Consider the following 220,040-nt stretch of genomic DNA (forward strand, 5'->3'; position numbering starts at 1 on the left):
TACCGTTAGATTTGATAAGTGCAATAGGTCTCATTGAAAATGACAACAGATGATTTGATAGTATATCATCAATTACAGATAAATATACATATTTCACAGTGAAATATTTTATTTAAAAGTCCAACATATGAATGTTTATCATAAAGTAATGCATTGGGTGTTGAAAATAATTGTTGCAATGCAAAGATGAAATCAAAACTATAATTGAATTGGGAAAAAAATCTAATCCTTCCACTTTTAAATTAATATGATTATACATACCTGTCAGTTATAAACAACTAAACTTGTCTTTTAAGGCTTAGATCATTACTAAAAATGAACTCAACTTTCGAAAACAAACCGATTCTTAACAGATATTAATTATTGATTGTTGATTGTTGGGGTTTAACGCCCGAGCAGCTTAACAGATATTAACACTGTGGACAATGATCTTTATGTTCTTCTGTTAACATTATATAACGGAATGCTGTCTTTGATGTTCTTTAGTAAAATAAGAACTGACAAGTTTAATTGATGTGAAATAAAGCTCTTTTTTGCATTTTTCTATTCTGCTTGTTTTAAGTAGAACTCCAGCTAAGAATCATGCGAAACGTGAAACATGGTTGGAAAGCCTACATATTTTTATTTTTGGATATTTTGTTTCAAAAGCTTAACTAAACAGAAAAATACATGTGGCTCTTCATAGAATCTTTGTTCATAAGAGATAGATATTATACAGAATGCGCTAAAGTAGATAAAGGAGATAACTCTGCAAATAACACAGTAATACTACAGAAACTTTTGGATTTTCAATGTGAATTATCTCCTAAGCGCAGACATACTGGAATGAATGATTATACATTCCATCATATAGACTTATAAAACAATAAAAAAATAAAAAATGTGTAGCTTTTTTTTTGGTATATCATATTTTACAGAATTTGCATGATTCTTACAAAGACTGCAACTTAACGTTTGCTACTTTTGACACATAATTGCATTGGGCTATTATGGGTGGGAAAAAATACTTACGGCTCTTCCTAGATTTTGGGATGATTAAAAATACACTACCATAAATAGTAAAAAAATAGGAGCCCACTGCCATGAACATTTACGATGACGGCCACTTGAATTGTAGTAATCCGTCTGAATAAAAATTGTACTTTTTCACATGTTTTACTGCACTTTTGAAATGGTAGGTACAGGTGAAAATTAGTTATGTTCTGTTAATTTAGCCAATATTTTTAATCGGGGATTACGTATACAATATTCAAGGCATAATGCATGGCGTCTGATTATTCTGTCTATATGATCAAAAATTTTAAGTTGATTTCAAAACTATATCACACGAAACCATCAAGATTATTTAAACGAATACAACATACACACACACACACACACACACACACACACACACATGTATGACATATATATCCGGGTGAAATCTTATTCTGTGGAAATTATTTCACATTATTTTTTTCCAGAGGATATTATTTCCTTATGATAAATTTTCCACACCTTTTAAATTGTTTCCACTACTTGAATAATGATATTTACTATAAATTATGAAAATGCTACAGGATTTAGTAATTGTACACAGTAATATTCTGAAAATAGTTCAGCTGGAGTGAACAAAATTCATAATTGTACACAGGATATTATTTCATACTATAGTATTAAATAATGTCCTGAATATAGTTCACATGGAGTGAACAGAATTCATATTTTTAATAAAATAGATTTTATTTATCAATTAAATAATGTCCTGAGTGAAAAACTATGTGTAAAACATTGCATGAAATAGCATCCAGAATATATGCTTATAATCATCTGAAAACACCATGGATGAAAATTAATATCTAAAACTAAAAACATCCTAGATACTGATTAATAACTAAATGTCGAAAAGCATCCTGGATCACATGTCACATCAAAAACTATCCGAATCGTTAACACCTAATACTGTGAACTGTTTTTATCCCACAAAAACCCAAGCCCCTTAATAAAACCCTGTCAGATACTTGTATGTTCAATCATCATAATGTTGGGTATGGAAACAATTTAATAGCCGTGGAAAACATTTAACTATAATAAAATATCCCCGGATTAAATTTGTCATGACATTATTTTTTCCGGTGGAAAGTATTTCACACAGGATAATATTGGATGTCACACACACACACACATATATATACACACATTACCATAAAACATGTATTCACGTTGAACATCTTTATATATATCAATAAAGTATACAGAAGACTGATTAATTTTTTGCAAAAGAAAAATTTCGATCTTCCAATGCTGAAATAAGAAATCATTCTTTTTCTTATACCTAATTTATCTGAATATATAGTCACATTTAGTCTCTTCAATCCTTTTGTGGTTTGTACTAATTTAAATCTTCGATTTATTTCGACTTGGTCCATTTAACATACAAATATAATTACATTTTCAAAATAATTTAACATGTAACATGAACGGTACAAATTTGAAGAATGTATCCATACGTGCAGTTATAGGAAAATAAAACAGAGGTCGCGTTGTTAAATGTCTATTATTGATCGACATTCAAGGTTGTTGATACTACTTCTAAAAATAGATTTGTATAATAAAAACACCGAGCAGGAAATACTGTTCACACTGATTGTCCGTTTCTACATTGTTCCTTGTGACCACGTAAGCTGTTATAAGATTAAAGTAATGAACTCGTGTGAGTGCAACAATTGAGGTAAGTTTGTAATTAAAAACCACGTGGTACAATAATTTACCACGTGTTCGAAGTCCTGTATAAAACGAGCCGTCTTGAGAAAACAATAGATGATTTAATCGAAATCTACCTGAAAATGCTTTAAATATTTTATTTTACTTATATATCATATATACATCAATATGTTTTATAAATGATTATTTTGTAAAAAAAAATTGATTACTCTATAATGTTTGTAAATATGTATGATATTTTCATACACCTATCGGTTCATCTACGGATTTGGCAAATGGGGATGTGGGGAGGGTCGGAGTACCTTCTATCCCTTTCAATGACGTTTGAAAATTTCTAAAAAAATTAAACCATTTTTGCTTTTTTGAAGCTTTTTATAGCTTAATATTAGAAAAATTACAAAAAAGGGGTTTGATCGCACCCAACGCAACTCCATTTCCGATGCCATGCTTTAATGATTCGACTTATTCGACTGTAACAATCTATGCTTAAAAATTCGTTTTACCTGTGATCTTGCAAGTAGCCTTAAACATTCAATGAGTCTTTAAGAGATTATAAATTATAGTACAATTAAACTTTTATTGCACGTGTATTTTCACATCGAAAGACTTTTCTGTCTATTCACTACTACGTTTTAGTCCACCCCATCCCCCTTTCTATTCCAATCATCAACGTAATGTTGATTTTCAGGTACCTTTATACCTCCCATTATCGAATTAATTTGTCTCCAAAGAATATTTTCGGATTCTTATTCATTATGAGCCTATATTTGTACTCACTTGGTAAAAAAGCCACGAATTTTGTGACTCGTTTGCTTCAGCGTCTGTCTTCTTGGGACAGCATGTGTAAACAAACCAGATAGATTTAGGTATCATTACGTAACCAATTGTCTCAGCTTTACAAATGTACCAAGAAAGTTGCGGTAACACTTGCGATTTTTGAGTAAAATGAACAAATGTAACACTACACCACCGAGAAATCGCTTTAATTAAACAAATTTTTCAATGTTAAAACACCTAAAGTATTTATGTTCTGTAAAAAATGACTTATTTGTTGTTTTTTTTCTGTTGAGTATAGCAACTATTATATTTCTGGTGTTCTTGATGACTTGTGGTGATTTTCGATTTTCAAAAAATGCAAAAAAAAAATGGGATTTTCGATTTTCCCACAAAAGTCATTTCTCCACTAAAACGGCTAAAATTTAGTATCATTCGATAGATAATTTAGTTTCTGCATCGACATCAAACAGAATTCTAATTCACAGGGCACCGATACTGTTAAACTCATATTTTAGGCATTCATAGTTCAGAAAATGATGTACCAAACTTATCTGATTAATTTAGGCGCGAAGAATTTCGTTTCGGGTTTACAATTACTAAAAAATCGTAAAAAGGGAATTTTCAGAATTTTTTTATTTCTTCTATATCACGTTTTATTGTCTTTTTTACAGAATACCATAGATCAAACATATTTTGTGTGATAGAGTACATTTATATAGTGTCTTAGCTTTCAAATGAGTCCAGGTAATAAATATTTGAATTTTTTCAAGCCAATTAAGGTGAAAAATTGCCACCCCAACCCATGAAAATATACCCCAACATGAACCACAATGTTGATTTTAGCATATAAACGATGTAAGACATGTTGGAAACTATTCTTTTAATTATCAATATATCTAACTTATCTGCTCATTTCAGGTGTGCATTGTTCAGTTTCAAAGTTTTGCATAAAAAGGTGAATTTTTAGAATTTCATATTTTCTTCCATTTCAACGGTAATTCAAAAACCGTACATCAGACAATCCTAGGTTTATTCAAAGACAATTATATAATGTATTAGCTTTCTAATTATTCCAAGTTATGAATATTTGAACTTTTCTAAGTCCAATAAAGTGAAGAATTGCCACCCCTACCCATATTTAAATGCTTATGTGATGTAGGGTATTTGAAACACAAAAATTCCCTTTTTTTACTCCAAAACCGGTATTGTCGTCGCACTTTTTTGGTACCATTGTAGACATTGGGCTATATGTTGATACCTATATATATGTCAATTTGCTTCTTTACGGAGAAAGTAGAAGTTCGAAGAGTAAAGTAACATAACAAACGGATTTTTTTTTTGCTTCAACAAGGTATAAAAAGTAGCCAAAAAACAAAAATGCTTCATTTTTGGGGAGACAAACTGATTCGTCAATGGCAGGTATAAGGGTAGCTGAAAATTATATTTCCCTTGATGATTGGGGTGCACGGGGGTTATCTCAGTCCACGTACTGAAAAAAAGAAAAAAAAATACTATTTAACTGAAATTAATTAATGTTGTTTTGAGGCCAGCTACAGACTGTCCTTTGCTGTGAGAGTTTCCTCGTCGTTCATTGAAGACCCATGGGTTGCCTTTAGCTGACATTTTTTTTTCATCCCTGTGAGGTTGTTGTTCCTTTGGCATATTCACCATATTCATATAACATATATAAGAAATAAACCCCATTATTACTTATTTGGTAGCTAGTACCACTGATTTTTACTAGTATTCTTTGAGTATGGTTACTTCTGGTACTGTAATTGAATATGGCAACTAGATAGATTTCAAATAACAGTTAAGCTTCAAAACACTTAAAAGTCAGTGCTATCTGTTAATTCATGTCTATCTGACCCAATTATACAGCATACAGAGCCAAAATATGCATGTTAAGTCATAAAAGAAGAAAGCTTAAACTTATTTCAAATAATGAGGAATAGCTATAAAATGGTTACATATAAAACAAAACATGTTATAAGAGAAAGTTAATTAACAGAATTACTGTTTAACATATCAGAAACAAATGTAAGTAGCGCATTCTATTCAACATTTATTTTGAAAGGTCATTTTTTAAAAAAAATTATATTATTCATTTGTAATATCATTCATATTTTTGAATGAACTTTCAGTAAAGTATAATTTATGAAAATATAACTACACAAAAATGAAATGACTGCATGTACAAAATGTTCATGTTGCTGACTTAATTATGGATAAACAGCAAAATCTTCATTCAGATTTTACGTGTTAAGAATCAATTAAATTTGGCTCAATCCAATTAACACTATCATAGCGTTATAAAGTTGATCGTAAGTGATGACGTCACAACCAAAAATAGTATTGTGACGTCATAATTTACGTTCAATATCGCACTTACGATTTTTTGTGAAAAGGACTGCTGATCCGAAAGAAAGAATATCGTTTAGCTAGATCCTTTAATCTCAGTTTTCCCTATATAGATGACGTATTATCTTTAAACAATCCTAATTTTGGGGATTTGATACATTGCACCTACCCCATATCTTGACCTACACTTAGAAATCGATGGTAAAGGAAAACTATTGACCAAATTTTACGACAAACGTGTTGACTTTTCATTCAAAGTTGTCAACTTTCCTTCCATCTGTGGCAACATCCCTTCAGCACCTGCGTATGGAGTGTTCATATCACAACTCATACGTTATGCCAGAGACTACGCAGATATTTTGAATCGCTATAGCATTTTACCAAATAGGCTTCTGGAGCAGGGTTATGTTGATACAAGATTGAAGTCATCACTACAAAGGTTTTATGGCCGTTATCCTGAACTCGTGGATCGTTACGGTGTATCCATCTGCGCCATGAAAACTTATTTGTTCAACGTGTCATAGGTTTCTTTTCCTCTTTCGGTGCACCTGGTCCATGCTCCCAGTTTTTACTGGAGTCCGAGTTGCTCATTTGCTTTCGTCACTTTGTATGTATGATTTTAGTTACTCTGTGTTCTAGGTTGTATATGTCTGTTTTCCTTGTCTGGTCGTTCAATTATTGAACTTATCATATTTGATAAAGACAGGCTTTACTGAGCAGTAGTTCCATGTTTGTTACATGTGTTTAAACAATTATATATTTAGATCAACATTTTAGTACTAACTAAAAAGAAAATTTACTATCAAAATTGCTTCTTTTCAGAATGAACAGATTTAACATAAAAACAGAAAATGTATAAATTTTGATAGGAAAATAAGATTAAACAGAATAAACTCCAACTGTTATCTGAAATTATTGACTTGTAACGACGATAGTTTGCGACATGTCTGGCGTCGAATTCACAAAAAGTCGTAAGTTTGAAATTGATCGTAAATTATGACGTCACAATACTATTTTAGGTTATGACGTCATTACTTACGATCAACTTTACTCTTACGATTTTTTGGGGACGCCTGCTCTCTGATATGACATTATAGTAATAATGTTTTTTTTTTAATCAAAGGTATCATTTCTTTGCTAAATTATATGGTCTATGGAAGAAGATAAAGGCATCTGTGAGATGTCAAATGAAAAAATTACAAACCATGAAGCCACTGGTGATAATCATGAAAAAGAAGCCTTTGTCGATGAGCTGTCGGCTAATGTTACAGATGATGATACCGAGGCAAATAATCGTACTACATTTCTAGTCCTCTTGCGAACAGATTCAGAATACAGATTAAAATTTCTGACGTTTTTATCTCTTGTGTGGTCATTTTTTATTCTTGTAAGTAGACTTTAAGTGTAAGTTTTTGTAAGAATCTGACCAAAAAAAAATTATTTGTCCTCTGCATAACTGGATTTTGTTCAATATTTTTCAATAGAATGTAAATATGAAATAATCGTTCAATTTACCAAAGTGATATGAAAAATATATTTTCCAGGATTCTGATGGTGCAAATAGTCAAATTAAAATTTCACAACGGTCGGTTTTGTCATACCACGTTTTATCCACTGCCTTATTCTTACAGACGAGTAAGCAATTTTTCAGCTAAATACATCCGCTCTATGTTTGGATTTAGAACGAAGTCATTTTGATCTCACCTGCAAAAAACATCGCTCTGTATTACATAACAGGTTTTTAAACCTATGTACTTACTTATTGCATAATACTATTTAAATAAACATTTATGCTACCTGTAATCTGATAAGCGTTTATACGTGTCACTATGTTATTTACCGTATAGTTAATGAAAAAATGTCGTGTCTGACAGAACTACATTTTTTCTTCATACAACTGATCTAAAACATATCATTTGTCTGAGACATTTTATGCTTTACAGTTTTTTTATGTATTGATTAGTACTAAACTGCATTATTAGTGTTTATACGACCGCAAAAAAAAATACTGTCGTATAATGGTATCATGCTGTTATGGTCGTCGTCGTTGTCGTCCGCAGACACTTCCTGTCTGTTCAATATATTGAGTATAGGTGTAGATCTGTACGAAACTATACCACAAGTATCATTCCAAAATATGAGGCATTTGATTGATTTATAGGGTTGTGACTTGAATCTTTTTTAGGAATTAGGGCCCAAAAGAGGCCAGAGACAACGGATCTCTGAAATTGTACCACAAGGTGTCAGACCACCAAATGAATGTCATGATTGATTTTGGTGGTAAAGACATGAACTGCTTAGGATTGAGGGGCCAAAAAGGGGCCAGATACAAGCAGTTTCTTGATGTTTGGACAGTAACTTCAGTAAATGTGAATGGATCTCTTTTAGATTTAAGCACATGTGTCATTCCACAAAAGTAAAGTTATGATTGAATTAGGGTATTGTAATTTGAACCATCAAAGAATGGGACCTAAACTGGGCCAGAAACTAAACATATCCTTTTGATTTGGAAAATTACTTGAGTAAAATTGGTTGGATCTCTTTGAAGCTGTACCGTAAGGAGCAACATCACCAAAAAAAAAAGGCTGTGATTGATTTTGGGGGTTGTGACTTTAACTGTTGAGGAATGATGGGCCAAAAGGGGGGGCAGAAACAAGCATTTTTCTGATGTCCAGACAATAATTTGAGATCTCCTTATACCTCAAGGTGTCATACAATTAGAGGAAAGCAAGAATTGATTTTTGGGTATGTAACATGTAGTGATAAAAATAATTTAAAGGCCAAAATAGGGCCACATCATTTCTGGTCAAAGTCTCATCCTTTTTCAAACATTTAATCGCAATCCCAACTCGGCATGTTCAGAACTGTATCAATTGAGCTTGAATGGTGTGTCCACACTTGTAATTAAAACATATGTTCAAATTTGTATCAATAGTATGTGCAGTTATATTGAAATGTTTGTCATTGAACTAAGATAAAAATACTCGGTTTGAATTGCAACAACACACAAATTGCTCTAGTTTAGGTCTTACTCAATATAGTTGCATATACACTGTTTAATTGATGCTAAACACGTTTATCTTTTTAGATGTAGCGAGGTAAGCATGTTGTAATATTCTATCATTATTATTTTTAAAAAGGATTCATTAATATCAAACAAGTGTATTATTTATTCATTTATTATTCACTTTTTTTATTACCAGGTATTTTTAAATATAATGCTGGTGATCACAGGTTACTCCTTAAAACACGTGTACAGCATATCGAAATTATATATTTGACAGTTCTAACATCGTTGGGAATTTTTCAGACCTTTCTGTACGTTTATATATCTTTCCTGTATCAATTTGATCCGATGGAGCAGTGTAGCGAATAGAGTCGTCACATTCTGAGACGTTTGTATAATATTGATTTGTTGTGACATGCATCATTAATTTGATCCTCTGTCCTACATAATAACATCTAAAATAAACTGTCCCGTACTACCATACATCGTGTACTAAGTTACAGCCCTAGATTAATCCTACGAGGAGGAATGACCCGGCCAGCGAAAGCTATATTTTTATATAGCCTAGCTGGTCGAGTGGTCTAGGGCGCTGGACTTAGTGCAGGCGGTGTTGCCATAGATGTCACAGTGGTACGAGTTCGAGTCCCGCGGAGGGAACGACCAAAAATTTGCTTCGAAAATTTGACAGTTCTAACATCGTTGGGAATTTCTCAGACCTTTCTATATATATATATATATATACGATTGGTACTTTTGTATCTCATAGTTGGGTCCAGGGGGAGCATTGACACCTGCCTCTCTTATGAAATTGTTATAAAAAAAAACCTGAGAAGCCTGAAAAATTGTATATTTCAATAAATTTGTTTATCAAATTCCATTATCAATACTGTTTAATGTGTTCACTGATATGATCATACTATCAAAGTTTTGTCCCATATGATCTTACGTAAATGTAACTTCGGGTGTTCTTGGGCATGTTTATTATTTTTTTTTAATTATGGATATCAGGTCCAACTAAGGATATATTTAAATGAAAATTATAAAGTCCTTTGAACAGTTTCATTCTGTGTTGGAATCTTATTCTGTGTCAAACATTTAATCATAATCCAAACTCTAGACTGTAGTAACTTGAATGTCGAGTCCATATTTGCCCCAACTGTTCAGGGTTCAACAATTGCAGTCGTATAAAGCTGTGCAATGCAAAGCATTTTTTTTATATTGTAGTAACCCTGTCGTTCCGGTCTATGTATATATGAATTTATCTGGCATGTTAATAAACAATTACTAATTTCTAATAGCATATGCAATCTCATCTCATTTAAAGACATTTTAAATGGCGTTTCCATCCAGATTATTATTTATTTTGGCAAGTAGACATTACATGCTGATTATATTCATTAGTGATTCTTAATCTAGTTGAGGAAATTAAAGTTTTCTCCTAGGCCAATTCATTTTTCATTGTCACAAAATATCGAATGTTTCATTCCAATAATTTTAGGAAGCAAAAAAATGGCGATCATTACCTTTAAACTTTGAAAGAATGTTTTAGCTCTGGGGCTATACAAGTAGTTGCATGACAAACCTTGAATTGTACTTTTTTAACAGGGATGGAAACTAAGTCAGTTTGGACCCTCACTTTACGACCTTCAACTTATTACAGGCACAGACCTGGAAGAATCTTCGTTCTTCTATACGTCACATAATATCGGCTACCTAATTGGCTCTCTTGTAAGCGGTGTTCTGATTGGGCGATGTAACTGCAATTTTCTGTTATTTGTTACGATGGTTATGTATTGCCTTTCGTCAATTGCTGTACCGTGGTCACATAAAGTAGCGCTAATGAACACCTCACAAGCCGTAAGAGGTTTATCTGGAGGCCTTTTAGACACAGGTGAGATATCTGGTTGTTTACAAAATTCTGTTTTGGTTTTATAATTATTACAGATAAACAACTTCACCTATAATGTTACTGTACTTTCAATTAAGAAGCACTACAGTCGTATCTGAAAAAAAAATATTGGTGATATTTGATGGTATTGCTCAAGACTTACATGTCCTATCCGTTTTTTTTATACAGTTATTTCAATTCTAATGCAATTGTACGTGTATAAAATGTTCTGAAAAATATTGACGTTTGCCTCAACATTTTTGTAGTCAAAAACAAACTTTAATTTTCCATTATTTTGCTCATTATAATTTTAAGTACTTAATTCATAGGTTGAGGGTAGACCGAAATAATTACGAATAGGGTTCCTCAATGAAATAAACATTTTTGTTGATATAAATGCTGACCTCTGCTCGAATGCATTATCATTGTTTCAGAAAATATCGCTATTGCTTTGGACAGTCAATTTACCTTCTTTTTATTGTATAACTATAACAATTAATAAAAAAATCTTAGTTATGATAAAAATACTATGTCCATCGAATCATTTTGTCAAGACAGTCGTTTCAATATTTAAGTATCTTTGTAAAACTCTGACTGGATGTGATTCGTGCATGTCAAAAACCCACCAAATTCACCTTTATTTTTTGTTCAGAAACCGTTTTAGATCACGTAACCAGTCTTTGTTTTTCCTTTAGATGTTGCGCTTTTGAGATAAAATTTATATACATTGTACATGAAATTAACACTTTGCAAGGGTATTGTTCTTGATTTTGTTCGGTTTGGTTGATTTTAGTGGGAAATAAATGTATGATTTTCTCAAAAGTACAGATCTGAATATGGAAAGGAGAACTTTTACGTAAAAACAGAGCATATATAGATTAAAAAATCATTCTTTTATCGGTGGTTTTTTTTCTTCATCATGAATCACTTTAATATAGACAGTGTCTGAATTTTATATGGACTGGTACTTAATAAAAAAGTACCCAAAAATAGCTAATGTATCCAATCGTAGGAAACGATAAATAAGAAGTCATCACATACATTTATGAACGAAACATCGACGGTTTTTGGTTCGTACCGTTTATTTTGTAATTATATTGAAATTTTCTTTTCAGTCGCCAACTCAGAACTCCTTTCTCTGTTTGGGAATAAAGCTGGCCCATATATGCAAGCCATGCATTTTGCATTCGCCGTTGGAGGTATAGTTAGCCCATTAGTAATGGCACCTTTTCTAGCCGTTGAGAACAATGCGGATTACGGATACCCTAATACTACTTCTCAATATACCAAAACAAATGTTTCTAAGTATGTTGATATATATAGCAACAACAGAAGTATAATGCTACAAAATTTATCCAATGTGGTTTTCAATCAAAAGACATCAAAAGTTTATATTCCATATTCCATATCAGGCATCTTAGCATTTACATCAGCACTGTCATTCATTTTTGTGTATTTAAAATCAAGGCGTCTCTTTAGAAATAAAACAGTACGTCAAAAAACTATTAGAAATGTACGGCAGCTAACGAGGTTTACTAAACTGTTTATATTATTCATATTTTCAATTATATTTCTTCTTTACACTGCCATGGAAGACACAGTCGGAGCTTTTGTTACAACTTTCTGTGTTGAACAAATGGGCATGACAAAAACAGAGGGTTCATACGTAACGTCCTTTTTCTGGTCTTTCTTTGCTTTTGGAAGATTAACTGGTATTTTAGCGGGAAAGTTGTTGCGCTCAATTCCACTGGTTGCAATTTATTCCACATCTTTGATGCTATCATTTGTATTATTGGCGCTTGCACCGTTTATAAACTCTCAAGCGACTGTGTGGGTGTCAACTGCATTTACTGGATTAGCTATGTCAATTCTATTTCCAGTATTGTTCACGTGGACAGAGGAAGACTTTTTATTGGTCAATGGAAAAATTGCGTCTTTATTTATCGTAATGTCAACTGCAGGCTCCATTGCAAGCCCAGCTGCATTGGGTTATCTAATTGAAGAAGTTAGTTCAATGTGGTATGCTTATATTCTTTTGGGAGAAAGTATTGGAGTTGTAATTTTCTTCGCAATGGCAGTTTTGTTAAAAAAGAAATTGCCGCAACTGAAAGACACCCCTCTTCCTGATACAGATATATGCACCTTTGCAGATATAAAATCAAAATCAGATAGAGAAGAACATTCAGAAAACGATTCATGTGTATCAAAATAAATTGATAGGATAGGGTTACTGATCTCAGTTCTTGCCAATGTTACATATATCCTGTTGTTTGCCTTCAGAAGTCTCCCCTTGTTGAAAGTCCTGATCTGCTTGTTCTTGTTTATTTTCTTATTTCTAATATTAAATATTTTCATAAAAGTGTATTTTATTCGTTGATGCAAATTAAAGAAATTTGATATTGAAAGGGAGATAAATTTGAGATCGTGTACACGGATATTATTACTCTTCAATATACAACACCATACAAACTACTTGCGTTCTAGATCTTGGCACGTGATCAGCCTCTACTATAAAGAACCAATCGATACAAAATTTAGACACAGGCAAAGGTGGATCATGGTTCAGAAAAATCCAAAGAACAAACGGTGCTATGCCATAATTTACGCTCGACAAACCAATCAAGAACGATAACTCTTGTAAAGTGCCGATATTATTTATATATTTTTTTATATTTAAATTGCAAAAACCGAATAAAACTTAAATACAAATGTACTTGTAAAGTGACCTGCTTCTTAATAAAATTGAGACCTTTAAAAAAATTTTAACTTGTCTTTAAATGAATCACCTGTCTGAATGAGATATACACACAGTCGACAAGCCCCAAAGTGTGCATACTGGAAAAGTCCAGTGAAAAAAAAATATTATTCAAAACATAACACCTTATAGGCAGCAAAGTGAAAGAACAGCATCAATCTCCATATCCATTACAGTCGAACCTCGAAGTGTCGAACTCGGATTACTCGAAATCTCGGATAACTCGAACTAATTACAAAGTCCCAGCAAAACTCCCCTTACTTCAATACAATTTTACCTCGGATGACTCGAACTCGGATGAATCGAAATCTCGGATAACTCGAGGTTTTCCATCAGTCCCCTCGATAGGACTTCGAGGTTAATTAACCCTGATGTCTCGAAGTCAACTAATTAGTCGGAAAACTGATTGCTTTATTACAAACCATGATCGAAGTGTGTTTTTACAACGATTAACATGGCTTTTGAAATTATTTGTTGACACTCGTTATTTCTTGATTAATCCAAAATAACGCGTGTAGTGAAAAGAAACGAACTTTAATGATCTCGCGTATTCACACTAATAGTGATATTAGATATTTTTATATTTTTTTAATGATGAATTATATTCGTACATGTATCTGGATATTCAATTAAACATCAAACACACAATAATAACAATTTGTATTTCCACAACTACATCCGTTTCGCTAGTAAATCTGAAATTTCATCGTAGTAATGTAGAACATCTCCTGATTGTGAGACATGCAAAGCAGCATGTTATGAACGTATGACTTTTTCGACGTATTAAAATAAAAAGGAAATTTCCCTTAAACACGTGATGCCGTTCAGTATTTAAAACCTGATAAACAACACACAATTATTTCTTCCGATATAAAACGCAAGTCATCACGAAGAACTCTGTAAAATTAAGAACACGAGCATGTACAAACAAAATAAATGATGTAAATGCAGATACAATCATCGACCAAACAATTTCCGGGTTATACTCAACCTCGGATGACTCGAATCTCGGATAACTCGAACATTTTGCCTGGTCCCTTCGACTGCGACTTAACGAGGTTCGACTATGTAGTAAGACCTCGTCTTATTATTGACGGGTGTCTTTTATAGACAAATCTCAGCATAGCTTGTGTAAAAGTTTTCTTTATTTTGTTTGTTTGTTTGCTTTATCAAATACAAATATATATTAGACGTGTAGATGTGGAATCCGACGAGGTTTGATCGTGATTCTTAAATCAAGCTTTGAAGTGTTAAATTAGTGTAATACCTCAAGTGATACCAAAAGGTTTGTAAACCTTAATTATTTTTTTTTACATTTTGTATATAGTTTCCATTTAAACAATGTATTTCTGACACACCTTTATTTTGTGACATTGCACGATTGGCGCTTTGATTACAAGTGATATCGCACGGCTGAATTCACGATAAAAGTGTTTTATGTAGCAAACTTATCAGAGTGAATATCAATTGGTTAAATATATTTAGATATTTGCTTAAATTTGCTCAAATTTGGTCTCGATCGTCATCTCTTTTAAGTGGTCTATAAAACAGGATATCGCATCACTGAGCTGCTATAATTGTGTAGTATTAGAATTTTCTTCTTGTTATCTTTTTTTTATTATTCAAGAACAGTTTCTTTACTAATGTTCAATGAATACGAAATTGCTATGAACATACGTGAAATAACTTTAAAATGATGAAAACTAATGATTACGTCACGCGATTGTGCACTAAGTTTATAGCGTTCGATAAAAAAAATTATCTACTTGAATTTGGTAACTTATAAAGCAACTTGTACCATAACGTAAAGTCAACGATTATCATAGATTATTTTCCGCATTTTGAAATATCACAGTTTTGTTAAATTTTGTTATTACTGGCGAAGTAGTGCTTTACATCTCATCCATCACACTTAATAATACATGTGAATAATGAAACACCAAGACAAAAACATGGGGAAAATGCTACTTATGAACACCTTTTGGGTAAAATATTTAAGTAATCGTAAATTGTATTATTATTTTTTTTTGCTTTCTTTATTGTTCTCCAGTATTTTATTTTTCCAAATATTCCATAATTCAAATACCTTACAAAATGCATTGGAATGCACCGCCAAAAAGTCACAGGTGTAAAGTGTACTGTAGTTGCATTTTTCCGTAAATTCGTTCCAGGTGAATATGATTAAGGGATCGAGAGATTTGTGTGTTACGCCATTTACTTTAGCTGGTAAATCTCCAAAAAGATAATAATCGTCAATCCAGAAAAATGGGGTAGTGAAAGCGGCTTGGTATAACAACGGAATAAGATCAGTTGATAAAATAACAATACAACCACTACAGTACGTTTCAGGAAAGTAGTCCAGTCCTTTAAATTCGTTTGGATCAACATACCATGGACTTATAGGGTTTCTTATTATAGGGGCAGTCCCTGCATCTTTGTCGCTACAAAAAATCATTTTTTTCATAGATGTCATAAATTTGAACTTTGATAAAATCAGATCAAAATCTACAAACATATCCACATCAACTTTTGTCACAAATTTTGCATTCATACAATGCTCAGATATCCACTTGAAGCCCATAATACCTTTATTAGTCAGATTTTTATAACTGTCATAGAAAAACCCCTGAACTATATCCTTAAACAGTCCGCTCTCATATTCTATTTGCGTCTGTATTTCTTCGTCGAGTGTGTCACCAATGAGAAAGACATAGCGGATGTCTTCCTTTGCGAAATAAGTAGAGTTCCGTAAATATTTTCGCATATTCCTTCGAAGTGAAGTGTCAGACGGACGGGCGTTTATCATCACTATGGTTGAAATTTTATGTGAGCTTGTACATATGTCTTTGTTATTAATCTGATAAGACTGGTTCAAACTTACAGGGTATAAAGAATACCCGTTCGGTTTCCTTTTAGCCCTTGTTAGTTTGTTCTCTTTGTGTCGTGCTATTCGAGTATTCATCTCCACATCAAAGTCCAATTCCATTTGTCTTCTTAATTTTCCAAAGTAGCTTAATTGAAACAAAAAATATAAACATAATATTAAAGTTGCGATTAACAAGTATTTCTCATGGAGTTGTGCCATTAAAAGGACTTGTGTCTTTCTCTAAGGCTATCGTATCGTTTCTCTGCGTGTGGTTTTGGTTTATTATTTATGTCCAGATTGTACATGTCGTTAAGTCGTTAACTCTTTTGTAATTCAGTCTAGCGTCTCATCTTCTTTATAAACATAGCAAAATGTTCTATGTTCTGTCATTTCAAACGTCATTTTGTTGAATTTTTTCAACGTTTTTCCTATTGGAAGATTATTTTCATTTTTTATACAATATGTGCAACATTTACATTAACGATTAATATTTAATCAAAAATGCCTTTGTTATTGCCGTGAATGGAACTACAAGCAACAGACCTGTATAGCTTTGCAGAAACTCAGTGAATATCGAATTTAACTAAACAACAGATCATAAACTCAAAAGATATTGATAAAAGGTTAAGTCTCTTTCTCAATTTTCCAGTCAAATACCTAAGGAAAATCATAAAGGGAATGTCATCTTATCAAGGAAAGATCAAAAACATCCCTTCATTGAACGTCAATATATGTGCTGTAATAGAGTAGATTTTTACTTGCTTTTTTCCGAAGATATTTTGGAATAGACAGACCATTTCTTATACATGGACCGATTAGAAACTGCATGGCAATGCCGCATTCTTCGATTTCTATTGCTCGTGACCTCTTTTATTGATCATTGTGTATTTTACGAGTAAGCTGCGAAGTGCGCAACGCTGCTTACGAAGATTGAAGTTGAATTTCTGATTTGGTGAATATGTCATTCACTACAAAGCCGGTATTATATTTACAATTATATCATCTTTAAAATTTTGAATTGTTCTGTAGACACTCCATTTGTCTTTAATGTAAAATGCAATAAATATCATGCAATAAATTACATATGTATGTACACACTATTGTATATATATAGGAGGCTTTTAGAAATGAAATTCACTCTACACGTTGACGTACTCCAAAGTAGTTAGGAGTGGGGAAACGCTCTCGGACCCACGTTGGGTCTAAGAGTAGGCCAGAACGTCAACAGAGCAGCCCAGCCGCTAGTAGGACATACTCTGACTGAGTCCTTCGGTCAGGTATCCCGAAGGCTGGGCTCCGCTACCTCCAACTACTAACAGACATTTGCAAAAAATCCCCGTAAAGGGCGGTCGTGCGATATCCGTTAGGATAGTCAAGACAATAAAAACCCCCTATCAGTTTAAGAATAAGTGCAAGTACAATATAGGAAACCAGGAAGTACATTTATTTCAATTATAAACCAGTGTGACACATGGTTGTTTTGTAATTAAAGGAATGGTATTATTATCGTGTCTATATTACTGTCCCACGTGTTTCACGGAGAATTGTGTTCCAGCCTTTAGAAACTAAATGATGCACAATAGTTGGAGCAGCAAGACACTTTATAACTTAAGTTATAAATCAACTTTTCCAATCTCTAACTTACAATGCATAAAAATTGACGGCTTGCATTTGTGTCTTTCTAGTAGCGCAAACGTTGCCATATATAATTAAATAATATTCGTAAGTACATACGCATGTGCGGGTATTTATTTTCAAACTCTCGTAATTATTGATCAAACGACCAATTAAAACATGATTTACTTTACGTGTCCACTTCAAAGCTATTCAAACCTTTTGATGACCCCATTCGTGGCCAACTATTAGTTTTTAGTCTTGAGTAGGTTTTTCTCACCGACTATTATCATGACTCTTTTAATTAAGCAGTGATTAACAGTGACTTAATTACTGTAATGGCAAATTAAGGTGTGGAAATAATGATTTGTAGTAGAGTTCAACAGATTGCTGTGGATTAGAAGATGTGGGTCATGGTAAAACGCATGTTACACTTACAAAATGACCAAGTTTATTTAAGGCGTACAATAAAGTAGTTGTGTCCAATGACATTCCGTTGAAGTTTCAATCAGATTATATAGGTTGTATGTGAAATTGGCACTTTGGTTATTGTTCTTGATTTGGTTTCATTTAGTTGATTTTAGTGGGTGATGAATGTATGGTTTGCTCAAAAACCCAGATCTAAATACAGAAAGGAAAATATGTAAAAGTATTGCATCTGAAGACCTTAAAAACATGGTTTGTTAAGTTGATTTTTCTACACCATTCTACAATAGGCAGTGTCTGAATTTTGTATGGACTGGTACTTTTTAAAATTAGCTTGTAAATCATTCCATTCAAAATCAAGCAGTAAAACAGCAAATGAATAAGAATTTCTGTAATTTTAATAATCAGAGAATTCAAATATATACATGTATCTATATACAAACAAAGAGAGTAAGACAATGTACAGTACAGAAAGCAACGTACCAGGACTGAATACCGACATAGTGGTTTACCACTTTCAAAGATATTCTCAATATTTTTTTTTCTTTAAGAGATTTTTTGTTACTTTCTTCTGAGTGGTAAGCTCTACCACTTTAAATGTAGAAGAAAATATAAAAATATGAAATATTTTCAAAGACTAAAAAGATATTTACTGCCACTCTAAAGGTGGGACACCACTATGTTGGTGTTTAGTCATGGTATGTCTCTTTCTGTACTGTACATGTAAATATAATAGATTATCACAGATAAGCAATAATAAGCTCTACTAACAGGTCAATCTTTCTTTCAAAACCAGACAGATAATATTCAACCTATTTTAAGATTTAATTTTTTTTTTCAAGAACATCTGTAAAGTTTGGTCAAGGTAAATTATTTTCTAGATTACCATGCATGGCAATTAATAATTATATAAACAAAATATCATTCCATCTAAAACTCATGAATGTTTCAGTACAGACTTCCTTAACAATCCCTGATTTGTGTTAACTAATTATGCTTTTTGTAATCAATTTGTCCAGAAATTTTCCAATACTTCTCAAAAACATTTTTAACATATATCAGCAGTAAATATTACCAGTAAGTAGAAAAGATGTGTTATACATGACACAGACTACAACTCCAGCTAAGAATCATGCATAATGTGATTCATGGTTGGAAAGCCTACATATTTTTATTTTTGATATTTCGTTTAAAATGTTTTAAGTCAACAGAAAATTACATGTGGCTCTTCATAGAACCCTTATTCATATATAAGAGATGCGAATTTTATAGAATGTACTGTAGAATTTAAAATTAAGGGAGATAACTCTGTAAATAACACTAACATGCAATAGAAACTATTGGATTTTCAAAGTGAATTATCTTCTAAGAGCAGACAGATTGGAATGAATCATTATGCTTTCCATCATATAGACATATAAAGCAACTTGATAACAAAAATAAAAATATGTAGCCTTTTTTGGGGTGTACCACATTTTACAGAATTTGCATGACTCTTACAAAGACTGCAACTTATTCATGAACTACTTTTCTAGACTTCTACATAATCTATAGGCAAAATGTTACTCCAATATAAATAATAAACACCTAACTTTTTTTAATATACATGTATAAATCTTCTGAATAAAGGGCAACAACGAAATCAATAAAATGATCAATTCTAGGCAATATTGTTTTTTGTATACTAGGACACAATTACAGAAAACACACTTTTAACCCAGTTTTACAAAAATGTTGCGAATATTCACTACCAGCTGAATTCTAGGGAAATTATAAAAGTACCTAAAAAGTCCATTTTAATCTAACCCACTTCAAATCCTTCTCTTCTCAAAGTAATCATATATTTAAAAAAAGTTCACTTGATAGAAAAATAGAAGTATCATTGATTATCAATCAATATGAATAATTTGCATAGATTTCGATAGACATGATATTGATGCTCAAACAAGGGACGAAAATGGAAACAATGAATTGAGATGACATGCATGCTGAAGTTGTGATCTCATGGATCTTATTATACTGCTAAGGTAGGGAATCACATGAAAAATAACATTTAACCGGCATTATTAGCCCCTTAATTAAATGGGTCATTTTAATAATCTTTGAACTTTTGGATTACATTTCATAGGATCAATTTCAATTATGAATGACAATTTGATATATGGCCCCTCTGACAAAATGATATCTGGCAAACCTGTCCTATCAGGTAAAAAATAATTTTTTTTGTACCTGAGCATCAATGAAATTAACCTGAGGAAAACAGGCAGACAAAATGAGGGGACAGATGGACAGACGTACAGACGAAAAATAAATATGCCCTCAAAATGTTGCTGGAGCATAAAATGTTATAATGACACAGCTTAACATTTTATTGGAACTGTAGCTATGGCATTGCACTTTAAAATAGTCTATTGGAGCCCAGACTTTGACACATCATATTCAACAATTGTGCACAAGCCAACCCATCAGTTTATTGAAGCTGTGATAAAGACACAGCACAACTACTACTGACATCTAGAAAGAACGGACCTTCTTGTCCAGGAAGAAATGTACTTGGCATAATGTTATAATTACCACTAGAGATTCGGTTTAGTTCTAATACACAGTATCCATTCCTGAAATATATTACATGAAAAGAAGTCAAATTAGAAATACCATAAAAATACAATTATTTGGGAATAAAGTATACCCATTACTGTACAGTGTAAATTTTTGTAAGAATTAGGCATAAATGAGAAAAAGATCAGAAACATGCATGTCAAAACTCCACCAATCTGACAATGTAATTTTACTCAAGGATGCTTTCTCTATTTGAAAAGACTATTATTGATCTCTGTATCACTAGATTTGCTCTGAATTTTTACAACAGAATGTTAGAAAAATGAGATTTTTGAGTTATCTGCCCTTGATATGTTCATTTTCAGTGCATTTCATTGAAATTATAACTTATTTACCAATATGATATGGAAAATCTAATCTTTTTTCCTTTTTTCTGATGATAGAAATTGTCAAATTAAACTTTAAAATTGGTGGGTTTGTTATACCATTTTTTCTCCACTGCCTAATTCTTACAGAGACCAACACTTAAGTGTTTTCATGAATCAAATTAATAATGCAATTTTATTGAGTGAGAACTCAAAGGAAGAATAGACCCTGAGTGTATAACTGATAGTATTATACAATAAAATCATTCCCAGTGTACAATGTTCAGTTAATTCTTATTATGAATAAATATGTATCATTTACTATGCCTTGTAACAACCTTTCTGATTGTTTGATTCTCTTTGAGCAAACCAGGTTATTTATATAACCTGGCTTAGTACTATAACTTTATATATGTCAATTAGTCCACATTCCATGATTCAAATAATCCCAAACAAAATAACATTTTAATTATGAATCCATTAGAAGTATTTGAACCATCAAACATTAGAAATTAAATTATATGGAAGCACTTTATAAAAGTGTAAACTGGCCCAAACTGGGTTATTGAGTATAACATGTTCAGAAATAAAAAACATACATGAAATATGTTATCTAGGCATGAATACTGGAGTTTCATAGCAAGTGAGCAAAGTAAACAGTCAAACATGTTAATAATCTGATGAGTAGGCTGATATTTATTCATATCGAGTGTAGGCTGATCACATGATTATTATCCTGTACTACAAACATGTTTATTTTCTCGGAATCTGTCAAGTGAACATATTCGCTGGTATCAATTTTTGCGGGTATTATTTTTCAAAGTTTTCTGTTCACCATGAAAATAGCGAAAATTAGTACTTTACAGTGTTTGATTTTATAACAAAATACTCCTTTCTCTGCCTTTACTACATGTGAAAAAAATACGAACGATAAAAAAGTTGAGTATCAATTACCCAAGTTAGTTAAAATCTGGATAGATAAGCAGATAGTTCTCAAAAGTAATTATGGACAGATTAGAATATGATTATATGATTACTTATAATTACTTAGCAGATTTAACTTTAAATGAGTTTACAATTCAATAATTTACCTGAACTTTAAACACAGAAAAGACAGTTTACCTGTAATCTCCAGAAGAAGTTGTTTTAAAAGCACCAGGTGCTCCTGGATTAGTTTCGTTAACAGTTGTGATCTCAAAACCAACACTGTATTGCCTGAAAATTTGTTAAAGTCACTTATTATTAAAAGCTTATTAAAATAAGTTTTCCTTTGGTACATTCACATGACATTTACATGACATTCACACAACATTATATTTCTTCAGACTGGTTAAATGTATATATGCTTGGAAATTGTTTTTCTGTTCTTTGATAAAAATGATAAATTACTTTAAAAAAAGTTAATTTTTTGTTTGACCTCAGACTATGTTGCAGTATTATAATGTTTGTTTTAGCAAAAAATCATTGAATGTTATTTAAAAAATTTGATTAGCTTCATTTATTATAGTAATATATAGTAACTTGCATCACCAGTCATTTCAAATTATAATCAACATTGTCAGAATGTTAATATACGTCTTACAAATTTATGAAAAGGATATAGATTGGCCAACCTAAAACTGTCTGATATTTGGACTTACTTTGGTCCAAGAAGTTCTACCAGTATATAATTATCAGTACCACTACCATCAACACGTAGCTGATAAATTGGGTTATGACTGTGGCTCTCTCTGTAATTCCCACAACCTCCTGCTGATCTACCCTTCCAATTGCCACTAACCTGCAAAAAAAAGATCAAAATTAATCGAAGTTAGTACAGTATATATTAACTGGTTGTATTAAATGTCTGTTTACAGACATTCATGCATTTCAGTCCTTACAAAAATGAAAAATCGAACTGCCCTTCTCTGTAATATACTAACATGCAGAGGTAGACTCTCACAGAAGAACTAATTACATTTAAGACATTCGCTGCTCTATTTAAAAATAACAAGGATTTCAAAGGGTTGTGAAATCTTTTAAGATCTTTTATGCTAGAACAATATCAGAAAAAAAAAATGAATGGATCAATGCGCTCATTTTATAGATATAGGCATTTGAAATTTTGGTGGGAAAAGGATTTCCCTAGATTTTCCATAGGTTTTGTCTTAGTAGGTTTTATCTATTAAAACCACTAAAAAAATCACAGGGATTTCCTCAAAACTTACTAAATAACATTTTAAGTAGTAGTCTTTGTAAGAATCATACAAAATCTGTAAAATGTGATATACCTCAAAAAAGGTTACATATTTTTATTTTTGTAATCAAGTTGTTTAATGGGTCTATACTACGATATGTGTTTTCATTCATTCAAATCTGTCTGCTCTTAGGGGATAATCAACATTGACAATCTAATAGCTTCTATTGTATTTGAGTGTCATTTACAGAGTTATCTACCTTAATTTTGAAATCTACAGTGCATTCTATATAATTTTTATCTCCTAAGAGCACAGGGTATATGAAAAACCGACTGTTAATTTCTGTTTACTATGGCAATTCAAACAAAATATCAAAAATAAAAACATGTAGGCTTTTCACCAATGAATCACCTTTTGCATGATTCTTAGCCGGAGTACTACTTAAGATGTGTTAAATGAAATAATGAAAAGAAATGTGGGGGTCAGTAGGAAAAAATATCAATGCTATGAAATAGATAAAACCACAGGAGTCTGAAAATCTGAGCAAGAGGCTTCCAGGAGCCTGAATTGTCTTTTCAAGGGCAATAAATTTAACAAAAAGTTGTCCAACAATTTTGACTCAAGAAGACTTTGGTAGGACTTATCATTAGGATCATTTCAGCAATTGAAAGTATCTTTCTATCTATCAAAGTTTTCAAGATATTGACTGAAAACTGTAAAAAAAAAAAAAAAAAAAAAAACCTGTCATTTTTTTCCCTTTCAAGGGCAATAACTCTTATAAGGAGTCATCTGACAACTTCAATGCCTGAAGATTTTTGTAGTCCTAAAATTAAGGATCATTTCAGCTATGAAAGAATTTTGCTAAACCTAATGGTTTTGGAGATATATGTGAAAAACTACTGTCTGACATCTATGTTCTGTTTTTAGTAATGGCGGCCATGTTTTTACATGAATCAAAAATCCCCACAACAGTTCTATACAGGATACCCCTAGGAACATTCACATCAAGTTTGCTTTCAATTGGTAAAGTAGTGTCAGAGGAGAAGATTTTTGAAAGATAGCAAAAAAACGTTGAAAAAGGGCAATAACTCCAACATGGTTAATGGATTAAAATGAAAATTTGGCTACAGATAGATCTCATCATGCTAAAAACTTTTACCCTATTTCAGAATTAAAAAAATGAACATGACCAGGGAACATCCTTAAAGACATTGTCTATACTAAAATTTTCACAGCAATGCCATCAATTGGAGAATACCAGTAAATGTCTGACATCAATAAATAAATCTTTTGCATTGACCTCAATAACATAATGAGCTTACACGCTTTTCATATTCCTTCTTGTATGGATCTGCAATTTTATTGAGTGAGAACTCACAGGAAGAATAGACCCTGAGTGTATAACTGATAGTATTGTTTTTCTCATACTGTGATATAACCAGCGTATACTTTGATATTCCCTTCTGCTGCTCAACCATTTTACAAAGGTAGTGTGGACTGTTAATTCTAATTCCATCTTTATAAGGTGGTGGACTATCTAAAATGTAAGAAAAACTTTATACCTATTAGACATCAGTCTATCAAAGAATCGGGCAGTGGGTGAAACATGGTATGAAAAAAACCACAATTCTAAAAGTTTAATTTGACTATTTGCACCATCAGAATCAAGAAAAGAAAAAGATCTGCAATAACACTTTAGTGAATTTAGTTATAATTTCATTGAAATTCATTGAAAATGAACATTTCAAGGGCAGATACTACCAAACACCTCATTTTTCTAACATTCTATTGAGCATATCCAGTGTTGCAGATATGAAATGATGGGCTTTTAAAGTAGAGAAAGCATCCTTGATAAAAATTAAGTTGTCAGATTGGTAGGTTTTTGACATGCATGTTTCAGATTTTTCACATTTTGCCTGATTCTTACAAAAACTTACACTTATAATAGTTACAAAAAACAAACCCATTTGAATAGCCTAACTTGGTACAGATCTTTCAAAAGAAAGGTGGGTTAAACCAGGTTTTATAGTGTGCAAAAGATTCAGCTTCCATTATGGTATATCAACACAAACAGGCAGTATGTATTACCACCAGCTAAATCTTTTAACAGTACAGAAGATACGTTTTTATATTCATATCTGCTTAAAAACAACAATGCTTGTTTCAAGTGAAGTCAATAGGATTTGTAAGTCTCGTTATGGTTTTTTTTTTCCATACCAGAATTTTCTATGAAGAACATATTGAAATCCAAAGACCTGTCTACATTTTATTGTTTACTTCTGGGATCTTGAAACACTGTATTACAATGCAAAATCTTCAGTTCCTTGCTTTTACTAACACTTTTATTATATAGCAATAGACATTTGTCATTTTTTATTGGTATTTTAATCAGAAAGGTGTTTTGCTTTAAATACAGAACTCATTGCTTTGAAAATAACAAATTTCCATGCAATTGAGTAGTAGACCAGGACCCATTCTCGTGAAAACATAGAGTCACATGATGAGATTTACATACCCTATAGATAATCTACCACAAGCCATACTTACAAGGATAGTAGACTTTCTGTCCATTATTTTTATACACTAACAATGTGATAAACTCTCTATTATCTGCAAAGTCATCCTGGAAAAGTAAAGCATGGTTTCCTTGACAATAAAAATACAGGTTTTGTCAACTGCTGTACAGAACAGGCGACATTTAGCATAAATAGTTCTGTAGACTGGTACATACTGATATGAGTTAGGCTCAGCCTACAACTAAGCATTGCACTTTTACATTTTCTTACATTTGTTGAGGCACTGAAAAAGGGACAATAGCTGAAAGGGGAGAGGTAGGATATGTAAAAGATTGTCCATTATTCTTTTTTTTTTATATAATTAAGCGTTCCAGATCTAGATACTATAAATCGTTATTTTTTTTATTTTTTTCTTGGTTTTTTAATAGCATATTTTAATTTTTAAACAATTTAAAGGCTACTTTCACTTTGAATTCACTTCCCTGTGATTTAGGATGTCAATCTTATTTCATGGCAATTCAATTTTGTCTCTTACACTCCCTCAAAGATGTACTATTATAATTAATAATAATAATATAATAACAATAAAGGAAACACAGTTAGTCATTTTCATATAAAGAGACTTAATCACAGCAATTTATTTTCATGTTTTTTTTTTTAAATTAGTGAAGATAATTTGGTGAACAGTATACCATTGATATCATACATGTACCTTATCTGTGTTACGTGTACCATTGATATCATACATGTACCTTATCAGTGATACAGTATACCATTCACATCATACATGTACCTTATCAGTGATACAGTATACCATTGATATCATACAAGTACCTTATCAGTGATACAGTATACCATTCACATCATACATGTACCTTATCAGTGATACAGTATACAATGCATATCATACATGTACCTTATCTGTGATATGCCTTGTAAGCAGTATCCATACTGCCCCTGAAGATCTGAGCTCTAATCTGTACTGTGGATTATCACTAATGTTATAGGCATCTCTCTTTGGTCCCTCCTTTGCTGGCCATAAACTGCAATTATATCATTAACGTATAATTCTTCTCTTTATGGTGGCTTTACCATTTAGAGTTCCAAATTTATTTTGACTAATTTTGTTTGCTTACAGTCATACATTTTTGTGTGTTTCCTTCCAGTTTCTATACTTGGGTCATAATTGTGTGTATAAAACTTGCATAAATTAAGTGTAACCTGAAATTCATGTTTATCAACTGATTCTCATATGAACTGCAAGTAAAGGCTTTAATCTCACTAATGCTGTGTAAATTCATTCATATAATTCACTTGCATGATTCAGGTGAAAGCTGGATGAAGACCTTTGTTCTATTTATGATTGGTTTCAAATTCATTAGTTTTTCAAATCTGTTTTTTACCTGCAAATACTGTGAGTTAACTTATTTGTGATCACTGAATAAAACTTACCTGTGAATACGGTGAGTTAACTTACCTGTGATAACTGTACTAAACTTACCTGTGAATATGGTGAGTTAACTTACCTGTGAATACAGTGTGTTAACTTACCTGTGATTACTGTACTAAACTTACCTGTGAATGCAGTGAGTAAACTTAAATAATTCTGGATTCCAGTTGATATAAATCACATCATAAAATCTACACAATGATTCATAGTCAATCCAGAATACACCTATAAATAGAAAGACGAAATAAAAATTTAAGATAATGCTGTACTAAAGTTCATTTCATGTATCATCAAGTTTTAATAAAATGGAAACTTTGACTTGTCAGGTCTGAAAATTTATGTCATAATGAAATTCTGAATAGTACAGCATTTTGGAGAAACGTTGTCCACTTCTTATAACTTAACTTGATTTTTAAGCCACGCCCCCTAACTGAGGAATTACTTCAATGGTATCTCAATACACGAAAACCATGCATGTTAATTACAAATTGCATGATCAATTGACAGTTGGCAGCATTGATCCTCATAAAAAATGATTTCATATCATAAATACAATATATTGTTATTTTATTTTTTTTTCTGTTTTTTTTTAATTACAATATAAAAATTGTTTTCGACTGTTGGATAGATTTTTGGGATATGAACGACTTTGGGTTGGTTTACACTGAATAAAATGGATAAATGGGGGTACATCTACATAGCCAGTGCAATACACATCTTAATTAGAACATGTTCTTTTAAAATCCTTATCAATGACAAAGTTGGCAAATGAACTACTTCATTCTCTTTGAAAAGCTACAATATAACATCAATATTACCATCAATTAACATTCTATTACAGTATGAACACATATGTAAAACAAATCATACCATTGTCAAATTGTTGAGCACTTTTTGGATCATAATTCAAAGCCTTTTGCATTTCTGGAGTCCAGTTTCCAGCATCATTCTCACTGAAATTCCCTTTCCATCTTAAATGGTTCCAAGGATTTTTCAACATAAATAATTTCCTCCCCTACAATTTTAAAACAAAAACACATATAGATATAATTACACTTTCAAGCAATATTCACAAAAAGAAAGATTTCAAAGAACTTTCTTATCAAGAATTAGAATACTGCAAAAAATAACCTAATCACAAAAAAAAAATGTTATTTAAAGAACAATGTGCTTCTTGCTCATTTTAAATGAAGAACAAAAAATAAAAACAACACCTAAAGCACCCATAACCATGGTAACCTGACAAGCTTACATTGGTACTAGTGTCATACTATAAAACTTTCCAGGAGAATTAAGTGTAAGTTTTTGTAAGAATAAGGCAAAATTGGAAAAGCAGAAACATGTATGTCAAAAACTTACCAATCTAACAATATAATTTCACTTCAAGATGCTTTCTCCATTTAAAAAGACCATTATTTGATCTCTGCAACTCTGGTTTTGCACTGACAGAAATTTGTCAATAGAATCTAAGAAACTGGACTATTTCACATGCTATCTCAGCACTGTCATGTGTGCCAAGAGTAATTTTCTAGTTTTGTTGTATATATACAAAGAATTAAAGTTATACAAAATAATACCTGTAAAATGTTTGTTTCTTGGAAAAAAAAGATTTATGAAAATGTAACCAATCTTCAAAACAAAATGAATCTTTTATATGACAGATATTCATGATCTTACACAAAAAATTCTATACTCTATTTTTGCTGCTCATGGGGAATTACTGATAAGAACCATTCTTATTTGGTTACCTTGACTTCTCTTATATCAAGCATAGCATAGGCATGAGTGGGAACCAGTCCAGCCCTGTCAGCCTCAACTTCAGGTATTTCTCCTGTTGCTACAGTGATGAGACAATGACCTTGATGAAATCTGTCATGGATGCGTTTGAATTCTTTATCCTTGTCAAACTCCTCAGAATTTACACGAATGGCTACCCTCTCAGGTATCCATCCAGTCAAAGCATTCAGATCTATATTCTGTAATATGAATAGGAAAACCATACTTGATTTGTCTTCTATTCTAATGTTTTATAACTCCAGTGGTTTACTTGATGGTAACTAAAAATCAAACCACATTTACTATTATTTTTACATTAACACCTTATTGCAGAACTGAATGTTACTTTCTACCAAAGAAAAACAGGTGGTGTCAGAAATTAATGCTTTTAATTAATGTTTTTATTATGATGAAAAATGATAAAGGCTTAGTAATTCCAACTTTCATTATGGAACTCTCAGCACAACTAAACAAGCATTTTTCTCAAAATTCCTTTGTGTCTAAAATGAAATAATATGTTCTGCAGGGCCCAGCTTGATAATACTAAAGAGGTTAAACCATGAACAGGTTGGAAAAGGGACATTGTATTTACATGATTAAATCTTGACATGTGTCTGATTTTTTTCATTGTGAATATATACTGACACAGCATGTGTTTCTAAAACAGAATGAATGTGCCTGTAATATAAAACTTGAAAATAAGAAAATTGCCAATTATCTATTATAGCCATTGATTCAGAATCAGACAGAGCATCTCAAATACCCCCAAGAATTCAATTTTTGTTGAAATCAACAAAATATAATTCAGAACTTTAGACCATGATATTGGCCAAACTGAAAACAAAATTAAACCAGATGTATTCGCAAAGACTTTAGAATCAAGCCTATTGAAAGGTCGTGAGATATGCATTTTATAAAACTGCCGTTTTTTTTCCCTCCATCCAAACAGTTGTGGACACAATTCTCATAAATCAATCCAAATTTTAACTATTACTGAAGTCATTGCATTTAGTTTTTAGTTTTTCAGGATTATTTTCATGTCAATTTCTAGTATTGAGATACTATATCACACAAATCTTTCATTTCTTAGTGACTTAACAATATTTTCTTCTATGAAACTGATAGGGATATAGACGTTGAACATATCTATACTTCAGAGAGCTAAAATTAGGCAAGCAAATATCTGATAAGAAATAAAAAATTAAAAATAGAATCCTCCAACCCACGCCTTATTTTTTGTGAACGTTGGATGATACTGTGAAAGTACTATTGTTCGTGGGGTACCAGTTTTCGTGGTTTTTTAGGTCAAACCATGAAATTTGGTTCCAACAAATAGCAGATTCCCATTGATGAGTATACTGAAAACTTCAAAACCACAAATTCAAGAATCTAGGAACTTGTGTTTCTTCACTGATATATCTATGCAAATTGGTGTCCACGAAATAAACTACATTCACAGTAATCTTCCTTTTAAGTTTATGTGGCTATATATAAAATTCAAAAGAACTTGATTTAGATTTAAACTTACTGAGTTAGAACCAGGAAAGTCATAACCACCCATCACTTTCATGTAAGCTTTCTCCAACAGAGATACCCACAACTCATTCTTATTGTTTGAAAATGAACAAAGTAACTCTCCATCTCTTCCTCGTGGTAAGAAGTCATCTATTATTACCTAAAGAAAGTAAACAGTAGACATCTCAATATCTCATAAATATTAATCTTAAATTACCATTAAAAAAATTGAAATTAAGAGTATTTAGCATGAGAATACACACACAACCCAAGTTCTGGTATAATCTGGGAAAAAAAGATATTTTATGTGTCTGTGTTTCATCCATATTAACACTTTGTTATGCATTTATAAAATAATTTATGAAAACTTTCAAACCAGGATTAAAAACAAAAATGTTTTTATTTCTTATTTCTTTATTTCTTAGTAATGAAATATGCAACCAAGTTTTAAACCAGGAAGGTGATTAAATTCCAGTAAGCAGTTTCCTGCCATTTCAAATTTCACAAGTTTCAACAATTTTCATGTAAAAAACAAACTGTACTTCAGAGAAGTCTTGACGTAAACTACTTCTCCAGTCTTAATAGTAAATTCAGCTTTGATGGTGCTTAAAAAAAGGCTTCCACAATAAAAATTCAAAATTTTACTATCCTGTGTACGAACATAATTTTAAATTTAAAGACCAAAGTAGTATGTTGACTGTTCCAATTTTAAATTTAAATATTACTGTGATTCTTGATATATTTAATTTCAATATTATTGTGATTCTTGAAAATAAGAATTTAAAATTCACAGGGATTCTTGGTTCCTAAAACTTTGAATTCAAATATTACTGAGATTCTTGAAAAAAGGTTTTTAAGCAGTACTCCAGCTAAGAATTGTGTAAATTCTGTAATATGTGATACACCCCAGAAAAAGCTACAAATTTTGTATTTTTGTTGTTAAGTTGCTTTATAGGTCTATTAGATGCAATGTATAATTATTCATTCTAATCTGTCTGCAATTAGGAGATAATTCACATTAAACATTCAATGTTTTCTACTGTATTTCAGTGTCATTTACCTCCCTTTATTTTGAATTCTACAGTACATTCTATATAATTTACATCTCTATTGAACAAAGGTTCTTTGAAAATCTACACATTATTTTCTGTTTACTTCAGCATTTTACACAAATATCAAAAATAAAAACATGTAGACTTTTCAACCATGTATCATATTTTGTATGATTCTTAGCTGGGTGCTTCTTAATTACAACAATCTTCTGGGCATAGTACATTACCCTAATCATACATAAAGTCAAGAATAACCATGCAGGAGTTGTAAAAAAATGTCATCAAGTAATGAGTAAAAAGAAATCATTCTTCATTAAGTGTTTTTAAAAATGTCACATTTCAAACTCATGGTAAATGTATGGTATCAAATATTGTATAAAGCAAACATTTTCATTGTAATAAATGTTTGAAGAACGAAACCTATATAAGAATCTATATTAACCTAAACAAATTTATATTTATAAAGAAATCTGACTCAGTAGACAGAACATAAATTGTTATTTCAGCATTGTTCACAGCTTATCATAAAACAGCATCTGAACATTCAAGAAGTTTCTTCTCACATGGAATATTTACATTACCTTGCGAGTGACACCATTAATGTGGAGTTTGATCATATATTTCCCACAAGGATTATATACAGGGTCACCATTTCTATTCTGTGGGTAGATAATTCTGAAACATCAATAGATATATATACTCTATAAATATACCCAGTACATGATATGAATAGCATCACATAATAGATCAGTTTCACAATTTGTTACCTCTCTTTCCACACATTGCATTATTTCAGCCATACCATGTCAGAACACAGCTAGCAATATTGAACTACAGCAATATCTAGATGAATATTACTGTTGATAATAGCAACATTCCACTAGAAATGATTTCCAAATTAAAAGTTGTCAAACGGAAAACTCATGAATTGCTTTTCAACATTTTTTGTGAAAATTCAGTAGATTTCTTACAGGAAATTAACAATTAAAAATCAATATCAGCTGTAAAATGAAACGACTGTCAAATAAATGAACTAAATACAATACAATACACAAGTTAAAATATCATCCTATTAAAAAGAAAAATACATGATTTTGTCTTCTACATTTCTAATACATACAAACACAACAAAAGAACATAAATTTACCAAAATAATATATACAAAATAACAACAGTAAATGAGCAACTTGGACTCCACTTAAAACTGGAAGCATGGACAATGTGGACTGGTAAAGTAAACATCCTCCGCTTTTCTAGAAACACCTGCCAAATTGCCCATTTAAAGTCAAGTTCAGGGTAGACAACTGAGGAAAGGAAAACAATGGCACATTGAAAAAATTGGTTTTCATGGTGGAGATTCAACTGTGGCAATATTCTTAAAAACAAGCAGATAATGGTTGAACTCTGACCTTGTTATTAATTTTTTCTTGAAGCGTCTTTCATACTGAGCACTGATAGCTAACGAAGCAACGAAACTACAATCACTGACTATAGTCTGAAAGTAGAAAAAAAATTATATTAAACAAAACTACAATCACTGACTATAGTCTAATTATATTAATCAATTGCTTAACAAGGGTTTGTATACAATTGAGAGTAAAGAATAAGCTTTTACTAGTAGTATTAATATACATACTGTATTACTGTAGTTTTATGAGTGACTGATTTATATCATTTGTACATATAGATAAAGATCCTTTTGTGATAAGTTTATGAGTATGCTCAATATACAGGGCTTGGGTAAAACAAAAGAATACTCCTCATGGAAGTATATATTGACCATGCTCCACACATGCTCATCGACTTTTAGCACAAAAGGGTTTATTACTTAAAACAATTATGTAAGCACTATATTATATATTATAAAGAGAATAGGCATGATGTATATGTCAAAGAGACAACAACCCCATCAGGATAAAAATGTCAGCCCAAGGCCACTCATTGGTCTCCAATGAACAAAGAGGAAATCCTCAGCTGACCCCAAAACATCATTATACACATTATACATAAATCTTTTACCTGTTTTATACTGAAGCATGATATAGCATAAATGAGCTGTGGGTTATCACAAAAATCTTCAGGCCTGACCCAGCCACCAAATCTTTGTTTCTGCTTTGGAGATAAAGCAAGCTTTCCTTCCTTGTCACTGAAAATTTAACATTTTACAAGTACAATTCACAGTTATGCATTATTTCATATACAAAAATAATGACAGATAATCAACAGTAAAGCAGCAAGTCTGAATAAGATTCGAAATGTTCTGTTCTATAGGGTGTAAATTAAAATAATGTTTGTTTGCAGGGCCTTTCCCAACTCCTTTTGTTTACTATGGGTATGTAAGTGGGAAAATAATTTCTTTTATGATTCAGAATTCAAAATTTTTATATAAAACACAAATAATATTGATGTTCATTATCTTTTCAAAGACAAAAAAATACTTTCTGCTGAAATTTTATAATAAAATGGTCTAGCCATTTTCTCTGGGTAGGTATAGAAAAGGCAAGCCAACATAATTTTAATCTAGGCCTAGTCATTGTATCAACAGTGGCATTCTAGAAATTCCAAATGGACTGATTTCATTCTGTTTCAAATGAAAGCTTGAAAGACTTTAGTGAAATTGAATATGATACAAACATACCACTGATTTCAAGAGTTGTGTCCCTTACCCTAGGTCTACCTCCTTAAATTTGTCAAATTTGTACATATTAGAAGGTGAACATATTCCATTAATATATAAACAATATGCAAAGTTTAAATAAGATTGGTTCAGTACTTTTTAGTTACTGATTAAAGCAATATATGTACATAAATTATAAAAATTTAACAAACTAACCAAAAGTTTTTCTTATATATTTGCATATTCTTGTCAAACTTTTTAGTCAACAGTGGAATAGTAGTATTGTCCTGAGATGTAGCTACTAACTTTAAGTAAAACTAACAGAATATCTAACAGCATATGACAACATACCTAAACTGGACAGGATAAGCAAATCTCTCCTTCATATCAACACTCATAAATGGCACATATTCTCTACCATTGATAAATGAAGTTTTCCTTAGGACAGCAATCTCCTCTTTAGAATAATCTGAAGGTCCTAGGTTAATTAAACCTGATTTTACAGTTTTGTTTACATTTGAAGATTTTTGAGTTGGGTTCCCAGTAGTGTCATCATCTAAGAAGGCACCACGGCCAATTGGAGCCCGTTTTCTTTCTGGAGATTTAGGCACTGTCTTCTTCTGATTGGTAGTATTTCCTTTCAAGGTTTCAGCCCTGAAAGTATTTTAAATGAAATACATCAAAAGAAACATCAAAAACATGATCAGATTTCTAACTATTAACTGTATGTATGAACAATGTAACCATATAGTATTTTAAGCCAAAATTGAAATTAAGTTTGTTTCTCGTAACCCTACCTACCCACAAAAATTGGCCCTACCCCCAAAAAATTATTGCCATTCTATGACAAGGTTTTATTTTAATTTTCGAAGCAAAATTCTTCACTTCTTTGATCATGGTTTTAACAGATTCATATGTACTGAGGAAAAAAATATTTTCCATACCTACCAAACCAAAGCCAAGAGCTAGAGTCTGGTAAAGGGAGAAAAACATTATTTTAAGTTTGGCCTTACAATGTTGCAAGAGTGGCATCTTGATATAGCCTTAAAAGAATAATCTTGTACCATTTTTTTTATTTTTAGAACTAGTATTGCAATAATGATATTTAGTTCCTCTGTCTAACAGTGTTAACTTCAATGGTTTGGTACATAGGAAATCCTTATTTTTAATTATTACATTGTTTCTTGTTTTCAATCAACATACTGTGTTTTTTTCATATATAATCATTGTACTGTTATCTTTTTTCACGTCTTTTTTAATGATTATACTGGTTTTTTTTCAAATTATTCTTTTGTTTTTTTTTATTTTCAATTATTCAATTAAAATATTCAATTTTCTCTTATTCCTTTTTAAAAATAATTATAACGTTTTGTTTTGTTTTATTTTATCTTTTTTATTATCTTACCATTTTCTTTTTTTTTTTTTTTTTTTTATATTTTTAATTATAATAAAGTTTTTTTTTGCTTTTTCTTTACTTTTTTAATATAATTATACTCCTTTTAATTCTTGTTTATAATAATTACTGTGAAAGTACTATAGTTCATGGGGTACCAATTTTCATGGCAAGGCCAAACCACAAAATTTGGTTCCCAACAAAAAGGATATTTCCACTTATATACTGTATACTTTCATAAAACCTCAAACCATGAATTTGAGAATCCATTAACTTGTATTTCTTTCCAAATCCACAAAAATTGGTATCCACAAATTAAAGTACTTTCACAGAAAACTTTTAACCAAATGATTCCTGTGAATCAGGACTACTGAAGTGTTCCTATAACTATAAATGTTATCAAAATATACAGAAAATTACAATTTAATAAAATTGCAATTGAAAATTAATGTTAAGGGAAGGTACCTATCTAGTGCTTGTTCTGCCATCTTGGCCACTTTGTTCTGTAGGCTTTTGTCTGATGTTTTGCTTCTCTGCAAAAAAATACAGAAGTTTTAATTTCATGTGATTGGCGGTTGCTATTAGATACGTGTTCTTACTGTCATATATAAAAATAAATCAGGTTGTAAGTACATGTATACAGCTCAAATATAGCTATTTTTATTACATTATTGGTAAATTACTCAATGATTTGAAAGTAATACGTTAATATAAAATTAAACATTTTAATTAAAAAAATTCATCATGACTAATGTCCTAATTGATACATTAATGGCTAAGTGCATGTTTTTCTAAGACTCAGGAAAAATGGGAATAATTAGAAACATGCATATCAAGACCTCATCAATCTGACAATATAATTTCACTCGAAGATGCTTTCTCTATTTGAAAAGACCATTATTTGATCTCTTGAAATGCTCATTTTCAATACATTTCATACTCAATTTACCAACATATGGAAAATCTTGTCCCTTTTCCTTGATTCTGATGGTGCAAATAGTGGGACTAAACTTCCAAAATGGTGTTTGTTTTATACACATCGTCTGATTCTTACAGAGACTGACACTTCAGTCATCAATTTTGATCTTATACCTAAATCACTTTCTCCGGGTATGATAAAAATTCCTAAAGTTATACTGAAGAAATTTATGTGAAAACAAAGGCTTCAGTAGTTTAAATAAAGAAATCTGAACCTTAGTTTATATTCATCACAGAAGCTTACAAAAGAACAAAATTATTTTTAAGTCATATTTTCATTTAGAAATATTATAATTAAACAATGAAGTAAAGTGGTGTACTTACAATTTTGATAAAGAGCTCTACTGCTTCTGAATACAGATCTATTGCTTCCTTACTATTCCCTGCTTCATCTTCATCAAAAGCCTGATTCAACAGGAAAGTAGCCTTCTCTAACTCTAACTGTAAGGAAATATTAATACATATTTAATTACTGTAAATTCAGACATTTTTTATACTTTTTATTATTAGGAAATTCACAGAAAATAAGATTAACGGTCACCCAGTCACCAATGCAAGTAAGTATTGTGCTGGGTGACAATTAATAATTAAAATTGTAATTATTTTCGGGACCTATGAAATCTTCCGATTTGTTTTTCCATTTCATGGAATTCACCGTTTCCAAAAATAGAATTTCTAAAATTGTTAGTCACTTCAACCAATGAGAGCCAAGATTTTATGAATCTAGCAGCAGAACAGCCAATCAATTATCTTGAAATACATAGATCAGTAGATGGAACAGCCATGGAAAAAGCCGTTCTAGATATTAGTGTGGCGTGAGTATTGAATCCAGCAACCATATTCAAGAAAATATTTCTAGTTTTCATATTAAACTTGGTTTTTTTAAATACACCTCATTTTTGAAGTTATGGCATAAATTTATTTCCTGTGTAAAATGTGAAAATTTATAACAGGGGTTGAAGACCCCTAAAAAAGTTGTAAATCAAAGTACTACAGATAATTTATTATCAACTGGGCTCCTAAATTTTGTTGGGCTCCAAAAAATCCCAAATTTAGTAGCCCAAGTGGCTCCTGGGTAAAAAAAGTTAAGCTTATTCCCGGTTTTAATTACAATAATAAAGACTTGTATTACAGAAACAGGATTTTCCTTTATAATGCAGCTTGATTGGTTCATATAATACTGTATAAGTGGTGTTTTTGTAGCGATTTAATTTTTGTTATATATTCACGGTCAAAATTTGAATGCAAAAATTAAATCACACAAAATATTTAAAAAGATAAAAAAGAGTTATCCATCTTTGTCTTATTCATAGAACTTTTTGTCTGCTGTGAAAACTACATTACACAAAATAGACCTCACCCAGTATTTTTCAGGAAAACATGAAATTTTCAACTTATTCTGGTAAAAAAATACATTTAGATATACATGTTCATAGGAAATAGAAAATAGGAATTTGATAGTTTGAATGTACAAAGAACATGACTGGATTATAAGTGTTCTGCAGGTAACAGGTTTCATAATAGGATCATTAATTGGAAAGAGGTAATAAATTACCTTCTCTTCAGATTTTGGCTGCTGTTGACTGTTTTTTACTTGAGCTGCTGAAATACAAACACATCAAAACTGTAAATATCAATATCTAAAATCTTATCAGAAAATAAATGGATACATTGGAAAGAAATCTATAACAAACCTGAACATTTTATGCAAGTATAGACACAACATTCTTTAGCTTGACACAGCTCTGAACTTTGTCAGTAAATATTTCACAAAGCACAGGTTTCTGACATGTAGTGGGCTAGAAACTTTTATGTTTCGTCAATCATGGTAAAAACTTGAAAATCTAAATTTGGCATTTAAAAAACTTCTTGTCACGCAGATTCAGTTGGACCAATTTGTTAACTGAGTCCAAAATAAAAAAGTTTAAGTACACCAGTAGGATTAAACTTATACAAGAATACAATTTTTCTTGAAATCAAACCCTGTTAAATTCTGGGCCTTAGGGACCTTGATGTGGCCTAATTTGAAAACTGGGTTCAAATCAAAATTTTATGTATAATCAAACAAAATTATTCTATTTAAGTCTTCACGGAGGAACTGTTCAAAAAAGCCAACTAGAGGTAAAGACAAAAAAAAAGGGGACTGGATATTTTAGCCCTGTTTCAAAATTTCTAAGTGGCCATTTTAGCACCATGATGATAGGATTTTTAGCACCATTCACCTGTAATTCTGATAGGATTTCAAAGTTCTGTTTACCTGTATGGATTTACCTTGATATTAATGTACAACACTGATCTTGTATTCCAGGCTTTATAACATACCCATACATGTACATATATGATGAACAAAAGTCATCCACAAATCTATCTTATCACTGACACAAAAAATAAGATCCAAACAACCAGCTACACTATGATGAGAAAAATCAATCTCTCTGCTCCACAATTGAGACGAGACAAAGGGAAAGGAGCAGTTTTTCATAGAATTTAATCACTTAAATCAGTGGTGAGGTCACAAGGGATCATTATACACAAGCTTTGGGATTTAAGTATCAACCCTATGTTGACTTGAAATTTATAAGTTACCAGATTTAAGATGTAGATAGACATGCAGACTTACATGATTCATATTGTTTTAACATTTTACATATTTTTTATGATTAAAAATAAATAAAAAAACATACATATATATTATATACCCTATTTACTGGCACTACGAAGTACTATGCAAATTTGAAATGGTGCTGAAAAATGGTAATAAAACTGGCGCTAAATGTCTAGCTCGTTGGTGATAAAAAATCCTATCTTAGTGCTAAAATGTCCATTGCCAAAGGAAATATATAATGGTAAATTATTTGTTAAAGTGATATGACGTGCTTTGTGTTAGTGGTAATTGTAATTTTCTATTACAGTTAATAAAGATGTGACTAAATAAAATCAAGAATAAATCAATTTTTATGTCATTTTCTTCTTGAAACAAATTCATCATTAGGAAATGTCATAGTTGTACTTTCCAGTCCCTCAAACATGAGATTTGACAAATTTGTAGTACATACCAAATGATTTGAGTTGTTCAGCTCTGAGTATGTACTCATTGGCTCTCTCTACTATATTATGTAACTTTGACCCAGCAAGTGCTGCACTCAATAATGCTTGAGCTGCTTCCTGTAAAAGATGCCGTTATTTTAACAAGAATTGTTTTTATTTTTGATCAGGTTACACAAAAAATAACTTTGGGGCTGTTTACACTTCATGAATTGCAATGCTGTTTATGAACAAGCATAAACTGCCTCAAAATTGGTTATGTGAACACATCAGTAACTTTGTCAAAATTAGAAACAATCCTTTAAATTTAATTTCATACTTAATAAAATTAAAATCTGTCCCTTCAACAAAGCCATATTTAGTTTAGAATTATTTGATTTGCAGACTGGGGAATGATCAATGTTAATGAAATCACAGTATAAATTTAGTTTATAAAAAATAATCTATCATGCCTAGATGAGAAATAAACAATTAAATAATTTTTTTTTTTTTTAAATCAAATCTGACAACCTTCAACAATTTAAAAAGAACAAGTGATTTTTTTTCTATAAATGACATTCAACTTATTATATTTTTTTACTTTTGATATGTACTAATGAAAAACAAAAGAACGGCGTTCCAATGTTCCCCAGGAAAAAAAAGTGAAGAAAACTTTAAATTCACTGAAATTTTCTAAGCCCAAGGGCCATAACTTCCATTAAAATCCATCACCCCTAACCAAAGTTAAATTTAATCTGTAATTTCTCATAGTAAGACTACATACAAAATATAAAATCAATTGGTGAAAGCACTTCCAAAAAAGTGTGGAAAACTGTAAATTCACTGAAATTTTCTATGTCCAAGGGCCGCAACTTCCATAAAAATCATTCAACCGTAACCAAAGTAAAACTTAATCTGTAACTCTTCATAATAAGGCCACATACCAAAAACGAACTTATTTGGTAAAAGCATAACCAAAAAAAAAGTGTGGAAAATGCGGACGGCAGGACGGACAAACGCCCAGCATTTCCATGTGCCCTCGCACAAGTTGCGGGGGACAAAAAAGAATATGGTGAGATGTTACAAATGCAGAACCAAAAACGTAAATACATGTACCTTCAGAGGTCACTACAAGTTTTGCAACAACTGTTAACAAACCTTTAGGCATGTTTTGAAAGGCTCCAACAAAGGGAAGACCTTTCTAAATAGCTGTTGATATACATGTACAAAACAGTGATGCCTATGGTCCAATAGACCTAAGTCAATCTTCAGTTAAGCAAATTCAAAGTTTTCATGTACTTAAGCATGATAACAGGATAAATATCCAGTAACAGAAAGTAACCACAGAACATATAAGAACTAAGAATACACAAAAACAAAGAGGTAAATGAGCATTTTGACTAAACTATACAACTGGGAGCACAGCCCAAGTGCACTGGTAGGATAAGCATCGTTTTTTTTTTTGTTTTTTTTTTTTAAGAAAGTTTCTTGTCTAAAAGTATTTTCCATATGAATCACCCTGTTAAACTCACATTATAATAAAAGATTGCTGTGCTATAGTTTTCACTTTTGTCATAATTAACTGCTTGCATGGCAAATGTCTTCCCATCATTCTCCAAAGCTAATGGATCTGGTGAGTAGTTGTTAAAATTAGGATCCATCTCAGACCACGGTATGGCTTTTAATTGTTTCCCCCTATAAAATAGAGTAAGACGAATATATGTACCTGATTCATTCAAATGTTAATTATCGATATAATTAAACCAGATGCAAATAAAATATTTCTAAATATCCCTTGGATTTATCAAATAATTATATTGTAGTGAAATGCTTCACAAGATGCAGCTTCATATGAAAGCAGAGGTGGGACCTTGAACAGTTTGAACACATTTGTATGGACAAATTAAAACTTGGCACAACTTTTTATGCCCTTAATACCTACCGTAAAAGAATTAATTTTCTTTTTGCTATTGTCGCGGTGGACAGAAAACCGTGAAAAATAGTACCCTTAAAATTTAGTTTAAACACTATAGAGTGCTTATCATCTTCTGAAACTGTGACAATTGACACCTGCAAATATGTTCCCTTGACAGAATTTTTGAAAATTAGCAACCATGAAATTTAATACATTTACAGTATTCTATCACCCTTTTAATCCATCAAAATATTCTTTTTTGTTGCATGGGACCTATTATAACCAAAATGTTTAGAACAAGACACTTTCAATGAAATGTTGCAATATGGATAGTTTTTATGTAATGTTGTACATGAACATGAAAAATGAACTTTGAATTAACAACAAAATGAACAAGAACAAATTAAATATTCATCTTAATTCTACACCTTTAGACCCTTATTGAAAAAAATTCAACTGTCAGAATGGTCACATGATTTAAGAGATAAAAATTAGCAGTCACCTAGTAGCCCATGCCATGGCTACTAGATTTTGAGCTGGGCTACCAAATTATTAAGTAAAATTTAGTTGCACGTACAGAAAATATTTTTAAAAAAATATACAGTCTGGGCTACCAGCTTGTATTTCTATGACACCATTACCTAAGTATAATCGCAAACTAACAGAAGGGGAAAGTTCACAGCATTAATATATGTTTTTTTAAGGATCACAAATTAACAAATAGGAAGGGAATGAGTAAATTGAGGTGAAACATTTGGGGATGATAAAAATAAGTGTTTTACCTGTGTGGTTCTAAAATACATGTATTCTCTATTATAAACTTTTTAAGTAACTCTGCTGCATTGTAATGTTTTCAAACATACAAAAGTAGTGCAAGTAAATCAGCACAAACAGTATATGCATGTTTTTTGTCTTTTGTTGTTTTTTTTTTTCGACCAATTTCAAAGGCCAATTAGAAACAAAATAATTGTAAACTAAAAAATAAAAATGAAATATATGTATTAATACTTTTCTTTAGTGATGTTGCTTGCTTTCAATATACTTGTTAGGTGGAGTACGAAATACTTATACCGCATAATAAGGATAAATCCTTTTTGGGATTCAGTGTACAGAGCTATTTTCTGATTTGGCGGCCAAATCAGAAAATAGCTCCGGAAACTGAATCCCAAAACTGGCAAAAGGGATTAAATAAGAATAAAAGGGCCGAGTATGTTGGTGGGATGATTGATTTAAAACGAAAGGGCAAGGGCGACTAGATTCCCTATTATTTGTTTACTCAGAAAATTGTATACTCACAATTAATAACTAAATTACTGCTTTGATAATAACATTCTGTTTATTTTCGTTTTCACGAAGATCTTTTTTGAGAAGTCAAGTAAACTCAATAAGGTAATATCCAGGCCGTGAACGGTACAGACCCGAAGATGGTGTCGAAAAGACTGGACCGGTTTACGTGGCTGCTCTTGTTATCACATTTATGGCTGGTAGAAAGTTGGGATACAGACGATCTAGAACTTTTTGACCTAGTGGAAGAAGTCAATAAAAACTTTTACGAAGTTTTAGGTGTTGACCAGGTAGTGTTCTTTACCTTAGTCTTACTTAGATAACCTTACATTACGTTACCTAGTATAACTGTATCAATACCCCCTTTGTCTTCGTAGAAAAACCATATTGGTTAATATGCACGATATGTCGAACAAATTAGCGGCAGTGGTATATACATGTATGTACGTAAGCAGTAGGCACTGAACAGTCCCCTCACCATTTGAATTTCACTTATAAGTTATGAGGTAAAAATCATGTTTTTTTATAGCCATAACTTGCATAGCTTGGCTGAACCTACAAAAGCCACTGACTGAAGGAAAGTTTTTATTATTGCAATATTATTTATTTGGGGGATGTAGTTTATCAGATTTCCTGATTTTTGTTGATTCCTGTCCCTTGCCCAGAGTTTGTGAAATATCTAAAACAAGATGTCCGATACTGTAAAAAATTGTAAGTCAAAAACACACATGGGTGGTGGTAACACACATTCAAACTATTTGAAAGATGGTGGTAGGACATCAATAACTTGAGTAATTTAACATCTTTACAACATGTACCAGTGTATAATGATGTTTTGGTGTCAGTTGCAGGCTGCCCAGTTGTAAGTTAGTTTCCTTGTCATCCATTGAAGACCAATGGGTGGCCCTGGTCTAACATTTTCATCCTTGTAGGGTTGTTGTCTCTTTGACATATACATCATACCTTTTCTCGATATAGTAAATATTTGAAACATACACAAAATACATCATGAAAACCATCTGAAACTGGTCTTTTCTCTATTTTATATTAAGTTATTGAAAACAATATATCCTCATTGATGTCATGTTATGGTTGAATGTCAGTCATAATCTAAGATGAAAGATTTAAGCATGTGTAGAACCTGTCGGTCACGTTTGTGCAGGTCATTCATAACAATCATTTTGTGTTTAAAAAGTGGAGCTGCTGAGGGAGACTCTTCAGAGTAGTCAAGGATGTTTAAAACACCCCAGTTAAAATAGTGACACTAATGCTTGAGGCACCACCAATTTTATAAAAAGAGGGGGATACCAGGCGTCATTGTGAGGGGTTTTGAAAATATGCATATATTATACTTCAATTATTTGTCAAGAACTTTTATGGAATGTGGCTTAGTTTGTCACTTTCATTTGACAGTCTTTAGTAAATTACAATCATCAAATAAATGTATTACCATGCTCTTTCAAAAAAATAGTATGTGTAATTATCACATTTCATGTATATAATTTTCTTTCCGTGTTCTCAGTATCAGACATCTTTTTCAAATAGATATTTCACTGACTCATTGCAAATAATGATAACCTAAGGAGTTGAAAGGACTTCATCCACATTAAGACATCAACACAGAAATTGATAGGATATGATCTTAAGGGATTTACCTCCTCAATATTTAGGAGTGTAATATTTGCCATTACCACACTCCATCTGTTACCAGTGATCTAGCTTCTAATCCGCAACTCATCTGAAACAGCTAAATATTAAAGAAATTTTTACAGATTCTACTGATACCATTGTGCACCCACCTCCTATTTTTATTATCTGAATGACTATTTGGGTTTCCAGATGCAAAAAATGGACTTTATCATTGGTCGACCAACAGGGACCATCTTCTTATCCACAACTTTTCTGAAACCTTTAAATGGATTTCACAGATTCTTTATCACCTGATGTCATTGTGACTTCCTTTTTATTTTCCATCTAAATGCGTTAAATCACTGGTGGGTTTTACTTTATTGTTTCTTGGAAAAGGAGCAGGGGGTGTTACCAAGTGAGCTTTGCTTACAGTTTTTCTAGTTTTATGAAGCAATAAAGGAAGTATATAGTAAACAAGGTGTAATATTGTCTTGATTTGCTTTGAATGTAAGTAAACTTCTTGACAGGGGCGAGATTTCAACTTACACATGTAGCTTCTTTAAACTTTTTTATTTATCATTCTTTTACCATTTGAACAAGGTTTTTAATAGCCGGGGGCTAAGACACTCTGCCCACAAAGCAACTGGGTTGTGTGCCCCAGGTGGTGGAATTGGGTACTCCTGGCATGCTTCATGCTGGGGTTGTCAGGCCATAATACGGAAAACCGTACCACAAACCATAGTGGTGCAACATGTTGGGAAAGATGCTACGTTCCTCGCATGTAAAAGAACCCTTTTGTGGTATTAGGAGTAGAAACCTTTGGGCTCTGCCACAGGAAGCTAAATTGCCTGATTCTACCTACCTCTCCCTATTTCCAGTGGCAATCAAAATTTGTAGACCCCATTATCCTTGTGTCCCATTCCATTTTTCATTTCAACATCATTTCATGTTCATTTTATCACCCATTTCATGTTCATCGCCTGAATATAGCTGCTGTCTTGTATCATTGTTTAACTCTTGATTTGGAGGAATTGTAGGCTTACTCTGATTCATGTATATACTGTAAATGAGTAAATATTCACGGTTGCTAATTTTAGCGAATTCTCTCTAGTGAAAATACACAGCTTTAAAAAAAATTAGCATTATATAATGTTAAATATCAATTTCACAGGTAAATGTACTATTTTTCATGCTTTTCTGTTTATTGCGAAAATAGCATTAGTTAGTACACATCAAACATTAGTACATTAACAGTATTCATATTCTAGATTCCACACATTGCATTCCATTAATTCATTTGGTAGATAGCATGCTTACAGGTGTAGGGGGTTTATTCTTTGACATATTTTGTGGAGTGTAATGTGCTTTTATTGTTACAGATTTTGCAAGATCTTTTTTTGGCTACAGAAAAGAATCTTTTTCCATTTACCAAATTACATGTACCACAGAAATTTATCTCTCATCTTTAATAATATCATTGATTTGATAAGAATATATCAATGCTAAGCTACATGTATCTATAGTTTGTACATGTATTTTTAAACAACAGCTGTAGGTTTGTGTGTATGAGTAAATCTAATAGGCAGTGAGATGTTAAGTAGCAATTTTTGTAAGAATCATGCAGATTCTATAAAATGTGATACACCCCAAAAAGGCTGCACATTTTTATTTTTGTTATTTAGTTGCTTTATAGGTCTATATGATGAAATGTATAATTATTCATTCCAATCTGTCTGCTCTTAGGAGATAATTCACATTGAAAATCGTGTTTCTATTGTACCTAGTATCATTTACAGAGTTACCTCCCTTAGTTTTTAATTCTACAGTATATTCTATATAATTTTTATCTCCTTAGAACAGGGGTAATATGAAAACTCACATGTTAATATCCGTTGATTTATAACACTTTAAACAAAGTATCAAAAATAAAAATATGTATTGCATTTTGCATGATTCTTAACTGGAAAGATACTTAAAACAAATGATCTGTGTAACAGTTGTTGTACTTTGCTTTATATTTTAATCTTATTCTGACAAGTACATACAGACATATCACATTTTATGATTTATTAAACTTGCACAATTTTTTTGAAATGCAAAATATTTATTTGTTCTAACACATTTACTATAAATCTGGCTGAATTTTGCAGTACTGAAAACTGACTGAAATTAGAGCACGGAAAATTGACTGGAAATAGCAGTACTGAATAAGTTCAATAAATCTGAAAAAATTCTTGGTAGTATACATTTTGAGATACATGTACATGTATCACCACAATTATTTTTTGGACTTTTTTTCTTTAATTTTACATTTTCTTCTGTACTTGGAATGAAAGGTGTTATATTTTATCCTGTAAAAATCATTATATGGGTGTTTATATATTGAGTAAGGAAAGATAACTTTTTACAGCATTTTAATAAACTTAGTTGACAATGTTGCTGTTTCATGTAATAAAGAGTTGAGTTTTTCAGCAGCCAAAGTTGCTGTTGTCAGTAGTTCAACAGCCAAGTTGCTGTTGTCAGTAGTTCCACAGCCAGGGTTGCTGTTGTCAGTAGTTCCATAGCCAAGGTTGCTGTTGTTAGTAGTTCCACAGCCAAGTTTGCTGTTGTCAGTAATTCCACAGCCAAGTTGCTGTTGTCAGTAGTTCCACAGCCAAGTTGCTGTTGTCAGTAGTTCCACAGCCAATGTTGCTGTTGTCAGTAGTATCAAGTAAAAATCCTGAAGTTAATGTTTTCAGTGTTCTAGGATTCCTATTTCCCATTACCCGGGGCAAGTGAAATTTGGGTCAGGGAAAGTTAGGTACTTACTTACAATTTCCCATGGCAAGTTGAAAACGTGTATGCTGTAGGGATTTGTTTTGTTAGGAAAGCAATCATTGACTGTGGGAAAGTTGATTTTATATGGATTTTTCCTGAGGAAACCTCAATTTCTGAAAAATCCTAGAACACTGCTTTTATTGGTTCACTTTGCAAATTGGTTTTATTCTTTATTTGCTTCATGTAGCACATAAAAGTTAAAAAATTGAATACCATATAGCAGGTTATTTTGGGGGTGGGGTGTTAATTTTTTGTTTGTTATTTTGGCAGATGCTTAGTGGTGCTCAAAGTACATAAGAGTAAATATTTTGTGGAATTTATTTTGGCTTTAGACAAACCACTAAAATACACAAAAATTAGCACTCGGTGGAAATTACCTACTACACAGTAACACATTTGTAGATATATTTTTTTTTATGTATGCAAAAATACTTTAATTAAGATTTTTTCTCAGAAATTATTACTAATTATTTTGCAATGTCTTTGATATTGGAGCTTTTAGTGAAAAATTGATTGTTCATTACCAATAAATCTTAGAATTTCATTTCAGGGTGCCACCAGTTCAGAAATTAAGAAAGCCTATAGAAAACTGTCACTACAACTTCATCCAGATAAAAACAAGGAGCCAGATGCTGAGGCCAAATTCAGACAGGTTATTTAATTTTTCTTTTAAAAAAAAAAACTTATGATGATGATTGATAGCAAATATAAATATTTAAACGAATGAATATTACCAGTAATAATGCTAAATGAAAAAGCAATGGTTATTGAAAAATAGTTTGTTTGTTTATTTCTCATCTGGGCAAGATAGGTTATTTTTCATTAACTAACTTGGCACTGTTCTGTCATTAAGGTCGATCAGTTCACAGTCTGCAGTGCATATAATTCCAATCTAAGTAAGGCTTTGATGAAGTAATGATTAGATAACGTGGTAAACTGCAACACTATTGTTAACATTGACTAAAGTAGCCCAGATATTTAAAGTAAAAACAGATTGGAATAGATTAGAAGTTTTGCTGATTAATACATGAAAATCCTTATCATCTACCAAAATTTTTTAAGATTGAAAATCATTGTTAACTTGAAACGAGGTTATTGCTTTAAACTGGAGGCTTTATATGTCAAATATTCTTCATAAGAAAGGAACAGGAAGGGCAAGATTGATTAAAATCTTATTTCAGTAGTATTTTGAATAAAGAGTTGAGGTAGGCAGAATACTTAATTGTATGAAAAACTTTAATAGAAAATATAATTAGAAAAAAAACTTAATTGTTTCGTGAGCTTTTCTCACAGTAATTATAGCTTATCAAAGCAACAGTATTTTCAGCAAAGTTTTGAATAAAAATGAAATCAATGTTTTTATAGTACTGGTTTTCAAATTGTCTGAATAACTTTTTCATTTTTAGCTTGTCGGTGTGTATGAAGTTCTCAAAGATGAAGAAAAGAGAAAAAGGTACTATACTTTGACAGTTTGTAGATTTCAGACTTGAAAATTAGAAAGTTATAAAGGGAAATATTTTATATTACTTAAAAAAAATAAGTTTTGTATATACTTATCACTTCACAATTATTGAATTACAATTTATACTTATTTAATGAAAAAAATAGCACATTATTCATATTATTTTATTTTAAGGGCTAAGTTTGTACATGAAAAAACTTAACATACCTGCTAAACAATGGAGTTTCACTTGCTTGAATCTTAAATAAATCCTTACTTTTACACATAATGTAAAGAACTTGGAACAATAAAATGTTATTATAACTAGTATCACAATTACTTGATTCGAAGTATAAATGGTGAGTTTCTTTTACATGTAACTTAATCATTTCAATGTTTGTTTTAATATATATTGATGTACTATAAAATATGTATATATTATGGTAATTTTAAGGTAAAATATATTTGTGGACATTTGAAGTGTGTATTTTTGTATAGTGCCTTCTTTCGTCCATCCATATTTCATATAACTTCAACAACACAAATTACTCAAGAATGCTTCGTTGGCTTTTGATTATTTGGTACAGGGGTCATCATCATAGAAGGAAACTCCCTGTTATTTTTTCCTTTTTTTTTTAGTTTCGAGATATTGGTTTAAACCACCAATATAGAGAAGACTGTTTCATGTGCTTTAGTTCAGTGCCTTTTATTTTTTGCCATCTTCCCACTTTGTGTTGTTGTTCTGGAATGTTTTTACATCCTTTGCAGGTATCATTTGGTACTTGAGAATGGTTTACCTGACTGGAGACAACCTATTTACTACTACAGAAGAGCCAGAAAGATGGGAATGTTTGAATTGCTTGGTCTACTATTTGGTATATTATCCTTGGGACATTATATTGTGATGTGGGCAGTCTACGCTGAGAGAAAATTTACAGTTGTAGGTTTTAGTTAGGACTCAAATGAAATATAATATTTACTTTTCCATGGTAAATGACCATCTTTAAATTTTTGTTGTAGAGCAGAGCTCTTGAAAATCGATAATTTTGTTGATTTGTGTTTGGACTGATAAAAAAAAATTAACATAATGTCATTTAAGTGCCAGTCTCTGTAAAAATCAGGCAATAGATGAAACATGGCATGAAAAAAACAACATTTGTGTTTGGACGACAAAAAAAATTATAACATAATGACATGTAAGTGCCAGTCTCTGTAAAAATCAGGCAGTAGGTGAAACATGGTATGAAAAACAACATTTTGAAAGCTTTATTTGACAATGTACCATCAGAATTAAGGAAAAAAGACCAGATTTTCCATTTCATTTTATTATAATTTCATTGAAATGCACTGAAAATGAACATTTCAAAGGGAAGATAACTCTGTCATTTCTCTAACATTCTGTTGAGAAATTTCTAAGCAAATCCAGTGATGCAGAGATCAAATGATGTTTTTTTTTCAAACAGAGAAAGTGATCCAGGGGGAAAGACCCTGAGTGATGTTACATTGTCAGAACTTACACTTAATATTTGAACTTACAAAATATTCCAAATGACTGACTTATCAATAAAATTTTCAAAATATTTATTATAGATGCTAATAAGCAGGATGCAGTGTTATAAGTGTTTATTTCAGAAAACTATTTGACCACTCCACCTTAAATACAACTGATGCTCTGTTGAAAAGAAGAAAAAAATGGAAATTTTATTTCTGCAGGATATCTCCTGCAATTCATTTTCAAATTGTGACCAGCATTTTCTGCATGCCTTTTTACATCATTTACTCCTTCATGTACACTACTGAAATTGAATTTCATCGTTTGGTTGGAAGTTTGCTAAGTTACTCCCCAAAAGCAGTGAATGGACAAAATTTGAGCCATATGACGATGTGTGCCTTTTAATTAAGCCTGGAACGTTGAATATCTAAAGGGTTTCCATCTTGAATTGAAAAAATGATTCAAGTTATTCCGTTTTCAAGGAGAATCTATAATAAATTAAAAATGAAAAAAAATATTTATATACTGTGAAAATACTTAATTTCATGGATATCAATTTTTGTGGATTGTAGACAAATTATTGGTTTGTGGATTCTAAAATTTGTGGTTTGACATTTCCCATAACACAAATAAAAGGAAAAGATGTATTTTGTCTTGAATTTAATTTCCTCGTTTGAGTCAACCTTGAAATTCATGAAAATTGGCACCCCACCAATATAAGTACATGTACTTTTACAGTAGTTTCTATCACAAAACGAAATGCACATCTGTATTTGGTCATCAGATGTTCTTATTTAGATAACTTCAAAACATTATATTAAATTTCATTAATATTATCTAACTGTTTATATCATTCCAGTCAGAAAATTTCTCTGACAGACTGAAGAAAATGGAGTCTAAGAATCGAAAGATCCGTGGAAAGCTTGAAGATCAGATAGAAGAGGAGATGGAGTTAGCACTAAAATCTGTACCGAAACCTTCTGTATCTAAACTTTGGCCTGTTCGATTGGTTGTAGGAAGTATCTGGCTGGCAAGGAATACACCAGCAATTATACGACATATTTTAGAGGAGAGGAAAAGGAGGGAAGAAATAAGGAGGTTACAGGAAGAGAAGGAGAAGGAGAGTGAGGAGGAGGTTAATGAAGGTAGTTTTCTGTCATAAGTCAATTGATAGCAAAAGTATGGAGAATTTGACAGCTTGAATGGATCAGATTTTGGGTGGAAATTTTATTGTTGTCATTATAAAGTTTGTCAAAAATATCGCTATCACAAAATTATAGCAGTCAATTTCATGTTAAAAGGAGCTCCATAAAGCTTTCAATAGAGGAACAGAGGAATCTTATACGTTCTGTCTCATTATCAATCTGTTCCCCATGATCAGTGTCATTACTAATCTGTCCCATAGGACCTGTACCATTTCCAATCTGCCCCTGGACATGTTCCATTTCCAATCTTTCATGATGATCTGTTCCATAACCAGTCTGACCCCTATGTAATTCTCTCCTCACTGATTGGGTCGTTTGAAAATAGTCTGTGTTACTATTGCCATATTATCAAAGTTCTACAATTTTCCACAATGTTCTACAGCTGTTACATAAATAGGTTAGGAATTATATAAAAATGAAATTCAATATAACTGCATTTTTATATATGCATTACAATAAGAAGTTTGATAAGGCCAAATAAAATTATACCTCTGTTTCCTACCCCTACTGACTTATTTCTAATTTAACCATCATCGAAAACAAATTTCTGCATAATATCCTTTCTAAAGGTCCTATAATTGGAATATAACTTTAAAGTTCTTATGGATGCCGTCAAGGACTATGCAAGAAAATGGATAAAATGAGAACAACAAGACATTGATTCTCTGTCAGAGTGGTTAAAGGCTGTGAGGTCTTTAATTTTGAAACGAATGAAAGTTTTAAGTAGGTCAATGAGTGCCAAGGCTACATCAGTTTTTGAAGACCCTGATGTACCAAAAACATTATCTACTATACATGACAAATATGTTGTTGTACCAGCAGACAAAGCCCAAAACAACATTGTTTTTGTCTGCAAAACGTTTTACATCCAATGTTTATTATCAGAGGTAGACATAGAAAATAATAGCAGTGATAAGTCCTATACTGCTACCGCACTCTCCAAAGAAGAGATTGTGGAAAACCATAAATCTGTACTATCCTCTTTTGGTCTCTCTACCAAGGCAAAATGTACCACCAAACCTCTTTCAAAACTTTTAACTTCTATACTCACAACTGTCAAAGAGGGTCTGCAGTCCTACCACAACAATTGTTACTCCCGTAGTGGTATTAATTCAGTGTGGATCCTGAAAAATTTGAAAGATCTTTTGGAAACAATTAGTTCAAGACTATTATCTGAATGTAATAGCATTAAAACCTATGATTTTTCAACACTGTATATTTCTGTTCCCCATACTCAGTTAAAATCCTGACTTAAACACATTATACATCGTTGTTTTTCCAAAACTGCATATGGAGTGTTCATATCACAACTGATATGTTATGCCAGAGCTTGTCGAAACTATGCAGACTTTTTGTATTGCACTAGAACTCTAACAAATAGGCTTCTGGAACAGGGTTATGTTGCTACAAGATTGAAGTCATCACTACTGAAGTTTTATGGTTGTCATCATGAACTCATGGATTGTTATGGTGTATCCATCTGCACCATGAAAACTGATTTATTCAAGGGGTCATAGTTTTCCTTTCCTCATTTGTCTATCCCGGACTTGACTTTTTATGAGCAACGCAGCAGGTGTTTCTAGAAAAGCAGAGGACGCTTACCCTAGCGGTGCACCTGGTCCATGCTCCCAGTTTTTAGTGGTGTACGAGTTGCTCATTTGCTTTTGTTACTTTGTATGTATGATTTTAGTTACTTTATGTTCTTTGTTGTGTATGTCTGTTTTCCATGTTGGGTCTTTCCCCCTGGATTACATTCTTTTGATTACCGCTATAACCTTGGTTCCCTTGATTACTCCTTAACAAACAACTAAAAGTACCACCAAAGCAAATGACGCAACATTTTACAGATGGTAGTCAATTTTCAGGTTCCACAAAGTCTTAGTGGTTAATAAGTTGTTTTCTATGATATATGGGTAAAAATAGATAAATAAAATAAAATAAAATCCTGACCTACATACCCATGTTTTTTCGGACATGCAACAGGAAACAGAGGTATAATTTTATATGGCCTAAACAATAAATGTACTTTACAGTAAAGAAAGTGAAGAGAAAAGTGAAGACTGAGTTTCCAGAGTACACACCTACCACATCAGACAGTCCAGTGGTATATACACCAGTTGGTTACAGTGAAGATGATTCAGATAATATACAACTAACAGAGAAAAAGGTCTGTATTAGATACTGCAAATATATTAATTTAGTGATTGCTAATTTTAGCAGGTTCAGTCAGGTGGACACAATTGCAAGTATCAATTTTGGCTATTTAAAACAATGTTTAGTGTTTCATTGTGCTGGAACTAAATTTCGTGGGTACTATTTTTCACGCTTTTCAGTCTACCACCAAAATAGGGAAAATTAGTACACTGCAAAAATTAATACATTTACAGTAGCAGTTGTAATTGTCAAGGTTAATTATTGCAAGAAATAACTTGGCCACCTCAAATTCCAATCACTGCTTTTTACAACTCATGAATTCACTTCTAATAAATATTCACTCCCTCTGTTTCATAATACTTAAAAATTTTCACTTAACATATTGCTCTGAATGATTTTTTGACCCCAAAGCGACAATTCTATTTTGAATTGTGACGTCTATACTCATTCAGTTGAAGGAGAAGCTCAGAAGTCAATACCAAAATATCTGGAAGTGTACAATGTAGTGTTTTCTGCAATTGTTAACACTAGTATGAATATGTTCCTTAATATAGTGTTTTGTTGGTCATTTTCACTAGAATGTTTTTTTTATCACTGGAACGGAGGAAACAAGAAAATCATTTGACTAAAGATTGCCAATGTCTGTTTATGTCTATGACATCAAAATTGTATGTATTGACAACACATGTGATATTGTTAATTGGACCACACATTACCGCTTATCTAATACTAATAGTTAATATTTTCTTCAATGAGAATTAATTTAACTTATTAATACGGCATGAAACTTTCATTGTATTAATAATATGCTATTAGATATATAATTTTGGCTTATATTTAGATGTTCTGATAAAACAGGTGAGCCATAGAAGCTCTCTTTCTACCGTTGAATGCTTCTGTAGTATAATTCATTAATGTATCTACCAGTAGATTCTCAGTAGTACATTTACAACTTATTGATATAGTTCTTGTATGAGGTAAACTTTCCATTCTATGATATACTGTAAGTGTATTAATTTTCATGGTTGCTAATTTGCATAGATTCTGTCCAGTGAACATATTTGTCGGTATCAATGTTCACGGTTTAAAAAAATATGTTTGTCATTATGTAGGTTAAAAATCAATTTCATGGGTACTATTTTTCATGGTTTTCTGTCCACAGCTAAAATTATTACATTTACAGTATATGATGTTAAAGGGAAGTTAATACCATTTAAGAGCTATAACTTGGTGTATGGTGGTATTGGAGCAATTTTCTATCTCCACTCACTTTGATTAGCAGATTGGTTATACCTGACCCTTCTATCACACATTCCATATGTACAATAAACTTTTTTTTATAGGCTCAAGTAGTCACGAGATTTGTGAGTTATAATACCGTTATGGAAAAAAACCTGATTTTGAAATTTCTATCCCATTTTTTTTTATATTTTTGTTAATTTTTTAGTGGGGATGAGAATATACTAATTAATTTTATTTGGCCTCAAATACATTTTTTTTAATCTAAGTGGAAATAATAAATATCACAACCACATTTACTGTAAGTCTATATCTCTATTTAACACCAGCTGTATATTGTATGATACATTTTATGAAAAAAACAATACAATGTCATTTGATCATTGAAATCCTTTTGAAATAATACTAAGAAGAAACATTATTTTTGAGTTAAAAGATAAATAAAATAAGTTGGAAATTTGATCCACATGGAGATTTATCTCTCACTGTAATTTTGGTTGCTTACAGTGGTTGCTTAGTTGATGCATTAAAAGGAAATTACAGCATGACATGGTAATTTGTTATAAGAATTGAGAATATTAGATTTATTCTCAGAGCTCTGTTGCTCTTCCCATAACTGCTGTACGATGACAGCAAACATATCTATTCAGCTATAAATCAAAACAGATACAGTGTGCAAATGGAACTCAGAAAAATCTGGAAACCTGTCTAATCCAGACACTTTTGAAGTCTCTTTATCTTTGCTTAAATGTACTTTGAACCTTGGTAAACCAAACACCTGTCTAAATCAAACACATGTCTCAACCAAACATGTCTAAATCAAACACCATGTCTAAATTAAACACCTGTCTCAACCAAACACCTGTCTCAACCAAAAACCTGTCTAAATCAAACACCTATCTCAACCAAACACATTTTTCAACCAAACACCTGTCTAAATCAAACACCTGTCTCAACCAAACACCTGTCTAAACCAAACACCTGTCAAAATCAAACCAAAATTTAAAGTCCAAAACAGATTAATTTTGCTGTATCTGTTTTAAAGGCTTTAGATTTATTTGTAATGTTCATGTGGAGAATTAAAAATGAAGGTGGGAATATAAACATGTATAGTGTTCATGGGAGGTTATCCATGGACATGATATTCTCATACTTTATCCAAATGTTTTAAAGTTTCATTAACTTATGAATTCATCAATTTTATTCACACTTACTGGTATTGCAAAAATCTGTGAAGTTGTTAAAGCTTTTTGATAAATTTTCATTTTGTACTTTTCGTCACTTATCAATTATGTGTCTTGGTTTGCTTCATTATAATATACATGATTTTTTTCATAGTAAATGTATTCACTCTGTTGTTGTTTTAATAAAAAAAAATGTTGTTTATTTTAGGGTGAGTGGAGTGATGAAGAATGGGGTTTGTTGGCTAAGGCTGTATGTAAGTTTCCTGGAGGTACTCCTGACAGATGGGAAAAGATTGCACACATGATGGAAAGACCAGTGTCTGAGGTATGTTTGTTTTTAGTTTCCCCTTATCATAGTAAGGCAATAATAGAAAAATTCCTAGATTTTCATTCAGGCTTGTTTAAATTTTGGGGTGAGCAGACAAATTTTATTATTTACTGGTATTTTTTATTAGTTTTAGTGAAAAATGCTGTCATTTTGAAAAAAAAATGACCTAAATTTGGCAAAAAAAAAGAATAAAATATTTACAGATGGTAAAAAAAAATCAGGTAGGGAGGGGATGAGAATTAAGGATATTTTTACAAATACAAAATAGTAAATACTTTCAAAAATCACCAAAAATTACGAAAAATCACCAAAAGTTCTTCAGTATACAGGCAAATGTGCCACACATGAGAATCATATGATAATCATATGTTTCAGTTTACATATGATTATCATATGATAATATGTTTTTCACAAACATATGATTGTCATACGTTTTCAAGCCAAAATTAACATATGAGAATCATATGATAATCATATGACTATCATATGTTAAATATCATATGATTGTCATATGATTATCATATGTTGCACATTTGGCTGTGTATCAGTGTAAACACACCTTTAAGTAAGCTCTGGAAGGCTCAGACAACAAAGTAAAAAAATCCATGGAAACTGAATGATGACAATTCTTCAGAATCAAACTAATAAGTAAGATAATGGCACTAAGACACAACATCTCCTGACCATGGACAGGCAGATGAAATCTGCAGTGGGATAAGCTTGTAAGTGGTAGTAGATGTTGACTCAGATGTATGGATTGTAATTTTATTTAGAAAGGTTACTTACTTGACTTAAATTTTTAATCAATCTATTAATTTTAAACTGAAATATTATCTTATAATTTTTAATACAGTTTTAAGTTATCAGGAATTAAAAAAAATGTTTTGAGACATAGACCAGCTATTTCTTTTTTATCAAATAATTTACTGATTTAAAAAGTTTTGTGTCAGTTTTTTTTTACTTGAACTTCTAAAGTAAACAAGTTGTATATGTATTTCTTAGTAGACATGCTCATATCACCCTTTTAAAAAAAGATGTCAGTGCAGATGTTTATAGAAGTACTGGTATTGATGAATTTTCAAGCAATATTTGTTTTTACAAGGAAATGTTACCACTGGTAAATAATGAAGATATTTTGGAGGTTATTGGAAGATTTGAGTTCTACTGAAGAGACAAGTACTCGCATTCACTCATGTACAATCTTTATTTTTTTAGAAGTTCATGGCCTCTTCACATTCATGGAGGAACCCAAGATCTTTAATAGGACTTGGTAATAATTATGGTATTTTATCATTAAAGCCCCTGAACAGATTACACATATATTTTTTGTAGGTGGTGGCAAAATCAAAGACAATGAAAGGAGCTTACAATGTCTCTGTTAACAGTGCAATACAAGGTAAGCAGCAACCACTACTCATTAGTAGGGTGATATATAAGTATATGATTGCTTTCTTATTACCTTGTGTGAGTGGTTTTTTTTTAATCCAGTCTTCTTGGTCATTAAACACCAAATACTTGTGAAGCATAATTTTAAATGTTTGATACTTCTGTACCAGTTTTCAGTGGTTATAATAAGGCTACTATTGATCCATCTTTCTGTTTTTTTGACTGTCCATCTGATTACTATGGAATTAACATCTATCGATGAATCTGACTAACTTTGTTTTAACCAATATCTATACACCTAGACTTGCTACAAGTCCCTCTTTATTATATATGTGACAAAGAAAATCTATGTAATAAACCTCTCTGATAACTCAACTACTAATTGCCCTCTGCCACAATAATTAGTCGATTTGCTTTCAGAGGGATACATGCAATAAAATAAACATTTTCGTGTATTCTTTAATATAGAGAGAGACTTGTAGCAAGTATACTATACACCTATTGATATCTAAAGTCTTCCATCTTAGGTAATGATTTGTTACACAGTAAGGGAATCATATGTTTCAATTTTTATTTTAGCTTTCCTATAATTTTCACTACAAACAAGGCTTTTGTTGCCCAGAAATTATCTCTAATACTGGCAGTTTTACTAAACAAAATTCTTAAGGATTGATTTCTTTTTTAAGTTAGCAATATTAAACAAATTTAGGGTGATTAACACTTTATGAAAATAATTTTACGTTTTGGGGTTCAAGAAGTTTCTAATAAAACATCATATTCTTTTATTCAAAAGCCCTACACATTCAACATCCAGCATTTTATCTTGTCCAAAAATCTTATTATCTTGGCACAATGTCTCATCCATTATTTATTTTTGTTTTTTACATTTTCTGAGACAAAAAACAAAAGGTGAATATACAAATTTTGGCAGATTTCCTTCACTTTCTTAAGCTAACGATTTCAAAATGTAGCGATTTAACATAACGAATGGAGCACACCCTGACTTAATCATAACAATTTTAAAATGTAGCGATTTAACATAACGAATGGAGCACACCCTAACTTAATCATAACAATTTCAAAATGTAGCGATTTAACATAACGAATGGAGCACACCCTAACTTAATCATCAAAATAACATGATTATCTCTGATTGGTTTCTGGGTCGCCCTATTAACATTTTGTGCCTTTATTAATTACTTTCCAATAACCCAATCAAGAATCCTATGCTGATTTCATGAAAGTCTAGTGATTAAAGTACTTACCTGTAACAACAACACTTTAATATTAGCATCCCCAATCATGTAATTGTAGTTTTCCTAGTGACTTCAAATACAATGGCATCCTCCATTTAAGAAAAAAAGGAGAGCAAAAGACCAAGGGAGATAATTTTGGGCACAGAGAATTCACACTACTACCAATTTTTGTTTACTCACCACATTAATTTCTCCCAGAATCTACAGGAGGAGCACAAAAATATGTCAAAATCACAGCTAAATCTAAATTAAGTATTTCATTGTGTATCATTAATGTATAAAAGAGTTTATCAATCCTACAGTATTTTTTTCAACTTAGGTGGAATGCTGAAACAACCAAAGAAAACACAAGTTATAACGGATGATATGATATCAAAAAGTTCTGATGGAATTGCAGTACAAGTTGATGATAATGATAGTCAAGTTCGTAGAAGACATAAAAATAAGGCTCTGAAAACAACTGATAGAACTATGTTGATTGGTTCAACAGAGTCATGTGATCAGGGAGGGAAGATCTCAGAATACTCAAATAATGTACTAAACATTAACTCAGTAGATAGTGATTCTAAGCCTGCATCAAAACTGACAGATGACTCAGAAGGCTGGAATAAAAATTTACAAACAATATTTGAATGGGGATTGAGACAGTTTCCTAAAGGAACAGAGCAGCGATGGGAAAAGATAGCAGAACATATCCCTGGAAAGTCAAAGGTGATTATCAGTTAGAACATCTGCTAGATTATGACCTTACTAGTAACCTAAGCAAATTAAATATTGACTTACTAATGTTAGCTAACGTATTAATTTTGGCAGTTGTTGTCGGGTAACATTTTTAGGGTTTATCATTTTATTTAGTTTTTGAGAACTATTAGTACCTGTTTTTCACACTGTTAAAAAGTTCATTATTGATGTACAATTTTTCATGATAATTTGTCCTCTGAAAAAAAAAATAGCATTAACTTGTGCAATGTGAAAATTATTATATGGTAGTTTTGTTTGTTTTTGAATTACATATTTTTATGGCAGTGTTTCATGTAATAATCATTACCCTGATGAACGAGTCACAGAGTATTAATGATACCATGTCTGGCTGTAAATATCAAAAAAAATATTGCACTGAAAAAAATAAAATTTCCCTGCTATCCTTGTATATTTGATAAATACTAGATACCTTTCAACACAGCAATAAAACAACAGAAAAAAGGAAAAGTAGCTCACACATTAGTTCCTGGCTTAAGGAGGTAGACCTAGGGTAAGGGACACAACTCTTACACAACACTGGAATGATTGTATTCTGCATTTTACATCAATCTCATGTAAGCATCAAAGTAACATGGACTGATTCCATTCAGATTCAAAGGAAATCTTGATGTGCTTTGGTGAAATTGATAATGATACAAACATATCACTGATCTCAGGAGTTATGTCCCTTACCCTAGGTCTCCCTCCTTAAGACAAATGTATAAATATGTATAAATGATTCCATTTCATTCGTATGTCAATTTTACAAATATTTTTTTCTCTTTTGTAGGATGATTGTATAGCCAGATTCAAATATTTAGCAGAATTAGTCAAAAAGAAGAAAGAACAAAAAACTCCAGAATCCTGATCTGAATTAATACAATACTCTATTGACAAACCATGCATTGTAATTTCTGTTAAACAGAAAATGTGCAGTATTTATTTCTTGTTGATGCAAAAGGAGATAAATTTCTTATCTTTATTGACAATGGGATGATATGGAGAAATTGTAATGATTATCTGCAGACATTAAATGTTTTTTAATGCAAGCAAATTTTGTGTTTTTGCTATATATTAGAAAAATAGGAGATGTTGTATGATTGCTATGAGATAATCATCCACTAAATGCCAAGCAACAAACAACTAAACTTCTACAGAGAGCCATACAGTCTTCAATGATGGGCAAAACCCATACCATTAAGAATGCTGTAAAAGGTCTTGAAATAAATAATGTGAAACTATTCATAAAAGACAAAAATTGACCTAATCTATAGCAAAAAAACTTAATTTCAATGGTTGTCAGTCCAGATTTAATTAAAGTACACTACATATTTGAAGGATTTAGTAAATGAAATGAAATAAGCAAAAAATGAGCATTTAACTCCACTCCTTTTTTGTACATCAAGTTTGATAATTATAATTGTTTATTGAATTGTACATGTTTCAATCTTGTATCAAGGGAAGTATATAAAAAAATAAGGCATATAACACAAAATTGTGTCATTAGATTTTGAAAGAAAGGTTAGATGTTACTTGTCTGCATAAAGGAAGGTATTCATTTGTGGATGCTCTAACGTATATGATTTAAGTGTCAGTCTCTAAGAATCAGGCAGTGGATGAAATATGGTATGCAAAAAAAAAAACACACTTTGAAAGTTTGATTTGACAATTTTTATCATCAGAATATAGAAAATAAAACATGATTTTCCCTACCTTTTGGTTCATTGAGTTACAATTTCACTGAAATGCAATGAAAATGAATATTCAAGGGCAGATAACTCTGTCAAAAACCTCATTTGTCTAACATTCTTTTTAAAATTTCTGAGCAAAGACAATGATGCAGAGATCAAATAATGGTCTTTCCAAATAAAGAAGGTATCCTTGAGTGATATTACATTGTCAGATTGGTGGGGTTTTGACATGTATGTTTCTGATTTTTCCCGTTTGCCTGATTCTTACAAACACTTACACTTAAGAGCTGTAATCTGGTGTATGGTGGTATTGGAGCAATTTTCCATCTCCACTTTCCATGATTAGCAGATTGGTTATATCTGACATTTTTATCATACATTCCATTATTACTCCGTCAAAAACATTTTATTGAAAAATTTCTGAGGAAATCCAGTGGTACAGAGATCATATAATGGTCTTTTCAAAAAGAAAAACCATCCTTAGTTAAATTATGTTGTCAGATCAATGAGGTTTTGACATGCATGTTTCTGATTTTTTCCATTTCACCTGATTCTTACAAGTACTTAATAAAAGTCCTCCTGTTAACTTCCATTATCATTAAACAAGTTATTTACTTTCATATATTTGATAGAAAAAAACGCTCAGATGATGAGTTCAGGCATGCATTCTTTTGTAGAGCTCACCTACAGTAGTTTTGGTTTCTAATTGAGTCCTATAAGAGTTCAAATTCATAAGAAAATTCTGAAATTACTGCATGCAACATATGGTACATACTTCAACTAAGTAGAATATGCACAATATTCTCAGCTAGCCCTTAAAAAAAAACAAACATATAGAGAGTTCATAACTTTTGTCATAAATTGTTTGTCCCATCTTGTTTCTTGCAAATATAGATAAATATACGTTTTATGATGTGTCTTCCAAGAAATTTTGCTCAATACTTCAGATATCTGCTGCTGTAGCCTCTACCGTTCATTTGTGATTTTCAAAAGCCATGGTACAATTTAACATAACTTTGAATCAGTTACAGATGCAATGATGTAGGATTGAACACTTTTTTTCCAGAAATGATTGGTGTTTAAACATTTGCGATGCACTCACAAACTTAAGAAGTCTTTATTGAATTTAATGCTTTTATAAATGATGAGATTCCAGATGATGGAATTTGGAAAATGCATTTATATTGACTTAACATTATGGCTTCTGAACGAAAAACTGTTGAAAACGAAAAAGAACCGGTATTTTGCGTCTACATTAATTTTGAGGATTTTCACACAGTTTCTATAAATGGGGAAATGTTTAATGTTATTGTCAATATGTATAGTGGCATCAAATTTAGAATTTTTAATGGTGTAGAAAATTTAATTGTTTACCAAGTAATATTGGTGTTCGGCATGGGATAACATTTCACCTGTTCTGTTTTCAATGTATATATATATGATGTAGAGAGTTTTACAGGGGGATCCAGGATTTTAGATTGGGGGGGGGGCATAATAAAAATTTCGCCGAGCGGATCGAGCCGAAAATTTTTTTGGGTTAAATTTTGAAATATTCTTCTACAGTGGGTGAAATGTGGATATTTTTTGTTGTAAAATTAGCGAGATTCTAAAGTTTCAACCTAATAGCACCAAAACCTACCCCTGACAACCCATGTTTTGCCAATTTTAGGGGGGCGCACGCCCGCCACGCCTCCGCCTGAATCCTCCCGTTTTATGACTAAAAAAAGACCTTATTGGTCTTTCAATTGTCAGCAATGAAATGGAATTACACTGATATTTTTTACTGTGATTTTTTTCATATTGCACGCCGATGACACAGCAATTTTGTCGGAAATTACTGAAGTATCACAGGGACAGTTAAATGCTTTATATGAATATACATGTAGCACTTTATGGAAGCTAAGAGTCCATATTGATAAAAGTAAAATTACTGTAACAGTTTATTTTTCAAAAAGTAGAACTGCGTAGCAATTTGAAAACTTTATTATCACTGAAAAGAGCTGGTAGATACTGCAAAGGAATTTACATATCTAGGGGTATTATTCTCACACGCTGGCAGCTTTTTTGAAGCAAAAAAAACAGAGAATGCTGATAAAGGGCTATGTTTGATATATTAAGATTACAGGATTCATCACTTAATCCTGATGCCTATTCGACTTCATTGCCGTGAAGTATGAGGCCAGGTAATAACGCACAGCTTCAGAGCAATTTTGAAATTCTGCAAGTTAATTAGTCTTTAAAAACGTGAAAAAACTCTAGCTCCCGGGCGTCTGGGAAAATTGGGTAGATTTTCATGGGATATTTGTATTAAACCATGAGTAATAAACTTTTGGTCTAGATTAATTACTGACAAAGATGGAAAAGTATCTTTTATGTGATACATGTATAAGCTTTGTCTAAAATGATATAAAACATTGTAATGCTGAAATACGTAAAATCCATTTTAAATAAACGTGGTTTGTCACATTTGTGGGAAAATCAAAATTTTTAAAGTATTCTATGGTTTAACAATACAGCTAAACAAATACTGAAATATCTGGTCAATCAGAAATGGTTATCAAATGGAAGAGATTCGAACGCCAAGATCATTAAATAATGGAATTTACAAGGACACTCTCAAATATGAGTATTAGCTTAACATTTTAGACAATAAAAATGCAATTTCGGATTATGAATCATAAGTCACCCATAGAATCGGGAAGACTGCCAAATTATGTCGAAATCACTGGGGATGAATTCCGCTCTCTTTTAGTATGTGACTCTCTTACTACGGATAGAAGAAAATATATGACGAATGAACATATCTTCAGATGAAAAACCACCATCTCCATAATCTTAATAACCTATACTAATTTATTCGAGCAATTAACAAAAAATTGGAGTATCCAGGGTAGATTATTTCTTTGATATATACATTGTTTTCAAATCTAATTTTTTACTTATCTGCTTGAGCTGTAATACGAGTAATCTCCAAGTGCTACATTCTGTGTATTGTGATATGTAATATTTGTATTATAAATGCATGTTTGTATTTCTCTGTACTAAATGAATTTGGTTTTCAGAGAATACAGAAAGTATCATATAAAAAGAATATCCGAATCTCTTATACATAGATTTAACTATAGGATTTTTTTTAAATCTAATTTGGTTTTTTGGTTTATGTGGGTTTGGTGTAGAATTATCCAACATTAGAGAAAAAAAAATAGAATACCGGGTTTAGGTGTGTTTAATTCGGGGTGATTAAAACACAAAGTTGCGATGCAGTAACTTTTCAAAGACTTAAGATAACCTTCTCAATGAAATAACTTTGTTTCTGTCAATTGAAATACAGGATCATCTGGGGTTTTTATTGTTGGTCGTGATTGACACTCCCTCTTGATCAAGCGCCCTGGTCGTTTCCATTTTTTCTCCAACTTTTCTATGTACGCTTTTTTACCCTTCTCGAGTTCGCCAGCTTTCCGTAGCAGAACTTCCTCGGTCCTTATCCTCCGTTTTTCAGCACGCAATGAAACATTTTCCATGTGTTCTAAATGTCTCATTCTTGCCTCAAATATTTTCTGCTCAACTCTTCTTCCACTTTCTCGAAGTCTGCTGTGATCTTTGGGATGCCATAATTCACGACCACTTTTTACTCGGGGTTCACTACTTTGCATTGTCTGGGACCGTTTCTTGCTGTTTTCACTTGCTTTACATATATCATCGAAAAAAGACTTGGGCAGATTTCCAGTAAACAACAACTTCACAAGAAACGGTGTGCCATACGACCATAAGTTAGACTGATCCGTCAACTTGCGCTTGGTTTCTTCGTTGGTGTACAAAGATGTTAGTGTGGGATACTTGTTGTGGAATTTCTTAACGGCGCCACAGAAGTCTTCTTTCGTTTCGTGTACATTCGGCAACTTTTTTGTCTTCTTGTAGAACTTAGGAACTTCGTGAGTGTTTCTTAACGGAACACATGGTAAGTTTTGTACACATGCCGTCGTCATTCCAAATCACCATGTTCTTCATACATTCCCCGTGTGACGTGTCTGACGGCTATCGTTAAAGAAGTTGCCATAGGCTGGCTCAACGTCACAGCTAGACAATCGATCGATGCCAAGATAGGCAAAATTAAAAGGGCCGGGTGGTCAGATACTGTGTTGAAAAGGTACCTTTGAAAAACACACAGAAAGCAATATAGTTCAATAAACAATCAAGCAAATTAGTTATTAAGCAAGTGAATATTACGCATATTTTTTCATGTGTGTGCTGACACTCCCCTTTGTGAAATCACCTCTGTTATCGCATTTTTATCTCTATACACCTATACATTCAGAGATTTATAATTTTTTAAGGTGGATTCCCGGAGAAAAGGGCTCCCAGGCTACGCTTAGCTCAGTGTTTTTTTTTTACTCTGTAATAAATTGCTAGAAATTAACAAAATTTTTCAACAAGAAGAAGAAGAAAAAAAAACCAGGTTCCAACTTCGGACTCCGTGGATATATATGACACTGTGTACTTTGCATTTCCGAACTTGAAATAAATTGTATTGCTGAAAATTTTTAATTAGCGGAAACTTATTAGAGCCCGCTTTCTATAAAGCAAGTACTAAGTTTTAACCTGAAAATTAAAAAAAAAAAAAAAAAAAAAAGAGAGAGAGAGAGAAAAAGAAGCCACTTCGTACGATCTGGTTTATGTCCTTACGAAAATGTCCGTTTGCATCAGTAATGACCTCCGATTGCTGTAATGGCCACCGACGTTGCCTTGGTGCATTACAGCATCTTCGTTCATTATCAATATCGCGGGCATGTTCATGGTCAGTCGAAATATTTTGTATCGAGGAAAAGGTGGACCGAGTTATCAGGTAATGTACTCATACTTTTCGAAAATTGTATTCATTTAACTTAACACATTTAAATATAACTGTCAACTGAAAAAAAAAAAACTGGCTTTATTAAGGCTAAAAACCACTAATTCCACTTTCCATAGGCTTCTATGCTAATTTCACTATATTCAATGGCTTCTATGGACTTTACCTTAACTTTAACCTGCAGAGGACTATATATCAGCATGATTCTACATATGTCAGCTCGCAATCCTCAGAATGGCATGTGGGGTTAGCAGACTTGCAGTGCAGTACTGGTCACCGGAAGTGAAGGGTCTATAAAGGCTAAAAACCACTAATTCCACTTCCCATAGGCTTCTATGCTAATTTCACAATATTCAATGGCTTCTCTGGACTTTACCTTAACTTTAACCTGCAGATGACTATATATCAGCATGATTCTACATATGTCAGCTCACAATCCTCAGAATGGCATGTGGGGTTAGCAGACTTGCAGTGCAGTACTGGTCACCGGAAGTGAAGGGTCTATAAATAGCATGGGAAATCCCAGTGTTTTCACAAGACAGGGGTATATTTAAAAATCATTATGGAGATTAGGCTTCACATCACAAGAAGCAAAATGCACCTATAAAATGTACAGAAATGTTTTTCCTTTCAGAAACTGTTTAAATTTTTTAAATAAGATGAGAACTTTTTTCACAGCACTACGAGGAACAGGGGTAATTTCTGCGTAGGACTATTTTTGCGTACGTTCCAAATGCTCATTGGTTGAATTGGTGGTCTGTAACCTTTAGTCGTTTACGGCTTAAGTAATTAAAAGGTACCTTCTCTACCATTAAAATTTTCGAAGTCGTAAGCGATCTACTTTCACTTTCGGTTTAACCATGTAACAAGGATAATATGAGTTTCCTACTTCGTAATTTACAAAGATCAGTGAAAATCAATACAGTTTTGTTTGAGTACCATGTAAATCTAATAAGAAAAATTATGAGAGTTAACTCTTATGATATGGCAGTTATTTGTTTCGAGGACGACAAAGTGCAGAATTTGAACAGAGAATACAGAGGTATTGATGAGCCTACGGACGTTTTAGCCTTTCCCTTTTTAGATGTAAGTCAAAGATTTATCATTTGCTTAAAACAATATAAACGTTCTGGAATAGTTGTCTTTTCTGGATCTTCCAGCAAATTCCATAGCTTTTAACAAATTCAAATTCGCAACTCAATCAAAAGGCCCAAGTTACATAAATGATGAATGACGCTACACAATCATATCACAATGTAGTGAATTGTACTAAAGCAATATTATATAAGATATTACAGTATTTCTACAAGTTAGGCAATTAATAAAAGAACAGGTCATTTTAAGTATAGTTAAACAATTACCACTTAAGTATTTTGTAAGAACATTTATATATATATTGAGAACATTGGATATCTTTTTAACTTATTCTGTATGGGCAGATAAATACTTTTAACTATCCGAATGACATTTTAGTGTATAATATAGATTAATCTTAATCTTCATGATAATTTGATATTGTTTAAGTGTGCCGCAAATCCCTTTTGTTAGTAAATATTGCTTGAAAATCACTGAATACAGTAATGAAACAACAGTCTGATTTTTTGTAGATCACACACCCTGGTGAAATTCCTGATATTGATAACCCAGAGGAAAGGATACTTGGTGATATTGTACTTGGTTTGCCATACATACACAAGGACTGTAAAACAAACTCACAAAAAATAGAAGAAGTATTGCCAGTAAGTGACAGAATACTTTATAGTCTGATACTGTATTTATACTGAATGGAGAAGCAAAGAACCATTGAAATTTGTCACAATGGTGGGACCTAACTATTGAAAAAAAGTCAATCAGTCATAATACACTCCCATTTACCCTTCGGTTATCTTCATGATTCAAGCTGGAGATCTGACTTTAGTTAGCTTACTAGTTTTCGAGTCAAAACTCATTATATTTAAGTATATTTGTAAATTGGAAATTGTTTTCTTTTGCTTCATTCATGCAAGAATCCACTTTCTTAGAATGATAAACATTTTGCTGAAAAAAACTTGAAGACCTTGGATGAATATAAGCAGATTAACCAGTTGTCTTATATATTGAACCTTGATGGCTCAAACATGCCCAGATATGCTTTTCTTCATCTTCTTCTTTTCAAAACATCCTTAAAACCAACTGCATTCATTTCAGATAATGGTTACACATGGAATATGTCATTTAATTGGATATGACCATGAAGATGAGAAGCAATGGGACCTTATGTACAAGAAGGAGCTTGAGATCTTACAGAAATTCAATACTGAGGCTGGATTGAGTTGTAAACCTCTGCTTGGCATTGGACACTGATCTAACTTTGCAGGCAGTTACAGCATTAAAACATTGGTTTTACAAAGTCGTGCTAATTTGTCACTGGATGCAAAGTGAAAACAGTACAGGAGTTATTGTTTCCAACAACTTGAATCAGAGACTGTATTTTGTATGCAGTACATTACTGAAAATGAAAACAGATTTTTGTTTTATGGAAAGTGGTTAGCATAAAGCATTTGATTGTGTATTATTTTAAGCATTATATTGCTTAGGCAGTAGTAAACAAAGTCAGTTAAACTGTTACAGAATTTCACCACAATGATAAACCAGAAATTCTACTTCATGTCAAAAATACACGTAGAAGATTATTTGCATGATGTGGTATTATTTTATATACAGATATAATTGCATAATAATTGCCCTGATATCACATTCTTCATGAATCTTATTTCTTTTCTCAAAGGTCAACATTTGTTCCTGAACTGTAACACACATAATTTTTGGAAGTTATGCGCTCGTAAGACATAAAGTGATCATTGTCGTACGCGCTTAAGTATAAAGGTCAAGCTTGAATAAATTAGTCAAACAATCATATATCTATTTTATTGTTATTGTGTATGCTAATCATATCGAAACCTCAATTTACTATTTTTATTTACATTTGATTATGAATGATCACCTGGACTTTTCTTATAACAAACTAAGTCTCTTAATTCATTTTTTGTGGTTTTGTTCAAGTCTTCAGCTATATCCTATAAATACTGAGATTTATGTTTGTTTTTTAAAATAAAAAAAAACATAACTAAAAGTTTTTGTGCTTTATTTATGCACTTTGATTAGCAACCAATCAATTATAACACATAAGGAAATTCAGAAGGGTTTTTTGATATGAATACCTCATATCTTATAGCTGAACATGCAAATGTAAAACTTACAAAAAAATTCTGAAGTTTTGACATCAAAGCCATTGTAAATTTTCTTTTGTTGTATTAGATTTTATGATCTTTTTTAATCCTGAGACTTAACATGAAGCTATGAGGCTAGAGTTGCAGTTATTCTTACAAAAAGGAACTGAACAATTTTTCTTAGTATTCTTGACACAAGTAGGACCAATTAAACACTGATTAAGGAGGTAGACCTAGAGTAAGGGACATAACTATTGAAATCAGTGATATGTTTGTATCATATTCAATTTCACCAAAGCTTATCAAGCTTTCATTTCAAACGGAATGAAATCAGTCCAAGTTACTTTGATGCTTCAATGAGAATGACAGGAGCGGATTCAGGCGGGGGTGTGGCGGGCATGCGCCACCCCTAAAATTTGCAAAGTATGGGTTGTCGGGTAGATTTAGGCGGTTTTACGTTGAAACTTTAATTTCTCACTAATTTTACCACAAAAGATATCTACATTGCACCCACTCTATAAAAGTATTTCAAAAATTTAACCTAAAAAAATTTAACTGCGCCCCCTGATTTAAAATCCTTGATCCGCGCCTGAATGATGTAAAATACTGAATACAATTGTTCCAATGATTTGTAAGAGTTGTGTCTACCTCGAGCTCCTCCCTCTAAAAATCCAAGAGGGGAAAGGAGTCATGGCCATCGCCACTATACGTCACCTAAGTTACATGATGTCTCCATAGATGGTCTCCTTCCTTTCATACGAAAACCTCTAGGACTTCATCACATTAGAACCAAACTTTATTCTATACCTCTCACTTTACTACACTCCTTTTACAAAACAAGTCTTGACACTCCTGTTTCTGACACCACTTCATCATTATACAGACTTGTTGCCATCATTTTGGATATTGGTTTCCACAGACTCTTTAGACCTGTTTGTGTGAAAAGTCAAGATGAAGAAAAACGATCATTTCTTCCACTACCGTTTGTCAACAAAGGTATAAATGCAATTAGTTTGGCTAACATCCTTCATCACAAAAACGTTACCAACAAAATTCCCCCATATTTCAAAGACAAATCCATACCAATTATTTCATATTCCTATATTTCACTCATTGCATCCAAAATTTTCAATTATAAAAGGCTATTAAAGAACCACGAAATTGAGGACTTCAAGGCTAAACCGCCTGACTGTTCTTGCAAAAACTCACCATTCAAATATGGCCCTTCTGGTCACGTCGTTACAGGAGATTTAACCATCATCGAAAACGAATTTCTGCGTAATATCCTTTCTAAAGGTCCCAAGTACCGTGAACCACGCTCCATAAATTGGAACTATAACTTTAAAGTTCTTATGGATTCCGTCGAGGACTATGCAAGAAAATGGATAAAACGAGAACAAGAAGACATTGATTCTCTGTCAGAGTGATTGAAGGCCGTGATTGAAACGAATGAAAGTTTTAAGTATTTCAATGCGTGCCAAGGCGACATCGGTTTTCAAAGACCCCGATGTAGCAAAAATATTGTCTACTATACATGACAAATATGTTGTCGTACCAGCAGACAAAGCCCAAAACAACATTGTTTTTGTCTGCAAAACGTTTTACATCCAATGTTTATTATCAGAGGTAGACGTAGAAAATAATAGCAGTGATTAGACCTATACTGCTACCGCACTCTCCAAAGAAGAGATTGTGGAAAACCATAAATCTGTGCTATCCTCGTATAGCCTTTCTACCAAGGACGATGATTGTGATTTACCGTCTGTGTACTGGATTCCTTAATCCACAAGAATCCATACAAGCAACGTTTCATGGCTGAATCTGCAAAATGTACCACCAAACCTCTTTCAAAACTTTTAACTTCTATACTCACAACTGTCAAAGAGGGTCTACAGTCCTACCACAATACTCGTTACTCCCATAGTGGTATTAATACATTGTGGATCCTGAAAAATTCGAAAGATCTTTTGGAGACAATCAGTTCAAGACTATTATCTGAATATAACAGCATTAAAACCTGTGATTTTTAAACACTGTATACTTCTGTTCCCCATACTCAGTGATTTTTCAACACTTTATACTTCTATTCCCCATTCTCAGTTAAAATCCCTACTTAAAAACATTATACATCGTTGTTTTTCCCAAAAAGATAATACTCCTAGATACAAATATATAGTTCTTGGTAGAGATTCCTCATACTTTGTAAGAAATAATACCAAATCATCTTCCATATATACAGAGGAAGATGTTTACAAAATGCTGGAAATTTTTAATCGACAACATATTTGTCCAGCGTGATGGACGTGTTTTTCAACAAATGGTCGGCATTCCAATGGGAACAAATTGTGCTTCTTTACTTGCTGACCTTTTCCTTCACTCTTATGAGACTGACTTTATAGCTGATCTGATCCGAAAGAAAGAATATCCTTTAGCTAGATCCTTTAATCTCAGTTTCCGCTATATAGATGACGTATTATCTTTAAACAATCCTAATTTCAGGGATTTTATACATAGCATCTACCCCAAAGAACTTGAGATAAAGGATACTACAGACACTGTGAAGTCAGCCTCATATCTTGACCTACACTTAGAAATCGATGGTAAAGGAAAACTATTGACCAAACTTTACGACAAACGCGATGGCTTTTCATTCAAAATTGTCAACTTTCCTGTCATCTGTGGCAACATCCCTTCAGCACCTGCGTATGTAGTGTTCAAATCACAACTCATACGTTATGCCAGAGCTTGCCGAAACTACGCAGACTTTTTGTTTCGCGCTAGAACTCTAACAAATAGGCTTTGGAACAGGGTTATGTTGCTACAAGATTGAAGTCATCACTACAGAAGTTTTGTGGTCGTCATCATGAACTTGTGGATCGTTATGCTGTATCCATCTGCACCAAGAAAACTGATTTATTCAACGGGTCATAGTGTTCCTTTCCTCGTTTGTCTATCCCGAACTTGACTTTTTATGAGCAACTTGGCGGGTGTTTCTAGAAAAGCAGAGGACGCTTACCCTACCGGTGCACCTGGTCCATGCTCCCGGTTTTTAGTGGCGTCCGAGTTGCTCATTTGCTTTTGTTACATTGTATGTATGATTTTAGTTACTTTATATTCTCTGTTGTGTATGTCCATGTCCATTTTCCATGTCTGGTCTTTGTCCCTGGATTACATTCTTTTGATTACCGCTATAACCTTGGTTCCCTCGATTACTCTTCCTTAAATGTTTCTTATAAGAAAATTTAGGATGAGGACAAGTTCAAAAATTACATTTAAATTAATGAAAGTGCATTTACTTAAAGTTGGTATTTTTTTTTCACAGTGACACATTTTCTAACATTACAATGTTTGTTTTCACGTTCTGTGCTCTACGGTGAACACATTTATAAATACAAGTAAGCGGATAAGGAGATGGGTTTATTACACTGGCAAATCCAGAGAGTCACCTAAAGGGGAAGAGGGATTGGGTAGGGGCAAGCAAAAAATCTTTGTTAAGCACTTTTTTATTCGTGCACGTTCACACAAAAAATGTGTTATTTTCAAATTCATACGCCCCTCCCCCTTTTGATCCGCCTATGGGTTAAACACAAGCTTTTCTATTTTTAAAAAAGATAAAGTAAAACAGCTTCCAGTGTAGTGCCCATAGATCTGACTTCCATATCGGTCTTATTTTATCTATAACTTAGAATAAAGAATCGGTTTCTTTTTCGTGGAAACCTGCCGTTGCGGCACATTTTTTTTAAAACTTATTTTGGTTGAAATATTTTTGTAAAAACATTTTATATAATCAAATTACCGTTTTTGTATATTTGTTTTGTAACAGGACATAGTGTATGGCTGTTCAAAATCTCATGTTCCGGGTTACCTATTCGTTTATATTATAATATAAAGATGTACTATACAAATAGTCTTTTAAGTGGCAATAGTGCACATCACCTTCTAACCCAATTGTTTCAACATACTACATTTGTACGACCAAACTATAAAACATGTGTTGTTGTATTGATGTTCTGAAGTTCTGAGATGTTTTCTTTGATCTCTGTCGCGTCTAAGTAAAATGAATAATAAATATTATTAAGGTTTGGGAAAATGATTTTCGCGTAAAGTAATTTATGAAATTTTAAAGTTATATTTTAGGACTTTATAAAACAATCAGGTTGTTATACTGGTATGTGAGAACTTTGGAGTTATCCAATGTCTGTCAATGCCTAATAGTAGTATTAGATATTCCAAGGCTACCCCAGCAATGCTAAAGGTTGTCGCAAGCCATTTTCTGGCTTGGTGCTATCCTGGAGTACGGAGGACGGAATTCTAACATCTTAGGAGGAGTAATTCCAATGCACATACAAAAAAGAGATGAACTTTATAGAAAATGTCTTCACTGTTAATGGATCTGTATGAAAGTGCATCACACAATTCCAGGATTGTAGTACTAACATGGCGTGTAAGGGATTATGACCTAATCCGTTGAGGAATTGGAACTTAATGGGACCGGATTTATTAAAAAACAACATGTTTTTGCAAAGGAAATCAAGGCAATCAGGATTGAAGCGTTGCATGATTAAAAAAAAAAACACACACATACACAACCCAAGGACAACGATCAAACGAAGAAAACATACACGCAAAACAAAGAACATAAAATAACTTAAACACTCCTGGTTTTTTAAGGGAGTTCATATATGGCCAGTGCTTTTTTTTTTGTGTGTGTGGCGTCTTGTTTCCGCTATCTTCAGTTTTTTTTGTGAAGTTTTATTCGCTACATCGTGTATAAAGATCGTCTTTGTTTCATGTGTCCATGTTTAGGCCATTTATTTTATTTTATTTTATTTTATTTTGGGGGGGGTTGACGTATTTGAATCGCTTCGGTACTTTACTTAAACAACACGCGCACAGAAATAATACTATAAAAATATAAGCATTCAGTACTTGAAAAGGTGGTGATTTAAAGCAAATAACATCAGTTTTACGTCTGCTAGTTTTGTTTTGTTATTTGATGGTTTCTAACGATTTTATATCGCACTTTTCATTGACGTTGGCTGTATAAAAGACGACCAAATCCATATCGATACCTGTTGTTTTTTATTATTATTTCACTCATAACAAAACTAATCTAAAATATGAGACTAACTCTTTGTATCCAATACTGCAGAGTTTCATAAATATCACATATTTAGGGACTTTTTTTCTTTTAAGGGATTTAAGAACCGATAACACAAAACAAATTAATGTATGAGTCACTATTTCTGAGTCCCGATCCGTTTTGTTTTTCCCGTTCTCCAGATATGATCCTCACTTTTTTGTTACTGCGTCTTCAGAACCAATCATCAAAAGCATTGTACATCATGGCTGCTTGTGACAAACCTACAGAAAATAAATAAATAATGTGTAGAAAATATTCATTTTGTCGGTTCCGTTTTCCCTAACCAACCGGTGTAGATTTTGGTGGGGGGGGGGGTGAGCGAGCGGTCTCCTTTAAATGGACAAATCATTTGTGGGAACAGTAAAAGAATACAAAAAGCATTGCGCAAATCGATTTTAACAAAATATGATATACACCAATACTTGTATCTAAAAGGGACAATGGTAAGGAATTGTCCTCTAAAAAAATTTCTCTTCGCACTACTTGGCAATCTACACCCTTTTAATACCGTCAGATCCGGGTTCTGCCACTCGCCCATGTCAGTAGATTTCTGATTTTCCTAGTAGCAATGCATTGAAACCGTCACAGATTGTTTTTGTTTTGTTAAATATTGATTAAGATTAATTAATTTATCGGATCCGAATTTTAACACGGCTCAGTATTTAAGCATAGACAGGTAAGCACTTTATTTTCTTAATCTGCATGAACTCTTGAATTAGTTTGTCATTTTTCCCAAAACTACTAAACTTCAAAAAATGATTTGGTTCTTACCTCCGAAAAAATTTCTCTGTGGTTGAAAGAAGTTTTGATATCTTGTCGGGGTATTAAAACGAGATTGTTGCCTAGGTTGACTCCGCGAAGTTTGTCGTCGCCGATTAGCTGACGGATTTCTGGATCTTTGTGTACGCGATCGTCGGATTCCAAACCGTGATCTCTGTGGTCGTCTTTGTTGCCTTCCAAATCTTGAGAATAATCGGTTTCCATAGTAGTAATCATCTGAGTCGTCCTCATACAAGTCATCGTTGTCGTAATAACTATCAACGTCCCTGTCGTAATCCCGATAATTATCAGAATCTTGTCCCCAGAACTGGGCAAAAATACTAGTTATTAAGATTGATACCAAAATTAACCGAATCATATTTATGTTATAAGAGATCTCTGGTAAACCAGCTTGATTATTGTGAGTGTTATTACAAAAAAATGAGCGTTTTATATAAATTTTACACGCGAAAATTATCAGCCAATGAAAGTGGTGAGACTTTACATCCAATCAGATTCATCCCCATACTTTCTACGTATTGTTTATTTGGATTTTATAGTATTTTTGCATCATTTGTTTTTATAGATGTTACAATGTCTCTTCAATTTGTTGGAAGTTTATGTGATTGATTAAGTAACTTTCCCCTGCACGATTGAAATATTTTAAAAGGTATTTTCGTTTACGTTTTTATAAACATCATGAAAAGTTCATGATATGACTAATAATACAAATTAACATTTATATCATAATAATTGCCTTATTATTATTATTGTCATGTTATTATTACATACATAAATCTGTGGGTGGACACAGTTTATTTATAGACACTTGCTGATAGTTGTTTTATATTGATAGAAAACTATTGCCAATTTGATATCGGATGTTATTGATTTATATATAAATATGTCACCTTAGATTGATGACGGAGGTGTTAGACAAGGTTTTCCATTAATATCTCTTATCTTTTATCAATCCTCACTTTCAGTAAAGAATTATCTATTCTTATAACTGTTTATATTTCCGCATCTCCAATGAACGAAAGGTGAATACGGTAAAAAAAATACATTCCAACTGCTCAGATTTGAATTGCCAACCTCTGATATATAGAATGCAGGAAACTCGCATAAAGAAGGATTAAATTGTTGTTTTCCACCAAGATCTTATTACACATTCGAATGTAAAGAAACGTTAAACCGACGCTTTCTTGAATTGTTTCCCGTCGTTAACTATTAAGCGCGGTTGCAGTACCGAGGTCGCAAAGGTTTGTATATCCCCGGGGTGCAAAGGTCAATTATGTGTCAAAGTGATCGATGATGTCTGACCGGAACCTTTATAGATATTTTATGATGTGTTACTACATGTCTGTAATTTGATAACTGAATAATTTCATGGCTGATACCAGAAATATTAACTGTGGTACACAAAACATTTTTTGCCAAGAGAAATGAAAAAAAGTTTTCGTCCTTGTATATATCAATAAGGAAACTGAAATCTTAAAGATGGTCAAGGATGGATGAACACAAATAAGTAAGACCAGTGCATCATAGTAAAAGCAGACCTATGTGAAGGAAATATCAAATACCCATAACGACCATAGTACAAACTACGATTTGTTGTAAAAAAGAAACATCATTGTTAGTAACTGACGACTTTAATGTACATGTATCCTCTAACCTTAAGTTTGGGATTCATACATATCATCTACCTTATGCTTGGGACGCGCACTGAACAGCAAGTTCTTGTTTCTTCTACTTTTTGCCATAAGAACAAAAAACTACACAAAAACAAAACTAAACACAAAAAAACAAGCACACTTTAAGAAAACTAGAGGCTATAAAGAGCCTGAATCATTAATAACATTCTATTTTTGTAAAAGCAGCCTTTTGTCCAGAATGCTCATACCTAATTAAGAAACAATCAAGTCAATTCTCAGTCCAGTATTTTCTGAGGAGAAAGTATTTGAAAGTAATAAAATAAAAAACAGCAAAAAAGAAAAGACGTAAAAGAAAATAACTCCAACATGGCTGAAAAGATTTACAAGAAAATGGCTCCACAGATAGATCTTAATACGCAGCACACTTTTTACCATGTCAGAATTTTGCTAAACCTATCGGGCCTGTAGATATATGCGAAAAACTTGTCTGATCCATATGTTCTATTTTTAGTAACGGCGGTCATGTTTTTTTCAGTGAATCAAAAATCCCCGCATAAGTTCTATACAGAATACCCTAAGGAACATCCATATCAAGTTGGTACTAATTACTTTAGTAGTGGCATAGGAGAAGAATTTTTAAAGTTATAACACTAAAAAGTACGACAAACGTCGAAAAGAGGCAATAATCCAACATGGCTTGCTCGACAAATTTACACGAAATTTTGACCACAACGTACAGACAGATCTAATCTCGCTGAACACTTACTTGCGTCAAAATTTAGCTAAATCTATAATGGTTTTGGAGTTGTATGCAAAAAAACTGCTGTTTAACTCCCATGTTCTATTTTCGGTAATGGTGGTCATGTTTTTCAACGAATCAATTTTCCCCACATCAGTTCTATGAAGAATACCATAAGTAACGTTCATACCAAGTTTGATTGTAATTGCCTAATAGTATCAGAGGAGAAGAATTTTGAGAAATCGTTAACTACAACGTCTGAACGGGGTGCCAGGTGATGGCAATAGCTCACTAGGCCATTTTGGCAAGGTGCGCTAAAAAGGATACATAATCACCAAACGATCAGTAATTATAAAACCAATATATTGTTTTATGAGACATCAAATTTTAATATTCTGTTTCTATTCTGCATGTATGGTAATCATTTTTGTAAATTTGACTCTTCATTCGTCGCGTTTAGTACGTAGCTCTTTGAGTAACTGGGGTGTTACAATAACAAATAAAACAAACAAACAAACAAACAAAAACAAACAAACAAACAAACAAACAAAACATTCAAGGCAATTAAAGCTCATCTAATTGTTAAAGGTGACTGAGAGTAAGTCCTAAATTTTGTAATAGTCTGTAATAATAATGACATTAATTCTCTCTTGCATATTTGTTTTCTTTTTCCCCTTTTTTCAGTCAGCTCATGGAGATAAAGAAACCGATAAAGTAGTTAACCGTCGGTCAAAGTGGTTACTGTTCAAAGCAAAAACTTTGAAACTACAAAACCAAGCAATATTCCATCTGCTCTGACTGTTAAATTTGATGATTATATATAAGTTTTTCTTGTTTCTTCAATTATATATTTTTAAAGACAAAAATTCCAAAAAAGGTAAAGAAAAAAGGGGAAAAGGGAAACAAAAAAGAAAAGAAAAGAAAAAAAAAGACTTCATTTTTATACGACCATATAGTCGCATGACAGTGTCGTCGTCGTCGTCCGTCGACACTTGGTTTTCGTACTATAACTTTTATACAAGTATACTTTATATAAAGTATAAAATTTTAAAACAAGGTTTACAAAAGAAAGGCTGATATTGATTTTTGGCGTTTTGACCTCAACAATTTTAAAATTAGGGGCAAAAAGGGGCAAGAACAAGTTTCCTGTAGACGCGTGGTTTTTTGTGCGGTAATTTGAAAATAAGTCGGTTAATTTTAAGGAAATTCTATAACAAGGTTTTTAACCACGACAGGAAGGTTAGTACAAATGGATTTTAGGGGGTTATGGACCCATCTATTTTAAGATTAGGGGTCAAAACAAGCATTTCATGAATTTACTTAACTTTAAAAAAATCACAGGAATGCCTATAATGTTATTTTACAAAATGTTATACCACTATTGTCAGACTGGAATTGATTTTGAAGGTTAAGAACTGACCATTTTAGAAATTAGGGGTCAGAAGTGGGCCGAAACGTGCATTTTCCTAATGTACAGACAATTATTTGACTACATTGTATTAGAGAACGATCGCTCTGAAATCGTATCACAAGGTGCTATACCACCAAAGGAAGCGTGGGATAGATTTTGAGGGTTAAAACCATAACCATTTTTGAATTATGGATCAAAAGCGTCTAAAATTAGCATTTTCCTTGTGCCCGAATAATAACTTGCTTAAAAGTTAATGAATCTCATATGAATTTTACTACACAATGTAAAATATTACAAAAAGTAAGACCGTGATTGATAATTTGGGCTATGACATGAGCTAAGTAAGAACAAGGGGCCAGAAACAAGTAATTGGTCTGATTTTTGGATGATAATTTAAGTAAACAGAAATGGATCGGTCATAACCCCAAAGGAATGTTGCGATTGATTTTGGAGATTTTGACTGGAACCATTTAAAACAAGGGGTCAAAGACTGACCAGTAGTCAAAATTCAAATCTGTTTCAGGTTTGAATGGTGTGTCCATACTTGCCTGTTCAGGGTTCGACCTCTGCGGTCGTAACAAGATGTGCCTGGGAGCATTTTATCACTTTCGGACAGAAAAATAAACTTTTGTTTATTTACCCGAAATTTAAGGTTAAGTATTTTTTACTTTTTGGTCAGTAAAGTATTTTTTGGTGTATTTATCCAAAATTTACGGTTACGCTTATTTTTTGCGCAATTTTGATTTTTTACAGTTCTGCAGATATTATATTAACTTTATTACAATGATATTGAAAGTCTGTTTCATTATTTTGGTAATGGTGAACACCTTCATGGAATTAACATTGTTATAGTGAAACTTTGAAAATTATTTATATGTGTAGAAGTGGGAGACCATCGCCTCTGACAATCAAAGTACAACTCCAACCTTCTCTTGGCGGAACTGTTTCTACTGACGGAAAAGGGGCAGTTCGCCTTAACAATTATGTCTCAGGTAGACGGGGCTCGTTAGCATATTTCAGAAAGAGTAATCGAAGGAACCAAGGTTATAGCGGTAACCAAAAGAATGTAATCCAGGGACAAAGACCAAACATGGAAAACAGACATACACAACAAAGAACATAAAGTAACTAAAATCATACATACAAAGTAACAAAAGCAAATGAGCCTATTTATAGGAGATGGAAACATTCTTAGCCTTCTGAAGCCGATCCATAAATGTATTAAATGATGAGGAATTACCAGACAGAGCCAACTGCAAATCACTTCAGAGACAATGGATATTTGTAGCAATCTTGTTTGTCTTTTTTTTTTGTCTCCTGTATTGAAATGTAGTATTTGTATATGTTGGTTATGTATTTCTTTTGTATAGTCAGTAAAATTGCTTAGATTTGTCAAGAAATAACAAGAAGTAGACCTGCATACGGTGCTTAATTCAAGTAATTAAGGTATATAATGCTTATATTCAGAGTACATCATCCTTGTCTGTGAAATTTGGTATGGATTAACTTGAGTTAAACTAGATAGACCTCTTTGAAATTGTTCCACAAGTGCACTGATTATATAATTATGTGTTTGGTATACAAGGTTTTTGTTGTTCAGTATGCAGGTTTTGTTTGTATATACAACAGGTTGTTTAAATTGGTTTACTATACACAGCTTCATATAAAAAAAATTGTTGTGTAAATAATCTGGCACTAATAAAACATCAAGGGCGTTAAGAGAAATATTATAAGATTAAACTATTTCAATCATACAGGATAAAAAACCAGGACTACAATTATGTAACAACTGCATTAACACACCACATTATCCGGGTATCAGGAAAATTGTTTTAGTCAATTCATATTTTAGGTACGACGTTATTAGTTACGATTTGACTTAAAAGACTTCCGTTTCTTGTGACGTCACAACTAAATTGACCTTGGTTGCCGGTGTGCTAAATTTTCACTCCACTTTCTCTTTGAAGGCAGTTGTCAGCACAATGTCCATGATAAGAACTATTGCCTCTTCTCTCCTGCACCAGAGCAAGGTAGTAGAAAGTAGAGTGGTTCACGTTCAATGAGATGAAAAGCAGCTTAGATACGATACACGATATGCACAACACGTTATATGAATGTCGAGTCCAGGACATTTTCATGTTTTTGTAATAGTTAACAAGGTTACACACAAATATGGTCCAGGTATACATGATTGATACTTCATTGTCGAAGGATGCTGTCCAGATACGTTTAATATGGTGTAACGGACGTCTTTTGTATGTGCAAGTTTCTCAATGAAAATTTAAATGGCCAGTTATGACTTTGTCTTTGTAATCTGACTAAGGAAACAGCAATACCAATCTAACCATATAAGTAGTTCTTTTTAATAAATGGTTCTAAGTGTTTGAATGTTTGCTGATGTATTCGCTTTTCCAGATCTATGTGTCAATATCAACTACCTATATTCTGACTTAGTAACCTCATACAGGACACCCTGTTGTGTGTTACGTTTGTGCACTGGGCTCTGTAACTATAACACTGTATAAATGAAAACTCCATTAGAAACACATAGTTTATTTGACCAAGTACACAGCCTTTGATATGAAACAGTGGTGTGTATTGCTTATAAATGCATAATGCTTAATAAATTCAAAATAAACTGGTATGACAGTGCAACTGGAAGTGACTGACTAACATCCTAAACATTTGTTTACCACGCCATATTTGTAGCTCGACAGAAAACCAGAAATACAAATAATTTCATGATAATTTAGCGTTTAAAGAAGTTGAAAGGACTGAATAATTTTAAACCAAAGCATTCTCTTGGAATGTTACATTCCTTTGAGAAAACGCATAACCGTAGATAAGTTAGAAGCAAAGAAGGTACAGGCTGTAACAGTCTTAAAGCATACAGACGATGTGCTACACACCTGAATGGCTATCTATAGAAGAAGCAATGATCTGCGTCGATGAACTCGATTAAATACTCAATGCTGACTGAATTGACCAATCAATGCTATGATTGTTACTCCTGTGTTATGAAATCAATCTCGTTTTCAAACACATTAAGCATATGTAAAATACAGAGACTCAACAGTTAAATGTGAAACTCCGAGCTCAGCTCACTACTGTTTATATCCATAATGAAATCATATGATAATCATGTGATAATAGCAAAAGCATGTGTACATGTAAACAGATTAAAGTAACTTCCATTACAATGGAATAGATAAAAGGGAGTATCACAGGGACTTGTAAAAGTGATAGGAGTTTGGGGACCATTTGATGGCGTATTCGCCAGGTTCTCATTTTCACCACCATGTAATATTCCTTAAAATTTTTACGGGAGGTATTATGGTATATGAATGTCTGGCGTCCAACTGCCTATTGTAAACATGTTGCATCATTACTTTAAAAAAAGTGATCCAAATTCTATTGAAACTTAATAAATTTGTTTTTTATGATGGTCAAACAGTCTGTATACTTTTTTGGTGAAAATCAGATTAATTATTTTGACTTTATAACTAAAATAATGGGGGTGTTTTTTCACCTGTTGCACTGTATCAAATAAACGATTTATGAACTTTACATTTGTTAGTTATATTAATCTAAAGATCTGGACCCATTGCCATAAAACTTGAAAAAATACCTAAGTCTGAGAAAATTCCTCAACTTTTTCAACCATATTCATTTCTTCTTGAAATTAGAGAAAAATAGAAAAGACCTCCAGACTGTCAGATAAGATTTACTTATTTTCACTGAGACGTGATCTTTAATCAATTCTTAAATTTCCTCCATTAAGACAGTAACATTTTGTTACTTCCCATGTCTGGGACATGACTTTTTTCCCTGGTGTATTCAGAAACCATACATGTAACTTAATCCATTGGAAAAATTAAGATACATGTAGTAACAGCGTAGCTCTTTCAAGGAATAAAAGTTTACCCTGTGAAAAATTGATATTTGTATATTAAAAATCTGACAGAACTGTTGTATCTTGAAATAGTTCCATGATTCACTGATGCTTCAGAGCACTTACAGTCTTCGAAATTGACCACCAGCCTGACAGCCATGGCTGTAAAAATGCTGGCAGAATTTGGCTAACATGCCAATGATTACTATGTATAAGTTCATTAAAATATTTGAGTTTGTGCTTGTTGACAGAAATTTGTATGGCAAAGACTGACTGTGATAAACATTATACAGTTGAACTTGGAATAGTCAAAATCTTGAATGGTATTAAGCTACATTTTGTGTTAGTGTGAACCCTTGTGTTTATTATTTTTAAAATACACAGTCAAGCAAATTTGACTGTATAATTTCCACCAACTATTTTAATGTCTTATGCAAATAATGAGTGATTGCCACAAGTGGCTGTAAGCATTAACTGAATAAGTGAGTTCAACTATTTTCTGTAATTAGTACTTTTTGTACACAAGTACTAATTTGTGTCTCTGTTTTTGTAGGTCTTGTTTCCAGCTACCTCAGTTGGTGTCAGACATGCCTCAAGCACAGTAAGTTTAGTATTGAGATATTTCTAAAGCCTGCATTCGAACAGGTTGGGATTTGTTTTAACAATGTACAAGTATAAAAATGTAGAATCATGAAATTCCCGCAAGAAAACTAGCACCGAGGTCAAAGTTGTCACAATAAGAAAAAAACAGCATTATTACATACCTATACCTCATTAATAAAGGGACAGGCTGTTTACATTTTTGTTGTGAAACAGTATGATGCTGTTGGCTTCCATGTCTTCATCAACTTTAAACACTTGGCTACAGTGTGATATTTGAACATAAGTTTGTAGATGTTGAAAAATTAATTTTTTTTAAAAGATTCTATATCACAAAATGTAGGTTGGCATACTTTTTGGGGATTGTGGTCCCAACTATTGGTAAAAAAAATATTATTCCATTTAATTTAACTGAGTAACTTGAGTAAAAGGATATTGATCTTGATGAAATTTTACTGTATTAAACTTAAAAGGTCAGGTTGATTTTGGGGGGGGGGGGTATGATCTGAACTGTTTAGGAACAAGGGACTATAAATGGCCAAAAATGTGCATTCAACTATAGCACAAGGAAAAGTGTACATATTTCAATGTACATTGTAATTGTGCTTCAAGGTTCCACAAAAGGAAGGTTTTGATGGCTTTAAAAAGGTTATGACCCTAACCTTTTAAACTAGGGGCCAAGAAGGAGTCTGGATTTAACTTGTATAACTTTATCTAATTACAGAATTTTAAACATTTTCATTCCGGTCAAAATCTATTGCTGTGTTTGACATTCAATCATTACCCAATTTGACAAATTTGGTTATGTCAGCACTTGTTCAGGGTTTGACCTCAGCTATCAAGCTGTGCTTTAGACAGTTAAAGAAATTATTTGCTTCTTAGAAACTTTTCTTTGAAGTAGAATTCTTATTTTATGATTAGAACAGTTAAATATGTCAATTTTTTTTTCTTCAGTTTCTTTTATGGACAAACCAAATACCCTGCTTTGTAACTACACTTGACATTTAAGAAAGACAAATGAAAAATAATTATGTGTCTATTAACTACAAGCTCAAAAACTTGCACATAAGGCTTTCTAAAATCAAGTGTATCTCAAAGGATGAAAATACAGTGTGTTCTATGTAGTTAAGCCTTCAGCCAGGTTATTTCCATCATGCCAGAATGACAAAAATGTGGATAAGCTTCAGTGACACTCTCTAGATTAGACACTGGGACACTACTTGCAATATGTGTTCAGGAAGGCGTGAAATGAATTATTTTGTATTATACTGATTTGCTACATGTAACTTAGATTTTCATTGTACGTTGTTTTAGGTCGTGACTAATTGTTTATTTCCAGAACTTAAAAGATGTATTAGCTGATATGATCCCAGAGAAACAAAAGGAAGTCATAGAACTTAGGAAAAAGTATGGTGATACAAAAGTTGGTGAAGTTACTCTTGACATGGTAAATATTTTTACATTTTAAGGTAGTAGACCTGGGGTAAGGGACACAACTCTTAAAAAATCATTGGAATGTTTGTATTCACCATTTTATACCCATCTCATGTAAGCATCAAAGTAACTTGGTCTGATTTCATTCTATTTCAAGGGAAGCTTGAAAGGCTTTCGTGAAATTGTATAAGATACAAACATATCACTGATTTGAAGAGTTATGTTCCTTACTCCAGGTCTACCTTTTTAAGAGTTGTCATAGATGTAATTATGAATTATTGGGTTTATTTTGTTGTGATATTGTCTTAAAAATTTCTACCTATCTTACTGTTTTAAGAGTGATGGAAATTTTTCAGCTGTAAGCAATGGTTGCTTTGGTTGGTGATTATTAAAAAGAAAGTCATAACTTTTTTCTAAACAAAAGCTAACAAAAATGTCATGAAAAAATATACAGGTATAAAAATTGTCTACATATATTGCAAACAAGGCCTTTCTTTATCTTAATTTATCGAAAGTTGGTTCAGTTTGAATTCTATCTATGGGGATCTCTGTCATTTTGCACATTATTTTATCAATGGTCAACACAACATTAAATTTTCATTTTGGGTAGTGTTAGGATTCAAGAAAAAATAGATAAAGAATTAAACATTTAAAGGTTAATCTACAAAAAATAATGAACGTTAACATAATTGATCATCAAAGAAAATTGTTGAATATAATGTATTTTAACAATTGGGAAAGATTTGTTTAATGGCATTGTGTACTGTAGAAAAATAAAAAAAAGAAATAAATGTTCTATTTTGCCTAAGGTTGTATGATGGTTTTACATTATAATAAGGTCTAGTAGGATAATCTCTTTGGATAGATTTATAGTTACAATTGTATGTTCAGTACTACAGTAGCACTTTTGTATAAATTATTCCCCTTGACAAATAATGAAATGAGGTGCTTGTATTTGAAGAAGTTATACTTTATTCTTTTAAGTATTTGGTCTTTACCTTATGGTAAAATTATTATCCATGATCATGAATGGGTTTCATGTTGGTAATTCAGTATGAGGTTATTTGTCCAAATGCGCTCATGAGTAAACCTAAATACTTTTATTCATGTTTCAGATTTATGGAGGCATGAGAGGTATCAAAGGACTTGTAACAGAAACCTCAGTTTTAGATCCAGAGGAAGGTATCCGTTTCAGAGGTTACAGTATACCTGAATGTCAGGAAATTCTCCCCAAAGGCAATGGTGGCAGTGGAATGGAGCCCCTCCCTGAAGGTCTGTTCTGGTTGTTAGTTACTGGTCAGGTTCCCACACAACAACAAGCTGATGCTATTAGTGAGGTAATTTAATCAAAACATTCTTCAGAAAATACCACAGTAAAACAGAATTCAAAATGGAGTCAGACTCATAGTTATGGAAATAGATTTAATTACCAATAGCTTTTAACAACTGATTAAATAAAACAACACAATTAGTTAAGTGTCATAATGAACTTGTTCACAGGCATGATTTTTTGTGTGTTCTTTGTGGAGTTTAACTTTTTCAAAAATCTGATTTTACCATTATCATTCTTCAGCTTTTTTACCTTTTATTTACTTTTGCATTTTTGCCAGCTTCATAAAATCATCATTTAACCGAATTATACACATAGAAAAAAGGTTTCCTTTACCCCTTAGTGAAAAAAAAGATATGTGTGTTCACTGTTCCCTACTGGAAAAAAAATTGGGTTGGCATATAAATTTTTGTTGTTTTTTTTTGTTTTTTGTTTTGGACTTGTGCATACAGTTTCATTTAAACAGATAGTTAACATTTCCATTGCAGATACAAGATACTTACAATAATACATGATTCTTTTGTGTTTAGTAGCAGTTTTCTTGTTCAAATACACATTGCAGACCTGGAGATCACTATGTTTAGATATGTAATTGACAAAAACAGTTGCGGACCATGACATAATTTCAGGATTATTATTATCCCAATGCTGCGGGATGGGGTAGGATAAAATAGTGTCAGTAAACACATACCTTTTTTTTTTGGCCTTAAACAAAAATTTTTGATAATACATGCATATTCATATCTATTCTCATTTGCTGTACATATGACTGACAACAAGAGTTGTTGAAGCTATAAGAGATTTTTTCTTTATTACAGGAATGGAACAAAAGGGCAGCTTTACCTAACCATGTTATCACAATGTTGAACAATTTTCCATCAAATCTCCACCCAATGTCTCAATTCAGTGCTGCCATTACAGCCCTCAACAGTGAAAGTAAATTTGCTAAGGCTTATGCTGATGGTGTCAAAAAGACATTGTATTGGGAGGTATGATGTAACTAGTATTTCTTTTTATTCCCAGAAGCCACCAATTTCCACTGCTTTCAGTTTTGAGAAAAAAACCCAATTGTTTATTATAAATAGATGCAGGCCTGTTTGAGAAATAAGTAGCAGGGCGTTAAAGGCAAGTGGTATTTTTGGCTGAATTTTACCTGTGGAAATCAGGTTATAGAATGGTGAATGTCAGTTTTTTTGTAACACTTTTCTTAGCAACTACTAATTTGCAACATCTTGATATTTGGTATCCAGCATCAGGTACAGGTCCTATATTGTGGGATTGGGTTTCAGGCTTGTTGGACATCTACTTCCTGTTTAACAAAATTCTACCGTTTCTGTCTTTGATAATTTTTTTTCTTGTATCTTAGTGCTTTTGTTTATATCTGAAATCATTTTCTATAGTATGTGGTTTCATGTTGAAATTTGGTTTATGGGTGACTGTTTTTTACTTATAAGGTTGGAAATGTATAAAATTGACAATGCAAGGCATTTCTTTTGTAGCAGAAATGTTGTATGTTACTCTCCTTGGAGAGTGGGCTGATAACATCCCTTAATAATAAAGGATTAAAAACTGTTTGAACCATTAATATATATTACTGGAATACTTTAAGTTTTAAGAAATGGTGCATGTAACTGACATCTCGTAATTTAAAAATGACTACTGTTCTTTTAATTAGGGTACATACACTTAAATCATAATTCATATCTGATGTATCAAGATTTTATCAAATGTCAACTAATTAACAGTCATTCAGACTCTTCTGTCTGTCACTTCATATGTTTAAACTTATCCGGAAGCAAATGGTTGTGAAAACCTTCCTCAATATAAATAGTGCAGCAGTACTAACTACTCTACATCTTAGTTTATTCTAAAAATGCATATTTATGTCCACTTCATATCTGTTGGTAATCTGTTTCTTTACAGCAAGTCTCTTGCATGTTGTTCATATTGTACAGAACAGACTTGATCATGTGTAATAAGCGAGCAAAGTTCACTCTTAAATGTTAAATAGAAATTCATATAAAAAATTATTTGTATTGACCTCTTGAGAAACTTACTTCAAAGCAGTGATACATCTCATCTATTGGCGCTTTGAAATTTAATCAAAACACCTGCTGAACAAAAGTTTCAAAGACCCACATGTTATTTGATCAGAACCCCTCAGACATTTTTAAAAAACATTTTCCAGTTGTTGTAAAACAAGGCATTCTTAGAGGACCCCATTACTGTTTGACTAATAAAATTACAAATATTTGAAATATATTTTGTTGGCTCCCACAGATGAAAATTTAGCAAAAATTGTGTTAAAATGACATGAAATATATTTCATTTAATAGTAAACCTACTAAACGCTTTTCTGACACTTGAGGTAAATGTCTTCCTCGTATTAAATTATCTTGTGTGCTGTGGTAAACAGAATTTAATATATTTGATTTTGATTTCAGTATGTTTATGAAGATGCTATGGATATGATTGCCAAGTTACCAACAGTTGCCTCCATTATTTATAGAAATTTATATAGAGATGGTACTGCAGTCGAGGCCATTGATAATAAAAAAGATTGGAGTTGGAATTTCTGTTCTATGTTAGGTTATGAAAATGCTGATTTTATTGAACTGATGAGAATGTACCTCACAATTCATAGGTTTGTAAAATTCTTTTTTAACATTATTGCTGCATCATTGGTTTTGTGGTAAGTGCAGTTGGTCATGTGTTTGATCTCCAGTTGGGTCATACTAAATATGCTGAAATTGGTAGTTATTGCTTTTCCACAAAACCTGCAGCACATACATGCACATATAGGTAAAATAGTCACAACTGGTTGGCTCTGAGTTAGAGAATTTGTCCATTTGTTGTTACTCTGCTCAGGCTGTTGCCTCTGTTAGCTAGCACATAAAAATATGGCTCAGCATTTCAGATAATTTCTAGACTAACTACTCTGCAAAGCATTTGTAAATTTTCTTTTCAAAAAAATGCCTTTACTTTCATGAAATATGATGTTGAGGAAAATGTCTTGTATAGTTATTGACCTAAAATATCAACAAACTGTTGGAATAGGAAAATACTTATGTAATAGTAAAACTGAAGTGTAGAGAAAATGCAAATTTTACAATAACCCCAATAGTAATTGAGTGGTCAAAATTACTAAGAATTTTGAGGTTTAAACATGAAGTTGGACTTGACAAAAATAAGTACTTGTAGTAAATTTACATAAAGGTGATTCTTATACCTTTATATTACAGTTGTTAACAGTCTTCACAACTAACTTTCCAGTACACAGGCCCAAAATACATTTTTCAGAAATTTTTCTATACTGACTGTTGGCCTATATTAGTTAATTTTACAGGCCCACCTCCATTTTGACAAGCCTTGGGCCTCAGACTACTGCTTAACCATGAAGACTGTGTTAAGGAAATAAACATTCTTTTTCATAACATTTTAATACTAAATTGTCATTCCAGTGACCATGAAGGTGGTAATGTCAGTGCACACACAACCCACTTGGTAGGAAGTGCTTTGTCTGATCCTTACCTTAGTTTTGCTGCTGGTATGAATGGCTTGGCTGGTCCTCTTCATGGTTTAGCTAATCAGGTAAGTTTTGCTTCTGGTATGAATGGCTTGGCTGGTCCTCTTTATGGTTTAGCTAATCAGGTAAGTTTTGCTGCTGGTATGAATGGCTTGGCTGGTCCTCTTCATGGTTTAGCTAATCAGGTAAGTTTTGCTTCTGGTATGAATGGCTTGGCTAGTCCTCTTCATGATTTAGCTAATCAGGTAAGTTTTGCCGCTGGTATGAATGGCTTGGCTGGTCCTCTTCATGGTTTAGCTAATCAGGTAAGTTTTACTGCTGGCATGAATGGCTTGGCTGGTCCACTTCATGGTTTAGCTAATCAGGTAAGTTTTGCTTCTGGTATGAATGTCAAACTTGGTTTGTCCTCTTTGTGGTTCAGGGCTATTACGTGAAAAGGGTGTGTCATGGGTGCAGGACGCTCATGATATTTAGGGGCACCACCAAGACATTAGAATTGAGATGCAATACATCTTTTGAGAACAATTCAAATTTTATCTCCATCAACACAATAATAAATCAACTGCATTCTGCCCCACCTCCCCCAGGCAAGTTTTGTTTTAACAAAGATTTTTTTCTTTATGAGCTGATGAGTATCATATTTCTCTAGTTGCAATATTTAAGTTTCGAATTTTTACTGTAATATTTTGTGTTTCTCAAGCAGTTCCCAATTTGGAATACACTGATAAAAGTACAACCACAAAATCAGGAACAGTTATCTACCATAATAAACTCCATTGTGTACAAATTACTTCCAATACTTGACAAAATTGTTTTAGTAAAGCTATGATGAGTTTTAGTAGTGAAAATAGACTTTCAGTAGTATTTTTCCTTTGATGTTTACAACCATCAGTTTTTTTTCCCCAAAAGGGACTTTCCTTCAGTCAAGTTATTGCTTTAGTGAATAACCACCACAAGAGCCTGTTAACAAATTCAGCTCAGCACTTATCTAGGCTTTTTTTTTTAAGTTTAATTCAAAGTCACAAAAAGCTAGCCTTAACACTATTCTATCAGAGTTGGCAATTACGATTGCTCAACTTGAAGTCTCTGTAGTTAAGTTCACATATCTTATTGAGCACACCTATTTTGTAGGACAAAATACAAAGCAATGATAAATTTATGTTTTTTTGCAGGAAGTACTGGTTTGGTTGACTAAAGTCCAGGCAGAGGTTGGAGCTAACATATCAGAAGAAAATCTCAGGGACTGGGTGTGGAACACACTTAAATCAGGACAGGTTGTCCCTGGTTATGGTCATGCTGTTCTGAGGAAAACTGATCCAAGATACACCTGTCAGAGAGAATTTGCCCTTAAAAAGCTACCTAATGATCCATTGTTCAAATTGGTATCAGCTTTATACAAAGTCACTCCTGATATTTTAATTGAACAAGGAAAAGCTAAGAACCCATGGCCAAATGTAGATGCACATAGTGGTGTTTTATTGCAGGTAGGTGTTTATTTGGCACTATTTGATTGGCTGGTTATAAAATAAAGTAGAGAAGTAGGAAAGTCAGACTTCCATGAATGAATTACATTTTGAAATATGTCAATTTGGAATCAATTTTAAAAGCTAAATATTTAATTGAGAGATGCCATAATTAGAATAATACAAAAATTAGAAAGTTGAGAGGCCAGGATGCAAGAACACCAAATTAAACATTATAGAAGCTTAACCCACACATCATACTATATATAAATGATCAACTAAGACTCCACAAATATTTGAAGCAAGGACCAAGTGCATCAGCAGGATTTACTTTGCTTATCTTGTAACCACTTCCAATTTTTGACTAAGTCTTATGTGAAATAATCAACTTTTGGGCAGTTTATGCTTTGTGAAATGTGAAGGGGTTAAAACTACCCCAAAGTTGGTTATGCGAGCATAACTTGGTAAAAAATTAAAAACAATATTTATAATTTGATTTCTAATTGATTAAAGTTAAATGGTTTGTCCCTTCATCAAAGCCGTATTAAGTTTGGAATTGAATTGCATACTGTGGACTGATTAACAATGATGACAGCACATTACCAAGTTAGTTTATGGAAAATAACCTATCTTGCCCAGATGAACATGATGAAAATAAACAATTAAATTATTTTGTAGTCTTCACAACTAACTTTCCAGTTCACAGGCCCGAAATACATTTTTGAGAATTTTTTATATAGTGGCTGTTGGCTTGTAGTAGTTAATTTTACAGGCCCACCTATATTTTGAAGTTCATGGAAACTAACCTATCTTGCCCAGATGAAAAGTAAACAATCAAATTAAATTATTTTGTGGTAGACAAAGTTTGTTTATGATTCTTCATGTGTTTACTTTCAGTACTATGGTATGACAGAGATGAATTATTATACAGTGCTGTTTGGAGTATCTCGTGCTTTAGGATGTATGGCTTCTCTTATTTGGGATCGTGTTATGGGACTTCCTATCGAAAGACCAAAGTCTTTTGATACTCCTGGATTTATAAAAATGGTAGGGGGGTCAAAATAAGTAACAGTTTTGAAGGCGACTTTTATATTGTACAAAAACAGAAATTTAATAGCAATGCACTGATTATATTATTTTTTTATGATTTAAAAAATGTCTTCTGGTGAGTGAACCAATAAGCATTATTTTTTTCCTGAACAGTAAAAATGGAAAATTATGGAGAAATAAGTAACTTGTGAAATTACTTTCCCTTGAACTTAACACATTTCTTAAAATGTTTGTCTTGTGTATTGCAAACTCTAGCTTTTACTGTTATTATCTGGTGTTTCCTTTTAACTTCATTATTGCCTATATATTCAGATAATGTAATAAATATTGCTTTTTTTCATGTCCAAATGTTCAAACATTGCTTCTTAGGGTGGCTTTCTGGGGTTTCTTCTATTTTCATGTGATATTGAACTGGATATTTTGTTGAATACCTACTGTAGAATATGATACAAATACAGTTGTTTTTTTCAACTGTTGCTTCCAGGGTTTCTTCAATGGTCACAACACATTGAACTGGATATTTTATTGAGTACCTGCAGTTCCCATTTTTTTATTCTTACTTACAAAGTTTGTTTAGACATTCATCAATAAATTACTGTTACCATTTTTTGACTGAAAAGAAATATCTGGCAAAAGAAAAGACATTTATATGAAGTATTCTACAAAATTTACATGCCTTTTTTTTTTCTTAATAAATTAGTGGTATGAATAAAGCAGGAAATAAGAAATATGTAACTGTACATCATTTGATTCTTGGGAGTTTATGTTACATGTTTAAGGAGTGGGAAATGAAAGTATATTGTTTCTAGGATGGTCTGTGAACATAAATTATAGGTTTTATAACTTTCCTTATTAAGCTTGTTACAAGATCTGTTAGTTGTGTATTCCTTCTCTGGGTAAAGTTTTTTTATTGTTTTAATTATATACTTTGACCTATATTGTTATTTATTATATGTAATCTGTTGGTACTAATATGGTTGCAGGTTTTAAATTACAATTTTCAGTAGGGAATTTAATTTTTTTTCTGTATAAATTACTAGTACAGTATTAGTTTGTATTTATCATCTTGCATAATCTATACCCAATCAAACAAATGAGAGAAACTGCCAATTACTATAATAAAAATGAAGTTGGTAACTATTGCAACAAATAAAATTTCAATTGGTTTATGAACATGATGTCTCAGATTTGACGGCAGAACCATCCTTTATTTTTTGACACAAGACACATCATCCAAAGTGATAAGTTAGTGTGGTTTGAGTGTACATGTATTGTTTGTTACCTCAGTGATCGTTGTATATTTATATAATAAAGTCATACCAATTGTACAAAAGAGAAATTGGAGTAAGGCAACTATTTCTAAGAAATAAATCAATTAACAAGACTGCTGTATTTTTCATGATGCCAAATTTGGTGAAAGTCAACTAGCCATCTATTTGTATTGGATAACTAGGTATCCCTAGGAAGAAAGTTGAGCAAGGATCCCTTTTGGCTTCATAATTTGTGCATTTTTATATAAATTGATGAAAACTAATTTACAGGTTGTAGTATAGTAAAATGGTCGCAAACACTGTGTACAAGCTGGTTTTCATGAAATATCAGTATGCATTTATGCAACTTTTACAAAAACCTTAAATTTCAAATATTTCTGCAATTTTTAAGATGGTTTTTGAGAGGAACAGAAGTGGCCAAGTGTTTGTTCAATCAAAGATATTTTTACATGGATTGTAACTGACAAATATATACAAAATATATGAAGTGAGAATGAGAATGAACATGCACGAGGCCATTGTTAAAAGAGTGAAAAACTGCACAAATTCTGGTGTTTTCCAGCAGTTTTAACAGATTTTACTAATTTCAGCCAAGTTTGAAGGGCATATATGACTGTACATGTTCAAATTATTACCATAATACAATTGAATCACTATAAAACACATTGAAGAGTTGGAGAAACATCATTAAATTTTCTTCAGGTAGACTTTGATTTAAAGGCCAAATTTTGCCCTTACCAGACCAACTCCTTTCTGTATGTGAATTTCAGTTAAGGTTCAGTTTTACATTAGAAAACAACAGTTGTATAAGCCGTCAATTTGAGAAAAAATTTTTTTAAGTATACCAGTTAGCAAACAGAACCAGACTTACTATTTTACCAGCAATGCGTCAGAAAGGTGTTTATTTAATTATAAAAACTGCTTTGCTAAAATTTCTTCCATCCAATCAGAAATTCATTCTCTAAAAATATACACAACAGGTCAATATTTTTTCTTGCACATACATGTAAGATGAAAACACACATCTTGATGAAGCTGGGTATACTTTTCTATCATCTTGCTTATAGTTGTCATTTACCAGTTTTTACTATGGGTAAAATTATTATCTAATAGAGTATTGCAGAAGCAAGATCAAAACACGATCTCCTTACATGGTGATGAGAGTAATTTTCTAAGGTTAAAATACATTCTACCAGTATAAAAATATAACAAGTCACTAAATATTTTAAACTTCAAAAGAAGTTGCAAGATCTTTTTAAAATCATAACTGGGAATTGTACTTTACATTGAACTGGAAAAAATACCAGATACAAATCTATTTACTGAGAGTTATGTGTGCAAACATTGGGACATAATCTTAGTGGTCATTTAAATTTTCAACTTTACCATTGCAGTTATTTGGCTGGAGAAAGAAAGTTCTGAAAGAACAAGAGTACTGAAATATATTTCTTGTGCCATACTAGAATTATAGACTTCAGGAATTTTTATACAGCCACAAATAATTGTGGTATAATGGTATCACGCTGTGCTCATCATGTGTTGACATTTCATGCCCATTATAATAACTTCAGTATTGTGTATAGATCTGTATGAAATTCCACAAGAGTATTTAATTTTGGGTTTGTGACGAACTATTTAAGGATTTATGGTCAAAAATGGGCCAAAATCAAGCATTTTCACAATGTTTTGAATACAAGTTGATTGTGAATGGATATTTTAAAATGTAGCACTAAGTGTCATACATGTACTACAAAAGGAAGCAAGGGATTGTTTGTTGGTGTTGTGACTCAATCTGGAATAAGGGTAAGGAGTGGCCAAAAACAAGCATTGTTATGTTTGGAAAATATAACCCGAGTTCGTGTGAATGGATAGATATTTTTTGAAGTTATACTAAGGGTAATATAACACAAAAAGAAGGCTGAAATTGATTTTGAGAGTTGTGATTTGAATCTTAGAATTAAGGGAAGAGAGGACTAGAAAAAAAAATAATTTCAGAGAATAACATGATTTCAAGCAAAGGATTTCTTTTAAATTGTACTGCATTGCAGCATACTGCTAAAGGAAGGCTGCCATTTATTTTTGGGGGTTTTGATACAAACACTATGAATAATAGTCAAATGTACAGTATATGTATTTAGGCTAACTAGGTGTGCAAATAGAACTATCGATGCAATATTGGAGTTATCTTTCTTTGAAAGGCATGCCACAAATAAGTCATTCTTTACAAGACAATGGTCTGACTTCGATTGAATTTTGTGATAAAGACTTGAAATTTTCAGTAATTAAGTGGCCAAAAGTGTGTGTTTGGGGGGGGGGGGGGGACTTGCATTTTCTGATGTCCAAGAGTTTGTTTGAAATTGTATTCAAGGTGTGATACCACTAAAGGAAGACTGAGATAGATTTTTGGGGTTAGAACTTGAACCTTGGAGGAATTAGGGGTCTGAAACAAGCATTTTCCTATTGTCCATATAATATCTTCAGTAAAAGTGAATGGATTTCAAATAAATTTTACTACCATGTGCCATACCAAAATAGATTGGGATTGATTTATTTGGTTGTGAATTGAGCCAATAAGAATGAGGGGGTACAATGGGAAAATTATTCAACATTTTGTCCGGAGAATATTATTTCCTTATGAAAAATTTTCCACACCTATTAAGTTGTGTCCACTACTTGAATGATAATATCTACAATAATTTATGAAAAAGCTAGAGGTAATTGAACGCAGGATATTATTTCATATTATATTATTAAATAATATCATACTTTTGATAAAATGGATATTTATCAATTAAACAATATCCTGGATGAAAACTTACCAGTAGGTGTAAAACATCCCATGAAATAACATCCAGGATATATACTTATTAATATATGAAAATTAATATTTAAAAACACCCTGGATAGTAATTAATATCTAAAAGCATCCTGGATAACATGTCACACAAAATACCAAGCCCCAATTATATATATATATATATCCTAGCTGGCCGAGTGGTCTAGGGCGCTGGACTTTGTGCAGGCGGTGTTGCCATAGATGTCACAGCGGTACAAGTTCGAGTCCCGCGGAGGGAACGACCAAAAATTTGCATCGCTAATTTGACAGTTCTAACATTGTTGGGAATTATTCAGACCTTTATATATATATATTTAATAGCCATGGAAAACATTTCACTATTACAAAATATTCCCGGTGGACAGTATTCCGCGCAGGATACTATTGGATGTTACACATGTCCAAATGGAGCATTGTGAATGAGATACTTTAAACTTAAGTGATGAATCAACTTGACAAGACATCAAATATGTAATATACCATAGAATTGACTATTAAGACTAGCAGCCATGCCATCATGTTACGCCAGTTGTGTTCAGCCTCCTGCACCTAGAAACTTTATCTTATTAACCTAACCCCATTAATTTTCAACTTAGTTGTAAACCACTGTCATAAATGTAAGACAATAAGGCATGATAGAAGATATCCAATTTTAGATTACCTTGGAATAAAATAGTTAAATAATGTTCAGACTTCACTTTACATACACCTTTATTTTTATATTTTCTATATTTTTGCCAAAAATAAAACAGGGAGCTCTAAAAACCAGCACTTGCTACATATTTCTCGTGTCTGTATATTACCTGCAGCAAGAACTATTTAATTTGTTATTAAAAAAAAAGACATCATACTTATATTCCATGCTATTATTACCTCAAAGACAATTGAAAGGGGACGAAATTTATATACACGCAAACACAAAAACAACCTATTTTCATATTATTGATATACTTTTATTTCTTGCATGAAATAAGAAGACAACAACAAATTGTAATACTGTTTACAATTCTTAATATTTGTTTTTAAGTAACAACTTGAAGCTCTTCCTCATAGCTATAACAAAAGACTTTAAATTGTTAGTCTGATTCAGTTTATCTACCAACACTTCCATATCTGTTACTTCTGGCTCACAATCCGAGACTGTAAATAAAACACATCAGATTTATTGTCTTAGTTATATTAATTTTTTTAATATTTGATACACATATATATACATGAAGTTCCTGTTTGTTTAGCAAACATTAAATTTTGATCAAAAATTAAGTCAGAGTTTAGGTTTCTTCATACTAATTCATTTCCAATAATTCAGGCTTTCAACTAATTTTTTAGAATACATTCTGCAAAAAATAAGGGTATTTTTAAGGATAAATTAGGGCTTTTATAAAAAAAAAAATAAGGGTAATCTTTTTTCAGTATTTTCTTCATAAACTGAAAGATTGTATCAAATAGTGTAATTATAACATTACAAGGTCATATCTAAGGCAAATTACCTTTGCTGAGTGCAGTAAGATTTTGTGTTCAATGACTTAAGTAACTGTCTTGTAAGAATCATTCAAAATCTGAAAAATGTGGTACACCTCAAAAAAGGCTATATATTTTCATTTTTGTAATAATTCATTCAAATCTGCCTGCTTTTAGGAGATAATCAACATTGAAAATCCAGTAGATTCTATTATGTTTGAGTGCCATTTACAGAGTTATCTTCTTTAATTTTGAAATCTACAGTGCATTCTGTATAATTTTTATCTCCTAAGAGCATGGTTATATGAAAAACCACATGTTTATTTCTGTTTACTATGACATTTCAAACAAAATATCAAAAATAAAAATATGTAGGCTTTTTACCCATGAATCACATTTTGCATGATCCTTAGCTGGAGTGCTACTTAATACATATAACTATCAACATCAGTTCAAAAACATGTTTTCGCTATTCAGTGTAGGTCTACTGGCATAAGTCAAACCATTGGTGGATGAAGGATTACGTGTTAAGGGGCATAACAAGAATTAAAGGCACAAGAAAGCAATGCCAAAAATTTTCTTTTAGGGAAATTTTTGTGAAAAACCAAGATTTCATGCAAAATCATGTTTGCCCCATTTAGAGAGGGGAACATGTTGGGTTCGTCTTATGAATTCATGCCTGCAAAGAATTAAAAAATCCTCAAAATTGAAAGGGTGTGTATTTCTCTTTCCTGTAATAATTTGATGGTAAGTTAGTTGCATTTTCCATGTGTACATTATTTTTTTTCTCCATATTTTAAACTTATATCCATGGACAATCTGAATGCAGGGGCAGATATGAAGGAAAATCTATGCGGAGAAACAACTATTGCATTGTTTCAATAACATATACTTACTGAACAATTAAAACTCAGAGAGTTCTCATTAAGAATAGTTCTCACTCATGAACTCGGTGAATATTAATCTTTTAAGAAAAATGAAAACCATCTTATACAAATATTTTAGTGAGACAACTGCCTCTTTGCCTCAATGGGTGCTACAGCAGTGTCACAGTCATGGATTTTAGTTACACAATCTTCATCACACGCATTCAGCAGTCATTTTGTGAACATTTTAGACACTTCATGGAGGATTGAATTCTAATTCATCAGGTAACTGCTGAATGTATCCGTCAATAACTATATAAGCAACTTCTGGTATATCTTTATCAGTATCTGAAAGTGTTGCAGCTAAAAATTCATTCATATTATAGATATCTAATTTGAAATGTATACTGCAGTAAAAGTGGTCATGTGTTTTTCTTGATAAACAGCCTAAAAATAGGGCAATAACTTCAATACGTGTTATTTTAGTAATAATTTAGTTATCAGTTTTTTGATAGATCAAAAGTCCCCACATCAGTTCTACGCAATATACCTTATGGAAGATTCACATTAAATTTGGTTCTAAATGGTCAAGTAGTGTCTGAGGAGAAGAGTTTTGAAAAATTGTTTAAGATGATGGACAGCAAGTGATGGCAATAGCCCACATGGCCTTTTGGGCCAGGTGAGCTAAAAAAAAAAGGCCATTTGAAAGCCTGATCATTTGCAGTGTCACAAACAAAATTTTATACTGTGAAAGTATTATTGTTTGTGGGGTACCAATGGTTTTTGATGGGTTTGGTAAACCACCAAATATGGTTCCCATCTGAAAGGAAATTCCCATTTGATTGTATAATAGTGTTGTTAAATGCACAAATTCTAGAATCTACAAACTGATAATATTTCCCTAAACCACGAAAATTGGTACCCACGAATAAAAGAACTTTCACAGTGAAGTTGATTATACTAATGCTTCAGTTCAGTTTAAATGTCTCTATGTTGTAATTTCTTACTCAAGACTTAAACAAAACTTCAGTTACTTATCCATGACCCATTTTGTTGAAATAAGGCTGAATGAAAATTGTAAATTGATATAAGCAACCACTTCACTATCTGCAAATTATGTTTAAGGAGGTAGACCTAAGGTAAGGGACACAACTGTGACAAATCATTGGAATATTTGTATTCAACATTTTACATTAATCTTATGTCAGCATCAAAGTAATTTGGATAGATTTCATTCTGTTTCAAATGAAAGCTTGTTAGGCTTTGGTGAAATTGAATATGATACAAATGTATCACTATTACAAAAGTTGTGTATCTTATCCTAGGTCTACCTCCTTAAATGCCTACCAATATATTTTCTGTCTCCCTCTGAAATCTTTATAAAGAAGTAACACTTTGTTTCTTCATTGTTTCTGTCTATTGATCCGAATATAAACTGTAATCTTCCTCCTTTTAGTAGAAATAACAATAACAGATAAGCAAGACATTTAAATTTCATCTTCAATAATATATAATAAGGAAAAAAAATGTCTTGTTTCCTGTTGCCCAACCTAGATTTTTCCCTTTGAATTCTGAAAAAATTGTTTCTGATCTGATCCAGATTGCTCCAAGTACAATCTGGATCCTTACCGTACTATGCCCAAACAATCAAAATGGCTGCTCCCAGTGTAGGAGCATGCACAAGACTGCTGCAGTTAACATTAAAGAAATATAAATTCAGTGATTCATCTTTTGTAATAGAGTACCTTAATCAAGTCATGCTGTAATCATTATTGATACATGTAATATGAAAAAAAATATATATATATATCCCAACCCATTGACCTGGATTTTTTTCCTTGGCAACCAGAAACAGATACATGTATATATATTTTTTTGATAAATAAATCTTGCTTCTTCAATTTGATTATGTGAATATTTACATCATCAAACATTACTGAATGTTTTACAAGAGACACAAGGTGATTCATGCATATCAAAACCCACAAAACGTACTTTTACTTCTTATTCAGGAACAGTTACATAAACAGTCGTATATTTTTTTCATTTAAATGTTGCACTTTCGAGATAAAAATTATACAGATTGTGTACAAAATTGGCACTTTGCAAAAGTATTTGTTCTTAATTTGGTTTGTTTGGGTGAGTATAGTGGGATATGAAGGTACAGTTTTCTCAAAAATACAGATCTGAATGAAAAAAGGTCTTTCATTACATAAAAATATACCATACATGTAAGTAGACCCAAAAAAACAAAAAAAAACCATCATTTTTCTGTTGGGTTATTACCCCTACCATAGACTTTGTCTAAATGTTATATGGACTGGTACTTAATAAGTCAAGCTCAAATTTTGGTATAGCAGTTCTAAATTCAAGTAATACAAGTAAAAAAGCATCACATTTTAGCAAAATAAGACCATATAATTAAAAAAAAGACAGAGTTAAATGTTTAAGTAAATGTATCAGCACACAAAATATACTTACATTGTTGTAGAAATGTTGTGTATTAAAAAAGAACTTTGATGATATATTTTTTTGGTCAATGATTAAGATACTGTCATGGTGTTTTATATATATACCAATCTTTTTCGTTATGACCGTGAAATCAATACCAGGGCTGTTTTTACAATTTAGATCAGATTCCTAATTAAGTTTAAACCAAGGTCAAAAACCAAGTCATGACAACTAAAAATTTTGTTTCTCAATCAAACCGATTTACCTGCTATTTGAACACTTAAAATTTGTTTAAAGTGTAATTAGTAAAGGCTATATAATACCTACGGACATGATCAAGGGTCCGGAAATTTTGACAGCCCATGCCAGACATTTTATCAAACTGCAGCAGACATTTGTGTCAGTCTTTTACATGCTCAGATCGAAAAATAAACATAAAAAAAAAACTTTTTATGTAGTTATTTTAAGATAAATATTGGACATATGTTATTTCATCACATACTCCGTCTTTTACAAAATATCAGAGCGAGTGAACAAGTTCGGTTTCGACCACACGTGGACGTTCTAACATGTAAACAAAACATCATATCTCTCAGACTTTTTCATTACATAGGCAAACAGCCGAAAACTTCCGAGTGATGTAAAAAAATGTTGATTATTTATAAAAGAAAATCATGAACACATTTTGTATATTGATTTAAATAGTCAGTTGACTTCTGTGTAAAACCGATTTAGTAAATGAATTAATAATAACAAACTACGACTGATCAGTAGTTTCAGTGTCATGTGCTTTCGTTACCTCTGAAATATTGGCGGGAAAATGATGGACTTGTCCATCTTTTTTCTTAATTAATCAACTAATAAATGTATAAAGATTCTCCGAGTTACTTAAATTAATTTGTATAGGCAATGGGACTGCACATGTACCGTTAATTCAATTATGCAATCAACTAATCAGTTACAGGTAAATCACTGTCACAGGTGGCTGCACATTGGCTAAAATTGACACACACCAGTCAATTAATTTCCAATGCACAATTAGAAGACAGGTAGTCAGGATGTTTATACACTAATAAAAACCACGCAGACAGTAATTTATAAGGATTGACAATTTTTTATGTCCAATATTGGAAAATGGTCGTCGGTCTTATGCAAAATTTGTCGTTCAATGACCAGCATTTTTACTGTTTCCGGACCCTTGGACATGACTATGTATCATTTTTTCATAATTTGTTAAAAAATGTAAATGAAATAACACAAAAAAAGACGTGCCTGCAAAAATTGTGATACAACTTGGATGGCAGTCAAGAAATGTGATAAGTATCGGATCGTGGCAGAATGAAATCTTTACACCCTTAGTAGATATACATGCATTGTAAGACAAATCGGCTGGCAAGATTTTAACAGAATTGGAAATGTCAATCAATTATAAATTATATTGATACCTGACGTTTTTCTCATCTGAAGATCTAGACTGTCTCTGTAAAGTTCTAACTCTGACTGAAGTTCCTCCAACTCTTTATCTAAACTGGCAGATGATGTCTTCATTCCTGCAGAAAATATATGTTTAATTATACTTTTGACTTTATTTATTAAGGCCAATTGGAATAATTGCTAGATTTTCATCACCAGTTGTCCTTCAAGATCCTACTAAGTTTTATTTTGGGAAAATTATAATTCCCACATTTTTTTGTGTTCATATCTAGTATGAACTTGCATGACACGTCCCCATAATCATTTTCACAAATGTAAGTGTTCTCGCCAGTTCAAAAGCCAAACTTTTCCATCAAGAATGATGAATTTCTGAATAATACAGTTCATGTGTAAGTGTAATTAGAACTTTTTTGCATGTGCTGAAAATTTGACATTATTTGTTTTTCACTCTATAGTTGTCTGATTCAATCTTGTACCTATTTGTTCCACTGTCTGTTGAGTTCTTCTTAAATCAGATGATATTGTCTCTCTGTATTCAGCTGCATTATTGATTTCATTTGTCATGTTCTCAATTTCTTGTTTCAGCAAGGCCAACCTAGCTGACTTTTTTTCCAAAGCTAAAAATATCAAATAGTAAAAAGATGTAAATAAAAAATTATAATAATGAAATTTATTTATTTATCTTTTGATACTGCAACTGTTCTATTAATTGTATATTTACAAGTGACATATCTTTTGGGTCACTAAGTAAAATTTATTGAATATAACTTTGTCGTGATGTCATAAAAGTTGCAAGGACGTCATCTGCTTGGAATAAAAAACTTGTTTTCTTGCTTAAAACGTCCTTTTTTGTTTAAAATTTTGTTGCAGTATAAAGACCATAACAAAGCATTAACTTGACAAAAACTTTGATATACGAATTCAGCTTGAACCAGTGAAAATGCTCAGCGCAGCCTCAAATTTAAGTCTAAATATATCAGTTTTATATCAAGTCAGTGCACTGTTATTGTCTATATCAAGGAAATAAAGATGTAGATTCTTATAAAGACTTTTCCAAATTGTTCCATGTACCAAAAAGATTTTCTCAGTTTGGGGTTTAAGGAACTTTTGAAAAGCCATCCTTTTAACAAATCACTTGTATGACAAACACTTTGAAAACCCAGAAAAAATACAGAGGGGAAAGAGACAGAATTGTTTTTATCTCCCGCCAGGGGTTTCAATTTTTAAACTTTGGCTCAATGAGCAACAGGTATTCAGGGATAATTCTGTTTGCTCATCACACTTTTGGTCTCAGGGTGACATTTAATAACTGTTTCAATACAATACAGGTCAAGTTTGATACTGTTGAATATTGCATAATAATTATTGTCCAAGAGTAATTTCTTTTCTAATTCCAAAATATGAAATGTGAAGTATATGTGATTTCCATATAATTTCTCCATTTGTTTTTATTTTGGGGCAAAATTTTGTAGTTTAGCACAGTTTTTAAGTGATGGATATCATATTTGATTAATAATGTTTACCATATATAAAAATTTCGTTTGTCAAATTCTTATTGGCAGTTTTATTAACACATGAAAAATACAAAATTCAGTGCATCACAAACATTAAATTTTCAAAAAGATGTTGGAAGATTGAACCCAAGAAACAACAACCCAATCACTTAAACTGACTAAATGATGTCTACAACTTTCATTGACAGCATGGTTTTATTTAAAGTGTTTTCAAAGCGTAATACCATTCTCATATACAACACATTTCTTCCTGCAATCATTACAGTTTACTTCATACTGCAAAATGGCATCTACAAAAGAAAAAAAATTACGATACATTACATGTACATAATCCAATTCAAATCAAACATCACAATGACATTGTACATGTATATCTGCCTGCCAGGTTGGGAATTTTAACAGCTGATAACTCATCAATATGTCTTTTTTAAACCCACATGTATCACCCAGAACCATTTATTTCAAAACTTTCAAAGAACTAAGTTTAACTAAATTTTATTTGAAGTTGACACAGCTTTACTGATCTCTAACATATCATGTAATGTCTGAATGCCTAGCCTGAAACTGTAACCCTTTCTTAAGAATTTGAAATTGAACATAAATTAGCAAAATTTTGTAATTACGAGTTTGGTGTGAATGAGTATTATTATGTGTGCATTAAAAGTATGCATTACACACTGTGGTGTGAGGGTTTTCTTGTCGTTCATTGAAGACCCATGGGTGGCATTGAGCTGACATTTTTCATCCTGGTGGGATTGTTGCCTCTTTGACAAATTCACCACTTTAAGCATTCAGCATGATCATGTTAAGGACTGAAGAATACATTTAGTTTGACATTCATATACATACATTTTACGTAATATATAGAAAATGGCCACTATATTAGTCAGTCAAATCATAGTGAAGAATGTGTTGCTACCTTTACACTTATTTGTGTTAGTTTTAAACAGCTTGATTTGTTGATTTCTGAAATGATCATATTGCTCTGTGGTCCAAGATGTTATAAACTTTTCTCTGGTCTGAGCCAAGTTGGTCTTGAGCGAACTTAATTCTTCAAGTAATGTACTGCCATCCATCTGTAATCAAAATTTACAATACTTGTTTCATTAAATTCTTTCAATGTAGAAATAAGAGATAATAGAACTCTTTATCATGTTTATTAACCATGTAAAATACAATAGAACTCTTTATCATGTTTATTAACCAAGTAAAATGCAGTAGAACTCTTTATCATGTTTATTAACCAAGTAAAATGGAATAGAACTCTTTATCATGTTTATTAACCAAGTAAAATGCAATAGAACTCTTTATCATGTCTATTAACCATGTAAAATGCAATGTCAACAGATATGTAAAATACATTTGTATAAACACGCATATGAGCTACTGATTTGTGTTTTAAGTTTAATGTACATGTAGTTTGTGCATCTATAACAAAATTAAAAGGAAAAAAGAACTGTTATTCAAATACACATGTACATGTACATTGTACCATTGCACATCATGGAGAGGACATGCATACTATTTTCTTCAATGAAATATCAATATTTTTTTAAATAAGTGTATTTTTAACCTGGAGGCTCCAGAGAACGTGAATCCCTCACCAAATCATGTAGTCATATCATTTGATCATTTAAAGCTTAAATGGTCTCTAGCGGCCATCTTGTTTAATCAAGTGAAACCAAATTTATGTAAGATGTTAAAGTTGACCCTTTAATTATTTCTGCCTAGTATGGACACTTTTGACGTTGAAAAAGCAAAGATATAGGCCAAAATGTGTTTTCACATAGAGTTTCAATGGCAACTTGGAGTGGCTCCAGCCACCCACTGAGCCACTTGAGCATAAGAACCAAATTAAAACAAACCCATGCACAGATTGATCAATTTATTCTGAGGGACATTCATGCTTACTTTTATTTCAATCCATCAAGCAGATTTCAAGGAGAAGATTTTCAAAGTTTGAAATGTAAAATTTGGGGAAAAAATCCATTTCAGCTATAACTCAATCATCCATCAACAGATCTTTCTGAAAATTTCACATAGATCTATCCATTCATGCCAAACAATTTCACTCTTCCATTAGATTATAGCTACATGTATAGTCAACTGTTTTTCAGTTACATGTATTTGCAAAATTCCTGAATTTGACCCCTATATTCTATTTTTAGCAATGGCAGCAATGTTTTTTTAGTGAATCAAAAGTACCCAAGTCAGTTCATAACAATACCCTAGAGAACATTCCTACCAAGTTTGGTTCCAAGTGGGCCCGTAGTATCAGAGAGGGAAATTTCTGAAAATAATAACATCAAAAGTAGTGAAAAAACATTGAAAAAGGGTGATAAGTCCAATATGGCTTTACAGATTTAAACCAAATTTGACAGCTGATAGATCTCATCATGCTTAATATGTTAACCTCAACAAAATTGGACTGCACCGAACAATTTTAGAGAAATATGTTCTTATCATTATTAGTATTACAAAGTTTTTATGTAGCGCTTATTTAACACAATTAAATATTACACTAAGTGCTTAACATAACACACTCACGAACACATGCATGTGTTTACCAACTAACCGCTATCACACAACATACATGTGCATACACACACACACACACACCATCACACATACACACTGTATATAGTATTAACATAGACTTATGTATAAACAATAATAATAGTAAATTAAAAGTACAAGATATATAAATATAAAATATGTAAATTAATAAGTTTCATTAAAATAAACTGAGTAGAAAGTTAAATGTTTCAATAAACCAATTTTGAAATAATAAAAATCATAACAAAAGGCTCCCAGGAGCCTGAATTGCTCACCTCATGAAATTTTGTCTTTTAAGGGCAGTAAATTTAAGAAGAATTTCTATCATAGTTTTCAAGATATTAGCTGAAAACTGTAAAAAAACCCGTCATTTTTCCCTTTTCAAGAGCAATAACCCTTACAAGGAATCGTCTGTCAACTTTTATCCCTGACAGCTTTTGTGGTCTTGATAATATGGATCATTTCAGCTATTGAAAGAATTTGAAACTACTGTCTGAGATATGTGCAAAAAACGACTGTCTGACCCCTATGTTCTATTTTTAGTAACAGCGGCCATGTTTTTCAACAGATCAAAAATCCACATATCAGTTCTATGCAGGTTACCCTGAGGAACATTCATACCAAGTTTCGTTCAAATTGGTCGAGTAGTGTCAGCGGAGAAGAGTTTTGAAAAATTGTTAATGATGACAACGATGGATGCCAAGTGATGTAAATTAGCATTACATAAAATTGCTGTCTAAAAATGCATGGAACGTAAATAAAAAAAAATGTAGGAAATGTATGCCAAAAAGTATATCTATATAAAAGAATCAATATCATTTAGAGTATCATTTGAATATCAGATTAAAATATAAGAATCAAATGTCAATAAATAGTCAGTAAAAACTAAAACAGTTTAACAGTCATATGCAAGTCTACAAAGATGAGTTTTGACATTCCGCTTAAAACATAAAAGTGATGGCACATTTCTCAGGTCATTTGGTAGACTATTCCATAAAGTTGCGGCAGCCTTGTCGAAACTTCTTTCGCCGTAGGTCTTGGTTCGAACATGTGGTGGTTTGATGGTACAACTGTTCTCATATTGTAAGGAACGGACTGGCTGGTATGCACCTACTAGTTCTTGCAAATATACAGGAGCACTACTGTGGAGTGATTTATAAACGTACAATAAGATCTTATATTGGCAGCGGTAGTTCACTGGAAGCCAATGTAAATCGATTAGAGTAGGTGTTATATGATCCGTTTTCTTAGTTCTTGATATTAAGCAGGCTGACGTATTTTGCACTCCCTGTAGCTTATTCACTAAAATAGTTGGAAGTCAATACAACCACGTATTTCCATAATCCATACGGGATGTGACTAGCGAGTTGACGAGAGTTTTGCATGCATCATCTGTGATATAGTTGAGGATGCATCTAATGTTTCTGATCTGGTGAAAACAAGACTTTGAAATAGCACTAACTTGTTTTTCCATTGTAAGAGTTTGGTCACACATGGTACATCACTGACAACAGTTCCATCGAATGAAAGTTTACAGTTGGCAAAATCCTTCCACTCGGTTTTATCCTGATTGAGTTTTAAGAGATTCGATCCCATCCAGTCACTTATATCAGCTAAACACGCTTCGATTCTACTCGAAATATCAGTCCAGGTCTTTCGCAGTTCAATAATGAGGTACACCTGGGTGTCATCAGCATAACAGTTGTCTCAGTGGAACGGCCGGTATGATATGCTGACTGAAGATTGTCTTAGAGAAAATTCTGTTGTAGATGAACTTCAACATGTGAAGTGACTATTTTTTCCCACATCTTTGAAACGAAAGACAAATTTGAAACAGGACGGTAATTTTTTAGTACATTTTTATCAAGATCTGGTTTTATCAAGAGCGGTCTAACAATGGCCTCTTTAAATCCTTAGGAACATGTTGCTCTGCTAAAGGTGTGTTGATGATTGACATTACAAACTTAATAACGTTGTCTAAACAAGATTTTAGCAAAAAAAGTCGGGATCCGGTACAATTCACATGATTTTGCCAGAGCTTTCTGGATTATTTTTTTCAAATTTCATCAGCTGACACAGGTGTAAAATTCGTCAAAATACCATCAAATTTGATGTCGGTTTTCAACATGTTACAATTTTCAGAAAAACGAGATGCACATAAATTATTTCGGGTCTATTCTATTTTTCCCATGAAAAATTCACCAAAGTGTGTGTGAGTTGTTGTTCATTCTCATGGGATGGTAGAATTACTTCACGCTTATTACCCAGAAGAACATTTGTGAGTTTATAAAGTTCTTTCTGATCACTTTCTGATTTCTGTAATTTTGTTGGAGTAGAAGTCCTTTTTACTTTTGCATAGAAGTCGACTTGAAACTCTACACCGTTTCTAATATATTATAAACAATGGTAATTTAATAATTTGTCTACATACATGGTTCTAGAAATTTTAAACCTGTTAAATTGACAGAATTTGTCAAATTAATTCTTGAGTAATAATTCAACTTTAAAAAATGATTGGCTGTTCATAAATTAGTCGCAAATCCAATCGGGATTCATTTTCTAATTGTCAATCATCATTGATAACCCTGATCAGCTGATTGCTCCTTGGAGATTTTTATCTGTCATAAAATGTACCCTTACCTATTAAGACAGCAATTAACACTTTTTGTCAGATTTATGACTCTTCTAATTAAAGAAATGTGATTGAAACATACATTTAGGGGTTTGGATTATTGGTATTTTAGGTATTTATGACAAAATCAGGTTTCAGGACAAAGTTGACCTCAATAATTGTAATAGCGGGCCAAATGGTGAAAATCATGTAAATGTTTTTGAACTAACTTCCTTCAACAGTCAAGTGCGTTGTACATTATAATGGTAACTATATCTGTACAGAGTCAGAGGGCATAACTAAGACAGTGAATGGCCATGGCGATGAAATGTCAAAATCTATACATTTTTCTTAAATTGGGAATATATTAGTGTTTTGACTTTCTCCCTCACGCTATCCAAAAGATGAGCCCTAAATGCATTTCATTTTCAAAATGATCTCAATTTCAAAATTTCAAATTTCACGAATTTGGCATGATTGAGTGACAGAGACAGTGAAAGCTATATGCGTTGTTTCTTTTGCTTATACATTAACAAATTGTTTCATTTTTATGTCTTAACGTTTTTTCATTTGCAGCACTGGTTTTACCATTAGAGTTTGTTGTATATTGCCCTCAGTAGTCTGTTTGTACACATTTGTTGACTTCTTCAGAAAGTTGAAAAGTGCGCCGAAAATACCATCCAATCGAATTCAATCTTTTCTTTCACGTGGAAACATCTAAATAGTCAAAACAAGTAAAAATATTTTGTGAAGAACAACGAACCCTAATTTTAAGGTGAAGCTATCTACTTTGTTGAATTGCAAAGGATTTATAATCTAAATTGTTATTGATTTTGAATATCTTTAAATGAAGATTATAAAAGTTGTTATATAAAATTTATATTCTTTTTCATCTAAATATTTTATGTCTCAATATCTTACTTTTGACGCTATTTGTCTCCTTTTGTCCAAAATCTTACAGCGACAAGCCCAAAAGTGATGACGTATTTAACAAAACACTGGAAGTGTGTCATCGTCTCTGTACTTTCATTCAATATTTCACCCTGAAAAACCTAGAGATTTTAACGATTTATGTCTCATTTTGATAATGGAACAAGATGTCCTAACCACACTGAAAATTTTGATAATCGGAGAAAGCGGTGTAGGAAAATCAAGGTCTGATCTGAATGAGGTCCAACCTACATATATACACATTTCATATGTCTAATACGCAAATAACAATTTTCATACCATTAACGTTCACCAGGAATTTATATTTCATGTATAAACTCTCTTTGCTCACAGAATATAGTGGAAATGTGTCTCTGTTTTAGCAGTGTAATGGTTAAAATACATATAGTTTGTAGACAATGGGAACGGAATGTCACTTTTTAAACTTTTTCATTAAAAATAACAGATTTCATACCAGCCAACTTAAACCACAGAGGCTTGCTACCACTCTACCACTATCAAATTTTGCAGTCCCACTAGTATATAAAAATAATAGTAAGGGTGATCCCAGATTTGGGAAAGGGAATTCCTTCAACTCAGTTTTTTTTCAAATATATTTACTATTGAACGATTAATCCCTTGACAAATTATGAAGCTGTTAAATAAACACAGGTATCACCATCAAATAATCAAATACTTCTAATCTAATCAATACAGGGATTTGTACATCCAAATTCCATATTTCTACAATCGCTTGGACCTAAAGTGAAACTACTGCGACTTTTGACATCACTGTAGACTAACTGGGTTTGCTTGGCACTTATCTGGTGACCTACAGTGACAATAAAAAGCGTGGGAAAATTTGTGTTCCTATACTCGGAGTCACATGCACAACATATTGTTAAAATTTTAGATAAAAATTGGTGTATAGTATTATTGACACTTCCGAAATTTAAAATGTATTAAACAACTATGTCCCAGTAATTTCACTTTTGGTCCTCGCATTTATAGAAATATGGAACTTTGATGTACAAATCCTTGTATTGATTTTCTTAGAAGTATTTGGTGATCAATCCTAATTTTTTTTAAGTCAAGTTTAATTCTTATAAGACATGATTATTACAATTCTTCCCCACTAGTGGCCCCTGATAGTGACAATACAATAAACGGGTAGTTCATGCAATTGTAGGAAAGTAGACAGAGCCAGAATGTTACATACTGTCACTGACCGTAAGTCACCAATAAATATTCTGTTTGCATTTTGGTTGCTCAAATAGAATAATTGCAGTATAAAACAAAACAGTTAAGTGTAATAAGTATACCTAAGGAGAATACCTAGGGCAATTTTCTAGGTTTAATTGGCTATGTTGATGTGAATGGAATTTAAATGCAATACAGTTTGTAATACATCAACATTTCATATAGTAGGACCATACAGGCCACTTGCACAATTGTTCTTTACTGTTGTACATGTACATATGTATATAAAAATGTCTTTAAATCATATATTATATTAGTGTTCTTGTTTTTCGGTTTCAGTTTATTGTTACGATTTACTGATGATACTTTTGATCCAGAGCAGGCTGCTACTATAGGTATTCTGTATATATTTACGTTATTACTTTAAATCACTTTTCATTTAAGTAGTTTGACCTCTGCCAAAGTGACCAGCCTAGTTTTATGGAAATACATTAGAACAAACTTTTCACATTTAATTTGAAGTCTTAAGGGATCAACTAATTTTGTAATAATGTACATTTGTACCTGCATATGCAATTACATTGGATTTTTTAGTCTTTGATCTCAGAACTGCAATTTTAAATGAACTTACCTTCCAGCCGAATTTACTGACTGTCTAAATAATTATAAATAGATACAGGAGCTTTTTAACAATTTTGTACAACCTTGTAGTGTTTTTGGGTGTCATTTGGCTGTAATTAGGTCAGACTGTTTTTGTCCTGGGATCTAGGTCAAATTATTGATATGTACACAGTGGTTGGTGGCATGATTGAACTACATGTACCTTTGTCACAACATCCTAGTTAAATTGTTTGAAATTACACATTAAGCACATGTTGTCTTCATTAGTCTCATTTTCAAGGTCAAATTATTGAATAATAGACTGATTCTACAATCTTGTTATCACTTGAGGATGGATTTTCCCTTTATGTTCTTCATATGAATATTGTTCATTCAAATACTTTCATCAACTGTGGATTTTCTATGTATCACCTTCATTTGCATATTGCTGCTTTGGTTATTTGGACGAATGGTTTTATCCAATCACGAGTGGTCAACACAACACAAAATCATACACATTTTATTATACGTTCACTATATTGTATTTTTTACAATATTCCACATACTATGTGTAAGTCAATTGTTTCTAAATTTTAGGAGTTGATTTTAAAGTAAAGACTTTACAGGTTGAAGGGAACAGAGCCAAACTTGCTATTTGGGTAAGATATGAATTTGACTGTACAACTTTTGTCATAGTGTCCTTCCTAAATAAATATTTTGGTTGGGGCTTTTTCCATTAATTCTTGTAGATATTGAGTTGTGTTTTAGAATGAGTAAATCTCGTTCAGGCTGTGTTACACTATGAAATATTGATACATTAAATGTAAAATGTGATACATTGCAGTATAGACCCTAATAAAAGTTACCTCTTAATGTCTTATCCCTAAGTAGGTAGACCTGGGGTAAGAGCCACAACTCTTATAAATCATTGGAACGTTTGTATTCAGCCTTTTACATCAATCTCATGTAAGCATCAGGGTAGCTTTGATTGATTTCATTCCGTTTCAAATGAAAGCTTGAAAGGTGAAATTGAATATGATACAAGTATATCACTGATTTCAAGCATAGTCTGAATATAGCTGAAATATTGCTGCTCGGACGTTAAACCCTAACAAACAAACAAAAATCAAGAGTTATTTCTCTTACCCTAGGTCTACCTCCTAAAATTAAATTAATTTTCCTATTTCAAAAGTAAGTTTTGCACAATTTCCCATTTCTAGAAATCATGAAAATTCTCATTTTTTTTCTCAACAGGATACTGCTGGACAAGAGAGATTCAGAACTTTAACACCAAGTTATTACAGAGGAGCACAAGGAGTTATATTAGGTACCTCAGACTAAAGAAAATGACTTATAACAGTGTATTGATTTGAAATAAAAACAATATATAGATGAGGATTAGAATCGGGGTAAATCATGAGGCTCTACTGAATGTTTCCTGATTTGTGTCAAATTCATATATTGTTTTTTATTTCAGGTCAATTAAATCTTTTCGTATAAACCCTTGGGTGTAAGCCTATGTAGGTATAAGCCATTATGTACAAACCTTTAGTAATAAGCTCTTGTCACATGAATCTCTCAGATGTCATTTCAGGACAAAAATTGGATATATATGTCAATTCAGGAAGGTTGCCCGAATTTTTGATTTTTAAATCACTAATATTGTTGGTGACTTCGTATTCGTGCTATTTCGGATGATGAAAATAAGCCAAAATCATTGGCATAGAATATTTGATGATTAGCGACTTTGGAGACTTCAGTCTTTGATGATTTTTATCTGATTTTTACAATGTAAACCTAAGAGATATTTGCATTACATGTGTCTGTCATTATCATCAAAAACAGGGAGAATGTTATGAGTCTAATTTTCAATTGGACCAATGAACTGTTTTACAGCTGCATTTGCCACTGTTATTTGGTGTATTAAAAGCCAAGTACTGTTAAAATATAATTGTTAGTGGGGTACCAATCTTTGTGGTTTTCGTGGGAAGGCCAAACCATGAAATTTGGTTACCAATGAAAAGGACATTTCTATTGATGTGTAAACTGAAAACCTCAAAACCACGAATTCAAGAATCTACAAGCTTGCATTTCTTCCCGAATCTAGGAAAATTGGTATCCACGAATTAAAGTACTTTCGCTGTATGGAAAGTGAGGGCAGTATCAGTAATAAGCCTACTCTATGCAGAATATCAATCATTTTAGTAGTTCAAGGGCAAATTCTTAACAACGCTGTTTGGAAATTGTTAAAATAATATTGGGTATTACAGTGGTAGACTTACATATAAACATTATATGTTTTCACATTTTTGTTTTTACTTTCTATTTCAGTGTATGATGTTAGTAGTAAATCTTCATTTAGTAAACTGGAAACGTGGCTGAGCGAATTAGAAACTTTCTCTACTAAACATGACATCATCAAAATGTTGGTCGGCAACAAGATTGATAAGGTCAGTATTAATTGGTATTATGGGGTTATAAAAAACGCAGAAACTACGCAGACTTTTTGTATCATGCTAGAACTCTAACAAATAGGCTTCTGGAACAGGGTTATGTTGCTACAAGATTGAAGTCATCACTACAGAAGTTTTATGGTCGTCATCATGAACCCGTGGATCGTTATGGTGTATCCATCTACACCTTGAAAACCGATTTATTCAACGGGTCATAGTTTTCCTTTCCTCGTTTGTCTACCCCGGACTTGACTTTTTATGAGCAACTCGGCGGGTGTTTCTAGAAAAGCAGAGGACGCTTACCCTACCGGTGCACATGGTACATGCTCCCAGTTTTTAGTGGAGTCCAAGTTGCTCATTTACTTTTGTTACTTTGTATGTATGATTTTAGTTACTTTATGTTCTTTGTTGTGTTTATCTGTTTTCCATATCTGGTCTTGTCCCTGGATTACATTCTTTTGATTCCCGCCATAACCTTGGTTACCTTGATTACTCTTATAAAATGTATTTCTACTAATTGGTCCTGTATTATATTCAGGGACCATTGTATAAGAACACATCCGGAATGACTATTCTGGACTTAATGTCACTTGTCTGAGAACATTTGACAAGTCAAAGAGAAAAATATCTTGCAATTTACTATGATTTGGTCGTTTTATCTATTTCTTGGATGGGTAGATATTTGATGATATCTAATCAGGGGGGGATGTGATATGAACTAGTGATATGAAAAATTAGCCATTGTGAATGGTTGTTGTGTGGTTATTACATATAATTGATACAATTTGATAGGTTGAAAGCAACATTGTTATGTTTCTTTTGTTGTTCTCTTGTATAAACTGATGCCGTCATAGATGTGACGATTGCATAAATTTCTGCCTTGCTAGATATTGTTTGTCAAGCAGGCAAATATTCCAGAGGAATCGTAGAGAAAGGATTTATGAAATCTTTAATTATGCCTTTATTAACCAATTATGTAAAATAACAAATCAACTTGTTACATACACATGACCTACCACTGTCTACCAGCAAAGTAATATTTTCATAGATCATGTGATGTGCGTACCATTAAAACATTGCTTAATTACATATTTGGTAAGTTTCTGTATTTCTACAAAGAAGTTGGTTCAGTAAGGGCAAAATTTGTCTCAAAAACAAAGTTTTTATGAAGAACATTTAATGATGTTTCTCCAACTCTTTAATGTGTTTTATAGATGATTTGATTGGTTTATAGTATTAATTTGAAAATATACGGTCATATATGCCCTTCAAACTTGGCTGAGATTGGGAAAATCTGTTAAAAAGGCTGGAAAACACTAAATTTTGTGCAGTTTTTCTCTCTTTTAACAATGGCCACATGTGTGTTTACTCTCGTGCTTCATATATTTTGTTTATAATTGTCAGTTACAACTTCGGTAAAAATATCTACCGTTCCACACAAAAACCATCTTAAAAGTTGCAGAAATGTTAAAACTTAAAGGTTTTTGTAAAATATCTTTTACAATGGTACAGATGTAATATTTTACCAGTTATGTATTGGTCATGACGGGGTGAGGGCTATATTGCAATCATCTTGTCCAGTCATCCATTTGTCCATCCATTTCATGTTTTTTTGTGACAGATTTCTCAGCTTCTATTGGAGTGAATGCTTAGATATTTGGTATATAGCTTTTGCATGATGACTTGCACTGTGTCTATCTTTTTCAGATTCCTTGCTTATCTACTTCCTGTTTACTGATCAAATTTGTCATTTTTTCAGGTGGTACATAATGGAAATTTAGTAAAAGATTTCTCATTTTCTATTTGAGGGAATGCTTAGATATTTGGTACACTATATTGCTTTTGCATGATGACTTGTACTGTGTCTCCCTGTTTACCGTTCAACTCCGTGTCTCATTTCTCAGGTTGAGTGGGGGTATTCTTAGCATGACGTTGGGTGCAACCTCTTATTACTAGTATGCATTTGTCTTCATTATATATTTTTGAATGGACAATGTCAAACAAATTTTACATACTTGATCATTAATGCCCTTTGTTGTTCAATTTTAGCTACACACAATTTTGACTCTCACACAGTGTTTTAGCTGTGTTTACACTTGTTGAAGGCACTATTGTGATCTCTGAAAGTATTTAATACTTGTATTTAGGTTATATTGTGATGCATTTTTTTGCATTTTACCAAATCCATTCCTTTTCATATTGTTATGTAGCACTCCAGTTAAGAGTCATGCAAAATGTGATACTAGATTAAAAAGGCCTACATATTTTTATTTTTGATATTTTGTTTAAAATGCTTAAGTAAACAGAAAATTACATGTGGGTTCCTGTAGAACCCTTGTTCATAAGAGATAAAAGCTATATCTAATGCACTGTAGAATTTAAAATCTAGGGAGATAACTCTAAATGACACTAAAATACAATAGAAACTGTTGGATTTTCAAAGTGGATTATCTCTTAAGAACAGACAGATTTGAATGAATAATTATACATGTCATCATATAGACCTACAAAGCAACTGAATAACAAAAGTAAAAATGTGTATCCTTTTTTGGGTGTATCACATATTACAGAATTTGCATGATTCGTACAAAGGCTGCTACTTTTAAAAATGATGTTATAAAATAAAATAAGAAATCATCTATAATACAAAAAAGTTACTTATCTTACAATATTATAGAGTTTAATGTATGAAGGAAACTGGAAAAAAATATGAAAACTGTTTTGTTTGCAAAACAAACCAAAACAACAACTCCTAGGTAGGGGACCAAGAGGCCTTTGAAGGGTGAATCTAGTAAAATATGAATTACAGTTACTTGATTTATTGTAAATTATCTAGATATAAATTTTGTTATAGAATGACTTTTTTTTTATTTCACGCTTTTTGAATTTAATACTTGTTTTAGTCCAGTAGGTGTTCAGGGGAAAAACCCTCAGAACTTTTTCAGAATAGTCTAAATCGTTGGTCTTTTAAATTATAATCAATCAATCAATCAATCAATGTTATTACAGGATAAAAGAGAAGTGACAAAAGAAGAAGGTCTGAAGTTTGCCAGAAAACATCACATGTTATTTATTGAAGCCAGTGCCAAAACTAAAGAGGGGGTACAGTGTGCATTTGAGGAATTGGTAGAAAAGGTATATATCAATGAAAATAGAGGACTCAAGTAAACAGTATTACAAAAGCAGTGTCCTAAGATACTTTTATTCATGATTATCAATTTTTAGTTGATTTTGAATTCCCAAATTTTGTTAGATCATCACAGTATGGATTTCTACCATACCTTATGCAGACCCATTTACACCTGTAATTTCAGTGTAGTTTCTACAAACTTTGACAGCAAATTATGCTATATGAATTGTTCATTGCTTTATAATAGCCATGTTGAAATGACACAAAATTAAAGATTTTATGACTCATCGTCAAAATATTGTCTAAATCAACATTTTATCTTACAATTTCATAAACAGGTCTGCTCATGTTAGGAATTTCGATTTGTGGTTTGACTGAACTATAAAAGCCACCAAAAAAATGGTCCTTTCACAGTATTCTACTGCATATATTGTGTATTGGTAGTGTATTCATACTGATGTGAACCAGATTGTGGATATAATATTGAACCAGACTTGTTAAACAAAATACTTGTTAGTCATGCAGCAAATGTGGTAGGGAGGAGGTAGATAGCTTGGTGTCTTGTCATGATTAGCCATTTTAAACACATTTTAAAAAATAGCATGATTGGTGTTTTTTTTTCAAACTTATTACAAGCATATGTTGAAATCAAGCTGAAGAATCTAGAAGCCATTTATATCATTTGAATTACATTACAGGCATGCAGAAAACTTGGTCATTTTGGAAAAGTGTAACATGAGCCTTTGTATTTTGTCAATCTAATTACAATTAGACCTATCAACTGTTCCATTCAGTATCTGCATGTATGATCTAACAACACTCCATTCTATTCATCCAACCTTCACAAGAAAATATGGGGGGGGGTGGTAAAAAGGAAAGAAATTGTATCATTATTCTCTAATTTAGTCTCGTTGATTCTTTGTCATAGGGGACTGGCTTGTGAAGATCCTGACTTTTAGTTATTTTCTATTGTAGGATAAATAAACTTCCTGTATTTATTTGATTGAGGGAAGAAGAAAAAAATAAAGCTTTTTGTCTTTGTCTGTATTTATTTTTCTAATTGTAGATTATTCAAACACCAGGTCTGTGGGAAACTGATAGAAAGGGAGGTATACATCCAGAGAGAAATGACGGAGCTCAACAGGCGGCATGTGGAGGATACTGCTCAGTGATATGAACTTGACCCTGAACTAAATTATGATTGTTGATGTTATCAATGTCCAGGTGCTTTCATAGTTGTGTTTTATACACATGCTTTCTACCCATTTAATTAGGTTAAAGAAAATGTTTTAAGAAGATATGCTTTCTATTCATTGTTTAGGACAGAAAAATTTTGAATTGGTTAAGTAGTAGGGTTTGTAAACTACAGTTTTGTTTCAAGCATAATTGGTTTTCTCTGTCACTTCATGGTATAATGTTATTATTGAATTAAATGAATCTTTAACTTTTATTCAATGAGAACAAAATATTTGTAATGTTACTGCATTTAGTTATTAAATACTGTTCAATATTTGAATTATTTATTTGATATGTGTAATAGTGAAAGTGAAAGTTTCGGGCATTTTAAATATTTTCATGATTTGTACATGTATAATTTCTCTTGTTAACAAGGTTTATTGGTATTCTTTAGTATCATATTTAAAGGAAAATTGATATGGAGGAGTGAACAGTTAATTTACCAAGAGACATTTAGATTTAATGTGTGTATGAAACCCTCTACATGCATCAATGAAATCATCTAGCATTCTTGGTATGAGTAACCATTTATTGGTTTTTCATAACTATCAATTTAATATGCTTTTATTATATAAATATTATCAATGTTTTATTTTTAAAATTCCAATTTTTAGGAATTCGGCATAAATATACAAAGCTATCGGTGACATCATGTACATATATATGTACTTAACAAAAGCAAAGTACTGTGATGTTTGGGCGCTGCAAAGTCCCAGAATGAAATTTATTGCACTAGAAAATTTGGTAAATCAGCTATTATATTATAGAATGATGTAGCTGATCAGGTTTTCCTAGAAGTGCTTCATAGCACATTTATGTTCACTAGTCTTATAGAAGATAAAATATTAAAAATAATCTTAGAAGATACGCTTTGGAAAGTACTTATATAAATTGGGATCAATTTTCATGGAATGTCCAAGCCTCATCAGCTCATGGATTATTTATGTGTGCAAATTCATAAGAAAATGTCTTTTATTCATGGGGATTTGATTTAAACAGGAAAACCATGAAAAATGTAAACTAATGAAAAATAGTACAAATGTACTTTTGCAGTAAATAACAGAGTGTAAATTGGTGAAAGTCTAAACCTGAATGAGTTAGATTTTCATATCATTGAGCAATAAGATATCTGAATGTTTGTATCTTTTTTTATGATTTTGAAGATTCTATTCTTTTTTGGAACTTTGACTGTGCATAATATTTTGTTATGTGATCTATGATTCTAATCTGAACTTTTAAGGGTGAAATTGTTAAATTAGAAAATGAAATTAATTGTGTGTGCAATTAGATTCAGAATGTGAAGTTTAAAAAATCTGATTAATCAAGTCTATAATTAACTGGCAATTTTTCGAAAACAACTAGACCTTTGTATCACTGTTCTGTTTAAGAACTCCTAAGGTAAGGGTCATGACTCTTGAAATCAGTGATATGTTTGTATCATATTCAATTTCACCAAAGCCTATCAAGCTTTCCTTTGAAATGGAATGAAATCGATCCAAATTACTTCGATGACTACATGAGATTGATGTAAAATGCGGAATACAAACATTCAGATGATTTGTAAGAGTTGTGTCCCTTACCTTTCCTTAAATATTGACATGATTTATACATATATAATTTCTCTTGTTAAAACCATAATGTTGTTATGTAGAGTACTCCAACATATTCTTCAAACTAATATAAAAATAGGAGCTGTGGTATAATTGCCAATGAGTTAGTCATCCACCAAATGCCAAGCAAATAATTAAACTTCCACGGGTCACCACATGGTCTTCAATGATCAACAAAACCCATATCATAAAGCAAGCTGTAAAAGGCCCCAAAATAAATGATGCAAGGTGTTTGGTTAAGGTAGATAACTGTATGATTATATATTTATAACAAACACTCTACTTGTAATTTACAACTTATAAACACTGAGTGTTTAAAATATGTACCGGTACATTTTATAATGCTTAGGATTAAATAAGAATACCTGTATGCTTTACAACTTAATTGTAAACAAACTTATTTTCACATTACATGTATATGAGTCGAATGAACTGATGTACATAAATGTTCATATTTTAGACATGTACAATTATTTATTGATACATTGTACTTGTTATTCATGAAAATGACAAAAAAAAACCAATTTCAGTCAGTGAATGTAAGTTGGTATACATATATTTTCATGCAGCTGAAGTTGTTTTTTATTTATATTTTTATTTAGTGCACAGACACTATATAGTAGCAATCTTTTGTAGTAGTAGATATTGGTGTTGATATTTATGCTTCTTTTTATACATCACTTCTGCCTTAAGATTATTAGTTTAGATGATGAACTGTCTCATTAAGGAATGACTGTTTTTTATATTTTTTCATTCTTGGAAGAAATAACCTCAATGCCCAAAGTGCACACTAAATAACCTGTGTAGCAGGTTATTTTAAAGTGTGCACCACAGGCATTGAGGTTATTTCAAATAGACCGAAAAAAATATAACAGTCATTCCTTATAATTCAATTTAAGTACCAAAATTCACTGCGTAAATCATTAAAAAAGTTTGGTCTATGAGATGATGAATGAAATTTTTGATCCAATCAGAAACTGTGTTACTTCTGAAATTAAATTATAAATAAATGGAGCTATATTTTTTTTAAAGGATTTATTAGTGGATAACTTTGGCATTTTCTTACTCATCAAGATTGTCAATGTATTGCATATGTAGAACATTGTAGAATATTGGACAGAATTTATTTTTGAGATTTAAAACAAGTGTTTTTGTGAAACAAAACCATTATTTCTATGTAAATGTCTTGTTTTACAGTTATTTGTTTACTATGGAAATGTAACTCAACTCTAGAAGTGTAAGTTTTGTAAGTATCAGGCAAAATGGGAAAAATCAGAAACATGCATGTCAAAACCACACTTATCTAACAAATATAATTTTATTCAAGGATGTTTTCTCTATTTGAAAAGACCATTATTTGATCTCTTCATCACTGGATATGCTTAGAAATTATCAGTAGAAGTAAGAAAAGTGAGGTTTTTTTTTTACTGAATTATATGCCATTTTCAGTGCATTTTAACTCAAGTGATATGGAAAATCATGTCTTTTTACTTAATTCTGAAAGTGCAAATAGTCAAATTAAACTTCTGATTTATTCAACGGGTCATAGTTTGCCTTTTCTCGTTTGTCTACCCCGGACTTGACTTTTTATGAGCAACTCAGCGGGTGTTTCTAGAAAAGCAGAGGACGCTTACCCTACCGGTGCACCTGGTCCATGCTCCCAGTTATAGTGGAGTTCCAGTTGCTCATTTACTTTTGTTACTTTGTATGTATGATTTTAGTTACTTTATGTTCTTTGTTGTGTATGTTTGTTTTCCATGTCTGGTCTTTGTCCCTGGATTACATTCTTTTGATTACCGCTATAACCTTGGTTTCCTTGATTACTCTTTCAGAAGGATGGATTTTTTCATACTATGTTTCACACACTGCCTGATTCTTACAGAGACACAAGAAGTACTTAAATGTTACTATGCAACTATTCCCTTTGATACTATATTAGCAAAACAGTAGATTCCCCCAAGTGGTTTTATATCACTGCAAAAAAATAGTGGCCATTTATTGTTATTGTCGTTGTCCATAGACACTTTGTTTTCAAGTGATGATTTGAGTAACAGTTGGTTTGTCATTGTAAAATCTTTTTACAATGTTTCAGACCACTAAAGGAAGGTTTGTATTGATTTAAGGGGTTTTGGCCCCAACAGTTTTAGAAATTGGGGCCAAAAAGAGGCCTAAAACAAGCATTCAATAGAATTTAACCATATAATTCCAGTAAAAGCATAGGAATGTCTGTGATATTGTTCCACAATATTCTATACCACAATGGTCTTAGGTTGATTTTGGATGTAAAGACTTGAACTTTTCAGAAATTAAGGGCAATAAATGGGGATCAGAAACATGCTTTTTCTTGATGTCCTGACAATAACTTGACTATTAGTGAATGAATCTCTTTGAAATTATATTTTAAGGTGCCATATCACCAAAGGATGACATGGATTGATTTGAAAGACTTGAAACTGGCAGGAATTAGGGGCCAAAAAGGGGCCTGAAAGAAGCATTTGTGTATGTCAGTATGATAACTTAAGTAAAAGGGAATTGATTTCATGTAAATTTTACTACAAGGTGCCATACCATATAAGGAAGGCGGTGATAAATTTTTTGGGTTGTGACTTGAGCCAAGTTAGAATAAGGGGCCAGAAACAAGAATTTTTTTCTGAGTTCAGGTTGATAACTGGAGTGAAGGGAATGGATAAATTTCAAATTGTACCACAAGGTGCAATATTCCACAGGAAATGTGGGATTGGTTTTGCAGATTTTTACTTGAACCATTTATGAAGGAGGGCCAAAAAGTGACCACTTCAGTTCAGGTCAAATTTTTATCCTATGTCAAATGTTCAGTCGTAATCAAAATTTAAAGCTGTGTCAAGTTTGATTGGTGTGTCCATACTTGTCCCAGCTGTTAAGGGTTTTGACATCAGCAGTCATATCAAAGGCACCTTGCAAAGCAATTTTATTACATAATGCCGAGTGTGTTTTGTGCTCCTGGATTGTGTACTATTATATAGGATGGACACTTTATGTTACTTATTTCTATTGCAGTCCCAAATATTCAGGGTTGGGTTCAGTTTCTTTCATTACTAATTTGTAAAACTTAATACATTTTGTCAGTTTTAAATAATTATCTCAAGAAAAATCTACATTATTTTACTGACAGATTAAAAATTAAAATCTAATACAGTACATGTTATGAAAACAGTTAAACAAAAACTTTTCAACTACATCTTAAAATGGATACACTTGTTGAAGATAATACATCTTAATTGAAATTTTGACCAATTACACATTACTTATAATTTCATCATTACATTCAGCTTCCATTAATTAATTGTCTTTACCCCATTCCTGCTGTGACATTACATTTTAATTGGACAGAATTTTAGTTGAACTTCGTTGAAAAAAAGAAGTACGTAAATCTTAAGATGATACTTCAAATCAGTGGCCCTTTTCACAAAAATTTGTAGGAGTAAAATTAGTCGTAAGTTATGACGTCACAATACTTTTATTTACTATGGCGTCATAACTTATGACTAATTTTACTCTTACGATTTTTTGTGAAAAGGACCACTGGATTTTACAAGATTTCATCTTAGCATACTAATATGATTGCAGTCTTTCTGGTAAACATACCATATTCTTTAAAATATGAATGCATTTTAGTTATTCCAGTGTACCTATTTCTAGTAATTCTAATTATGACCCTTTGGTGTTGATATTTAGCAGCTGTTTAGGTTCTATTACATGACTTTTGTACAGATTTTTTTCTGGTAAATGCTGTTTATCACTGTAGAGATTTTGATTGTTTCCAGAAAATGGTTGTTATTTAACTTCATTGTTTTAAGAAACCTATGTGAATTTATCATTAGGTTTGAATTGTAGCTAATCTTGAGTTTCATATGTATGGTGTGATGCATGGGTAGTAATCCAATTTAACAATAATCAGTGATTATGTATAAAGAATTCATGCAACATAATCTGTATTTATGGAGAATTGATTGTACAAACCAATATATATACTGGCAACAAATATGTTTTATCTTTGTGACCTCCAACCTAAATCATCTAAATTATGGAAGTCTTGACATTATTGCAGTGGGTTGTCCAACAACAAAACCCTTCAATTACCACATTTCACTTGTACAACTATATGACAACTTTTCATCACAATAAAAATTCAGGATGCATCAAGTTTCAATGTTGCGTCAATGCATGGCCAAACTGGAAAAAAATGAGCATTTTCTAATATTACAAAATATTTATTTTTGTCCACTTTGGCTTGCCATAGTTCAGGGTTAAGGATGTTCGCTGCTCTGTTTTAGAATAGCAAGGATTTCAAACGGTTTTGAGATTAAGATCTTTATACAATATAAGAAGAAAAAATTAATGGGTCAATGCGCTTGTTTTTTAGGTACATGTATAAGCATTTGAAATTTTGGCTGGAAAAGGATTTCTCTTGATTTTCCATAGGTTTTGTCTTCATAGGTTTCATCTATTATAAACACTGAATAAATAATAAGGATTTCATAAAAACTTTTCAAATAACATAAGGTTTGTTTAATGAATTAAAATGGGGGTCACTGGGCAAAAAATATTAATGCTATGAAATGGGTAACATCAGACTAGTCGTAAAGTCAGACAAAAATGGCTGAACGACTTTCAGTCAAACAGACACTAAAAATGATAATCACGAGAACAATAAAAAAGAAGAAAAATGTAATTTCCATCATAAAACAATAACAGAAAAAAAAAAACTGATGTGAGTATACTTGGATTGAGAAAACATTAATTTTACATAACAAATAAAATGATTCGCAGGGTGTAGCTTGATACCACCACAAAGGTCAAACCTGAACAGTTGGGGCATATATAGACAAAAAAATCAATCTCAATACAGTTCAGAGTTTGGATTGTGATTAAATGCTTGACACAGATTGAAACTGTTCACTAAACTTTAAAATTTCCATGTAAACATTTCCTAAATTCGACCTGATATCCATAACTAAAAAAAGAAACATACCAAAGAATTTCTGTAGTTTCAAATAGATCACATGTTTAAAATCAATGAATAACTAATATGCAACGTGTATTGAGTAAGACCAAAAAATAGAACAATTTGTGTGATGTGCATTTTTACATTAACTCGTGGACAAATATGACAATATATTATACTGAATACAAAAAAAAAACCAAAAAAAAACACAAATTTCTATTGGATAAGCATTATGTGTTGTTTTGGTCAATTCCTTTCTAGCTCTGCCCCCTTATTGGAAGTTTTGATATATATTACACTCTACTGCAGGCAATATGTATTATATTATATTGAATACCCTTTTATAACACATTACACTATTATGAACATGTGCATAACCTTTAAGAAACTTATGTGAAATTAAACTCTAGTGTAGTTGTTGCAATTCCTCAGATATTTCTTCATAAAGTACCTCAGGGACAACACTTGTCATTCAACAACAAGCCATACTCACTAAAACAGATGACCAATCATTAATCAATGGAAACTAAGACACAACTGTTATAATGAACAAAGCCGCACCCTCTAATTATCAACAAAGTGAAAGTCATCATCTTACAGTAAAAGTCAAACTGGGATGCAATTCACAAGTATTTTAACATTTAAATAAATCAACACTAGCAAGAGAACAAAGATATACATATCTGCTATTCATTTTATCTTAAATGAAAATGAAAAGGATGCACACATATAGATATATAAGGAATTGATCAAAACAACACATAATGCTTATCCAATAGAAATTTGTGGGTTTTTTTTTTTTGCATTGTGTATAAAATTAACACATACTATTGATACAGATTTACAGATTTAAAACACAGGGTTCAATTCCAACAAGTATGGACACACCACTCAAGCTTAATTGATACAGCTCTGAATAAGGATTGAGATTAAAAGTTTGACACAGAATAAGAATTTGACCAGAAATGATATGATCCCTTTTTGGCCTCTAATTCCTTTTCAGTATATGTCACATGCCCCAAAATTGATCCTTGTCTTCCTCCTTTATTGTATGGCACCTTGCAGTATAATTTCAAGGATTCTCCAGTTATTGTCCAAACATTAAGAAAATACTTGTTTCTGGCTCCTTTTTGGCCCCTCATTCCTAAACAGTTCAAGCCACAACCCCAAAAATTAATCCCAGCCTTTTTTTAGTGGTGTGGTTTCAAAGAGATCCCATCAATTTTATTCAAGTCATTGTCCAGACTTCAAGATAATGTTTGTTTTTTTTTGCCCCTCATTCTATAACAGTTCAAGTCACAACTACCAAATTCAATCCCAATTTTATTAGTTTACCTTGCCCAAAGGGCCATGAGAGCTATTGCCATCACTTGGCAATTGTCATTGTCATCTGTGTTCGTCTGTCATTGTCCGTTGTTGCTATTAATTTTACTAAACTCTTCTCCTCTGACCCTACTGGACCAATTAGAACCAAACTTGGTTTGAATGTTCTTTAGGGTGTTCAATTTAGAAATAATTTTGGGATTTTTGATGGCCGCAGTTACTGGAAATAGTACATAGGGGTCAGACAAGTTTTTCGCATAAATTTTCAAAAACTGTTAGGTTTAGCAAGATTCTGCCTCAGATAAAATGTTCAGCATGATGAGATCTATCAGTAGTGAAATCTTCATGTAAATCTGTATTGCCATGAATGAGTTATTGTCCTTTTTTGACATCTTTTTGTTATTTTTTAATGTTATTACTTTTGAAAAATAAATGTTTGTTTCTTGACCCTAATTTCTAAATAGTTCAAGTCACAACCCTCAAAATCAACCTCAGGCATCCTTTTGTGGTATAATTTCATTAAAATCTATACAGTTATACGCAAGTACATTTGTAATTGTAATGGCATGAATTGTCATTGTCCATAAACTTTTTAAGTTTATTTCCAAAAACTTAAGTAAACCTTATCCAATCTTTATGAAATTTTAACATGGTCCCTCGAGACATGAAATAGGGCCCTATAGTTTATGGAGGTTTTTGTCCCACCCATTTTAGAAATAAGGAGGTTAAATAGGTGTTATCATTAGAATTGATATAAAAAGCTTATTGTTGATCCGATTTTTAGCTCACCCGGCTGAAGGCCATGTGAGCTATTGCCATCACTTGGCGTCCATCGTCGTCATTAACAATTTTTCAAAACTCTTCTCCTCTGACACCACTTGACCAATAGGAACCAAACTTGGTATGAATGTTTCTTGGGGTATCCTGCATAGAACTAATGTGGGGATTATTGATTTGTCAAAAAAACATGGCTGACATTACTCAAAACAGAACATAGGGGTCAGACAGTAGTTTTTCGCATATATCTCCAAAACCATTAGGTTTAGTAAATTCTGACATCAGGTAAAAGTGTTCAGCATGATGAGATCTATCTGTGGTCGAAGTTTCATTTTAATCTATTATGCCATAATGGAATTATTGCCCTTTTTCAATGTTTTTTTTTTTGCTATTTTTAATGTTATTTCTTTAAAAAATCTTCTCCTCTGACACTACTTGACCAATTGGAACCAAACTTGGTATGACTGTTCCTTGGGGTATCTTGCATAAAATTGATGTGAGGATTTTTGATTCGTCAAAAAAAATGGCCACTGTTACTAAAAATAGAACATAGGGGTCAGACAATAGTTTTTTGCATATATCTCCAAATTGGTTAGGTTTAGTTGAATTCTGACAAGGTAAAAGTGTTCTGCATGATGAGAACTATTTGTGGTTGAATTTTCATTTTAATCTACTAAAAATCATTACTAAAAATAGAACATAGGGGTCAGACAGTAGTTTTTGGCATATATCTCCAAAACCATTAGGTTAAGCTAAATTCTGAGATGGGTAAAAGTGTTTGGCATGATGAGATCTATCTGCAGTCAAATTTTCATTTTAATCTATTAAGCCATGTTGGAGTTGTTGCCCTTTTTCAAAGTTTTTTTGCTATTTTTATTGTTATTTCGTTCCCCTGATACTATTTTACCAACTGAAACAAAACTCGGTATGAGTGTTCCTTGGGGTATCCTGCATAGAACTGAAATGGGGTTTTTTGATCTGTCAAAAAACATGGCCAATATTACTAAAAATACAACAAAGGGGTCAGACAGTAGTTTTTCTGTTAGGTTTAGCCAAATTCTTTCAATAGCTGAAACGATCCTTATTTTTAGGACTACAAAAGTCTTCAGGCATAAAAGTTGTCAGATGCCTTCTGATAAGACTTATTGCCCTTGACAGGGGAAAATAAACAGTTTTTTTTTTTACAGTTTTCAGCCAATGTCTTGAAAACTATGATAGATTTAGACTTTCATTTGCTTAAATGATCCTTATGATAAGTCTTATCAAAGTTTTCTTCAGTCAAAATTGTTGGACAACTTCTTGTTTAATTTATCCCTACTTGAGTTTTTCAATCAGATTTCAGATATCTTGTATGGTTTTCTAGTTATAAGGGGTCAAAGGGGCCACACCCTAAAAATTCCATCTTTTTATTTTTAGTCCAATTTCCAAATTTTATTTCATTGGATTCCTAATGAAAAATCTTTCTTTTTTTTCCCTCAGATTTTAAAATATCTTATTAATTTCAAGTTATAAGGGATCAAAGGGGACACACCAGAAAAAAACCCAACTTTTTATTTGTGGTTTGATTTTTAAAATGTTTAATTAGATTTCAAATTTGTGCTAGCCACTTCGTATTTTGATCGGAGTTATATTTGAAAGAGCAATCAAGGGAACCAAGGTTATAGCGGTAATCAAACAAATGCAATCCAGGGACAAAGACCAGACATTGAAAACAGACATACACAACAAAGAACATAAAGTAACTAAAATCATACATACAAAGTAACAAAAGTAATGAGCAACTCGGACTCCAAACCAGTTCTGTCCATAATGAACTGGAAGTCTCTATGCTTATGTGTGTCAAAAATTAAAATTGTGGACACACTTGCCCCAACTTTTCAGGGTTTAACCATTATGGGTGTATCATGCTGTGCTCTGTGAAGCTCTTTATTATTTAGTTGTGACATTTCTATATACACACAGCATTTAAATGTTGATTGGTTTCACCTTGAGAAAGGATTACTTGTGCTTAACACAATTACACATATTATGTAATTTATCCCGGTGACATCTCTGAATCTCTCGTTTTATATAATAAGTAAATAATCTTACTTTAGGAAGTGCAAAGGATTCATGGGTGTTTCATTTTAAATATTATATTTCAACCTCTTCACTTTTATGTTGGTCAAAGGCTTAAATCACAAATACAGTATAAATAAGACATAATCTGGAATTTTATTTTTCAACAAGTATACAATGTCTATGACATATCTCTAGAATCTCCACACATTAAAACATGACAATTCCAATAGCATGAGAAGTTAAAATAATGTCACTACCCACAAACATGTAACTTTACAATGGCATACTATAAACCATAAAATTTTCCTGGCTGTCATTATTTCACATTTCTCTAGTCTCAGTATTCTTATATTCACTATAAAAATTCTGGGTTTGACTAAAACTATAAATTCAACTGATATTGAGAGAAGGGGTTTACTGCAGGGATTCAACATAGAAATGCCCATTTTATTGTGACATCAATGATAGCAGTGAACATTGAATATTTTCTATGTATTATTTTACCCCCATACTGAAAAACAAAATTTACGTTCTGTATCCAGACAATATTTCAGATCAAAACAAAGTAATTCTCTATAATCTAACTACATCTACAATTCTGAATAAGGGTAACAATAAAATTACTGAACACTAATCCGTTTCATAATCAAGTCAAGTACAAAATAAATCGGGCAAAATAGATATCACATCACTGGTAACGCAATGGTCTGAATGATCTTATGTAATAGTCCATTATTTTATTGGACTAGGACAATAATCTGAAGAAATCATGTCTGACAGTAGATGAAAATAGTAAGTACATACAGGTATGAAAAGACAATCAATAAATGAGTACATTTTCTTGGTTAGTTACTACACAAAAAAAAAAAAAATCTAGGCCAAAGACAAGTATGGATTTTTAAGAATCGCATAGATTCACGGTTATATATTATTGACAGTGTAGGAAATGAAGAAAAAAAAACAACAAGCTGATCTTGATAAGATTCTAGTTTCCTACATATCAACATTCACTGAAGCTACTGTTTATGGAGAGAGCTTGAATAGGCTTAGCTTGCTGCCCAATCCTATTCAATACTAAATAAAATATGATCAAATCAAGTATGTGATGGTTTTTCAATTTCCATTTGTAACAAATTTTAGAAACTAGAAATATTACAGGTTCATGTTGCATGAGGCAACATGAAGAAAACTGACTCAACAAGAAGGGGGAGTAGTAGAAAGATTTTGCTCATCAGGAGTCCACCAAAGAAAGGATAAAACAGAAAACTCATTCATGCTGCATTGTATAATGATTTTATCTTACATCTTGAAAATATACACAAAAGCACTTATCATTTAAATATACAAATAGCATTGGTCCATAAAACTCAAAATTATGGTTTGATTATGTTTCAGTATTGGGTAAATGATGCAACAAAAGGGCATATAAGTTCAACATAAGGAAAAATCCAGATATTAGGTGTTAGATGTTCTGCCAGTATGAAAATGGAGCAAGCAAAAGACACATAGACTTTGAAATACTGTCTTCTAAATGCCATATTTCATGTACAGCAATGGAACCTAAAAAAGTCCATAAATTTACAATGTAGTAATACTGTTTCTGAACCTTTTCTTTAATGTCACAAATTATGAAATCTATGTTTCTTCTCAATGTGTCAGTAAAAAACTAATCTTAGTTCATTCATCATACTGAATTTCATAATAGATAATTACAAAAAAATATTTGAAAAAAAACATAAATCAAGCTAATTAGCTAGCTAAATAGAACACCATATCTACATTTACTAGTGACAAAATAATGATCAGTTTTAGTTATCATAATAATCACAAAATTAACCAAAAATCCCAATACAGTTCTATAAGAAGTAAACATAGCAGTACTCACCAATTCTGAACTACTAAAATTTGCCAAAATCCTGATAAAATTCCCACTAGATAAACAATAAATTACTTCAATTGTGAACTACACATGCAAATGTGCCACACATGAGAACATTTGGTTTGCATTATATGTTTATAATATGAATCAAGCATCATATGATGATCATATGTTTCAGTTTTAACATATGATTATCGTATGAATTGAGCATCATATGGTTATCATATGTGGCACATTTGGCTGTGCATAACTTCTGAATATTGCCAGGAAACAAAACAAAGTCAGATCGTAACATACTGTAATATCACCATAACTCTCTAAATAATAGTTCTCTATTCGACAGATGGTACAAATGCACATATTTGTATACTGTCTAAAGGTTAATGTAAGGTAATGTAATGATTATCATCCTTTATACTAAAAAACGGCATGAGATTTTGTTTGTTTCTTTTTGTTTACCACAAATAGTTTTACTAAAATTCATTGTAGAATAAGATTTTATTTTACAAAATAACTTACTACTGCAACATCTGAGATCATACTTATCTGAGGAAAACAAATCACTCACACTCATCTCTCACATGTAGGTATCTATGCTAGGTAAAGTACATAGATTTCTTTTATCCATTAACAATCTTGGCATGATGCCATCACTGCTTAACAAAAATCAAGTGACCTTGACATGTTAAATGGCAGTCCACAGAAAAGTTCAATATATTTGCTAGACAACATATATAGAGTACATTTCACGTTTGTATGGTAGTTCTCTTAACTTCAATGTAACATTATGTTTTTGCTCTTCCACATTTGAAAAGGAAAACAACAAAAATCCACCAGAGCTAAAAGCACGATACATATAAAGTATCCCATTACTCATACATAATTATAAAGCATGTTTTAATTTTTCACACTTACTTCTAGATGTGTCTTCATGTACAGAACAATAAATGAATGCAGTAACATGTAGACTAGAGCCGGATACATGCACATGTATGGATATTTGGCATGTCAATTGCGCAAGGTGCCAATTTTGGCATATTTCTGTGCTTGTTGAAAAAATTGAATAAAATAAAGAAGCACCAACATTAATTAAGAATTTTGTTAATGAGATGACCTATTCTCTACCATCACTTCTGCATCTTCTACAATAAAAAAGTCTTCATTTTCCATACACACTGAAGGTCAGCAGGAGATTTAAAGGTCACTGAAAACCAGCTACTAAGTATTATGGTAATTTATCACAAAAACTAACATTTATTTACATAAAATTCATATGTAACATTAAAATGAATTCATTTGTGGAAAACACCTTTGTTAGTGGGCATAAATTTCTTTTGGTTAGATACTGAACAAACAATATATGTCTATCCATAAAAAAAAAAAAATAATTTAGCATACCAGATCAAGACACTGTAAATATTTTTTTAATTTTTTTCTTTCTTTATGAACTGCATATTTTAATTTTAAATCAATTTAAAGGTTAATTTCACCTTAAATAGACTTCCCTGACCCATTTCTACGGACCTGTCAAATAACTATTCGAGTTGGCTGACCGTTAACCTATCCTATCTCTCTCTTTCAGCTATTATCCCTTTTTCAATGACTCAACAAATGAAGGAAAAATGTATAAGTGCAATTCTGAGTTGCTGGCTGTGCAAAACTCACTTAAAAATTTCATAATTTCACAAGTTCATTGAGCGAAGTTTTCAAATGCCTGCCTTAGCATCTAAAGGAAAATGTATATATCCTTGGAAACTCCTAATGTTGGTTCAACAAATTCCTGAAAACCACAATAAATAAAACCAACAGTTATATATACATGTGCTTCTACATTTTCATAAAAAAAAAAATTCTGCCAGCTGCCGACTAGATAATAGGCGACATTTAAAAGATCTTTTCTTATTGTATTTGCATTGAAACTGATATCTGAATAACCATAAAAACATGATTTTATCACAAGAGGAGAGCCAATGACAACTCCATTTATAAATCTAATAAAACAACGATCCAAGGACAGATATAACAAGGTATTTGATTGGTCAGTCACCACTTGTTGATACCAAATATTCTGACACCATGCAACTGTGGTAGTTTGGGTATAACTCCAAGTCCTAGTGCTCCGAGGTTGATCACAAAATGGGCAGTGTCATACTTTGTATAAAAACTTGCAAGGAAAAATCTGAAAAGAACAGACTGAAAATGTGATTTTTATCAACAAAATCTTGGTATATGCTACCAATTAAAATACATGTAGAGTGTGTAAATTTATTATTGCCATACACATATTAGGAATAATCCCACTTTTCAAATAGTGTATTTAAACTAAAGGCAAGTTTTAAAAAAAAATAAGGACACAATAAATCTGTCTATAACAATTGCCAGAAACAGATGTTTATTCTTTCCTGCTAAAACTGCCGCTAGACTTTTTAAAGATTTTTAGAAAAATCAAAGTCAACTTATTTACAGTTTTACAGAAATAGTTCTGGAAATTGAAAGTAAAAATGCCAATCACATGATATTTCCAAATAAGTGTAAAATTCAATGTGCTGTTTGCACCGGGTTTTTTTTAATCTTGTGAAAATGTAGCATGAACAAAATTTAAAAGATTACATAATGTAAAATAAAACTATAATCATACATTAGCATTTCCAATATCATTTAAAACTACTTTTCCTCGTATGTTTAAACTGATAATCAATCAATTACTCATTTCTGAAGTAAAAAAACTGTAATCCATATTAAACAGTACCAAATTTCACACACATTTATAGATTTTGTTCTGTTTCACCTTTTCCCCAATTTTTTTTTTAAACCTTTCCAAAAGTTCATTTGCAATTACATTCTAAAGTATTTCAACAGAGTATTATCCTACACTGTAATTGTACTCAAATGGAACTAATTTCAGCTTAAGAAAATAATTTCCTAGATCAACATATTAAGATTTTCAAAACTAGACACTTTTTATCAACTTGAATTTTCCAGCCAATTTTACTTGGCTGAAATCACTGCTCTTCACTTCATGTTTATTAATCATAAAATATTGATGATAGGACGGAGGTTTTGACTGATAATTGTATTAAATGGAAGATGATTAGCAAATTTAATGTTTTTATGCACATAACTGCAAGAACTTGATTCCGTACATTTTATTTTATTACTAAACATCCAAAAAGAAGTCCCTCAAATCTTCAGTTCATTTGAAGACTAGATCTTAATTTTATTTGCAGAAATAATAGAATATTATTCAGATGAATAATTGCCAGAAACATATTTATAGGTTATAAAAGATGTATTGAATGATATAAAAGGAATTACATTTGGATTATATTTTTGTGTAGTGTTCAGAAAGAGTAGGGAAGTTCCAGGCATAAACAGCAACACAAGGTATTTTGATAAATCAAAAATCCCAAAACCATTGTACTTGGCATATTTATTGGTGGGTGTAGCCTGTTCACTTGTAGTCCCATGTGTCAATGGTGAACATAATTTTTTCTGCATGCTAAATGTACATTGAAAATTGACAAAATTTTCAGCAAGTTTGGCTCCAAGGAATTTTGTGCAATTAACAAAAGAGTAATCAAGGGAACCAAGGTTATAGCAGTAATCAAAAGAATGCAATCCAGGGACAAAGACCGGACATGAAAAACAGACATACACAACAAAGAACATAAAGTAACTAAAATCATACATGCAAAGCAACAAAAGCAAATCATTAACTCGGACTCCACTAAAAACTGGGAGCATGGACCAGGTGCACCGGTAGAGTAAGCGTCCTAAGAATGGTGTACACTATAAAGCAATACAATTAAGACTTACAAAACTATAGGCACAATTGTCAAAAATTTTCTCGTTGGTGTAAACTGTTGACCACAATCAATCTGTTCCCATGTAGTTTGAGTCCTAGCCTTGCCCTGTTCTGGGGTTCCAAAGGGGGTGCCTTTTGTATTATGTAACATTATATATGTGAACTGAAATGAAAGAAATATGAGAGGAATACTGTTCATCCAAAACACATCATAAAAAATGAAGCATAACTTCCATAAGCTTTGAGCTACTAGTTTATTAAGACAGATCATACATATTACACATTCTTTAGTCATACTGCAAAATCATGCTGACATATATACTTTCAATTAAATACTAGTGTTTAAATGCTGTAAAAATAACATTTAAATATTTTAAAAGAATTTTTTTAAAATAAAAAACTGTATGGTAAAATAACAAATATGAACTGTAAAAGGCCCATTCCATAGGGAGATAAATGGCAGGGAAAAAAATCCTTCAAAGGGGTGATAATTGGCGGGAAAACGTTCTATAGAAATGTAATGAGGGCATTATTATTTTTTAATATTACGAGAAAAAGAGTTTGGTGACCCCTAATTTTCTTTTTGAAATATGAAAGAGTGTCAGTTGATTGTTCAATACATAAATTTATAAGAAAGCTAAGAGATCTTTAATAGTACATGAAAAATGAATTATGCAATTAAAACCCAAATGTGATAATATTGGAAATTGAATTATCTTTTTGATCAGTTCACTTGGATGAAATCATTACCACAAAATCCCCACACTATGTAGGACCTGAATATTTATGGACACCACTAATTTGTATTTAGTATTGACAGTGTATCTGTATTATATATTTACTTGACCTGTAAAGGTGTGATTGCCAATACTTTTTAATATTATTGTGCACACTAGTTATTAAGAATTTGCTATTTAAGAGCTCAATACAGTTTTAATACTGCAATTTCAGTAATTAATACCTTTTAAATTTTGACAAACATTTCATGACACAAAATTTAGTAATTGATACCAAAAAATATGTTCCATTATTTTCCATACTGAAACATCACAATGAATTGTCTTACTTTACAATATTTTCAACTTACAATGCTGTGGAATACACATGTCACTGTCCAAGCAACTGCCACTGAGAAAAATGGCACACTCAGTAACATGAAATGACAGAACAATAAGATGATGGTATATGTAATCCAAAAACCTCTTGTGCCAAAATACACATGTGTTGGGTTTTCTTCACTGGTCGCTGTTCCAATGTTCATTGTACCAGTTTATCTGAAACAAAAAAGTACTAACACATTATAACTACAGAATAATGGCAGTTTTGAAGGTAACTATAAATTGTCACAAATATTGTAGTAATATACTACTAGTAAGCCAGATAGAAATAAACAACTTTGCCAAGTGCAGAATGATATGACCACAGTGGTAAAACCCTGAACACAACTGGTTTGGACGCAATACAATTCAATTAAAAATTTTCAAAATTGGACCAAAAATAGAAAGTTGATTTTTGGGGATATGGCCCCTTCGACCCCTTATAACTCGAAAACTGAAAGAGATAACTGAAATCTTAATGAAAAATGCAGAAAGGGATTTCCATATTAAATCCAACACAAAAAATTTTCAAAACTGAACCAAAAATAAACAAGGCACTGTCTTGCCAACCCCCCCCCCCCTCCCCACAGCCCACAATATCTGAAAAGTTCAAGTCTTTACCCAACCAAGATGAAAAATGTCAGCTCAAAGCCACCCATAGGTTTTCAAACAAGGAAACAGTAAAGTAACACCACAGTCAGGTGACAGTGCAGTCAGCAGATGGCCCAAAAACAACATTATATACAAGGACATTAAAATAGATGCCCCAATATACTCCAGCAACATAAAAACAAACTGAAAGTAAAAATGAAACAATACATACAGAGGCCAGATATTCCTGACTTGGGAAAGGTGCATAAAATGTGACAGAAAACTACACAAAATACTTCACAAGTAACTTTTTTATTTCATCACATATAGAAATATCAAATAGGTATTAAATATATATATATAGGACTTTCCTTCCTATAAAACTGCACTAAAGAATTGTTAAAAAGTCATTTCTGATATCTATAGATGAAATCTGCACCAAATGTCCTGATAAGGCTAAATAAAATAAGTATGTGTTTCTTTTAGCTCATTCTTCAAAAATAGGATTAGTTTAGTTTAAAGTTTTAAATGTATTTTTGAGAATTTTATTGAAGAAAAAGCTTTCCTGACACCAAATAAGTGTTTTAATCGTGAAGCATGGCGATAATAAAAAGTAGTCACGGCACTTTTCAGTATGTCATTTTTAAATATACACTCTCTGCATTACGACAAGATATAGAAGGCTCAAAATGATACAGTATATCCATCTGCGCCATGAAAACTGATTTGTTCAACGTGTCATAGTTATCCTTTCCTCTTTCATCTACTCTGGACTTGACTTTTTATGAGCAAGTCGGTGGGTGTTTCTAGAAAAGCAGAGGACACTCACCCTACCAGTGCACCTGGTCCATGCTCCCAGTTTTTAGTGGAGTCCGAGTTAATCAATTGCTTTTGTTGCTTTGTGTGTATGATTTTAGTTATTTTATGTTCTTTGTTGTGTATGTCTGTTTTCCATGTCTGGTTTTTGTCCCTGGATTACATTCTTTTGATTACCGCTATAACCTTGGTTCCCTTGATTACTCTTTAAAAATAGGCCCAAAGAGAGTCCTTCAGACAGTAGTCCTGAAAAAGACATTTCAGAAATCAGAACTAAAGAGAACACTTCAGACATTGTTCCTGGAGAAAATACTTCAGATTGTAGGCCTGGAAGATAAAACTTCAGACTGTGGGCCAAAAGAGATCATTTTACCCATGAGGTCAGAAGAGTACACTTAAGACAGTGGACCTGAAGAGAACATCTCAGACTGTAGGCCCAAAGAGAACACCTCAGAAATTGTTTGAATTGTTTAGACAAATTTCAGTCTAAAACACACATCTGATCTTCATTTCTACTTGGAATTCATTGCATTCATTACTTATGCAATTTATTGGTCATTTAAGATGAAAGTGAAGTTTAACTTCATAAATTTCTATAGAACAAATTGGCTTCAGTAATACCAATAATTTGAATAATGTCTCAATTACTGCATTGCATTGTCAGCAGTCCTTAACCGGCCTAAATCTACACAATCGAAATAAAACTATTCACTAACCTAAAACAATGAAAACTATGCACATCATTTTACTAACCCAAATCATTTATCACAGGCTACTGGTTAAATAAAAGCACCAAGTCCATCACATTTCTCACAATAATAAAGACATTGTACTGATTCCCGATATCAGTTTTCAATTTGTTTATGGTTCATTTAATTCCAGTTAGGCCAAATAAAATTTATTAGAAAATTCTTGTCCCTTCTCACACCTACAAATTTGACCAAAAAAATTAGAATTGGAACAGGAATTTCAAAATCAGGATTATTTTTGGTGTCAGTTTCCAATATTAAGATACTATAACACACAAATCTTTCATAACAAGGTGACTGATGTGATGTTTCTTCTCTGATATTGGTGTGGCTGTAGACTTAGAACATATTTATACTTCAAATAGCTAAAATTATGCTAGCAAATATTTGGTAAGAAATAAAAAAATAAAATCCTCCCATCCACCCATATTTTTTTGTGAAGGCTGGATAAGAATCTAGTATTTAAGTTTACTTGGCCTTATACTGTGAATTACATGTACTGTAAATGTTGAAATAGATACCCAGCTGGTTTTCACTTTATTCTAAGTTTCTGTATGTATCAAATTTACTTATGTCAGTGGTGATCCCATAGATAAAGCTACAATTATCCTAACTACATGTGTAATATGTATAAATTATTTGAGAAATATACTTAGAGAACAGCTTGATTATTACTTAATAACCCCACATGCCAGAAATGTCACAATATATCAAGGACAGTCAAGTCTAGAGATTTATATATCCCTCTAAATATGATATACTGCTATCCAAAATCAATAACTCGGTCAAGATTAATTCAAATCCCCTTTTTCTTACGGCATTACTTTATTTTTCAAAAACATATTACATTGAGTTAATGGGGAAATAATCAAGACTTCAACAGTGCTTGAGCCAAAATGGCCATAAAATATTTAGGGTAGGCACAAAAAACTACGGTAGGAAGGGAAACAGATATGCCATTTTTGTTTGCCTTATCAAGATCAAAAAGTAGATTTTATTTTAGAATAAGCCTGAAAGTTTTCCAAACAGGATTTTACAAAACTTGTGAGTAGGTCTATCAACCTTATATGTACAATTACAGTAATGTATGCTTCTATTCCACCAATAATGTACACATGTATGCTCTTGTATTGGGTTTGTAAGTCCTGTTCTAGTTTCAGTTTCTATTCTGAAACTTCCAATGTAGAACATAATGAAATCCTTAGACCAATCTGCATTTTATTGTTTCCTTCCAGTACATCAAAACACTGTCTAAATGCAAAATCTTCTATTTCGATGCTTTTCTTAACCTTTGTATCCTGTAGAACTAAATATTTGTCATTTTTTATAAGTATTTTTACACAAAAAGATATTTTGCTTTTAATATTGAACTCAATGATATGTCAATTACGAATCTATATGCATTGGAATAGTAGACAAGGATCCATTCTTATGAAACCACAGAGTCACATGATGAGACTTACATACCCTATTAATATATATAAGGGATACATTTTGTAAACATAGTAAGAGTTTTGATAGTACTTGAAATTGTTTAATTTTCATAATTCCACCACTTGGTATCAAGAAGCAATTACTTTATTAAACAATAAATCAGATATAACATCTCACTGCTGTATAAAATAGAAATAAAACATTCATTACATCTTTGAGAAGCTATTCCAAGTTAAAGCAGAAAAAAAACAGGATATTTTCCAGATAAATGTAATACAGTCATAACTACAAGTACATGAAACCGTAAATCATTTTGATTGGGATTTAAAGAAAATTTTCTATTGTAAAATTTGGTGGTTACAATTTTTTTTGTTGATGTAAAATAAACACATTTGCAGGCATTATTTTTTGCCATTTAGGACAAGTTATATTGTCTCATTTTACAATGGTTAACATGTTAAAAAGGGCATGTATATTGATCCTGCAAGGTAGTTAAAACAGGTTTGCATAGAAAAATACTACATGTATCTATACTACAGTCATTCATTAGTCCTGTCCCACTTTACAAGAGATTTCATTTTGTTTCAATTGTGGTAATTCCACTATACTTTCACTTTACTATTTAACAACTTTCATCAGTCCGTATATCCAGTTAACATAAAGAATTATTAAATGAAACATGAAGTTGCACGATTTGTATGCATACCTCTGCTTGTACAGGAATTTTGGTACTTGAGAGCAACCAAAATTGCTTGCAAGATATGCCCCACCTGTATGAAGCAAAACACCAAATTTGAAATCAATCCATCAATTGGGAGCCAAGAAAATTGTGATGAAAATTTGGATGGACGGATGGAAGGAATAACAGACAGACAAGGTGATTTCAATATACCAACCATTCATTGAGTGGGACTTTAATATAGTGCTGTTTAGTGCATACAATTGCAGGACCTCAAATCCGCATAAGGTAGACATTTGGAAATACACTGTACATGTACTACTAGCTAAAATGAATATGTATTGGCCTAAAGACAGTGTTCTTGAATGTACATGTAAAGCATAATTATGTCAGTATGTTCCCTTTAAATTTGATCTGATGATAGGAAATTTTTTCAGTGTATGAAAACAAAATGTAAATTGACTGAATATGTGTAATAAACAAAACAGAATTGATATTGTATATTTTTATGCAAAAATATAAATATATATATATACTAGTAACTAATATGTACATGTAGGACTTGCTTTTAAGTACTAATCTATATAAAATTCAGACATTGCCAATGTAAAGTAATTCATGGTGAAGAAAACCCATCCAACAGTGATTTTTCTGTCTACATATGCTATATTTTCATTTTAAAAACAATAGTCCTTTCTGTATTCAGATTTTTGTTTTTGAGTTAATCACAAATTCCTTTCCCACTGAGATCAACCAAGTCAAACCAAATCAAGAACAGTAACTCTTGCAAAGTGCCAATTTCATACACAATCTGTATAATTCTAATCTTAAAATTTCAAGAACCATATGACAATTTCATACACAATCTACATAATTTTTATTTTAAAACTGCAAGAACCAAATGACACACTAAGACTATTTAGCGAGTTTTGACACAAATCACCTCGAGTCTGATATTAATAAAGACAGTTACTAGTAATATTTTGTTATGCATTTTACACAATGGCTATAAACAGTCTGGTAACACATTTATTTATGACTTTGGTTGTATAACTATCAATTTAAATTAATGTATTGATGTCAAAAACAGAAGCAAATCAATTTTTAATTGGTAATGATCAAATAATGAGACAATCTCACGGGAACTGTGACAACATACATCAAGTTCTATGATGTCTTGTCTACATTCTATACTGTTTAGTTCATCACAGGGACTATATCTAAATTTAAATGTAGGGCTAAATTATGTTCAATGGTAGAAGGTTACCATGTACAGTAGCTAAATTCTAGTTGAGCTTGAATACGGCTAATTAAATTTTGAAGATAGCCATTTGGTATTAGCCACAATATTAGCCACAATATTGGTCTATGCTTTTATTTCTGTGTAGCTCGGAGCAGATTTTCTACTTCTGCTAACATAGACTGAATCCATCTAGTCAGGTGAAAAGGGGAATGTAAAAGAGTCAGCAAGTTCTATTATCTAACATCATGTTATCTTTAAACAATCCTAATTTCGGGGATTTGATACATCGCATCTACCCAAATGAACTTGAGATAAAGGATACTACAGACACTGTGAAGTCAGCCTCATATCTTGACATACACTTAGAAATCGATGGTAAAGGAAAACTATTGACCAAACATTATGACAAACATGATGACTTTTCATTCAGAATTGTCAACTTTCCTTTCATCTGTGGCAACATCCCTTCGGCTCCTGCGTATGGAGTGTTCATATCACAACTCATATGTTATGCAAGAGCTTGCCCAAACTACGCAGACTTTTTGTATCACGCTAGAACTCTAACGAATAGGCTTCTGGAACAGGGTTATGTTGCTACAAGATTGAAGTCATCACTACAGAAGTTTTATGGTCGTCATCATGAACTCGTGGATCGTTATGGTGTATCCATCAGCACCATGAAAACTGATTTATTCAATGGGTCATAGTTTTCTTTTCCTCGTTTGTCTACCCCGGACTTGACTTTTTATGAGCAACTCGGCGGGTGTTTCTAGAAAAGCAGAGGACGCTTACCCTACCGGTGCACCTGGTCCATGCTCCCAGTTTTTACTGGAGTCCCAGTTGCTCATTTACTTTTGTTACTTTGTATGTATGATTTTAGTTACTTTATGTTCTTTGTTGTGTATGTCTGTTTTCCATGCCTGGTCTTTGTCCCAGGATTACATTCTTTTGATTACCGCTATAACCTTGGTTCCCTTGATTACTCTATCAATATCATCTAAAAACTTAGAACTGAAATAAGATGTATAGTGTTGCTAGAACCAGCTATCAGTACATGTTTCACCAAATTTTCTCCATCCAGCTTATAATCATACATAAATATGCTAGAAAACCTTGAAAATAAATTTCAATGTATCCAATTATGACCAGAGAAAACCAGATTTCTCCAGTTTCAGTATTAATTTGACTTCATTGTGTGCAATCAATAAATTAGAAAAAATATCTTGAGTGCTTACTGGTAGTTAATAAAAAAATTGACATCAGAAAGACACATAATCCTATAGAGAAAGCCAGTTATCAATGTTGATTGACACAAATTCAGAGATATTTTTGTTTTATATCAGTAATTTCTAATTTCACAGACTTAAGTTTAGGGCAGTCTTAATACTTAATTTACACTTAGCTAAGAGTAAATACATGTATCAGCAAAAAATACCGAAGCATCAGCAGTGGGATGATTTAAATACATCAAAATCCAAAAACATGGCTTGGACATTAACACATAAAACAAAGACTATCTACAAACACAATGAAGTGAACTAAATAGAAAAGATTACTCATTAAAACCATTAAAAGGGAAACACACAGAAAAACAACTACAGCACTAGCAATATGAACTGAAACAAAAAAAAAAAACAAAAACAAAAAACATAATTTACATCACATTCTCAGGAAGGGTAAGTATGTCCTGCTCTGTCAGTGGCACCTGCAATATTGCATGGGAGTATTACCTGGAAATAATCTAGCAACAGTAATGCAGCTCTGCAACAGGTGTTAAACATTATACACACTAGGGCAAAATCATTGATTTCAACAAAGCCTAGTAAAAAACTTGGGAAAAATATCCGAAATTGACAAAATTAAATCACCACAGCACATACCCCATTATCAATGAATTTTTCAAACTTCTGTAATTTGATCTTGGACTTGATATCACAAAGCAATGAATCATGCAATCAAAATTAACATAGAGCCAAAAATTTACTTGAAGATTGCAAAAGAAATAAAATCTCTCTGAATGCAAGAACATGATACATGTAGCATGACATTTCAAAATACTTAGTCTAGATAAAATGAGTTTAATCGAAAATATTATAATTTTGTAGCTAGTCCTGCAAATGGATATTCATGTACCTCCAATATAGGACATATTAAATTATGATAATTTAAGAATATTTGTATTTGAATTAATTATGTTGAGACTTAAGTCTGAAAAAAAAAAAGCATTTTGAAAATGCAAAGCCATGGCATTGATACATAAGCAGACTCATGATCACACTGAAGTGTACTATGATTTAAAAAAAAGTATCAAACACATCCATTTCTGGTAGAGGATTAAAATAAACCTAATCTCTCCAGACATGGGCATGTGAACTTTAACTAAAGGCTCTAGAGAGCCTGAATCGCTCACCTGGTCAAAAACATTCTTTTTAGCTTTCTAAAGCTAGACTAGTGTCACAAGAATCATTTTATCAATACATGTAGAAAGCACCTTAATTATCTGCCCGTTTTCGTGTTATAAAATAAATCTCTCATTGTCATTTTTTGACTCTTCAAGGCCTTAGGGTAATAACTCCGTCATTGGTCAACAGATCTTTATGAACATTTCAGCTAAAATGGGTCTCACAATGCTGATCAATTATACCCTGTCAGAATTTGTTTAAGAGTTATTTCCAAAACTAATCAATCTGATCACTATGGTCTATTTTTAGTAATATTGGCCATGGTTTTTGCCAGATCAAAAATTCCCTCACAAAGATTATTAAGGATATTATAAGGTACGGTTGAACTTCACTTGCTCGAAATTGGTTGGCTTGAACACCCGGGATTTCTCTAACACAATTCAGAGTACCAAAAATTTTCTCCTATATAATCAACATAAATAACCTTGGATTTCTCGATTTCTCTAAAACTGGAGCTGCCTAGTTGGTCCAGTCGGTTATAAATCTTCAAGAATAACCCTCAATAACTCAAACTCGTCAGCCATTTTGTCAGCTTGGGTAATAAAAGGTGTGAAAAACTGAAACCCTTTCATTAATCAGTGTCATTTAGTTAATTGCAGGTAACATTAAAGTCATAACTAGTTAGGTAGTTTTGATCTTGACATAGTAGTAATTAAAGTTCGAGAATGTTCCGAAGTCGGCATGATGAAAGCTTCAAATAATTAGACAAAAACAAATTATTGACCAAGGGACTTGAACTCTGACCGTTTTTAAAGGCATTCGCAGCATTTTTAATGTCCACAAGTCAACATATCTTCAGAAAGCCAACAAAAAAGATCCACTAACTAGCAAAACTTCATAGAAATTAAGTAATTTCTAACAATAAAGTCAAACTTGGACCGGCAACGAAAAAAAAAATCCAGATATATATGAACTTCAATTTCTTGAACTCCCGATAACTCGAACACATTACAATGGTCCCTTAGAGTTCGAGCTACCAAGGTTTGACTGTACATTCATGTGTAGTTTGATTACAACCCATCCAGTAGTTTAGGAGGAAAAAAGTTTTTTACAGATATTCTACTAAACACTCATATTAAGTTTTGTTTCAATCCATCAAGTTACTTAAGAGAAGATTTTATAAGTTGGAAATGTAAAATTCGGTAATAAAATCCATTTCAGGACCTGTAACTCATTCATCCGCCAACAAGACTTTCTGAAAATTTCAGCATAGGTCCATCCCATCATGCTCAAAAGTTTTATTCCTGCCAGATTGTAGATAAACCTAACTCCTTTTGAGTTATGTGAAAAATTCTGCAATTTGACCCATATGGTCTGTTTTTAGTAACAGCCGCCTTGTTTTTCCCATCATCAAAAATTTCCATGCATAGATTGTTAAAAATGTTCTAAATAACATTCATGCTAAGTTTTGTTTCAACCCATCCGGTAGTTTCAGAGGAGAAGATTTTCAAAGTTGGAAATGCAAAATTTGGAAAAAAAATCATTTCAGGACCCATAACTCATTCATTAGTCAATGGATCTTTCTGAAAATTTTAGTATAGATCCATCCCATCATGCTGAACAATTTTACCCTCCCCAGATTTTAGCTAAATGAAACTCTTATTGACTTATTTCCAAAATTCTGCAATTTGATCCCTGTGGTCTATTTTTAGTAACAATTGCCATGTTTTTTGCCAGATCAAAAAATCCCCACACAAGGATTGTTTAAAATACCCTAAGGAATATTCATGCAAAGTTTGGTTACATTCTATGAAGTAATTTCAGAGGAGGAGATGTTTGAAAAAGTTCAGGGATGACAACAAATGACACAAAGTGATGGCAATAGAAAAAAAATTATAACTTGTCAAAGTTTCAACTCTTTGGGTAATTTCAACACACTCCCAGGATAGCAGTGTGATTTATAATTCTGCTAGAGAACATAGTGAATTCTATGACCTAGCCACTTTGACACGTGTCAGTGGAGCTTATTACTTGACTGTGGCTAGTAGGTGACAAGATTGGTGGGTAGTCAATTCAGTAATTGAATCTTATTGAAGATATCTTGTCTTATCTGGAGATATAACTTCATATTGGTTGATCATCTGTACTAATGAAATTAACAAATGCTGAACATACCCTTGAATGAGAAATTATTTGTCGAATGAGAACATTTTTTTGCCTTATTTAACTTATATATAAATTGAGCAAACAACAAAAAGAAGAAAATGGGGAATCCATGAATTATTTTAATTTATAAATAAAGTAAATAATGAATGGATAATTTGAACTGCTAAATCAACTAATGTTTGTACATGTATTAAACAAACATTTAAAAACTTTTCTCCAAAATGAATAGTAAAATAAGAAAATTAAAGAGCATATTTACCTTGAAATAAAACTTTTTGTAAGTACATTAAAATCAACAAATCATTGCCTCTCAAGATTACGTTTCCTGACTACGTGTACTTTAAAGTTTGTACTTCCTGACTATTATTATATTTAAAGAGAGGGACTTGCAGTAGGTCTAGTGTCTAGTGTGTTGTCCATTAGGCCAAAATAATAAATATTCTAGTTTCTCATCCCCTCCCAACCCAATTTTTTCACCTTCCTAAAAAATGTTGATTTTGATTTTTGTCCCAATTTAAGTAAGTTTCTTTTAAATTGACAACATCTTTCACTTAAATTGATAAAAGATAAAAAATAAAATTCACCAGCCCACCCCAGTTTTGAAATTGTTGAATGAGAATCTAGGACCCTCACGCTGAACCAGTATTTGTAGCCTAAGGAGCAAGTCTGGGACAAACTCAAGGAGATGGAAATTGCTCCCTGCCAATTGAATGCCCATTGTCATAGACTGTTATTTTTAAGTTTTTTTCTCACTGTTTCAGATTGCTAGTACATGTACAAAATGTATAAATGTATATGTCACCCTACCTCATTAGTTGTTTTCTCAATAGTACATATTTATCATGTGATGGTGTCCTTGAAGATTTTCACACATGCTATTGTCACATTATCCCCCTTTAACAAACTTTAGAAAAATATTCATTACCTAACACAAATGATAATCAATACTTGGTCAGAAAGATTACATGTTTTGATTTATACTTCCTTTCTCACTTTGATAACTATAAGAACTGTCATACCATGCACAAAATGTCTTTTTTCTGCCAAAACCAATAATTACAAATTGAAAGTCCAGTATTAGTTGTGGTAGATAATCACATTTTCATGAGAACAACAGATGGGAAGAGTAATCAAGGAAACCAAGCTTATAGCGGTAATCAAAAGAATGTATTCCAGGGACACAACCAGACATGGAAAACAGACATACACAACAAAGAACATAAAGTAACTAAAATGATACATACAAAGTAACAAAAGTAAATGAGCAACTCGGACTTCACTAAAAACTAGGAGCATGGACCAGGTGCACCGGCAGGGTAAGCGTCCTCTGCTTTTCTAGAAACACCCACCGAGTTGCTCATTAAAAGTCAAGTCCGGGATAGACAAACAAGGAAAGGAAAACTATGATCCGTTGAATAAATCAGTTTTCATGGTGCTGATGGATACACCATAAGGATCCATGAGTTTATGATGATGACCATAAAACTTCTGTAGTGATGACTTCAATCTTGTAGCAACATAACCCTGTTCCAGAAGCCTATTCGTTAGAGTTCTAGCACGATACAAAAAGTCTGCGTAGTTTGGGCAAGCTCTGGCATAACGTATGAGTTGTGATATAAACACTCCATACGCAGGAGCCGAAGGGATGTTGCCACAGATGAAAGGAAAGTTGACAATTCTGAATGAAAAGTCATCACGTTTGTCGTAAAGTTTGGTCAATAGTTTTCCTTTACCATCGATTTCTAAGTGTAGGTCAAGACATGAGGCTGACTTCACAGTGTCTGTAGTATCCTTTATCTCAAGTTCTTTTGGGTAGATGCGATGTATCAAATCCCCGAAATTAGGATTGTTTAAAGATAATACGTCATCTATATAGCGGAAACTGAGATTAAAGGATCTAGCCAAACGATATTCTTTCTTTCTGATCAGATCAGCTATAAAGTCAGCCTCATAAGAGTGAAGAAATAGGTCAGCAAGTAAAGGAGCACAATTTGTTCCCATTGGAATGCCGACCGTTTGTTGAAAATTCTCATGTACATGTACATAACTGACAGTGGATTGGAAGAAAATTGTAAGCAAGGGCCATTTTTTGCCCATGGCCCCTGCCATCACAACCCCATATAACATGGGCCCATTACAGAAACCTTACTGCCTATGTTGTTCATTAAACAAGTTTTTTTTTCTTTGGCACATAGGTAATCCTAAAATGCAGTTTTGTGAGAGAAATTGTAATAAGTACTATTTCATGATTATTGACCTTGGTATTTAACAGAACAGCAGGATAAAGAAAAATTTGAAGAAATTTCATGCTTAAAAACTTTTTTTTTGCAAACTAAAAATATGTTATTTGTTAGTGAAATATAGTTCACAGATATACATGTATGTATCATACTTTCCAAAAATGACCTTTGGTGTTGGAAGACATATTAAGATGCATTCAGTGAAGTTTAAAAGATACATTTAATGCGAAATTGAAATTAAAAAAAAAAAAAACATTTCAAAAAATATCTCTCTAAAATCCAAAAAAAAAGTGTGATGGAAAAAAAGAATGTGCACAAAAGAAATCTATTTATTACAGTACTCAACTTTGAATCTTTTCCACTGAAAAAAATTGTTAGGAAATCTTAGCAATGATACTAAAGTAGCTTATCACAATGTTATTAAAATGCGCCATATATCAAACTCGATAAAAAATTTCCTCATTTGTAATCATCAGAAGTTCTCTAAAGTTACCAATCAAATGCCCAAATATACCTGTAGCTACATGTACATGTATTCAGTGTATTGATAGTAATACAAGTACATGTACAGAACAGGTACAAATGCACATGTTAGTACAACACATGTATGTAGAAGCAATAAAAGATTACAAGTAAGTACCTGATCAGTTGATCAGATGTTCATCACAACATTAATCAGTTTAAAGTGACATTTTTTGGTGATCAAGATGGGCATTCCATTCTAAGATAGAATCCAACAAAGGAAAACCTGTAATAGTAGTTGATAGATGTAACTTTCAACAAGAAATAGTTGATGATGTACTTATAAATCTAGTTCCCCTAATAGCACAGATAGGAAATGTGTGTGCAAAGAACATTAAATTGACTTTAACTCTGCCTGGTTAATAACCTGCTGGTCCCAAAGAGAAAACCCGGAGAAAGGAGGAGGAAAGTTATGATTAATATGGATTAGTGCAAATATATTGTCTTCTTTTGCATGCAAATGATATATTGTGCAAATGAACGGTTAATTGGTGCAATCTTCCATCCAATTAAAAAAAAAACAACAAAAATGAAACACACACCACTATCATTATCAAATGCTTAATATTTCTTGTAAAATCAATTATTTCTATTTCATTATGTAACCCAAGTCTAGACAAAATAATTTCAATTTATGCTACATTAACTTTCAAATGATTAGGCATAGACTGCCAACTTATGTAATGGGTTCTGTTACATCCATCTGCATGTCCAAAAATAAATTGCTTTGTTCAAAGCAGTTTGATAAAACCTAACATTTGAGACTGAATTTGACTTTGAATGAATCAGGCAAAACTGAAAATGCATGTCAAAAACCTTCCTACCAAACAATATAGTTTCAATCAATGGGGTCTTCACCATTTAAAATGATAACTGCATATATATACAAAATGTATGTAGGCCATACTTGAATTGAAAATTGGCAATATTATGCTAGAAAATTATGTCTTTTCACAGTTACCCCCTTCCCCCACTGTTCATTAATAGTACATTTCAATGAAAGCTTTATCCAACAGACAAATATGTTCTTTTTTTCTTATGCAATTTTATTTCACTGTCAAAAAATAGCTAGTTTTTCAGACCAAGCTTTACTGACTAAATGGTTCCTACACGAGTCTGATACTGGAGAAAATAAAGACATGGGAACATACCACAATTCTCATTGACAGTTGTATGCACAGCAGTAGCCTGCCCTGTGTTATAAGGGTTTCCTCATCATTCAATGAAGACCATTGGGTGGCCTTGGGCTGACATTTTCATCCAAGTGGCGTTGTTCACCATACCTATTCTTATTATACTTGTGTACTCACTTTTATTCTTAGTTAATGCAAAATGATAAGATGAAAACGTTCATATTTTTGCATCAGAAAATAAAGAAAAAAAAAAAAAAAAGACTATTCAGCAAAATGAAATTAATAAGTAGATTTTCATCCCCCCCCATCCCCTCAAAAATTTAAACAATAAAAACAAAATTGGGACATGAATTTCAAAATTTGGATTTGTTTCGTGTCAGTTTCTTACAATGTACTACAACACAAAAATAATTAATATATTGGTGACTAAAATGATGTTTCTTCTCTGAAACTGATGTGGCTATGAATTTATAAACATAATTTATTTCCATTAGCTAAAATTAGGTCAGCAAATATCTGGTAATACAATGTATATAAAAAATAAAAAACTTCCACCTTCCCTATATACATGTATATATACATGTATTTTGTGAAGGTTGGATGAAAGTCTCCCATTTATGTTTACTTGGCCCTATCAGTGTAACATTGTTAAATACATAAATTTAAACTTCAAGTGATATTTTCAAAAAAAATTAAAATGAATAAATGTTCGGAAATAATAAACTGGCAATGCAATCCAGAGATAAACAATTTAGTTTGTAAAATGATTCATCACTATCTTGATACATTTCATTTGAATTTCCCCTTCAACTTGTCTCAAAGATGTTGTTCAACACTGCAGTAAAATAACAATATACAACATTTGAAAGAGTAATCAAGGGAACCAAGGTTATAGCATTAATCAAAAGAGTAATCAAGGGAACCAAGGTTAGACATTGAAAACAGACATACACAACAAAGAATATTAAGTAACTAAAAAACATACAAAGTAGCAAAAGCAAATGAGCAACTCGGACTCCACTAAAAACTGGGAGCATGGACCAGGTGCACTGGTAGGGTAAGCGTCCTCTGCTTTCTTGGTGTCATGCAACAGACAACTTAAAGTGTACAACTTGTAACAAGATTATCCCAGAGAAACTATCAGTATGATGTACATAATACCCATATTCTCTTCTCTATGTTGTCCGATTTTCATTATTTGTAAACATAATTCCAACAACCAAGCTACATGTATATGTTAATATGACCCTACATGTATTTTCTGAGAAATAAAGTTAAAATACCAACCTAAATCTGAGGAGGAATAACACCAATTTGTTTTGTAATGTTAGCAAGGGATAAAAATATGTGCTGGAGTACTTATTTCCTACTTCCTTTTTTTTTTTTTTCTGTTTTAACATGTACAATGAACATTGCATGATGTTTTACATGTACAAGCACAAAAGCATGTCAATTGTAACTGATATTTACTTCTTTAGCACATGAATGATTTAGTCTTACATTTCTTACATTCAATTTGTCAATGTCTACCCTACATTTACACATGTATATGTGAACTTTCTGATGGAATTTAAAAAAAATCCTTTTTTTTCAGAGATATCCCTCACGGCTTCAGCACTTATAAATTATAATTAAAATTTCCAGAAATCATCAAAACAGTAGATATACATGTATGTATGACCTCACTTGAAAATTACATGCAAACATCACAATTTAAAGCACCATGAGATTGTTTGCACACAATTCAAATATCTACAAACAGATGGTCTTTTTAATATACTGATTGTAAAATGTAGCTATTACATTAATCTTTGAAAAAAATAGGTTTATGAAAGGTTCCATGTATATTTAAGGAATAATTCGTGGAGGGGGTAGATATGTACTCATTTTAACACGGGTTATGGCATTTATATTCGATTATTTAACACCGAGCTACAGCAAGGTGTTGAATGAGAATATAAATGCCAAACCCATGTTAAAATGAGTACAAACCTACCCCCGGAAGGCATTATTTCTTTTCTTATATGACAAATATGGTAATTTTTGTGACGAAAATTTCCCTAGCCATAGCAAAAATTACAGCTGTTCTGTTTAACCTCCCCCATATGGAAGTTGGATTAAATTTGTATATTTATGTCATCACATATTAAATATGCGTATTTATACAATTGATTTCAATTAGATAACCTCTCAGGCGTTAAATCATCTTGTAAACTTTTTTAAATGAGTGTTTTGTCTCGAAGCAACAAGGAAAGAAGAGAGACAGTGCACAGATGCTAAAGGTGGGGTTGTACTGACATATACTGTTTGATGATATGAAGATGTCATATTAGAAACACAAGATTCTTTTGGGAAATACTTCTGCCCTACATATAATGACAAAAGTACTGTAGATAATGTGACTGTATCTAACCCACTGCTTTTCAACATATCAAATTTTATTCCAACTCTCTTATACACATTGTAAAATTTCCTGGGAAATCAGGTCCAGAGTCTAGTAGCATACAATTCCCTCCCCAAAACAATATGTATGGGATAAAACTTTGGAAACCAGGTTATGTGCTACTTTATCAAAGTCTACTCTAAAGAAGAAAAATTGCCAACTTTGTCGAAGACAATATCGTCTTGACACATAATGAGTTACAGCAGATATTTGCCTAAGAAAACCAAAACATAAAAACCAAAAAATAAAGGTTTTCCACACAAAAAATTGTATAACTGTGACTAACATGTAAGACAACAATGAAATGAATTGATACTAAAAGGTGTACTATTATCTAATCATCATTATGATTCCAATATCAGGAATAATTTATGTATGTTACACAGAATCTATAACAAAAATATAATATAAAAAGCTTTTAAGAAATCCATTTTAACTAGACCTGTGTGAGACCTGACAGGGTAATCAAGGACATTTAAAAACAAACCCTCGGTCACTTAAAGAACTGAACAATATGGATCTGAAAGCTAACTGGCAACTCATTGAAAGTTTGAAAAATAGAGATTCTGAAACTTTATCCTTTATCAGTTGATAAAACTCATTTTTTATACAATTTAAATAATTATAGACTTCAAGCTAAGTTTATTAGAACTTGAACAAAAACTTTTGTCAAAAGGAAATGAAAAGTTGAGTTTCAATGAAATGGACTTTAACATCTTCAAAGAGGAAGTGGTGTCTACAATAAAGAAACTAAAAATAAATAAATCAGGATGGTTGTATTAAATAACAAATGATGTGTTTAAAGCGGGACAAGAACCACTTGTTCTACCTTCAACAAACCTTTCTTTTAAATAAAATCCTTCTATCAGCGGTTTATCCTCAAAATTGGCCTGAAGTCTACATGTATATCTTTCAATTTTTTAAACAAGGTGACAGACGTAAACCAGAAAATCATAGAGGAATAGCCACACTGTTTAAGTAACTGCTTAACTCTATCTAAATAATAAACTTGATAACTTTTTACAAAAAAATAATCTAATTACATGTAACTCATTACAGATAGGATTTACCAAAGATGCACAGATTTCAGACTGCATGTTTATATTAAAAACATTAATAGACAAATGTTTCCATAATTGCATAAAAAGGAAAAATTATTGGCATGATTTTGTCACCCATACAGCCATTTACTTGTAATTTTTAGACATGAGAAGTAGTGGTCCTTTTTATAACCCTATAAAAGATATGTACAAAAATACTATTGTGTGTGAAAGTGGACCAAAACTGAACAGATTCTTTTGATTCATCTACAGGAATCCAACAAGTGAACGTACATTTGTACTAAGCCCAATTTATTTAAAATTTTTATCAATGATCTTCCAGATTTCTCGACTCATTCTGTACACCTTATTCATTGAAACAAGGAAAAAATAGACTGTCTTTTTTATGCAGATGATGTTATCCTTTTATCAAATTCACAAGAAGGGCTACAGTCCATGTTAAATTTAATACAAGTTTTTTGCAAAGACTGGTATATGTGGGTCTACATATCCAAAACAAAGGTGCTCTTCAACAAATCAGGAAGATTTATGAGAAGAAATTTAATTTTCAATAACAATGTATTCGTATGTACATTGTACTAATACTAATGTACTAATTAGAATAGTTTATACATGTACTTTGGGATAACTTTTTCATCATCTGGATCATTTACAGAATCTAAAGCTGAACTATATAAGAACGCAGTCAAAGCTAATGTTCTGTCATTATATCCTATGCCTAAAAACAAGTTTATACATGTATCATCTTTGAGCATTCTGTTAAAGTGATGCTGATATATTGTTTAGAAATATGGTCCTTTATCAAAATCAGCCGACTTTAACTTGACTGTTTTATTACTGTAAACTGGGAATTTTCTTGATGTCTTTTTTCGCAGTAGTCTGTGATCATTATGTTTTTGTGCAGTTGTGAATTTCAATCGTTCCCCAAATCTGATTACAATGTCCCTTGATGAAAATATTTACAACAGTTTAAATTTTTGTGTTACGGGTCTACTGCAAAAAATAGCGAAAATAAAACTGCAGCAAAAATGTTCCAGTTTACAGCATTCAAAACTACCATCTGCAAATTCCTGTGACAAATTACATTGTACATTTACAATTCTGTAAGTACATGTACACGTACATATTAAGGGTTAGCAAAATTAGCTTCAATATTGCAATATTGAGTGAACTTAACTGATTTAACTCTGTTTTTAAGTACTGGAATCGTTCAGAACTGGAAACAAATAACTGAAAATACATACTGAAAATAAAACTTTACATTCCCAAGGCTGTTACATTACAAAGAATTTGTAATATTTTTGATAATATAGGAATTCAGAAATTGCTCAAGTGCAAATAGAGTACTTTCAATAGAAAAGTGGTACAATGTATATTTATAGAAACAAACTTGTGTCTGAAATTTGCAAATTGTGAACTTATCTAGTTTTAAAAAAATAACTTTGGCTTAAAATATTAATTATAAATTAAAGAGAAATCATTTACAAAATCTAAAGTTAGCGATCATAAATTGAAAATTAAAATTGGCAGATATACAAAACTAAAAAAAAAAAAAAAATAGAAGATCTATAGGATTTGCAATGAATGCTTTTCAAACCAAATAGAAACAGAAGAACACTTATTGTTTCAATGCTCTTTTTAGATTCTTTGAAATATAAATATATTGAAAAAATTGCTAACTTTTCTACATTTTTGTGTACTCATAATTTTAGAAAATTACCACAAGAAGATAAATTTTATCAAACTTTGAAGACAGAAAAAAAATACTATATTGAACATTTGTGAACTTCTCTCCGAAGGTCACTGCTTTGTATAACTAAATATATGTATATGAAAAATGTTATATATTTGTAGTGTTATCATTTATTCTTCTTTATTGATTTACAAATGTATTCTTTATGAAATCACCTTATGCTTGTTTTGTTTGAAAGCCTCTTGTGGGCCCCTGATTCAAATGAATAAAAATCTTCAGATGACTAACATGTTCATAGAAATAAAATAGGAAAAGGCATGCTGCACTGGTTGATTTTTTGTAAAGTTTACCCTATCAATATGAATTCACTTCAACTCCACCTGTATCATGATGCCACAATGCAATGAAACATGTGAAAAGAAGGACTTTAATTAGATCAGACCAAGACTCCCTTTGTAACGGGAGAGCATGATTTGACTCACAAAATTATACTCCGCCATTGAGGATCGAACCCCAGAGCGCTCGGTGACAAGCCAGTGACAAACTGATTCGGCTAAAGAATTAATCCTTTAGCCAAGTCAATTAACTGGCTATTTAAATCTCACTACCTACTACAACGCAGGTAGGCCATCCTGCCACACCTTCATACTTGGAGTATGAATCACCTTTCTTTGGAAGTGTCTATAGAAGAACAATTTTGCATGCATAAAAGTACAAAATACAATATGTCATCCTTTAAACACTGAGTTGGCAACAAATGTGTGACCATTTATTTAATTCCAATCTTCCTCTTTTACTGCATGTCTTTTTGAAGGTCATAATTTGTACCAACATGTCCCTAGAAGTGCAAATATGAATAAAATAGAATAATAACTAAACAATGAGTCAATACACATAGCCAATGAATAACGATCAACAAGCAATAATATATATGCATTTTTTTCCCAAAATTCTCAGTATTAATGAAAAATAAAACAACCGATATCAGTAGTCGAATTACTTACTTAAATCACCATTGCAATCTATTAAATATTCAGTCAGGTATTGATATGTTGTTGTATTTTTGACAGCCAGAGAAATTCCAGGCAGATTTATTTTCTCCGGAAATACATCAGCTACGCGCATGCCTTCTGCTTTTATTTCTGTTCCTCTCTGGAATTTACCTAAGATAAAGTTAAATTTTCCGAAAGGTTAATAAAAAAACCGCGGGAGATGAATATGCTGACTGCTTTGGATAAAAACACTATTCGTTTGATAGGTAGTACCCAAGTGATAACATCCATCTTTAGTGTCGTGAAAGAATTGATAGAAAACTCACTTGATGCAGATGCAACAACTGTCGATGTGCGATTGGTAAGGGAAAGTCAAGCCTTTCATTAATACTAATAGGCGGTACCACTACCAGGTACTTTTAGTTTTACCCTCCTAAGCTACTGAAAGGTACATCCTGGATTTCGTACATTTTTATATGAGAAAATGATGAAAAGTACCTCCTACAAAACCAAAGGTACCTGCATTGCAAAAAGTTAATGAAACCCCTGGAAAGTATACTAACAACACGTTATTTTTCAATAAGGTCATTAAGGGTGTGGCACAGGCGTTTGTAGGGAAACACTATAAAAAGGGTCGACTAACAATGACCATTACTAGTATCCAGATGCAGAGCACCCAAATCTTGATTGGTACAGAAGGGTAACAAACACATAAATTTGAACTTGTTACGATTAGTTGCACAGTAACAATACCCTGGTTTTTATTTAATTTCTTGACAAGAAGTTTAGGTACTGCATGACTACAGTACCAACAAAAACTATTGGTACTGCCGTTACTAGGGGCTCAAAAGGGGGTTGAACATCATTGGCCATTACTGGTAGTGGTAGTCGACCCAGAGGGTCAACTTACATTGTAGCCTCTGGCCCGTGGCCAGTAACTTTAATGTTGAACCCCCATTTGATAGCGAGTTACAATTTGAGTTTAAGTTTGAGTAGAAATTTTGAGTTACATTTTCAGTTAATTAAGTTTGTGTTTGAGTAAAGTATAAGTTTTCTCTTTTTTCCAATACATTGTGATCATATCCTTGGAGTTTTGTGAGAACTGGTCGAAATAGATGGAAACATGGACTACCATTCATAAATATTCTTTCAAGTCTGATAAAACTGCCATAAATTGACCAGAGAACCCCTACAAATATGTCCTATTAATCGATTTACATGTATATGAAAAGATTGCTATGGGATCTCTAATTTTTTTGGGTCTACTGAAAAAAAAAGAAGCATGTTTTGTCCATTAGTGATGTCTTACTGGTAGGTTATTACATGCAGCATGGCATGACAATTTTAGTGTTTTGAATCAGTGCAAAATAAAGTCAACCAGCCACCATCCCCCCCAAATTTGTAATCTCCTTGTCACACCTGGAAGTTGCACCTTATGATTTTGATTCATATCTATTGGATATGCTGAGGTGCTATTAGTGGCTGTGTTTATAGCCAAGGTATGTGTGCTGAATCAAAATCTACTGATAACATATCTTTCCATTTTTAAATTAAATTTTTGTTTTAAAAGTAGTTATACTTAAAAGTTCAGTTGAATTTTAAGAAATGTAAAATATGCTAAATCAAATATTGTATGCTTTTCTTAACATTTTTATCATGTATATCTAGATGCTTGTCATTTTTATCTGTATTTTGACACAAAAAAATCTCCATGCATTTGAATGGTAGATGAGGACCCATTCTCATGAAACCAAGGATTTGTGTATCGAGATTTACATACCCTATTGTACGCTCTATGCCCATTCATTTTCATTTCTGTGTCTCAAATTTTTTTTGTCATAACAGGAAAACTATGGTCTGGATAAGATAGAAGTAAGAGATAATGGTAATGGTATATCTCCACAGAATATACCTTATGTTGCTAAGAGATATCATACATCAAAGATTGGTTCATTCAATGATATACAGAAACTGGAAACCTATGGATTTAGAGGAGAGGCTTTAGGTAATTATATGTACAATGTTTTAAATGTTAATAATTGATGTGAACATATTTTATTGGGTAACTCAAAATAATGAACATTGTATGTCATTCATAATTACAAGTATCAGAGGAAGAAGAAATATATATTTCAAGAAGTTTAACGGAAATCTGTCCTTTATAGTGAGTTTTAAGCTTGTGAAGTTTTTATTTTATCCTGCAACTAGGCTTTCTACTGTAAAAAAAGAGTGTGGAATAACGCAAAGCTTTATTCTGCCACTGCATATTATCGTCTCCTGGTTACCTTTTCAGTTATCAGCAATGACAAAACAGGAAGTAGATGACAAGTTAAAGGTGCACATGCCAACCGCTGCGCTGAAAAGATTGCTGAAAAAAATCAACTATTTTGGGCAAATTTCACATTCTATTTAGAAAAGTGTGGTTGTAGGATAAAACAACACATGAACATTGCCTAAAATATCAATATACAGTTGTATCTATTTGTATTTGCTCCAAAACAGTCAGATTAGCTCGGGGAATACTTGAAATCTCACTATTCCTAAAGCATGTCAAATAATTTAGATATTTTCTGGCAATATACATTTGTTTTATATTTATTCATCTGTTTGTGATACTTTATTGTGGCTGATAGACATCAATGATTCACCAAAAATCTACATGTAAGAGAAAGGGTGATCAAGCTATTTTGTTAACTAAATATTTGGTCAAATAAATGGGTTTAAAATGAATAGACCTTATATCTAATTCCTATATTTTGACTGACAGTATGCTTAGCTCACAAGATAGTAAAATGTTAATAAGGTAATAAGCATTAGTTTTTTAATTAGATCGGTTTGTATTTTAATCATTATTCTTTTGTAATTTCTATTATAGGTGTACATGCAGATTTGATTTGCACTTAATGCATATTATATGTACATGTGAAAGAGTTTCTGGGACGTCATAAATAATTCTCTTTTATTTTTTAGGATCACTTTGTACAGTATCTAACCTGTCAGTAACAACAAAGACTGCTGAGGATGAAGTTAGTTTATCTTATGCCTTTAACAACCAAGGACAGATAACTTCTTCACACCCTTCTCATTTGAAGCAAGGTATAGTTATAATTTTAAATTTTGCTTTACTAAAAGTTGCTTTATACATAAAAAAAATGAAAACAAAACAAAATATGATTATGATGGTAGCTAGAAAATATGGACATTAAAGTTAGCCTATACTTTTTCATTGAAGGACTATAACAAAAACTGCTAAGAACTTTTAAAAATGTCAAATTACTTAATGCAATATTTTTCCTGGACAAGCAGATGTGGAGACAATAGCATGATTGTTAAAAAGCAAAATATATTAAAGTTCCTCATGATTCATTTAGAAAAAAATTTAAGGTTCCAGTTCGGTTAAGTTTTCACTTGATGTTCCAATGATAAACCAAATATTGAGATGCTTTGAGCTAATCCCATAAATTATTTTGTATTGTTTAGGTACAACTGTTACAGCTACAGCACTTTTCAAGAACCTTCCAGTTAGGCGTCAATTTTATAACACAAATAAGAAAAAAAAAGATGAGTTGAAGAATGTAGAAGATTTACTTGTAGCATTCAGTATCATTCTTCCCAAAGTAAGGTTTACTCTGACACATAATAAAGAGAAAACATTCCAGAAGAATTCTGTAAGTGACGTACGTACTGCTTTACTTGGTATTCTTGGAAAACATGTACTGAATTCTCTTGTGCAGAAAACAGTGGAGATCCAGAATCCTACGGTAAAAAATTTATTTCAATAAGTTTTCATGTGTGTCATATAAATTTTTTGATATAAGGATTATTTTTAGTTTTTCACCCGTTTATGCGAAATAACCAACTTAGAAGCGTTAACTGCCCAAAAGTTTGTTAGGTGCGCATAACTTGGTCGAACATTAAAAACAATCCTTTTAATTTTCTTTCAAAGCGATTAAAGTCAAAATTAAGATTCCCTTCACCAAAGCCTTATTTCGTTTGGTATTATTTGAATTGTGGACTGGGGACCAATCGAAGTTAATGATGTCACAGTACCAAGTTATTTTATGGTAAATAACCAATCTTGCCCAGATGAGAAATAAATAATCAAATTAATTTTTTTCATTCTGGATGAAATAAAAAATTTTACTTAATCATCTTTGTACAAGATAGATTATCTCATTTGAACTTGCAGAGCAAAATGAGTAGGTTAACTGGACGGAAATTAAATACTGTATTTTGGTGTGTATACACAAGCAAATGAGCCGCACATGAGAATCATGGTTTGCATCATATAGTTATCATATAAATCGAGCACCATATAATAATCATATGTTTCAGTATACATATGATTATCATATGACACTACTTGACCAATTGGAATTAAACTTGGTATGAATGTTCCTTGGGGTATGCTGCATAGAACTTATGTGGGGATTTTTGATTTGTCAAAAAACATGGCCGCCATTACTAAAAATAGAACATAGGGGTCAGACAATACTTTTTCGCATATATATCCAAAACAGTTAGGTTCAGCCCAATCCTGACTGGGTAAAGGTATTAAGCATAATGAGATCTATCTGCGGTCAAATTTTCATTTTAATCTAGTAAGGTCTCACAAACCACTTCTAACGTTTCCATTACTTTACATGTTAAAAAAGTTTCACTGTGAATTCCCAGGACAAATGACATCTTAAAGTTGCATACCATTGCGAAGCTTGGAAAATAAGGCTTCCAAAATTATTATGCTAATGGTACGACAATTGTAGAAATTCTTCACAAAATTTACTTGAATAAATGGTACTGAAAAGCCACATTTTTACCTTTTCTGCTAATTGACAGCATAGAGGCAAATTACTCACACATGTAAACAAGATTCATACACTTTTGTAGTTAATTACATACACGATTTTAAAGTACACATTCTAAGCTTTATTTTGACTACTTTTAACCATGATACACACAAATAATGCACTTACAATGCATATGTCTAGGTTCAGTGTGTATTTGGTACTACATAGGGGGGTGGCCATTTGACCCGGAAGTGGTTAGTGAGACCTAAGCCATGTTGGAGTTATTGCCCTTTTTCAACATTTTTTTGCTATTTTTAATGTTATTTCTTTCAAAAATCTTCTCCTCTGACACTAATTGACCAATTGGAACCAAACTTGGTATGAATGTTCCATGGGGTATCCTGCATAGAACTGGTATGGGGGTTTTTGGTCCGTCGAAAAACATGGCCACCGTTACTAAAAATGGAACATAGGGGTCAGACAATAGTTTTTCACATATATCTCCAAAACGGTTAGGTTAAGCCCATTCTGAAAAGGGTAAAAGTGTTCAGCATGATGAGATCTATCTGCAGTCAAATTTTCATTTTAATCTATTACGCCATGTTGGAGTTACTGCCCTTTTTCGAAGTTTTTTGCTATTTTTAATGCTATTTCTTTCAAAAATCTTCTCCTCTGACACTATTTTACCAATTGAAACAAAACTCAGTATAAGTGTTCCTTGGGGTATCCTGCATAGAATTGAAAAACAAGGCCATTGTTACTAAAACTAGAACATAGGGATCAGACAGTAGTTTTTTGCATATATCTCCAAAACTGTTAGGTTTAGCCAAATTCTTTCAATTGCTGAAATGATCCTCATTTTTAGGACTACAAAAGTCTTTGGGCATAAAATTTGTCAGATGCCTTCTTATAAGAGTTATTGCCCTTGGCAGGGGAAAATGACAGGTTTTTTTTTTGTTTTTTGTTTTTTTTTTTTTTACAGTTTTCAGCCAATGTCTTGAAAACTATGATAGATTTAGACATTCATTTACTGAAATGATCCTTTTGATAAGTCCTATCAAAGTTTTCTTGAATCAAAATTGTTGGACAACTTCTTGTTTAATTTATTGCCCTTGAAAGGCAAAATTCAACCAGGTGAGCGATTGAGGCTCAAAATGGGAGCCTCGTCAATTTTGTTATCAAGTTGCTTTATAGATTTATACGATGAAATGTATAATTATTCTTCCAATCTGTCTGCCCTTTGGAGATAATCCACATTGAAAATCCAATAGTTCCTACTGTATTTAAGTGTCATTTACAGAGTTATCGCCCTTAATTTTGAATTCTACAGTAGATTCTATTAATTTTTATCTCTTAAGAACAAGGGTTATATGAGAAGCCACATGTTTATTTCTGTTTACTGTATCATTTTAAACAAAATATCAAAAATTAAAATATGTAGGCTTTCTAACAATGAATCACATTTTGCATGATTCTTATCTGGAGTGCTACTTAAGTAAAGCACACCTATTTTTGTAATTGTTTATTTCACATTTGCTATGGCACTTGTCTGATCTAAAGGACCTGACCATTAAAACTCATGTATGCTTTTTACAGGCTCATATAGACATATTTTTACCAAACTCTAATTCTGATGTTGCTGTATCCAGTAAACATGACAACTCCCGCTGTATTTGTGCCGTTAATAGAAGACCAGTTCATTTGAAGGATTTTGAAAAGGTTGAATATTTATACCCCTACTTTGAATGCTGAATGAAATTTGATAAAACTTTCACACAGACTTTATACAACATGATACCTTTGCAACTGAATGAATATTGCAGTTTAATTTGTTTACTAAATAGAAGTTGGTATTTTTAGTTTATTCAGCATTTGGAATATTCATATATATTGTACATGAGAATTGATAAGCTCCATGTCACATATTGGAACACCTAAAAATTTGTCAAAGCCCCACATCTTCGTAACCATTAATTATAGAAGAATGATTCAAACTATTATAAGTGTGTTTCATACTATAATCCTCTCTGTTTTTTTTTTTTTTTTTTGTCTTTAAAGCTTATAAAACAATATTACTTGGCATCTACAAGAGCTGAAAGTCATCGTTATCCAGTCTATTTTTTGGCAGTTACCATGGCAACAGACGAGATAGATGTCAACATTGACCCAAATAAAACAACTGTATTCCTGCATCAAAAGGTCTGTCAAAAAATTTATTCCTTTAACACTATCAATGGTTTAAGTATCAGTCCACATAAAATTCAGATTCTGCTGATGGTAGAGTAATTTATGGTGTAGAAAACCCATCAAACACACTGATTTTTCAGTCTACACATTGTATACTTGCATTTAACAATAATCATTTCTGCATTCAGATCTGCTCTTTTTAGAAAATCATACAATCATCTCCCACTAAAATCAACCAAATCAAATCAAATCAAGAACCATAACTCTTGCAAGGTGCCAATTTCATGTACAATCTGTAATTTTTATCTGAAAAGCGCAACAACCAAATGAAAAACTAAGACTGGTTATGTGATCAGTAACTGTTTCTGAACAAGAAATAAAACTGAATTTGGTTGTTTTTTTTACATTTATAAATCACTTGTTTGATTTTTATAAAGACTGCTACTGAAAAATAGAAGACTATGGCTAACTAGCGAAAAGTTCTGTTTCATTTGGGTCTCTTTAATACATGTTATAACATACCAGGAGTGGAGGACTTGATGAATTTTGATCTTTGCCTGTCCAATTAGAATTTGTTCAAATCTGAAAAAATAATATTTGTGTCAATTTTTTTTAAGGAGACATGGTTTATATAATAGATACATTATTCTGATGTTTTAACAGGTAGAAATTTTAAAGGCCTTGACATGTGTTCTAGAAGAGGTGTATGGAAAAATACACAAAGGAGACGCTACAAAACTTGGAAGTGTTGAGAGTGATATATCAAAGGAAGATAACTCTTCATTTAATGAAAGCCACATTAGAGACAATTCTTCAGATTTTAGTGACAGTTTTTCAATACAGCCTGTAGAAGATAAACAAAATGATTTTCCTGTCATAAAAATTTGTACAAAAGGCAATACTGATGGTTTTTCTACAAGAATTAATAAAGATGGTTCAGCAGATAGTTTTGGCATGTTAAGGGCAGAAGATAACAATAAACTTTCGGGCAATGTCTTAAAAGTTGATAATAATAAGACATTGCCACAAAGTGGTAGTGGAATAGAGGATATTTCACTGACTCAGTTTGGCAAACCAGAATTTAAGATTCAGGAAGTTTCTTTAGATGATCTGTGGAGTGGTGATGATGAGGAAGTTGGAAATCCATCAACAGTTATTGATGGGGACCCAGGTGAAAAAGGGAATGACAGATCTAAGGGATCAAATATAGTTTTTTGCTCTAATCCTAAGCTGTCAGAAGTTTTTAGTGATATTACTTCAACTTGGAAAGAATCTCAGTCAGCCTCAGAACAAGGTCATGGAGAAATACTAAAATCTGCTGTTACTTGCTCTCAAACAGTCACATCATCTGATACATGTTCTGAATCAATCAATTCTGCTTCTTCTTGTTCAGACAGAAGTGCGTGTGCTAGAATTAACATCCATGAATCAGATTCATCAAGTAATGGTTATGAAAAGCATGACAAACTTGACCGAACTGCATCAATTCTAGGAAATAAATCGCCCACAGAACTATCAACTAACACTAGTACAACAAACCAATGTATAGATGAGGATATAATGACTAGGATAGCTGCTGCTTCTTTTGGGTCTAACATATCTGTGGTTAGTGATGGTAGCAACACAAACAAGACAACTGCTGAAGGTTGGAGTAGAGGACAGTCACTAACTTATGATACAACAGATATTCAGGTAACCTATAGTACTATGGAATAAAGCAACAGTAATGGACATTTGACAAAAAATAAATAATTTTAATGCTTTTCTGTTTTAATATTGCATGATTATATTTTTTTCTATCCTTATGATGAATCATGGAAATTATTGGTAGATGGAAACTTGATTTAAATTCAAGTGTAACCAGAAATGTGTAAGGAAGTGTATGCTACATTTATGATTATTGTTAAAATTTTGAAGAAAAAAATATGCTTTTGAGATTTTCACACCTGGAGGAGTCTTACATTATCTGTTACAGCCAGTGACCTTGTTGACAGGGAAGAGGTTGTTGCCATTAGATTCAAGTGAAGAACCACCAGCAAAGAGACGGTCTGTTATACAGGTACAGGAGTCATTTTTATGTTTGGTTCATAAAACAATGAAAATCGGCTAATGTCAAAGTTACATACCTTGAAACGTTCACTTTGCCCATTTTAGCATTCATGCATCGTTTATCGTGCGTTTACGCATCGTTTTGCATTTATTTAAATGCTTGATACGAGCATTTGTTTAAATGCACGATAGAAGTGTTCGTTTATTGCTGTACTTTATTTCCTTGATTCAACTGTTATTTTTGTATATTATTGGAAATTATTAATTCATATATTTTCATTAATTCAATTTTCTATTTTCACTTTCATCATTATTTGTTAAAATTGTTATTTTTCATCTTTCGTCTATCGTGTGTTTAAACACACGCTAGAAGCATTCATTTAATGTGCGTTTGGTGAGCGTTTAGGTATCGTGCGTGCGGCAAACCTAAGCGTCTCAAGGAGTGTAAATAGCACTTAAATGGAATTAACAAAGGTCGTCGGACTTCTTTTTGAAATTGTACTTTTGTGAAAGAATTGTCTCTGGAAGTAGAACAGATACTTGAATTTTGAAGTGTTTCAAAACAAACCAAGATATAAATAGCTCTGATGAAATTAAAATCTTCCCTATCAAAAAAAATGCCATGTATGAGAATCATACATACGTAGTAATTTTTACCTTTGAATTTAGCAAAATTTGATGTGATGTATTTCGATTTAAATATGATTCTTCAATGATTTACATTTGTAAAATTAAGAAATAAATCAAGGAAACTCCATTTCATCATTGTTCAACCACAAGCTGACCGTTTATGCTGTATTATTTTACCCTGAGAGATAGCAAGGAGTTAAATATGAGCATAAATGGCCAGCCCATGGTAAAACAATGATAAAATGGAGTTTCCATGATTTCTTTAAATTCTAATAGGACAGTTGCGAAACTTTCTTACATTTCATGACATATTACGGTAACCTTAGACCCGCCATATTTGTCAATATTTGGCTGTACACTTTACACTATTTCGGTTGAAATGGTTGGTAGTGAAACTTTGCTTTCTATTTTTTATAATGAAAAGCGAATCAAGTAGAGCATTGTTAGATATGGCAGTAGTTGTTTGCATTATAAAGTCACAATGTTTTCATCTGGACAGGTACAATGATTCATTCATTGATGATTGTTATTGTTTGTTTTCATACATGATGGCGCACATGGTGAGTGCTACCATGTACATGTGTAAGTGATTTTTACGGAATATAATAAAACTTTTATAAAACATAGCGTTTAATATTTTTATTAAATATGAATGTACGTTCATTCATGCTACTGAAATGAATGATAACAGCTGATACACATAGGCATGTTACATGTGTTTGTTTACCTGATGAAGGTGATTTACACACACACAAGCCACACCCAATAAGTCGTGTGCTGCTCATATAACAATCAAAAATCAACCACAGTTGTGGTCTCAAAGCCTTTTAAGAATTTTCATAGTAGAACATGATTTTCACTTACATATGAGCAGTCACTTATTAACACATGAAACAAGCAACAATTGTCTATCATGCATAAGAGTTGTAGACAACAGTTAATGTCAAATTTGACTGGAATTAACAAAGGTTCTTGGATTTCTTGGAAGAACTGTTTCTGGAAGAAAAACTGATACTTGAATTTTTAAGTGTTTCAGACATACCAAGATATAAATAGCTCTGATAAAATTCAAATCTTTCCCTAATGCAAAGAAGTTTTATGTATGAGAATCATACAGGCATTGTAGTTTTTACTCTTGCATTAAGCGAAATATGATGCGATGTGTATTAATTTAAATATGATTCTCCAATGATTAACATTTGTAAAACATGATTTTCTCTGACATACATTGTATGAGCAATCCATTATTTACACATGAAACAAGCAACAATTGTTTATCATGCATATCAGTTATAAAGACATAATTTTTTTCCACTTTTTTTTCTGCTATTTCAAATCAGAATTTTACTGTTATGATTCTTCTTTTTTACTGTATATTTTCTTACGATTTTGCCAATTACAGCTTTGCTTGTTGCCCGCGTAAAATCATCCCCAGTTATAGAATTCAGTTTTTTACAGGATGAAGGACAAAGGACATTGTCTGATGTGTTAATGAGTCAGTCTGTCAGACATCCATCATCAGCATTTTCACAGTTCTGTAAAGACAGAAGAAGTTACGGTAATTGAAGCTTTAAAATTAAGCTCCACACACTTCTTTTCTACTGGGCTAATTATGACATGGCATTTGAATTTAGCAAAAAGTCTTAAAACCAATCACTTAACCAAAAAATTGAAAGATTCTTATAGATTTGAGCATACACAAAATGGCTGTTTTGTAGGCATTAATTTTCATGGTTTCCTATACGATCAGTTGTATGTAAGTGAAATTTATCATCACTTGGCATCTTATGTCGTCATTTTTCATAATTTTTCAAAACTGTTCTTCTCAGAAACTACTTGACCAATTGGAACTTAAACTTGGTATGAATGTTCCTTAGGGTGTTCTGCACAGAACTGATATGGATATTTTTGATCCATTGAAAAAACATGACTGTCATTACTAAAAATGGAATATAGGGCTCAGACATAAGTTTTAAGCATATATCTCTAAAACCATAATGTTTATCAAAATGTGTTCTGTTTGATGAGACCCATCCATGGTCAAACTGTTCAGTCATGTTGGAGTTTGAAAAATGAAAATTGATTTGATTGTTCCTTAAGCATGAGCATTAGGAGTTTTTATCCAAGAAAAAAACAAGGTTGTTTAACAAAAAAAAGTAGAATTTGGTGAGCCATTCAGACTCTAATTACAGTTATCTAGATTCCCAGTGACGGGAATGATTTCAAATTTGGAGTGTGACTTTATATAGATGGGGAATTTGTTGTAAGCAATTTTGGTGGCTCTGTAACATCAACTTCCTATAAAAGTGGGGGTATGCACAAATTCATGTTTATATTTGTGTATTTTTACTACTGATACAGTTGTAGCAGGGAATCCTTTAGCTGATTATGATGAAGTGACAAGGATATTAGAAACACAGTGGGGAGCTCTATCTGATGAAGAGCAGGAGAAATACTACAAGATAAAATCTCCTGTGAAAGACAAGTAAGTCAAATACAAAAATATATATATACATATCCATATCCATATAAATATTATGAATTATGGTGTGCTGTACACATGTTTAAAGGAGTACTGTACTCACCTATAAGTCAGATTTTTTTAACCAAATTATAAATGTAGGGAAGGGTTCTGACTTATAGATGAGATCCAGCTGATGAACTAAAATTTTCATATTAAAAATGTCAAAAGGTTAATAATTGATATGAGCATTACACCAACATTGAACAGCCAGACTGGTGCTGTTTACCCCAATATTAAATTGTAAACGTCAGTTCTAGGACGACTATCTTCATCTTCTATCTTTTACAGCTAAAATGTGATGCAGTAAAAGAATATTGACCGTTCAGTCTTTTTTCTGCCACAAAACTGGCCTTTTATTATTTTATTTGTATTGTCCACTCATCCATTTTGTGTATATTTTTTTACTTGTGTACACTCATTTAGCCAAAAACACAAAGGTGTAATAGAAACTTAATCCAATAACGTACTGTGAAAGTATTATTGTTCGTTGATTTTGTGGGTTTGATATACCACGCAGTTTGGTTCCCAACGAAAAGGATATTTTCAATTCGTTTGTATGATGCATTTGTTGAATTCGTGAATTCAAGAATCAGTGAACTGATCATTTTCCCCTGAACCATGAAAATTGGGACCCACGAATAGAACTACTTTCACAGTACCATAATTTGAAACAAAAATAATCAATATTTAACTTGGTTAGTAATTGTTGAAAAATATATTTTTTCATGATACACTTGATTAGAAACTGCTAAGTATTTTACCGTACTTATCTGTCTAAGAATCAGGCAAAACTTGTTTAAGGTGTGGTACATGAAGGAAAAAACACAAAGATTTTATTGTCTTATCCAAATATATTTACTTCCAGAAATAACCATCAAAGTGTTTGTTAAGTTAGCTATTATAAGATATTGAAACATCAAACATAGTTGAAATGCTTTATGGTAAAATTTTCCTGAAGTTTTTTGCTAAATAAGCAGTAAAATATATGTATGTCACAGATGCTTCAGAATAGATTTGAATAGCATTTTGGTTGATTTCTAGATGTACCAAATACTAGTGTTCCTGGGTTACTAATTTATGTTGTTTTCATTGGTAAGTGTGAAATTTTGTTCCCAACAAAAATGAAATTCCCTTTGACGTGTTTACTGAAAACCTAAAAACCAGGAATTCTAGAATCCACAAATGTGTTCCTCCACGAAAATCGGTATCCATGAACTTTAGTACTTTCACAGTATTTCTACGTATTCATAATCAACTTTACTCAATTATTATACTTTATCGGTAATCTATACTTTATCCCTTTGATCTTTCTCTATTTCTTGTACATGATAAGATATTCCAAAATATCTGTTGAAACATTTTGAGTGATTGTGACGTCATCATATCGTCTTGAGAGTTTTAATTGAAAATGACATCACACACACACACATCAACAGTGTATAGTCACACTACCAGATAAAGTAGTAAAAAAATTCATGTACATCAAAACAATTTAAAGTGCATTAATTGGATTACCAATAAACAGAATAAAAGTTATTCTAAATTGGCGTGACAATTGTTGGCTTTGTAAACAACTGAGGTCTCTAAATAGCCTGCTCACACTTGCACAATCATTGTAATGATTGTTCATTGTATTCATCGATTTTAATCATCTACTAATTATGAAATCAACAAACCCAATAATATTTCTGTAAAATCATCTCTATTACGATTTAATCGTACTACATAAGAAAACACAGAAAGAAGATATTATGATCAAACCATTAGGCTGTTCTATTGACACTCCCACATGAAAGTAGGTGTAAAATGTGTTGTCTGGAAAAGTAAACAAATACATTTGGCTTCACAACCAATGAAATTGGTTTAATTTTGAATTACCTGCATTTATACTAAAAATAATTTACTATAAAGAGGAGCCAAAGTGACAAGGGAACCTGAAAATCCCATTGGCATTGAACGTGTTCAAAATACCTTTTGTATGACGCATGTGAAATTGTGGTTTTGGCGAATCCATTGAATGACTTGATAATTTTAAATTGTGCTAACAAATTCCCAGTGGTATAATCAGTATTAATTTCATTCACCAACAAGATGTATTCCGGAGGAATGAAATTTGTCAATTTTGTTTGACCAACTGTAGCAACCTAGTTAGGCATTTCCACTATGCTTGAATGACCTATATGTTACGTCATGACACGATTCCTTGCATGTTTAATTTTTTTTCAAAGTGTGGTTCAAATTACTTCTATTTATTATAAATGTTGCTTCCATGTTAAAATAAGCATAAATTGTGGTCCAGGAATTATTTCGTAAATTTTTATTTTGATTCTAATGATATCATCTGTCATATCTTCTACACTCACACGCTTGCACTTTTTGAAATATTCCACATGATATTGTTAGCATCAAAATAAAGATTATTATTCTATATTTATAACTTACTTTTTCATTAGTTTTGAAAGAATCATTCTGTCATACTTGACGCATACTTTGAAATTATTTTGAACAGAGTCCTACTTTACTACATATGTAGGCACCTTTTTTTGGAATCATTTCATCATACATCATTGTTAATATTTTTGAAGAATAAGACCAACTAGTTCTGGATCAGAGAAGAAAGAAAGAAGACTGAGCTGTAAGGTGAAACAGAGCAAAAGAAGGTCCTCTCAGGTATATTCAAGTCCAGTTGACATACAAAGGTCATATATACACAAATTTTTTCAGTTTTGAAGTTGAGACTTTAAGAATCTATCACCGCTGAGAATGCAAGACTAAGAAATCTCTGACACCCAAGGATAAAGTTTCAAGTTCTTTAACAAGGCTAAGCCACATTAGGGAACATTGAAATCTTACTTGAGGATATCTGAGATTTCCTAGTCTTGCATTTTCTTGCAGTGTTGGATTCTTTTGCTCATGTTTGAAAATTATTTTGTGATTAGTACACCAATTTAGAGCGCTCTACATGCCGAAATTCCTTTCTATTTACAGGAGTCATAAAAAAATTTTTGTGACGTCATAAATGTTGCATATTTTGTCATATAACTAAAAATAGAAATATGCTTGTCTCTTTAGTGAGAAAGGAAAAAATCATAACGAGCTTATAATAGGGTGAGATTAGATGTTCTGTTGAAACAGTAAATAATAAATGTTTTTAAAAAACCCATGGACACCTTAATATTAAAAAAAAAACAGTGACCTATTATGTCTCCTCTCTTTCCATTTGAACCATTTTAATCATACAGCTAGCAGATTTTTGGTCACAAAGTTTCATCTTCGTATACACAGATTTAAATGAAATCGCATTATTCAGAACATTGTGTAAATATGCAGGATACATTTAGATTGTTTAAAACTGTTTTTGTTTGATTTGTAGACATGGACAACAATAAAAGAACAGCTATTGAAACAGAAGCTTTCCTCTGCACCTCAGAAGGTCAATGATGTACAGTTTAATCTACAAAGTCTGAAGGATGCTTACTTTAGGAAAATCTTCTCAAGGTAATCATCCCATCACAAGCAGTTAGTACGAAAAAAACTGAAACCAAGATCTGATTTTGTAAAGTTAACTGTGTAATACAGAGTTATATCATCTCACTCCTTTCTTAAAAAAAATCTACTTTGAAGGGGTAGGGGCATACGTGGGCAAAGTGGCCTCACTCCAGAATTTATTAAAATTAATTCAGAAAATAGATTTATAATTTTGGAAAAATTCTCAGTCTAGTTAAAATAACACCTATTGATTGTTCCATTCAATCACTGCATTTAGGATCTAAAAACATCACTCAATTCAATTTTCTGTGAAGACCTTTTCAGAATCCTAGAGATGAAGTCTGGTTGGCTGGTCAGAAATGTCAACAGAACAGAATGTAGAATGGAGTGTTGTTAGATCATACATGCAGTGACTGAATTGAACAATTAATAAATCTAACTTTAATTAGATTGAATAGAAAATTTATTATTAATATGGCTGAACCAACTGTTCTTTCCTCTTTCTTCCTGTATACTCTTCAGTTTTGAAAGCTTTGGACCTCTGTTGTCTCTTAACTTTAGATCAGTGTTAAAAGCCTGTGATCTTCATTGTCTCTTACCTTGAAATCAGTGTTAAAAGCCTGTGATGTTCATTGTCTCTTACCTTGAGATCAGTGTTAAGCCTGCAGCCTTCTCTGTATCTTACCTCAAGATTAGTGTTAAAAGGCTGTGATCTTCATTGTCTCTTACCTTGAGATTAGTGTTAAAAGCCTGTGGCCTTCATTGTCTCTTACCTTGAGATCAATGTTAAGCCTGGGGCCTTCATTGTGTCTTACCTTGAGATTAGTGTTAAAAGCCTGTGACCTTCATTGTCTCTTACCTTGAGATCAGTGTTAAACCTGGGGCCTTCATTGTTCCTTACCTTGAGATCAGTGTTAAGCCTGCAGCCTTCTCTGTATCTTACCTTAAGATCAGTGTTAGAAGCCTGTGACTTTCATTATCTCTTGCCTTGAGGTCAGTTTTAAAAGTCTATGGCCTTTATTGTCTCTTATGTTAAGAACAGTGGGTGCTTTTCCAGTAATCAAGGTACTATCACTTTTATTTTTATTTCAGTCAGACACAAGAATCTTCTACTATGAAGTTGATAGGACCTCTTAAGTCAAGTGGTGTTTGGCTTGGTTACCAAGGTGACAGTCTGAAGATCATAAATCCTCATCGCATCCAAGAGACCATTTTATACCACAGTTTAATGGCCAATCATGTAATAGATAGTGAGAAGATGGAGCCTCCTATCATTTTGTCTGAAAGGTAGAATTTTATTGACTGGAATAGTTCATGAATTCTAATTTACTGCCAACTTGACTCCTGTTCTTTGAAAAGTTTTATTAGCTTTAAAGACTTCCTATTTACCATCAACTGGGCCCAGTGTGAAAATTTGCTTTAGGAATGATAAAATTAGTAATAAATTTCACCAACACTCAACTGCAGTCAAGTTTAGCGAAAGCTTCTCTGACAGTCAATTACTTAAACATTTTGGGAAGAACCTCAAAAGTGTGAATATTTTAATTGGCTAATAATACCTGGATATTATTAAACAAGCTAAATGTGTCAGTAAACTCTGCCCAGGTAGATTTTTTTTTTCATAAATACACACTGTAGAAATTTTGCCAGTTTACTTAATTTCTGTATTGAGGCTTCAAAATTAAAAATCATATACAATTCAGTACATGTAATATTTTAAATCATGAAGGTTTACACTATTCCATAGCCTATATTTTATTCTTCTCAACAGCTTATTGGATTTCATTGAAACTTGTTCTGATTGTAGTTATTTAGGATCCTCTCTATGGACAACTCTGAAATCCCTGGCATACCAACATGGAGCTGCCACAGGAATTTACCATGTGATACAAGACAGACGACTAACAGCTAATGGAATTGTAATCACATTTTTTAAAGGTAAGTTAACAAAAAGTCACATTTTTAATGACCCAGAAAAAATTCAGATGTTAAAACGTATCATGCTGTTGTCGCTGACCTTCTTAAAATTTCAAGTACATGTATTACCATGCTAACAAGTGTGGATGCAGACTGGTATGGCTTGAAGAGCAAGTTTGAACATACATTCATTTGTCTTGAATGTGTTTGTATTGGCTAGAAAACAAAATATTGTGGTATTTAACAGCAGTTGATGCCACATTTATTATACAGAATTAATGTTGAAAACAATATAATTACTTTTCCACGCCAGTCAATTTATCAATAATGTCCAAGTGGTGTAGGAGGAGTAAAATTAAGATATGAGAATCCCTCTGCGTAACAGAAGGGAGGACGGACACCACTATTCCTGTAACCCCCACTGAAATTAGGTTTGAAATGATAGAGAATATTTCCTTTACTACATGTATCCATGGAGGAAATGTAGGGGACTTCATTATTTTGATTATTTTTTCAGAGTTCAAGTCCTATTTCTCAGAAACTAAGATTTAGATTTATATATCATAAGACAAGTCATATACAATTGCATTACAATGCTTCTTTCCTATAGGTGTCCTGGCATGGATGTGTTGAACTTGCTATGTCATATTTAGAATTGAATATTTTACTTAATGTAGATAAGCGTGGTAAAATTTGTTGCTCTAATTCTGGACTCTCAGTTTTTTTAGTTAAACAGAAATCAATAGTGTGGTATCTATCAATTTTTAGTAACATTATTGCTAGTCCATTTTTTAAAGAAATTCCACCATCAAATTTTGATATATGATATTTGACATTTTGTTCTTCCTGCTTTTCTTTGATATTAGACTCCTAAAAAAAACCTTCTATACATTCCAACTCAAATTCAATACCAAAAACAGAGAAAAATAGTTCAATTAAGTAGCAGTCTTTGTAAGAATCATGCAAAATCTGAAAAATATGATACACCCCAGAAAGGTTACATATTTTTATTTATGTAATTAAGTTGTTTTATGGGTGTAAATTATGAAATGTGTAATTATTCATTCAAATCTGCCTGCTCTTAGGAGATAATCAACATTGAAAATCCAGTAGATTCTATTGTATTTGAGCGTCATTTACATAGTTATCTCCCTTAATTTTGAAATCTACAGTGCATTCTATATAATTTTTATCTCCAATGAGCATGGGTTATATGAAAAACCAAATATAAATTTCTGTTTTCTAAAGCATTTTAAACAAAATATCAAAAATAAAAATATGTAGGCTTTCCAATCATGTATGACATTTTGCATGATTCTTAGCTGGAGTGCTACTTAAAATCTATCATCAACTATTATTTAACTGGTTCAAAATGTTACCAGGAATTCTAATAAAGTCATTGCAGGTCTAGGACATAAGCCCCCCCCCCCTCCCACAGACCCCTGGATAAAAGCCCCCAGACAAAAGCCCCACATCTTATGATAAGCTGAATGTTAATATATTTATTTCTTTTTTTTGTGAATATTTTTTTTTTCTTTTGTTGTTTGTTCCTTTCGTATTTGTATTGCATTTTTTTTTGTCTTTTATTTTTGTTTCTGTGGGTTTTTTTAATACTGTTTTAATAGAAATGAAAACAAAAAATTAAATGGTTTCAATTAAACACTTCCTGATTGACATTAATTTCAAACTACATGTAACTGAAAGTTGTTATCACAGTTAAATAAGCAATTATGAGCATCATGAAAAGATCAAAGATGAAAATACATTATAACTAATTGATTATACCATTCAACTAAACTTTAAAACTTATACTGAATAACATTTCCAAATGAAATAAATGTTTGAATTTTACAATTCCAGTATTTATACATTTTTATTTATATCAGTCCACGTAGTATAAGTCGTAAAGAAATCAAATTTCAAATTTTACACTTTCAGTATTAATAGATATATTACTCACAATTGATAAAATAATTTCTCATGGGGGGCTTTTGTCCTGGGGGGGGCGGCTTATGTCCAGGGCTTTTGTCCTGATCCATCATTGCCCTTATCAGTTTTTAGTAGTACACGTATATGTAAGGCCCTGTTAGCAATTCAGTCTATTCCTACAGTTTTGTTGGCTTACAATATTCATATATGTAGTACTGTGAAAGTACTATCATTCGTGGGGTGCAAATTTTCGTGGTTTTTGTGGGAAAGCCATACCACGAAATTTGGTTCCCAACAAAATGGAGATTTTCATTGAAGAGTATACTGAAAACCTCAATACCACAAATTCAAGAATCCACTAACTTGTGTTTCTTCCCCAATCCACGAAAATTGGTATCCACGAATTAAAAGTACTTCCACAGTACATACATCTACATCTTAATATGTGTAATATTGAGTCAGATTTTGAGTCTTGATAGAAAACAATTTAAATTTAGATCTGTCATTTGTTCCATTCAGTCACTGCATGTATGATCCAAGTACACTCCTTTCAGCTTTTTGTTGTGACAAACTTTCTGATCAGCCAATCAGAATTCATCTTTCAAGATCTTGAAAGCATTATTCAAAGGGAAAAACCTGAGCATTCTGAAAAGGTCATCTGAAATTGAGTGTTGTTAGAACTTTAATGCAGTGACTGAATGGAACAATTGATAAGACTAGTTTTAATTAGATTGAATAGAAAATTTATGATGTACATGAACTTCAGAAATCTATATAATTCATTGACTTTTTTGAGCCATTAATTTGGGGTTGATAATTTTCTATGTGTATAATTCTATGTTTTGTTTTATTTTAGATGGTGTAGATTTTGCAGCCAAAGTAACTGGTTTGACTAAAAATATTCCTGTGTATGGTATAGCAGATGTTAAGGAAGTTTTACAGTTTATTTCTGAAACAGGGGCACTAACTCTTGAAGAAACTAGACCCTTGAAGGTTCTTAACTATTTACAGGTTGGTATATTTCTAAATAAAGCTTCAATTCTACAATATATAATTATTTATCCTAAGAAACTGACTTAACTGAAAACAATATAACAAGAACGGATATAATGAATATGTCAAAGAGACAACTACGCCACTGCCCATAGTCATCCATGGGTCTTCAATGAATGATGAGGAAACTCTTAACACCTCAGTGCAGGCTGCAGCTTGCCGCAAAACACCATTATAAACAGGTACAGTGAAAAAGTTGCCACCATATACTCCAGCAACATAAAAGTAAACTGAAAGTGAAAACAAAACAATATATAGAGAGGCCAGACATTCCTGACTTGGGACAGGGGCAAAAAAAATGGGATGGGGTAAGCGTATACTTCATATTTACAGATCATTATGAATATATACATGTGTGTGATTTTAAATGCCTATTCTTTTTGTGTGCCATCTAAGGGGTAAAGTATTGTGATGTTCCTACCCATGAATTTTGTTGCTGTGGGAACTGTTTGAAATTTGAGTTGTACTTAATGAGTTGTCAGAACTTTTCATAGATATGTACACGTGTAAGATTTTTACTGCATAGCCTTAATGTGTGACATCTAGGGGTTAAAGTATTGTGATGTTCCTACCCATGCATTTTGTTGCCATGGAAACTGTCCGGAATTTGAGTTGTACCATGAGTTGACAAAACTTTTCAGCCAAATCATACATCCACTAACTATTTACAATAAAAGTACTGTTGGTGTGCAGCTTCACCATGGTTAGTTGTACTGTTAAGCCTTTTGACTAAGTCACACATTTACTTCCTATTTGCAAGAACAGTTTTGTTATATTTGGATTTTAGGTTGATTTTCAGCTTTATGAATAGTTTCACTTCATTTATTTTTGGGCATTTTACAGTTTGTTTCGTGCAATGTTATGTAATTGGTGTTGCCCATCTTTTAAGATAGTCTTGTGACTTGAAGAAGTTTAATTGTTCGTTGATATGCTTTTGGTGAAAGACTATCATTAGCAATCATACCACATCTCCTATTTTTATGTTGTTTTCTTTTATTTATATAGTTTCATCCATTTTTCGTAGTGAAAATGTGAGCAGTTTGAAATTTGTTGTGTTGCTTCACTGTAATGAGCTTTGATGGACAGCACTATGTTGAAACTTTTCTGCAAATCAATTTCGTTTTAATACACCTGTCTAAGACAGGACGTATTATGGTATACCATTGTCCATCCGTCCACACTTGGGACAATAACTCAAAAATCCTTTCACCAACTTTAATGAAACTTTGGTGAATTGATATAAGTTCCCTTTCAATTTTTATAAATTTTAGATTTTTCGGTTTCTGTGTTATGAATTTTTACACTTAAAAAAAGTGGGATTTTCAAGTTTTTGGACAATAACTCAAAAACACGTTCACCTACCTTTATGAAACTTTGTTGCATTGTTCATATCTATTGATGTAAGCTCCCTTTATATTTTTTATAAATTTCAGATTATTTGTTTCTGTGTTATAAATTTTTACACTTAAAAAAACGGGGATTTTCAAGTTTGCACAACAACTCTAAAATACTTTCCTCAACCTTTATGAAATTTCGGTGAATTGTTCATATCTATTGAAGTAAGCTTCCTTCTGATTTGTATAAATCTCAAATTTTCCATGTTATGAAGTTTTACTCTTTGAAAAAAGCTGGAAATGGCCAAGGAAATTTTATTCGTTGAAAAATCGTTTAAAACAGACCATTTGTTATGATGTTTGACTAATAAATATGAAAGGTACTTGGTAACCTTGTCAGAAAAGTGTGTTTTAAACAAGATAGAAATGTATGGGTGAAAAATCAAGACAACAAACTTAAGTTAAACTTAAGGTAGCCTTGATAGTGCCAAATTGTTTGTGCATTTTTTATTTTATTTTTTTTTTTTGGGGGGTGGGGGGGTGGGGAGGGAGAGGAGATAATTTGACAGGGCTCACAGTATTTCTAGTTGACCATATAAATTCATTAAAAGCATAAGGATAAGTTAAAAGGGCAATGGGTGTATCATGCACTTAAAGCGCAGCTCTTTATTCCATATTGGTTTGGTTGCCATTTTAACTCACCTGGCCGAAGGCCACGTGAGCTATTGCCATCACTTGGCGTTCGTCGTCATCGTTGTCAATAATTTTTCAAAACTCTTCTCCTCTGAAACTACTTGACCAATTGGAACTAAACTTGGTATGAATGTTTCTTTGGGTAATCTTCATAGAACTGATATGGGGATTTTTGATCCGTTGAAAAACATGGCTGCCGTTACTAAAAATAGTACATAGGGGTCAGACAGTACTTTTTTTGCATTTATCCCCAAAACCGTTAGGTTTAGCCATATTCTGACATCGGGTAAAAGTGTTCAGCTTAGATGAGATCTTTCTGTGGTCAAATTTGCATGATAATATGTTAAGCCATGTTGGAGTAATTGCCCTTTTTCGACTGTTTTTTGCTATTTTGAATGTTATTTCTTTCAAAATTCTTCTCTGACACCACTTGACCAGTTGGAACTTGGGATGAATGTTCCTTAGGGTATCATGCATTGAACTGGTATGGGGATTTTTGATCAGTCAAAAAACATGGCCGCTGTTACTGACTTAGAACATAGGGGTCAGACAGTAATTTTTCGCATATATCTTCCAAACCATTAGGTTTAGCCAAATTCTGACATGGGGTAAAAGTGTCCATGATGATGTGATCTATCTAAGGTCAATATTTGGTGAAAATCTGTTGACCCATGTTGGAGTTATTGCCCTTTTTGGACGTATTTGGTGTTTTTAATGTTATTATTTTAAAAAATCTTCTCCTCAGAAACTACTTTACAGAATTTAATGAAAGTTGTTATTTTTGTTTTAAAGGGTATCCTTAACAAAATGACTTTGGATTTTTGATTTGTTATGAAGCATGGCCGCTGTTACTAAAAATAGATCATAGAGGTCAGACAGCAGATTTTTGCATATATCTCCAAAACAGTTAGGTTTAACCAAAATCTGACATGGGGTAATATTAATCAGCATGAAGAGATCTATCTGTGGTCAAATTTTGGTGAAAATTTGTTGACCCATGCTGGAGTTATTGTCCTTTTTAGATGTTTTTTTGCTGTTTTTGATGTTATTACTTTAAAAAAAATCTGCTTCTCAGAAACTATTCTGCAAAATTCAATGAAAGTTGGCATTTTTGTTTTATAGGGTATCCTTAACAAAATGACCAATTTTTGACAGCAGATTTTTGCATACATCTCCAAATCTGTTAGGTTTAGCCAATAGCTTTCAATTGCTGAAATGATCCTTATTATAAGGCTTACAAATGTGTCCAATGAATCAAATGGAGTCAAAATTGTCTGACAACTCCTTGTTAGAGTTATTGCCCTTAAAAGGCAAAAATTTAATTAGGTGAGCGATTCAGTTTTAGTGTTTTTTGTAAATTTTCAATGAGAAAGTCTGGAACTCATTGTGGGTACAATTTAACTGAAAATTAAAATTCATGGTACAACTTAAAATTTCTATTTTGTTTTAAAAAAGCTTCAGTCTGATTGCTTTTATATTTTGGGTAGTGACTCATTTAAGGAGGTAGACCTAGGGTAAGGGACACAACTCTTGAAATCAGTCATATGTTTGTATCATATTCACTTTCACCAAAGCCTATCAAGTTCTCATTTGAAATAGAATAAAATCAGTCCAAGTTACTCTGATAATTACATAAGGTTGATCTCAAATGTTCAGTACAAACGTTCTAATGATTTGTAAGAGTTGTGTCCCTTATCCTAGGTCTACCTCCTTAATTCCTGTTAAATGTTCTATTGATTTATAGATGGACACAAATTTTTAGTAGCTACATAATAACAACATTTTGTAAAATTTCAATACATATAATTTAACTAAAGTCTAAATGTCTGCACCAGCGAAACCAACAGCTTTACACTTCACTAGTTTATATAGTGAAACTGGTCTGATGACACACCAATTGAATTATAATAAGACCTTTGTTTCATTCAGTCACTGAAATGTAGGAACTAACAAGACTGTTCTACTTTCTATGCAGATGATCTTTTCAGAATTCTTGGGTTTTCCCCATTGAATAATTCTGTCAAGATCTTGAAAGATGAATTCTGATTGGCTGATCAGAAAGGTCATCAGAACAGAAAGTAGAGTGGAGTGTTGTTAGATCCTACATGCAGTGACTGAATGGAACAATTGATAGGTCTAATTCTTATTAACATAGATTGATGACACACCTGAGTATTATATGTTAATTAACACTTTCATGTCCTTAAAATAAAAACTTCAATTATAGTTTCCATGTGTATGTGAATACCAACAAAAGTTTTTTTTTCTTGATTAGACAGGTTTTTGGATATTTTGCCTTTGTTTCAGTAGATTGTTGATATTTCTCTGAAATCTTACATTTCAGGGAGAGGCTGTTAGAATGGCAAGACAGTTACCAAGACAACAATCAACAGATGAAATGCTGGATGTATTGAATCAAATGAAGGATGTGTTACCAAGGAGACATGAAACTTGTTTACATAACAAACCATTATTTCATACTATTTATTCATTTGTTGATTATCCAATGTCACAGTCACAATCTTCATGAAATTAATAATCAAAATTAGATGTAATTTTCATTACTAAGGCAAAGGTTTCTCAGATTTTTGTTGTGAAGCAAACTTCCCTTTACCCCTGTGAATGAAGTGTTGGAGGGAATGAAATTTGTTGTCTGTCCAACATTACACTGCCCTTTATTGGCTGAATTCTTGTGAAACTATGTGTATTATATTTTCAATTTGTACTTAGCCAGTGTTCTCCCTTAGATTTCTGATTTACTAGGTGGCCATTTTACCTCTAATTGACTTCAAAGATATTTGGTTTAAATAGTATGGTCTCCTGAGTTGTAGGGTGATGGTGAAATTGTTGTATAGCCATGATCTAACTTCATTTTATAATCTTTCTCGGCAAATCTATAGCAGGCATAATACCGTTATGTACTCATTAATAAGGCATGGTTTACCAGGTGAGTGATTAGGCTCTTTGAGAGCTCTGGTTATTCCTTATTTTTTATATGTAATTTTTACACAAATTTCATATGTTTATACAATTTAATTAATTGACAATTTGACAATAAATTTCCATAATTGGTATATTGCCCAAACCCTGTAGGAATATTTAAAAAATTTTCTAATGTCCAAATTTCTAAATAGTCTAGAACTTGTATATATAAACAGATGTGCTTGTGCATGTGACTGGCCCAACTCCCCTTAGTTCAGAAAGCAATGAATAACAAAGAAACATTCAATCTACTGTGATGAACATTGTACCTAAAATTATTTATACGTCCTAACATTTTCCAGTAATTGTTACACTTATGGTCAAACCATGGATCAGTGGTACTGTAAACACACCATTCTCTTTATGAAAGAATAATACAATTTAACAATAAAAATCTTTTATTCCAACATATCAAAAGGAAATGAATACTTCGTTATGAGGTTATAAATACTGACTTCATCTAACAGTGAAATCTACAACCCATTAAGTACATGCTTTATAACATACATGCAAATTGATAATGAACAAAGGAAAACAGGGTTTTCTTTAAAAATACACAAGTTCTTACACAACCGAACCTTCATCAGTCCATTAATATAAGCACTATATCTATGTGAACAATATCAAATTGTATTTGGGCTTAGAAAGTATGAATATAATTACATATCTGGTCTGGTTCTTTCTGGTCTACATAAAAACGTATTGAAAAAAAAAAACTAGAAATATTGTGAGCAAGCTCACAAAGAGAATACCCTTGGATGAGATGATTCCTATATACCCTCAAAAGTTTGTTTACCAGGGGTATGAAAAATAAACAAGATTCAAATGAAAAAAAAAATTGTTCTTGTCAATTTTTTTAGAATGGCATGTACAATAAGGACTAAAAAAAATAGTTGAGCACACATTCTTTAACACAATTAGAATAAATATTTTTCATTATTAGTATATTAAGCCATCTAATGTACTGATATTTCAGAAATTGTTGTCATAAACATGAATGATTTTTTTCCTATATTGATTGAATACTTCACACACTATCCCAAAAAATCATAATGACAATTATCTATAGTGTTTAACTGCAACAACGTGCGTGTAAAATTTATTTCCGAATTTACAGTTGTATATTTTCACCAGAACATATCTGACAGCAGGAGGGCAGGAATCTTAAAAAAAGAAGACATTAGACAAAATGTTCTCTGTGTAGACTACCTTTCCCTCTATCAAATTCCAACATTATGACAGACACTTTCATCTACCTTGTTGGTGCTCTGAGTTGGTCTATTTTAGTGTTTGTTCTACTGGCAGGGAAGGGTGTAGCAGCATTTGAAGCCAAATAAGGTATAGTTGATGGCATTGTGTGTGAAAATGCTGAAAAATATTCTGCACAAAACTGCACTACATCATCTGGTTTCCTTAGCAACAAAAACTGTAAAAAGTCTGCTAATATACTTTTCAACTCTGGATGAGATCTGATGTAAGTTGAATGGTCAGCTTTCAATTCCTCCTGAAAAACAAATAAGTATCAAGTATGCAGCTACAGATATTAAGACAAATCTTCATGCAAAATAATTCTCTTGATACTTTAATCACATACTTACTATATCCTATGACAGTTAATTGTCAGTCTCTGTAAGAATCAGGCAGTGGAGGAAACATGATTTGGAAAAACCAACAACTTTGAAAGTTTAATTTGATTATTTGCACCATCAAAATCAAGGAAAGAAGAAGATGTTCAATATCACTCTGGTAAGTTGAGTTAAATTTAATTGAAGTGCACTGAAAATGAATATTCAAGAACAGATGACTCAAAAATCTCATTTTTTCTAACATCCTACAGAAAAATTTCTTAGCAAATCCAGTGATGCAGTAATAAAATAATGGGTCGTTTCAAACAGAGAATTCATCTTCGAGTGAAAAGGTGGAGCTTTAGTATGCAAATTTCTGATTTTTCCCATTTTGCCCGATTCTTATAAAAACTTACACTTAATAGTAACTCAAAACTTTTATCCTGAAATCATAAAATGCTTTTAAAACTAACTTAAAAGGAGTTTCTGTGGAGGGTCTATTATTTTTTATTGTATCAATTTTGGTTCAGTAAAAAAAAAACATACATACAAAGAAATGTAAAATTTCAAATAAAAGCCGTGATTCACAAATTAACTTTTGACAAATAAGGAAAATTGATATCCCAAAAAATAAAAAAAACCACTTTACACCAAAATTAAAAATAAATTCTCAACCCCTCCATGGAAACAAAATATTTAATTTTTTTTTTCAACTTCTTAAGTCAATTGCTTTCAAATTGACAGAATTTTCACTTACATTGATAAAAAATTACATTAGCCTGGCTGCCCCTAATTTTGTAAAATGTCGGCTGAGAACCTAGGAATTTTTTTTTTATGATGGCCTTACAGTTAACAACTGTTTTCATAAACTAACCTAGATCTAATCATATATATTCAAATAAATATGCATTAATGTACTTTTTATATGATAATATTTGATTCTGATATCTTTTGCAGCTTTATTGATTGTTTTTTTTTTCAAATATGTATGTAAATATCAGCAGGTACAATTCAAACTTTGGTTCCGGATAAAAAATTGATGCATCTATTTTTTTTTTTTTGTAATATCACTCACTATTACTGATATGAGTATAGCTTCTATAACCATCACTGATTAATGAAGAGTTAATATCTTTTCCTTTAAAAGCAACTTCTAGTATTTCATGAAAGGCCCAAAAAAATATGTCTGTTTCCTGCTACCCTATCTACCTACCCTATTTTTTATGTGTCTATCCTAAACATTTTATTGCCATTTTGACTCAAGCACTGTTATAGGCTACATTTCCCCCCATTAACTCAGTGTTAAATGTTTTTGAAAAATAAAATAATTTCCTTACCCACCTACCTACCTGACATACCCTATTTTTTTCTTGCTGGTAGCAGGAAACAAGAAATTATTTCTTTGCCTAAATACATCTATAGTATAAATAAATACCTTTCTATCTAAAAATCTTGAATACATTTGCATGTCTTCCTCCCAAACTAATGGTTTTTTCTCAAAGACTGGTTTAGGTGGCTCTTCATCTATATATATATATATATATTAAAGGGAAAGACCACCTTGCATTAAGTTAGGCTCTTGTGCTAAATCATACCCACGTAAGCAAAAATAAATAACCTTTAATGCAAAGTGTGCTCTTATAAAATGCTCAAGGCTATGCAAAGTTTGAAATCCTTGAAATGTAAGTGGATAGCCATCTTGCAGAACTCTCCTATCTGAAGGAAGATCATAGTCAGACTTTATTGATTTTTACTGATAGCTTCCGATTGGCTTGTGATGTCACTAAGTCGGTTTGGTACTGATAGAAGTACTGCAAATAATATGTAAACAAAGAATGTTCCGTAAATATTTCTACGATACTGTTTTTTTAATCACCAAAACATCATGACTTGCCAAGCTTACGATTGCATGAATGATAAAAGATAAATATTCTAAAAGTTTTTTTTTACCAGCAACTCCAACATTCTTCGGAAGTCATGGAAGTAGCCATAGGATTTTCTCTACAAATACTAGCCATCTGGCTGCAAATCCCGTTGTTCGTCAATGATGTCTGACATTTGCTTAAATGTTGTGCCTCAATCTCTTTTTCTACTTATTTTGGGTTGAATTTATAGAAGGAAAGTCCCAAATTTGCGATTTCTTCGGACATCGTAATCAATTACCTATTTACTTTCATTTTACAAACTGACTTCGTGACGTCACAGTTCAACCGATCACGGTGGCACCCATAGGCGCCGGAAATTCAAATTTCCTAATAATAAATCTCAATTAATTAAGAAAAGGAAATTATTTTGTTCCAATTTAATTTTCATGAATATTTAACAGATTAGTTTCAATATTTATGACTTGCACAATAACATGGTCTTCTCCTTTAAAGGAGTAGGAAAACATTATAAATTACTCTGTGAGGGCAGTTCAATACAACCACAAATGTCAACATGGCTGATCTTAGGAAAATTAGTATAGAAAAGTCCAATTTAAGCTCTAATATTTTATCAGCTTACGGTAAAGAGAAATGACATGAACTTTCTCTGTATCAAGTTATTCAACTCCTCAAGATATAGTTAAAAGCCAAAAACTGATCAATCTTTGCAAGTGTTAAAAAAAAACCATGTAATTGGTTTTTTTTTGCATGTGGAAATTTTTGCATTTCTCTTCCAAAACTGGGTAAGGTTTTTTGGCATGATGTACTTTTCGTGGCAGACAAACAGCTCAATAAATAGACAATGATGAATTAGTCTGTTTTATCTTCATAATATTTTGCTTGATGTAATTTTCACATTCCAACTTTGGCCGCGAATATTGCGAAAATGTCCATTCATACATAATAATATGAAATAACTACAGACCCTGGTAAAAAACAATGGTATTGAGCTACTTCATTTTTATATCTTTCACTGTTAGTAATATGTTAGCCCTATTTATAGTGCTTACCTCTCTCAATAATTTGAGGTACTTTAGATAACTTCATAGTTACTGGAGAACCAACTTGGACTCTGCTTGATAGATGGCTGTAACACAGAAGAAGAGAGTAAAGCTAAAGCAATCATGTTTAGAAAAAAAACACACATCTCCTGTCTTAATGATAATACCATCAAGTAAAAATAATTTACATTACAATTATCAGTGCCTCTCCCATTCAAGACTTGCTTCAAGGGAAAAATTATCTACCTCTGACAACATTGCTACGAGTCCTTTTCTGATTTTTTTTTTCATTTAAAAATATGAGAAATGTTGCTATTGTTAGAGAGATAAGGCCAAAAAAGATAATGTCTGTTTCCTGCTACCCTACCTACCCAATTTTTGGACGCCTACCCTAAATATTTTATGGCCATTTCAGCTCAAGCACCGTTAAAGTCTAGAATATTTTCCCATTATCTCAATGTAAAATGTTTTTGAAAAATGAAATAATATCCCTACCTATCTACCTATTTTTTTCTTGCTCGTAACAGGAAACCAGACTGTTATTTTTTTGGCTTAAGGGTAGGAACGATCACCATAGAGAAGTTTATCATAAAAGTGTTACCAATAAAACTTGCTCCAACATAAATAATTCATTCTTAAAGTGGGACTTGTGGCAACTCACAACTTTGTTAGTGGGGTATAAAGAACTCAACCATGCCATTTAAGGAGGTGGACCTAGGGTAAGGGACATAACTCTGGAAATCATTGATATGTTTGTATCATATTCAATTACACCGAAGCCTATCAAGCTTTCATCTGAAACAGAATGAAGTCAGTCCATGTTACTTTGATGTTTACATGAGATTGATGTATAATGGTGAATACAAACATTCAAATGATTTATAAGAGTTGTTTCCCTTACCTTAAGTCACCTCACTAAAGTTCCAAACATTCTTTAATATGACATAACATAAATCTTGGTTGATAACAATTAATACCTATAACATATAACATAACGCAAAGAATGAGACGATTATCCTTGTGTTATGATTTTTTTAACAATTTTTCAAAGAAAGTTACCATTAAAAGTAAAATAAATGGAAATTTGTAAGAAAAGACAAGTAGACCACACAAGTTGTGAAGATACTCTGCATTTGAAAATTCATTTCTTGAATTGTTGATCCTTCACCATTTCATTTTCTCCCTTATCAGAATGTTATGTTTTTTAACAGAATGTCAGACTTCTACTGCCAGCTTTCCTGAATCATCAATGCAAGAAAGAAGAAATATTTCAATAGGTTTAAAATAATATGTGGGTTACTAACCCATCCTGTATAAAGTAGGACTGCCAAGTTGTGGGTAAGTCTACAAAAGAGTTGATTGTCCTTTCCACACCATAAACTCTTATTTCTGTACCATCTATAGTCTGGGTTCTGTCTTCCAAAGGTTTCTAATATCAAAAACAAAATTGAAAGCATGATCTTTAATATTAAGACAGAAAAGTTAGAAAACACTTCATTGGTCAATCATTTTGTCAGTATTTAAATCAGCCTGATTGTAGTTTTAAAATTAAAATTTGTTTTGCATTTATTAGAATGAATGATACACCACCACATGCACCTTCTATCAAGAAAAATACATTTTCTTGTATTGTATCCCCAACAAATTTTAAAGACTCTGGGATATCATGAGATGTGCAGAGTGAACGACAGCTGTATACTATAAATATTTGTTGAAAGACAGCCTTAAATACTTTTAAGTGTTTGTTTTTACACACATGTATTTACTTACATAAGTAGCAGCACAAAGATTTGTCTCAGAATCGAATGATAATAACTGAATGTCGTTTGGAACAGTCTTTTCTATCAACAGTCTGTGTAACAGTAAATTGGATCCTGCAGAAAAAAAATAAGTATAAGTAATGATAAAAACTGGGAAGGGTCACTAATTTTATATGATGTATTTGGACATTCAAAAAAATTTAAAGTCAATTTCAAAGTTTCTTTAATGGATCACAATAAGGAAAAAAGTAACTTCATTGACTTTAGAATACCCATGTTCTAATTCTAGTTTTATTCATTTAGCTCTTAAAGATAAAGATAGTTAAATGAAACAAGTGAATGACTTCATCAAATAATAAAAATAACTTTAAACATCAGGAACTGTGTAAAATTGACCTTGTAATTATTTTTTTTATCAGAATTGGTATACATGAATGTCGCTTTTTTGCATCCACTGTGTCATTTTTGTTTTATGTAGTCTAATTTTTTTCAAAGGTAAAAAAATATGCTAATTAATTAACTAAGGAATTGTAGAGATATTGTGCAAGTCTAAAATATAATTTCAAAATTAAATTAACACTTGGAAAAACAAAATTTAATAATCTGAAAATAAAAGCGATGGAATTCTGATTGTAAACCCCTCAAAATACCTGCCTAAAAGTCCATATTTAGTAGCAGTCTTTGTAAGAATCATGCAAATTCTGTAAAATGTGATACGCACCAAATTTTTTTTAAATTCACATTGAAAATCCAATAGTTTCCATTGTATTTTAGTATCATTTATAGAGTTATCTCCCTTAATTTTAAATTCTACGGTGCATTCTATATAGTCTCTGCCTCTTATGAACAAGGGTTCTATGAAGAGCCACATGTAATTTTCTGTCTACTCAAGCATTTTAAACAAAATACCAAAATAAAAATATGTAGGCTTTCCAACCATGTATCACATTTTGCATAATTCTTAGCTTGAGTGCTACTTAAATAATTAATTACCCTCAGATATGAATCCTTTCATCTGTTCCAATTCTAATGTTTTTGTTGATCTTTGTACATCCTGCAAAATATGTAAAAGTTAACAAAATAACTAATTCATTCTACATATTCTCCATAGTTGCAGTTTATATGATAGTCTATTTACGACCACCAAAGCAAAAAGTAAAACGTCATAATTCTTACAATACATATATTATAGTAGATGCTGTAAAGGAAAATAACAAAAAAACTCTATGATAATAAAATAGATCATTTTATAAAATAAATAAGATAAGTAACTATAAATTGATTACTGTGGAAGTACTTTAATTCGTGGATACCAATAAAGTTTCGTGGGTTCGGGAAGAAACACAAATTTGTGGATTCTTGACTTAGTGGTTTTGAGATTTTCAGTATACACATCAATGTAAATTTCCTTTTTGTTTGAAACCAAATTTCGTGGTTTAGCCTGTCCATGAAAACCACAAAAATTGGTAACCCAAGAACAATAGTACTTTCACATTAACTAATAATTAATAATCACACCTCTCCTTGTGTAATGACTCTGTTAACAACATAGCCTTCCTCTTGTTGAACAATGAATGTTTTCCTATCCAAAGGACAGTTCTCAAGCTGAAATATTCAAACAAAATGCATCAGAAATAATTCAGGAGAAAACTATCCATTGCTTATTTTATTTTCATGTCTTAAATCTAAAATGTGACAATTGACAACATTTAATATTTACATTGTATTTATAAATTGCTTCAATAAAATAACAGTTTAACCTTTGACATTAACAGTAGTCCAGTAGTCCTATGGACTATCAACATTTTTCCTTATTTTCATAAGATCTAAAAACAGAACAGTAAATACCGTTGTTTACTACCTATTATACCTCTTAAGTAGTCCTCTTGACCACCAAACAAATGAAGTTAGTGTCAAATCCTGTCATATGTGGTAATTCTTGAAAATGAGTTCTAACTCTTGAATCAGTCACCACAGACTGAATTGATGCACACAATCATTTAATAAACACACTTATTGTTTTTAAATTCTATAATGGCTTTGGCCACTGTTTTTAAATCTATATTTTAGTACCTTATTCCAGTAGTAACTAATTTTAAAGGCTTTGTTTTTTGTTTGAATTTCATATCCTTAAAAATAGTTACTCACCTTCACATACTCATGATGTTGTTGTTCAACAGTCTGAAGATTCTGACCAACATAAGCTGTTATAGATGTACCACATGGCACACCATCAATAGCTCCATGGCTGTTGGCATGAATAAGAAAACAGTCCTGTGACTTGTATCTTGTGGGTTCTACAGACACAGTGAACTCTCCTAACTCTTTGCCAGTATCAGATGTTGTTGCCAGGTTATCATCAAACATCAGATATTTATAATCTTCTTCTGGGACTAAAATTATTACAAAAATCTAATTGCATGTCAACATTAGATGATATATTCCTTTGCACTTTATTTTGGTTGTTTTGTGGAGGAATTACTGAAGCATAAAGGGTAAGGTGGGTTTCAGATCCAACAAACCACATACAAAATGCAAAAAAGAGTCAACACGTTGGAATGGTATTGTCCATATCACAATATAGATATCTGACAGCTTTCCATTTTCAAACTGAACATTTTCAGATTCCTTCAACTTTCACTTGGGGTTGACAAGAGTTTACACTTTAGAACTAATCTCATTGAAAGAGTAAGGTTTCTGACCATAGGATTGTTTATTCTTTATGTATACAAGTTAAATGCTTCATCAAATTCATCTGCTAATGTTATTAGGTTCTTCAGAAATACCTAGTTACTTACTAATACTTTCCAGAAACCTAAGGCCTTCTTCACTGGCTGTTGGAACTTCACCGTGAACTTCTGCCTGATTCCCTGTCGTATTACTTGGCAACTCAGATGAAGACATACTGTAATTAAAAATGTTCCAGCATATATATTTTTTTTTTACATTTGAAAGTACAAAAGCAAGGTAAAATAGCTTTATTATGAGATTGCTGTTTATATACAACCTTTATGGGCTTTGCATGCATGAACAGTGCATGCAGAATTACTTCCACTAAATTGCATATATTTGAAAACACAATATAATTAATGCAGCAGAGTTACCTAATGTCCATACCAGAGAAAACTTTTAAAGAATTAAAGAGGTAAAACACTTATTCTAATTTTTCCCCATGTGTTTCACCTTAATTTTACTAATTACCTTCTTTTTTGTAATGGGGTAGGTCTGGTAAGGGCCTATTTTGGCCCCAGTACTCAACATTTTTGAAGGATTTGTTTTGGTCTAAACTAGTTAGTTTATTTAAAAGGATGAGGATTGTAGTAAATACATCTCAGCCGATTTTAGCAATATCATGAATGTTTTTTTTTTACCTACTAACGATCAAAATTAACATATATTAGTGAAATCTTCAATTTTGTTGCATTTTTGCACATATTTTCCAACGGTTTTTGCCTAAAATGGGAGTGGCCCCATCTGTGTTTATCCAAAATATTGACATGTATGTTGTATCTTTCCATACTACACATATATAAAGATCAAGAATGAACATGGGTATGGTCACACCAGACAAAAACCGTCAAAAATATGCTGAAATATTGAGATTTTATGGATTTTTCATCATTTAGGCAATTCTGTTATTGCTACAATGATGAGAAGCTTTTCTGTTTTGGCCTATATCTTACTGAACTGAACACTTCTGTGTACAAAAAAATAGAAATCTTTATTTTGAACAATTTCATATTTAGAGACAAAAATTGGCCACAACCAAACCTTCTCCTTTGTGATCCATAAATACACATATCTTAATGGTTTGACTTTCACCATCCGTTTGTCTGGAAACTTACTTACATTGTAGATAATGGTGTCAAATTCATGAATTCATGTACTTACACATCTCCAAATAATACATGTAGCTTCTGATGTTGTGTTGACAACACACTCTAATGACAATGATGCTTGAGTGATTGATACAAAAATACAGGCAAAGATAATCAAAAAAGTTTAATGTAGTTGTTAAAACATAGTCCTGCTGTTTCGATGCAGTAAATAAAAGTTATTGTTAGAGAAACAGGTGATAATGTCTTAGTCAGTTAGTGAGACCATTCACCATAGGACAGAAGATTTCACAGTTTAAAATGTTACCTTGTCGCTGTCGTGACAGCGCTCATTTTGGAAGGTTGATAGTGCTCGCTTTCACAATTAGGCACAGCTTGTTATATGAAACAATTGCAAATAAATTGCAAAAACTCCAGAAACTGTCACCAGCGATTTTAATCACTATGGCAATATAGACACAAATACTACTTCCGGTATGACAAAAAGTATAATTTTAGAAGAGGTTCGGAAAGGAGGCGGAAGAAAAACCGTGTTTCAACGTTAGAGAATAAAAATAGTCGGAAACATGTCTTTCACAAAAAATAAGAACATACTGGAGCAACAGGTATTACCAAATTTTGTATGTGGCTAGTTATAGCCTTTAAAAAGATAACGTATTGACTCATAACCATGATAGGCTTTTATATTCTGTCCGGTTCCTACAAATTGCGACGGGGTGCATTGGGTGAAGCCAAAAGCGCTTGAATGATAATATCGAATAGTAACCAATAACATATTTGGCATATATTTTTTTTCAGCTTGAAATGATTCATGACAAGCGCTACCTGAAATGAGCAACAACAAAAGAAAGACGGTTTATCCTCCTACAAAATCTATTAATAAAATTTAGCATCTCCCACATTTAAATGTAAGCTTTGTGGAAGGTTTTTGGTTAAATTTACTATTTTTACTGTCAAAAAATATGAAATAATTAAATTTTTACATGGAAATCTCCCAAATTGTCAGTGAGCTTCCTCTTGAACTGCTCCAAAGATTGACAGGTTTGCATATCTCTAACAACATTCTGCTTAAACACAGTTCAAATTATATGAGAAGTCCAAATTAATTATTACAGTTTTGTTTAACATCATGTCATCTTTGAGATTGAGTCTATAGTACTATTTTCACAAGAATAAAAGACCTCCAGTGCTAACAGAACTTGGATTCATATTTATGGAATGCAAGCCATTTTAGCAAGTTTTTCAAAGTAATGTGACCCACCAACTCACAGCAACCTGGTTGGCAGTGTCATTTGGGAAAGAAAGGAACCAAGATTCTAGAGGAAATCAAAAGAATGTAATCCAGGGACAAAGACCAGACACGGAAAACAGACATACACAACAATTTAATGAAAATAAAATAATCAAAATAATACATACAAAGTAACAAAAGGAAGTGAGCAACTCAGACTCCACTAAAAACTGGGAGCATGGACTAGGTGCACTGCAGTCTAATTAAAATTAGACCTTGCGTTTTTTTTATTTTTGATGTATGCAAGTGCACTGGTAGGGCAATCATCCTCTGCTTTTCTAGAAACACCCGCCTAGTTGCTTATAAAAAGTCAAGTCCAGAGTAGAAGAAAGAGAAAAGGAAAACTATGATACGATGAAAAAATCAGTTTTCTTGGTGCAGATGGATGCACTGTAACTTTTCATGAGTTAATGATGACGACCATAAAACTACTGTAGTGATGACTTCTATCTTGTAGCAACATAACCCTGTTCCAGAAGCCTAATTGTAAGTAGTCCAGCATGATAGAAAAAGTCTGCTTAGTTACTGCAAGCTCTGTTAAATGTATGAGTTGTGATATAATGAAACCTCCATATGCAGGTGCTGAAGGGATATTGCCACAGATGGAAGGAAATTGACAATATGGAATGAATGTCATTGTGTTTGTTGTATAGTTTGGTCAATAGTTTTCCTTTACCATCAATCTCTATAACTGTAGGTCAAGATACAAGGCTGACTTTACAGTGTCTCTAGTATCCTTTATTGCTAGTTCTTTGGGGTAGATGCGATGTATTAAATACCCAAAACTAAGATTGTTTAATGATAATATGTCATCTGTAGAGTGGAAACTGAGATTAAAGGATCTAGCTTAACGATGTTCATTCTTTTGGATCAGATCAGCTATAAAGTCAGCCTCATAAGAGTGAAGAAATAGATCAGCAAGTAGAGGAGCCCAATTTGTTCCCATTGGAATGCTGACCGTTTGTTGAAAAATGTGTCTACCACACTGGACAAATATTAAACTGTTACCAAGAACTATACATTTGTATCTAGGTGTACCATCGTTTTTGAAGTAACAATGATGCATTATGTTTTTGAGTTTTATGATTTTAACAGGAATCACCTAATTAGCATATAAATTGTGATTTTCAGAGATCTTTTCCACCTGAAAATTAGTACTAAGGAAATATACTATAAAACCTACATATAAATTCTGATATTGTAGATTAAAGAGAAAAGAGTCTTAGAAGCAGAGTTAAAACAGATGAAGAAAGGTGGAGTATGTATAACTATTTAGTCTAGGATGATATGTATTTTTGCACCTTTAATTATATCAACAATTTCTTTCACAACAGTAGGGCCGTTATTAGAGGAAAAAAATCAAATAGTGCAGGGGATAAGTGGTTGCCTTATGAGCATCATTGTTGTTATAGACCAAACCATGGGCGGTACATTTCAATGGAACTAATAACTAATAGCTATATCACTGTTTATACCTATATCATTTTCTGTGGTCATATGATTTGAAAGATACTTACATAAATATTAAAACAATTTTTTTCTCAACTAATAAAATTGGACAAGGCAGTGAGGTCTGTCTCTGACGTAGTTTGGGTCCTGAACAAAACTGTTAGTATGTACTGGTGCAACTACAGTGTCAGATATTATTATTATTGAAAAATTATGTAAATATCACACCTTCATAATTGATTGAGGTAAAACAACAAAGCTTTTAATCTAAAGGTTGATCATGAAACAAAAAAATAATATGTCTGTTTCCTGTTACTCTACATACTCTTTTTTATATACCCCCTCCTTGCAAAATGAGGGTATAGGGGGTGATAGGGATGTCCATCCATCTTTCTGTCCATCCTTCCTTGCAATGCACAGGGGTTTGGGGGCATCTCTTATCTGTTACTTCTCCTATGCCACTGAATGGAATTGAATTAAACTTTCACAGAATCTTTTATTACATGTTAAACTTCTATTTAAGTAGCAGTCTTCCTAAAAATCAGACAGAAGGTGATTCATGCATGTCAAAACCCACCAAATCTGATTTTATTTCTTGTTTGGAAACAGTTACTGATTTTATAATTGGTCTTAGTTCTTCATTTGATTGTTGCGCTTTTGAGATAAAAATTATATAGACTGTACATGAAATATGCACTTTGCAAGAGTTATTGTTCTTGATTTGGTAACATTTGGTTGATTATAGTGGGAGACGATTTTCTAAAATGTTCAGATTTAAATGCAAAAAAGGTTATTGTTATGTGAAAGAGTAATGAAGGGAACCAAGGTTATAAGGAAAGTATAGCATATATAGACTGAAATAGCATCATTTGTTTGATGGTTTTTTTCTACACCACGAATCACTTTACCATTGATAGTGTCTGAATTTTATGTGGACTGGTACTTAAGATTTTGATTACAATTAATTTGGGGGTTTCACATAGCAAAACATGGAATTTGTCATTTCTGAAGATGAGGACAAGGGGGTCCATTCCCTATCCATTACTCCTCCTACACAACTGAATGGAATTGAATGAAACTTCCACAGAATCTTTATTACTTGTTCCCATTGTTCACTCCTATTTTGATTATAATTAAATTTAATATGAAGGTTAAAGGATGTATGTTATCAATGGGGAGTTGGGGTGGGGCATCACGTGAACATTGCTTTTGATGTTACTTTAACTGTTGATGATTATTTTCAAATTGTTTTTATAGAATGTTTTATTTTAACCAAAAAAAATTATGTAAATGATTCACATTTTGTCTATGCCAAGTATTTTGTAAGAATTGTTTTTGATTATTTTCAGTTATTTTATTTATTGTAGAGTGTATATAAGCAACAACCAAACAGTCATATTTTCTTTAAAGAAGACGCTATCAAAGCATTCACAGACTGTAAACGTGAGTAATTTTACATCGTAAAGTTCTACAGTGACAACTTAAATGACAGTGATAGGATAATTAAAAGGAATAACCAATAACCAAAATATGATTATGAGTGCCTAAGAACGCCTTGACTTAATGAGTGATTATATTTTGGTTTTTCACAATAATCAATTGATTTTTCTATTTATAATATAGATTTTCGCCATTATTGTTTATTTTCAACATAAATTTTGTGAATGGTGTATTGATATTGGTGTAGTGATGTTTTGATTTGGAGAAAGCCTGACAAAGAAATTACCGAAATTATTTTAGTGTGAATTATCAAAAATTTTTACACAAGGAAAATTTGGTAAACCACTGCTATCTATATAATATGTACGAATATTTCATTGTTTTATGGAGTTGTGAATTAGTGGATTTCATTTGATAACAGTGATAATTAACTGAACTCCTTTTGGATTTGGAAAAATAATTCATTTATAGACAGATGTTGGTTTGCTAAGGTTGAAAGTACATTTAAAATTGATTTAAAGTGTCTGGCAGGTTATTGGTTTATTGAGGGTTTGGTTAAAACAGGTTTCACTTTATTTTTTATCAACAGAATACATGTATTAGTATTTCTTCAGATTCATATCTATTAACATATTGAATACTCAAAAAAGGAGACCTCCCTCTTTTCAGCTTCCCTAAGAGGGAGATTTATCGTGACGACCTTTTTCCCAGAAAAAAAAAGATAATTTTGCTAGAAATCCAAGTTTACAGATAAGACAATAAGTATGAAATCTTTGATAATCTCATAAATCTACTAAGGGTTTCTAACCAGAATTTTGGTAATTATTACAACAAAAGGATTAATTATTACAACATAATTGTTTCTCAATTATTATTATGTTACATTAACATTGTATTTTCATTAATTTAATAAGCCATTTAAAACATAATTTGTGCAGTATTTCTGCTATGAGGGAGATTTTGGGGGAAAAAAATTTTGAAAGAGGGAGATTTGTGTCTCCCATGTGGGAGACTTTCTCAAAGAGGGAGATTGACCCAAAAAAAAGAGTATAACAGGTATAGTATTGTACACATAATTGTATAGTACCGGTAACATATTTGGCAGCTAACATTGAAAATATAACTTATTAACTGTGAATATTATACTTTTAAGATTTTGATTTTTTACTTTCTTAGATATAACTATCGGTCCATAAAACATCAAATGGATCTGCAGGAAAATGTATGGACGGCTTCGCTTTCAAATTAAGGATTTGACATCATAATCTAAGATGTTGTGTGTAAATTTCTCTTTTATTCCAAACAAATGACCCAAAGTAAACTATTTATAAAAAGTAAAGGATAGCAAATAGTTCATTCTATTTTGGGTCATATTGTAATACATAGACTGGTTCATCGCCGCAAAAAATTCAATGGACCTCAGCTACGCTTCAGTCAGTATAATTTTTTGTGGGGCTGACCAACCAGTCCATATATTTCCATATGACCCTCAGCAACATGAACTATTTGCTAGTTAATGACGATTTACACCATTTTGTATTACCTACTTTTTTAGCATCCAATTCAACGCTTTATATCATATACTTGCATCACTATTTTGATTTGGTAAATAAATATAATTTCATTTGGTTTAGAGCGCCAATTAGAATGAAATGAAGTTTCCTAGGATTTTCCATTATAGTATAGTATGACGTGTTCATGTACATTTTCCCGCCAAGATTTTTGGGTTACTTTTTTGTGGGTACATTTAACTGGGAGAACTGAGGTTACATCCAATATGAAACTTCTGGTTGTACAAAACAGAAAGGTTCGAGATGGTCCTGTAACCTAAATAAAATTTTTCATTGTTTAATAAATATAGCTGTATGATAACAGTATGATCGCTTCTCATGTTTTGTACAAGTCCTTGTGTACATGCAATATTTCAGATACAAGCCACTTTATTCATAAAGTTTTAGAACGTTTGTTGTTAAATTTCATCTGTAATGGTCAGTAAAAAAAAAATTGAAATGAAATTTTAATAAGCAATCTACTGTATATACTCGCGTATAAGTCAGATTTTTGGGAGTAAATTTGAGTTGGTCAGAGATGTTCTGACTTGTAAGTGAGATCTTGGCCATGGGTTAAAAATTCTAGTCGGAGCAAGTGGGAGATCAAGGTATTGTACCAAAAGAAATAGATTTTTAAGGTTCATTTTAAATTTGTATCAATTATGTTCACGACTCCGCATGAAAATTTCCCAATGTCCGGGTTCACCAAAGTTTTAAAACTTTAAAGGACATCTGACTGTAACAGGGTCATAAGTACTTATTAAAGCATATCATAAAATCATTTTTCATATGCTTAAAGCAATTTTTGCATTTGCTAAATTCATTTTAGGATATGCTAAACAACCCAAGACGAAGTTGTTTTTAGGTGAAACGACTGCTGGCAAATGGAAAGTGGGTGAAGTAACTCTGTAGGGAAACAGATTTCATGCCAAAACAACCAAGACTCTGTGAATGTCATTACCATTTTTTCATTTTTAGGAAAGAAAACTTTCATATTTTATACATTGCTTAAATTGTTGCACATCAATATTTTTTATATGCACATATTAATGAATGAATTAATGATTTGTTTCAATCTTGTTTTAGGTAGTTTAGATGACCTTATAGAGGAATATAAACAGGTTGAAGTAATTGGGGACGAGCAATTAATAGGGGAACAGTAACATTCAGAATGATGTCTTGCACTCTACTAATGTTGATGTCTGAGAATATATATCAGTATCACAATCATTGTACATCCTTCAGCTGGTGCCAAAATATGTCTCACCATCATAATACATGAATTATTGAACTTATGCTGTTGTCATGGATTGTCTCATAATGACCTACAGGGCCAGATCCAGACCCTTTGAAAAGGAGGAATGCCAGTTAAGGTTCCTCAGAATAAAGGGAGTGCTAGAAATATTTTGTTATTTTTACACATGAAAATGACATTTTTCAAAAAAGCACCCTCCATCTCTGGATCTGCCACTGTGATTCGCCATCATAATACATGAATTACGTATACATTGTTGTGTATCAAACTTTTGCTGGTGTCATGGATTTCCTCGTAATGGCATTCACTACTGTGCACCATACAATAAATTCAGATTGCTCAGTCATCTAACATATTTCTTAAAGTACATGATACTTAAATCTGTTTATCACAATGTCTACAAAATTTTTGTAAAAGATCGAATAATAGTACAAAACTGAATTGACGTCAAAGTGTGTCTATTTCTCACCAGTGTATGAATTGACATCAGAGTGTATCTCTTTCTCACTAGTGTCTGAATGGACATTAAAGTGTGTCTCTTTCTCACCCGTGTCTGAATTGATGCTATCGCTGGTTCTGATTATTTTATCTGTCATACATTGTACAATAAAAATGTTCTCTTTTTGAAAGCTGTTATGTTTTCGAGTCCAAATGGAACAAGGGTTAATCTTTTCAGATATTCCCTCAATTATCTTATGAAAATGGTGTAGAATCAGTGTATGATCATCTTCGAATTGAGACTTCAAAATATAGTAAATTCCGACATATTTGGATACAGGGAGACTTTAATGCATATACTGGTACTAAGCCAGACTTTATTATTAATGATAATTCCAAAAATATTCCCAGTGAAGATGATCGGCATATTGGAGACCAATTTATGCACAGAAATAATAAAGACTCTAAATATCTAAACAATAATGGAAAATTTTTGCTAAATCTATGCAAAGAATCTGGCTTTAGAATTCTAAATGGAAGGAAAGTAGGGGACCCACTAGGAAACTTTACATGCATAATATACAATGGATGTAGTGTAGTTGATTATATTATTGTATCCCAAGACTTATTTAATAGTATTGGATATTTTGAAGTAAACAATTTTACTTCATTGTCAAATCACTGTTCAATTTGTTGTACTTTGTTCTCCTCTTTTACTTAGAGAAATAATGACCAATGTCCACTGGATCCCCTCCCAGGAAATTTTTTATGGTCGCCTGATGCAATAGAAAAATATAGAATTCTCATAAACAGTGAAAAACATTTCTGAATACATCTTTTGATGAACCCAATACAGCAGTCAACATGTTTAATACTATTTTGGTTGATAATGCAAAAAAGTCAGCAAAATTTATAATAAAAAATATTAACCCTCAACGTAAAAAGAGTGGAAAGAAACAATGGAAGTCTGAGAGTTGTACAGACCTCCATAGATCAGTTAAATATTATCAAAAACTTGTCAACAAATTTCCAGAAAATGCTGAATATAGGAAAAAAAATTATTTACTTTGATCTAAATTATTTTGGAATGTAGGTAACAAACTAGACAATAAATCAAAATCAGAAAAGACAAATATTTCTCTTAATACTTCTACTGAATTTTATAAGACCTTAGAAAATAATAGTAACATTAACTTTCAAAACAATATAGATGATAACCTAAGTAAAAACTAAATTGGATTTAAAGAAAAAAGTAGCACTTCTGACCACTTATTTACATTAAAGTCAATTGTCAATGCAAAAAAAATCAAAACACAAAAAAGTTTTGCAGCTTTTATAGATCTTAGAAAGGCTTTTGATACCGTGTGGAGAAAAGGGCTTTTCTATAAAATTCTAAAAAATTAATTCCCATTGTTAATATCAAATATTCTCATATCAGTGTATACAAATACATCATTCAGAATTAAATTTGATAATGGTCCAAGTCCAATATTTCCCCCTGAGTGTGGAGTGAAACAAGAAGATGTTTGAAGCCCCATTTTATTTAATTTCTTTATTGATGATTTAACAAAACATATTGACCATCCAGAGACGGATCCAGTGGTCATAGAAGAATTCTCATTCAACATTCTCTTATATGCTGATGACATTGTTTTATTGTCAGAAAGTCAGACTAGTTTACAACATTGTTTAGATAAATTGCATTCTTATTGTAAATCATGGAAACTTGAGGTCAATGCAGACAAATCTAAAGTTATTATCTTCAATTCTAATGGTAAAACACATGAAAATTCATTTATTTATAACAGTTTACCTCTTGAAATTGTAACACATTATACATATTTGGATTTAACCATTAAATAATTAGGAAATTTCAATTTAGCAGTAGATATTTTGATTGACAAAGCTAGAAAAGCCTATTGCAAAATTAAAAAAGTTGTGGGATTAAACAACCCATGTAGACTTTTTGACTCTTTGTTTTCTCCAATTATGCTTTACTGCAGTGAAATTTGGGGTTATGAATTACTTCGAAAGAATACATCAAATCACCTTGAAAAATTCCATACTAAATTTATTAAAGAACTACTTAGAGTTAACTGTAAATCTTGCAACTATGCATGTCATGCAGAGCTATGTAGATTGCCCTTACAATGTAAAATCAATTTTTCAATCATTGGATTTCTTAATCATATTTATTCCAATAATACTACTCTTTTATACCAAATTTTTTTTATATTACAAAGGATTCAAACACTTGGACAACTAATACCATAAGGTTACTAGATACCTTGGGCTTTGGCTATTTAATAAATAACTCAAGTGCACTAAAAATAAAGTTATCACTTATTAAACAAAGAATATCTGGTCAATATTTACAAGAACAAAATTCATATATCAGTAATTCTTCAAAATTATCTTTTTATAGAAAACTTTACAGGTCTGGAACTAGACCAAATTATATAGATGATTTGTCTAAACTGGTGGAGAGATCCATGATATCCAAAGTAAGAATTAGCTATCACCAGCTTATGATTGAGAGAGGAAGTCACCTCAATATTCCACATGACAATAGAATATGCCCTGTTTGCCCTATTAACATTGAAGACGAAGAACATTTCTTATTTGAGTGTGATCTATACAACACTCTAAGAGATGAACTAAAACTGAAAATTTCTTCTTTATATAAAAACTTTGATATGTTAAATATTATAAAAAAAAACTAAGTATATTGTTTAACAGTAAAAATCCTAAATTACTGAGGTTGCTTCCAATTTCACATCAGATTGCATGGAAAAAAGAAAAAGTCTTATCAATTGATATATAAATTGTATTTTCATAACCCTTTATAACTTCAATTCAGTAAGCTACATTGTAACTACTATACATTATATATAACACATGTTCCATATGTTCAATTCATGTAATTTTAAAATTGGCCAAAACCACTTATTGTAACTGTGTTAGAGCTAAATTAAAATATTTGTATTTGTATTATCACTTTGTTATTCAAACTTTCCTCACAATACATGTTTACGTTATTGATGGAGATTATTTTCCAATCCTGTTGTGGCAACTATATATCCTGTAGATCAGATCATTTCATAATTTTGAAAATTTTCACTGATGAAACAATAGCTTACAATTCTTTCCATTTGCATTTCAAGACAAGGTGTGCAAAAAAATGTTTTTGTTTTTTTTTTTATATCAATGGGCTTGTGCTCATTATTAATTTCAAATTTCAAAGTTACATTTGAATGACGATAACTATAATATAATTGTATATTGAAGATTTGTTGTTATCAGTCTTGATTTGATGCCTCCAGATTTTTCATTTACAATTGTTACACAATGTACATTTTTCACTACATGTTATAATGCAATTAACATTTAGACTGGACAGCAAAAACATTAATGAAATTAATCCAAGGGCATAACTCACATAAATTAACCTAAAGGAGTTGATATTTAACAAATCAATTTCTTACAGGACATAAAAGGAAGCAAAAAACAATTCATCTGAAAATCTTTCAATGATAACAAAACAAAAAACTCTGAACTAAAAAAATAATTAACAATGTATACATGTTGAAGGACCACAATTAATCTGAAAATCTTTCAACCATAACAAAATTTTAAACTGTAATTGATGATCTATACGGAAACATACTCAATATCAAATCAAATACAAGTTTGGTGTTCTAGATCCTATTAACACCTGAAAAGACCCGTCATTCATTGAAAACCCACGGGTGGCCTTGAGCTTACAATTTTTAATCCTGGTTGAGTCGTCGCTATGACATAATAACCATACCCATTCTCGTTTAATATATTATAGAGGTAGTACAGTAGTTTTTTTTTTAAATCTGCAACATAAGATAAGATGATGTATTGGAGGCATATTTTTTTCCCCGGGTAAGGATAGTATTGAAAGTAATAGGAAACCTGTGTTAAATTTTTTTACAGATTATTTTGGAGTTACACATCATAAACACAAATTGACAAGGACAACTTAAAACTTAGACTTAGATGTACCATAATGTTCACATGAAAGTTTCTCCCTGGCATGTATGTTCTATCTTAAGCTCTGATAACTCTCTCAACTTTCAACTTTTAAATAAAACAACACCATGGTCCATGGAAATCCCAATAGCAATTTCTTTTAAAAAAAAACAAAAAACGTGCAATATCTAATCTGGACCATTTTTAGAATAGTTAAACAAAAACTGAGGCACTACGGATAGCTTTTAGAAAAAATTATCAACTAGTCTGCAGACTACAAAATTAAGTCTAAGAATATTTTCAACTTCCTATATACATGTAATAGCTTTAATCAAAGCCCTGTGATTCTTTGACATCATAAATAGTAAAATATAATCTTCAACTTCGGTAATTTTTAGTTTTGTGGTGAAGGGACCTAGTAACATCTTGGGTAATCATCAGAAACTGAAATAAAGTAAAACCAAAAGCAGATCATCACTTGAAACTCTTTATAGATTCAACTTTTAAGTCCTACCTCCATAACAAGGAATAAAAAGACTTCAGTTGCATAAAACGTTTTATTTATTAAAAACAACATATCACTCTTACATGGTCTTGTATGTTCATATTGATGACATCCTTTTAAAAACTATGAATCTGATGGAATTTGTGAAAAAAAAACTATCGCAGGGCATAGTGTAAGCCGGACACTTCAAAGTTATTCAAAAATACTTATTTTGATAACACTTTTACATCATGTACAAATCAATAAATTAAAAGTCTATTTATTCTATTCTGGATGAAAATCATGACTGGCTGGCTTCTTCTAGATAAGCAATCAGATTGGCCCTCTCTTGTGGCTTCTTTAGACCAGCAAACACCATTTTTGTTCCTGGGATGTATTTCTTGGGGTTCTCCAAATATATAAACAAAGTGTCCTTTCCCCATGTAATTCCTGCAAATGAGTCGCAAAATATTTAAAAACATAAAGGAAAAATTAAATCATAACATAAAATTTATGTAACAATTCTGTTTTTTTTCCATAAAAAGCCAAATACTGCTAAGCCAATTTATAAGACAGTTATTGCTGAAAAAAATCTCAACAGTTGACCTACAACTTTGTAGGACATTATTTCCTCTTAAATGAACTTTTTTTGTTTCTGTGGCACATATAAATGCATTAATTGCAGAAATGTTCCCTCAATTATTTACACATTAATAATTTGTGGTTTACAAGAGTGGATCTGATTTGTTGTATTTTTTTTTAATTTTTTATTTTTATTTTTATTATTATTATTTTTTTTTTTTTTTTTTGTGGGGGGGGGTGTTTTGTAATGTATTACTCTGTTACTGCATTTTACATTTATAAACTAGCCACAATTGATCATTAAACAAAAAATATCATATGGATAGACTGGGTGGTTCATTTATACCTTGCCTCCTCCTAATTTTATTTTGTGGAAGAAGGAGTAAAATGTACATATATATCCTGTCATGTTTGTGAAGTGTAGTTTGTCCAAACACTAGTGAAACAAGTTTTAGCCAGTGTTTACAAATTAACAGCAAACAGGTTTTTTTTCAACAGGACCCAACCTTCCAGTAATGGGGCATAAATACATATGTAAATTGAAATGTGTCTAATACCTTTGGCTTTGTTAGCATCTGTGTATTGAAATCCTTCTGCTGATCCAGTTTTTCTTCCCCATAATCCATAAAGATTTGGACCAACCTTGTGTTTGTCACCTTTTCCGATGTTGTGGCACTGCTTACATTTTTGAACAAAGATCTTTTTGCCCTTTTCGGCATCTCCTTTAGGAATGTCCGCCCTAAAAACAAGGAAAAACAATGATTTCCACCATCAAATTATTTAATTTATTCACACTAACATATAGAATACATGTACATAATGTTGGTAACATTTCCAAATTTAAGTCTACATGTATAAATACAATAACGATAATAATAATATCCTTTACTTCAACGGGATGATAATTTAGTTACGTAACTAGTATACAATATGGTCCTGCCATACATATTTATACATACTTACATCATTAATTATATAAATTATAAAATTGGCATTAACAAAATAAGATAATTATCTGATATCAATTAAAAAAATGAATCTTTGATACAAGTAAAATACAATGTATACTTCAATTTACCAAAGTACTGTTCTAAATATGATTTTTTAAAAGATTCTACAGACGTATAATTTTTAATAAATCATCAGTCAGCTTGTTCAACAGATACATTTTTTTACCAAATAATAAGATATAATGAAAGACTTATAATATTCTGTTTTACATTTTGGAAAATGCAATAAATTTTGATTGCTCTGTCTGACGGATCTCACACAACTTAATGAACATACATGTATCTAAATGCACTTTAATATTTTGGAACCAATCGACTTATGAACTTGAAAAATTGAATTGCCTTTCTATGTAAAAAATAATCAGACATAGTCATCCATTTAAATTAGTTCAAAAGTTAAATACGGTGCAGATGGAGTCATGTCATTAGTCAGATTAATGGTGCAGTGATTAAGCCCTGAGGAAGTCATGTGTGAATTTTCATATTCAAGCTGAAAATGACCCAACAAAAAAAAAAAAATTACAAAGAATGTTCAAGAATGACCCACTGAAATTCAGAATATCATTAAAATGACAAATTTCATTTTTTTTTATCCCAATCACTGAACAAAGATACAGATTTAATTAACTACATAACATTACAAGTTGTAACATCTAAATCAGAAAAGATAAAAGGTTTTTTTTTCTACAATGACTAACAAAAGCGTACCAAGCCATACCATAAGTCTGCAACTCTGCGCATGTGTCTAGAACAGCAGAGGACACTTACCTTACTGGTGCACCTGGACCATGCTCCCAATTTTTAGTGGAGTCAGAGTTGCTCATTTACTTTTGCTTCTTGTACATGTATGTACATTGTATTATTTTGGTTATTTAATGTTCTTTGTTGTGTGTGTCAGTTTTCAATGTCTAGTCTTTGTCAAAGCAAATGAAAAATATATATGCCTCATTTAAAATAGGTATACATCATACTGTTTCATTTTGGTTACATGTGTTTTGGGGTATGTCCAATTGATTTGCCATGAAAGGGGGTCATTATCCCATTGGCAAAATTTTAATCCCAGTCACTGAGAAACTGCACAAGAATCAATCTTAAACTATTTAAAGTACAAAATGTAGCCACAAATGAATGTATATTCATGTGCAGACATATAATATGATGTTGAACATGTTAACACTATGACCAACAAAAGTGTACATGTTAATAAGTCTATTACATCAGATGAAATGTGAAATGTTATTGCTGTATCCTTGAAAATGCACTTATTGTCTTAACATTCAATATTAATATAAGAGAATCTAGGGATTACATATGTACATGTACAAGAAAATTAGGTATAATTAACTTTATACAAACCCCAAGACTTGTGGGGATAGTATAAGTTTTTACATGTCAGTACCTAAAGTAGTTCGGAGTAGAAGGAATAAGGGATCTCCTGTTCTTGATGATATATCCGCATTGTGCATAATACTGGTATTAAAAATGCTAAAAAATTTCTTTTCTTCAAATTTATACAATACTAGTGTTGTTGTACATGTGGATGTTATTGTGTATATTGTAAGAAAGATGAACATGTACTGTTTAATCCAAATCACTGAGAAGTTGACGGGAAACCGACCTAAAATTTTAACTATAAATAACAAGTATAATATTTTTACATAATTGGTTGATATCAGAGTTGAGGAAGAAATTGAGATAATTTCAATTTGAGATTTTTATGAAATCAGGCCCTGATATGTAAAAGCTTGAACTATCCACATTCGTGTCTCAATACATGTACATTAATATGGTATTCAGTACGTACATGTATACTAAATTTCTTTAAACATAACTATCCCTATAATTTGACGTCAAAAAGCTTATTTTATTAGTAAAATCGTATAACATTATACAATTGAACAACTGAACTTAGACAAGTTAGGTACACGAAATAGTTTTTGAACATGTCATTACGTCCTTGAAAATTTCACTATCAGGGTATTAAAATCAAAATCATGCAATGTTTTTGAATGAACGATGCTCTGATAATCAAATGAATCCAACAAAGAGGCAAAGATGATCAAAATAATAACTAAATTATAAAAACAACGATCTTTCTGAACACTTTACTTACATTTTGTCTCAGTTGTTCTTGGACGAGGATTTCGACTATCAATGCCGGTTGAAAAGATTTGACCTTTAACGTCACAACCGGAAGGTTAAGGTACATACTATTTCTGTATAGGGGGCATCGTTCAAAACTGACATATTTATGAATTACTTTGTGCATTTTATAAAATTTTAAAATAGATTTGTTTGCTGATTTATTTTATAAATACACTTCCAATGTGATGAATATAGAAAATTGATATGTGGGTGTATATTAACCATGAACGTATATCAGGAACGTGCCATACCACCCCCGAAAGTTGAACAGTTTTCTTTTTATATAAGTTCTCAAGCGTTCGAGATTTATGTAATAAACAAAATACTTCGTTAAAAACTTCTATAATCTACAAAAAAATATATTTCAATGTTTTCTTTATTATAATACTGATTTATAATATTTAACTTATATTGCTTATATTTGGTTTTATAACCTAAAACCGTTGTGTGTCAAACACGCGATGATCCATAACGTACCTCGGGGAGATTTTGATATCAGTAGATTCTAGCGGAAATCAAAAGAATGTAATTCAGGGACAAAGGCCTGGCAGGAAAAACAGACACACACAACAAAGAACACAAATAACCAAAATATTGGGTACAAAACAACAGAAGTAAATGAGCAAATAAAAACTGGGAGCGTGGATCAGGTGCGAACCGACTCATGCGGGACAGTGTTTATTTTTTCGTTTATCCGTATCTTCATTCGTTTGTTGACTTTGCGTTACATTCTTTGTAATTATTTTAGAAGCCCATTTGTTCTTTAATCCCTATATTAATCTTATGTTGAATTCAAAACTCAATAATATAATTGCTCTATTGACAATTTTACTTGGGGCGTTTTTCCCAGCTGGCTAAATTATGTAACCTTTGAATTTGGTTGTTATTTAATCTTGTCAAAAATATAGTTTGGCGAATGTATCACGCATTGATGTCCGTAACGTTCGAGCTTAACAAAAGTTGTATATAGTTTAATTATTTTTGTTTTTGTTTGTTTGTTTATTTTACTTTTTTCTTACCTTTCTTTTTTCCCTCTAACTTTTTATGTTAACTGTAACTGATCTTATTTATGCAAACACGAATGTGTTTAACACTTTTTTCCTTAATAATTGACGGCATTCATTTATGTGTGTGTGTGTGTGTGTGTGTGTGTGTGTGTGTGTGTGTGTGTTAATCATTGTAAATTATATAAGACTATCCCGATAAAATCTTATCCTGTGGACATTATTTCACATTACTTTTTTCCCTACGCGGATATTATTTGATTGAAAATTTTTCCCAAACTTTATATTATTTCCGCTGCTTGATTTATAATATTACTAAAAGTTATTATAAAAAAGCCGGAGAATTCTTAATTAAAATCTGGACATTATTTCATACTATGATGTATAATCCAGAACTTAGTTCGCATATGGTAAGCATAATTTTTAAAATACTCCTAATAACTACCCATGTCTCAGTTCTTTACAGAAGTAACACCCAAAGGAAATGTGCTTAAAAAATGAAGATAACAGTCTTTATGAGTACTATCAATATGAAGGTTAATTGGTTGGCTTGTGTATTATTGTTACTGAACGAAAAAAAAAAAACCCTGTCAATTTGGTTGGATTTGACAGTACTTAAAAACAAACATGGATAAATTTGTTTAACAATATATATGTTTAGTGTAATGTTTTGTTTTTATTTTCAAATGAATCAGTGTGTTCATATCTTTTATAGGTGTGACTAGGTAAAAAATTAAATACCTGACAATTATTTACTTATATATGTATATGTATATATATATATATATATATATATATATATATACATGTATATAGAAAGGTCTGAAAAATTCCCAACGATGTTAGAACTGTCAAATTTGCGATGCAAATTTTTGGTCGTTTCCTCCGCTGGACTCGGACTCGCTGTGACATCTATAGCAACACCGCCTGCACTAAGCCCAGCGCCCTAGACCACTCGACCAGCTAGGCTATATAAAAATATAGCTTTCGCTGGCCGGGTCATTCCTCCTCGTAGGATTAATCTAGGGCTGTAACTTAGTACACGATGTATGGTAGTACGGGACAGTTCAGTTAGATGTTATTATGTAGGATAGAGGATCAAATTAATGATGCATGTCACAACAAATCAATATTATACAACGAGTGGTCTAGGGCGCTGGACTTAGTGCAGGCGGTGTTGTCATAGATGTCACAGCGGTACGAGTTCGAGTCACGCGGAGGGAACGACCAAAAATTTGCATCGCAAATTTGACAGTTCTAACATCGTTGGGAATTTTTCAGACCCTTCTATACGTTTACATATCTTCCCTGTATCAATTTATATATATATATACATGTACATGTATGTATAATTTTCTAGGATGACATTTAACGATAGAATAATATCCCGGATAAACATTACATGTAAATCAACCCATAAAATTGATAAGAATAATGAATAAGTGAACAATAGCCACGTTTAAACAGGTAAAAGTAAAGAACTACATACAAATAAAATATGAATTACACGTCAAAAAAGTTAAAGAATATGGGCCCAAATTTTCGGCCTTACGGTCTTCGTCAGGGGCAAAAAGTATTGAAAAGAAAACTGATAACTGCCTACCCACACAACGGAGACGATAAAACAATATCCTGATTACTAATTTAAAAAATGGCGTGGATACTAACTGATATCTTAAAATATCTTGGAAAACTTTCCGGCCGTGCGAGACCCGACAGGGCAGCAAAGGACGTAAAAAAACTCCGTCAGTCTGGAAAACATGTCACATCAAAATCTACACGTCTCATAATTACATAAGTTTTTGAACTCTTAATACACCACAAAAACAAGCCCCACCTTTAACTCTATAGTAAACCCCTTCAGACACATAAAGGTTTAATCTGTGTATATGGAAATAATATACAACAGCCATGAAAAATACTTATTATGAAATATCTGCGCATTAATTTTTTTCCGCTGGAAAGTACTGAACACAGGATACTATTGTGGGTTACATAATAACTCTGCCGACCCTTTGTGGGACTTTGATTATGAAAAAAAATATTTGTATTTGCATTGCATTTTAAATACAGGTCTATGCTATAGTGAACTGGAACTTTAAAAAGGTTATAAACTGAAAATTAATATGACTGTGAATGAATGTATTGCATAAGCAAAACATACTTTAGCAAAACAAATATGATGAATAACTTGTCGGAGTTTCAATCAGAACCTGTAGTGAATTTTCTGTAATTTTTTAAATTACTACAAAGAAAATAAAATTGTGATACTCATGCATATGATTCATTTAATTTGTATTGCACAATAAAGAGGTTAAAATACATAAACAATTAGAAGTTAACAAGCTTTGTTAAATTCCCCCCTGAACAGTTACTGATATAACCAACAATCAATTATTGTTTTAACAGATAAATTTTGACATTGTTATCAATTAATGTATTTATTATTTTTCAAATTAAAATTTAAAGCAAAATACTATATATTTTTTTTCATTTCCAAACCCATGTTTGCAATTCCTGCTTATGGCAAAGCGATGAAAGAGGAAAAAATATTTATGACAGATATGGGGTTTATTGGTCATAATGTGAATAGTCACCCCATATGTCAGGGTCAAAATGTGTCTTTTCTTTTTCCCTGCCACCAAAAATCTTCAGACATTGAAACAAGTCTATGTATATACATGTAACTTTTACTCAAAGCAAATTATACCGTATTAATAGCCGTATCAGATTCTACAGACAATTTATAGCAACAAATGACAACAATGGATGCTTCATCAAGCTTGTGTTACATCTGGAATCTGAAAGTAAAGTGCGATATATCAAAATAGCTGTTATTTGGCATGGGGAGTCTCTTTTGTAATTTTCAATTTTTTCTGTATGCAGAATTGGGGAGACATTCAATATCAATTAATGTGAAGATGCAAAAACAAATTAATTACTGAACTCGCATCAGAAATGGTATCAGTTGTTTTCTATATTCAATCTATCTGACTCGGTATAACTATGGATATGATACAAAAACTTTCTAATGAAATTTTTTTTATCACTGTGAGTTTTCAAATGTTTGAATTTCAAAAATAGGCGATAAATGAATATTTGAAAGCATTGAAAGCATTGAAAGTCGTCTTATTGATCTGTTCGGTTCCCCATATTTGTTACTCATACTCAGTTAAAATTCAGCTTCAAAAGCATTATACATCGTTGTTACTCCAAAAAAGACGTTATACCTTGATTTAGATATGTAGTTCGTATTAGAGATTCCTCATACTTTGTAAATCCAAATATACCGAAGAGGAAGTTTTCAAAACGCAGGAACTTTTAATCGAGAATATATTTATCATGTGTGTTGGACGCAAACGGCCGTCGGCATTCAAATGGGAACGGATTGTGCTCCTCTACCTGCTGACTTATTCTGTCACTCTTATGAGACTGGCTTTATAGCTGATCTGATCCAAGAGAAGGAACATTGTTTAGCTAGACCCTTTAATCTCAGATTCCGCTATATAGATGACGTACTGTCGTTAAATAATCCTAAGTTTTGAGGATTTGATACATTGCATCTACCCCAAAGAACCTGAGATAAAGGCTACTGCAGACACTGTGAAGTCCGCTTCATATCTTGACCTATACTTAGATGGTAAAGGAAAACTAATGACCAAACTATATGACAAACGCAATGACTATTCATTCCGTATTGTCAACTTTCCTCTCACCTGTGGCAACATCACTTCAGCACCTCTGATTGGAGTTTTCATATCACAACTCACACGTTTTGTCAGAGCTTGCCATAACTACACAGACTTTTTGTATCGCGCTAGACTTCTTACTGTTAGGCTTTTGGAACAGGGTTACATTGCTACAAGATTAAAATCATCACTACAGAAGTTTTATAGTCGTCATCATAATCTTATGCATTGTTACTGTGCATCCATCTGCACCAAGAAAACTGATTTGTTCCAGGTGTCATAATTTTCCTTTCCTGTTTTTTCTACCATTGACTTGGCCTTTTATGAGCAACACGGCGGGTGTTTCTAGAAAATAGAGGACGCTTACCCTACCGGTGCACTTGGTGCATTCTCACAGTTTTTGGTGGAATCCGAGTTGCTCATAGTTAACTATGTAAACATGTTTTACCTGTAAGGCTATACTAAACGAGAGAAAGAAATATTATCTACATTTTACTTTAATAGACCTAGCACATACTAATTTGAACTGTTATTTCAATCTACAGACCTGGTAGTTTTAGAAAAATATGTAAATTTATAAAAATAATATGAAAGTCACATTTCCAAGTTGACATTTATATGTATTCCACTTTGTTCACACGTGCGTAGTAAAGTAAACGTTTGTATTATGTTATACATGTACATACTCTCTGTAACTATGTTATAGTTTAAGAGAAATAAACCATTAAAAAAAATAGTCTACCCCGGACTTGACTTTTTATGAGCAACTCGGCGGGTGTTTCTAGAAAAGCAGAGGACGCTTACCCTACCGGTGCACCTGGTCCATGCTCCCAGTTTTTAGTGGAGTCCGAGTTGCTTCAGAAGACTTCAAAGACTTTATTTAATAACTCAGGCACAGAGTGCAACATGAGAATACAATACAGCATTTTAACTACAAACATATATACATTGATAAAGAACAAAATACAAACACTTAAAGGGAAAAAACATGCTTAACAGAGATGGTACGGTATTACACAAATAATTTGCTCAAACTCTTTAGAAAAAAAGATACATTTTTCAGTAAATCTACATGACATAATGCAAAAATACCAGCCATTTTCTCGACACTGCTATATTTGATATAATAATCGGGAATATATTTAATTCTGAGGTTACTGATTTCTGGATTAGTACATATAAAAAGATAGTGGAATTCATCTCCTATATCATTATTTAAACATTTTGGACATTTTCTGTCTTCCTTTGCTATATTTAGCCATCTGCCAGTTTCGATAGGTATTTTGAAATTACTCAATCTGAATTTAGTAATATAACATCTATAATTATATTGAAGACGTAGTAAATAAGGCTCTAAACAAAAGTCTTGCTTAAAGAGAGAATAATAGTGTCCACGAGATGAATTAGCTATATCACTACGCAATTTTTGAATGAATTGATCAATAAATATCTGTTTCACATAATTTTTTATCCATATTGGATTAACTGGCATCTGGCTATTAAATATGAAACTTAAACCAGTATCATCAAACATGTTTGCAATATTTTTCACAAAAGCCGACTGATATTGACCATCTATATACAAAGAGTACAACAATTTATAAATTTTTGACGATAACTTATTAGTTACTAACAATCTACTCCAAAAGCACAACATTCTAATCTTAATATTAATGTATAATGGGTATCGACCTAATTCACCATATACTAGAAAATTAGGAGTTGTAATTCTGACTCCAAGTATTTTCTTCATAAACTGTAAATGCACCTTTTCTATATTATCGTTTTTTCCAATACCCAAAACTTCACTACCATATAAAAGAATAGGCGATACCAAAGAATCAAAAATCTTTAACTGTAAATCTATTGGTAGTCGTAAATTTCGTATTTTATAATAAACAGCATATAAAGCTTTTTGTGACTGTTCGACCAGTTTCTTTTTTGCAGCATTAAAACTACCATTATATTGAAATAGTATGCCCAAATAGGAATAAGTATCAGTATAATCTAGTTCTTTCCCATTCAACTTCAGTTTTACACCTGGTCTAAATTTTCTTTTTGAAAAAACCACAACTTTAGTTTTTACAGTATTTATCTCAAGTTTCCATAATTTACAGTAATCATCAAAAATATTTAATGTATTTTGCATGCCATCCAAAGTTTCCGAAAAGAGCAAAGTATCGTCCGCATAAAGAAGGAGAAAAACCTTCATGAAAATATTCAAATGTTCGAAAAATAAATCGTCAACTATGTGTAATGAATCAGCATAATGATTTTCAAAATATGATTCTAAATCATTCATGAAGATTGCAAAGAGGAAAGGCGAAAGATTTTCCCCTTGCCTCACACCTAGTTCACAAGCAAAAAAATCTGAATTAATACCCCCTTTAGTTACACATGACTTTATATTTTGATACATATGCTTAATGATATTAAAACATTTTCCCTGAATATTAGATTTTATCATTTTTGACCAGAGACCACTTCGATTCACCTTATCGAAGGCTTTACTAAAATCTATGAACTTGCAAAACAATTTATTCTTTTTATGCAAATATAAATCAATAAAAGAATTCAAGATGAAAATATTATCAACCGTTGAATGTGATTTTCTAAATCCACATTGTACCTCCGAAATAAGGTTAATTTCGTCAGAAAACGAAGTAAGCCTGTTATTTATAATAGTTGTAAAGACTTTACTGAAGCAGCTTACTAGGCTTATAGGACGGTAGTTTTTCGGATCCATCGAATTCCCTTTATTTTTATAGATTGGATGTATATTACCTGTTGTCCATGATTCGGGGACAATACCCGTTTCAAAAATTATATTGAATAGTTTCGTATAAACAGGAAGCATAATAATGAGTGTGTGTTTCAGATATTCATTAGTAATAAAATCTAAACCAGATGCTTTATTACTATGTAATTTTCTCACCACACGCTCTATTTCTGCTGCCGTTATTCTACCATTCAGTATACGGTCTGAAATTTCAGAATTAATATCGTTCTGCTCATCAGGATTAAAATCTAATTGAGTGTCGTCACCACGATTTATTTCTTTAAAGTCTTCGTACAAATCTTTTAACGGGACATCAATATCTGACTTCTTGCTGTTGGTACAGCGGCGAAGAATATCCCAAAATTTCTTTGGATTACTCTTAGAAATGCTTCTTATTTCACCCGTCATCTGGTTTTGAAATTGATCGTATGCATTATTAAGCTCTTTTTTGTATTCTCGACTAGCAAGATTCATTCGCGCTTTATTTAAATCGCTTTTACAAACGTTATATTTTTTTCTAGCTGTATGAAAAATTTCGCGCTTATCTTTACAAGCGGTATTAAACCACGGGGTTTGTTGCGAATTATCACTATTAGGTCCATCTCGATTTGTAGGTCTCTTTCTAATCCCGAACACAGATTTTGCGGTGTCATTAAAAAGTTCGCCGATGTCATTAACAATTTTGTTAACACAGTCATCTGTAATAACTTCTCCGTTATTATGCTTTTCATCAAGTAAATCAACAAAGCGATTTATATTTTCAAATCTCGAGTCTAACAGAAAACATTCTATACAGTTTTCAGTTTTATCTTCGGACCAAGCGCATGGACGTGTGGTCGGGATACTATCATCAGGTGTCTCGGATTCGGTAATCGTCCGGTCGCGTTTCAACATACCAAGGGAAATGTGTAACCGCTTATGTACGTCGGAAAATAATGGCGAAAAATCTTTTACTTCAAAATCAATAATATATGGAAATAAATTTGAAGATGCTAAAAAATAATCAATCAGTGATATGTCACCACTTGTGCATTCACCTTTCATATTATCTTTACCTACTCGACCATTTACAATATAAATATTATTTTTTCTACAAAAATCAAGTAGCCTATGGCCATGCATTTGGTCGACCTGTGCAAGAATTTTTTCTATCTAATGGTATACCTGCTTTTGTTAAATTTTCATAGTCATACATGAACTTTATCAAGTCTACATCCTCATCTAAATCAAACAAATCTAATAATGACTTTTCTGTTTCTACATAATCTAGTAAAGTACCAGTTTTTGCATTATAATCACCAAGAAATCCAATATAATCACCCTCTTTCACCATATCAATCATCTCCGATTCAATTTCATTGAATGCTTCGGGAGAAGAGTATTTAGTGTTTTCGGGTGGGACATAAATACATCCAAAAATAAAATTGTGATCAGATTGTAATAAGGATTTATCAATTTTCACCCACTGAACATAATCGGACTCTGTTTCTGGAAATTCCAGAAATTTGGATAGATAATTTTTATAAATAATTATAATACCACCAGATTTCTTATGACATGTTTTCCTGTGTTTGGCTTTGTAACTATAACCTTTTGGTAAACACAAGTGATCTTATATATCAGTTTTTGTTTCTTGAAAAAATAAAATGTCATAGTTTTCAATAAATTGCAAAAAATCAGGGTTTTTTAATTTTGAAATTAAACCACATACGTTAAGACATGATAAATTAAGAAAATGTTTATTACAATTTTTATTGTACTGTTCTTTTGCACCACTATGCCGCCTGGCCTAACTGAAATGTACTTGTCTGGAATCCGGAACTGTACCGCGCACATTTTGGGAATTCATTCCTTCCTGTTGCATCCTGTTAATATGGTTAAATTGTCTTGGTTCGTCTGTGATATACGGTCTACCATTTACGAAAAGTTTATCAGGTACTATATATGCCCTTTGGTTTTGTTCGCGTAGTTCCTTCATGACTGGCACTAACTGCCTTCTCCTATCGCTAATCTCCTGCGGGTATTGCTGGTATACTTTATACGGTTTTCCCGACAGTTCGGTTCTAGCAGCGGTGAGAACTTTTTCCTTTTCGTTGTTGTAAAGACATTTTGCTACAATTGATGGTGGTTTTCGATCACGTCGTGGCTTTAAACGATGAACATTATGAAACGATATGTTAGAGTCAATTTTCATTTCATTTTTAATAAAATCGCTTAATACCTTTTCTGTATTTTCAATTGTGGTAGGATCAGGCTTCACTTCGGGGATGTTTTCAAAAATTAAGTTGTATTTCATCGCACGGGTTTGTTGGTCCAAGAACGATTCGTGCATTTTATAAGTCATGTCCTCAAGCTCCCCCTTTGCTGCTTCTAGGTCGCGTAATCTTGTATGAAAAATTTGCATATCACTATTGTTCTTTTCAAAATTGTTTTGATGATCCGTTACCGACCTTTTGAGTTGTACAATGTCATTTTCAACCACATTAAATCGTTGTTCTATGTTTCGTAATCTATCAACGATACTATCCAGTAGGTTTAATTTTGTAAGTTTATTTTGAATGTCGTTCAAAACAACACCGATGCTATTGTTAATAGGAAACTGTCCCATTGTTGACAATTGTGTGTATTGTCCTTGACCCTGTACGGAATTTATATGTTGTGGCGGTGGGTTTGATTGGAAATTACTGTGTATTGGCGTAGATGATTGACACTGTGGCCCTAATTGATTTTGTTGCACTCCTTGGACGTTAGAGTTTATTGGAGATGCGCTCTGGAGATATGGTGGTGGACCGTAAAGCATATCATATGCATTTTGGATGGCGAAAGTCAAATTACCCATCTGCTGTTGGGGTGTGCTCGACATGTTTATGAACGATCCACCCTGTGAACTGTTCATGCGCTGTCTTTTGTTTTTACGTCCCATGCATGTACTTTTATTGCATTCTTCATATTACAGGCAGAAAATACAGTTGAATTGCTATATTGGTGACCTCAACAAAACCCCATTTGACAAACAAAATCAAAAACTGACCTCTGTAAAATACACCCGTCCATCCATGTCCGCCATGTTCATCTTCTCTCATTGCTCATTTACTTTTGTTACTTTGTATGTATGATTTTAGTTACTTTATGTTCTTTGTTGTGTATGTCTGTTTTCCATGTCTGGTCTTTGTCCCTGGATTACATTCTTTTGATTACCACTATAACCTTGGTTCCCTTGATTACTCTTTCGTATTCGAGTTTTTTAAACCATTTTAAATAAAATTAGACCCATCAATTGTTCCATTCAGTCACAATTGACGGGTATGAAAAATGAAAATGAAATGTAGTTATTACTAGAGATAGGAAGAAAATATAAACTAGAATATTAAACTTTATATAGATCGATCATATAAAACGGTAACACCAGTTACATTACTTAATCCCGAAATCTGGGGTTTTGGAAAGCTCTCCTTTGTATGATGTACGATGACCTTGGAAGGTACCAATTGATATTGACCTCAAAGTAAGAAAAGTTACTTGAACATAGACAAAGCAGACCTACTGTACAAACTGCATAATGCAAGAAGTGCATCTCACGTATGGAAAAGGGGGAGAGGGGGTGTTGAAATTACTGAACACCATCAAAAGAGGGATAAATCTAGTTGGATAGTTCAGTAATAACATATAATATAGTTTGTTTCAAATATGTATATAAATTATTGTACGATAGCATGAACATAATTCATTTTTTACATAAAAAAAAAATACAACTGTATGTATACATACTAGGTAAAAAATATATTCATGTTTGAGTTTGTCAATGATGTGCATTTTAAATGTGGATGACATGTTTTACTTTAGAATTACCTTTGTCTTCATTCCTTCTGATATATAGCCATATGGAGAAAAAAAATAATGATACATGTATCTATTCAATAGATTTACACGGCAAAGAATAAATGACAGATAAATTTCAGGTAGCTTAGGTTTACTACAAATATGAAAAACAATGAACATATATATAGCAAGGATTTAATACACATTATAGCATATCGATTTTATTTATAAAATCAGTTTTACACAATAAAAATTAATACAAAATCACCAAAGATGACAAAGCTTGAAATATATTACAATGTGTGTATCATTTGAAAGTTCACAATTCAAGAAGCAGGATGTGGGAAGCAGCATCTGCGTAATCTACCACAGTAATTAACCCCTGTCTGTATCTGTATAGTCTTTGAAGGTCTTGTAGTATTGAGTCGATGCTCTAGTAGACTGAATTTTGGGCGTAAGAACTGGATCACTGTTTTTTTTTCTGTCATGGTTCGAGTGGTCTGTAGGAAAACAATTATTTCATAGATGTGTGGGTGTGCATGTCGGACTTTTTCT

General features: G+C 32.0%; 14 protein-coding genes across 24 annotated transcripts; 7 read left to right on the forward strand and 7 right to left on the reverse strand.

The window, feature by feature from the left end:
• The first annotated feature begins 2,582 nt into the window (after positions 1-2,582).
• Positions 2,583-13,098, forward strand: LOC148603109 (sodium-dependent glucose transporter 1B-like). Of its 6 annotated transcripts, none has more exons than XM_088552689.1 (5): positions 2,583-2,710; positions 6,965-7,228; positions 10,454-10,739; positions 11,852-12,041; positions 12,617-12,966. In XM_088552689.1, the coding sequence occupies exons 2-5, from the start codon at positions 6,995-6,997 to the stop codon at positions 12,735-12,737; spliced, it is 831 nt and encodes a 276-aa protein (XP_088408815.1). In that variant the 5' UTR covers positions 2,583-2,710; positions 6,965-6,994; the 3' UTR covers positions 12,738-12,966. The 6 variants fall into 6 exon arrangements, with proteins under 6 accessions (XP_088408815.1, XP_088408809.1, XP_088408810.1 ...); XM_088552684.1 differs by adding an exon at positions 4,152-4,224 and having other exon boundaries at positions 2,592-2,710; positions 11,852-13,098; XM_088552686.1 differs by adding an exon at positions 4,399-4,435 and having other exon boundaries at positions 2,592-2,710; positions 11,852-13,098.
• Positions 13,099-18,773: 5,675 nt separating this feature from the next.
• LOC148603110 (calpain-7-like) lies at positions 18,774-43,137 on the reverse strand. 2 transcript variants are annotated; one of them, XM_088551412.1, is made up of 20 exons: positions 43,031-43,137; positions 41,352-41,514; positions 39,852-39,960; positions 38,351-38,394; positions 37,120-37,236; positions 36,283-36,350; positions 34,776-35,078; positions 33,827-33,953; positions 33,217-33,302; positions 32,389-32,482; positions 30,769-30,915; positions 29,213-29,440; positions 28,335-28,479; positions 27,590-27,689; positions 26,931-27,057; positions 26,046-26,121; positions 24,821-25,035; positions 22,962-23,101; positions 22,444-22,536; positions 18,774-21,012 (listed from the first exon to the last, which is right to left on the reverse strand). In XM_088551412.1, exons 2-20 carry the CDS (start codon positions 41,478-41,480, stop codon positions 20,868-20,870), a joined length of 2,493 nt encoding a protein of 830 aa, XP_088407538.1. In that variant the 5' UTR covers positions 41,481-41,514; positions 43,031-43,137; the 3' UTR covers positions 18,774-20,867. The 2 variants fall into 2 exon arrangements, with proteins under 2 accessions (XP_088407538.1, XP_088407537.1); XM_088551411.1 differs by having other exon boundaries at positions 38,351-38,397.
• Positions 43,126-60,944, forward strand: LOC148603111 (dnaJ homolog subfamily C member 1-like). The gene is made up of 10 exons (XM_088551413.1): positions 43,126-43,308; positions 48,015-48,116; positions 48,871-48,917; positions 49,674-49,845; positions 51,257-51,542; positions 53,636-53,769; positions 56,388-56,504; positions 57,840-57,903; positions 59,469-59,860; positions 60,681-60,944. Exons 1-10 carry the CDS (start codon positions 43,159-43,161, stop codon positions 60,756-60,758), a joined length of 1,542 nt encoding a protein of 513 aa, XP_088407539.1. The 5' UTR covers positions 43,126-43,158; the 3' UTR covers positions 60,759-60,944.
• A 3,845-nt stretch (positions 60,945-64,789) lies between these two features.
• LOC148603112 (uncharacterized) lies at positions 64,790-65,855 on the reverse strand. Its single transcript, XM_088552873.1, has one exon. The coding sequence runs from the start codon at positions 65,565-65,567 to the stop codon at positions 64,875-64,877; it is 693 nt and encodes a 230-aa protein (XP_088408999.1). The 5' UTR covers positions 65,568-65,855; the 3' UTR covers positions 64,790-64,874.
• Positions 65,856-67,252: 1,397 nt separating this feature from the next.
• On the forward strand, positions 67,253-69,542 carry LOC148603113 (endoribonuclease YbeY-like). Its single transcript, XM_088552874.1, has 3 exons — positions 67,253-67,516; positions 68,038-68,169; positions 68,618-69,542. The coding sequence occupies exons 1-3, from the start codon at positions 67,307-67,309 to the stop codon at positions 68,771-68,773; spliced, it is 498 nt and encodes a 165-aa protein (XP_088409000.1). The 5' UTR covers positions 67,253-67,306; the 3' UTR covers positions 68,774-69,542.
• Positions 69,543-74,698: 5,156 nt separating this feature from the next.
• LOC148603114 (uncharacterized) lies at positions 74,699-75,948 on the reverse strand. The gene is made up of 2 exons (XM_088552730.1): positions 75,554-75,948; positions 74,699-75,003 (listed from the first exon to the last, which is right to left on the reverse strand). Exons 1-2 carry the CDS (start codon positions 75,918-75,920, stop codon positions 74,954-74,956), a joined length of 417 nt encoding a protein of 138 aa, XP_088408856.1. The 5' UTR covers positions 75,921-75,948; the 3' UTR covers positions 74,699-74,953.
• A 5,305-nt stretch (positions 75,949-81,253) lies between these two features.
• Positions 81,254-94,025, forward strand: LOC148603115 (citrate synthase, mitochondrial-like). Its single transcript, XM_088553878.1, has 9 exons — positions 81,254-81,376; positions 83,792-83,839; positions 85,178-85,285; positions 86,388-86,609; positions 87,421-87,591; positions 89,047-89,246; positions 90,064-90,193; positions 91,301-91,612; positions 92,489-94,025. Exons 1-9 carry the CDS (start codon positions 81,329-81,331, stop codon positions 92,654-92,656), a joined length of 1,407 nt encoding a protein of 468 aa, XP_088410004.1. The 5' UTR covers positions 81,254-81,328; the 3' UTR covers positions 92,657-94,025.
• A 3,654-nt stretch (positions 94,026-97,679) lies between these two features.
• On the reverse strand, positions 97,680-110,359 carry LOC148603116 (kinetochore protein Spc25-like). 2 transcript variants are annotated; one of them, XM_088553879.1, is made up of 7 exons: positions 110,230-110,359; positions 105,394-105,550; positions 104,699-104,764; positions 103,437-103,577; positions 102,972-103,076; positions 100,423-100,524; positions 97,680-97,888 (listed from the first exon to the last, which is right to left on the reverse strand). In XM_088553879.1, the coding sequence occupies exons 1-7, from the start codon at positions 110,230-110,232 to the stop codon at positions 97,758-97,760; spliced, it is 705 nt and encodes a 234-aa protein (XP_088410005.1). In that variant the 5' UTR covers positions 110,233-110,359; the 3' UTR covers positions 97,680-97,757. The 2 variants fall into 2 exon arrangements, with proteins under 2 accessions (XP_088410005.1, XP_088410007.1); XM_088553881.1 differs by lacking the exon at positions 110,230-110,359 and adding an exon at positions 109,872-109,891.
• A 245-nt stretch (positions 110,360-110,604) lies between these two features.
• Positions 110,605-124,821, forward strand: LOC148603117 (ras-related protein Rab-18-B-like). Its single transcript, XM_088553882.1, has 7 exons — positions 110,605-110,796; positions 112,111-112,166; positions 112,969-113,030; positions 113,626-113,698; positions 114,703-114,821; positions 117,834-117,959; positions 119,021-124,821. The coding sequence occupies exons 1-7, from the start codon at positions 110,729-110,731 to the stop codon at positions 119,129-119,131; spliced, it is 615 nt and encodes a 204-aa protein (XP_088410008.1). The 5' UTR covers positions 110,605-110,728; the 3' UTR covers positions 119,132-124,821.
• A 5,254-nt stretch (positions 124,822-130,075) lies between these two features.
• LOC148603118 (ORM1-like protein 1) lies at positions 130,076-157,019 on the reverse strand. 4 transcript variants are annotated; one of them, XR_015916907.1, is made up of 5 exons: positions 156,903-157,019; positions 136,717-136,903; positions 135,641-135,792; positions 131,831-134,003; positions 130,076-131,505 (listed from the first exon to the last, which is right to left on the reverse strand). XR_015916907.1 is itself a non-coding variant. In XM_088553883.1 (4 exons), the coding sequence occupies exons 2-4, from the start codon at positions 136,888-136,890 to the stop codon at positions 133,868-133,870; spliced, it is 462 nt and encodes a 153-aa protein (XP_088410009.1). In that variant the 5' UTR covers positions 136,891-136,903; positions 156,903-157,019; the 3' UTR covers positions 130,076-133,867. The 4 variants fall into 4 exon arrangements, 3 of the variants coding, with proteins under 3 accessions (XP_088410009.1, XP_088410011.1, XP_088410010.1); XM_088553883.1 differs by having other exon boundaries at positions 130,076-134,003; XM_088553885.1 differs by lacking the exon at positions 156,903-157,019 and adding an exon at positions 147,614-147,637 and having other exon boundaries at positions 130,076-134,003.
• An 81-nt stretch (positions 157,020-157,100) lies between these two features.
• LOC148603119 (PMS1 protein homolog 1-like) lies at positions 157,101-182,030 on the forward strand. The gene is made up of 16 exons (XM_088553886.1): positions 157,101-157,251; positions 158,736-158,895; positions 159,861-159,986; positions 160,371-160,651; positions 163,274-163,396; positions 163,736-163,876; positions 164,528-165,556; positions 165,840-165,923; positions 168,002-168,101; positions 168,905-169,028; positions 171,653-171,737; positions 172,441-172,565; positions 173,649-173,843; positions 174,364-174,494; positions 177,259-177,413; positions 181,827-182,030. The coding sequence occupies exons 1-16, from the start codon at positions 157,111-157,113 to the stop codon at positions 182,010-182,012; spliced, it is 3,186 nt and encodes a 1,061-aa protein (XP_088410012.1). The 5' UTR covers positions 157,101-157,110; the 3' UTR covers positions 182,013-182,030.
• An 814-nt stretch (positions 182,031-182,844) lies between these two features.
• LOC148603120 (ciliogenesis-associated TTC17-interacting protein-like) lies at positions 182,845-193,022 on the reverse strand. The gene is made up of 10 exons (XM_088553887.1): positions 192,859-193,022; positions 191,514-191,620; positions 190,864-191,108; positions 190,234-190,320; positions 189,709-189,769; positions 188,726-188,829; positions 188,260-188,384; positions 186,965-187,041; positions 185,465-185,553; positions 182,845-183,968 (listed from the first exon to the last, which is right to left on the reverse strand). The coding sequence occupies exons 1-10, from the start codon at positions 192,882-192,884 to the stop codon at positions 183,717-183,719; spliced, it is 1,173 nt and encodes a 390-aa protein (XP_088410013.1). The 5' UTR covers positions 192,885-193,022; the 3' UTR covers positions 182,845-183,716.
• LOC148603121 (ASNSD1 upstream open reading frame protein-like) lies at positions 193,013-203,261 on the forward strand. Its single transcript, XM_088553890.1, has 4 exons — positions 193,013-193,156; positions 195,047-195,100; positions 196,659-196,734; positions 199,368-203,261. Exons 1-4 carry the CDS (start codon positions 193,118-193,120, stop codon positions 199,442-199,444), a joined length of 246 nt encoding a protein of 81 aa, XP_088410016.1. The 5' UTR covers positions 193,013-193,117; the 3' UTR covers positions 199,445-203,261.
• A 1,255-nt stretch (positions 203,262-204,516) lies between these two features.
• On the reverse strand, positions 204,517-208,271 carry LOC148603122 (cytochrome c-like). The gene is made up of 3 exons (XM_088553889.1): positions 208,163-208,271; positions 205,597-205,778; positions 204,517-204,907 (listed from the first exon to the last, which is right to left on the reverse strand). Coding segments are annotated over exons 1-3 (333 nt in total). The 5' UTR covers positions 208,165-208,271; the 3' UTR covers positions 204,517-204,758.
• Between the last annotated feature and the right edge of the window lie 11,769 nt (positions 208,272-220,040).

This window comes from Perna viridis, chromosome 11 (genome assembly GCF_037379345.1).
Source record: "Perna viridis isolate PV_CMFRI_1.1 ecotype Kerala chromosome 11, ASM3737934v1, whole genome shotgun sequence".
Lineage (NCBI taxonomy): Eukaryota > Metazoa > Mollusca > Bivalvia > Mytilida > Mytilidae > Perna > Perna viridis.

What these genes read in the sequence shown, in the direction of transcription:
- LOC148603109 (XM_088552683.1), top strand. Translation starts at nt 6,995, where the DNA reads ATGGAAGAAGATAAAGGCATCTGTGAGATGTCAAATGAAAAAATTACA. An exon ending in TGTGGTCATTTTTTATTCTT is followed by an intron (nt 7,229 to 10,453) that starts GTAAGTAGACTT and finishes CTTTTTTAACAG; the next exon opens with GGATGGAAACTAAGTCAGTT. An exon ending in TGGAGGCCTTTTAGACACAG is followed by an intron (nt 10,740 to 11,851) that starts GTGAGATATCTG and finishes TTTTCTTTTCAG; the next exon opens with TCGCCAACTCAGAACTCCTT.
- LOC148603110 (XM_088551411.1), bottom strand. Translation starts at nt 41,480, where the DNA reads ATGGATCCTAATTTTAACAACTACTCACCAGATCCATTAGCTTTGGAG. An exon ending in TGAACAACTCAAATCATTTG is followed by an intron (nt 38,398 to 39,851) that starts GTATGTACTACA and finishes TTTGTATTTCAG; the next exon opens with CAGCTCAAGTAAAAAACAGT. An exon ending in AAGAAAAAATTAATAACAAG is followed by an intron (nt 32,483 to 33,216) that starts GTCAGAGTTCAA and finishes TTGATGTTTCAG; the next exon opens with AATTATCTACCCACAGAATA.
- LOC148603111 (XM_088551413.1), top strand. Translation starts at nt 43,159, where the DNA reads ATGGTGTCGAAAAGACTGGACCGGTTTACGTGGCTGCTCTTGTTATCA. An exon ending in TGAGGAGGAGGTTAATGAAG is followed by an intron (nt 51,543 to 53,635) that starts GTAGTTTTCTGT and finishes TGTACTTTACAG; the next exon opens with TAAAGAAAGTGAAGAGAAAA. An exon ending in TACAACTAACAGAGAAAAAG is followed by an intron (nt 53,770 to 56,387) that starts GTCTGTATTAGA and finishes TGTTTATTTTAG; the next exon opens with GGTGAGTGGAGTGATGAAGA.
- LOC148603112 (XM_088552873.1), bottom strand. Translation starts at nt 65,567, where the DNA reads ATGACGACGGCATGTGTACAAAACTTACCATGTGTTCCGTTAAGAAAC.
- LOC148603113 (XM_088552874.1), top strand. Translation starts at nt 67,307, where the DNA reads ATGAGTTTCCTACTTCGTAATTTACAAAGATCAGTGAAAATCAATACA. An exon ending in TAGCCTTTCCCTTTTTAGAT is followed by an intron (nt 67,517 to 68,037) that starts GTAAGTCAAAGA and finishes GATTTTTTGTAG; the next exon opens with ATCACACACCCTGGTGAAAT. An exon ending in AAATAGAAGAAGTATTGCCA is followed by an intron (nt 68,170 to 68,617) that starts GTAAGTGACAGA and finishes CATTCATTTCAG; the next exon opens with ATAATGGTTACACATGGAAT.
- LOC148603114 (XM_088552730.1), bottom strand. Translation starts at nt 75,920, where the DNA reads ATGATTCGGTTAATTTTGGTATCAATCTTAATAACTAGTATTTTTGCC. An exon ending in ACAGAGAAATTTTTTCGGAG is followed by an intron (nt 75,004 to 75,553) that starts GTAAGAACCAAA and finishes TATTTTCTGTAG; the next exon opens with GTTTGTCACAAGCAGCCATG.
- LOC148603115 (XM_088553878.1), top strand. Translation starts at nt 81,329, where the DNA reads ATGTCCATGATAAGAACTATTGCCTCTTCTCTCCTGCACCAGAGCAAG. An exon ending in CTCTCCTGCACCAGAGCAAG is followed by an intron (nt 81,377 to 83,791) that starts GTAGTAGAAAGT and finishes CTGTTTTTGTAG; the next exon opens with GTCTTGTTTCCAGCTACCTC. An exon ending in TTCATGGTTTAGCTAATCAG is followed by an intron (nt 90,194 to 91,300) that starts GTAAGTTTTGCT and finishes GTTTTTTTGCAG; the next exon opens with GAAGTACTGGTTTGGTTGAC.
- LOC148603116 (XM_088553879.1), bottom strand. An exon ending in TAACACAAATAAGTGTAAAG is followed by an intron (nt 104,765 to 105,393) that starts GTAGCAACACAT and finishes TTTCTTTTGTAG; the next exon opens with ATGCCATTTTGCAGTATGAA. An exon ending in TCAGATGAGAAAAACGTCAG is followed by an intron (nt 100,525 to 102,971) that starts GTATCAATATAA and finishes TTCTACTAAAAG; the next exon opens with GAGGAAGATTACAGTTTATA.
- LOC148603117 (XM_088553882.1), top strand. Translation starts at nt 110,729, where the DNA reads ATGGAACAAGATGTCCTAACCACACTGAAAATTTTGATAATCGGAGAA. An exon ending in AGCGGTGTAGGAAAATCAAG is followed by an intron (nt 110,797 to 112,110) that starts GTCTGATCTGAA and finishes TTTCGGTTTCAG; the next exon opens with TTTATTGTTACGATTTACTG. An exon ending in TTGAGGAATTGGTAGAAAAG is followed by an intron (nt 117,960 to 119,020) that starts GTATATATCAAT and finishes TTCTAATTGTAG; the next exon opens with ATTATTCAAACACCAGGTCT.
- LOC148603118 (XM_088553883.1), bottom strand. Translation starts at nt 136,890, where the DNA reads ATGAACATTGGAACAGCGACCAGTGAAGAAAACCCAACACATGTGTAT. An exon ending in CATGTGTATTCCACAGCATT is followed by an intron (nt 135,793 to 136,716) that starts GTAAGTTGAAAA and finishes CTTTCATTTCAG; the next exon opens with TTCACATATATAATGTTACA. An exon ending in ACAATTGTGCCTATAGTTTT is followed by an intron (nt 134,004 to 135,640) that starts GTAAGTCTTAAT and finishes TGTTCTTTTCAG; the next exon opens with ATTTTTCCTTGCAAGTTTTT.
- LOC148603119 (XM_088553886.1), top strand. Translation starts at nt 157,111, where the DNA reads ATGAATATGCTGACTGCTTTGGATAAAAACACTATTCGTTTGATAGGT. An exon ending in TAAAGACAGAAGAAGTTACG is followed by an intron (nt 168,102 to 168,904) that starts GTAATTGAAGCT and finishes CTACTGATACAG; the next exon opens with TTGTAGCAGGGAATCCTTTA. An exon ending in AAATCTCCTGTGAAAGACAA is followed by an intron (nt 169,029 to 171,652) that starts GTAAGTCAAATA and finishes ATATTTTTGAAG; the next exon opens with AATAAGACCAACTAGTTCTG.
- LOC148603120 (XM_088553887.1), bottom strand. Translation starts at nt 192,884, where the DNA reads ATGAGCGCTGTCACGACAGCGACAAG. An exon ending in GCTGTCACGACAGCGACAAG is followed by an intron (nt 191,621 to 192,858) that starts GTAACATTTTAA and finishes TTTTAATTACAG; the next exon opens with TATGTCTTCATCTGAGTTGC. An exon ending in GAGTCATTACACAAGGAGAG is followed by an intron (nt 189,770 to 190,233) that starts GTGTGATTATTA and finishes CATATTTTGCAG; the next exon opens with GATGTACAAAGATCAACAAA.
- LOC148603121 (XM_088553890.1), top strand. Translation starts at nt 193,118, where the DNA reads ATGTCTTTCACAAAAAATAAGAACATACTGGAGCAACAG. An exon ending in AGAACATACTGGAGCAACAG is followed by an intron (nt 193,157 to 195,046) that starts GTATTACCAAAT and finishes CTGATATTGTAG; the next exon opens with ATTAAAGAGAAAAGAGTCTT. An exon ending in AGCATTCACAGACTGTAAAC is followed by an intron (nt 196,735 to 199,367) that starts GTGAGTAATTTT and finishes ATCTTGTTTTAG; the next exon opens with GTAGTTTAGATGACCTTATA.
- LOC148603122 (XM_088553889.1), bottom strand. An exon ending in AGATGCTAACAAAGCCAAAG is followed by an intron (nt 204,908 to 205,596) that starts GTATTAGACACA and finishes ACTCATTTGCAG; the next exon opens with GAATTACATGGGGAAAGGAC.